We start from the raw sequence: 288,358 nt of genomic DNA, 5'->3' as shown, positions 1-288,358 counted from the left end.
TAATTGACTACTCCGCAATGCAAGATGGACAAAGGCTACTACTTTAGTTCAATTGAATAGGTGAGTTTATCGGTGAAGGACATTTGTATTTATGTTATCAATATCACTCTTATCAGGGCCAGTACAAGTATCTGCCCGCTCCAAGTCTCATCATTATTATCTTATGCATACCATGTGGTTCATAGAGTGCTGCATTGGTACTCCAATCGCAGCGTATTGGAGATAATTTTTAACATATTATCTATCAACATGAAGGTAAGATAAGATAAGAAGGCGTTCGTCGGGGGACTCTTAAATATGGAGTTTTGAGTGTTCAAAAGGTTTATGAGCTTATGTTTTTCTGTATAAAAGTCGGCAGCAGTCGCAACAACCTCCATTAAGTGACGACTGTCATCAAACGGAGGGGGTATAGTTGGATGGGCCATATTATTTGCAGATGATACAAAGCTGTATGCTAACCCTCTCACTCACTCAACTCAACTACAACAAGACCTGGACAGTATTCATGAATGGACCAAGAAATGGCTTCTAACTCTCTCTCTCAATGTTAATAAATCTCCAGTTCTTTACATCGGCTTGAAAAACAATAAATTTAAATATAGTCTAAATGGTGTAGATTTGAAAACTGTGAAACAACAAAAAGACCTTGGAATAACAATAACAGAAGAATTAAAATGGGAATGTCACATATTAAACATAACAAAAAATCAAATTCAATTATCTACTTGATAAAAAAAGCCTCCTCATGTATAACGCCAAATATACTACTAAAAATATACAAAACATATATCAGACCTACTCTCGAATACGGGCTTCAGATTTGGAATCCTTATTTTGTTATGGATATCAACTTGTTGGAAAGAGTCCAAAGACGAGCTACAAAGTTGTCGCTGACCCTAAAACGGCTTCCATGTGTGGAGAGACTGGAAACTCTCAGTATCACAACGCTGCAGGAACGGCGAGAAAGGGGTGACCTGATAGAGACATACAAGATACTCAACAGTCACTATAGCTGCCCAAATTTGGATCCCATGTTCAAGCTTAAACAAGATGCTCGTCTTCGAGGTCACAGTCTCAGGCTGGAGAAAACGAGATTCAATCTAAATCCACGGAAGCATTTCCTGAGCAATAGGGTTATTGATGGTTGGAATAAGCTGCCACAAGAGCTGATCTCAATATGTAGTCTCAATAGGTTCAAAAATGGCCTAGATTTGTTTTCGGAAAAGTTAAAGTGTGCCAACAACTAATTTTCGTTTAAATAGATTTAAGCATATCAGCTTTAAGCTGTTCGCTTAAAATTAATAATAATTATTATTTTTATATTGCAGATGCATCCGGAGAAATTTAGACTAAACTTAGGTACAATGGTACTCATATAAAGATAAAGTATTTAAGTAACATTGAAAAAACTTAATTTTTGGTTTTTAAAAATAAATAAAAGCATTTTGAGTATAACGAATTTTGTGGCATTTTTCTTAAATTCTAGGTTAAATTCTAAGTTGTAGGTGTTTGAGGGTATTGTGTTGAGGAGTCCCTAAACCAGTCAAAGAGCAGACAAAAGAAACAGGTTGAAGCGTTGATCTTATTATTTATTTACATTTAAATACTTACACGTTAAAGACTAAACGACGGACATAGTAACGTCCGTAAAAGAGTACTGGAGAGAAATGTAGGATTATAGAAGTTGAGGGTTGGAGCTCCTACCACAGTTAGAGATTGACTGAAGGCACGAGGTTGCTGTTTGATGCGTATTTATTTCATGGCGAATAAATAATGAATTGTGTTGCGCGAGTGTTACGGCGATGAGAAGTTGAACTGGCTGCACTCCATGCTGGAGCTGAGTGACTGCGGTGAACTGACTGTTTTCGCTGACTGGGGCTGACTGAACTGACTAGGCGTTACCACGCCCTATGGTCTCTTTGTGGGCCATGTTCCTTTGTTCTTTGTAACTCCATGGTAGGAGCGATGTTTATGTACTGCAGGACGATTTTCTCATCGTTATGTGCAATACTGTTAGACTTACATAATATGTTGTATGGTATTCAATATAAAACGCTGAGTTTCTTCTTGGAGTCTTTACACTATATTTCAGGTGTAATTATTTAGCACATGTGTGTGTCATCGATCAATGAACTTTGAACCTCACAAAGTTATGCATTCAATAATTGTTTTGAAAAAACACTTAACATGTGTATATTTTTTTTATGGAATTGAGTTTTTTGTCTTGCTTTTAAGAATAGTATTTTGATTGTAAGTATTTAATTTCTTCAGCATATTTTTATCAAAATGTTAATGCCGTCGAATTAGCAATACAAATATTTAGCTCTTTTACTGGATTAAAAATTATTTTATGTAAATAAACTAATTAAAAATAATGCCCATACCTACTCCCTTACTGTTATTGCTTTATTTTATTTCAAATTTAATCGCTTAGTTTATTACAACATAGGACAATATTGCATTTTTGTGGTGGACCACAAATATGTTTATGAGAAATATTTTACTTATAAAACAATGCATTTTTTGCATGTGGTGTTTACACCATCTTCAGCTGTGAATGTTCTAAAAAGTGCGTGTTTTTGTGTTGATTGTTCTAAGAAATGGGCGGCAAACTGAATGTTATGCTGATAATAATATTTTTACTAATAAGTTTAAGTGTGGGATCGTATCAACATGAGGGAGGCGTTTATGGAAATTTCTTGGATGTATCCTGGAGGCTTCCTGAGCCTAAAGGACCTCCGAAAACAGTGTGCGAAAAGGAAATTCAATATATGTATACCAACTTACGGAATATGACGCTGTGGGCATACGAAAGTAATTTTCAAATTTATTTTTCCTCTTTCGCTCATCCGCACTGAATGTCAAATAAAGCATTGCATCGGTACCTAGATAAATTGTTGCGTACCTACCTCGACAATTTGCTAACAACTACAAGGTAATGTGATTAGTGATTAGACTTTCGCTTCAGATGTAAATGGACTTGGAAATATTATTGTAATCAATGAAGCTAGGGTTTCCTAGGACAGCGGTGCCCGTATCTTAACGGCCGTAGTGAACGGTGATGCGGTGGGAAGCCGTCGTAACGTCGTCTAGAGAGTGGTTTCCTAGGGAAACGGTGTTAAATGGTGTTGATAACACCGTTTTCCTAGGAAACCACACTCTAGTCATCGTTACGACGGCTGTCCACCGCATCACCGTTCACTATGGCCGTTAAAATACGGCCACCGTTGTCCTAGGAAACCCTAGCTTTTTAGTATTTAATCGCGTTGTCGGGAATCAAACTCCGGAGTAATTGAATGATAACCGAGTGAGCACATCTCTATTAGTAAAAGGCAGGATATATATTACATTTTTCTTTTTTGCACCACAACAGGCCAGGAGGCCTAATTACAGTGGTGAATTACATCACAGAGAACCCAGGCTTGAGAAAAATCACATTTTAATTTTGGTGTTCTCACTGGGAATCGAACCCGGAACCTTCCGTGCGTGAATCAAGCGTCTTGACCCGGCGGCCTCCGTGGTGTAGTGGTCAAGACGCTACATAGGTTTCCACATTATACTTGTTTTATTTACACAAAATTATAAATATTTCTACACAGGTTACAGTGACGTCGGAAATTCGTTTGGCACCAACTCCCATTTACAAGAAAAATGTTATTTTTAAGGCGGATTTGGTACGATTTTTTATTGAAAAAATTTATTTATATCTAGTAATATAAACACAATTGCACAATATTTCTTCACGAGTGTTCTCGTACTAGGAAATTATTGTACAAATGTGTACTGTGTAGAAAAGAGGATGAAAAATTATATTTCCTAAAGGGTAAATAAATATTATGTTCAAGTAGAAAATTATACAAATTGACTATGATAAATATAGTGATTTTTATCCCAATTTTGAACACAGGCATTTACAACTTTTAGAAAATGACTACATTTTTTGTGAGAACGCAATTATTTCTTAATTTATAGAAAAAAAAGTCAGTACGGAAATAAGGAAACCATAAAGGGAAAAGGTGAATGCGAAAAATCAATAAAAATATTTCAAACACCGTAAAATCAATCAATATATATATAAGAAAGCTTCATGTTGTTTGATCAGAAGTTAGGTAATATTTAAAAATCCCAAATGTTAGTAATACTTTTAAAAAATAATCTCGTTTTTCTGAGTAAAATAATATTAGAAGTAAATCGCTATAATTTCCGTATTTATTTCATTATAACTGATTAAATCAATAATAACCGAGCCACGAAAATTTTGTTTTTACTATGGACACCAAAAATAAATTATTGTTACAGATAATTTTGAAACATAACACGACATTTTGTATTAAATTTCATGTTATACGAAGATTCGTAATTTTATCAGAAAGAGTAGTTTGTGATTACGCGAGTGCGTGTCGTACGTATACAAGACATATTATTATTTATTATTATTATTTATTAATTTATTTTTTTATTTTTTTTAAAGAAAAATAAATATTTGCGTTCTTATGATTTACCCAAATATTTAATTTTGAGGGCCATTTTCAACGAGTTGTAAATATCTCACTATTAGAAAATGGAATCGAGTTGGGGTAGAGTGGGATTCGAACCACGGACCTTCGGTCCGTGAGTCCAAGACACTAGCCACGGTACCACAACCCGATATAACATATATTACACGCCCTACGGGCTTTTACAAATATTAGAAATTACATTCAAGTGCAGCAGTGAAACATAAGTATGTAAATTTAGTTAAAATTAAAGATAACATAAGAAAAACTAAAAGATACAATAATAAGTAAAAATAAGGAAATGTACCAACATAGGTATAGGGTACATAGAAAAATATTTAATCAATTTACATATGAAAACATGCACACATACATATAAGTTTACACATTATAATAGAGATACATGAGAAAAAAAAGTAAATAAAGAACAATATTAAGAAATTTTATACAAATTAATTTATAACCTTTTGAATACTTAACCTATATTTATATAAAGACAGACGAAATATATCAACTTCACCATACTCGTTACCTAGCCTAGTCTAGGTATTGGTGAATTGTAATAATAATTGTGACTGCTAGGAGATTAAAAAAATAACATTAGCTGCCGAGTATTTCGAACAGGTCCTTTTAAGCTGATAACACTAGTTAATTCCGGGACGTCCAATACGCCATTTGCTATTTTATATAAATTTAATAAATCATTTATAATTCTTCTTTTGCAAAGAGTTTACATATTTAGTGTACATAATAAAATATCGTAATCAATATTTTCAGTGGGTATATTAAGTTTGCAATTGATGAATCTAAGGAATTCACGTTGTACTCTTTCTAACTTTAAAATATGAACATTGTAATAGGGTGACCAAATCGTTGAATTGAATTCTAAATTACTTCTAACCAAGGCAGTAAATAGCACTTTGAGGGTAGTGATGGAAATAAAATCCTTTACAGTTCGCTGCAAATATCCAAGACATTTCATCGCCTTATTAGTGATGGTATCAATGAGAGGAATAAATGACAATTTTTCGTAAAAAGCTATATTAAAAATAAAAAAGTAGGAAATAGGAGTAGGAAATAGTTATAAAGAAAGAGATCTTTCTTTGTCTTCTGCCTCGTTTTAATATTATGTAATATGCATCATATCCATATCCATGCTAATATTATAATTGCGAAAGTGTGTTTGTTTGTTTGTGTTTCCTTCACGTCTCGGCGGAGAAAACGGTGGACATTTTTTTGCATAGGAATAGCCGGAGAGACGAGAAGTAAAATAGAATACTTATTTTTTATCATGAATTTTAAAAATATATAAATATTTCAACAATGGGCATTATTATTTGAAAATGAGTAGGCGGTATGGTGGGATGTCAAAAGAAATCAATTTGAAATTAATTCTTAAAATTTGTATAATTAACTTGATTTATCGATGGTTAGTTTGGTTTGCGTTTCGTTTTGGTTTTTTAGTAGGATTTTGGATTTGTGAACATAATAACTATGCTACGTTCCAATAGACTAACGGAGCATCGCATTTCTTTAATAGCGATATTTGGAAGACCAAGATACTTTCAATTCTGATAAAATATACAATTCTATCTGAAAAATTCTTATTGATAAACGAAAACTCTTATTGATAAACGATACAACTAATTAATATCCTAAATTAGTTCTCCTTAATACCATGTAAGCGAAGCCGTGGGCAAAAGCTAACAATAAATAAATTAGGAGTGCAGCTCTATCGTCGCTTTAGTTCATTTATGTCCAATAGACCAAAATAAAAATCTTCACAAATAAAGTTTTTTTAAACATAAAAAAAATAATTAAAAAATGTAAATAAACGCTAAAAATAGGCTGTTGAACAACAATGAACTAAAGCGACGCTGTGTGTGAAATATGTAGAACCAGGGCCTCGATTATGATGGGAAGGTAAAATTTATCTTCAATTTTATCTACAAAGTATAATGAAGTTTTTGTATGAAAAATTTAACAATTTTGTAGTTATTTTTTCTAATCATGTTCAATTACCGGTTACCGATAAAGATATTTTGAATTTTCATACAAATGCACACCTCCGTACATAAATATCGATATTAGTTTAGTTTATACCGTCTTAGTATATATCGATGAAGATAGCCGTTCATAATCGCGGCTCAGGACAAGTGTTTTCGACTTGATGACTACTCTCAGGTATAAATCCTATAAAAAAATACAACAAGAAAACGTAGCGCAGTGGTTGTCGTATTCGCCTATAACGGAATCCAGCGCTCTCTCACTTATTCTACAGGCAATTTAAGGAGAGACTTTTGACGTTTACACACTCATGAAGTTCTGTAAATATTGACAGTTAAGTGTAAGAAACAAATGCCGTACTTTATTGTTGTAGTCGCCGCAATAGTGACGTGCGGTCGAAAAACCTCACTGTCGATAGATAAATCGTCAATTATTCTTCTTTATTAGTGTTTTTTTTTTTTTTTTTTCTTTTCTTTTCTTGAATTAATTTATAAGTACAAAATAATTCTCTTCATCATTTTATTATATCATTATATATTTTTATATATATACTATTAACCTAAGTATTAGTTTTAAATAATAATACATATATATTTTTAAAATGTTATTCAAAATTGTTTTCTTAGTTTTTTTTTAAAACTGGTTTATAGTATTTCTAATACCAAATTATCTTTTTTTTATGTATAATTCTATAACTGGTAATATTTTATTATTTTATATAGTTTATCTTTTTTGGAATTTCTTAATTTGTTTATTAATAATATTGTTTTAAATGCTCTGTATTACTTATGCTTACATGTATGTATATTTAATTGTATTTGTAACTAATATGTAAAAGGCACTAAGTGCCGTTTATTTCAATAAAAAAAAATGAAAAAAAATCGTCTTTCTATTAAATATCAAATAATAATGAATGTATTCATTTTAAGAAGTTCGCAATACGATTAATTAAATTTAATTGACAATAATTTTAAAGTTCACCTTATTTATCCGCCAATTAAAAATAGTTAAACTTAAAAATATAAAAAAGTACTTTATGCATGGTGGTCACTTAAAACGAGGTATGTTCACAAAATAGTAACTTTTGCTCTATTTTTCTCGCACTGCCCGGAGATGAGAAGGATATTTAGTATTTTAGATGGCAAATTATAATTAATGTGAGAGATGACAGCAGTGACGACAGTTTTACTGGAAAGTGATAGTAATGTAGGTGAATGAGGTAGAAAAACATTTTTTTATTCATTGTAAGCAAGTGTCTAGTTCTCTGTGACAACTGAAACCAGCCCGGTCCCAGGTTCGATTCCTGGTAAGGTTGACATGGAATATTTGTTTAAAAGGTGGTTTTGACACTGTAATACTTTGTTGTTGATACCTAGACTGGCATCGGCTTTTGGCATCTGAAAAATGAGACTGATCACCTTGCCTTCATGTAACAGATGATCGAGAGACATTGTATTTAATGAACTAATACAATGTCCCATGAACCATTAGTTTCGGACGAGGATTTGATTGTACTTTTAGAAATATGAGTAATATTATATGATATATAATAAACACATAAGGCGAAAAGTACAAATAAAAAAAAGAAATAAAAATACACCAAAAAAGAAACTACCTCTTGTGCTTGGTGTGGGATTACATGTAAACTAAAGCGCAATTAAAATTTATTAAAGATTTAAAGGTACATAATACGACATTTATGAATACATGAATGCATATAATGTGGTGGTAAAACTAATAAATAAAATAAAATAATGTTTTGAGTCGCTAACCAGGAGAATATACATTCACATAAAATATTGTAATTAAAAGATAAAATTCTAAAATGGAAAAAATTCAGGTGGTTGATAAATAAGTATGTATTTTTAACTACAGCTTGATTTTAATGTGATCCTTGATAAATTTTAGTATGTGAGCCAAGTTTGATTCCTTGATATTATGCAACTGTTTTCAAAATGTTCGGTGTTTAATTAAGGCATTTAATATTATGACATATTTGCATATTTTATATCATCCATAAAACTTTTTGCAGTGTGGGACGCGACCGCCAAAGCTCCGTCAGGTTCGCTACAAGGCAGTCAATACCACCTCGGGAACTGGGATGAGTGCATAGGGCAGGTGAAACCCGCAGATGGGAGTGAAGGAATGGTTCGTCAGTACTGCCTGCTCATGACCCACCTTCGGTCGTTCCCACAAAAAGACCGCCCTACACAAACTGGACCGTTTGACAGCGGATACAACAAGATTTTTGTATGTTAACATTGTTAGCTTAAAATTTATTGCAACAGAGGGGAAACAATTTTGGGAAGGGTATAAGATGGAAATCAGGGCTTATTGTCAAGGCGTATAGCCTATCATTGACTGGTTTATGTGGCCACTTTACACACTGCGTAACATTCACCATTCTGCCTATGTTTTAGATGAATGTAATAATCTATAAGGGGTTAATAACATTGGTCGTAGGGAGTCAAAAAGGTTGATGCATGTCGCGGATTGAAAATTCTTACTGGATGTCGAAAATAAAATATGAAAATAAATAATAATTTTAAAAAATATATAAACAAATGGCAATCATGAACTTTCGCATTATAAATAAATTGTATATGTTTTATGAATGCATGTATGGGTGTATGTACATGTGTGTGTATGTATATGTGTATATATGTGTGTATATATGTGTGTATATATATATTCATATATATATGTGTATATATGAGTATGTGTGTATTTATATGTATCAAAATGTGTACACGAGTAAGTTTATATTTTATTACTCTGTGCTTTATCATCATCATCATCATTCCTTTTCCGCACCTAATGGTGCATAGGGCACTGCATTGGTACACCAATCGCAGCGTATTTTGATCATTTTTGTTACATTAAGGTAAGATGATCAGTCTTACGCTTCAGGTACCAGTCCAGGGACTATGAAATATTCTAGTGTGAAAACACCCATTTAAATAAATATTTCACATCAACCATGTCGGGAATCGAACCCGAGACCTCTTGCATGACAGGCTAACGCTGACCATTACACCACGAGGCTTTATATTAACTTGTACCTAAACTATTATCATGTATTAAAATGTAATTTTCTAGCTTGGAACGGGGTATGTACCCTTATTAGCTGGGCAAAGTGAACATAAAATTGTATGTATGATAAAATGTATAAATAAATAAACAAAAAAATAACAAAAAAACATCCACGTTAAATTTGGTAAATAAAGGAGCGGTGACCTTTATTGATGTGGGTGAGATTCGTGGCTGAATTATTTCACCTACTAGGCAATAGAGGTGGTAAAAGAAAGAAACGGATATTAAAATAAATTAAATTATAATAACATGTGATGCAGTAGAGTAACAATCCTGAAAAACAAAGTATAAAGTTAAAATTAAAATTATCCAAATTTATTTACAAACATAATCAAATATACAATATATTAGTATCATTGGAATCAATAGAAAATAATACAAAAACATAATGAAAATGATAATTGAGTTTCTATAAACTCACTCTATAGTAAGAAACGAAAAAAATAAATAATAAGCCAAATAACAGTGAGTACTTTTACCAGTTAATTTAATAAACAATATTTTAAGTATGTCCAAATAACTCCTTAGGGAGAGAAATCCAGCATTGTCTGCAAACATTTGAACACATTCAAAATGTTGTTGCTTATTCTGATTTGCAGAGGCCTGGAAATTTCGCCATCGTGAGCAGAAATGTCGCATTTTGGGGGCTGTGTGCTCCTGCCAGTTGTCAACCAATGGAAATAGCATCTCTGATGCAATCTCACTTCCATGACGAGTCACTGAAGACTCTAGAGTCAGCGGGGCAAGCTGTGGTACTCCCGGGTACAGGTGAACTTGTGAGGCACGAAATCCAGGCAAACATGATGCCATGGGGATGCCAAAAAGCTGATGATCCGAATCCAGTATCTTACGGAGCCATATTTTTCTTGTAAGATTTTTTATATAATTTAAAAACAAAGTGTCAATCATGTGAAAAATCACTAAACTAAGTTGAACAGATGAATATCTTTATTATCGCGTGACAGTTCAATGTACATTTCACGCTAAAGGATTAGACAACTGTAGCTCATTCACAAATAACTATCGACGTGATAACAACTTCTCACCATAGTTGTTTATCGTATTCGCGATCACAATGCAACTTCCGTAAACACCTAATATTAAATGTCAAAATAATTACGTCTTGCGACGTATAATCCTGCTGCGCAATCGCATATTTGAATTTCACTGGTGTAAATATGGAAAATATTCGAAAACTGCTATTTATTTATTGTTTATCATGCTATTTATAGCGTTTAGCCGGCGGTTGGCAAGCCAAATGTCAAAAAAAGCAGTCGTCATAGTAATTGTAATGTAATTTTCACTTTTTTGAATTAGATACTCTTTACTATTTTGCAAATGCAATAAATTGTATTATTTTTTATAGTAAACGCCGATTTTTCGCCAATGAACTGTATTTATTTACGAGGAAAACAAAAAAAACCGACACGAGCGTTGACTTAGAGATTATACACGCGTTGACTTATGACTGCGATAACATAAGCATGTTCATTATTGTTCATTTTGATCGCTCAAATGTTTAGCATGTTTTTAAGCTCGTCGATAGTTATTTGTGATTAAGCTACTGGGCGAATTCGCAGATGGCAGTTTTCTCTGCTTTTTGATATTCTAATTTGAACAAACCTTTGCGAATATTTTCATTCTGCATGTATAAAAAATAATAAACGAATTCTAAAAAAAAGTAAGATTATTCAGAATCTACATACCGTATGTTTCGGACCATAAAATGATTTTTTTTACTCTGAAAATTTAACCAATAATTTTTATTTCTAAAAATTGATAGATAAAAAAATTGGGGCACGTCTTATGGTCCTGTGCGTCTTATCATTCGTAAAATACAGTTTATATTTTATTATAACTTATTCGTACTTAATTAAAGTAAAGCATGATAAATATCTAATTAAAAAAAATATATTTATGTTTAAAGTTTCGATTTGCTTCTTGCAAATTTCTGAATTCTTTGTGTTTTTTGAGCATATTGTGTTATTATATTGAATTATGTTGATTATTATTCATGATTGCACTATTATTTATTTTGTTTATTTTAGTATTCTATTCGGGTTATCTTTTGGAGTAGTTTGTGTTACGACATCATATCACTGGTACATCAGGCGATACGAAAACAAAGGTATGCATAGTCCTGTATATTAAGTTCCTGGGACCTATTTGACATATTATGCTGTAATGTGACTTTCTTTCCGATAAAAATATTTTTCAGAATAACAAATATACCTACCCTCTTTCGTGTTTCATTATACAATAAAAATGCTTTAAAAAACTATGCTTGGAAATATGCATTTTTCAAATACCTATATTTCATTACAAATTTTCGCTGTATTTATTTATTGTATTTTCAAATGTAAGTAGAATGGTGAATGTTATAGTGCGTAAATTAGCCACTTAAACCACGTCATAGAGACTTGTAAAAATTGATTTACTTCCATGTTGTGACCTGTTAACTTTATATTTTATTGCGTATTACGGTTTTTAAACATTGAACTTTATTTATTAACTGAATTTTGTTTTTTTCGTTGGATTTGTTAGATACAAGCCTCTTATAAACTTCCTTACTTCTTCCTATCACCCGCTTTTCTCGTCCATGTCTTACCAGCTGTTAAGGCAATGTCGTCGAACTATCTTTTCTGTGGCCTTCCAACACCTTTTTTGATTGCCTATGGTCTCCACTTTATAGTAGTAAAATATCACATACTACGAATCAATATGGATATTGTGGAGAAATGTTTTCATACGTAAATGTAAAAACTAAATTCAATAAAAATACGTTCGTGGAAAAACACGACTTGTTTGGCCTCGGTTGTTGTGATGTCAAGGTTCGTGGAATTGTTCTACACACATTTCAATGGCAGGAACAAATAATCACGAATCGTGACGTATTAGGGGGGTGGCCAATGGAATAACCGTTTTTGCGGGAATTTGAAATTACAAATTTAAAAGTATTTTTTATGCTACTAATAATTAGCAAAAATTTTTTTTTACGGAACAGTATTCCATAGACCTTCATTACTTTAATGTTTAAAAAAAACTTATATTTCCCTATTCTAGGTGTTCACCTGCAATCATTTTGACTCGCCAAGTGTCCTTCCCACTGCCATTTTAATTTTGCTGTACGATCCATAATATCCACGACTCCGCTTCCGCCCCATATTTCTTCATTTCTTATTGTCTCTTAGACATATACCGAGTATTTCTCTTTCCATAGATCAATGGATGCATTTTAGATTCTTGCTACTTTTCTGTGTCACAGTGTAGACGGTTCTGAACATGCTTTCGGCAAAGCAAAGAGTAATTTTAAATGCTTTAGTGTTAATATTTAAATTAAAAAATAAATTATTGCCCAAATACATGTTTTGTGACGTTCAGCGTAATAATGAAATTCGTCGCTATCCTACGAGGGGAAATGCAGGCTTCAGACTCCCCAAAACAAGAATCCAGGCAACTCAAAACAATCTGTACTATAAAGGACTTAAGATGTTTTATTATTAATGAGTTGCCAAAAGATACTGAGGATGCTGGGTCTATCGCATCGTTTCGCGGGATGGCGATGATTTTTGTTATAAATAAATATCCGTAAGGTAGATAGAGTGTCATCGGAAAGCGTCTGAATTTTATAACAATGTTTTGTTTTGTTAATTTATTTTTGTCTAGTACGTAGAAGGTATAACTATATGTTCAAATTTTATTTGTACAACTATCCAAAATAAATACATTACATATAAGTCAAGGCTTATAACCTGGCATTTAGGCCACTGTATACACTGTGTAACATTCATAATTCTACTTATGTTAAACATCCACATTTCATCAACTCTTCCATGTATTGACTTTTGTAAAGTAAAAGAGCTAAAACCTTTATTGACATGAGTGAGATTCATCTGGCTAAATTATTTCACCTCCTGAAATTCCTTTTTTTTCTATACCAGCTAGATTAATCATCAATATATTGAGTATGTCTAAATGATCCAGATATTTATTAAGATTTTTCAATTTTAACAACTCCCTCGGGAGTGAAATATAACCTTGTCCAAAAACATTTGGCATGGGTACTCAAAATATTGGTTATCTGTATTTAATACAGATTTGAATAAAATAATACTTTACGTTCTATTTGTTTTAGATTCAGAGCTTTCTACAACAGTGAAAGCATTTTCCCTATTCGTCAACATGGAAAAATTAGGAAGATCCGAGAAAAGTGATGATTTGAGAGTGTTAAATGGCCTTCGTGTAATTTCCATTGTCTACGTTATCTTCGGCCACCGATTCGGAACAACCTTTGCTGGGCCCCTCTCCAATCGAATTTTCTTAGAAGATGTAAGTGATTTTCAACAGTTTATTTTTATTTTAATTTTTCTATAATTAATCATCCATCTATCTTTTGAATGATGCAAAAGGTCCATTTTTGTTTGATTTCTTCCAGTATTATCTTTTAGTTGGTGATCCGGGCCTCTCGCCAACCCAGTAATTTGCCCCCGTAACTTTAAACTGGGAGAAAGGATAATAAAATAATGATTCTTGTTGAAAACTTTAAAACTTGAATTGAAAAGTTCGAAAGATGTGGCCGTTTTCACTTATTACTCATTTTATGTACGTATACCGTTCTAACCTCAGAGTAATAATGCGTAACCTAGAGAAGAGCCCAAACGTAAGAAAACCATTATCTGACTATTGGGTATTAAGTTAGCTACAATTCGCAGCAAAACAAGGGGCCGTACTCAGGTCGAGAATTGCCAAATGAATATTAATTTGCATTGTAAATACTTTTAAATATGCACCTGTGTATTTATTATTGCAGGGTTATTCCAATTTATTTTTCTATAATTCGCTTATATTTATTTTATAAAACTGAAAATACGTTTATTTTTTATTTATTTGTTTATTTTATTCACAATGTACTTATGTTACATTTATTGAGACATAAATCCCAACTCCATGGAACCAAAGTCCTGTATTGAGTTTGTTTGTTTCTCCGTTACATCTCCGAAACGGCGAATGGTAGCGGCCTGAAATTTGGACACGTCATTTTAGATGCAATGACGTTGCTATTTTCGAGTAAAATTTTAATCGACCTCTACTCGATAAAAACTCAAAATATGGATGCCTAGCGCGGCCCTGACATATTGCCTATAATCAACTGTCATTATCAACAGCAAAAAATTTATCCCCTAAATTGAGAAAAATAGTATCTGAAGTAAACATGTTGATATTAGGAAAGTTTTTAAGCAACATAATACATGTGTCGGGACAATAAATGCCAAAAATCAATATAAATCTGCTAGAAATCGAAAATCCATAGAATTAAGAATAGTCCAGAAACCGCATACGCACATCAAACAGAAGGCGACTCAACTACTCATAAATGAGTAGGTTTACGTTTTGACCCATTAGTTTCTTTGTAGACGTCGCTCAGTACGCAACTCCTGATTTGAATTCAACTATGCCGTGTTGCGTCCTTTTAAAATTTAGAAATACTGCTAGGATCTTAAAGGAACAGGATGCAATCACATTTCATCTGTAATTTGAATTACAGATGAAATGTGATTTTAATGAGTCTAAATACATAATATATATTGCCATGGTTTTTCTTATATCAAGTTCTTACTATACCATCCCGGTGAACCCAATTATTAACTATTAGGACGTCTGAAAAGTAAAATATTCTAAAGTAATTTGTTAATTTATTATAATGGGTACATCAATATGGAATAAATATGTATTAGCTATTCAATAAGTAATTCTAGAAGATGTTGCGAAAGCGATGAAACCCATCACTGGTTGTTCCAAATTTGTGGATTAATCACTTTTATTTTTTATTTCTATAGTAAATTACAATGAAATTCCACCAAAGTTTTTCACATTCAAACTCAATAGAATTGTAACATAATAATCAATAAAATGAATATTATATATTATATAACTTTCAGTTACACAGCCGATTTTCTGGAATCTTCATATCTTATGGTGATTTAGTGGTGGAAAACTTTTTATTGATGAGTGGAATAGTCCTATCGTACAAGCTTCTTCTCAATAATTCATCTCCTATGAATATGCCATTGCTTGTGTTAAGTAGATACATCAGGTATGCGATCAATTTGATATTTTTTATTTATAAGGTTAAAAACTAGAAGTTATTAGACCCACTTTTATCCCATCCATTGAATGTCGCTGTTCACACCACTACCAGTAACTCAATCGCAAAAAACTATTAACGTGCTAATAACCGACGTGATTACAATTTCTCACCAAGGTTGTTTATCGTATTCGCGATCACAATGGAACATCCGTGAACACCTAATATTAAATGTCAAAATATTTACGTTTCGCGACGTATAATCCTGCTGCGCAATCACATATTTGAATTTCACCGGTGTAAATATGGAAAATATTCCAAAACTGCTATTTTTTGTTTATTATATATCATACTATTTATTGCATTTAGCCGGGCGGTTGGCAAGTCAAATGTCAAGAAAAGTAGTCCCCATAGTAATTGTAATTTAATTTTCTTTTTTTTGTATTAGATAGGTACTCCTTACTATTTTGCAAATGCAATATTTTGCATTATTTTTTTTAGTAAACGCCGATTTTTCGCCAGTGAACTGTATTTATTTACGAGGAAAACAAAAAAAAACCGGGACGAAAATTGCCTTAGAGATTACACACGCGTTGACTTATGACTGCGATAACTTAAGTATGTTTATTATTGTTAATTGTGATCGCTCAAATGTTTAGCACGTTTTTAAGAACTTTGATGGTTATTTGTGATTTAGATACCTACAGTTTGTACACAGGACTATGTACATGTTTTTGGGTTACGTCACTTTTGCCCTGACCGCCTCGTTTATATTTAAACGCGATTAAAATATTTTTTTTTGTTTTGACTCTATTCAATCTGTGAATCGTATTGTAAATGTATTATTTGATTCAAGTCCAATGTGGCACAAAAAAATATACTTGAAAGCAAGGATTTCGCCTTACAAATTAACATAATAAAAATAATAATAGGATTATCTTATTTTAGACTGATTCCAGGGTATGCCGTTATTATACTGTTCGTTGGGCACGTCCTTCCTCTCACTGGGTCTGGTCCGCTGTGGCCAGCCTACGTCAGTGTCGAGGCATTATCATGCAGATTAAATTGGTGGACCAACCTGCTAATGATAAATAACTACGTTAACACTGAATATATGGTAAGCATACAAATTATTATTATCTTTTTCTTACCTCTCACACAAAAATATTTTTTAAATGTTGAAATTGGCTCTTTTATATTGGGATTTTTGCAACATTTGAATATTAGATGGCGTGTCCAAAATTTAAAACTCGACATGTCCAAATGGCATTTTTAAATATTTTTTTTGCTTTTAAATAATTACTTTTTGTAAAATCCCTGCCGAAATGGTGCTCATCATATCATCAGTTCTCACCGGATCTGAGATCCAAGATTCGAACCCCGCTGTACGATACCTGTACTTAATATCCATTTGTTTCCAATTTTCAAATATGTCTTTAATAAAAATTCATGAAAAAATCATCATCATCACCACCACCACCACCACCACCACAAATGCACAAATGCACAAAATACACAATTTTATTTTTTTATGTCCAGACTTGTTAGAAAATTCCGTGTTAAGTCAGGACTCTTCTCTATATAAATCAAAAACATTTATAAACATATTAAAAAATATACAAAATAATCAAAACAATATACAAAATAATAATAGAAAAATATAAATAGTAAAAATTTATGCATGTCGAAAAATGGAATGCAGAAAAGTTGTATAATACTCGTTATTAATAATTTATAGTAATTTTATAATTCAATTCGATTATTATCATTATAATCATTATAATCATTTTTAAAATAACCATATTTACAACAGTTATCATCAACATCATCACCATCATCTTCATCACTATCACCATCAACACCTTGTACTACTATCATCATCATCAGAATGATCAGCATCATCATCACCAAAATCACCATTATCTTCATCATTATCACTATCAACACCACTACTACCATCATCATCATTATCATCATTAGCATCATCATCAGAATGGTCAGCATCATCATCACCACACCGTAATCATTTTCATCATCATCATCACCGTCATCACCATTATCTTCATCATTATCACCATCAACACCACTACTATCATCGTCATCATTATCATCATTATAATCATCATCGGAATGATCATCACCATCATCAGAATGATCATCACCATCATCACCACCACCATAGTAATTTGCATCATCATCATCATATTAAAGTTAGTATATGACCTTCCCTATCTAACAGCAACTAAAGAACTTTTTAAACAAACTAAACAATTAAATGTAACTGAACTCTTTAAACTAGAATACTTAAAATTTATTCATAAATTCGCCACTAATGTAATTGTAGACGAAGAATTAAAACTTGAAAAAAACTGTAGTAAACATGAACACAATACGAGAATATCAGAAAAATATCATATACAACCTTTTAAAACGAGAAAAGGACAATCGAGACTAATAAACCATGGACTGAAATTATACAATAAACTATCAGACAAAACTAAACAAAAGACTCAGACAACCTTTACAAAAGATGTTAAAAATATTATTATTAACAGTAGAATGTGAATTTTAAAAGTAAAAACATTTTGTTAAATGTATGTAACCCGTAAGGGTTTATCAATGAAATAAAAAAAATAAAAAAATTGAATAAATAAAATATCGTCATCATAATTATCATCATCATCATCACCTCCTTCATCATTATTATAATCGCCGCCACCACAATCATAATCATAATCGCCATCATCACCATCAGCACCATAATCATCATCATTATCATCATCACCATCCCTATCATCGTCATCATTATCATTATTATCTCCATCAGTGTTATTTTTATTTTGGCTTTTATCTGTATTATTATTTCGATTTTTGTAGTGCATCGTCCAAGCATGGTATATGCCTTGCGATTTCCACTTCTTCCTTCTGTCGCTGACGGTCATTTGGGTGTTACGTTCTCGTACCAGACCAACCGTCGGCTTTGTGTATCTTGGATTTCTGATCGTCATTTCCCTCCTGGTTCCTTTCATCGTCACCTACTATTTGGAGCTGCCGGCCACTCTGCTTTTTACCGAAGAGTAAGTTTCTGTTTTCGAAATAAGTAATGAATGAAAGTGAGTTGAAGACTATGAAATAATATAATTGGTCATATGGAAAAAATGCAGTTTTAAAACAATCATTAAATTAAATCGTGGAAAGTCATAATATTTCAGTTTTATCTATGAAAAATCACGCAAGACCTCAGTGTTCCAAAAGTTTCAACAGGAGATCACAAAAATTCAAATATTCAAGGATTTTCTCTAAAAAATATCGGAAGGCAATATTTCAGGATTTTCGACAGACAATTACGGAATGTCCAAATATTTCAGGAATTTCAATATAAATTAAAAATGGTCTCAATATTTTATTTTCTTCGCATATTTAATCTTGGGGATTGGTTTGCAGCAAAGTCCTGCATCTTGTACTCCATTAGTCTCTATTCTCTGCAGCCCTCTTCAACTCGTTATATGAGGATAAAATAAAGATTAAATGAATTACAATAATGATACATCTTTATTTACCATAATTTACAATTGTTTTAATTCTATACAAAAAATAATTAAACAAAGATATGCATGACCAAAGGCAGAATTATTCCCGCTGGCAATTTCTTACAGTCTTTCCAATAAATAAAAATATAATATAATAATAATTATTATAATAACAATTAAATTAAAAGTTTAGAAAAAATAAGCTATGAAAATAAAATGTTAGTTATGTGCTTAAATGAAATGTATTTTAATTTTCTCTGTTCCATCTTCCGAATATTCATTACTACCATAGATTTATCTTTTAAGAACACTTTTAATACTTTTGCAAAAATTTTGATACAATGAGAAACTTCAGCCCTACGGGAACGAGGGAAACTGAATACAAAATTTGTTTCTTGCGCTTGGTAAAAATCAGAGCATTAAATTGTACGGCTAAGTTTCTCGAAAATGAACTAAAAAAATAGTAAAAATCAACTACTTTTAACGACGTCACTAGCACATATGAATATTATAAGAGAGATGTGAATGATATCCGGCTATTTAAGGATAATTAGTAAATACTGTCATTAAAAAATCGTTATCCAGAAATAAATAATGAAGGAGGGATGCGCACGAATTGATGAGTGGATCAGGTTAAATAAGTAGAAAAATGAGTTTTATTTATGGTGTTTATGTTTGTAAGTTTTGGGTGTTTTCATTATGTTTTATATAAAAAAATGTTTTATTTGAGATTATGGTTTAATAGGGCATGTTTCAAAATTATATAAGGGAATCGTGCTCAAATCAAAAGCGTCTAAAAATCACTAGTCAGTGCCATAATCCATGGAGAAAATACGAGAATACGTGCTAATGAAGAAAAGTCAGACCGCGTTCTACCCTGAGCATTCTAAAATTATGGCACTCAACTCATGCTCAACGCGAATTAGTGTTGTTTTTATGTTAATTGTAAATTAATGTAACTTGTTTTTGACCAATGTTATCATGTTTTGATAAAAGGGCCTAATGAAGGGAAAAAAGCAGTGGTGCATTCTGTGTAAGAATCTGTTTTTCAAAAATGTATCAAATGTCGGTTAAAATTATTTAAGCATTACTAAAAATCTAATAAAAATACGTTAATATGTAGAAATTAAGAAATTGTAAGGAAATTAATCAATTCAGTATCCATTAAAAACAATTGATGTTTATAAACGTTATAATAACAAAAAAACAACACTCTCCGAAATTTTTGAAAAATGCATTTTAGTCGAATGCAACCCTGGAAGTTGGATGAAAATCACATATTCGCTTCTTACCTTTTTTTCTGATTTGGCATTTTGAAAATATTATTATTTTCAAACCTAAATCACGTAAATTAGATTATTTTGCAAAAAAACCGCATGTAAATTGGTCCGGCAGTTATCGAGTCTATAAAGGACAAACTTTCATACATTCATTTTTATATATACATATACAGTCATAGAATTAAGAATAGTACAGAGTACACAGATTAAATTACATATATTTTTTAAACATTCCAACTGATTTTGAAACAATTGATTTCTTTATTTATTTTTTATTTTAATCAGTTTTCGATTTATTCTGTTTCAGTTTATTCAGAAATCCTCGAGGCCATAGAATGTTCCAGATGTCTTATATAAAAAGCCACACCCGAGCAAGCTCCTACCTGATAGGGTTGATAGTTGGGTATATTCTAGTCAAGTACCGCCGTCCTGGCAACAAAATCATCTCGTTTGTATGACAAGTTTCATTAATTAATATGTATTATACTTTTGGAAACTAAACATATCAATAACCTGCAAACACTTAATAAAAACAAAACGTAAATATCTTATTTTGAGTACGAATATAGGTAGAATGGTGATTGTTAAATAGTGTGTAATATTACCAAATTACGGAATTATCTAACAATGTTTTTAGTTTGTTCAAATATTAATTAGCAGTACTAAATTTTACTCCCTAAGGAATGAGAAAATGAGTTTTTATTTTTTTCTATTTGTTAATAGATTTATCGCTATGATCTTTTAAAGTTTTGTAATTATTTAATCAATCCGCGCGTGACGTCACTAGTTCTCTTCGGTAAGTTGTCCTGATTGGTGAGTGGGCTTCGGAAACCGGAAATCTATCACATTGCTCAATTATTTGTAGATTTAGAAGAACTTGTGACGTCATTTAAAGTCGTTTATTTTATTTTTTCATATATTTTACAGAAATCTCACCGTACAATTTAATGCTCCAATTTTTACCGCGTGTAAGAAAAAAATATATGTTCGATTTCCCGTAGCACTGAACTATCTTATTGATAGATACCTACCAGTTACAAAAAAAAATTTTTTTTTGGAGAATATCATTAAATTTTAGAATTTTTGACAAAGGCTAGCTTAAGTTATTACTTTACAATTATAAACTAGAACATTCACCATTTTACCAATGTTTAAACTTTCTCATTTATTATTTCTTCCATCTGTTGATTTTGTAGAGCAAAAAAGCTGAATCTTCTAAGAACGAGAAGTATTAATTCTGGGGTTTTAGTGTTATTAGTTATTTCAGGGTTTAAAGTGTTATTGGCAATTCGGTAAAATTTAATTTACTTTGATAAAGGTTTACGATGGAATAATTTAAGGAATATGGATGTCCAAACATAAGCTGAATGGTGTGTAAACTGGCCACCTAAAACAACACTTAAAGTATAAAATCTAGTATCGCGGACAAGCAGATCAGAGATCTGAGGTTCGAATCAATGTTAACCTCTGTTATTGATAACTAAAAGATAATGGATTCGAAAGTGAAAAGTTTGAGTTTAAACTTTTAACAGAAATATTTGCGTTCTTAAGAACGCAAATATTTCAGTTAAAAAATACATCGATATTCTATTCTCAAAAAAGTCATTCATATCTGTTATCAGTTTTTTTTTTCTCTTTTCCATACAAACACGGAGAACTTTCAATAAAGGTTAAAACACAAAGCCAAAATTCCCCTCCTTCCATAGTGAAACTCCCATATGAAACAAAATGTCGTCTTCAGAAAACATCGATCCTGGGCACTTCAGCAGCACTTCTCGTTGTGCTGGGGGTGATGTCAACTCGTATGGTCTTCTACTCTCCAACCAAAGTCTACAATGCTCTAGAGTCAGCTCTGTACGCCTCCCTGCACCGCCCACTGTGGTCCCTCGCTATTTCTGCGTTCCTGTTACTCTGCATTCTCGGAGACGTTCGTAAGTCTTAAAAATATATTATTTTAGACATAGAATTAAGAATAGTCCAGAAGGAGCGTAGAATCATATTTGAATACATCGGACTGTGTCCAATAATTCTTCCACTATACCTCACTTTTGCCGCGTGCATTCGTGAAGTCGTCGAGTAATGTTGCACGATGGGAAAAAATATAATTATAACACAAATGTAAACTAAAAAAAAAACGCAATTTGTTAATTTCTCTGAAATTTTATTGTGCACGCGGAAATATTGATTGACACAACAGAGTAGGTAAGTAAAGGGTAATTATTTAAGAGTTATTGAATTAATGAACTTTGAACTTAAAATATAAAACAAATTTTATTTTAGATAAAACGGATATTTTTATATCATGTCAAATGATATTTGATGTTTTAAAGATAATGTCGGTCAAACGTCAACGATAGAGTTGTTTAATCCGAGATCTAATTTTCATGAGTTCTCTCATTCGATGAGCAAAGTAGGGTAAAAAAAATTACTACCCTGGCAACACTAACGAAATGTTCATTTTGTTTCTTCGACAATCTGACAGATGGAAAAATAGTTCAATTTTTAAGTAATGCATTTGTTACATACACATTAATTTGCTAATTACACATGAAATGTGATTTCATCCTGTTTCTTTAAGATCCTAGCAGTATTTCTACACTTTAAAAGGACACAACACGGCATAGTTGAATTCAAATTAGGAGTTGCGTACTGAGCGACGTCTACAAAGAAACTAATGGGTCAAAACGTAAACCTACTCATTTATGAGTAGTTTAGTCGCCTTCTGTTTGATGTGCGTATGCGGTTTTTGGACTATTCTTAATTCTATGATTTTAGATAAAAATATGTAAAATAAGTGTATAAAATAAATCGTCATCAGAACACCCTTATCCCTATCAAATGGTGCACTGGGCACTGTAATGGTATTGAAATCGCTGAATATCAAGATCAATGTAGGATGCATTCATTTAACAGATGATCTAAATACGCTGTACTCAGTTTACCAATGCAGTGCTATGCACCATAAATAATGTGTAGTTTTTTTTATATATTAATTTATTTATTTGGTTAACAAATAATGAAGATAAAAAATATTTGCGTAAAAAATGACATTGTCATCATCATCATTCCGTTTCCGCACCTAGTGGTGCACAAATCGCAATGTACCTTGATCATTTTTGTTACATGAAGGTAAGGTGATCACTCTTACGTTTCAGGTGCCAGTCCAGGGACTATGTAACATCCTAGTGTAAAAACACCTCGTAAAATAAATATTTCATGTCAACCATGTCGGTAATCGAGACCGAGCCCGAGACCTCTTGTGTGGTAGGCAAATGCGCTGACCACTAAACCACGAGGCCGACAGATCAACATACAGAAAAATAGACACCGACACAAATGAATTTTTGAAACATTATTTTTTAATGAAAAAATAAATAAAGTTTAAGTAATTATATAAGTAAAATTGCACTTAAATTTATACTACTATTAATGCATCTTACGTACATTTCTGAAACGTATTAAAAAAATGAAACTATTCTTGCTTGTTCACCGCTAACCCCGCCCCGTCAAGGTGACCATATATATTTAGGTAGCTAGTCTGAGATAGGTCGTATCAAACCAGTTAGCTTTAAAAATGTAAATTTCAGTGCTTTCGAAACTATTATTCACGGGCGTACTAATAGCTTCCACATTGGGAGTGTTCTAGAAACCTCAATATAAAAGGCTCGATGCGAATGTCTCTGTGTCTGTGTCTAGTCAGATGAATAATACCAGTTCTGTCTGTGAATATAGAACCAGAACCCAGGACGAGTGTTTTTGGCTCGATGGCGGTTCTCGGGTAAAATTCCTAAATGAGGAAATTGAACGGAGATAAGACTGTCTCGTTGTGTATCGGCAGACGCGTTCGTCTACCATTCTTAAGGCCCTGTTATCGATTTTAGATTTCTAGCAGGGTGAACGTGAAATATTAATTTTAAAAGCTGTTGCAACATTTCATTGAACATAGACTGGTGCCCAGTGCACCACTGGGTGGTGAAAGGAGAGTGAAAATGATGACGAAGGGAACCTTGTTTTCCTATCGATCTTGGTTTTTTGAGTTGCATTGAACGAAATGTTCAGAAAACAAGATTTTGTAATTGTGCGATTTCCAAAACATGATACATTTTTAAAGAAATAAGATAATTTAAACAATGTTTTGAGTATGTCCAAATGACAGGCTGAATTTCCTCCCTAGGGAGTTATTTGGATCTAAATTCAGTGGTCACTTAAACTAGCCAATGACAGGTCATAAGCTATGTAAGTGCCTAGACTTTCATATCCTCTTCCCAAAATGTGTTCCCCCTCAGCTGCTACAAATTTAGACAATCGATAAAGAACTTTTGATGCAAAGTAATGATTATATCGATAATGAAAGTACATATTACAATAGCAAATCTGGGACTACTGGTGTTTTTTTGTATTAAAACAAAGTGGACTTCAGATTTTTATTTCAATTTAAAAAAACGCTTTTATGACGAAATTGGACTTCGCTCTTTTATCCGCGTGTCAAATCTTATTACAATAATATTAGCATTTTCCGCCCTTAGACTGCAAAAAGTGGACTCCCTTTATCCCCTAAAGTACATATATTTTTAAGATAAAGGTAAAAAAACAATAGTAGGTACCTATGGGGTTTTCCTCCTAAACCCCACCTTATATACGTCGTTGCTATGTATAATTTACATATTTTTTATATTGGATTAAAACAATATATTATTATCGAACGAATATTGATATTACTAAATTAGTACGAGCTTTCTAATTTCTAATTAATACAATTTTCTTCTAGTCTCCATGATGACGATAAATTAGTTTTTTTTTTTAAAGATAAATAATAAAATTACATATGGCATGTAGATACATAAATTATAATAACTTTTCTACTTCTCAAATAGAGTAAAAACTTGTGTTAAGAGAGGGAGTTCGTTTCACATTAATTTTTATTTTCTAAACAAGTTCCTTCAAATAAGATATTATATTCTAAATCAAACATAATATTCTACTGTATTAATATATTTTTATTCAGGTTTAAATGTTTTGATTTTGAAATTTCTATAAAGCAATATAAGCCTCTGTTGTACACACCATGATTTGGTCTGACACACGTTTTGTATATTCGAATTATGTTTCCAATAATCATGTGTTCATTGTACTATACGACATTTCTTAGGCATCCAGATGTTTACTAACTGAGATGGATATGTTCTCACCATCACTATGGCAGCATCATCTGCATGGCATTTGATGTTAATGACCTTATCTCCCTTAGTAGATTCACAACTTTTTTTTTATTCTTAAAAGCGTTTTTTTAAATATATTTATTCTGCTTGTGTAAGAAAGGGTTTTAGGCGTATATATTGTTGTGCTATACTTAGTTATAAAGGTGCTAAACTTGCTTTGTTTCTTTGTTGTTCTCAATATGTGTTATTTTCTAAATGTTAATATTATTTATATCCCGAATTGAGTTGTTGTAACTCCGGGGAATGTAATTCAACGTATTATTCTTGTAAAATACATTGTGTTATATGATTTATAAATAAAACAAAAATAAAAAAATATATAGTAGAATAAAAAATAAAATGTTTAATTTATTTACAGCTCCAGTAAAAGCACTACTTGGCTGGTCACCATTGACTCCGCTGTCCAGGCTAGTTTATGGCGCTTACCTGTCTCACATGGCAGTTCAAGAAAGAGACTTTGGTATTGTCAGGGGGTCTAAATACCTCGACATTGCCAGTATTGTAAGTGCACACATATTATCTTCTTTTTCAAGTGACCTATCAGGTCTCCGCGGGGTTGGCGATCACCATGGAGTAGGCCTCCCTGTGGTCCGGAACAATTCCCCGACACTCGTAAAGTCAGTCCACTTCCAGATATTGGGAAGCCATGACATCTGGCGTCGTCCCATTCCTCGGCGTCCCTCTATTTTGCCTTCCATAAGAAGTTGGAGCAGTCCTTACTTGTCGCCACACAGGATGCAGGACGTGACCCGAGTATGCAATTTTCCACCGCTTAAGAGAATATGCAGTTCCAGACAATTTTGATGAATAGGTATTTTAACATTGTTTTTCTGCCTGTTTCACAAATGCTTCTTCGAAAAAAACAACTGTTCGTCTATTTATTTTATCATGTATTTGTTTGTACCGCAACAGGCCAGGAACCCCGATTATAATAAAATTAGGGGATATGGTTGACATGAGACATTAGTTGGTCCCTTATAACTGAAGATCATGACCGTCATGTCGTACTCTCGAGACTGCAATTCTTCACTTGTCTCGGTACAAACATAGTGCCCCTTGCAGTTTTTATCAGGAGACCTCACTTCCTCGTCCTCTTCTTCACTCTACGATGCCAACCACAACAAGCTTCTCCGGGCAATATTTCTCTCTCGTCGGAGGTTGAGGGTCTGTCCGTCGGCTTCAGTTCTTGAAGAATTGAGGCGTGGGCGCGTCGGGCTGTCTTAGCATACGCCTCCAGCACCAAATCACAAAAGCATACATTTTAACAAAAGAATGTTATATTTCATAGCCTCTGGACTGGGACCTGAAGCGTTATACTAATCACCTTTATGTAAAAAAAAATAATCAAAATACGCTTAATTTAATGTACCAATGTATTGCCAAACATATGTAAAATGTAGTAATTGTGAAAATATCAATGATTTTATTGTAATATAGCTAGTCAATTACAACCGTTTTATGGGATTTATGCTCGTTCTACATCAATTCACTGAGTTGAAAAATTCTGAAATCATCCTGTTTTTCATTTTCAGTTTGGTCAAATGGCTGGAGATTTTTTCTACTCATTTTTCACGGCATTTTTAATACACATACTTATCGAAGCACCTATTTGGGAAATCTTCCGTCAACTTTTGACGTCAGCAAACAGGCAAGTTTATTTAATTCACATATATGTACACTTTTAAAATGCCGAAAGGTGTTAATTTTCCCTGTGGCCTTCAGCATGTTTTCTTTTTTTCTTTTCTCTCTCTTTCTTTTCTGTTTTCTTCTTTAATCCGATAATCTCTTTTAACTAATGGTGTAAAGTCTGTAGATTAGAAATAAATATTAAAAAATGCAAAATAATATCATTTCATAGAACAAAACAACCGATCCCCTTTGAGTACCTAATAAAAAAACTCCAAAATTTATGTAGTTAAAGCCATCGGATATTTAGGAGTTGTTTTGGACTATAAACTGACATACAACGAGCATATAGATAATAAAGTAAATAATTCACTGAAATTACTTGGCTTCATTAACAGAATATCCTCTGATTTTACCAATGTCCGTACTATCAAAACTCTTTATTGCGCAACTGTTCGCCCTCTTCTAGAATATGCCTCCGTGGTATGGATGTGAATCGCATAAATCACATTGAATCAGTCCAACATCGCTTGCTTCGAAAAATAGCGTGGATGCTTGGACTAGAGAGGGGTAACTATTCTTTTAGAGTCAATGTTAAATATTTTTAGTCTACAAAAAGGTAGAACTAATATTGATTCCATATGTATGTTCGGCATACTAAATGGTATAAGTGCCATTATTATTGGGACAAGTAAAATTCCATATTCCGACTCTTAGGTTGAGAAACAATGAAGTACTGTTTATAGATCGGCATAGAACAAACTATGTTAACCTTAATTCTCCAATGACTGGACCCGTCTTTGTCGTATTGTCAACTCGAGACAAGATCTGGAGCCTTTTGCTGGAAAGATGTGACATTTTGTCAGCCACTCAACAATAGTGAATTGAGTATCTCAATTGCTCTGTCGTAATGCTATTCTTGAAAGCCCTCCGACAATTTAATTACAAAGACGAACGAGAATGTGGCAACACTAACAAATCCGTATTTATCTGTGGCTCTCCTGGTCTCCTGTCACACGTAAACCCAGAGATAATGTAGAACTATTACTAGTTCGTAAACCTTTATTGTTTCTTGTCAGACTTCTTCCGTTGAATCTTTTGTGTATAATATTATGAAAAAAATATAAGAAAATGTTTTACTGAGACACTGCAACATTGATAATTATTATTTGCCTTTGACATAACACACATCTACATGTTATTAGAAATATTTCATATTCATTTAATGGATTTTAAAAACATATTTTATAATACATATCTCAAATACGTATTTTGACATTGACGAGCGAAAAATAATTTTGAAATCATGTTTCTAGTGAAACTTCATGTGATAATGGATTGAAAATAAATAGTTATATTTGTTGATACGTCATCATCATAACATTGATAATGTTGTAAATTTTAAGTTAAAATGCAACAAAAATACCTAGTTGGTTTTATCAGATTCGTTTGACAATTTAGTTATTTATAATTGCGCGGCTTGTCTTAGCCTTTTAAAATATGTATTTTATTCAATTAATGTTTTAGGAATCCAAAAGAAGATGTCTACTCCACGAGTCCTCCTCCCGACAATGCGGAAGAAATGTACTCAATATCAAATAATGGACTAACGTTAGATGAGAAGACTGAATGAAAAATAAAATAAGATAATCGTACTCCTTTTCAGGAATAATCAGACTTTCAGAAAAATACCGAAGGCCAAAAAAACTCACAATGATTTGAACCCAGTAAGACTTTGCAAAGCGTGCTACTAATACCGATTTGATCAAATATAATAGTGCGTCAGTGTGTATAATACAGACTAACGTAAAAATAAAGGAGTCATCTGATTGTTTCGGATGAAATTTTAAAGGAAGGTTAACATATATTATGTATTCATTTTTTAAAATATTTTATATTACCATTCAACCCACATTTGATTAAAATAATTCTTTAAATTAATTGAGGGCATTGGAAGCAAAGATAGCAACCTCAAAAGAATATTTTTACATTTTTACATTTTTTTTACATTTTTACATTTTTTCTTTTGCACCACAACAGGCCAGGAGGCCTAATTACAGTGGTGAATTTTTTTGGTTATGATGTCATTCTGTAGTTTATCAACTTTTTAAAATAAGAATCATGAGTTGAGTTACAAATGTAGTTTCAAATCATACTTCTGATGGTTTGAAAATAGTGTTTGGAAGCAAACAGCAATATCCATCAGCCATTTTATTCGACCAATGACAGTCTTGAGATTTAAATTTTCAAAATGGCCGCGCCATACAATTTTTAACCCTTTATTTCCCGGAGCCGAGTAAACACGTGATTATATAACCATGCATTGTGTCCCAGTCCTATGTTTTCACGTGGTTAACCAGCTGTCTAAAAAAGTGCATTTTATTGTTATCTAGTGACTTTTATTAGTACTTTTTCACTGCTGGTAAACTACGTGAAAACATGGGACCGGGACACAATGCATGGTTATTATAATCACGTGTTTACACGACTCCGGGATACAAAGCACAAAAAAAGGAGTGAGACCCGGTATTTGTGTGAACACTGCAATACGCAATGTGGCTCTACATAAAGGCCAATGTTGGCAAAACTATCATACAAAAATGACTTTAACTGTTCCAAATAAATATGAGAAGTTTTAATTGATTTAACCCAGTATTTTTATAATTATGACACTTTTAAGAAACCCTTCGGAATTACCCAGCGGAATTTTTATACACGTGCTTCAGGAGCAGACCGCGAAACTTCAGAGGATCATTCTTCATAGTAAACTTTTAAAACCTATTTTTTTTCAAAAACTTGTTTTTATTTATATAAAAATGGACTAGCATCCCTTCTATATTTTTTTTACTGAAATTTTCATGAAAAACTTATTAGGATTTTTTTCATTGTTTACCACGGGGAATGTTCCTCTGAAATTTTGCGGTCTGGACCAGAAACATCGTACAAGGGTCAGTCTAAATTGTCCAAGAGAGAAAAAATTAATTTTGGGTTATATAAGAATAAATCGGTTATTTACTAGAATATTGAAAGAGTATGTCAAATGTTTTATAAGCGTGATACAACTTTAAAATATAAAAAAAAGAATTTAATGGAATTTTTGGCCTTCCAAAATGGTGAGTGTAATTTTGAGTTCCGATGCTTCGAGAGTTATTGGTTTATATAAACTATAGACTTAACGTAACTTCATGGAAGATAATCCAATCGCGTCAAATCACTGAATCGCCAATTCTGCCGTCATAAGAAAGAAGGACGCATCTAACATTGTTTTCGAAAATGAGTTAAATACATATTCGGAATCAGGAAAAAAATACGCATCTTCGAAGTTAATTGATTATGAGGTCGGCGTTACTTTTTTGTAAAGCCGTAACGTCTTTTTTATTTAGTTGAGTAGAATTAATTGGCATATTAACACTAAAAAAGAAAGACGTTAACTTGATTACTAAATAAAAAGGGCGTTTCTAGCTAGAAACGTCTTTTCATTGAAGTATAACATATTTTCGGGTATTTTTTTACTAAAAAGAAGATGAAAATGTCAATTTTTAAATATATAACGTAAAAATTATTAAAATTAATATATATATTCCGTTAGGACAAACCATAATACATACTGTCGCATAATACTATACTTCATTTTTGTAGTATTTTTCACACTGCGAATTTTTCAATCTCCGAGGTACAAAATATTTATTTTCTCCGTTTTTTATTTTATGTAGAAACGTGCTTTTTTCTTGTGATGGCAGAATTGACATGACCATTTCAGGAAATAATGTTGTCGCCAAATTGGTCACGCAGTAAATTCACGGTTTCGCGTAGAGCTACATACGTTTGACGAACTGAATACTAATTATATTATTTTGAAAGTAAATCTCCACAATTTGCAATCGTGATTCGAGTATAAGGTGTTCCATTATTAATTTGAGTATTGTTACACAAAAGTTCTATCACAACAAAAAACAACACCAATTACAAAATAAATATGTATTTATATTTATAAACAATATTACTTTCTATTTTCTCTTTCCTCTCTTTAACACTTGACCCTTTTTGAGCATTTTGGTCTATTATTGCACATACATATAAACGAACTGAAATAAACATAATTTAAAAAAATTACTTTGGTGGGTCATTCTATCTGTAAAGGTAATTGATTAAATATCATGTAGTGTAAATGTTACTTTAGATTTGTGCAAACAGTTGTGTTGATGTTTAGCTTTAAATAAAAATAAAACAAATTAGTTTTATGTAAAACTTTTATTAGCATCAAGTACAAAAATGGCTTAACTTAAATAAATTGTAAATTACATCATTTACCATAACTAAAAGAGCCCATTAACGATACGATTTATATTTTTATGCGACAAATCGTGTTGCAAATTTCACTTGCGAAAGTCCATTCCATTAGGTTATCATTATGTCAGCGCTACAGTATACAGATTTAATACATTTAGGTTACCTTTACATTCCTAAAGTTCTCCTCGTTCGTTAATAAATTCTTAATAAAATTCCTTGCAGGTTAAATCCGGCACTAATTGTCTAATAACATTCGGATATAAGTACGCAAAATATTATTCAACAAAGTTAGTTTATAAAGTGAATTCGAGTAGGACCTATATTTTTGATGAGATGAGTTTTTCAAGTAAATTAAAAAAACACATTTTATAAGATGACAAAAGCAATTATAAAATATCAATCAAGTAGAATTGCATGGTTTACAAAAGTGGACAACATTTTTAATATGTTTAAATGTTTGTAGACAATTACTGGATTTTAGCCCATTGGAAGTTTATCGAAATACCTATTACATATTATTTTAAAGCAAAAATGGAGAACACACTAAAAAGATAACTTTTCAGCTCTTTTTGTTTTAAAAAATCAGCAAAATTAAAGAAATGAAGTTTAAACATAGGCAAAATAACGAATGTTACACAGTGTGTAGAATGGTGACTTGAGCCAGTAAATAACAGGTCATAAACATCGTAAATAAGCGCTCCACTACAACTCGTTTCCCATTTTTCAACACAGTTATTTAGACTAAAACAAAATGGCCATAAAATTGAAATTATTGGGTCAAACAAAAGAACGCAAATATTTTGTTTTCAACGGCTAGCGTTTTGGTCTAGACCAGACGTGGGCAAATGCGGCTCTTCGTCGCGGGTTATGTTCAGCTTCCAACGTCTCTCAATAACAATATCCAAATATCCTTTCTTCCTTCACTATATTTACATTTTCGCAAATTTTCCTTTCTGATTGTTGCAACTTTATTTTGATACAATGTACTCTGTTTTATAAAAAATAAATAGGTAGGTATATTTCTCTAAAATGTATAGAATCAATTTAGAGGAATCCAGCTTTATGTAGCTAAAAGTCGCAATTTTTTTTTTATCGTATTTTATTTTCATTAAATAATTATTTAAGTAATATTTTGTGTTTTCTTTCTTATTTTCATGTTTTTGTGTTTTATATATGAACTGTTTATTTATTCCGAAAATAAAATCTGTATAGATCATGTCAATAAATTAGAATTTTTGTATTTTATACTACGTGAGAGCGCTCTCCTTATACATACATACTCGCTTATGTTGCTCACTGTTGCTATATTTAATTCTTCTTTTAGTGTAATGTAAATTTTGAGTTGAAAAATAAATATCCTTTTTTACTTCACAGCACTCCGGCTATCTCTATGCAAAAAATCAAGTCGATAGGTCTCTCCGTTGCGACTTTAAAGAAACAATCACACTTTCGCATTTCAATACTAGCTTTTACCCGCTGCTTCGCTCACATGATCTTAGGGAGAAATGAGATAGGTAATTAATTAGTTTTGCAGTTATCAATAAGAATATTTTTCCAAGTCCTCCCGAGTCCTCCCTTTTAAAGTTTTCCGTCCAAGCTGCTAGACTTTAGAATGAGCTACCTCTTCACATAAAAAATGCACCTTCTTTAGAGAAGGTACATTTTTGCAAGATGCAGGTGGCTAGCCACTTTCAAGAAACGCCTGAAACATTAATATATATCCTTAGAATCCTGAACTCTCTGAGTTTTACTGCTTTTTTTTTTCTTTCTTAAATATGTATTTTTATCCTTTTTTCTTTCCTTGGTTCTCCTTTCTCTCTCCTTCCAAACACACTATCTGATCCCACATTCCTAATCATTTAACATGGCCAACTATCACATGCACTCGCTTATGCCTAGGCTCCACAGATATGGTAATCAGTATGAGGACAAGGCTGATATATTTGGTTCTGGACTTGAAAGTTATAAAACTAGTCTGATTTCATTTTTTCTCTCGCAATATAAACTTTTCTTTATATTTAATAATGTTTTCCTGTTTTGCTTTTTCATATTAATGTATTTATTTCTTTAATATTTTTGGTTGCTTGTGTGTATTTACTTACTTGTTACTATTGTTATAGTTATGCAATTTTATCATTTTTTGTTATGTATTTTTTTCATACTTATGTTCATCAAATGTTAAAGGCAATTTATACCGTTCATGTAAAAAAATAATTATATACTCATTTTGAAAAAAAACGTTGCTCATATTTTTATTCGGGTTCAAAAATAAATATTATTTTATCCTTCTCACTTCTCCGGCTGCCATGCAAAAAAAATACGTCAATCGATCGCTCCGTTGAAACATTCAGAAAATACAAAAAAACAAAAACACAATTTCGAATTTATATTAGTACGGATGAAAGTATGGATATAAATAAATATATATAATTCAGAATGTGGTTCTCGTTGACCTCATGTATGCCCACCCCTGGTCTAGACTTTTAGTTTCTTCCTGAAAATGTTCTTCTCCCCTGTTGTGTTATAATTTTATTTTAATTTCCCGGCTTTGTTTCATTCTCTACACAAGACAGCAGACTTTTTCCCGATAATTCAAACTATTTTGAAGAACCATTAGCAAATTTACAATTATTACTCAATGAAGGTACGAAATTCTCAGTATAAAAAAGCATTTACATATATGTAGATTGATGCGTTTGTTTGAAAAACAACAGGTGTCCACGTAATATTGTGCATATAACTATGAGTTAGGCCCATTTCACAACATGGCAAAAATCTACACCGCACGATAAAATAACAAGGCTAGATTGATGTTCATTGTATTATAATTATGTTTATATTACATTTATTCATTTAATTCCAGGCAAACGAAATAACTAGAACACCAAGGTCCAACTAGTCTTCACGCAATTTTTCTTTACGGGATATTTACCTAAGCTGCTCAATACTTTTTAATAATTACAAAATAATACAATAATGTCAATCCATCCTAATTTTACCGTGTCGTGTGGCTTTAGACGACGCGTGTGAAATGGGCCTCAGGCTTAGTTTTACTGAAGCAGCAATTCTGAAATCTTAGAAATGTCCAGAGCCAAACCGTAAAAAAATATAAAGTTCATTAAAAACATTTTTAAAATTATTATTGTGTTGCAAAAATGCGCTTTGAATTATCAATTATAAGAAATTGATTAAAAAAAAAAAAAATCTAAAAAATCTATTTGAACAGGTTCGTGGAAGTATCATGATTTCACAGATCTGAGGTCCGAGATTTGAACCCCAACTCTAATACAATTTGATTCCTATTGTCTCTTTACCATTCCCTTTCCGCACTTAATGGTGCATAGGCTTACCCCAGTGTTTTTGATGTCATCAAAATGAGAAATCTCATTTTTAAATATTAGATTGTAATAAAAAAAACTTAGCTACGTTAAAAATCGGAAGTATTTTTTTTTTCTATTGTTATTAATATATTCTGTATTTTTTGTAATTTTTATTAACAAAAATTTAAATAAATAAATAAAATTAAAGATATGTATATTAGCGTTTTTATTATTTACCCAAATATTTCAGTTTTAAGTCCATTTCCTTAATGTGGCTGATAACTATGCTGGATAATGGAAATCACTACTTCGGGATCACAACTTTGTTCTTACTTTCATGTAATATATTAAATAATAATAGAGTATAGTAGTTCTTTTTTATGTTTTTACATTGGAATATTTCGTAGTCCCTGGACCTGCCACCGTAAGCGTAAGACTTAAGACCTTACCTTCAGATGACGCAAATGATCCAGATACCATGTGGATGGTGAACCAATAAAGTGCTATATGCTCCATTGGATGCGGAAACGGAACTGTGAATTCTTTTTTAAATTTTACTGCGGTACACAATAATTATTTTCCCTGTTTTTTTATATGCATAAATTTGATTTTGACTCGTCTTAATTGTATTTGACGACTTAAGAAATCAATATTTTTTACGTCATTTTATTTTTTAAATAAAGGCATCAAAGTTTATTCAGTTCGAACTAATTTCACATCACAGTTCAACATACCTTCTACCCCCCCCCCCCTTATCTTTCTACGTAAATAAAAGTTAAAACAAAATAAATTATTATTGGACTAATAACATAGGGCCGGTTTTTTAATCAGAATTTAAAGTTATAAATAAAAAAAAAAACAATAATGGATTATTTGACAAGTTACATGTATCGTTCCATTATTTTAGTTTTTATCTTAATCGTTATCAAATTACCACGACAGTATATCACGATAATTTCTTTTACTAGCGATTACAAATAAAAATAAAATTACAATGTTGCTTAATATATTAGGCCTTGTGCATAATAAGCGAGGCATAAAATATGGCAACTTCTTTTAAAGAATAAAGATAATATTTATTTAGATAAACCACCATGATCAATGAATTTTTTACCACATTTTTTATTACAAAATTTAAATACTTTATTTATAATTTTTTTTTTTTTTATTCGATCGGCAATAAAAGTGTCATGGTACAAAAAAATACCCTAAATTTACTACTTAAAAATAAATAATCAATCACGAAACTAATTTGAAATCTGATCACTTCTTCACAAAACAATATAAACAAAACATAAACTATTCCTAAAATTATTTTACTTATCCTAAAAGCATTTGCTTAAAAATCACTTAACTTACATTATGTAATACTTGTTCAGTATTCTAGTATCAATTTTTTTTTTCGGAACACCCCACTTAAAAGTATTATGTATAAAATGCACTTTAGTTTTGTGATGACCAATTTTGTTTTGTAATGTGTAAAACGATACCTCTGTGCATTAATAAAAATCTTTGGAATTAAATATGTTTTCAAGTAACTCAAAATTCAGGATCAAAAAAATTACGGTTTTTTATTTGAACTTTTAATAAAATACTAAAATATTTATTAATATGAGTAAAGTAGATAGGTAATCATTTAAGTTGACCTAAAGGTACATCAACCCAGTGAGGTTTGTATCACGGCGACCGATCAAACTCACATTGAAATACTAGAATATTTATCCCAAATTCGCTTTATGAATTTGTAAATAAAAAGTACATTTTACACTTTTATCGATATTATTATAATGAAAATGCGTTATTTCAAAGTTTGTAAGACTGCCTTATTGGTACCAGAAAGTAAAATACGTTTTTTCATAAATTGACGAAAACGTCATATATTAAAGGTACTAATAAATTAGTTTAGACGCACAGATTCCTCCCGCGCTGTTTGAGCGAGTGTGCAGATGGGCATCATCAATTAATATCTATTTATTTTTAATTCACCGTATGGTACGTATTGTTCATTTTCACATATATTTAATGATATTTCACTCGAATCTAAATTCTCTAATGCAAATCGGGCACTTGTTCGACGCTTTCAGGCACTGCCTGAGACAGTCTCCGTGGAAGAAGTGCTGGCAGGGGGTCGCTCGGGCGGACTTCATGGAGTTGAGACAAACAGCGCAAACGTCTTCCAGACTTCTGATCTCCTCCCTGCTGGCCTTTCTGAATTGATCGAGAACGGCGCACTCCGTCCGCAGAACCTTCCAAGAGTTCAACCAAGCGTCCTTACTTCTGATAAATATATTCACATAAAGAACTAGAAGGACGATTTTGTATTCCGCGTAGAATACAAGAGGAACAATTAAAAGAAATGAAAGACTGACAGTGAAAAACCTTAAAATAACGGGAGCGTATAAAGACTCTAATGATTCAAAAACTTCGAAATGGAACAAGTGTAAAAACGCGGGGAAAATATCAACAAACACTTTTTCTGTTGTCATGTAAAACGACCACGTTACGATCTTGTAGAGCAGCGACGGTTGGTACTGCTCTAATCCCTTTTCTAGCCCGAAGACCAGGAGCATGAAGATGACGGTGATTATGAAGGTCACCGCCTTCGTCCACTCGAGGACTATTTTGGTCGTGGACATGGCGAGGTGTTTGAGGTCGGAATGGTGCGTCATGTTGACGTAGGGAGACCAGTTCTCCTTCTCCACGAGCTCCTTGATGTAGGAGACGCAGTAGGCAACGACGTTGTAGAACATGAGGGAGTAGAGGCACGTGACGCGCTGTTTGGGGCCCCACGGCCCGACCAACACGCGGTCGCACATGAGGAAGAACACCAACTAAAAGGGGGAGAGAAATTTACAAATATAACACTTTAGTAGTAAATTTTCAGTGATAATTGCAATGAATTATTTTATTTAAATATAACTGTTATTTGTACGATAAATTTACGGTTTTCCTAGATTACTTTATTTGACAGTATTGATAAGATGTCTTTTAATTAATTAAGATTTTTCAGAATCTAGAAGACAATTATTTCGCACCCCCAGAAGTACACTGTCAAAAGTCTAAATTTGACTGTTTTGAGGTATGAATGCAGTTGATTGACTTTGTTTCCTCTTTCGAAGAAGAACACTTAAGTATCTCTACGATTTTTTTCGAAGCGAGATATACCACGGACTTTAATATTCTTTAAAATCAATGGAGTAAAAATCGAGAAGAACACTAGAGTTATTCTGATTTTACAGTGTTCTTTCCATATTTTAAGAGTCAAATGAAAAAAATACTAAATGTTTACTAAATGTCATTTAATATTTGTTTATAACCACTTACCGACTTTTCTATGTCCACCGGTTTCGAGACGTTCGACGGTTTGTGCAACAACTATAGTGAAGGTGTATAGTAGGTTTTGCATGTTGACGACGAGACGGGTACGTCTTGAAACCGGTTGACATAGAAAAGTCTGTTAATGGTTTTAATATTTAATAACTTTTAGTAAAACGTTTGACCACAAAGTTAATACTTCAAATATTAATGATATAAAAAGTTCGTTTTTACTCTCCTGAAAAATAGCCAATTTAGGCAAACCACAGTATACTTCTTGGGATGGGATTTCTTGTTTTTCCCACTGTCAATTCGGACAGTGATTAGTTCTTTGTGAAATGGTTTACTATTTTTTTGTGTTAAAATTGGAAATAATCAGCGTGCTTAGATAAAAGAACGTATGACTATGAGATACCAAGGTCTGTGTGCAAAGTCAAAGTGATGTGGTGTTCTAATCCTCTGTCTACCCCTAAAGGAAATCGTGTCATCAGCTTATGAATTTATTACTGTCATTTATTACTGTCAATTATAACTGTCGGGTGGCCTCCTTGGAGACTACACCACCACTAGGTTAAGAACGCTTGACTCACACACAATTAAACGTCAAATTATGTGTAAAACTGTTTTTTTTATTTTTTTAATTAAGTGTTTTTGGTAATGCTTAAAGTCGCAATAATGTTCTAAATGAAAGTCATCATATTTGGTTCGACGTGTTCATATTTATTTGTGGTTTAATTATCAGTGTGGCCAGATGTGAAACAAAGTGTAAACGCATGCAAAAAAAAAAAAATTCCAAATTAATCACTCTCTAGGAAGTAGAGAAGATTCAAAATAGCACCCCAGATGTTAGTGTATGTAGCCTTAGTAAAAAATTACTAGTAATAAATTTAATAAGTTCTAAAAATCTCATGAATGGAAAGGGTAACAAATAGTGGTGTAGTGGTTAGACGCTTGACTCACACAAAAGGTACCGGGTTCGATTTCCGGTGAGAACATAAAAATTAAAATGTGATTTTTCTCAAGCCAGGGTTGTGTAATTCACCACTGTAATTAGGCTTCCAGGGCCTCGATTATGATGGAAAGATAAAGACGTCATACCTTCACCTTGACGTTGAAGATAAATTCCCTCTAGCGATTATAAATATATACTACCGACCCCCTACCTTTTGGGTAGGTACATCGATATGAATCAAGGGGAAGCGTACGTGACGGTACACATATCTACGCTCTAAAATGACATAGCTTCAGTATGACGTCATAATTGAAGATAAAAGTCTCCCGGCCGACTACAAAGGTATAGTACCGATATCCCCACCATCAAGTTTTGATGTAAGTACATCATTTTATATCGACGGCCCTAGAACCCCTCGATACGTTTATCTACGCATTAAAAGTGTCAAAAATTTTGTTCCACCTAGCAATTTTTCCTTTAATTATGATTTATTAAAAATTTTAATCGTTTTGAGGTTGGCACTTTTTTCTTAAAAGCCTATTAAAAATATGAGAAAGAAATAAGTTAGTTTTGAAGTCGAATTAAATTCCGACATAACTGTCACTCTAATAAAACGAACGACTAGATGTGGAAATAATGTCACTGGGTTCAGTCCTATTAACAAATAAGAGTATCTAGGCGTTAGAAAGTTACCACTTAAAAAAAAAAATAGTTATTATATTTTTTCCATCTGTTTTACTATCTTTCCGAGTGCATGTATCGAGCCGGCTTTGTGGTCGATCGGTAGATACATACAGACTGATTTCCAAAACTCATGCAAAGTTCATGTTCAAGCGAGCATTTTTTGCTTGCATGGGGATTTATTGGAGTTTATAATCGCTTTGAAGTGAGCACTTTTTATTACAGAAGCCTATTTAAAATATAAATGAGAACTATTTTTAATTTTAATGACATAAGGAACGCGGACTAATTGTTTACGGTCATTCCATTGGTTTGTTTCGATCATATGATGTCGATATGACAAGTAGGTAGAACATACCGAGGTAAGATACAGATAGTACAGAAGTTAAGTATACCGTCTCGATATATACAGATGAAGATAGCGTTCATAATCGAGGCACTGGTCTTTTGTTGTGAAAAAAAAACAGCTTTCTCGAATTGATCATCGTCATCATTTCCATATCCGCACCCAGTAGTGCATAGGGCACTGAATTGCAAAAAAATAATAATCGAGTGTTCTTTTTCTTCTAGTGCCTTGCCGGGTCCCCCCGACGTTGGCGATCACTACAACGAAAGCATATGTATCTGTCCTGCGCTACTTTAATATTTAAAAATCAAGTCGCCAAATATATTATTTAAAAATGTTGGTTACCTGATTAGCCATGGTGGAAAGGTTCGTCATCTGACTAAAGATCTTTTCACATCGGTCCAGAGGAGAGTATAAACACCAGATAAAAGACAATACTGGGCGGTACATCTGCCTACCGAATGCTGAAAAAATAAGTAATACTACATTAGGTTCGTAACTCTATTTAAACTGATTTTGAATTTAAAAAATATATATAATTCACAAAACAACAAATCCATTTATCTTTTGGACAAACATATTTAATGCTTCTCCTACTATAATTCATTCAAAAAATCAAGTACAACATCTATCCTTTTCTACTTCATCATTATATTGATCGATATGCAGTCCATTCAAATCTTTAATAAACTTTTTCTTGTGTGTGCGCAACAAAAAGTTTTAGTTAGAATCATTTACATTAACACGGGATTATCAAATATTCGAACTGCTTATACAGTAGAACTCCGTGTATCCGAAATCTAGACATTCGGATTAAAATATATTCGAATCGTTATCAGGAAATAAAAAATAAAGGAGATGATATAATAACAAATAAAAAACAGTTTCTTCGTCAAAGCAACTAACTTTGCTGGGAACTAACTTTGTGATAATATTTGTCACTCTTTAATCCGGATAGTTGTAATTGAACTAATTTTTTTTGTAAAAGCCGTCTGGGCGTAATGCATAAAATAAAAATATATCAAAGACGTTTTGAGCATTTAAATTTATTTCAACAGAGAGGGAAAACATTTTTGAGAAGGAAATATGGAAGTCTAGGCATTAACAGGGCTTATGACTGTGTAACATTGTGTAACATTCACCATTATGCCCATGTTTGAACATCCACATTTCCTCAACTCTTCCATCTGTTGACTTTTGTGAAGTAAAAGAGCTGAAACCTTTATCACCTTAGCCAATGACAGATCATAAGCCCTGTTGATGCCTAGACTTCCATATTCCCTTCTCAAAAATGTTTTTCCTCTCTGTTGAAATAAATTTAAATATTAATAACTCCCTAGGGAGGAAATCCAGCCCTGCAAGCAGTTGGACATACTCAAACATTGTTAAACGTTTTGAGCATGTCCAAATGTTTGAAAAAAGTACCGAATCTTTTTTCCTATGTAAATTATCAAGATATATATGACAATTGATCAAAGAATCAAATTCAAAGTTGCTAAAGAAATAAACAAAATTATTAAAGGAATAGTTCCGAGATATTTTCAAAATAAACTAAAAAATAATGAGTTCTTTCATAGAAACTATGCAACAAGAGGATCTAAAAATATAAGACTGGAAAAGAAATCAAAAGCAATGTTCCAGAACTGCCTTATGTACAAGGGAATACAATTATTTGAGGAAATGCCAGAAAGCATAATAAATGAAATAAATGTAAATATATTTAAAATTAAATGTAAAAAGTATGTATGTGAAAAATATTAGGTAATATATAGTTTAAATAGTGAATTTAATTAATGAATATGTACATATGAAACAGTGAATATTATAAATTAGGATATTAAGTGTATAATAGTGATAAATAATGTTAGAATAAGTATAGATGTAAAAATTGTTGTAAATATATATTAGACTGTGTTAATCATAGAACTAAATAAAATAAATAATAAAAAAAATAATATTGCCCTATCGTTATCATTTCCTTATTCGCACCTAATGGCGCATAGGGCACTGCATAAGTAAACTTTATACGGAATATCTCGATCATCTGTTTTATTGAGGTAAGGTGGACATCGTTTTGTTCGTATCCGGGCGGATGAAAAATACATTTTTTTGTTTCGTGGAATAGCTTGCTTGAGGTCCCGGATTCGAGGTCCTGGCAGGATGGGCATGAAATACTTGTTTTAAGGGCACACTGCAATATTTCATTTCTCCTAGACTCGCTCCTGCAGCTTGAAACTGATCACCGATAGTGATGGATGCTGGTGGAGAAATAATGATGATGATGATGATGATAATGATGATGATGATAAAGGTGATCAGTCTTACGCTTCAGATGCCAGTCTATGTCTATGAAATAATGCAGTGTAGAACCACTTTTTACCCTCATCTTGGCAATGTATCCTATAGGAAACATAATATGATCTCATGTTTTCTCATAAACTAAGACAAGAGTTACGCATTTTCAGTATAAACTGTTTTACCATATTTTTCATTCTTAACTGACTTACGACAATTCATAATTTTGAATCAGGTTGTGGTCCCGTGGCTAGTGCCTCGGACTTAAGGCACAAAGGACCGTGGTTCGAATCCCACTCTACCCCGACTTGATTCCCATTTTCTAACAACTCGTTGAAAATGGCCCTCAAAATGAGATATTTGGGTAAATCATAAGAACTCAAATATATTTTTTTTGCTAAATAATAATAAACTTTGATTAAAACAAAGAAAAAGTTTTTGTTGAATTCTGAAGCTTTTTCAAACATCAAATGAGTACAAAGTTTTTTTTCGTTCTGCCAAGAAAAAGGTCAAAGTAAATATTTTACGTTGCCCTTGGCGGGAATCGGAACTCTGTAGGCGGACGCGACAACCACTGAGCTGTATTCTTCATCCGCCCGAACAAAGAAAAAAAATATTGCTCAAACATTCTTATTCCTTTCTATAAAATATCTCTTTCTTTGTTGAAATATGTTTATCTAAACTTTTATGTGTGATACAAGTCGGGTTGTGGTCCCGTGGTAGTATTGTGGACTCACGGGCCAAAGGTCCGAGGTTCAAATCCCACTCTACCACAACCCGATTTCCATTTTTCCAGCACAAGTTGTTTACGACTTTTAGTAAATGGTCTGAAAATTTGAATATTTGAGTAAATATTAAGAACTCAAGTATTTCTCTTTAAAAAAAATTAAGATAAAATTATAAAATGGAATAAAGGAATAGAGATTTTCAGTTAGCAACAGTGATGTAATGCGCTGTAAGGACGATAATATTCAGAGGGTTGGAAACATTATTATATTTAATTTATTTTCGAACTAAACAGGGGTGCATCCTAATCTGACATGACAGATCAATTAAGAATCGTAAAGTCTATCTTAGTTGCTTCATAAAGTAATGTTGACATTACTGTAATAAGAAACACAGGGGTGGATTAAGAATTTGATATAAAAAATTGTTATAATGGGGGCGCAAATCTGCTTTTTTTTATCACAACAGACCTAAAGAACCAATAACAAACGTGAGTTAACGCACAAGCAATACTAACTTGGGCTTTGGAAAATCAGATCAGATTGTTGTGATTTCATCGGACATGTTTTAAATAAATAATTTTTTAAAAATTCTGGTAGACATGACAATGATAATTATTATTTTTTTTTTTATTTTATTATTTTACATATTTATTACAGCAATATACAAGTAATTATTTATACAACAAATTAATTCAGTAGTAACAATTAGTATTAATTATGTAACTAAGACCTACTTATTGTAGCACATTTGGAATAGTAACATTTGGTTAAATTCAAACCAGAAATCCGTTTTTTCAATTATGAAAAGTAATAATTTGCCGCCTAATTGATTAGTTTTATGGTAATACACGAACTCTGCTATCTGTGAAATAATATAAATGTTAGTCATTTTGTATTGTTTTGTGTAATTTGTATCTTGTTTACAGAATGTTTATCCTTAGCGTTCTTCCGCAATAGATTTTTAAACTTTCATAATTATTATGTATAACGTAAAGGTTCTTTACAAAATGATTTTATGAATGACGCTTTTAATTAAATTATTACAAAATTTTAATTCAAAGGAATTCAAAAGAATTAAAATTTTGTAATAATGTAAGTAACACGGTTTTGTAAAACAATTTATTTTGCCGTCACATGCTACGGATCTATTTAAAAGATTTAGAGAACAGGTGGATTTGTTTTTTTTTCTTCTGAGACATTACTTCGCTCTCACAGTTTCGCACCTCTACTAAGTCATATTATTTACGACGTGTACAATCAATACGAGTCTATGTGCTATATAAATATTAAAAATATACATTTATATTAATATAGCCGTACAAGCTATATGTATTATTATTTTTCAAAAAAATAACTTCGATTAATAATCTGATAATGTTAACATAATATATTTCGGTACACTATAAATCAAAAGTCATTTCAACATTTCGTTTGTGACGTTTGAATCTCTCTTTCTGAAATTTGATTATTCATTTGAATTCGGAGTAAGTAAGTTATAAACCACGATGATCAGTATGGGCAAGAAGACATATTATCATATTCAAAACGCAGAAATTAAAAAAAATATATATATTTAAAAAAACAAATGGTTGCTTGCTTCTGCAGGGGAGAAGCGAGGGGGGCGTGGCCATGTGGTTGATGGTGTATCAGACTCCCCCCTCCCCTCTCCTCGCTTCTTCCTTGCAGAAGTAAGCAACCATTTGTTTTTTTAAATATTTTATTTTTGTAAATTTTATTAGTTCCAAAATTTTTTTTTATGTGCCAATATGTCTTCTTGCTCATACTGATCGTCGTGGTTTCGGATGTGACAGGGTTTAAAGAACACCCTGTATAACAGAGGTCGACAAGTCTACTCCAGCCCTGTTAATAATATTGAAGAAGAAAACGGCGCCGGTCGTTCACAAAAAATACGAAACCGCTAGGATTCGATCACAATAAAATTTATGTTGTCGGTAATTCGGCACGTCAAGTGTTCCATTAATCAATTTCTGAATAAATTATTGACAAAATGTGTATTTAAAGAGAGAAAAATTCTACAGGATTCAGTACGAAAAACCCCGACCCTGCATCAACATCGGTAAGTGGAACCGACCATTACAAGACATGTCATTTGTTACAATGTTTTTAAAACAATATTACAATTATATATTAAAAACTATCGACAAATCAGTAGAAGGTGTACAGCATATTTTGTAGAGCAGTTTATTAAAAAAAACTTCAACTGTTTGTCATTTAATTAAATAAAATGCAAAGACAAGCACCGTGGCGTAGTCGGTTGGACGGCCAACTGTGAAACTGGCGTCGCGGGTTCGATTCCCGCCAGTTGCAAGACAAAATACAAGAAATAAGTTTTCTAATTTGGTTAAAGGTGTTGTATTTTTCAAACTTCTTTCCATATCCTCTCTTTTTCACCTGCTGACAAGCCTCTAAAATAGAAATTAAGCATGTTATTCCTTTAACAAGGGTTGAAGTTAAAGGTAACTGCTAAGCAGTTTTTTGAGAATCTAATTGGAAATGCTATAACTCATATTAATTTTTGAAATTGTAAGGAATACGTTGTTTTACAAACACACTTCTCTTTTAAAAAAATATAACTAATTCTAAGAAAAATCTTTCGTTTCGTTTATCGCTAGTTCACATATAATTTTGTAATGGCTATTTCTGTGGTAGCAAGCGCGTTATACACTACTTCACTAGGTGGAGGATGAAACAGTTCAACGTCTTAAAAAAACAGTAACTACTGAAATCAAATCAATTAAGTAATAATTTGTCTATATTTTTTTTATGTTTTATATTATGATATATGAGTTGATATATGATATATGAGTAACAGCAAGTTCCTAAATTTATTGACCTTTTAGAGGATTATGACGTCAGCAACAATCTGGTTATACAACAACGAGATATCGTTGTTTAGTAGTCTAAGGGTTAAAAAGAAAAAAAAGCAATTGTGATTTTAAGTTTAAACTTAAAAATCGAAGAACAGCGTTGTGTTGCTTCATTGGTTATTGCGTTACACCATCAATATTATAGAAAACATGACCATGAACAAAAATATGTTTTTCGTTCTTTAAAAATAGGCACGACTTAACTACCTCCTATTTTATTTCAAAATAAATTCGTTGATAAATTATCTGGTCCATGAAGAAGTATAGAAATTGAAAAAATAACATTTTCAGGCGTTGCTTAGTATGTAGGTGAAATAATTCAATTAGATGAATTTCACCTGCATAAATAAAGGTTTCAGCTCTTTAACTTCACAAACATCAACAGATGAAAGAATTGAAGGAATATAGATGTTCAAATATAGGCAGAATGGTGAATGTTACACAGCGTGTAAAGTGGCCACTTAAACCAGCCATTGACAGGTCATAAGCCCTGTAGATGCCTAGACTTCTATATTACCTTTTATTAAATGTTCTTCATCTCTGCTGTAATATGTTAATGTAAATTAGTTTATTCCCATAGTTATATAAAATCATCATTAGTCACTCCTGCTTTCACTTGTATATTTTATAACATAAGAATTTGGTTAGCCTTCTACCAGTCTGACGATGACTGTTACGGTGAAACCCGGTCACTGGTGAAAATTATAAAAGAAAATTAATAAACTAAATACAGTCACTCTCCAAGCACAAGAGCTAGTCTCTTTTTTGAATATAACAGTTCTAACATTAACTAAATATATAAACGTAGATTATATTTTTTTTAAAACGTGTCATTTGTGTAACTGTATTAATTTATTTAAAAAATGTAGTAACTCAGAAGAGTAACTCGATCAATCTCTTGAAATATAAGTCTAACGTCTTAGATTGTTAAATAATTCGACGATCATGTTCAGACGCTGACATCATGAAATATTTTCGTTTTGGGTAGATATATTTTTTAATATTCTCCAACAGACAAAATAGATCAGTGGGCCGATGTATATTTTGATCTTCCAACTATTTTAGATGCGTAAACATTTGACCCAATTTCTTATTCCAATACTTCCGATGTTTATTTGCCTGTTTTCAACTCGCAATTCAAACCCTTTTATCCCAGCTGTTTATTATATACACGAAATTAAAAATATATTTACTTGCGTACCTACCGAAATTGAAAAGCGGCGGCAGTTTACTTCTTAAAGAAGAAGTTTAGTGGTTTTTTACATTTAAGCCAAGCCAAAAATGTTTATTTTCTTTTTACGTATAGTATTTATCGCTACGATTCTTTCAGCTCTGTAATTTTTTATTTACTCCGAGAGTGATGTCACTCTCCGGTGAGTTGTTCTGATTGGATAGTTGGACAATCTATAACAATACTTAGAATTAATAGTCAAGTCTATGAGGGACCACGGAGTTATCATGGACTCTAAACTTACCTTTAATTAACATACTGATACTATGATTAACAAGTCACTAAAACTTTTGGGTTTTGTTAGCAGGACATCTAGTGACTTTACTAATATGTTCACGGTTAAAACACTATATTGCTCACTGGTTCGTCCTCTTTTAGAATTCATTTATAAGGTGGTTTTGCGCTGAAATATTTCACTATCTCTGGATGGCAAACTGAAGCGTAAGACTGATCACCTTACCTTCCTTTAACACATGATCAAGAACTCCTGCATGTACTATTCTAATTCAGTGCTTTATGGACCATAAAGTGTGCTTAAAATTCGATTATGATGATGAATCATTTATTGTGAAATAATTTCACATCGTCGATTATCCGTCCCTTCAGCCAGTGTTTATTTAAAAAAATTAAGGATTTAAAAAATAAATACTTGCGTTCTTATGATTTACGCAAATATTTTAATTTCGGGGCCATTTTCAACGAGTTGTTAGAAACTAACTCACGATTAGAAAATGGGAATCATGCATGGGTGTTGGGTTCGAACCCCGGACCTATGATTCGCGAGTCCGCAATACTAGCCATTGGCTAACAACCCGATGATAAGTATATAAGGTAAAAAAGTTTCGAAACATATTAAATTTTTCTATGAATTCTTTTAGTACCTACAACGGAATACAAGACACTTTTTATACGCACAGGAATTAATTCAGGACTGAAAGCGTTGAATTTTTTCTGAAAGCGTTAAAAGGACTTGAGAGCGATAAAAGCATAATGTTATAAATATAATGTGTTTAATATTTAATCGGCAGGTCAGCCCCGTGGCGTAATGGCCAGCGCGTTTGCCTACCATGCTAGAGGTCTCGGGTTCGATTCCCGTCATGGTTTTTTTGAAATATTTATTTAAAAGGGTACTTTCACACTAGAATATTTCATAGTCCCTGGACTGGTACCTGAAACGTAAGACTGATAAAAAAGTGTACTATTGGACATACTAAAAAAATTATCAACACATTACCTTTTTCGTACCCAATAGCCCATAGGGCACTGATTTAGGATACCGATTTCAGCATATCTCAATATTTTTTGTTGGATAAGACCAAAATTAACAGTGCTTCAATTTAGATTCCAGTCCAGAGTCCATGTTTTTTTTTAATACAACAGTGCAGGAAGTCCAATTATAGTTGTAAATTACAGCACAGAACACCCGGATCAATATAAATTGAACCCGGAACCCTTCGAACGTAAGGCAAGTTGTCTCTACACCACGGGGGTCACGGGTAAAACATAAATGTGTAAATATACATTTTAAAATAAATATTTCATGTCTCAAACCCTAAACCCTTAGGCAAAAAGTAGGCAAACTTATTATCAACTATTTTAGGTATTTGAACAAATTATTTATTTTGTTTTAATTGGGATTTTTACAGATATTACATACAAAATAAGTAGAAATATATTAACAATACTACAGCCAATTAAAAAATTCACTTCTAATCTAATAATACATAATATATTATAGGAAAAGAGTTGACAAAAATTATATGTGAGTGACGTTTGTATTCATGTGTGTCTATGTGAGTATTCGAATGAATGCGGGTGGGTGCGTGTGTGTGGGCGCGTAAGTAAAAAAAATGTAATTCAAAACGTGTATTTATATTAGAACGAGTATAGAAGAGAACTAAGTAAGAGGTTTGATTATTAAAAAAAATAGTTTATACCTATTTTCGAAACCTTTTAAAAATTATTGGATTAGGGTGGATTTGTTTGGCCATTCTCACCTTTGGCATGGGCCAATATTCTGCTATAGACCTTGACAGGGTACTTGTAGTTGGCAGAGATGAGCAGAGGGAGCACGAGGCAGGAGTATGCAGCCAGCCACCCTCCCAGCAGGAGGGGGCCGGCCCCCCGCCCGCAGTACGGCAGCAGCAAAACCACGGAGAGGAGGCAAACTAAAAATAAAATAAAACATTTTTAACGGTCTGACTTTTCTTCATACAAACGTATTTTTCATATATTCTCGTATTTTTCCCTGGATTATGGCACTGGAGCATTTTTTTTAATACGCCCCCATTGGCGTGTCCCTATCATTGTTTTTTATTTTATAAATTGTCTTTTATAGAAGCCAGGACCATCCAGAGAGCCTTCAAAGTGCCTCGTTTTTTCTGCCGTCTTTGGATGAAAAAAGTAAAATTTGCTGACGCAGATAATTTATTTCTCAAACTCTTTCTTTTAAAAAATCTAAATCGGATCAGTTTTGTGGTGCGGAGAACGGCACTACGAGACCTCGATTTTTTTGATTTTAGGTAGGCATAATCAGTCTGACGTGCCGTTGCTTTTTCCGCAGAGCATTTGGGAGAGTGACAGAAAAACAATGTCCAAATACCTATGCATTAAAATTCGCAGACAGCGCCTATCCTATTAAATGGTTTGATAACGCGAAACAATTGTTTTCTTTTGGAAAATTAATGTGAAAATCATAATAGAAAGTATTCATACTTTATTATTATCCTCATTTCTACACCCAGTGGGGCATAGGGTACTGCATTGGTAAACTAAATGCAGCATTGTTCGATAATCGGTTATATTAAGTTTAATGATCAGTCTTACGGTTTGGGGATTCAGGAACAATAAAATATTATTGCAGTTCAAAAAAACGTTTAAAATCAATAATTTACGTCTATCCTTCTTTTGGAAAATTAATGTGAAAATCATAATAGAAAGTATTCATACTTTATTATTATCCTCATTTCTACACCCAGTGCATATGGTACTGCATTGGTAAACTAAATGCAGCATTGTTCGATAATCGGTTATATTAAGTTTAATGATCAGTCTTACGCTTCAGGAACAATAAAATATTATTGCAGTTCAAAAAACGTTTAAAATCAATAATTTACGTCTATCCTGCCAGAAATCAAACTCAGGAATTCAAAAATTGTAGATGATCGCGCCAACCACTACACACCGAGGTGGATTTAAGTTCACCTGATTTCCTTATGCAAGACTTTTAACTGAGAGCAGCCATCGAGTCGAAAACACACGTCCAGGGTTCCTGTTCTATTTCACACGCAGAACTGTGCTCTTCCTCTAAATGGATGCAGAGAAAATTAGTAAATCTCCGCAGAGAAAATTAGCATATCTCTACATAGCCACATTTATTTTATAACGAAGCATGTTTGGAAGCAAAAATAATACAAATAATATTCATTTGTATACACTTGCTAATAAAAACAAAGTATGCCCGTACAGAGGGCATTCATCCAAGTTTAAAAATACGCTCTCTTAAAACTGTTGAGACCTATACAAACTACAGATGAATGTATGAATGGTTTTCGAGACGACTTCGTCTTAGCTTCTGATAATACAATATATACATTGTAATTGTGGCAATTTCTAAAAATAACAGAATTTGATCTAAATCAAATGCTTCATTAGGTACCTTAAATCACAATAAGTAGATACAAGACAATGTAATAATTTCAGATGTTCTGATCGCAATTAGTTTAATTGCTCAAGCGTGGATCAAGAAACTAATCACAAAACTGTTCTTAATCATTAATATTGATAAACACTACGACGCGCGTCGTTTCCATGTAAATATTTACACGAAAGTAGTTTAGATTTGAAATACGTATTTTGCGTAAAGCAAAAAATATATGCGATGTAAACAAAAACAATTATATCGACGCTTTTTACTGAAATATTATTTTAAGAGCTGTATAACTCATTAGTAATCCTCATAAACGCGTAATTTGTTAGTGTTTGAAAATTATTTATGTCCCTTTCATAAATATTTTGGCAACGTGACTGTTATGTTTTCGTTTTCAAAATATTCATCATCTAATTTGACGAGAAAGCTTATCATTCATATCGGTAGTTTTACAAAAATAAAACTATTTTAATTCTACAACACTCGAGTTTGAATACCTATTTCAAAACACTTATTTGTAACTCTGAAACAGCAACGTATCCCAAACTCCACTACACCAAAAGCCTTGTCTGTGTTGGATTGGGATTCAACATAATGTAAAGCGGAAGCATACACATTATTTTTTTTAATTACAGTAGAACTCCTTTTACCCGAATCCCAGTAATTCGGATTTAGAAATATTCGAATCGTATCAGGAAATAAAAAATATAAATGATGCTACAATAAAAAATAAAAAGCACAATCGAGTTTCTTCGTCAAAGCTAACTTTACTGGACATGTTTAAGTAAGTTTTTAATGTGATTTCAATACGCTGTATAATTTCAAAAGCATTAAAAAAGTGATCATAGAGTAAAATTTTCGTTTTCTTTCAAAACATTGTCGTAATTCAATGGTTAATCTAACTATCCCGATTTCTGCATATCCGGATAACACCTGGTCCGCAATTAAAATGGAAGTTAACAGAGTTATCTTCGGCTGTCTATAAAGAAAAACTGATATTTGTGCACGAAAATGAGTATATTTGCATGAGCATTTAAAGTATCTTCGTCGGTGACATATAATTGAACATATTTAGAAGAAAAGATTGTTTGCATATTCTTATTTTCATACAGACAACTTTTTTTTACCTTGTAGATAAAATTTAAGATAAATCGTTGTAATTGGGGCCCTGGTACTTATTAATCCGGATAATTTGAGTTTTACTGTATTAAATAAATATCAATTTTATTAACCATTTTCAGTGCGTTTCAGAACGTTTTCGTGGGGATAGAGAAAGCATTGTGAGCACGTAATCAGTACGTAAATTACGTGCTATCAACGTGTTCTCTACCGCTGCTAAAGCGTTCAGAATACCAGCCCTGAACAACACGCCCCACTTTGCGCGGTATAAGTCGCTTTGACGAGTTTATCAACTTTTAGTTCGATAATGATTTAGCAAGATGCAACTCATCACAAACAGTGATTGAGCTAAATTAGAATAATGTTCAATTCAATTCAATTTTTATTTCATAAAAAATATGTACATTACAAACTTAAATTTTAGATATACGTATAATGAAAATACATAACAGAGATTCTTGTCAAGGCAGTAGGAGAATCCTGCTCGGAAAAACCCCTTCGGACACATGAAACAGATCAACATCCAGAGCGATGTTATAGACATAACCATCGGCTGGTTGATCCTGTATATTGGAATATGAAACAATCTATGCTAATGCTGTCTTAGGTAATTATTAGGAACATATAAACCAGTCCTCAGGATTATCGACCATACCGCGCAACAATCGACAAAAACGTGTAATCAAATTCACATTCCTTCTAGTCTCCAAATTGTTGTAGCCAAGCCTACCCTGGAAAAACTCGGTCGCGGAGAGCCACTCCACTCCCTGCACTCCCTGCACTCTCCTGCTACGCATTCTCTCATGCAGAGACACCTAAGGAACTTCTTTTGATTTTTTCCATCACAAAATAGTATTTCAGTTCTTCTGGCCTTCATCGACACACTCTCGAGTCTACTTCGCACCAAGGAGTTGTAAAGAGTTCTCAGTACGCGGGTATTTTTGAAAACCCTGTCCATACGCAGATTAAATCCTAACATTTTCAATGCTTTATCACTGATTGCCTCTATGTGATCCTGAAATGTTCCATTTTGTAGCGAAAAAATAGAGTTTTTTTTGTAGCGAAAAAATAGAGTTTTTTGGGCCCTAGTGAAAGACGTAACCGAAAACTTGGAAACATAAAACCTAAGTTGGTTTCGCCTTCCCTATTTATATATTTATATTAAATATATCGGCTTGGAGAAGATATTGATGTTTTTGAGAGATATTTATTGATTAAATTCTACAGTACAAATTTTCGATACAAAGTATCAATGAAACTCCTTGGTTTAGATTAAGGAACTACATATTTTTTTGTTGCAAAATGAGCATTTTTGCCTCAGCTGGCATCTCCAAAACTAGTAAATTGTTTTCATGTTCAACATAGTTACTATTTATATAAGATTAAGCAGATAATAACATCAGATATTTTCAATTTAAATTTAAATATAGTTTTAGATTTTTACAAAATTATAAGATACTAGTTTTAAATGAATATGACATTTTCTGATTTTTAGATATACCCGCGAAACTATTTACAAAAGTGCTGTTCAATCCGGTTATTGGCATTAAATAAGGTTTATAAGTTTAACTCTATTTTATTTTTTGTATATGCCTATATTAATTTTTGCATAGACTAATCTGATAACAAACGACCCAAATAGGAAATTAGATTGTTGGAAATATAAATAAATACCTCATTATTTTGTAATGATTAATTTGTTAATTTTTGGTAATTACTTATTCTAAAACGGAGTTTATTTAATAAAAAGTTTGAGGAACATATATGTAGTTAAATTATCACATACAAAAGTTTATCGATATTAGGAATTTGTTTAAAAGCATACATCCGTATAAATTTTATAATTTTGAGTTATGCGTGTTGAGGACATCAAGGCGTTTATTTAAGGCCAAGAAATAAAGATAAATATTTTCAACAATGTTTGAGTATGTCCAAATGCTTGCAGACTGGCTGGATTTCCTCCCTAGGGAGTTGTTCATATTCAAATTTATTGCAACAGAGAGGGAAAACTTTCCCAGTCAGTCTGCAAGCATTTGGACATACTCAAACATTGTTGTATTAACTGCCTGGTAAAAGAAGAAGTATAAAAATTGGAAAAGTGAAAAGTGTTTTTACGCGTTGCCTAGTAGGTGATTTGGTTCAGCTGGATGAATCTCACCCACATAATAAAGGTTTCAGCTCCTTTACTTCACAAAAGTCAACCGATGGAAGAGTTGAGGAAATGTAGATGTTTAAACACGGGCAGAATGGTGAATGTTACACGGTGTGTAAAGTGGCCACTTTAACCAGCCAATGACTGGTCATAAGCCCTGTAAATGCCTAGACTTCCATATTCCCTTCTCAATAATGTTTTCCTTCTCTGTGTTTATTATTATTATATGGTATTATACTATACCCTTTTGAGCCTTATTGAAATTTTAATTCAAGTTTCAATGCATTATAATACAATATGTCTCGTGGTCTAGTAGCTAGCGCATTTGCCTACCATTCATGATGTCTCGGGTGCGTTTTCCAACAAGGTTGACATAAAATCCACTGCATTAATCCACCAATTGCATATTTTTGTTACTGCAAGGCTAGATGACTAGTGTTAGGCTTAAGTCCAGCAACTACCTTCTTGGTAAACAATAACGTTATATTATAAAGGTATTGCATACGTACACACGCAAACCTTGAAACAAACACAGTCGTAAACCGGTACCATGCCATCAACTGAACATCACGATTTATACACGATTCTACACGCAGCCATTTTGGCAATAACATAATAATTCATATTTATTTCCATGTATATTTCTGACCATTCATTTATATTCAATTTCATAAGCATGCAATACAAATTATCTAAGAATATGAAATGCTGCTGCTCAGAGCTAATAAGTATAAAAAAAAGAATTTTCATAATTGTTGCGTTTTTGTCAAAATGGGTTGCGTTATCTTACATTATTCAATTTAAAAAAACTTGAAAAATCAAAAAATATTTTTTTGTCTTCTTTTAAAAATATTTTCCCTTGTTTTCAGGGTTTTCCAAAAATATTTTTTATATTTTACGTTCTTATATTTACTTTACGATTTTTAATTAAGAAATTGAATCGATCAACATCATAACCGATTATAATAAAATTGGAATTTTAATTCTATTGCTATGCTGAATGAGCATTGTGTTCATATTTAATTATTCAAATTAGCAAGCATTTTTAGCAGCTTTTATTATTTCACGATGCTAATGCTAATTTTGTCATGTCATTAGTGTTTACTCGCGGTTCCTATCAGCCCACGATAAAATTATTTCTCGATAATTCCATGGCTATCAAAAGACGTAGAATCTAAAAATAATAGTGCTGTGATGCATTCAACTAGACTAAATCAATGTAAACAAAATCACGGGAATGATTTGGCCACTGTGATAGAAGTTAATGTAAAAAATAGAGTACATAGCGTTACTAAGATTTAAAGAAGTCCATTTAGAAAATATGGTCTGATTCTGAGTAAGTCATGCACAAGAGTCATCTGTCGTCTTACTTTTGATGACGCAGATTGCTGTTATTGAATATTGCTACATAATTTTAGAAATGTAAACAATAAACAATTGTAGAATAGATACATAGGTGGGTCATTATCTTGACAACAGCAAATCGGCGATTATTCGTCTCAAAGTGCTATTTCTAACTACTACTAAAATGTCATCATCATAATTTAAGCCATTAACTAATAATTTTTTTATTCATAGGTACTTATTTTTAAGGTTGATTTTTGAAATCGGAGTATTAAAACAAGGTTTTTTTCCTTTATTGGCCTTTTACCAAAACGTGATAACATCGGTTAAAAACTAGTAACATGCATCTACAAATTATAAGTTTGGTATTAAAGCATTATATTTTCAAAATATAATTTTACATTTGAATTAGCCGAATTCGTATATAATTTTAAATATCATTGAGTTTTTAATTTCTTACGATTAACAGCATGATATAAATTGTTATTTTTACTTTTAAATATTGTACCATATTATCGCGGGTACAGCCCAAAAAGTCACGATAGGTTAGTAAATATTAATGTGAACAAATAAACGCATTAAACATTTTTTAAAATTCAATCTCAATTTTCGATATGCTCACTTAAGTATTTCTGATTATTTTCATAAAATTTCTAGATAAAATAAACATTAAAAATATTTTTTTAAACACTTTCAATGTTTGATATTTGTTCGATTCTTTTGTTAATTTATGTTATGTTAGAAACAATGAGGTAACATAAATCTATAAAAATGAGAAAGAATAAATGAAAAAAAAAATGTTTGTATGATTTATGTAAATATTAATAAATAACTTGATAGATCAAGTTATGATTGGTAGAACTAGGTTCGAACCTCGAACCTCTGATTCGTGAGTCCTCGCAACTATCACAGAACCACAACCTGTTCGATGAAGTTTGCATATATGTGCAAATATTCTTTAAAAAGTATATATAATAATATTTAATATGCATTATGAAATTAAGCTATTTAACCCATTAGGTCCTAACTTTCATTGCATATATTTTTTTACATTTTACAAAAGAAAACCCACTTGATAAAAGTCTTCTTTCATCAAAATACAATGTAAACACGTGATATAGTTTTCCTAAAAACGGTTAAATGTATTTATAAATACGCAAGTAAATAATCAGTGTATTTTGCAATTATGATTGTAGTTCAATAAAAAAGGGTGTTATCTTCCAGTTTTATAAGAAAATAGTCATATTTGTGGTTTTTATTGTCAGTATCATCGGAAATATATCCGTCTGAAAAAAATGCAACAAATCCATTTCTTTTGTGTGTCAAATAACAACTGATATGCGTGGTTTTCACAGTTATAATAGCCAAAACTATCATAAAATGAGTATGTAAAACAATATTTTGGCCTTGTGAAAAATGGAGAACGATTCAATAAATAATAGTAATGATCCAAATGGGATTATTGGGACCTAGTGTGTTAATTTGTTATGGAATCATGTCGCTGGTTCGGAAGAAAAACGTCAAGTAAAGATTTGAGTTATCAATTGCATCAACTTAAAAAAAACTTATATTCGGTAGAAAAACGTCATTCGTCAAGTCACAGCCAACAAAGGGAAAAAGTGTCGTTTTTCACTTGCTGCGTATTGTTCACCACGTCATCAACAATATCGTCACGTTACATCAGTTGTGGTGAGAGAACGTCTAAAATGTAAATAAAAATGACACAAGTCGGTAAGTGTCCATGTTTGTGAATAAACTGTAATTTATTTGATGTGGAAAACAGAAATAACTCGAATTATGACATTTTTCATGATTATAAACAGTCAAAATCGTACACATCTCGTTTAATTATATGACGAATTAGAGTTGTGACGTTTTTTCTAGATAGGAACCAAGTAATTATTTAGTTGACTGGTGTTTCCTTTGAAATTATAACACTTTTCTTGGTAAAATCGGGTGACCATAGTTTTTGTTTGACTTGCATCACTTATTGAAAATAGAATTATGAATAAAATTGTATGTTTTCAAAGAAATGAATTTAATTTATGCGTCATCTATAAGCAAACAGTGGTCATTTACTGTAAGGTGTATTTTATACATATTCAGAAAACGGTCGAGAAAAAATACTGTTGCATTTAGCACGAAATAACCTAACATGAAACGTCTTCAAGCTCGGTTGCCCTGGAATTCTTTCGAAACTCTCACAAAAATGGCAATACTCACATCTGAACAATATTAAACTCTTATTCATATGAAAAAAAATCAGGAGCATGTTGTTCAAGGATTTTTATGCTCTAAAAGATTTTACTACTATGCAAGGGATAAAAATAAAAATTCCACTTACAGATATGAAAGTGATAAGGCAGCATAAAGACAAACCAGGCATCGTGTAAAACACCGTTTGGCCAGCATTATTTCGGTGAGATACCAATAGGAACAGGACGAAGAAGTAACGGCATATCGCATATCAAATGAAAATTTGAATAACGTAAAAAAAGAAAGGGGGACTTTTGTCATTAATTTTTTAAAAACATGAGCATTTTGTAAAAACTTGCAGATTATTTTTTGAATAAATAGTCATTATTACCAACAGAAAGTTCATTTTTTAAACTAAAGTGCAAATTATTTTTTTTTTTTAAAAACCTCGTTAATTAAAAACGTCGTAAGTCAAAGTGCAATGACTTGTTTTTTTTTTTTGAGATGAAAGTTTAACCAATAAATGAACAAATATAATTATCTTATGTACTTAAACCTACTAATACTAATTTAAATCAACCGTATTCACCCCGAAAACTTCACTTAGAGGTCATATAGAATTTTGAACTTTTAAAAAAGCTTCAGTCGTAATAAAGTTCATCAGGACGAAAAGTTGCTATTTGTTTTGCGGCGTTTTCTTCCGGGCCAGCGGTGATTTACCTGTTTTTATGTTTGTATTGACTTCGTACAAAGAAACTAGAAATTTTCGCCTTTTTTGTTCACTAATCTCATTTTAAATTCAACAATAATGAAACTCACCAGTTTTTGCTATTTTCTCGTCCTTTATTCTCGGGTCTATCTTCGATAATGAATCACTTCGCACTCTTCCCCTCACTCTTGTAATCATACCCATTGTTCAAACAAATTTTACTCTCAACACGTCCATAAAAATCACAAAACTTCGTTGAGTCAAAGTAAAGATGATTGTTAACAGTTCAAATGAAGAAGTATTAACCTTTGTTTCTCGAAAATGTCTACTACCGTGGCACTGAGCACATTAAAAATTTCAACAATATTAATATGTACAATATTAAAAAATTTATACAACTGTCGAAGTTTTTCTAAAAAAGAACGAACCTCGATTGTCTATTGTTTTCAAATAAAAGTTCCTTTCACAAAATGGCGACAATTCGAACTTTTTGCAAAGCGCGCGGAAAAAGTACGAGCGCGTCGTGTCAGGCGTGTGTTCGGTTTGTTTTTGAAAGCCGCATACTGTTTAGGATCATGACTTTTCCTATTTTCGTCGTATGTTTTGCCGAACTCGCTTATTGCGCGTGTATTTCTCTTGTACATGTTTATGTGGCGGCCCTCTGACGTCGGTACATTCAGCTTTCGCGAGCCAAAAAGGCCGGTACTCCATATTTATATTCATCTACGTACATTAATATAATATAATAAACAAACGGGTGCCGACTGACTAATAACATCAACACAATGTACAGCGTATGAGTTTATATCTAGAAAATATGTCAGAATATTCTTTGGCGTCCGGTACGTAGTTCTCCTGAGAGAAAATTTAACGAAAAATATGTTTTCAGACAATAATTTACAGTTCACCACGAAGTAGGTACCTAAAGTCGTATATATATTTGTTAAACCAGTCATGCATATTTTTTATGCTCACGTTTTTTTTAATCAAATGATTTATTACTGCAAATGTGATAGAAAAGTATATTAATAATATTCTGAGTGAGCGAACAAGCATAACGGCATTCGATTAAAAGATGATAAGTATCATGCGTAAAAGCTCGAGTTTTATTACCGACAAGGTTAACATGGAGTATTTTTTGAGAAAGGTGTTTTTTCAATATTTCATTGTCTCTGGGCACCGATTAAGGAAGTTTTCTTCAATTGTCCGGAAACAAAAATCAAATGTTCGGTCAAACCGAATCAAATGTGTATATCATTTGTATAAAGAATATCGATATGTCTTCGTCAGTAACCTATAAAGTAACATGTTTTAAAAAGGTTATATATTATTTTTGGTATGGACAATTTAAGATAACTCCGTTAAATTCCTATTATAATACGAGCCCCGGGCCCCGAAAGCAGAAAGTTCAGGGAGGATTATTTTGTTTTACTCTAATTACTGAGTATTTTTGTTTTACTTTTTTTTTGGATTTAAATATTGTATTGTTATTTTTCCGGTTTACGTTTGGCTTGAATTAATTTTTTGTCGTATATTATTTATTTATAAATATATTTAATTTTTTAAATCATACAAACACATACAAAAAAAATATATAACGTATCCCTAACTCTATGAGCCAACTCTATGATACAACATAATGGAAAGTGGAAGCATTCATCTTTTTGAAGAATACTAAAAATAAAAATTATTACGTGAACATCAATTTTAATAAACATCTGAACAACACGCTTAAAAGTATATGGATCTATGCAATGTCTCGCAGCAGTCTCCTGCAATGATCTCTTCCGTTAGACAAAATCCAAACTTGAACACTAAAAACGGCTTTCGTTTTGGAGAACTTGGTATGTTCATCCAAAACACTGAACTCTCTAGGGGTCACAGAAGAGAAATTTATCTGAGCAAAAGTCGTAAGTGTTTTTGGTATCAAATAATTTAAAATCACGGGAAAACCTCGTACGAGCATTCTGCTGGGATCTCCTCTAGTAACCGCATGACCAAAAATGTGTCAATTACTCTTTGATTTTTTTTTGCATAAACGTATCAAACTAAATAAATGAAAGCGTATTTTTTTTTAAACTGCAATAGAAAGTTAACATAGTTAGATATCTTATAGTGTCCATTTCTTCCCTTAAATATGTACACTATATAATTTGCTATCTTCGTTGACTACCTGTACTTGAGCATATTAAAAAAATATAGTCATATTTGTTTTTTCATGGTGGAAATTAGATTCCACTTTATAGACAATTATAAATAACTCTGTTTTTGTCTATAAAGAAACATCGATTTATTCAAACGAAATTGTGAATATTTGTAAAAAAAAGTTAAGTATCTTCGTTGTTATCATGTAACTGAACTTAAAAAAAACATTAAATATACACATTTTCGTACTAAAATTCGATTGTATTTTAAAGACAATTGAAGATAACTCTGTTAACTTCCCATTGTAATCAGAGCCCTGGACTAGCACCCGATGGATCGCAAGACTGACTTACTTGGACTTCTTAAGTTGTTGGTGGGTAGTATTCATTGTTTTTGCCAATCTTGACGCATAACGTAGGCAATTAACAATGTTAAAATCTTTCGAATTTCCTTTCCATTATAATTCTTACACAAAATCAATTTATTTCAGCTGAATAAGATACAGTTCTCATATTTTCACACTTCTTTTGACATTACGTTTTAAGACGTGTCCTAAAGAAAGCCTTCCGAATCCCACGTTATTTTACTATTGAGTAAATAGTTTAACAAAATGGCTGCCAAGTGGAAAATGCGTGTTTTCACTTTCAAAACAGGCAAAAAATGTGTTGGAAGGATGTTAAACATCAAAATATGGCAGCCCATGCCAGTTGTTGAAAATTTGAAAAAAAATCCATAGATCTGCATATCTTTGAAGATGGTAAGCAATTTTTATAATGTAATCATTACTTATTTATTTAAATATATTTAAAAAGGTTGACTTACAGAAATAAATGATTTCATTGAAAAAGTAATTTGGATCTCTTTTATTTTAATTTTATTTATTATAAACGTCCAGAGGGCTTTTACTTGACAGGTACAAAATTACGATTCAAGCGTTTCATTACTGAAAGTAATATTTACATGTGTATCATATTGTTTATGTAGTAGACAAAGTAATTGTTATTTTTGTTAATAAACCATGATTATTAATATTATTTATAAAACTTAAAAAATCACGGCGCCGATAATACGATACATATTTTTTTTTTTTTTTTACTTAATTTGATAGTCTATGAACAATAAATAAAAAAATCACTGAGCTTCCGCATTCCTGACAGCATTTGCCACCTAATTAACTCGTTCGTAGTCAATCCTTCCCTGGAGGATTTTTGTTAGTTAAGCGTTGCTGCTTTTCCAAGTTCAAATAGGGACTTATACCATTAGTTTTGCCGGACAGAAGACTCATATTGTTTTCTGAATTTCTAACATTATCCACAAATAATACTCCATTTCTATTTTTATTAAATCCGCGCTAAATTTAAAGCGAATCATAAGAAATGAGTGGTTGAGATTTCTCTGAATTTTTCCTCATTAAAAAATGACTTATGTGTAAGTACGTTTTCCTGTTTCCGACCTACGAGGTACGAATACAGTCCGACATGTTTATTTCAGTCCCGTCGCGTGAGCAGATCTGTCAGAAGTCACGAGGATGACGTCACTTCATTCAGGCTCGGAATAATTGTTTTCGGAAACATCAATTTGCATCGAAATAGAACGATTATAGAAACTTATTATAAAGGTACATACACACATTCGGCTTGCCCACGGCATACCGCACCGCACACCGCATCTGAGGACTTAAGTCTCCTTGCGGCGCGGCGGCGGCGCCCACATACAAGGAAAAATTGCTCGGTGTCGAACGAGAAAAACTGAACGTCCGTAATATGGTAGCCTTTTTGTAAAGCCAATCGACAGGCTTAAAAAAGCTCATGTGGACGGCATTAAAGATATTAAGGTACATTATTTGATAGCCTTGTCATTTTTGTATCGAAAGAAGGTATCCAAAAGAAAAAGAAGGAAGCAAATTCTTCTCTGACCACGTGTATTGATGTACACGGTTTTTCAGAGCCAGACGAAGAACATTCCTCATGGTAAGCTTTAAAAAATTCTTAGATTTTTTTTCCAAAAATTTATTACAAAAAAAACACTCATATAATCATCATTCATAAACCAAGAAGGTGTTTGTATAGGGCCTGCCAGTCCGAGAATATAAGTATGTACTCCATTTTGAGATATGATTTTTTTTTTTATTTTTTTTTTTTTTTAAAATAGGATTTTTTTTCAAGCTTACCATGAGGAATTTCCCACTGAAGTTTTGCGGTCTGACCCTGAAAAACCGTGTATGTGTATACACTATATGCAGTACTAAGCACCTGTCTCGTGTTCCATTCAATCTAAGTTCGAGCACCTAATTTGTAGTCAGTAAACGTGGAGCAGCATAACAAGCTTTCACAATTATTTTTTTTATTTTTTAAAATGATTCATTTATCTTTTTGTTCATAATGTTATTTGTACATTGGCGGGCTTATTGCTAAATGGCTATTTCCCCCAACAAACCAATAAAATAAGTGTTTTTTTTTTATAATTCAAGTTACAAAACGTATTCAATAGAAAATAAAAATAAAAAAGCCAAATAAATGTACATAACAATAAAAATAAATGTATTTGTTTATAAAATTTCTTTAATCAATACCTTTACTCAATGGGGAAAAGGAAAAAAAAGGAAACAGGAAAGGAGAAGAGATTAAGGAAAGGTAAGGAGATGTTTCTAAAGAAAGAGTTTCTAAAGTGTTTCTAAAGACGTGATTTAAACAGATATACTCTAGTAACATCTTTGATGGTGGATGGGAGATGATTTCACAGTCGAGCCGCATGGACACTATATGAGTAAAGCAAGGGTTTCCTAGGACAGCGGTGCCCGTATCTTAACGGCCGTAGTGAACGGTGATGCGGTGGAGCGCCGTCGTAACGGTGACTAGGCTAGTAAAGTAAAAAATATTTTTTACTACAATAAGGGAAATATAAAATTTAAAACCTTAAGAGGGAGGCGGTGGCAGAGAAAATTGATAAATAGGTATTTGTGCATAAATTTTCTGTCACTCTCTCGCAAATGACTCCCCCCGATATTGTGTGAAAAAAACAACTGCACGTCGGACTGATTATGCCTAACGAATTGAGGTTTCATTGTCCCGTTTTCCGCACCTTAAAACTGAACCGATTTAGTTTGAGTATTAAAAGTAAATTTTCTGTTTCGTCACGTTTTTGGTTTCATTTGATGGCAGGCATTGTTATTTCCTGTCAACGATTTTTCCATGTGAATACAAATCTCAAAGCTGTTAATTCGTTTATTATATTTGTGAGAAAACCCATCTCAATTTTTGCTTTTCTTCCAAGAAAAATGAGCCATTGGATCATTTCCAATACTCCGGCGATACTTGTACTAGCTTGTTTTATACTTGTACTACAAATTTGCGAACACTTAGTAAAAGTGAATGTATTGACGCATTAATAATAAACAAATAAATATCAGTAATTTGACTACATTGTAAATATTACTTGTATCAATATCATTAAATATTTTCTAGTTACTTTACGTGACTAGCAACATGTGCAAATTTCAATTTTCGCTTTCGTCAAATATCCAGATAAAAGAAACAGTTTGTTTCCATCGTGGTAATTTTACACGCGCTATTTAGAGCACACCTTTTCAATTCATTTTCATTTTTTCGTTGTTTATGGGCAAGTATGACGTCAATAGCGCTTTTGCACTAAAATAATTGATTTCGTATTTTTAGCGTGATCTCCATGTCAATAAATAATATAAAAATACTTTTAAAGATAAAAAAGAAAAATAAAATAATATTCTTAAGTAATATATGTCAAATAAAAATGTATATAGTTCATTTTAGTAAATAAAAATGTGATGATGATTTGAACTCAACTTAAAATTCATAGGGGAAATTCCAATCTACTCGCATTTAAAGGTTTTGTATTTTATAGTTTTTTTTAATGTTGGTGCCATAGAATTAAAATAGTCCAGAAACCGCATACGCACATCAAACAGAAGGCGACTCAACTACTCATAAATGAGTAGGTTTACGTTTTGACCCATTAGTTTCTTTGTAGACGTCGCTCAGTACGCTACTCCTGATTTGAATCCAACTATGCCGTGTTGTGTCCTTTTAAAATGTAAAAATACTGCTAGGATCTTAAAGAAGGATGGCATTACATTTCATTTGTAATTAGCAAATAAACGTGTAAGTTGCAAATATATTACTTAAAAATAGAATTATTTTTCCATCTGTCGATTGTCGAAGAAACAAAATGTAAATTTCGTTAGTGTTGCCAGGGTAGTATTTTTTTTTACCCCACTTTGCTCATCTAATGAAAGAACTAATGAAAATTAGACCTCGAATTAAACAACGCCGTGGGAGACATTTGAACGACATTATCTTTAAAACATTGAATATTATTTAACATTTATAAAAATATCCGTTTTATGTAAAACAAAATTTGTTTTATATTTTAAGTTCAAAGTTCATTAATTCAAATACTCTTATTAAATGACCCTTTACTTATCTACTCTGTTGTGTCAATCAATGTTTCCGCGGGCAAAATAAAATTTTAGAGAAATTAACAGATTGCTTTTTTTTACATTACATTTGTCTTATGATTATTTTTTTTTCCCATAAAGCAACATTACCCGGCGACTTCTCGAATGCGCGCGGCGAAAGTAAGGCATGGTGGGGGAATTATTGGACACAGTCCGATGTATTCAAATATGATTCTACACTCCTTCTGGACTATGGCTGGTGTGGCCGTTTTTTATTCTTCTTCATTATTTTACACAAAATTGGTCAATAATTCTTAACATCTTCACCGTACACTGCGCAAACAGAAGAAGGACTCGAAAACGCTCACTTTCGTCCACTTGACATTCTATTTTGAAGGTTTATAATCAAATCAAATAATGTCTGTAACGAAAAGCAAATACAATATCTTGTAGAGCAGAATATTTTCTTTCGAATGACGCATAACTTTCATAATTTTATTTTATTTTTAAAATCTACGATTCATCTGTCATCACATATTAACACTATTAACAGACGTAATTTCGTGTACTGTTGTGTACGATCCCCTTTACGGAAACAAATTAAACGTTATATGACAAATACAGTTCAGAAGACGAATTTTGTATAAATACTTGACACGAATTCTAAAATTTCCTACTTGTTCTCAAATCTTATTTACTGACAAAGATATTTGAAATATCGTGCAGCAAGAAATTTAAGTTTCTTTTCTCGCTACAAAACAAAGCAATTTATATTGCTCCTCTTTTGTTCGAAAAATGTTACAAACTATTTTTATTTCTTTGGTGTGGGGGTCAGCGCTATATAAACTCCTGACGTCACTGCTACCTTCTTCTTCTTCTTCTTTGTCTTCTTATGGATCTGATGATCTGTTCAACTTGGACTACTCAGTCTCTCGCGAAGAGGCACAACTATCATTCCATCGCCTAGGGGGTCTTCCAGGTGGGTGCCGTTCGGAAAGCAATTCTTCGGTTGCTATGGACACCAGTCTATCTCTGCTCATTCTGTTTGTGTAGTCTCTCCAAAATATTCCACTGGATCTGCTCCAGTGCACTATATCTTCGATTTCGCACGTTTAATTTCTGACCCGGTCGCGCAGAGTATTTTCGGTAATCGATCTAAAGACCCTCATTTCTGATGTCCCTAGCAACTTCAACCCTGCGACCTGTGAAGATCTATTGTGATTAGAAACTAAGTTAAAACCTTAATTTTTATCATTATAAATAGGGCACTTCATTGGTTCACCAAATGCAGCGTACCTTGATCAACTTTTGCTCGAAGGAATAGTAACCAGTTTTACGGTTTCGATGACAGTTCAGTGACAGTAAAATATTGCAGTGTAAAACTATCGTTTTAACCAATTTTTTACGTTGTTTTTTTTTAGTTAAACAGAAAACTTCAAGTATAATGGGCTAATTAATCAATTATTGCACTACAAGGATAACTTATAATATCTTTGATCGATTTCACTTTTCAGGATTTTTACCTGAGAGAAGCCATCGCGTTGAAAACACTTTTCCGGGTCTCGTTCTATTTTACAGACAGATTTAAGACAGTCGACTTTATTTTCATCCGCCCAGATAAGTACTTTTTCATTATTCTCATCATTGAGCCCACGTTTACAATAAAAATACAATAACTTCAAGGAGAAAAAAAATTAATTATTTTTTACTTATTTTTTACTCCTTTTTTAACATAGTATAAGCACATAAATTATATCACATTTTCTCAATTTCATGAGACTAAAGGTTTAGTGGCTTATGGTTAACTAATACAAATATATTTTATATCAAAAAATAGAAGAATATTAAAATAAAAGCAATATAATATATACAAGATGATGTATGCAAGAGAAGCGATTTGCTGATGAATGTCGATAAATCGAATGTGATGGTTTTTGAAAGAAATGAAAGTATGACTAAATGTGAAATCACTGTGAATGGAGTTATACTAAAACAAGTAGAGGAATTTGTGTATCTGGGAAGTATGTTCACTAGGGATGGAATGACTGAGAAAGATATTGAAAGGAGGGTGAGTGCCGGGAACAGAGTGAACGGTGCACTTAAATCGACTTTGGCAAATAAATGCTTGTCACAAGAGGCAAAATTGGCAGTTCACAACGGAGTCCTGGTCCCGTCCCTGATGTATGGCAGCGAAGTATGGACTTGGAAAAACAGGGATGAAAGTAGGCTGAATGCTGTCGAAATGCGATCTCTCAGGCGAATGTGTGGTAAAACTATGTACGATAGATGCACAAACGTTGAGATCCGTAGATTATGTAAGGCTGAGACAAGCATTATCGACAAAATCAAGAAAGGAGCTCTGCGCTGGTTTGGACATGTAGAACGAATGGACAGCGAGAGAACGGCTAAGAATATTTACAATGCGAATGTTGATGGATGCAGAAATAGAGGAAGACCGAGAAAGACATGGCATGACCAAATCCAACAAATACTCAAAGATGGACTTGTCAAAAGTCGGAATAATCGGCGCGCGTGCATGAGAAGATGTACGAATGTAGAGGAAGCGAGATCTGTATGCAAAGATAGAGTGTTGTGGCGTTCTATTCTCTCTGCCTACCCTTACGGGGAAACGGCGTGATGGTTTGTTTGTTGTTTGTGTTTGTTTGTAATATATACAAAGAAGGGCATTTTGAGGGTTGAAAAAAGCACAAATATGAAGAAAAAGTCATAAAATGCTGTAAACCTTAAGTCATTGCATACTTTTTAAACATTTTATTGAAAAATATTCCTTTGTGCCTAGTCTCTTATGTTATAATTTTTTGGTAAATAAATTTTGATCCATTGTTCAATTTTTATATTAAAATCATGATCAATGAGCCAATTGCAGATTACTATCATTTTGATCTCTTACAAAAAAATAAAAAAAATAGTAAAAATGGTTTGTTCAGTTGTGAGAGCGAGGGTAAGTTAATGTTAGTGTGAGGGTATTTATGTGTGTGAAAATGCGCAAACAGATGCAGGTTCAATAAATAAAATAGAATATTACAGTTGAACAATCGCGTTATTATGAATAACCCAAATATTTCAAATTTGTTACCATTTTCGTTCAGTTTTAAATAAAATAAAATAAATCATTAAGTTAAAATAACCTTGTAGGAAAATGAGCTACAATTTGTGGTAGAGTGGGATGCGAACCTCGCACCTCTTGATCCGGAGTATACACATTAGCACGGGGCGATAACCGATCTCATTGCTTAATGCATTTATACAACTCTAATTATAAAAGTCATTGTAATCAGTGGTTTATAAGATGTCACGCGTTTTTGTGTTGTTTGTAAGTTGGCAGTAGGCAGTTGGCAGCTAGACAAGTCTGAGAACAACTCACCGCCACGTGGAATGTGCTAAAGAGCACAATATTTTAACCGCGCACGTGCAAACACATTAATTAGTATCACACCACACCGCATTATGTAAACATAGCGCAGTTAGACAATTAAAACTTATAATTTGACCCGTCTTTGTCGTATTGTTAACTCAAGACAAGATCTGGACTTTTTTGGTTTAAGTTTACAACGATTTAAACGAGCACTAAATAATGTTATAGTCCAGATCTTGTCTTGATGTCCCTTATGTTTGTCAATGCTTCTTTTCTTATTTTTTTAATGTTTTAAACTATTTTTTTAGTAATCGAGAATCTTCGCTGCACACTTACCGTATTTTTGAGAAACTTCGCTGTACATTTACCGTATTTTCGATAAACTTCGCTGTACATTTATCGTATTTTCGAGAAACTTCGCTGTACATTTACCGTATTTTGCGGAAGATTTTTTTTACATTTACATCTACATTTTTACATATTTTTTTTGCACCACAACAGACCAGGAGGCCTAATTACAGTTATTATTATTATTATTATCAATTAATATTTAAACCCTATAAATTGTATACATGAACAATGTCCGTTAATAAATAAATAATAATAATAATATTACTGTGGTATAAAAACACGTGTTTCTGTCATTATTTTGTATCGGTCACGCCGGGAATCGAACACGGAACCCGATGCATGATACACCGGAACCTCTTTTTGACAGAGGATACGTTCCATGCAGTACATTATGATGGAGAAATTCCGGGGGTGAAGCACCCTCCTGAATTTTCCCATCCACCGACCAGATGAGCCGAGCCGAGCAAAGCATGAGACATTAAAACCTTTTACCAAAGCAAATCTCCTGCATCCCTCGTGCCCTATGCACCACACGAATCCTCGAATAAAACACATTTTCTCACTCAACATTTGTTTATTATAATATTCTTAAAATATAAACTATGATTAAGACAAAAAAATGTGACGAAGTACCTGTGTAGATTTATTCGTCACAACATTTTCAAAAAATATACTAAAAAAAGAACAGTGAATTGGTTTCCTTGTGCAAAAATCATTTCGAGATTTATAAAGGAGTTTTCCATTCATTGTACGCTGTTTTTAATTTTTAATGTGTAATGGAAACAAAAAAAATATAAAATTGTAACAAAGATTATTCACTGTCACCCTTTCCTTGCATTCATATAGTACAAGATTTTCAGCCAAAACCGAATTTCGACTTCTGTTCTAGTTTCGTCCGAAACGGAAACCGAAACTTATTTAAATAAGTTAAAATTTACTTCATAGCACTTAAAATAGTTAGGCGTTTTTATTGTTATACATTAGAAGTTCATTTAATTAAGTGTCGAATAAAATACACAATTAAATAAAAGGCGTAAATTATTGAGTAAATTTTATTTATTTATAGCGCTTTTTTGTTCGTTGTTATGCTATACTATACTTATAATTTACACGTAACAGTTCTTAAATATACGCTACTGGAACTTTGACTTTATTGCGTATAAAAGAACTACAAAAATGTAAATATGAAAGATCTTAGAAATTAATAGTCAACAAATCACAAAATCAGTCTAGTTTTTTTATTTTAATGTAAGACAATGGCAATATTTGAGTTTGTCCAAATGTTTGTAGACAAAAGACTTGATTTCACCCCCAAGGGAGTCATTAGGATTAACAAATTACAACAGATATGGAGAATACCTTAAAGAAGGGAATGTGGAAGTCTAGGTATTTACAGGGCTTATGACTTGTTACGAACATTGGGACAAACTCAAATATTTTTATAAAACCAACTGGTCCAAGAAGAAGTTTAAAAATCGGAAAATTGTTTTTAGGCGTTGCCTAGTATGTGAAATAATTCAGTCAGAGAATCTCTTCACAACAATAAAGGTTTTAGCTCTCAACTTCACTAAAATCAACAGATGGAAGAATTGAAGAAATGTTTATTTATTTATTTATTTACATACATATATTTACTGCACATTATTTGAGACATAAGTCCCAACTCCATAGGACTAAAAGTCATGTGTTGAGATGGGACTAATGGATGTTCAAACATAGGCAAAATGATGAATGTTACACAGTATGTAAAGTGGTTACTTGAACCAGCCAATGACAGGTCGTAAGCCCTGTAAATGCCCAGACTTCCATATTCCCTTCTTTAAGGTATTCTCCATCCCTGTTGTAATTTGTTAGACAATGGCAAAACAATAACTAATTATTTCAATGGGCAATAATCCTGTCAGCCGGACGTAATCCGACACGATCCTACCGCAGGTTTCGTTTGAGCGAAGTTTCGGCCAATTTTTGGCCGAAACTGAAACCGTGGACGAAACACGTTTTATTGGCCGAAACTGATCGCAACTGAAACTTCGGTCAATCGCCAACGCCTAATGAGTAAAAGAGCGATGTAGGGAATTTAATAAACGAAAATTATTACTAATACTGTTATCCATTGTTAAATTGATGTTCAATTTTTTAAATTTCATTTTTGTATCTTGTTATTTTGAAATCATACAGCAAAAGGTTACATTGTATTTATTTTTAAATGATGCTTATTTTCTACAGGATTTCGTGATTGAAGCTAAAGTCTAACTTTATGTAATCTATCGTTTGTCATACCCTCAATTTAAAATCAGGAAATATAATATGTAACATTTGCTTAGTTAGAATGTACGTTTACAGCGCCCTTGAGGTGATTTTTCACAAAAATAGCGCCATATAAATCAGCCAAATATTGTTTATTTATATTTTTAATTTTATTATTTTTTAACGCCCATAAATAAGGCTTTTACATGTTAACAGCATAACGTTTTCAAAAAGACAGTATAAAGAAATAAAATATAGAACAGTGTTTAGAAGTACAGTTGGTAGGTATAAAAAATAGAAAGAAGCTGTAAAAGAGAAGCTGTTACGTGTAAGAAATACAGTTTAAATCTTTAAAGCAGCTAGGTACATATTGCAAACAGCAAATTGATTTATATTTGAAATACATTGATTTTTTTAATTTACCAGGCTCACATAAAAGACATCGATGTTGTTAGCATGTCGGTTCGAAAGTTCATGCATTCGTACTTCTTGTGAATTAGCGCTGTAATTGGTCGATGATTGACCGCAGTAGAATAATGTATTACATCGAGTGACAATAAAATTTATGAGTTGACAATAATCGAACATTGATGTTATTATTTTATATTTAAAAATCCAGTCATATCATTTTCTTCTGTTTTCTAATGTTTATCTTTTCAAATAATCATTTGAGTAAGTGTTATTTATATATTCAATCGGTATATTTAGTTTAAGATTGATAAAACTATTGATATATATGCAGAGCCCTACGCATCGATGGGTGCAGATATGGTCAAAAGAACAAGCTTAACTATTAAATAAATAATAATTTTCACAAATATTTCACTAAAGATAGAACTATTTTAAAAGTTAGAAATGCCGGCACGAAGTAAATGTATGTTTGTTTCTAAATTTAACACACAATTAGCAGAGTGCATCGTCCATATTTCTATTGGTCCGTTGCACTTTTCTTTTGCGTGGTGAACTTGCTGCAGTTTAACATTTATTCTTCATTTTAAGTCATTTATCTTGCGAATTTTACGAGCGACTCGCTAAAAATACTTTATCCACGCAGTACATTTAGGTAGAACCGACAGACCAATGAACGAATAATGTTTCTGAAAGGAAATAATGACAGAAGTATATTTTTATATTTTTTTAGTAAAACTTTATAAACCGTACATAAAAAATATAAAAAATGGACGATTCAGGTTGATCTTGTAAAAAAAGAGTCAGGCTCTTGTATTTGGCAAGTGAAAAAAAAAAAAGAAAGTAAAAAAATGTGTAACAAATAAACAATTAAAAATTGAAAAAAATTAACACTTTTTCAAAAAAAATAATTAATTAATATACACAGGCATATATATCCATATGTAAATAATATATATTTAAACACCTTGCTAGAATGAACCTTTCCAAAACTTCTAGATGTAGGTTCTGCAGTGCAGATGAGGAAACACCTATACACATATTATGTGAATGTGATGCTTTACATCATAAAAGGAGCCTCATCCTCGGGGGACCACTGGTTAAACCAGAGGATGTTAAAGAGCTCGCCCCCTACTTAATTGCCCGATATTTTACAGATCTGGGCTTGGAGTGGAGATTTAGCAAAATGTAATCTCTCGCCTTCCACACAGTAGCCTGGATCTTTATAGGCCTGGGCTTGGAGGGCGAGAACTATTCACGGGGACCGTCGCGCTAGATCTTCACAGGTTGCAGTGACGTCAGGAGCTTGTATAGCACTGACCCCCACCACTAAGAATAAGAATAAGAATATGCATTTATACCTACGTATACAATACATACGTTACATCTTTACATTCATCCATTTTATTATAAAAATACGGTTGATGTTAACTGTGGAAGGAAGGTTTCCTTTAATTTATTCTGAAATTTTTCGTAATTTATTTCTTCCTGTAGATTTTGTTGCAAATGATTGGAAAGCTTTTTTTTTTTTTATTTGAAAATTTATTTATAAACCCTTACGGATTATAACATTCATTTTCCAAAAAATAATATAAACATTTTTCATTCATACTCTGTTGTTCAGAGTCTTTTGTTTAGTTTTGTCTGGTAGTTTATTGTATAATTTCAGTCCCTGGTTCATTAGTCTTGATTGTCCTTGTCTTGTTTTAGAAAGTTGTATATGGTATTTGTCTGATATTCTCGTATTATGTCCATGTTGACTACAATTTTTTACAAGTTTTAGTTCTTCGTCTATAATTACATTAGTGGCCAATTTATGGATAAATTTTAATGATTTTAGTTGAAAGAGTTCAGTTATATTTAATTGCTTAGTTTGTTTAAAAAGTTCTCTAGTTGCAATTAGATAAGGAAGGTCATATACTTACATTAATATTTTATTTTGTTGTCTTTGTAGTCTGTTTATGTCACTCTGTTTATGTCCCTTCCCATATACGTATAGTGATGTTCAGCCGTAGTAGTTTTTATTCTCTGTAGAACGAGAAATCCTGTTCTTTCCCGCAATACGGTGCACAAACTTTTTATGTTCAAGGTACACCTACCATATCAAGAAATTATTGAGGTTCACCAAAGAAAAAAGCAATGTTTATTTAATAATTATTTATTACTAAAATCAATATGCCTAATATGAAAAGATGTTTAGTGAGAAATGTGAGCCTGTTCAACTGAGCACCGGCGATCAAAATTTGGAGCAATCGTTGATTAAGCTGCTCTCATCTCTTCGTCGATCGTCTCTGAGCGTTATTTTTTTTCGATATAATAGTAGAAAGAGTTGAAAATCACAATTCGCATAAGTAGGTTGTGGCAAATGGTAATAGAATTGCAACAGCACGCTTTGTAAGCAGTGGATACTCATTTTTTATATGCAGCTAAAAATATGCTAGCTCTACTTCGGAAAATTTAAGTTTTAATGTCCGATCAGTTTTTAACTCTATAAACTCTTTCTGCTCGTTTATCGGTAAGTGTCCAAGGGAATGTTATCTGACAATGGATTTCGTACCCAATCCATAGGTCGTAGGTCACACATAGGAAAATAACAGTTCATTTTTTTTGCTAATAGCCCCAAGTGTTTCACTATCAAAGCCTGCACTTTTTTTCTGAATCGGCAGCCATGACATTTGGAAACATTTCATTACTACTATTGACAGCGTGGCTGATCCATAAACTTAGCGCGAAAGCTTTCAATTTTGTCTGAAGACGTTAAAATATTAGAATTCCTGCCTTGCATTTTTCTATCGAGCTCATTTAAATGAGTAAATATATCCGCCAGATATGCAAGTTCGACTACCCATTCTTCTTTTTTAAATACAGAAGCAAAATCTGGGCTTCTAAAAACGTCTGGTCCTCATTTAGCACTTTTCCGCAAGAAAGTCATCAAACAGAAGTAACTGATGATCTGCTCCCATTTCCTGACATATTGCATTAAACAAACGAGAGTTCAGCGGTCGCGACTTGATGTAATTGGCAATTTTAACAACTTCTTGTAAGACAGACAACAATTCATCAGGCAGAGACTTCGTCATCAGTGCTTCCCCGTGTAAAACACAATGCACATTTTTAATATTAAGGTTTTTTCGGGTCGGCGATAGCTTGTGAGCGAGGCGCGCCACGCGGGTGAGGCTGACGCGCACCTCGCGCCCCTCGCGCACAAAGCGCCTCGCTCTTATAGCTCTACTTTTAGGTGTATTATCTTCATAGAAACCTTGACTTTTTTCCGCGGCACACCAACTGATGACCACGGTACACCAGTGTGCCGCGGCACACGCTTTGCGGAACAATGTTTTAGATGAGTGGGAATGACGTGTTTTTGTTTTACGTCAGTAGTCGACATAATAGGCCATTGTTTTTTTTCAGGTTTGTACTCACTCATCATCGAAATGAAGATTCCAGCCATCATCCTTCTGATAGCCCTTTCATCATCCACCAACTGGTTCTTACAGCAGTAAGTTTATCTGTGACATTAATATACAATTACCGATCTAATCAACTGACAAACGCATCAAATTTGTCCGAGATTCTAGCCACAGGATCACAACCCGATTCAAATTTTAATTTGTTTATCGTTTTAAGGACATCAAAATTTCATCAATAAGTTCATTATTTTTCTGAACTGTATATTTTAATTTTGTAATCTGTATAGTAATAAATATATTCAAAACAAATAAGAGCTGCAGATTTCTTAAAATACTATGCGAAAAATAAACTCTGATTTTCGAAAGATTGAGATTTTTTTTTAAAATTCATAAGCTATAATCCGGTTGCCTTTTTGTGCACAATTTATTTTGAAAAAATGCAAGTATAGAATGACACTTTCATTATACAATAAGTCCAACAATTATTACAAAATTCAGATAATACGTTTTTTAAAAATTAATGCAGTTTTATAATTTACAATAGGTTTAACTATTTTACTATATTTTATAAAAAAATATTTTATATTACAATTATGTTTTGTATTTTCAGAATAAAAGGAGACAGTAGTCTCCTATGTACTCCATGCAATGGCCCAGAATGTGAACTCACATACGGAACATGTTACTTCGGGACCTATAGAAATTTCTGCGGACAGCAAGAATGCGCAAAGGTATTTTCCATAGAATTAAGAATAGTCCAGAAGGAGCGTAGAATCATATTTGAATACATCAGACTGTGTCCAAAAATTCCCCCCCTAGCCCCACTTTTGCCGCGCGCATTCGTGATGTCGCCGGATAATAATGCAAGATGAGAAAAAACATAATCATAACACAAATGTAAGGTAAAAAAAAGCAATCTTTTAATTTCTCTAAAATTTTATTGTGCACGTGGAAATATTGATTGACACAACAGGGTAGATAAGTAAAGGGTCATTTATTAAAAGTAATTGTAAACATAAAACAAATTGTATTTTACATAAAACGGATATTTTTATATCATGTTTAATAATATTTGATGTTTTAAAGATAGTGTCGGTCAAATGTCCACTACAGAGTTGTTTAATCCGAGGTCCAATTTTCATTAATTCTCTCATTGGATGAGCAAAGTAGGGTAAAAAAATTTACTACCCTGGCAACACTAACGAAATGTCCATTTTGATTTCTTCGACAATCTGACAGATGGAAAAATAATTCAATTTTCAAGTAATGTATTTGCTACTTACGCATTCATTTGCTAATTACAAATGAAATGTGATCCCATCCTGTTTCTTCATGATCCTTGCAGTATTTCTACACTTTAAAAGGACACAATACGGCATAGTTGAATTAAAATCAGGAGTTGCATAATGAGCGACGTATACAAAGAAACTAATGGGTCAAAACATAAAACTACTCATCTATGAGTACCTCTCTCCCTAGTTGGTCCCTCGTGACTGAGTGTCGTGCTGCAGTCCTCTACTTGCTTCGGCACCCCGCATTTCTGAGAGCTGTCATAAACGAAGTGCTCGTTGCATTTTTTTTCTGGTCCCATCAGCGGATGGAAGACCTCTCGAGAAGGCATTTTTCTTCCCTCTTCGTGGCTGACTACAGCAAGCTTCTCCAGGCAATTTTCCTCTCTCCATAAGGAGAGACCAAAATAAGAGGTGACCAAAATATCGGAGAACTCTTCTGAGGCATATGGTCGAAAGTCTGTCCGTCAGCTTCAGTTTCTGAAGAATAGAGGCGTTGGTTAATCTGACAGTCCAGAGTATTCTTGGCGTATCTATCGATTCGAAAACACTCGTCCAGGGTTCTGATTCTATTTCACATACGGAACTGTTTTCTTCGTTCAAATCAATTATGCCTCCAACATTAGACATTTTATATACACAAACTGCCTCTTTACAATCGAGGCCCTTGCCTGGTTTTAATTTAATTTAATTTGTTTATTCAGAAAAACAACAGCAATACAAAATAATATACACAACATTATAAAAAATAACATAAAATAAAGTCAAATCAGTTTTCCAAAAATAAATACAATTTTAAAAATCCAGTTCAGTTAGATATCAATACATGTAAAAGTGCATGTGTGCGAGTTTTCGTGTGTGAGGATGCATGGGTAAGTGAGTGGAGTGTGGGTTTGGTAGGTGTGTGAATATGTGTGTGAGTGTATATGGGTGTGAGGGTGGGTTTATGGATAGGTTGAGTGTGTGTTTGATATGAGTGAATAGAAATAACTTAAATTAATCATGTAAAAATATTTTCCTTGCATAATAGTTTTTTAATTCTTGTTTTAAAAGTGAGTTTACTGCAGTTTACTTTATCTATGTTATTAAAAAATACATTATAATTACGCGCCAAGCGAATCAGAGGAGATTTCTGTGCATAGTTGGTGCGAACTGTAGGTACATGGAAAAGAAATAGATTCGTGTGACGGGTGCGGTAGCCAGGTACATTAAGGGCCAACTCAGAAACCAGAACAGAACTATCAAGACGTCTATTAAGAATGTCATGTAAAATCCCCATATCTAATACCAAACGACGAATATTATGTTTATGACAAGAAGTTTTATAGTTAAGGTCCGTAAATCTGGATCTCCAATCGAGATGTCTCAAAAATGTTTGTCTTATCTTGTCTGTGGAATACTGAGGAGACCGCACAGATGAGACATATTCAAGGAGACTGCGAACATAAGTGAAATAAATCAATGTGATACTACCAATAACATTATTTTTTTGTTTTATGGAAAAGCTTGTTACTCTCGAGTCAACTAACGTAGCAGCACATGTGTATCTTGGTTTGCCGAATCCAAGGCGCAAACAACCACCATTCCAATATTTTCTTCAGTTTCTCTCGTTTTTACATAAAAAACAATATTTTTTATTTGTGGGACCATTATATTCATTCATTTTGATTGTTTAAATAAATGTATAAAACGTCGGGAAAATTAATCCAGTAAAAGCACAATCACTTCATCCAAATGTTTCATTCTTATTGCAGCAAAAAAATAGAAAAAATAAACCATCAATCAGTAACTATTTCAAGCAGAGTATATTTACAAATTTTAAGTATTAATTTACATAAATAAAGTATTAAAAAATCTGCTTCTATAAAATATTCTTCTGGGTGATACCCTATGGTCAGAACACCCAAGTTAAGAGGTGAAAGGGCATTTAAAATACGAAGAAAAAGGGTGATACCATAAAAAATACTGAAAACAATCTATTTATTTTTTATATAACGGGGTACATTGTACGCAATTATTTTCGAAAATATACTTACAACATTTGAAAGCGCGCAAACTCGCGAAAATTGCAGTGTAATGGGAAAGAATACTACGTATCTATATTTTTATCAAAAGACATTAAGAGTCGCATTTGCCGACGTCTGCTATACTGTATTGTTATTGATATTTTATAATACATATACTTTCCTGATAATTAGACTCAATTCAATATTAGAACATTCATAAAATTGTGTATGTAATAGTTTGGATAAAAGAAATTAACAATTTAGTCAAATAATTTTATTTTATTTTATCGGTGAATAGCCGTGTACGAAAATGGGAAACAAGTTAATAGGAGAGCGGGAACCTCGGACCTCTTGATTCACAACTTGTCTACTGCCTTTGATTTTCCTTTTAAGTAAATTGATTTCCTCATCCAGGGTCCTAACCAGACATGCGGGGGACTGTTCGACCAGCGCGGACGGTGCGGAGACGGCCTGAGCTGCCGCTGCGGAGTTTGCACCGGCTGCTCTACCGATACGCTGGAATGCTATTACCGTCACTGCAGACCCGAGCCCCAAGAAGAGGGGGCCCGCCCGGCGCCCCACCCCGAGAGGTATCCCTTCGCCACCCTGGGCTGAGCTCCCTGAACTAGACACCGAACAATTTAAAGCAGGAAACGTTGAACTAAAAAACTTTAATTTACTTCAATGTTAATTTTTTTTAGTTTTTTCAACTTTTTCGGATTTAATAAAGACACTTACATTTTATTTAGATGCTTATTACATTTAACGTTTGGATATTTTTACTGTTAAATTAATAAAACATCATTTTTTTACACTCTATAAATACTTGGTCACACCATCGAATTTTAATTAAATATTCGACGATTCTTCCCGAAGTAATAAATATAATAATTTTCTATCACAAGATTATTAAAATCCGCAAATCATACATGGTAACTTTTATTATAATTTTTTAAATATCAATAAGTTAGTTTAATGAATCTGATACTATTTTTTATACATTGCATTTTTATATATTTAAACGAATTCGACATATATTTTTAAAAAAATTGTTAAAATTTCTAAAAAGTTAATATCTATGCATTTACAGGTCTTTTTAAAGGAATTGCATATTTTTTTGCCTCGCTTATTAGATACAGGGCTTATATTAACTGCAAAAGGTATGTTCCTTCTAATTGTTTTACTATAGTGTGAGGCTCTGGTGGTGGAAACTCATATAGAAGAAGCCTGACTATTAACAGGCATAAGCAGGTCTTCCGTTCCATTTTGAGAGTGTTTGGCATTTTGTGTCCTATTTTTATTTATTTCAACAATCATCTTTACTATTTTTACCATGTATGATATTACCTCATGCGATAAGTTCTTACGACTTATTACTGTTACGATATATTCTAGGTCCCTCATCTATGCATTTACAGGTCAACCTGTCATAAGCATTTATTTTTCACAATTTATTATACAAATATACTACTCTACAATCAGTTATACAATTAATTTAAAAAATACATTAATTTTCTTTGACCAAGTAATCAAATCTTATTTTTACCGATTTCAAGTCATCCAATCACAACGCGAACAATCCTTAAAATAATCAGTACAATGTTTGTTTGTTTAGGAGTTTTTTTATTTCGAAAATATTTTTTGATTATTTTGACGAAACCGTTCAACGTTTTCATAGTAAATATAAAAGTACTAATAATAACTTCATAATGTATCTACGGACGCTTAGAAAACCTATTTGAAAACTTATTCATTTATCATAAAAATATTATATTTAAAGTAAATGTAACAAATTATTCCATTAAAAAGTTCAAAATGGCGGCTTTGTCTATAGTGTTAGACATTTATATTTATTTCATAATTTTTATTATGCTCGTAAGCTTATTTAAAACTTTGTTAAAATACTATCATGAATTTCCAAATTCTTTAATTGACCTATTGTTTAATATTCTATTGTTAAAACATTCGTTTCATAAAAATATTGTAAGTTAGCTCATATAGAATGTCTTTTTTAATAATTTGGAAAGTAAGATAGGAGGAAAGTAAAAGTGCTCGCAAAAAATCTGTGATTGAAAATTAATCGTTTGATTTAGTTTCGCCTAAATATTATTATATTTCCATTTATTACTTCCCTACTTATTTATTATTATACTCGATATACTTCAATATACGGGTATCATGTTACAATAATATAAGTAGTATATTTTTTATTAATAATCTGGTATGTGAAGGTACGAGCAATTATCACAAATTATTTATAGTTAATATTGTGTTCATTTTTTGCGCATCAAGCTAAACTTGAAAAAGAATATTTGTTTGTGGTTTATATTCTAATATTGTTATTTATTGTCCTAATTCAGTAACTAAAGCGTAAATTTGCTAGTCAAATTACTAGTTAAATAATGACTAATTTTGAATATATTAAGTATTGTATTTGTCACAATTACAAAAATGCGCTTTAAACATTCTTTCAATTTTCAAAACTACTGCACGAATTAAATCAATTATAACAAAATGCTATCAAATTATACAATTTAAAAAAAAAATCATTGATAAATTAGAAATATGAAGATTGTGAGAATGTTCCAATATCATTGAAGGATTTTCTTTTTCATTAATTTGTTTCGATATTCAATTTAATATAATAAAATATGTATATTTTATTTGAAATTTACGGATTCCGGTAATCTTTAGACTAATATATTTTTCAGATCTCTCATTTGTCAATTATGATTACAAAAATATTTACCTGAACAATTGAAATCTGTGCATTTTGAAATATACCAAATTTTCAATTTTTTTAAATTTTTCAATTTTTTTAAATTTACGTAACAATTTAAGGTGGTTCTAATAATCAAATGTATTAACTGTGAATTAAATTAACCTCATTTAATTTTCCAAAAGTATTATTTAATCAAACGTTCATTGTTAACATTTTTTTATGAATCAGTCATTTTATGTTTACTGCCTTGGAAGAATATTAATTTAGTATTTACATTATATACTAATGTTTTTATTTGATTGATTGTTTTATTTATTTGACGACAAATGGAAAATAGCCTTTAACAGCATTTAACCTATGTTTTTTTTTTATTTAAAAAAAATACTTATTAACCCTTACGTATTATTACATTCGGATTATACATGTTAAGCGTTACTAATATGTTATATTCATATTAGAAAGAAGTTTGTAGTGCTAATAAAATTGTTCCATAATAATCATTCGTAAACGTATTATTGATCTCATAATCATACAGAAATCATATTTTAAATAAGAACATAATCTGGCCATTTATTTTTTATCTATGGTAAAAAAATAATTGTACATTTTTAAGATTATTTGTCTGCCTATTGTTTTTTTTAAAGAACCTTTTATAGCAAAAAGATATTTTCACTGCATTGTGATAATTTATAATATTAAAATCCTTTTTAAAATAAAAGATTTAGAATCATGTTTTATTTTATATCATTTCAATGCTTTAAGTCTTTTCAACATTTCATATTTTTACCAAAGTCATAACAAGCACAGATATTTAATTTTAAAAAATATGCTTGTATTTCGAATTGTTATTGAGGGAAAGGATTTTCAGTATTTTGAAAAGGTGCATTTATTAATGTTGACAATTATTGCTTTAAGATTATAATATTGTGTTGGCTGTGTATCACGCTTTATTTGAAAATTGTACGGTGTACCTATGCTATTTCGTACTTACTTATGTCAAAAGTTGTAAACTGCATATTATTTATAAAAATGTAACTAATATATTCAACAAATTAACTTTTTTGATCATTTTTTTGGCTGGAAAATGATTAAACAAGTTGACGCCATGCTACTGATTTGCATTCCATTATTTTAATGAATGCGCTGTGAATTCTAAAGACCATTTTGCATGTGTATATATATATTTATATATTGTAATCAACCATTTTAATAAATACAGACAATGCAAACAATAGTTGTTTTATTTTTATTTATTCCACTAGGTGAATTAAAATTATCGATGTTAAAAATGATATAGAAATTACCATATCACAACTTACTGATATCACTATTAAGAGGGAAAAGACTCGTGAAAAAAAAAAAACTAGTTTATCGAAATCTGTTATAGTAAAAACAAATAATTAATTAATAAATAATTAAATTAATAATTTCTTCTACCGGTAGTATAAAAATTGGATTTTTTTTTTCATGCGTTGCCTAGTAGGTGAATAGGTTCAGCCGGATGAACCTCACGCGCACGAAAAAGGTTTCAGCTCTTTTACTTCACAAAAGTAAACAGATGGAAGAGTTGAGGAAATGTGGATGTGGATGTTTAAACATAGGCAGTATGGTGAATGTTACACAGCGTTTAAGTAAACCATCAAATGAAAGGTCATAAGCCCTGTAAATGCCTAGACCTCCATATTCCCTTCTCAAAAATGTTTTCCCTCTCTGTTGCAACAAATGTAGATGTATCAACATCATTAAAATATTTTTCTACCGAATTCTTTCAATTATAATTTACATTTGTCTTTACTTTTCATCCGTGCAAACAGCAAACATTACAGGGGCCATGGACTCGTGTCCCACGTCCCACAACTACAAGAATTTAAATAACAAAATATTTGGAGAAAAATCCCCGGTCCTTTTATTATTGGGTGTTCATAAGTTTGGTCCGTTTTTTTTCAAATGAAGAGATACAACAACAAAATACAACATACAGGCTGTTCTTTAATCCCTGTCACATCCGAAACCACAATGATCAATATGGGCAAGAAGACATATTAGCATATTTAAAAATATATTTAGAACAAAGAAAATATTTAAAAATTAAATATTTTAAAAAAACAAATGGTTGCTTACTTCTGCAGGGGAGAAGTGAGGGGAGCGCGGCGCAGTATGAGATTTTCCCTTCCCCCTTCTCTTTTCTCCCCTGCAGAAGTAACCAACCATTTGCTTTTTTTGAAAGTTTAATTTTTTAAATTTTATTCGTTCTAAAAAAATATTTTAATGTGCTAATATGTCTTCTTGCTCATACTGAACATCGTGGTTTCGGATGTGACAGGGTTTAATGAACAACCTGTATAATTGAATTAGTCAATAATACACAGCATCTTCACCGTACAATGGGAAGTTTACATTTATCTTAAATTTTATCTACAAAGTAAAATTAAGTTATCTGTATGAAAAGCAGAATATGCATACATTTTTTTCTTTTGAATATGTTCAATAATTATAGGTTACCGATGAAGATACTTTAAATGTTCATGCAAATATACTCATTTTCGTGCACAAATATCGATTTTTCTTTATAGACAGTCGAAGATAAATCTGTTAACTTTACATTGTCATCGGGGCACTGAAACGTTTAAAAATTAAACCAAGCTTCGCAGGTAGATTTTCATGGTACATGTTCGCTGTAAGCCTTCTCAAGCAAACGACGTGCTTCTGCTGCCTTTTTAAAAAAAATTAAAGCAAAAAATCAAGGCTTCCCGCAAATGTTGTTTATCTGGCACAAAATAAAAAAAATTGCGTTGCGATATGCGTCGGCTTTACGGCTGATTATTGTTGACAACTGTTTAACCTATAAAACAAACACAACTTCTGACATGTATATTCACTACACGTGCCGCTAGTGTCATCTATGTGTGAAACCCAGAAACTTAGTTGCGCATCCAGTAGATTTCCTGATAAAAAAATCGACATCATCACCATTCCCTTTCCGCACCTTAAGGTGCATATAGCACTGCATTGGTACACAACCGTAGGGTATCTCGATCATTTTTGTTACATGAACGTATGATGGTCAGTCTTACGCTTCAGATGCCAGTCCAGGGGCTATAAAATATTTTAGTGTGCCAACACATTTTTAAATAAATATTTCATGTCAATCGTGTCGGGAACCATTGCTTGGTCGGTAAATGCGCTAACCACTGCACCACGACGCCTACAAAAAATATAAATATGTGTTCACATGTTATCAATTTATAAATTAAAATAATACAATACATACGAGTTAATTTTGCATGACGTATTATTATATTTTTTAATTTTTATGTTTTTTAGCTCTTATGATGGACGCTGTAATGCGATCCGAAACGTCGGTAATAGAACAAACGACACTCGGCATAATAACCCAGAAAAACTTATTTTGCACCATACGTTCATAATTGTTGGAATATTCGCTCGTGAATATTTTGTTAATATGCAGTATAAATAAATAAATCCGCCAAGATGGAGATTCTTTTTGCGAAGAAATACGGTAAGGTTTTAGCGTGAAATTTAAATAAAACTTAAACCATCTCTTCATACCATGAAGAGCGGGCTTGGATAAATAATTACTTAAACTTTCAATGAAGTGTTTAAATCTCGGGGGTATGATGTGGTAATTTCAAATAAACGGTGTAAAACTACCTACCTACCTACCTATATTAGTTTATGGCGATATATTGGTGCGTGTGAATGACCCTTAGTATTTAGCGGCGCTCCGTACAGATGGCGCTCGCGTCGCTGAAAATCATATGTTCCGTAGCGGCTGCTGCATTATTTTCTGCAACAATAAACTGTCAAACTCGCCGACCACATAGACATGGGAGTGTTTTACTAAACTTTTAGTGAGAGAAAAAATTGTTTACAAGCGACAAACTCGAACAGCATGATGCAGTTCGGCACGCGGGAACTCACGGTGACCGAAATCCACGCGAAATTCGGGGAATACATGGAGAGCCAGGAAAATGTTGAGTGCGCGGCGAACTATATTTACGACTCCCTTATTGAAGACCTGACTATGGGAGTCCTGTTTGATTTCCACCACGGGATGAAGACCGGGCTGACGGAGATTCTGGAAGGCGAGCCGGAGAAAGAGGATCCTTTGCTCATAGTGAACGCTCCAGAATGCGATATATTTGGCTTGTCTGTCGTCAAGAAGACCCCTGATTGCAATTGCTCATGTCCTAACTGCGACCGTCCAGTTTCCGCTACGAGGTTTGCTCCTCATCTAGAAAAATGCATGGGTAAGTCTAGCATATTAATTACGTACATAAATATTTTATCATATTGCCTTGACGTTTCGATCTATTTATAACAATGGATTTGCGCAGTTCAATTTATTTACCCGATGCACTTGTCAAAATTTAAAAATATATTTTCCTAATCAATAATCTACTAACTGTGTTTCCATATTGTAGAAACATTTTCGCGTATTATTTAAATACCATCATGTTATTTTCATAATTCAGAAAAGCAATTTGATAAATATTATATTTCCAGTTGACACTTTTTTGACACAATAATCTTTCGTCAAGGTTTTTTCAGTTTTTCAATCAATGAAAAAAAATTCATTCTTCATTGCCATTATACGGAAGAATGTTAATGTTTTTTAAACAATTACCAAGCTTATCTGAAATTTTATACTAATGAAATAACTTTGGTTTAAAGGTTAACTGGTTATGTTTCTAGATTATTATTTTCTTGTTCTTGATTTTATTTTCCTTGACTTGTTGACATACTTAATAAAAGATAAACTTGATGCACTCATTCTACAAAGCGATAATTGTTTATTTTACAAATTATTTGCTGTAATATTTAAGTAAAATATCTAATTTTTAATCACTTTAGTAATATGAAACAGGTTCCACATATATGGTTCTAAAAAATTATTGTGATTCAATTGTAATAATTAAATACATCTTTTGTGATTATTTCCATTCTGTAGTCTGCATAATGAAGCATTTTTGCTTCTATATCCCTCAAATATGAGACGGAAGTCTTATTTTTTTTTTTGTTGTGGCAACCATTAGTTACCATATTAAGAAAATCTGTTATTTATTGTGTTGGTATGTTTTCCAGGAATGGGCAGAAATAGTTCCCGTATTGCGTCTCGCCGAATTGCCAGTAATAGTAAGGAGCCGGCTCTGTACGCTGGACTTCTCAGTGATGACGATGATGATGTGGATTGGGTGGGTGACCGCAGGAAGAAGAAACTTCGAAACAACGGAGTCAAGAAGCAAACGAAATTGAAGTGAGATATTTTTCTATCACAACTATCCGGCTAAACCTTTAAAGTTAAACAAATATATTGTGCTTATTGTGGGTATTTTTTTTCATCGGGTTGTTAAATTAAAGGTTTACACTTTAAACTTTGAATATTTGGATAAATTACACCACTAACACCAATAAAATTTCAGTGGTAACGCTGCGAAGGCCAGCAGCACTAATGGAACAGCTTCCGAGACTGTAACTTCCTCACAGGAGCCGGGAGGTGCGACATATGAGACCATGACATGGAACGAGAAGAAGAACCTTTTGCTTCAGATTTGCGGAGTCGTTTCTGAACACACCAAAAAGTTATGCACAAGGTGAGCTCATTTGTGCCGATATATAATAGAATCTCTTCCGCTACCTGATTGTCAACCATTTTCCTTCATTCTAATAAATAATAAAGAAAGAAATAAACGAAATTCTCTCTATAAAGTCAAATTCTTGTGGATATGATAGAATTAGTATTTCTATGATTACCTTGATCATTGACTCTATCCTGTCCATTATTACTCACATCATCAATTACTTCACAATCCATCCCGTCAATATGGAAAATGGCCAATATCATCCCACTGCCAAAAATTCCTTTACCCACACAAGTGACAGACTTTCATCTGATCTCCATTCTGCCTATCCTTTCTAAAGTAACAGATAGAGTTGTATTCAATAAAATGAATGTGAATTTAACTAACAACAACTTATTTGACCCTTACCAATCTGGTTTCCGTTCAGGTCACAGCACTACTGCTGTTCTTACAAAATTAACAGACGATATTAGACGAGCCATGAACAATAGAAAAGTCACGATTCTAACTCTATTTGATTTCAGTAGAGCTTTGAATTCTGTTGATTTTGATATCCTTCTTGCACGTTTCGGTTCTCTAAATTTTTCACTTCCGGTCTTAAAATGGTTTTCCTCTTTCTTAAATTGAAGAAGTCAGAGCGTCATACTGGCAAACAAGGCATCTAAATTTAATAACCTTAGCACAGGAGATCTTCAGGGTAGTATACTGGCTCCACTTGTATTCTCCATCTTCATAAATTCAATATTTTCACATTTAGACAGTTCGTTTCATCTCTATGCCGACAATCTTCAGATTTACTTGCATACTGATATAGAAAATATCAATAATGCAATTGAAACGCTTAACTCCGATCTAAATTTGATTTCTTGTTGGTCCAAAGATAACGGCTTACTGATCAATCCGAAAAAATCCTAGGCAATTATAATTGGAAGCCATAGACAAATCTCCTTACTAAATTTTTCCACCTTTCCTACCTTAGTAATCGACCAAAATGAGATTCCTTTCACAAAAACAGTTGAAAATCTTGGCATTGTTATGGACCAACACTTAACGTGGCTAGAACGGATTACTGAGGTAGTGAAGAAGTTTTATTGCACCCTCCATTTACTGAAAAGGCTTCAGAATTTTCTTCCAACCACAACTAAAAAAAAATATGTCCCAATCTATTCTATTGTCTTTTCTGCGCTATGATAATTTTTGCTATCTTGATGCCAATACGGAACTTATTGATCGTCTGGAGCTTTTCCAGAATCAAAGCATCTGCTTTATTTTCAATCTCAAAAAGTATGACCATGTATCACCCTTTCGCTCTAAACTCAAGTGGCTTTGTTTTTATCAGCGCATAAACTTTCAATCTCTCTCACTTCTTTATAATATTCTTCAAAACCCTTGCACTCAAAAATATATTACTGATAATTTCATTTACTTTTCTGATAAGGGTCTTTCGCTTCGCTCTTCTCAGGAGAGAACACTTTCCATTCCTCATCATATCGCATAATCTTTCAGCTATTCCTTTTCCGTTCAAGGTGCTAGACTTTGGAATGAGCTACCTCTTCATATAAAAATTTCATCTTCTCTAGCCACCTTTAAGAAAGGCCTGAAACATTACTACACTATATTCTCAGAATCCTGAACTCCCTGTATTTTATTGTTTTTTGAAATATGTATTTTTATCCCTTTTCTTTTCTTGGTTCCTCTTTCTCTCTCCTTTGAAACTCATTATCTGATTCCACATTCCTCATCCTTTAATATGTATAAAATAATGTACTTTTTTAAAGTTAATATGTGCAAGCCTTATCTCGCCATTATAAAACAGTTAGGTTTTTTTTTCATGTATTTATTCTTTTGATATATTTTAATTTTTGACCAACTCTTCTTTTGACCAGTCTGTTTTTTGATTGGCTGGAAGGTATTGCTTTTAGCAATAAGTCCGCCAAAGTACTTATTCTTTGTACTTGAAGTTTTAAATAAATAAATAATATGTATTTATTAGCTTAGTATTATAATAATATGTATTTAGACCTTAGAAAAAATTTGCAGTGCCCATAGCATATCATGCCTTTGTTTATATGTACAACTATCTTAGTCAAATGTCATCAAAATGGTATTTCACTCTCGTTTCGGCTAAAACTAATAAACATTGTTGACTTTTGAAGATATTAGATGATTTATGAAATGTTGCTGGATTGTAGGGAAAAATTGATAAACATAGAGGGACTCCTATACTAAGGAGTGCAATAACATTCGGATAAAAAGGGATCTGAACCTAATCCTCCTGTATTGTGTACTGGTTTAATATTATTTGTCAAACTTGATGAAGTATTTCTTTGTCATATTCAAATATCGCACCCCCAGAAGATACTGTCGCAAGGCTAAATTTGGCTGTTTTTGGCCTTAGGAGAACACTCACGTATCTGTATGTTTTTTTTAGCGTGATATACCACAAACTTGAATATTATTAAAATAATAATCAATTGAGTAAATTATTGAGAAGAAAACTTCAGTAATCATGATCCTACAGTGTCGTTTTCATATTTTAACAATTAAATAAGCAAAAAATACTGGACATTATAATGTCAATTAAAATTAAGTTACGAGCATTAGTAAATATTAATTTGTTTCTTGCTCTCTGTAAAATGGCCGACAGACACACGACAATATATTTCTAGGGGTGTGATTTATTTGACCCCCGGGAACAGATCAATGACGAATATAGAGATTCCACTGTATTATGATAGTTTACATACCTAGATGTCGTCAATATAGAGGATGCCATACAACTATTCGACAGTTACATTGCTGTGAACAAATTAATGCATCTTTATTATTTAGGAACGCTTTAAAATGGTGAAATTCATATACATCTTGTAATCTGCAGGTCCACGCGGTGTCCCCAGCACACTGAGGAACAGCGCAAGTCGCTGCGCAGCACTGTGCTGGATCCGAGCCTGGAGCCCACGGGGGACACCTTGGCTCCCCTGCCTTCCCTGGCGCTGGCTCCCCACCCAGCCGGCTCGCCCCCCGACTCCAGCCCCTCTTCCAGCTGCTCTTCGTCCTCACGCAAGAGGGACAAACATCGCTCACGCACTTCCAAGCCCAAGAGGGAGAAGCTTAGTCAGGACGCACCCCGGGAGTAAGCCTACTGGTTCATTTGGCCTATTAAATATGGAGTATTTTTTGGATGATCCTTTGTTGACTAAGGGCTAGTTCAAACACAGCGGATATTGCGTGGTTTGCAACTGCCACATTTCTTATATACATTAGCGTCTTCATAATTGTGGATTGTAATATCGCTTGGCTGCCCCCACTCGACCGCAGAGAAATTGACTTCCTTGTATGCATTTTTTTTTTTGAAAATGCGTATAATACATATTAATCAATGCATGCATGTATGTAACAAAAAATTGCCCCGATTAAACAGAGAAAATTCCTAACTAATTGGGACCAGAAACGTAATGTGTAACTATTCAAAATGTAAAAAAATATTCTGAAATTCTTTAGCGAATTTTTTAATGTGTTTGATGCATTGTTAAAAATCTTTATAAGAAAATTCAATTAGTACTTTGTAACGTAAATTTTTTATAAAAATAAAGTGCCTACTTTATTTTAGAATTTTGTCTGTGTGCGACACATATCATACCGCGCAGGCAGGACAAATATGCTGTGAGCATGTGGAGAGAGATGTCATGAAACTATTATTAGTTTTAAATATCATGCACAAATGCGAATACTTAAAGGTGGCCCCCGCAGTGGTGGTCAAAATTTCAAAAAGAAATTAGTATATTCATCCAAAAATAACTCCATTTTTTATAAACAAACCATGAAAACCTACATACCCAATGGCCTCTATATGAAATGTACATTCTCAGTATAGTGAGCATCAAGACTGCTGACACTCCCTCTTTTACTCTGTTACAAATGTTTTCTTTTGCAACCTCTTTTTTTCAAATTATGACTTTATGTCTGCATCTTCAAAATCCGTTAAATATTTCTATAAATATTCTTTATGGACTTCTTTAAAATATTGACAGTTTTAAATGCTCCTTTAGTTTTAATTTTTGAGTACAGTATGTCTTGAACAACAATTATTATTTCATAAATATTATTGTGTTGCAAATGATGTTGATTTGGGTTGTAATGCCATTGAAGCTTCTTGCATCCAAATGGCGGTTTAGACCTAATTAAAATTAAATGCTAGTGCATTACGTTGGTTGTTTCTTCCCAGATTGCAATTATATTTATGTGAATTATAAAAACTGAGAGCTCTGATAAATGGGGAAAAGGCGCCTTTGTGATAAATTGCTTTTATCAAGAGAAGCCTATTTTTTTTTATTACCATGCTTTTTTATCTTGATATGTTTCCCAGATTAAATGGAGTACATATTATATATATTATCCAGTCTTCAATTTGGATAACCTTAAAAATTAGCCGCTTTGAAAAGATGCTTAACATAGGAGCTATTTATATTGTTTTGACTACCCTTTTTGACAGGAGTTTGCATTTGAATGATAAAATAAATTATATGCTCGTACACTATCTAAATGTTTAATTTTGAATGTATTTGGACAATTTCTAACATTATTAAATTAATTATTTGTAAGGGAATGAGACTGCTAAAAATGAGGAAAGATTTATTGACTATTTAAGCAAGTTTGACTTTGACTGACAAAATGTGTGGCAAAATAAAAATGGATAGCTAGATATAAAAAATATTTAAATTGAACGGGTTTTAAAATATGAACCAAAATCCTGTTTTTGCTATCAGGTTAAATCATATTATAATGTGCATTTTCTTTTCAATTTGAAATATAGGAAAAACTGGACATGTACCATCGGTGCACAAACTTATTTTATACTACATTTAATAGTGGAAAGTGAAAAAAATTGTTAAATTTTTTAAAACGAGTTTTAGTTTAATCAATTAGTGTGGTTTTCATTTTAACAGAAATCTTCAGACTCTTATTTTGTATTTTGCTCTACTTTACAATTGGGATAGTATTTTTTTTCTAAAAATAGCTTTTATCTCTTCACTTTCCAGTAAAGAAAAAATTAATCACTACAAATACAATTTTATGGTGTGTAATGTACTGATATTAAATCACTAATTATTATCCCTGTGTTATCCACGTTTGTGGCTTTGTTTGAAGCATCATTATTGCAAAATATATGTGTATTTCAGATATATGGATTTTATTGAAACATTCATATTGTATTGAATGTTGTAACTACATAATATTTGATGTCATTGTATTAATAACCATAATATTATTGTCGGTGTTAGTGCAACATTGCAAATTGTTCAAAACTTACTCAGTACCTTTTTACGCTACAACAGGCCAAGAGGCCCTTATCAAAATGGTGGCACAGAGCACTTAGGCTTGACGAAAAATGCGTAGAATTTTTATTTCTCCAAAACTTGGTAAACTTGGAAATATTTTAGCAAAAAACATATTGTTTATCACACTATATGACAAAGCGGACAAATATTAAAGTTACAACAAATTTTTTCATACATTTTATTTTATTTTGTCCAATTTGCATTATTGCACTTGCTCTAACTATATATTGTGTCGTATTTATTAAAATATTTCAATGTCTAAAAATATTCCATAATATTGATGTTTTGATGTTAGGTTTTTATGGGACTCCTTTTTTAAATAATTATAATACTGTGTATAAATAGTCAATCATCTCAATATAATTATTTCTCAGACGGGGGTGAAAATATATTAAGTATCTTCAAGCGTCATTACTTTAGTTTTGGTATTACAATATGCCACCATTTACAATTATTATTTCAATATTAATTTTTCTAATGGCAACTATTTTGTAGATAGTACTAGTATACATATATTGAAGTCTTTTATGGTATTTTTATATTGAATTTTCTAAAACTATTTATTAAAAATAAGTAGAAAAATAATGCTTTCAAAGATCTGTTATCTGTGAATTGTATTTTCAGTTGCTTCTTTGCATTCGAGACAGAGAATCAAATCTTGAAAATATTTTTTTGCAGAAATTTCAACCAAATAGTATCAATTTATTGAAGACAGGTAGATAACTTTTATCCACAAACTATAATTAAATATGAAATTGTGAATTAAAGTTGTTATCACTTGACTTTTATTTCTATAATAAATTACTAATTAATAAACTTGCAATGTATACTTTTTTCTTCTTAAAAATAGGTGACCTAAATTTGGGTTTTATGGCTAAATTTCATTTTAAAAATAGTTACTTATATCAAAATGAGAAAACAACATTTATTGCTCGTGTTGTAAAAAAAAAAATATAAAACTTATAGCATGGGTTTTGTCATCTATGTCCGTTTCTTCCAATACATTACATCAGTGGCGGTTTTGGTATAAAATTTCTAGGGAGGCTACAATATAATATATATAATACTCAAATACTTTAATAATCAATATTGATTACATATAGTACGTTCCATTTTTTTTTTTAAACCGTAATAAGAACAAGCGTAGGTATGTCATTATGAGTTTTGACAAAATTACGAAGTTATTCATCACAAGGTACATACATACTTACCGCCCTAACATGCGGTAGCTACTAAAGGCGACCAACAGAAGAGTAGATACGTTGTTACAAATATTTCACTGCGCCCCCCTACCTCTTACTTCATCTATGAGGTGGCAAAAAAATCAGACTCATCATTTGAATTTATAATGGTCAAAACATTCCCCCAAAGTCAAAACTTACTCACACTGTGGCATCCGACGAGTATGTCTTCTCTTAAAATTTGAGGCTCCAGTACTTTCCACTGCAACCGATATTAATGCACTCCGAATTCAAGCTTATGTACATTAAGATAAAGATGTTTTTTGCTTGCACTACATGTTGTCTGAAGGAGTGTGAAAAAAATAATAAACTGAAGATGCCGCAGTGTGTTGCAAAAAACTTTAGTTTGGACAAGGGCTGTTCTTATGTTGATATATTTTTATATTAAAGATTTTTATTCTTTCACACTGTGAACGTGTGGAGTGTAGGAATGATTTTTTTAGAGAGGCGAGCCTCGCCTGCAAAATCGCCACTGCATCACATTGTAGTAATTTATGGAGTTTTTCCTAACATTAAATTGACATGTCCATTTCCATGTCGCCTTTCTTTTCCAGAATTGTATTTTCAATACTATATTATTTATGTTAAAATACATGGAAATTGTAACGAGTTTATCATAAATGTACGTAGAAAAATACTCGTATTATATAACTAACTATGTAGTGTAGGAATAATTATAAGTTTGTATAATATGTATTAAATGTTGAATTTAATGGCTTCTGAAGCTGGTTCATAAAATGAATTTCTATTTTGACTGAAACGTATACTACTTAAGATACTACTCTATAGGCTTGTTAAAAACTATTATATTGATGTGTGAATATTTATAGATGTGTATCTAAAGTCTAATTTATATAAATGTATACATATCCCTGGTTGGTGAATGTGTATTACAACCGTGCCGAAGGGAGTGGAAGAACAAGAAAATAAATAAAACATCCATTCAACTTTATCAGTTTTATTTTTATACCTTGAAAATTGTTTCCATATCTGGGTAAAAACAAAAGTTATTATTTTGGTCATCGTTGAGAAATGACTAAGGGCCGGTTGCATCGACAAAAGTTAAGTTAAAGTCAGGGCTAAAGTCAAATAAAAGTTACTTTTATGTCAAAATGCGTTGCATCAAAAAAAGTTAACTAAATATTAACAAAAAAGTTACTTTTTTTTGACCGGCCGCCAGGGGACCGTTTAAAGTTAAATGCGATCTGCCATCTGTCAAAAAAGCGTCGTGAGTGTTGAAATCTATTGATCGATCTGTGAAAAGTTGCACAAAATGTCAATTTTATCTGATTTTTCGTCTTCCGATGACGAATTTATCATAGAGTATATTCTAAACCGAAAAAAAAAACTGTTCAAACCACGAACGGACCATTTTTTGTGGGAATAGTCCGACTTTATCGCAAGATTCGAATGTCAAAAAAGTGAATTAATAATTAATTATTTCATTTAAATTATTTATTGACAATTCTTGATGGAATTCCATTGTAATGATGTACTTTTGATAAAGAAAAAAACAAAAAATTTACATGTAGGACATGAAGGTCAAAAGTTAGATAGATTAGAAATTTTAGAAATAAATAGGATAAAAAATAATAGCGATAGAATTTTAATAAATCAGCAGATAGAATTTAAAAACTCACCCTTATTAGCCCCCTTAGTAAGACCCTGTACATTGTAATAAAACAATAAATATTTTTCATAACATAGAATATCCTCTTAAAGTACACCGTCAACACGTGTTTCGATCATTTGTCTCACTCTGTTCCATTGCAATATTGCGTATTGTATTTTTTTCAACTTATTTTTAAATGTACCTACACTTAAGATAGTATTTAGTTTTATATAAATTATCCATACACTGTATAAGAAGATGAAGCCTGAAGATGCCCATTAGAGGGTGAAAACGCTAATTGGTCAAAATAAATAAGTGGAAGTGTACCAAGTATTTATTAAATTAATAACTTATGTAAATATAAGTTATTACATCATAATAATTCATTGAATTTTTAATTGTTAATTATTTTTCAAAACACAGGACTTGATCATCAGCGGCGTGGTGTAAAATAAATCTAAATCATGACTGTATTGAAATGCTGTTTATTTATTTTTAAATAGAGCTAGATTGAGCTCAGCTAACTCTTTCTGGGCATTTAAGGCTGCTATAGTTGCCCGAAAAATGTCCTTTTTTTGCTCTATTTCTAGAGTAAAAAGTTCTTTATTTTGTTTTAGCTTTTGCTCTTTTAATTTTTTATCTAGTTCAAAAAGGACGATGTCCCTTATGTTATTTTCTTCTCCGAATGCGCAGTGTTGCTTCGCCCTTTCGCACACACTGAAAATTGGAACGAAATTTAAACGTTTGTGTCCAAAGACGCGTCGCGGGGCATGTGTATTGCTACATGTAAATAAACAAGTACGTGCTTTCGCTAAAATCCCAACAATTTTTAGGGTGAAACTTGAACCTTTACAGTGGCAACATTCTTAACTTTAACTTAACTAAAATAATGTTGATGCAACGGAATTTTTCAGTTACCAGATTTTGAGCCTTAACTAAGTTTAAATATTTAACTTTAAACTAAATTTATACCAACTTTGATGCAACCGGCCCTAAGCATCTAATAAATCTACTGAATATTAATATTGAACAGGTAAATCGGGGTGTAATGTTGTCTCAAAACACAAAGCATAGGAAAAATCAAGACTGAGTATGCTTTTAATACATATTTATATTCCGTATGTGGATTTTTCACTATGTATACATATGAGGGTTGTCTGAAATGTTTCTTACCTCAACATGAACATGGCAGCACTTTTCAACAAAAATTAAGGAATGTGTTTGCGCATGCATTGCAAGGTACCCATAAACATTTCGGCCGTTTTGGACGAGCAGTTATTTTTTGACAGTCGTTTCAGTTAGTTTCGAGTATCGAGCTGTTATTAAACATTTATTTTTGGAAGGCAATACGCCTACGCAAATTCAAGACGATTTGGACACTGTGTACGGGGGCCTTTGATCTATCATATACCACAGTAAAATTTTGGGCAGCTGAATTTAAACGTGGACGTACCAGCTTGGATGACAATAAACGTTTGGGACGGCCAAAACCTGCAACCACTGAAAATAACATCGCCCAAGTTCACCAAATGGTGCTGGGCAACCGCCAGATTAAGGTTAAAGAAATAGCAGTCTATAAACATGTCCAAAGAACATGTTTGTTGCATAGGCATGAGAAAGCTGACCGCGCGCTGAGTGCCGCGTTTGCTCACTCCGGACAAAAAATGTGTTCGAATGAACATTTGCACCGCTCTGTTAGCGCAGTTAAAGCGCAATAAATCAGACCTTTGGCGCTGATTAATTATGGTAGATGAAACTTTAATTCACCATGCTAATCCAGAAACAAAAAAATTATCCAATCAGTGGACTGCAAAGAGGGAATCGGCCCTAAAAAAGGCAAAAACTGTTCCTTCGGCTGGGAAAGTGATGGCGACTGTTTTTTGGGATAGTCATGGAGTTATCTTCATCGATTACCTAAAAAAATAAAAAAACTATTACGGGAGCATACTACGCATCATTAATTGATAAGTCGAAGATAGAAATCACGGAAAAACACTCACATTTGAAAGAGAAAAAAAAAATGTTTCACCGAGACAATGCACCTTCTCACACCTCAGCGGTTGCCGTGGCGAAAATCCACGAATTATGGTTTAAACTTCTCGACTACACTCCTTACTCACCAGATCTAGTCACGAGCGACTTTTTTTGTTCCCTGAGCTTTTTAGCCTAGTAGCGCTCGGAGGACAGAGATTCTCATCTAATGAGGAGGCCATCACCTTCGTAAACGACTATTTTGCAGGGAAAGACGCTAACTACTATTCGGATGGGTTGAAAAGGTGGGAGCGTCGCTGGAAGAAGTGTATAGATGTAAAAGGAGATTAGGTAGAAAATTAAAAAACGAATTTGAATGAATATGACTTGTTTCATTATTAGGTCGGAAACATTTCAGACAACCCTCGTATGTACCTACGTACACCATAGGTTTGGAAAAAAAGAGTGACGATAGGATTTTATACTTGCGCATTTCTTAAAATGCACTTTTTGCTAGTCCATACATTTCCAAAATTACATATTATATATGTTTGTACTTGGTACCAATTACGTAGTTTAAGAAAAATAAAAAATTCAATATCTTTAGGATTCTAGATTTTTAAAACATAATTGAGTTTTCTTAAGGCAAATAGGATTTGGATAAGTACAATGTTACAGTTTTTGTAGGTAAAAATTGGATATTTTTATTATTTTAGACCCAATCTATAAATAATGGTAACAAAATTTCAAAGACATTCAGTTAAACATCATACATATTTAAATTACACACTAATTTGTACAATTGAGGGTAAATTTTAGGGAAAAAAAAATTTTAACTCTACAACATTATTAATAATTATGTTAACAATTAAACCTAATTAAATTTCAAGATAAAAAATATATAAGCAAGTAATATGGTAAAAATATTGATTTTATTTTATTTGGGAAATCAACCGTTCTACATACATACTTATAGTTAACATCGGATATCGTTGGTGATCCTGCGATACCATGTAATAACAAATTATTTTTTTGTCAGGGTAACCTAATAACTGTTCTGTTTTGCGATTTTAACCAACTAAAAATAGTGCTGGAGTATCAGAAAAACTATCATTATTTAGAGTAAAAATAGCTATAATTTAAAAGTAAAGGCGCTTAGCCCCTATAACCTGTAACTAATTTATTGGAGTAAAACATTTTGGTAAAAAAAAAAACATGCGGTATTGCAGTATCGCTGATGATATATTGCATGGACTCTGAACCGAAAACAGGTTTGAATTTTAAATTTAAACATGTAAAATACATATTAAAATACTGATCAGTATAAGCATTTTTTAGAATATTAGGATGTCTTTATGTTATTGTTGTTCTCTAATTTAATGATAGTATTTATTATTTAATAAAAAATCATACAATTTTCTCATTATTTTACTAAAGATTAATTTGTTTAGCATATTTTAAAACATTGGATTTGAGCTACATTTTTTTTACAAAACTAAACAGCAAATATTTTTATATTACATCATCATTCCCTGCCCCTTATGGTGCATATGGTACTAGAGGCAAGAAGATTAGTCATCTTATACTTCAGTTGTAACTCCAGAGACTATAAAACCCCCTAAATCAAATTTAATAAGAAATCTAGGCAGCATAGCGTACTATATTGACCTCTCATATATAATGTAGATTGGCATTTATTTAAAGAGTTTCTGTTATAATAAAATTTTATCTTTATCGCTTCAGTAATTAATAATTTGTTGACCTCAAATTTTCTATAAAGGGAAATTTGCCAGCAACATGTTACAGGTGTTTATAACTCCGGCTTTTTTTAAAATATATGATAAATCTGTCGATAGCCATTCATGATCACAACAAATACATAGGTCATTTAACTGTAAGTCAGGTTATTGGCAGATGTGACTGCCTTGAAACTCACTTCATTCCGTTAACCCTTTCTTCCGGGCGATGTGCAGCTGATACACATTGCATCTAATAACTTTAATATCTCCATAAATATAATAAATACTGCATTGAAAGTTTTGGCATTCCACCGTTATACATTTAGGTATCAGTAAAAATAATTATCATTAAATAATAAATACTTAATGGGCACAGAAAAAGCGTTTTATCGGAAATCAGAGATAAATTACCAATACAATTTTTAAAAATGCATGCGTATTGACTACACTGCACCGGAACACGGGGATGTTTTTGGCACAGTAAGGGAAGTTAAGAAACCAATGTTTTGTCAAAAAATAAAGGTTTATAATAAATAAAAAAATCACTATTTAGCTACTGTTTTTTTTAAGTTAGATATTTTGATACAAAATTTCATCAGCAACATTTTTTCTGTGATTTCTGAAATTTTTAGACTGACTTGACTAATATGGTTTCTCAAATGACCGATTTCATTATTTTCACTTGACCACAATGTAACAATTTAAATATTAATTTTTACAATGATTGTTTTTTCTTGCACTAAACTGAGCTGTAAATATTTTTACATGCACTACAATATTCAATCTTAAGAATAATTTAATATTTATTATCATTTGACATATATTTTTTAAGATATACAAAATACATATGTAATATGTTATTAATTCCAAATCATATTTGTAAAAATACTTTTAATTCTCTTGGCGTTTGATTGAGCTAAGGTAAATGAGCTTTTTAAATAATCTTATTAATTTTTTTGAAAATTTAGTGAGCACTTTAAAGCATCAGTTAGTTTTAAAATCTCAAGTTAATAATAAAAAAATTACCATAAAATATAAGAATTTTTAGAATTCCGGTGAAATGTAGGTGCATATTTCACAATAAATTTTAATGAGAATATAAATACTCTAACCACAAAAATTCAGTGTATGCATACAAAAACATATTCTCCCTGACCAGCCAGTGTTCTTATGTTATTTCTTAATCTACAAAACTTATTTAATTATGTTTATTACAAATTAATATAAATAAATGCATGATTATAATATTATAAATCTAATCAAATCCCATAGACAAACACGTTTTACTTTTCAGTATTTTTTTTTTTAACAAGTGTTGCCAAACCACAATTATTTTATTTCTACAGTACTTAACCATTATAGTTTTTTAAATCTAGTTAGAATTGTTTGAGCAAAGAGGAAGTTCAGTGTCACCCGAAATTGATTAAAAATATAATTTTGTGAACAATAAGGAAATTAAAGTATGTATTAAATTTAATGGTAAAATTTCTCTAAAATGCACAAAAAGTCAATATAAATTGTTGAAACATTTATCCATTTCAAAAACAAATCAAATGAAATTAAATCATAGTTGCCATACTACTACTAAACATATCTAATCACAAACCTTTGTTTTTCCATGGTCTAAAAAATTTATGGATTTTATGGCATATTTTTTTTAATGACCACTGACTGCTTCCGGTTTCCATTTAAACCCATACATCATGATATATGAATCATCTAAACGATGTTTTACAATACAATTTTTTGGCTAAGTGCACATAACACGGTATGACGCATACAAAAACAAAGAAAAATGACAACCATGGATAAATAATGTCAACAAAAATATGTCATACACACAACATCCTACAAGTATGAAAAATTAAAAATTTTCAGCGAGGAATTTTTTTTTTTGCTTAGTTTACAATTTTTAAATCACCAAGCTGTCTTATTGTTTCAATACAAAAAATTGGGTTAGCAAAATTAAAACTTACAAATATTATTATTTCATAATTCTAATGCTGTCGTTTTTCATTATGATGCCAAACAACTAGATTTTATGAAATTTGTTACCATGGAGTCTTGAACATTGCTTGAACTTATCAACAGCATGTTACTTGATTGTTAAAAATAAGTTAAGGTAAGATGAGGTAAGCAGTTTTACACTTCAAGGGTAACACCGTGATACCAACTACTATACTATGGAGGCACATAAAGTAAGACTAGTAAACTTAAGGAAGAAAAGACACCATTTTGATTTGTTTCATAAATTACTAAACATTTTTAACAAGTTTTGATAAATTATTTTGGGTAATATTTTTAGATTAAAGAAAGGGTAGGTACTAGGCGACTCCAAAAATTATACATACATAAATGTGAAAAGATCAAAGCTGTAAAATCTGCCTGCCTTTTGACAAAAAATCAATCATTTATGGGACGATTAAAATCAAAGATTTTGCAGAACTATTATAATTGGGGTAGGAAATTTAAAACTATTCGCATAAAATACATTGATTTTAGTATATTTATTATAAGTAAGAAAGCATTTTATTATTTAGTATTCAGAAGTCGTCGGTTTGTACTATTATTGGTTTTATTTGACAAATTATTTATTCCTGCATAAAAAATGTCTGCCTTAAAATAGGTTTTACCTAATCAGGTAGATAGTACGTTTTCCACTGAAATTTATTATATTATAATCTGTACATTGAATAAACAATTTTTTGTCGAGAAATACTGAAATTTTAATTTAGTGAAAGCATGAACACTTATTTATTTGTAAAATGTATGGCTTAAGTTGTTTATCTTTATATAAGAATAAAACTAAATTGTCACAAAAGTAAAACATATAATGGTAAAAATAACTCTCATTACAAATATGAAAGCATTGAGATTTTTTATAGTTTTATAGACTGACAGTAAAATTTGAATCAGTAATCACCATCATTCCACTATCTGCACTTAATGGTGCTTAGGGCACTGCAATGGCACTCAAACCAGTGTATGTCAATTATCACATGAAGGCATGATGATCAGCTTTACATTTCAGTCTAAGGACTATGAAATAATATATTGCAGTGTATAAACACCTTTTTAAATAAATATTTGAAGCCAACCTTGCCGGGAATCAGACATTGTGGGCAAAAGCTCTAATCAATAAACCACAAGGTGGACAGATATCCATTTGATTTTCTTTTCCAGGATTTTTACCAGAGAGTTACCTTTGAGTCGAAAAACACTCGTTCAGTGTTATAGTTATATTTCATACACAGAATTAAATTCTTCATTTCGCCCAAACACAGGAAAGAAAATGACTCAATCATTATGTAGAAGAAACACAAAGCGTATTTAAAATACTTTCAGTTGGTAATTAATATGCAGTAAATATCATAGGGCTTAAGAATCAATGAAGCCGAAACCCATCCAACAGAGCAATAGGTAGAGTGCAGTTAAAAGATAAGTACTCTTTTGAGGCAGTCAACCGGTCCACGTACTTGGGCTCTCTTCTCACGGAATGAACGAAAATAAAGAAATAATATCGGCGGCAATAAGACATATTTCTCCTTGCTACCAGTTAAGTCTTGTAACGTCCACAGGAAGACAGAGATTACCCCGTTCAGAACCATTATCAGGACTGTATAGACGTAAAATCCGCTGAAGCACTGGACATATTTGAAAGGAGTGTTCTTCTGCAAATCTGTTGTCTGTGGGATGGAGAAGAGTGGCGCATAAGACGAAATGATGAATTGTACAGTATTTATGAAGTCCTTAGTTAACTTAACACATAAAAATGCTCAGGTTGTGATGAGCTGGACTGTACGTATGAGAATCATGACTGAACATCCAGGGGGTAGAAGGATTGGAAGACCTTGGCTGAGGTGGGAGGACGACGTAAAGAAAGATGCACCACAGCTTCTACAAGTTGGAAATTGGAAGACGGCAGCTAAGGACAGGCAGAGTTGGAGACAAAGGTTGAAAGAGTCCAAGGCTCGATTTGGGCTGTAGCACCATGGGAAAAAAATAGCGTAGTATGTTTATATTGCAAAAATAAATTATATATTAATTTTATATTTGAAGCACTAACTTTGTGGTTATTCATTATAACAAAATAAACAAAACAACTTTGTTTTTAACCACTAAAATTAGTGTTTTGTTAACAAATTATTTTTACTATTTAAAATATGAAATATTGATAACTCCTTTGCAAATATTACAACCTAGATACAAGCTCTACTTAGTTAAATGTATACATTTTTACGATGACAAATGAAATAGTTTGAAATATTAAAGCTTAAAAGTGCCATAAAAAAATACTCACATGTGTTTGATTTGATATCATTTGAGTCTATGATATCACTTGAATCCAAGGACCACAATAGACACAGGTTAGAGTGACTTTGCAGTTGGCAAATCATTTCGTTATTCGAATTTACCTCTGTAAAACAGTGTACGCAATATAAAATATTGTAACTTTCATATGCTACCGGATGCTCGACATTTGACAACTGCCACGTGCCAAAAAAAAATATACACATATTCAACACCTTTATATTTCCGTTCAGATGCAGATTTTGTTTTTTCTAAGTTATTATGCCGTGTGTCATTTGCAATCATTGGAAAAGCTATACTTTACCAAACTGTCACATAAAAGGTAATAAACATAAAATTCTGGATAACCAACTCGCAAAAAGTGGCAAATTTCTATACCCAATATGTTCGGCTTAGTTATTTAAAAATAAAATATTTTTAAAAAACCTAAAAGCAATATTGACATTTATGTATCAGTAAAAAAGTTAACATAAAATACCAATACAACTAAGATAATAACTGCATCCCAATTAAAAAAACGTTGATTAACAGAACTTATTTTAAGAGTAATTTAGCCATAATTATATCGTATTTTGACATGAGACCATTTATAGTTGTCAAAATGGCAAAAAACCCTTTTTTTTTTTTTTTAATATTTTCTGCAATAACTTTGTGTATCATTTTAAATTAAATTTGGAGAAATAAAACTTACACTTTGTTTTTTGATACACTCACTTTATCTTAAACAACTGTAAAAATAAAGTGAGTGTATCAAAAAACAAAGTATAAGTTTTATTTCTCCAAATTTAACCCTATTTTTGTTTCAAGATTCTATTGCCAAAGCCAGAAAAAATTTTCTTTTCTCCAGAAAACCAACAAAAAACATTTGACCTTGACCCCACCATATTACAACCTAAGGATCTTGTATATTATGTGTTATGTAAAAAAAAAAATACATCCGATAAACACTTAAAAAAAAAAAGTTCATTATGTGATAGGTAACCTTAAAAATATTTTTATTATTATTTGTACTCTTTTTTTGGTAATATGTATAGTTAAAAATATATGAATATAGTCATGTGGAAATTTGAGACCCTGAAACTATGCAATATTATTTACCACTAAACTAATGACCACAGTTTGACTTGATTTCTTCACAACGCCTAGTGTGAGTTTTGTACTTATATCGTATAAGTTAGTAGGAAACGGATTTTATCTTTTTAAGGTTCAAAGAACTTACATGGCGGACATATTCATGTCTATTACATAAATTGTCATTCATTCATGAAACAATTTACAGTGTTTCAAAAAGTTACCACTTTACTAATGTTGATAAAATTTTGTGATAAATACAGTGAATTATCATACAAACATACCTTGCTCAAATCTTGGTAAGTTAAAATTACTTAGCATTTAAGAATGAAATTCGGCAAATAGGCTAAGCTTTTGAGTAACAAACCGCCTTTAAAATAAGATTATTATGCATAATAAACTCAACTAAATCTAAGATGTCAATTATTTAAAAGTCGTGATATACGTAAATCAAATTAATGTTCAATGGATAAAATAACATGTACACTCAAAACTCTTTGAATTTTAAATAATATAAATAAAGATTTTAATGAAATTTTTAATGCTTAATCCTTAATTTTTTCTAAACTTTTTTCATGCAATTCTGGTATATTTTAACATACTGTTTCAAAGTTATGCAGTTTTTAAAATTCATGGAACGCATTATCATTTTTTCTATGCAAGTCGTTGCTTTTGGTGTGCAATTTTTCGCAGAATGCATCTACCACATAAATAAGTTTGCGAGCATAAAACTTGTACGGTAAATATATTTAAAAATCTTATATCAATTGATACGCGTTTGTTTGTGTTTTTAGGTTGTGTGAAATAATAGTTTTTAGAATAAGAAGCGTGCATTTTTAGTGAAGTAATTCAATCCGTGTCATCTCCTTTGGGATCAATTTGAAACACAGTATAAGGTTGTGATGATTTCATAACTGATGAATCATTTTCCTGGTCGTTAGTTGGACTGGTGCTGGACAAACCAATGTTTAAAGGGGACTCTATGGTTGCGTTAACAGTGTCATCAGAAATATCAGACTCTGTGATAAATTTAACTTTTGGTCGGTTGCCTGGATCCGTTTCTTGCAATAAAGTATCGGAGGAAGACGGTATAATTTGAGTGGGAACATTTACAAACTTTTTCATCTTTGGGCGTTGTTTGAGGATTTTGGGACTTTCTTTCTGTTCGGAGTGCACGGTATGAATAGGGAATGTAGGAGACTCGTTAGGAGTGAAATCGTCACTGAGCATAGAAGTGGCATCAGGTGTATTCTAGAAACAAAAATGTAAAAATAATCCTAAGACAAAAATTTGTGAAAAGTTTAATGTTTACTGAATTATTCTGTATTTAAATTTCAGTATTTAATAATAATTTTTATGAATACTAAACTTATTTTACTGAAAATACGTTTTAGATTCATCAACAACAATATTATGTCGCATTTAGTTTTTTTTTTAAAGATTTGGGTTACTTTTTTGGCTTTCGCTTTTTTTTCCTTCAATTTTTTCATCTGTTGATGTTTGTGATTGTCTACAAAAATTTGGACAAACTCAAAATATTGTTCATATATTTTATTGATACACATTTTTTTATTCTACTCGTGTTTTAATTTAATTTTATATTTATTTTATAAATCTAGTTTGTGTAATATTACACTAAGTTACCTAAAAAACTTGGCTGTCAGTAATTATTATTGTTTGGGTATTTTTTGGCAGTTGGAGCCATTTATTTAAGACGAGATATCCTCTACATAATTTACAGGGTAAAAAAACAGGTAAGAACTCAGTTACCTTGATCAGCTCGACCTTAACGTGTACCAGTTGGAAGTCAGCCACCAATATTACTCGCAGTAACAGCCACACCACAGCACCGCACCACAGTACTGTGTACATCCACGCCGACGCTACACTCAGCAACACGTAGATATTAAAGTTGTTTATATTCTCGTCATCAAATGAACTAGAAAAAAAAACTTTTTAAAAACCTACAGGAAGTTTATCAGTCATCGTCGCCATCATTTCCCTATCCGCCCCCAGTGTTACTTATATCAGAATAACTCTTGTTGGATAAAAGGTAAGGTGATCAGTCTTGCACATCAGGTGCCATTTCAGCGACAATACAATATTGCAGTGTAGAACCACCTTTAAAACAAGTATTTCACGTCCACTCTAACCACGATGTGGACCCTTCTCTCAATTTCCTATTTAAAGATTTTAACTGAGAATAGCTAATGATTCAAAAATACTCTTCCAGGGTTCTGGTTCTTTTTCACAGAAGTTTATCGAGATTATTACTATTTCAACAGAGAAAGAGAATCTCTTCGACAAATGAATGTGGGAGTCTAGGTATTTACACGGCTTGTGACTTACTATATTGATTTACCACACAAAACCATTTTTGTTATTTTGAGGCTGCCATAATTTTTTTCAAGGTCTAGCTTTGGTCAAATGGTTATTTATGATAGGTGAACTAACTTGCAAATGGTGGTGACATACACCCGTATTTAAAATAAATTATATTTGTTTATTGTTTTTTTTTTTTTTCATTTAAATTCTTGTATTGTTTTCAATAATATATTTTTGGAATACAATTTAGGAGAACAATAAACTTCCTCATAGAGAGGTACATTTTATTAACAAAATATCACTTACTTTTCGGGTCTTGTCATATTATTAAATTTCAAGGAAAATTCTTTCATTCCATTCTGCAATGTAGCTGTAAACACGATGCATAGTATTCCATAAATAAAACAGAATACAAATGCTGGAATAACTATCCGCCAAGGTTTTTTTATTCTAAAAAGAAAGATGCAATTATAATAAAAAGGTATGTAGGAAATACATACAAGCAAATAATATTTATGAAAACTCAATTAAGATATCAATAATAACACAAATTAAATTGAAATATTCTGTAAATAAATATGTATCTTCAAAGATTTTAGTTTATGCAACTACATATGTAGAAGCAATTTAAAAAAAAAAAAACATTTACATTCTTTTGATTTACCCACATATTGCCATTTTGGAACTATTTTAAACTACTTATGTAGTTGCAAATAACTCAATGGGAATCAAGTTGTGGTAGAGTAAGGTTCGTATCTCGGATTTCTGATTCGTGTGCGCAACACTAGCACAGGACCACAACTCGGTTCAGTTATTTATAATTATTATTATGATTGTTGTTTTTTGTTTTACTTTGGAGTTGGCATTATTTTTATGTTTAACTGTTTGCTCCAGAAATAAAAAAATAATCAGAACAAGTCTTTCATGATTTCATAATACACCTGAATCACTTTTTACGATAACACGGTATAAAAATGAATATTACGCATTGTGTAATATGTAAAAGTAATACAAGTATCCTATTTGTTTTTGTAATTCCCTCCATCACTCTTTTACTTACTAGGCACAGAGGGGTATGCACATGAAAAGGGTAATAATAATCTTGGTTACAACTTTTTTTGAGTAATTTACTGTCATGATAATCGTTTGGGGTTCGAACCATCAGTAGGGTCGCAGTGAGTCACATCTTGCTGGAGGGAGTAATTCTATTAAATGCTGCGAATGCCCAGTTGCATTCCACCGGTAACACTACTGACTAGTCCAACTCGTTAGCGTCCACGTCCCGAACCATGGGCAATGGGATTAAACTCATAACGGTGTGATCACAGCGGATAACGACAGGATGAAAGGTGAGATTCTGGCGCCTCCAAACCAGAACCAACCAGCTAAAGGAAGGTAACCCTGGCCTGTTGTGGAGCAAAAAAAAAATGTAAATGTAAAATGTAACCCTAACAGAAGAATCCACCAGAGAAGGCAACGGGAAACCACTATGGTCATCTTTTCCCAGGAATCACTATGGCGAGTACATCCGACAAGCAGTTGTCCTGGCCTCGGAGTAGCGCATGACCGAGGTGCTTTCGCTGTAGTGATCGCCAACGTCAAGGGGACCTGATTAGGCACCGCAAGAAGAAGATAACTCTTTAACCAGCAAAGGTTTTTTTTTTTTATTTCGATGGTTTACCCCACTAAAGCTTTTGATTATGATCCCGCCAGCAGTGATAAAAAATAAAAAAATCTTAAAACCCAAAATTTTTAAAACTGGTACCCGTGCCGTGCCATTTTAAATATTGAGTTGGCAAAGGCAAACTCACGCTCATATGAAAGCAGTTGCAAAGGGTTATATATTTATTTTTAATTACGGTACAGTAAAAAGTAAACAATTTCTTTTTTTTTAAATTCCAAAATGATTTTTATACAAGGCAACCAATCCATCGTTGTTCTTTATTTGGTATATTTTGTTTTACACAGAACTGCGTGGAACATATCCAAAGTGTAAAAAGAAGATTCGGTGTAGTAACATTTTGTCAATGTTAATAATCACATTTTTACCAAAACTTTTTTGCAAGAATGATTTTTTGGATTTTATTTAAAATTTAGGGCCCTAAAAAAATTTTACAATTTTAAAACTAAAAAAAACGAATCATTCGGATAACTCACCCGCTACACATGATAAAGAAAGCTGTCCAGATTATAGAAAATATAACCGACATGATGGGATTATTAAAAGGCAAAGAACACACACTGTAATCGGCCCATTGGGAATTTATAAAATGCACCGGAATATCTGCAAGAAAATACTGATTTCATTAAATTAGAAAAATTTAACTTGCCCTCTACATACCGCATCAGAGAACTTAAGTCTCTTTGAAGGTGCCCACGAACAAGGAAAAGTTGATCATTGCCTCTATTTTATCAAGCCTCTATTTCAGAGGCTTGTCAGCAGGTGTGAAAGAGAAAATATGGGAGGAGGTTATGGAAATACACAACACCCAGACCAATTGAGAAAATAATCTTTCTTAGATTTTTTTAAATTGCAACTGGCGGAAATCAAACCCGCGACACCAGTTTCACAGTTGGCCATCTAACCAAATGCGCCACGGAACATGTCACAATATTTACTTTATTGTATTGAGGAAAAGAGGGAAGTAAAATCTTCAATGACTGAAATTAAATTGATTGGACTGATCAATTCGCCGAAATTATTACAAAACCTTTTAAAAGCCTTGAAATTATTTTTGGAGATCTGTATATCTGACAGGACCTTTGAAAGGGCCATGAAAAGAATTTTAAAAATGGGGAATTTAAAACATAGGCAAACACTCTTATCCATGTAATGCAATTTCAAAGAAAAGGGGAAATATTCCCTTGACCGGGAGTGCCAGGATAGTGATGGATATTACTTTTAAAATAAATATATAATGGCTCAACTAGTCAGTAAAAAGAGCATCTGTATATACATGTCTAAGAATTTCTTCTTCTCCTGGGCGCTGCCTGCATTTGGCCTCTTCCAGTCATGCATTGGCTCCTGTCTTTAGCCATCCTTCTTCAGTTTCCGCTCCCTCTTACCCTACTTCAGTCCTCTTCCGCACAATCTATCCATCACTATGTTGGTCTGCTTCTGGGCCACTTTCAATGGGTTATCCACTTGGAACTTTTAAAATTTCACCATAATATACTGCATTGGTACTTGTTCCAATTGCAGTGTATCTATCGATGATCAATTGTAATACACGTAAAAGTAACATGGTGTCCAGGCGGATGAAGAATACAGTTCTGTGAGTGAAATAGAACCAGAATCCTGGAGAATTGTTTTCTACTAGATATTACTTTGTAAAAATTCTTTAAAACAAGATCAAGTGGAAAAAAATTCGCCTATAAGTGTAGTATACTTGAGGTCCCAGGTTCCATTTCCGGGAAGATCGACTATGAAATATTTCTTTATAAAGGTGGCTTTACACTAAAATATTTCATTGTTGCATGTCATACGCTGCATTTACTTTAACAATGCGGTGCCATATACACCATCATGTGCAGATAGGAGTTTGATGATGAAAGTGATCAATCTTACGTCTTAACCCTTTTCCGAACATAGATTTAATGGAATTCTTAAACTTTTAATTTTTTTATTATATCATTTATAGCTTGAACGATTATATAATTTTCTTTTTTTTTTTGAACTCCATACATTAAATCGGCATCGTGGTGTAATAATCAGCGCGTTTGCCTACCTTACAAGAGGTCTCGGGTTCGATTCCCGACATGGTTGATGTGAAGAATTTATTTAAAAGGGTGTTTTCACACTGGAATATTTCATAGTCCCTGAACTGGTACCTGAAGCGCAAGACTGATCATCTTACCTTCATGTAACAAAAATGATCAAGATACGCTGCAATCGGTGTACCAATGCAGTGCCCTGTGCACCATTAGGTGCGAAAAGGGAATGATGATGAAAAATTTAAAAAAATAGTGGTACAAATTTGTACCGTCAGTGATTAATAACATCAAATGCATTCTCATATAAGAGATATAATATGAGTTATTGTACACCAGGACAAATTTGTACCATCAGGGAGCAAAAGGTTATGAAAAGGCGTTTGTTTGTTTTGAAAAAGTTAGGCGTTCAAGGATTATAAAATATTGCAAATAGTTCATGTCCATCTTGCCAGAAAATAAACCCAAGATCTCAAGCGTGTTAGGTAAACGAACTAACCAGTACACCACGAGGGACACAAATTGCCACATTTCTCAGGATTGTATTCTTTATTCTACCTGGATGCGAGAACTTATAGAATAGGTTTGATAGTAAAAGAACTTACGATTGCTAGTGTGTGTTGTATTGGAATCATTTGAACTTTGTGATTGGTTACGATAAGTGATGTTTTTCGGAAAAAGAAAGCAGTTATGGTCCAAGCTTACAAACATTATTTGGATGAAAATCACACACAAAATAGAGAAGAATGTTGAAAGGCCAAATAAAAAAATCTGGATGCCTGTAATACAATAAAAAAAAACATAAACATTATTAGAACTAGAGTAGAACATATTTCAGAAGAATCACGGTGTTATTAATTACTGTAAAACTAGTCAGGGTATTATCAATTTACAAATGAAATTAAACTGATTTGAGAAACTGTTTCTCTGTGGGGGAGAGGGGTGGCCACGGTTTCGCTAATACAGTTTCACGGAGCACTTTGATTTGTGAATCAATAATAACCTGACTAGTTTTTCCCAAAAACAGTTTAGTTAATCTTTGTGAAACTGTTTCAGCAGCTGGTTATACCAGATTTTATCTAGTGTATACCGCCGTGATTCTTCCAAATGTGTTTAATTATAGGTGGATACATACATTACAAAACTATTGTGAATGAATGCCTCGACATGGGTTGTGCCCAGTGAAGTGTTCATATAGAAAAAGATGTATTTGTTTCAAAGAAATCTGTTAGTCGCAGACTCATTGGACAGAGTTCTGATTCTTATTTTCAAGTACAAATATTTCAAGCAAAAATGACCTCAAAATCATAATGCAAAATGCAAATACTAATATTTTTAATAGCTATAAAGAAATCATGTATCTTATGACCTGCCATTCGAGTGCAGTTTGTGTCCAGGCGTAGAGAAGTAAACACATCCGGGAGTTCTTTTTTGCTTTAAACTATTGTTTGACATTATTTAGGAGTTATAAAATCTATATCATTGCTAAGGGTAAAATGTCCAAACCATGCTATGTTTTTAGTACGTAATTTAGATGCAGAATACCAGCCCAGAGCTAGTATGCCACCTTGTGGATTTGGTCACTAGCGCCATTAACGAAGTTTATATTATAGTGAAGTGCTAGTATGCATGTAGATGTCAATTTTGGTTTGAAAGGTTCAAATCGGGTAGTATAAATTTAAAAGTGTACCAAAATCTAAAATTTGATAACATATTAAAATCCTTGGTCGAGTCAGATCCTCGATAAACTAGTGAGGAATTATCGTAGACTCAAATCCCCATGGTCATCTGTGCAGTTACATTTACAATGCATCGGCAAAATGAATAAAATGGTAATTTGTGCAAAAAATGCGCAATTCCTTAGTGGTCCCATTACAAAAATATAGCCAGAATTACCAGATCCTCATCTAGGAAAGGGTTGTATTAGTTATTTCGTATTAGTCTTTATTAATTTAAGGAACAATATACACAGTAGAACACTTTTTATCCAAACACCAGTCATTCGGGTTGCCAAATATCTGGATCGTTATTTAATTATTTTGCAGCATTTTATATACAGTTAAAAATGATTAAATTACACAATAAAGTTAGGTTTGAAGACAGACCAGCGAAGATAATCGGGAGAAAAACGGAGATGTTATAATAACAAATATCATCAAATCAGTTAACTTTTCTGCACATGTTTAGTAAGTTTTAAATGTTATTCCAAATCGCTGTATTATTTCAAAAGTAATAAAAAAGTGATCTTAAGAGTAAATATTGCATTTCCTTAATTTAATCGTTAATCCCATTATCCGGATTTTGGCACATCTGAAGAATGTCTGGCACTCATTAATCTGGATAGTTGGAGTTTTACGGTAAACATATTATATGTAAATGTGACCGGGGACGATTTTTGTGTAAACAATGTTTGAATATTTACTTAATAATGTTAACTCATACCTAAATTAAGAAAACAAATATGATTTTCACAGAATATCAAGTCAAATCAAAGAACCATAATAATTTAAGCCATGTTTAAGCAGAGGTTAACCAAATCTTTACATTATCTTATGGAATATTAGTAATAGCATTTGGCATTGTATTAGCTACCTGGATATAAATTAAATAAATGTATACAATATAGGTTGATTCTTAATTTTTAAGTGCATTACATTTAATAAAACAATTCTTACCTCTCCATATTCCATTTATTTTGGAAGCATCTAGCTCAACTAACTTATGATAATCATACAAAAGCTGCTTCATTTTTATTTAGAAAATTGAGCAATTTCGAGTTTAATTCACTGGTAGAAGGATATGAGCTTACTTATCCTGAAATATCCAATAAATTTACAATCTCAAAAATATAAACAAAAACAATGTTTGAAATACGAGTATATCAAGAGAATATTTTTTTAATGCTTCAGAATTTAGAAACAGAAATAGACGCAATAATCGTTAATCGTTTTCCGATGACATCACCTTACGAATGCTGTCTTTTTCTACAAGCAAATAAAGTTATCAATGCGATTATGATGTCATTCTTAGTAAAGCATACATTTAGATACCGCGATAGATGCATGAAAAATACACTACATTAACTGAACTTTGAAGATAACGCAATACGAAATTAAAACAGAATTGTATTTTGGTATTTACTAGTTACGGAGTACCGGATACGACGGATATAAGCCGGCAAATGTAAACAGTTTATAACGAAATAACACAAAGCACATTTAAACACAATATTTGTGTTTAAGGTAAAATATTGACACAATGTCCACAAATAAGCTTTTTTCGTATTATATAAGGGAATGTTGAAGTTTAATTTTGACAGTATTCCAGTTTAATGATAATTTTTTGAGCACTTTTTGAAGTTTGAAGCGTGTTGCCTTTTGTTTATTTGTATTTCTCGTTTTCGTAACTATGGCAACTGGCAACATTTGCAAATAAATGTAAAAAAATCAATATAGCACATACCTACCTACCTAATATTGGAATTTACTATGGAAAACCAACACCTTTTCAGGGGGAGTTGAAAAAAATACGAAATATTTGTATCAAAAATCGAGTTGTGGTCCTGTGGCTAGTGTCTCGGATTCACGGACCGAAAATCCGCGGTTCGAATCCTACTCTACCCCAACTTGATTCCCATTTTCTAATAGTGAGTTATTTACAACTCATTGAAAATGGCCCTCAAAATTAAATATTTTGTAAATCATAAGAACGCAAATATTTCTTTTTCCAAAAAAAATAAAATAATTATATGTTTACAAAGGCAAATGAACAATTGCGATTTAAATATGTTTACCAATTTTCGTTTGATTTATTGGGAACGTTAGTTTATCAATAACTTATTTTTCTATCAATCACTTACCTTCGTTATAAAATATATCTAGTTTTTCAAATAAAAAAGGAATACTGGCATTCTTGTAATTTCAAAAATATTTTGGGTTTGTCCAAATTTTTGTAGACAAGAACTGGATTCAACTCCCTAGGGAGCTGTTTATATATTTAATTTGGTAATGTATCTAAAATAAAACAAGTTTACTGGATTATAAGTCTACTTTATTTTTTATAAAATATACAAAGGGTATATTGTGACGCGTTTCGTCTTGTTAGGACATTTTCAAACAAACTAACTTAAATATTTACAAAGTTTCTTTATATGCTATTATACACTTTTTGGTTATAAGGAAACTTTAAAAATATCCTAACAAAACGAAACGCGTCACAATATATACGCGTAACAAATCGGGTTGTGGTCCTGTGGCTAGTGTCTCGGATTCACGGACCAAAGGTCCGTGGTTCGAATCCCACTCTACTCCAACTCGATTCCATTTTCTTATAGTGAGTTATTTACAACTCGTTGAAAATGGCCCTCAAAATTAAATATTTGGGTAAATCATAAGAACACAAATATTTCTTTTAAAAAAAAATATATATATATATATACCCTTTGTATATTGTATAAAAAATAAAGTAGAATTATAATCCAATAAACTTGGTTTATTTTGGATACATTACCAAATCAAATATGGAATTCTACCAATTGTCTGCATACACAATAAATAATAAACAAATGTTTATATGTTATTTATATAACTGTTCATGTATCTATATTTCCTTCTCTTAAACGTTATTCATCTCTGTTGTAATATGTTAATATAAACAGCTCCCCAGGGAGTCGAATCCAATTCTTGTCTACAAAAATTTGGACAAACTCAAAATATTGTTGATAAATTACCTGGTCCATGAAGAAGTATAGAAATCGAAAAAATAACATTTTCAGGCATTGCTTAGTATGCAGGTGAAATAATTCAATTAGATGAATCTCACCCGCATAAATAAAGGTTTCTGCTCTTTAACTTCACCAACATCAACAGATGAAAGAATTGAAGGAATATAGATGTTCAAATATGGGCAGAATGGTGAATGTTACACAGTGAGTAAAGTGGCCACTTAAACCAGCCATCGATAGGTCATAAGCCCTGTAGATGCCTAGACTTCTATATTACCTTCTCTTAAATGTTCTTTATCGCTATTGTAATATGTTCTTCTGATTTGCCCAAATATTTCAATTTTGGTGGCCATTTTAAAAGAGTTGTAAATAACTTACTATTAGAAAATGGAAATCAAGTTGGGGAGTAGGGTTAACCCTACTTCCAAACTTGATTTCGAACCTCGGGCATCTGATTCGCTAGTCTTCAAAGTAAGCAAAATTGAAATGGTTGATTTTTGTTCAGTGGCTATCCATACCATTTAGGTGACCCTATGAGCATCTGCATGCGTAAGGGCCACAGCGTTATAATGGCGACTAATTTGGGGGCCACGACAATGCAACGCTACAATGGCCACGGGACCACAACCCGATTATATCTGATATAAGTTGACAGCAGCAGTCAAAATATTTTGCATTTATACAGGGTGTTCTTTAAACCCTGTAAGATCCGAAACCACAATGATCAGTATGGGCAAATATACATTTTAACATATTAAAAAATATATTTAGAAAAAGGAAAAATTTTCAAAATTAAAGATAAAAAAAAAATGGTTGCTTACTTCTGGAGAAGTGAGGGGAGCGCGGCGCAGTATCAGATTCCCCCCTCCCTCTTTTCGTTTATCCCCTGCAGAAGTAAGCGAACATTTGCTTTTTTGATATTTAATTTTTTAAAATTTTATTTGTTCTAAAAAAATATTTTAATGCGCCAATATGTCTTCTTGTTCATATTGATCATTGTGGTTTCAAATGTGAAGGACTAAAAGCCAGTTGCGTCATAAAAAGTTAAGTTAAATAAAAATTGTTACATTTTCCTCAAAATAGGCAAAAACGATTTGCTTTATTTTTTTGAGCAACTCATTTTATCCATTTTGATGAAAACGCGACAATTATTTCACTTTAAACATTATATTTAACTTGACTTTTTATGATGCAATTGCCCCTAAATCAGTCAACGTTCATGTAAATATGTACTTTGATTATTCAAATTGATGATGTTTCGAATCATGTGAACCATGATGTTCTAAAGATATAAAAGAAGATGAATTACAGTACGAAATAACAATGGATTGATGTGTTTGAATTTTTGAAATGCCTTCTAAGTTTACTAGGAACAAATGTACTTTCAAAATGAGTTTTTCATCGAAAAAATCCTCACTTAAAGTTGTAACGTTGCCCGCTATGCTCATTGTAAAAATGCAAAATGGGCAGTTGTGAAAACATTTATTCTGAATTACAACTTATAATCGATATTAAAATGCCATTCCTTTTTAAAATAAATTATCACTTCAGTAAGTTGTGTGTGATTGTTTCCTTATTTTAGCGTTCCAACACACCAACCCTCAGTTTTTCGTATCCTCTATCTGCAAAAGTATTTTTTCATACAGTTGGCCGCCTTAAATAAGGGAAATTCACAAAACAACTATCAAGGTACCTAACGAATTTTTTATAAATAAGTTATCATAATTTTGAGATCAGGAACAACTAGGGTACCAACCTCGAACCTCCAGAGACAGTGTCCGCCACTGGGGTGACAGTCCCTATTGCGAAGTGTTTTACCCCCCTTGTGTTGGTAGTCATGGAGTTTTACCCCCCTTGTGTTGGTAGTAATGGAATTGGTAGTATCGCATCGCTATTTCGAGTAAGCGCTACGCACTTGCTACGTACGAGCGCTGATGTCGCATCATGACGTCACACAGTTAGAAAAAGCAAATGGCGCATGTGTGAAAAACGGTTTAAATTTAAAACCTTTGTTAATCTTAAATCTACGGCGTGCGTGTCCTGTTTTCGTTATTTTTTCGGTTTGTGTCAGTCTTCTCACCTTTTCTCTTCTATTAAAAGCAAAAAGCGCGTGTGAAAAATGGTTTAAATTTAAAACGTGTGTTAACCTTAAATCTACGGCGTGCGTGTGTCTTCTCACCTTTTCTCTTCTATTTTTCTCGCCTGTGATAATTATAACAATGTCAAAAAAGTGTAGTATGCTTTCTTGCCATGTATCCGGGGACATCGTCAAACTATATCGCTTTGCCAAAATTAGACACATCACATAGTAGAATTCGCTATGCATTTCGCGTATGTCAAAGACATTTTCAGGCAAAGTTCATTGAGGGAAACTGTAGGCTACTTCCTGAAGCAGCACCGGCTTTATTTACTGAAGAACATATAGCCAAGGAAGCAAAAATAAAAATTTTATATACCACAAAACTGCGCTAATTTTGTCCCTTGCTTTGTTGAAAAACTCTCCCAAGGGTTACATACTCGTGCAGAAAATTTTTGCATCGCCTTCAAGACGAACCTTATATAGACTTCTTGGAGGATTGAGTTTCCGAACAGGAATAAATGCAAACACGAGCATTTTTTAAAAATATTAATTAATATTTAATAATTTCGCTGTCACCATAACTATCTTTTGGTGTGAAAAATGAAGGACTCCAAAGGCTTCTCGATTTTGGAATTGAGAAAAAGCCAGGTTTGTTTTTAAAAAAAAATTTAGTATTGCAAACAAATTATTTAGTTCCATTTGTAATGTCATAATTTTGAGAATATATATTTTTTTCTTATTTCAGATTTGCGGACCATGCCCTGGTTTTTATGATAAGGGAGATTTTTTATGATATTGCTTACTATTTCTGTGAAGGGACAACTCCTGCCATTGAGTTAAATGTATTCGGGAAGTGTACGCTGCTGTTTCAGACACTGGTTTTATTATTAAGGCCAGTATATGTGACCAAGGTGCAACGAATGTTGGAGCACTTAAATATTTAAGAGAAGAAACACGAAGAATGTATTTGATTAATGGGAAAGATTATGGTAATAATTATTTTTAATATTTTATTAATAAAAAACTTTGCATTTATACGTCAATCATGAAATTAATATTAGTTAGAAAACAAGGTTCTGGTATTCAAAATTACCCATCATCAAATGTTAACATAAACTTGCAAAGGTTTGTATTTACACCTAATGATGGGTGATGAATTCTGAATACCCAAGACTTGTGTACTAACTAATATTAAACTCGTATGTGGTGTATAAATACAAAGTGTTTTTTATTTAAAATTAATTCTACAAATTAATTTCTAAAACGGTAGATAGAATTATTTTTATTTCCTTAGTTTATAAATGCAAAATTACATTCAGATTTTCTTTACAAATATTTTAAATAATACTACTTCAGTTTTATATTATGTTTAATGTTTTATTGAAATTTGTTTGCAGATGAAACATTTTTTGAAATATGTAGTCATAAGGTTTTTATAATTTATGACCTCCCCCATTTGATAAAGGGGTTAAAAAATAATTTTCTCAATAAAAATACATCAACTGAGGCTAAAATTTCAAGTTGTAATGATTTAATTTTTGTGTATGAACGGTGACGCAAGGATTGGAGATGTGAGGTTATTGAAATCAATACACGATGCACACATTATACCTGATAAAATCCGAAAAATGAAAGTAAGCAACTGAGTGTTGAATGAAAGGACGGTTGCTGCTCTTCGTTTTGCTGCAGAATTTGGTATGTATCTAAATGTGCCGGATGAGATCAAAATATGAATTAAAAATATTTAGTCTTTAATAAATACTTGTTTTTTTCTATTTCAGAGTCATCACCCAAAAAATTAAGTTTGTTAGCCACCAGTGATGTCGTCTTATTCTTCGACAAACTCTCCGACAGTACAAATGGTGCTACCAACTTTTCCAAGGGTAAAATGAGATACATTACTACACCGCAGTCTACACACCATGCATTTTGGATTGATGCTATTAACAAATTGAAGAAAATGAAATTTGAATTCAGGAAGAGAGACGATTGTACCATCTCTAAAAAACTATATTTTGACCATCAAAGGTGTTCAAGGGCTCTGGGCAGACTTGCATCAGGCTGGTAATAAAAAACTAGTTCTGCGACGTCTCAACCAAGATCCATTGGAAAACTTTTTTGGTACAATAAGAATGTACAATGGAAAGAATGTGAATCCAACATGCAGAGACTTTGTCAACACTTTTAAGTCTGCACTTATTAGTAATTTTTTGTCGTCACACTCTCCGACACTTAACTGTGAAGACGATAGAGGGCGCATGATACTAAACCTGAAAGAGTTTTTAAGTTTCTCTCGTGATGGTCCCACATTACTTTCAGAACCTGAGCTCAATAATGAATCTAGGATGTCATTATCTAGTTTGTTAATAGCAGAATGCAATAGCATTACTGTGCATGATGTATCTATTTTACGCTCTCAACAGGAGAGAAGTAAAGTTGGAGCCCATGGATATTCTGCTGGTTGGATTTGTCGTAGATTGTTAAGTGACAATATTTGTGAGGCCTGCAAACAATCCCTTACTCAGTCAGAAGCTTCAATTCATCACAAATATGTATTGTTGAGAGAGAGAACTGGTTATTATTTAAAATTAGCATATAATAGCCTTCTGAATTTATTTACAAGGTGGATTGAAAGTATTAATGGGTATTTAAATAATCCAAATAATCTTATTCAATCAAATATCCATAAAAACTTGCAGTATATAATAGAGGAAAATTTAAATTTTGAGTGGTTATAAATGTAATAAAAGTAAAATTTGTAAAGCTGATTTTCAAATTACAACTATTCAATTAGACACAGGAAATAAATAAAATATTGTCAGGAAAATATGATTCTATTTAGAATGTAAGTAATTTTAGAAGTAATTTTACTTGATTCGAATCTAAATGTTTTACAAAAATTGGCTGTTGTAAAAAGCAAAAAATATTAATCATTAATTTGTATTTTAAAATCATTAATTTGTATTTAAGTAACTGTTATTTATTTACTCTTGCATATAAATACAGATGGTTTTTATCACATATTTTTAAATAAACAATTCTTATTGATCTATTTATTTATTTATTGTTGCAAAATGAATATGTTATGTATTTGTATAGCTAAAATACAGTATTTCTTTTAAATATGGACCTTTATTGTTCACATCATTATTGCAAATTAAATATGTTATGTCTTTTTTTAGCTAACATACAGTATTTTTTTTAAATATGGACTTCACTTTATTTGTTCAGTACACAAAATATGACATTTTTGCTTTTAATGTGCAATAAGTAGATATTATTTTAATAAGTAGCATTAAGCTGTTGCAATTATATTCTGAGATAAGAGCTATTCTATCATTTTTAAATTTTTCTGTAATCATAACTTCCAGAAAGAAATTTTGATGTGAAAAGGGGCTAATTATTTTGAAATTTTTTGTATTATATAAAGTTGATGTATTCTGAACTGGGAGTATGTGCACATTCCGTTATACTAGGATCCCTATTGATTTTCTGATCCCACTTGTAGCAAGATCCCACGGTATTGGTTGATATAGATTTTTATCCACATCTGTCAACAGTCATATATCTTTTAACAAGATATTATTATGGTATCAATAAAATAAATAGTCCAGAGATTGATTCTCAAAGTGTATTCCTTGTTCATTGATAGGAATAAGTCTAGTGTTCTCCTTAAAAATATTGTTTTTGTTGGTTACAATATTTTTGCGATTATGTCTCGATAATACAATACACTAAATACAAAATATAACAACCGTTTACAAGTGAACAATACAACACTGTTCTTTCCCAGGATCCAAGTGGAATTATTGTATTGTCCCAGAATATTGTCTTATGTGGTTGATGCTGTTTATTAGACAATATTTTCATATCTTTTATATTGTACTCCTGTAAATGGAACTTTAAGCTATGCATTAAAACATGCAGGATCCCGCTAATACGAGGATTTCACTGGATTGAATTTTTTTCATTCTGCAAAAACCTAGATTGAAAATCAGCTGCAGGGTTGGAAGCCCTAATCTGAACCACGACACATTATTTTTCTTTTATGCGTTTTAAAGTTGTATCAAATTTAATTTAAATGTAATGTTTTATTCTGAATAAAGACTAAAATATATACATTAAAACTATAAACATGTTATATAAGTATATATATATAGAATTCAAATAAGTTTAGCTCTTCAGAAAGTATTGTATTCCAATGTTATCTTTTTTTGTTGCATAAATCTGTATTATATCAACTTAAATATATCCATATATGTATTGAAGCGTTCAATTAGCATGTTTTTCTTTCCAGAACTTAAAATAAAAATTGTCATGTTTAAGTATGTGTTCCATGTTGGCGTTTTTTTATCCAACTTAACACTGAATCAAAGTTAACAACGTAAACTAAATTATTAAAAAAATCATGTTCCATATAAAGTGTCTTTTTTTTCATCTCCTCTGTCTTCAAAGCCTCTTTACCATTAATGATCAGTGTTAGGGCAAGTTTGCTTTATAAAAGTTTGTTGTTAAATGTGGTGAATTCACTTTTAAATCACAAAAAAGGAAAGTAAGATTTTTTATTAAATTTTATGGGTTGGCAATCAATTCCCAAAACTCATTATTTTCGAAATGCAGAATCATTAATGATAGAGAAGCTTTAATTCCTTCATAATATAAACTTGTAGTTTGATCAGTAGTAATAATTAAAAATCCGTGGTAAAAGTAACAATTTGGAAAAAAAGTGAATACTTCTGATTTTTAACTATTACTCATGATCAAGCTATGAGCTGTAAAAACTTTTAGGGAAAGTTTTGAATTTCCCGCGGATTTTTTTTTCGATGGATATAAGCGCCAACGTGAAATAGCGCAAATACAAAATTTGACCAATAGGAATGTGTTATTATACCTAAACGTCAATTAGTTGTTACGGCGCCGTAGTACTAAGTGGCAGATCTGAACTAGTAATAGTTCTACATTATCTCTGGTGTCCGCGACAGACCGTATTTGTTTTGAAAAACATTGCTTACGTTAGAAATCATAAATTCAAATGGCTTTAGAGGAAGGAAGAAAATCCATTCAAAGAACGTTCCTTGGAAAGACTTGTCTTAGCAGAATTAAGTGAAAAATATTAGTGTTCGGCCATTTTCAAAATAGCTGCAACTTGCAACAATAATAGATTCACAAAAAAAGTTAAATCATTTCACGAAACAATAATCCAGAAAGCGATTTTACTTCATCTCTACCACAGACTACAGATCTCTACCCCCGCTAGTGGGTGCGAAATTTTGAAAAAAGGTTTCACGGAAAAAAAATGTTGCTCATTAATTATTGTGTCAAAGTGTATTTCTCGGTTTTCTTATTTATTTTACCATTATTACCATTGTTTTTATTGAATCGGGAGTTTTAAAAAAACGTCAGTTGAGTAATAAAAAAAATCTACACGTACCTAATGCAAATTATAAATGACCCACAAAAACTATTAATCAAAGTATTTTTTTCACCCATCCATATAGTTTTTCCTGTCGTTTGTGTGCGAGATGTGAACGACAGCAGTGGGAAGTCCCATATACCAAAGATATAAGATACCAAATTTGAATAAAATAAAAAAAACTTAGTGAAACAAACTTCAAAATGTTGATGTCAAAATTCAAAATGTCAAATGTCGATAAAACAACAAAACTTAAAACTACTAGCAACCGAGTGAACCAAATTTTATTACAACATCATAAACAATGTCGAATCGTGATAAATATAATTTGCAAGTGTTCGATTCGCACTTGTAGGTGTTTGAGAACTATTCTTAACTTAAGATCAATAGTGGGAAATAAAGTTAGTTTCCAAGACGACAAATTGTGTTTTCAACACTTTCAATTGGAGTACCCACCCATTATTTTCTAAGTTTGCGTGATCCCGTTCATGTCGTTTGAATAAATTTATACTCACGACAACGACGAAGTCTTCGCGACGTTTTGCACGCGACAATCATGTCAGATGACAAGGTAAATACTATAATTATGTTGAAATTATCATAAGCGTGCTATATGGCTTGCCTCTGTTGTAAAGTAATAACTACTCTGTACATTTTCGTGAAGAGTTTCGGGCTCGATTCCCCGCCGAGTCGAGTTGCAAGGAAAAAGTGATTTTTATTTTAATTTTCTGTAGTACCAATTTAGTAGTGAATAACGTCTGTTAGTTTAGTATCATTACTATGCTTTCTGATTTTTCAAAGTAAGTTTCGTAAAGTTTAAGTGTAAAAAAAAAACAAACAGGAGTGATAACTTTGGTTTTTTGTGCCAAATGAACCCATGGTAGGTCTGGTTCTGTATACCCTGTCAGCCTAACTAGGTGAAACCTGATTAAATAATTGTTTTGCACTGCAATAGTTCACTGTCTCTAAACTAGTACTTGAAGCGTAATACTGTTACCTCAGACGTTTGAGATACGCTTGGTGTACTAATGCAATCTTGCAAAACCTCTTGAATTGTAGGCAAATCCGCTGACCATTTGACCACGAAGCTAATGTATTTTTAGGTATGGATAAAGGATTGATGATAATGATATAATATTGCCATTATCTAATGTGTTTATTTTTCATGATACAGAAGTCATCCGATGATGATGTGGATCCACGACTGGAATTTATCAGCACGTTCGTGTTAAAGGCTTTAAGACTCAAAGCAGACAAATGGCAGAAAATGATGCAAGGAGACGAGAAGGTTGTGCAATATAATTGAAAATGAAATAAAACAAAGAATGTAAAATTAAATTAAAATACACACAAATGTATTTAAAAAAAATTTAAACATAAAATATAATTTATACGGAGGTTATTTTAGAATCAGGTTGTGGTCCCGTGGCTAGATGTCATGTATTCACAGATAAAAACGTCCGAGGTTCGCGCCCCACTCTACCACAACTTGATTATCATTTTACAATAGCGAGTTATTTATAACTTCAACAATGTTTGAGTATGTCCAAATGCTTGCCGACTGGCTGGATTTCCTCCCTAGGGAGTTATTCATATTTAAATTTATTTCAACAGAGAGGGAAAATATTTTTGAGAAGGGAATATGGAAGTCTAGGCATTTACAGGGCTTATGACCTGTCATTGGCTGGTTTAAGTGGCCACTTTACACACTGTGTAACATTCACCATTCTGCCCATCTTTCAAAATCCACATTTCCTCAACTCTTCCATCTGTTGACCTTTGTGAAGTAAAAGAGCTGAAACCTTTATCACGTGGGTGAGATTCACCGGGCTGAACCAAATCACCTACTAGGCAACGCCTGAAAACAATTTTCCAATTTTTATACTTAGAGTTAAGGAAATGTGGATGTTAAAACGTGGGCAGAATGGTGAATGTTACACAGTGTGTAAAGTGGCCATTTAAACCAGCCAATGACAGGTCATAAGCTCTGTAAATGCCTAGACTACCACATTCCCTTCTCAAAAATGTTTTCCCTAAATTGAAATATTTATAACTTGTTGAAAATGGCTCCCAAAATGGAAATATTTTGTTAAAAAGAGAGAAATCATTTTGAGAAAAATAAAATTTTATACCGATTTAAATAAAGATTTCAACAATGTATTATTTAAGAATGCTTTAAAATGAATGCCAATTGTATTTAAAATGTCTATAACATAGGTAGGCACAATTTTTGGTTAAATAATGTAAACGCTGAATTGCGCAATATTTATAATGAATATATTTGTTTTATTATACTTGGCATATGAATTGTACTACGCGCTCTCCTATAACTTAGTCAAACTTCTAACACAAATTCTTTCTAAAACGAGACTGACCCAGTCAAAATCCAGGCTCAAGGAAATTTTAATAAAAATGTGTCAATATTTTCAGAATGCAATGTTCAATTTTTTCGAAGAGATTACAGTTCCTCTGATAACTTTTCATGTGAACAACTTAGGGTTTCTTCAGCCTCATATTGGGTATTGCCAGAGTGTCAAGAGTAAAGTCATTTACTTTGTACGAAATTCGCCTCAAGCTGTGACGAAGGAGAACGTGAGATGTGTAAGTAAGAACTCTTATTAAAATTTATTATCTCCTTGAAATAAGGAAAAAGGTAACTCTCCTAAATAAAAGGGAGGTTAAGGTGTGACCAATGATGTTTTGTTAAATAGCCACAGCATAAATTGAATAATTTGTGAATAATTCCTTCCTTGCCATTTTCTAACAAACTTTCATTATGATCGGACATGACGCTGTACAAAATTTTGCCATTGTGTGTAATGATAAAATGGTTTAATTACACTACAACTGAAAAGCAGAACAGATCTATTGTTCACTACGGGGCGGACTTAACACCTACTTACCATACCACTTGAATACCTTTATAATCTGAGTTATTCAATAGGTAAATAATTATTTATATTGTCAGTCAGCGTGCATTACTACCAATCTACTAAATCAACTTTTTCCAGAAGAGAATAAAAACTATTTTTAAAGTCAAATCTAACACATTATTTGCTCCGATGTGCGGTACTGTTATTTTTCATGAAGCTCGTCTACTATTGGTCCCACGCATATCGTATGATTAGGGAACATCCAATTAGTGATAAAAATCTCCCCATATTGAAATATAATTTTTGTAATGCAGGCCGACCGATGACATTCTTAAGTATTTTTCCAAAATTTTAAAGCAAGTAAATTATAACACTCTTGGCCAGTGTCATAGCTATGGCAACAAGTTATGCATAAATATGAATTAAGGAAATATGTATCAGCATCTCTTTCCCACACTAATGTTTGCGTATGTACTGTGATTTGCTATTTTTTTTATTTCTAATTGTTGAGGGCAACACAATATTTGCTAAAGGCACGGTTATTAAGGAAATAAAGTGTTTATTTCTAGTTATGCGTTGGTGGGAGTAAATACTATCGCTATTTTTATGCAGAATGGTCTCAAGGTATACATACGGAGTCTTTTGAGTGCATTTTTTTAGGTATTGATTGTTGGAGAGCTCTCTCAGGAAACAGTGAGTGAGTTGACTGTTCTTACTGAAGAAATTTTTGCCCCACTTTTGTGCAATCCAAAAAATCATTGCAACTGGCCTGAACTTGTCATTGATGATGTAAAGAAACATGTTTACAGCTTCAAGAGTATTTTATACCAGGTATTTATTTCAGTTCAATTTTGGCATACGCGCAACCAATAACATCATTTCATCTGTTGACCTTCTCAAAAACGTTCTCCCTCTCTGTTGCAATATATGATTAAATTATACATTATAAATTGATTGCATGTGCACATAATATGAGGATTCATTGATATACATAGTCCACCCCTAACCTATTTCAAAGTGGATGAAAAAAGTTTTATACCTAGTTTTTTTTATGTAGTCCTCCTGGACTTGTATGCGCTTCTTCCATAGATGCTCCAACATTTCTATAGCTTCCTCTATAGAAAATCTGTCCAACCCTAGCCAACTACTCATCTACACAGCACATGACCTCATTGTTTTCAAAAAAATTATTTACACGAAAGTGTTCCTGGAGTTTTGAAAATAGCCGGTAGTCACTTGGGAATAGATCTGGTGAATATAAGAAGAGGTCAACCAATTCAAATCCAGCTTCGCGAATAGTAGCCATTGACACTAACGCCTTATTTTCTGGTGCATTGTCCAGCATTTTCGCACTGAACTGGGTTTTGCAATGGTCAGTGGCCTGTCGTAACTAAACTGTTGCGGGTTTTAACTTGTCTCTTGGTATTTTACTAAAGCATACACATTAGCTCAACCGGTCTACTCAAAGCAGGTAAGGGGTGGAGCATATCAATCAATCCTCAAATATCCAGGGAATCTTTAATTATAACGCTTTAACATTAATATGAAGTATCCTCTGGTTAAGTTAGATTAGGTTAGGATAGATATGCTTATTTCCAAAGAATCTATATAACACTACATAATTTTAACATCGATATGGAGTGTTTGCTGGCTAGGTTAGTCTCGTTCTAACTTGACTCCGGTCTAAGATGGTTTTTTTGTGAATGAATTTATTATATTGTCAACAATTTATCATTACGGATTTTCTTTCTAATCTCAGTTGATGGTGTTTGTATTTTACTATTAATTTTACAGATACAGGGAGAAATGAACAGCCAAGTGTTGTTACCTATGCCAGCTGGAGTAGAGAAGATATACCAAGCAGAAGACGATTGGATTAAAAGGTATATGATATTTTAATTAGCTTATTAATTGCTGATAAAACCCTTCAAATGAATTATCTTTGTTTTTGGATAATTTGTCAAAATGTTTTATTTCGTTTTAGTACACTGAAAAAAACATTGTAATCATACCCCTATCCACACCTGATGGTGCATAGGGTGTTGCATTACTATACTAAATCCAGTGTATTTTGATAATCTGTTGCATGAAGGCAAGGTGATCAGCCTAACGCTTCAGGCGCCATTCCAGGGGCAGTGAAAAATTGCACTGTAAAACCACCTTTAAAACAAATATTTCATGTCTACTCTACCAGAAATCGAACCTAAGACCTCAATCTCTACGAGGCGGACTTAATACCTACTTACCATACCACTTGAATACCTTTTTCAGGCATTTACTAGATTTTTTAAAAATATGTAAAAAATTAAAATACTCGTCCAAGAATTTGGTTCTATTTCACACTCAAAACTGTATTCTTCATCCTCCCGGACACATTAAAGAAAAATACAATTAACCAAATATCTTATCAATGTGACTAATATATATATATATTTTTTTTTTATTTATTTTAAAAGGTGTAGGTACTGAATGTGTCAATGGTGTCTTCCAAATTTCCTTTTTGCTTACAAAAAAATCTGTGAAAAAATCGATTCCTTGTTCTTTGTCTGTGTCTACGTCTGAAATAGAATCTGGCTCCTGGACAAGTGTTTTCAAATCAATGGCTACTCTCGGATTCTGAGAGTGGAGGTAAGGGCTGGGTCGATGTAAAATACTTGTTTAAACGGTGGTTCTACACTGCAATATTTTATTTTTCCTGGACTTGCACCTGAAGTGATCTGATTTGACCTTCCATATATCTGAAATAAATTTAGATATGCTGCATTTGGCATACCAAGATGCAGTACCATACAGCGAAATAATATGGAAGATTTTCTCTATTTCATATATTATTTGTACATCTTATTGAAAATCATTCGGCATATTATATCATGTGGTATGAATAGAAGATACACTTATTGAAACATTTTTGAAATAATTTCTAGTCGCGGTGAGAGAATGGATGTCTACTTGAAGACCAATATAGAAGGAGTTGTGATTCAGTGGGCTACGCAAATTAACAATGTTCTCAAAGAAGATTCTAGTATCTCTTTTAAGAAAACGCAATTTCCACTTCCCACAGCCGACATTCATTTCTGGTCCAATCGGCTGAAGAATCTGGAAGGAATATATTCGCAATTGCGTGACCCGCGAGTTAGGAAGATGGCCACCTATTTGGAGATGACGGACAGTGTTTATTTGCAATGTTTTAGAACTATGCTGACAAACCTCATTGCTGGTATTTATTTCCTTAGACTATTTCCTAGAATGTTTGATCAAACTAAAAGTTCTCCTTCCAGCTCAAATGTCTACCCTTGTTTCTTATTCCAATCAGCAAATTGTTTTTATTTATTTAATAAATGTTTCCTACTATTTATTATCAATCAACTTTTAAAAAATGCATCTTTTAATATTCATTTGTGTATATTTTATCTTTTTGTCACCGTGTTAGGTCACCAATATAGTGTTCTGATTTTAGAAGGTCCTGCGTGTAATTTTTTGGCTGATAATCTATATCCATATCCGTACTAATATACTAATTTCCTAATAAGAATACACTAATTTCCTAATACTAATATACTCATTTTCTAATACTAATATATTACTGTTTATGACTGTAAATGCTAAAATGTGTTTGTCTGTATGTTTGTTTGTGTTTCTTTCATGTCGCAATGGAGCGACCAACAGACATGATTTTTTCGCATAGGGATAGCAACAAGATAACAAGTTTCATAAAGCTACTTTTCATCCTGAAAAAAGATCACTCCCTCGGGAAAATTAATATTAAAACAGAATAACGATGCTATATCGCCATAGACCGACGGATTGTTGTTTTTAACCTAACAACCTAATCAACTAAGGCCCTTAGTGCCGATGAAACGGGGACAGTTTTCTGCTAGTAAATACTACAGTATTTTCCTAAAAGATAAAAGATATATTGATTTAATTAAATAAAAACAATTCCTTCTTTTATGATTAGGGGCAGTGGAAGCTAGAGACATTGTATTACACCAGAAGCCTCTCATATCTCACTTTGAAACATTTCAAAATACTAACTTTATGGAGAGCAAACCTTTGATTAGGCCCATGCTTCATTGCATTGGCTTGCTGTGGGGAAATTCACATTATTATTGCAAAACTGACAAAATCACAGGTAAGATCATTAACATTTTCTATATTTCTCTAAATTTAATCAAAATTAAAAAAAAAAAAAAGATAATTTTTTATTGGTGTGAGATGCACTCTTTTATAGTATAATAATTAGATGCTAATGTTAATGATTTTTTTCAGTTTTACTCCAACAGGTGTGTAACATGATGATTGAAAAATCTTCATCAACATGTGATCCTTCCTCCATATTTTTTGGGGAAGCCATCGAACAAGCTATCAAAATTCATGGAGTCATTGAGATTCTAGAATACTTTCTGTAAGTTTACTTATTGCTGTTTATTGAATATGCTATGCTATGTTTTAATTTATTATCTTCATAGCCTGCAAAATCTGCCTACCTAATCTTCCTAATTTATATCAACTTTATGGCAAAAGAACATTCAGCCAATACAAAAAAAAAATATATGCACTGTACCTGCACCTATGTGTAAACAAAACTGTATGCTTGACACTCCTGAACCCTATGGGCCAGTGGAGTGGCTGCATCCACAAACAGGGAACTATAAGATTGTTTAAAAATATATTTTAAAAAAATATTTTAAAAAATGTTTTCACCGAAACTTCAAGGATATTTCTCTAGTCACCAATCGGAATTTGAGACTGAGTATTCGAAAAAAGATTCGTATTCTGAAAAATGGTGGTCAAAGCTATATCAGCTCTCAAGTCACTGCGACCTGTGTGGATCAAATCAACAAATTGTGATGTCAAATAAAGATTTAATCAATCAATAATACAAAATAATATTTATTATTTTATTTTTACATGGTAATTTTTATGTAATAATATCTAAATGTACAAATACTAAACAAAAATTTTATATTCGTAATAAATTGATTCATTTTTTAAAATTTTGTATCTTAATGATTTGCAGTGAAACATACGAAATGAACAAAGCAAAGGTTGCGACGTTTTTTCCTCCAAACTTTGTGCCAATAATGTGGAATTTCAACGTCGACAAAGTATTTGCTCGATTTTTTACTTACCTTAGACGGCTTAAGATGGTAGAAGAAATGTTGCAGACTACTGTTGAGATGCTAAAGTTAGAAAAGGTGGAATATTCTGGCATCAGGGGGCGCACATACAGTGCCAGTACCTTGAAGGTAAATGTTGAAATACATTGTGGTGTTAATAATTTTCTTTGAAATTAATTTGTAGAAAAAAATATTTTATTATAAATAAATATCATTTAAATTTTTCTCCGTCTCATGTTCCAATGGTCAGCGCATTTACCTACCGTGCAAGAAGTTTGTGGTTCTTCCTGGCATGGTTTACATGGAATAAAAATTCAAAAATGTGTTTTTTTACGAGAATATTTCATAGACTGGCACTTGAAGTGTAAGACTGATTGTCTTGCCTTCATGTAACAAAAAATGATATAGATTAAACATGATGTATTATTTATCATATTCTTTGGCATAAACACTAACATGTTCTTTTTACGGGGGTAAAGTGAAGTAAATTTTGTTTTAGATATATGAAAAATACACCAACCTGTATCAGAAAATGTTTCAAATTCAATATAATCCTTTGGATCCAGAAGACGAAGCCTTCCTGGTAGATTACGAGAGTTTTTCCCTGAAGGTGGCCGATATTGACCATCGCTTGGCTAAAATATTTGGAGAGGCTTTCGATGAATGCGCTAACTTAGAAAGCATGTTTAAGGTATCCAATTCAGTCATAAGTAGTGTAAGTGCTGTTCCACCAAAAATTAATGAAAACAAAACTGTTTTGAGCTCAGAGTAATAATGCGCCAAGCTATAGAGAAGCAAAACGTAGGAAAACTATTCTATGACTATTGGGTATTAAGTTAGCTACAGTTCGCAGCAAAACAATGGGCCGTACTCAGGTCGAGAATTGCCAAACGGATGTTAATTTGCATTGTAATTACTTTTAAATATGTACCTGTGTATTTATTATTGCAGTGTTATTCCAATTTATTTTTCTATAATTTGCCTATATTTATTTTATAAAACTGAAAATACATGTGTTTGTTTATTTTTTTATTTATTTTATTTTATTTTGGAAATCAACAGTTCTACATACATATTTTTAGTAAACAAACAGATATAGTGTATAAACTCAGAACTAATAACAGATTTCCACATAGTATACAAAGTTAGTAAAGAAAATATATTACATATCAAATAAATACATACAATTTATACATATAAAAATGTTATTTTCATGTACTCAATAATCAAAGATTTTTTAATATTTATTTTAAGAACATTAAGTTACTGTAAATTGGGCGGGATAAGGACAAAAATGCTTGAAGAGAGGATAAGGAGGGGAGGGGAGATGTACATATTTATTGTTATAATGTCTACTAAGTTATATAATACATTTTTAGTGTAAATTTTAAATCTGACAGAGTGATGTTTGTGTAATATGTATTTTTAAATTTTGTATTGTACATTGAAAAAGTCCTACGAAAAAAAGCATTTTTAACATACAATGTTTTACTTATTGGTACATGAAACAGTTGGTACCGTCTACAAATCCTGGCTGGCACATGTATAGTTATTAAACCAAGCAGCTCTGTACAGTCAACTATTCCTGTCATAATTTTGTAAAGCAGTAGTTGGTTCGCACACACTCTGCGGTATTGTAGAGAAATAATTTCATGGAAGGTGGAGGCAGTGAGAGTAGATACATAAGAAATACCGGTTTTGTATTTAAGGTACTTTATAAATTTGTTTTGAATATTTTCTATTCTACTTATATATATGGCATACTGGGGATTCCATATCTGAGAGGCGTATTCCAAATGGCTTCTGACAAATGTATAATATAATGAAATAAGGGCCTTTGGATTATCAAAGTGTTTACTCATTCGAATTATGAAACCTAACATGCTCAATGCTCAATTTTATTCACAATATATTTATGTTACATTTATTGAGACATAAATCCCAACTCCATGGAATCAAAGCCTGTGTTGAGTTTGTTTGTTTGTCTGTCACATCTCCAAAATGGCGAGTCGTAGCGGCCTGAAATTTGAACACGTCATTTTAGATGCAATTTCAAGGTTAACATTGCTATTTTCGAGTAAAATTTGACCAATGAAAAATGAAAAATTGACCTCTACTCGATAAAAAACTCAAACTTTATATGGATGCCTAGTGCGGCCCCGACATAATGCCTGTAATCAACTGTCATTATCAACAGTTAACATACTTTAATTCACAAATTTATCTCCCAAATTGAGAAAAAATAGTATCTGAAGGAAATATGTTGATATAAGGAAAGCTTTTAAGCAACATAATACACGTGTCAGGACAATAAATGCCAAAAATCAATGTAAATCATGGGAAAATATTTGAATTCAATTACCTGTGAAAACTGTCTCCTTTAACACCTTTGACGCTCCTACTGCTGCAACCAAACATACTGCAATTCACCATAGTCAATGTATATTTATTATAATGTAAATATCCAAGTTATTTACAAACAAAGCCAAGCATAGCTACAAAAGCATCCGATCGAACGGTTATGTTTGTGTTGTCAAATAAAACAAAATGGCCACCAATTGGTTGCTAACCAACATCGCTTGCGTTCTATGAAACATAGTGATAGGGCTTCTCTCTAGGTTACGCATTATTACTCTGAGGTTTTGAGTATGTTACAGACGAATACTGAATTCGGCCCATTTTTTTTATACAAAGACTGAAGAACATGTTAGTAGAAATATGTGATGTCTCTCTTGTGGTATTATTACTTTCCTATCTTGAAAATAAAATTACCAAATGTACATATTTTGAATTTATTTATATCAATTATTTTATTTTTGCGCTTGCATATATGGGTACAACATCCATGTATTGATGACTTCAGAAAGTAACTTTGTTTAACAAGTTTTGGATTTTGGAAAAATCGGATGACAAATCCGATTTCGTCATTAAAAGTTAACGTCCTGTGTAATAAGTTGCACAGTATAATGCAGGTATTGTGTTAAACATAAAATGCTAAGGTACTTTCTTCGGTCGAAATTCTAGATTTGTGTGTCATCGATCTATGGACGTTGTGCCCATACCCGGAGTAGTAATAGGTACTGATATGTTTTAATATTATTAGCTCATTCAAATTCTTGGAGAACTTGCACTCAGACCTTGCATACTCCTGGAACTTCAACCAAGATACGCAAAACTTCTTACTCTTCTTAATGACGAGTTGGATCTAGTTAGAGACATATTCAATGATGGTTGTCGGGTAAGTATTGTCTTTATTATTCACACCCCATGGCTTATTTTGTGATAACCAAAACCTCCTAACCATCTAATTTATGATTGCATTAAATAAAATCGAATTGGTATTATAATTACATTAGTTTTTCCAATCTCTGATTTTAAAATTGTGGCTTGAACATTTGACCTTTTTTTTTGTCTTTTAAATCGATAATAAATACGGCGTTATATTATTTATTGCAGTAATAATCTCACATTTCAGGTGTACAATAAGACTCAACGTCGACCAATGATTGACGCCTATTTCCCCCCGGTGGCTGGCATTCTGTGGTGGATATTCAAACTTCGCCAAAGGATCACTCTTCCAATGACAGAGTTTTTTCAGATTTATAATCCGTGAGTTACTTTTGCTTCATATTTATTTTCTCCCTTTCTGATAATCAAATACATTCGCAGATATTTAAAAGTATGACTTATTTATGAAAAAATTCAATCGAAATCAACTTATGTGTACCCGTGGATTGCCCAGCAAGACGCTAAAATCCTACGGTCTTTCTGACTACGGTTTCTGAATCAATGGAATATCTGACAGTCCTAGATTTAAACCTCTAAATTTTATTTTGTTTTTCTCGTTTTAATTTTTTTTTATTCCTGCCATACGCTAAATAGTAAATATGTGTACCTAATTTACTTTACCACTAGTTTTCAAATCTCAATCCTTTCTATCTCAACTCAATCTTAAATAATTATGTCCATATACTTAGGTGGAATGATTCCACAGATACAAAAAATTCATTAAAGTAAACAAAGTATTAACAAAGTTTTAATAAAGGAAAATTATTTTATGTATTTTTATTTAAAAACAAAATAGTTAAAAACCTTTTGTACCAATGCCAAAAGTTTGTAAATTTGCAGCCTTGTTGCAAATATTGATATGTTCTTACTGTTCTAACTGTTAGTTTTGTAATTTTTGTTTTAAAACATGGACAGATATGTTAAAATCTAACATAAATCAATGATTACTAGGCATTCTTGCACTTGGGAGTGTTAAATACTGCTACGTAATATTGTTTTCATTTTCAGAATAGTTACATCCGAATTAGCATTGCAAATGCAGCAAAGGTACAATGAGCTTCTTAAGAGGCTGGATGAGTTTGATGAGACACTTTATACTAAGTGGAAAGAAACTATACCGAGCATTTGTTTCGAGTATTTAAGTTACTGCCTCCTGGTCAAAAATGATTGTCTATTAAAGCTGAATTTTCATAAAGAGGTATTTACTTTTATGTTAGTTTTATTAACAATCTAAAATTATAGATATACATAAAACTATTTCAGTATTGCAAGCAACATTTACTGGAATTAAATATAAATAAATGCCACTCATTTTGTATTTTGCAAAAACAGACGGCAGTCAGATTTTCCCACTCTTTCAATAACACTCCTATTTCAATAACAGATGATCAATCTTGCGACTTAGGGTTGTTATTGATACTAAACTAATGTTTAAAAATGGTCGGACTTATCATACGGGTATCGAAACCATTTAAATGTGCAGAGACAAATACAAATATTTAATAACATTCTGTAAATTTATACATAGTTTTATTCTTTTAGTTGAGTTGCCTCCTTCGCGAGGTACGCTACATTTTATATTTGGAAAGAGAAGACATACCAAGCGACGCTCTCGAATTGTATTCCCGCAGTGAAATATTACAAGTATAAAACTCTAAATAGAAAATAAATACAATTATTGAGTGAAATAATATCATGTTAACTTGCGATGTTTATTTCTGTAGCAGCAGATTACGAAACTGAATAGAGCCATTGACTGGTACAATAATATTAGGAAGGGGAGTCATGAATCAGAAGTAGCACTGATTGAGAGAGAAATTAATAAAGTTGATGAAATGCTCAAAACAGGACTGTGTCAACTCAATTGGAATGATGAAAGTAATTAAAAAAGTTTTGTTATTAACCCAATTTTTCTATGTAATTTAAATGGACTACTCATATAGCATTATTGTTTTTGATAAAAGTACACGTAAAATTCCTCTGTTAAGTTTAATTATTTTGTTTATTGGCCAACCAGCGCTTTTGCCTGAGTAAGCCCTTACATGCACTGATTAGGTTATGAAAATATTTGATTTTGTGGGAGAGATAGTTGAAAAAAGAGGGAGGGGATGAAGGGAGGGCGTGAGTGGAAGCTTTAAAGGGTTGCTTATTAGAATCCATGTCGTGTTAATTTTATATTTTCGTACAACAACTATGGTGAAGGTGTATAGGTGGTTTTGCATGTTGGTTTAATTGGTGTCCTGACGAAGAGACGGGTACGTCTCGAAACCGATAGACATGGAAAAGTCGGTAATTGGTTGTATACAAATATTTAATAACATTCTGTAAATCATCTATTTATCTATTAAAAGTTGCTTTTACTATTATTTGTAAAAGCAACTTTGTATTAATGTATAAATTTATCTGTGTGATAAATAAATAAATGAATATAATATGATTTTCAGTTGAAGAATATGTGGAAATTGTATTCTGCATGATTGACAAGTTGCAGATGAGAGTGCTAACTGCGCAACTCAATATGAAGAAGTGCTTGGACCAGATCAGAGCCTGGAGTAATATTCCCTTGTATGACCGGCACAAACCAGGAAAAGACGGGAAACTCAAATTGCTCGCTTTAGATGAAATTGTCAATAGAAAGTCTAAAAGGTTAATTGAAAAATATATATATATATATCGCATTCTGTAAATAAAAAATGAGTACTTTAATTAGTTATCCCGTATTTTACAACCTGTTGTTTAAAATACAATAAAACTAGAATTTTTTTATTATGTTTTAGAACAGAAGATATTCAGTCAGCTTATACTAACATAAAAAATGTTATTAAGGTGAATTATGATCTGTTTTTCAACATCATTAGCCAGGATACCAAAAAGGTCAGTTTAAACAAATGCACTTTTCATCATTACTGTTTTTGCTTGATTAGTAAGGATTTTACTTGATTACTTCATCAGTAATCTTTTTATTTCATTACTAATTTGTATGTTTTTAATTTGCAGGAATCAAGTAGGTCTGACTCTGTTAATCAACTAACTGAAGAATCTGATCATGTTACTAACGATGACTCAACAAGCAGTATTATTGGTAGGAAGTTATTCCTTTGTTTATAATTCATACATTTAAATATCTTAATTCATCTGGAATTTTATGTCCAAATTCTTTATCTTGTTTATATTTTTAAATAAAATTTTACACCGCCAGATAGCTTGAAATATTATAACCAAGCCATTTTGTACATTGTGATCGGGTTCGTAATAAATTATGATTTTCCATAGTTAAAAAATCAATGATTTAAGTGAAGAAGACTATTTTTTTCCAACAAATCCAACAGAAAAAAATAATGCTTTGGTTATGTAGTACCTTCACATTTCTCTTTTTAACAATTCAGACTTTAAAATCCACCTGTTCGATAATTCCGTAGCATGTTATGGCAATATAAATTATTGTTTTACCTAAGTTTTCATTTAAACTAATATTACTTTCAAGTTTGTATTGAGATAAATACATTTTTATTTAAGATGCAGAAAATATAGGAGAAAATGCAAAAAGGGAACTTGATAACGCTCAAAATATGGCAAATATTTCAGTTGTTGCTGAGCAGTGGGCTGCTTATATACACTATATTGATTCACAGGTAGATGTATTTTTTGACAAGATATTGGGGACCATTTAAGTTTTTGGATTATTTGTCTTTTATTTGCTGTCATTATCAGCATATGGAAGCTGAAAATTGAATGAATAATAATTAGTATGAATTAGTTTTTAGATTGTGTGCTTATACAATAATAAAAAATCTGTTAATTCAAAAACGATTTTTAATGTAGGCAAACCATAGAATTAAGGATAGTCCAGAAACCGTATACGCGCATCAAACAGAAGGCGACGAAACTACTGTTAAAGGAGTCGTTTTACGTTTTGACCCACTAGTTTCTTTGTAGACATCGACATTTGAATTCAACTATGCCGTGTTATGTCCTTGTATAGAGTAGAAATACTACTGGGATCTTAAAGAAACAGGATGGGATCACATTTCATGTGTACATAGCGAATGATGTGCAAGTAGCAAATGCATTACTTAAAAATTTGATTATTTTTCCATCTGTCAGATTGTCAAGGAAAACAAAATGGACATTTTGTTAGTGTTGCCAGAGTAGTCAATTTTTTTTACGCTACTTTGCTCACTTAATGAGAGAACTAATAAAAATTGGACATCTCGGATTAAACAACCCCGTGGTGGACGTTTGACTAAAATTGTCCTTAAAAATAAAATTTTATTTAACATGACATAAAAATATGCGTTTTATGTAAAATAAAATTTATTTTATTTTTTAAGTTCAAAGTTCATTAATTAAATTACCCTTTACTCTGTTGTGTCAATCAATGTTTCTGCGTGTACAATAAAATTTTAGATTAACAAATAGCTTTTTTTAAATTTTACATTTGTGTTATGATTATATTTTTTGCGATCTGGCAACATTACGCAACATTACGCAACTTCACGCATGCGCGCAGCGAAAGTGGGGCAAAGTGGGGGGTTTTTTGACACAGTCCGATGTATTCAAATATGATTCTACCCTCCTTCTGGACTATTCTTAATTCTATGAGGCAAACATTCTAAAATAGTTGAAATATATCTTATTAATTGCAGTTTGTCAGAAAAGAGTTGTACTGTTTTTAAAATGTTACCATAAAAGGAAATCCATCTTGTTACCAGCGCCCTAAATTAATTCCTTATAATCAAGATTACGTAAATATTGTTATATTATTTAGCCACTGTTATATGTTATCTCTTAGGGAGTCTGCGTAATACTAAAATATGTGTAATTGTATGGTATGTATGCAGGTCGAAGAAATTATAATTAGTGCAATAACAACAAGTCTTCGAGTTTTCATCACCAGCATGGACTTGAAAAGGGGTCCCAACTTACAATTTATTGAAGTGATGGTTGAACTCCAAGAACCAGGTTACCTATTTTTTTTAAATATTTGGTTTATATTTCTCCCTGTTTTTCAAAGCTAAGGTTTTGATCATTTTTAATAGTTAAACCGGTTGTGGTTCTGTGGACTTTAGGATTTGAGAAAAGATTTTAGAGTCCCGCTTTACCACAACTCAATTCCCAGTTTATTATAGTGAGTTATTTACAACCCGTTGAAAATGGTCTCATAATTTAAGTATCTGGTAAATTATATGGACAAAAATGTTGCTCTTTATAAAAAAAAACAAAAGTAATATAATTTAGGTGTTAGGTGTTGTGTCCGTTTTTTTAAAATTACAAAATGAACACCAAAAGTAAAACAAAATGTTAAATGTTATTCAAAAGAATTTTTCTACTCTTCAAGATATTGTGTTTGCCTTCAAAATGGAATGTCAAGTAGATGAAAGTGAGCATTTTCGACACCTGTTTGCGTTCAATCGAGGAAATAAAAAAGAAAATGAATAAGGAGAATATATTATTGTCTAATTTGTCCTCTTGTTCTCTCAATTTGGAAAAAAATGAACACAACTTATGTTAATATATATACTTAAGCTAAATGTTTTATAATGAAACTTTCTTTGCGGTTTTCGAGAAAGGCGTTCTTATTTAATACTGATCCTGATAATTTTCTTTTATTATTTTGCAATAAATTAGGCAATAGTTTATTCTCCTTTGTTTTCTTCTTTATTTACTCAATTTAACCCGAACAGAATGAGTTGTCGAAAATACTCACTTTCGTCTACTTGACATTCCATTTTAATGGCTTGTTATAAAATAAATTAATATTATATGTAACGTAAAAGCAAATACTATATCTTATAGAGCAGAAAATTTTGTTTCAAATAATGTGTAACCTTTACCATTTTGTTTTACTTTTGATGCTCATTTTTAAATTTGGATAAAAACAGACACAACTTATGTTAACACCCAATAGTGACAATTTTTATTGTATGAAAGAATTAATCGCTTTTGTATTAAAAAGCGTTTTTTTTTTTTTTTTTATAATATTTTTAACTATTCAGAAAGTTAACTCAATTAATCAAACAACGGAAGGCCTGACATTTGTTCTTTATAAAATTTTTAGTTAAAGTTTTTAAACTAACAATTTAGAGGTTAGATTTTTTTGATAATTTAAAATGAACATAAAATGACGTCTAACATTTTCTTTACTCAAGGTGATTGCGCCAGGATAAATAATTGTAATAAAATAATTATTCAATGTGAATTTTTGTGGTGCTCTATTCATCACTGCAATAATTGGGTCTCCAAAAAAATCCTGGATTAATTTGCATTAAGAGTGACTTTTTTTTCTAATTGTATGGCCTCTTTTAGCGGCCATCTTTTATACCCGCGTATGCCTATATTAATAAGATATTGATAAAGTTTTAACATATGAACACCCTCACTATTATTTTAGATTTTGTTTTCATACCATCTCTTGATGATGACGAAGCGGAATGCTTGCAAAATCTAATTGACAAAATGGTCAACGATATCTTTAAACAAGCTGAATTATTCCAGAGGATTGCTAATGATGTAGGAAAAGCCAATTACAGTTGTAAGGAACCTTTATTTATGAATGTGTATTGTATATAAAAAACTGTATTTTTTAAAAATTTATTCCAGTTATTGTTTAAAATCTAACTTGAATTAATCATGAAGCATTTTTTAGTCCATTGGCTTTAAAAAATATTAGTACTATTGTGTGAAATTAGTTATTATTCCCAATGAGGATAATTTTCCATAAAAAAAGTTTCAATTTCATTCATAACAGCAGTTTATCAATAATTTCTCAAATTATGTTTGGTTTTCAGCTGAAGCCAATATGAATGATTGTATAAAAAATATGGTTAAACAAGTCAGTAGTACTGTGAATTATACCGTTGAAGATATTTCCAGATACATCTTGGTGAGTGCCTTCTTCTAAATTGTTTACATACACTGAAAAATAATTTTAAAAACATGCAGAGAAAAATGCATCAATGAGATTGTATCAATAATAATTGTAGGACTTTTACAAGTTTTTATTTAAAATTATTCTGAGCAATTAGTTTTATAAACTACTCTTTACATTTCTTATTTGGTTAAAGAGGAGTGGTGCGGGCATGAGATAAAAATATCACCAAAACAAGTCAAAATTTTGCAACTCACTTCTACTTCTTCTTCTTCAGCCTTCTGTTCTTCACTGCTGAATATAGGCCTTTCCCATATCCTTCCATTTCTTTCAGTCGGTTGCTGCTTGCAGCCAATGTTTACTATGTCGCTATTTATTTATGTCGATATTATTTGCTATGTCGTCGGACCATCTTTTTTGAGGTCTTCCGACGCCTGTCTTATTCTCCCAAGGCCTCTATCTTAAAATTTTACAGGTCCATCTTGCGGGGTCTTGTCTCGCAACATGTCCTGCCCATTGCCACGTGATCCATGATATCCGCTATTCTGGTTTTGTTCCAAATTTCCTCATTTCTTACTCAGTTTCTTAGGCTTATACTAAGCATGGATCTTTTCATGGATCGCTGTGTGCATTTGAGCTTTTCTACATTTCTATTTGTGAGGGCCATGGTCTCTAATGCGTGTGCAGTCACTGGCAGTACACACGATTCATATATTTTCTTTTTCAGAGAAATCGGGTTTGCAACTCGCGCAATGTGGAAATTCACTGTTTTCTTTTTTTTGTTAATAGGCTATCAAACTTAGTAAAAAAAAAAAAATTTTATTTTTATGTATCGTATTATCATTGCAATGATTTTTTTATACTTTTGAAATTACTCTGCCCTTGACGCCACTAGTTTTTGTTGGTGACATGCTCTGACGTTAAAATGGAGAACCCCGTACCTATGAAAACACAATAAAGATTCCCAGAAACCAGAATATATCAAAACACATAATTGATTGGCTATTAATTGCTGTTGACTAGAACTTGTGATGTTTTAAAGTAATTAATTTGATTAAAATATATTTTTATTAATTTTTTCATATGTTTAAAGAAACTTCCCCGTACAATTAAATGCTCTAATTTATACCGTGTGTAAGAAAACATTTTTTATATACAGACTTTCCTCATTCACAAAAATTCATGTAGATATCATAAGTCATAAAGACGACCTAAAATCATATTCATTTACGATCGAAATACTTACACAAATACAGGACGTTTTCACTAACATCAGAATCATTATGATTTTTTCTCCTGATTTATGTTGGAAAAATAAAACAAAAGGCGCCACTCCGTAATATGTTTACTATGTTTCTTTTTTGCATATGTTAGTATTTGTTTAAAATATGCCATTTTAGCATTTTTAAGAAAGCAGACTCTTAGTAGCTTTGTATATTTTATAAATGCAGATCTATGACAAGTATTCCTACCTCTGGTTAGACGACCGCCATGAATACCTGGATTTATTCCTGAGATGTGGCAAAGTAATAACGAAGGAAATTTTTGACGAAATCGAATTTGAAGACAATGATGATGATCAAATTACTCTGAGGCCCTCACTGGACCTCTTCAAAGAACAAGTAAAACAAAATATATTTTAATTGTTATTTTACAAAACAAGCATGTACTCTTCAAAAGATGTATTATGTATATACCTCAAATTCTTTACCTCTTAAAATTTTACTCTTCAATGTTTCTTTAGCTTCTTTCAAAATTATTTTCAGCATAAAATTATGGTGATTATTCATTATTATATTGTACAACATTATTGCCAGCATTTTTATGTATGTACATTTTTTAAAATTACATAATAAAATGATAATTAATACTTTTTTTAACCTAAATATTTTTATGTATTTGAATTTTCTTTACCTTTTTAATTTTCATTTCTGCATTTGAAAATAATACTTTCATAATATGTAAATTTAAGTTTATATATTAAAAAATATATATATATTTTAAATAATATACTATTATAACAATAAAAATATGTATATAATTTTATTGTTATAATTATTAAAATGCAGTTCCACCAAGAAATGTCAGTAGAAAAACTCAATCTATTAATAAAGTAGGTGTGTAAATATGATTTCATTTTTTGTAATATTATTTTGTAATGAAAATATGATAAACAGATCACTATGTAGCAGTGCTTAGTATTTTACTTCCTTGTTAGATTGAGATATTCGAAAATCTGTACAAAGAATGTGAGAAGTTTCCAACCTGCCGCCTGTTCAATGGATGGTTGCAGCTCAATATGAAGCATCTTCGTCAAGCTCTCCTTAATCTGGTCTGCAAATGGGGTAATATGTTTAAGCAGAATCTTCTGGATTTTGTTCTTGACAGGCAAGTTTGAAAGACTTAAATAATAACTTATCGTGAACATGTGTCTAGGGTAAAGAATACAGTTCTGTATGGGAAGTAGGAGTAGATAAATGGGCAAATGTTTTTGTAAACATCCTTAAACGGGGAATCAGTAGGAAGTTTTGCAGTGCAGATGATGAAACATCTATACACATTCTATGTGAACTTTATGCTTTATATTACAAATGAAGTCGCTTACTCAGTGAACCAATGATAAAACTTGAAGATTTGAGAGCAGTCGCTCCCTACTTTAATAACTCGGGCTTGGAGTAAAAAAATTAACAATTTTAGAACATTTTCCCTTCATTAATTCAAGGCTTTTTAGAGGTCTGGGCTTGGAGGGTGAGAACTAACCTACGGGAACCCGCCACAATTGATCTACTCAGGTCGCAGTGACGTCAGGAGCTTATTTATCACTGACCCCATCTACAAGAACAAAGTGATATAATTCAGATTAATTTAAAGCCCAAGCATTTGCACGGCTTGTGACCCATTGTTGGCTGATTTAATTGATCACTTTACAGAAACATTCTGCCTGCGTTATATTTCCATCTTATATTTAAAAAATCCTGCTTTTCTGGTTTATTTAGTAAGAAGAGTTATTACAAAATTAATGCCTTAATAAAAAAAGTATTAAATTGACTTACATACCTTAATTTTTATCGATGAAGATGTACTTCCTAGAGGGCTAAACGCAGTACTTGTCTATTAAGTTTTTTTCAAATACTTTTTATTTTCAGTCTTAATGATTTGGAGGACTTCATCGAGCAATCGGTCAATTGTTTGAGTATTGAGCTTTCTGAGAATGACTATGAAGGACTGCTCAGTGTCATGGCTTGTTTAATAAAAGTTCGAGAAAGACAAGAGATCAGCACTAATCAATTGTTTGAACCGCTCAAAGATGTTATAGAAACCTTAAAAACCTATGGTGTGGAATTCCCTGAAGATAACTGTGACCAAGTAAGATGAACAAAAACCTTGAGAAAATATTTAAATTTATCCTAATCCTTTAGACGATCGTATGACAGTGGGAATTGATTTCCGGGCGAGTTCTACACTTGCATTGTGGTGTCCATTAATAATTCATTTGGATACCTCCTATGACAGCTCCGTGATTCATTCGATAATCATATTTTTTCACACAATAACTTTACTATTGAGTGTTATTTATTAGGCTGTAAAAAACTCGTTATTAAATTATTTTAACAATTTCCAATGTCTAGTTTTTTAAATGCATATCATGTACATTCTGAAATGAGATTAACAGCATCAATTTGTTTACGTAAATACTTATTTACCACCTTAAATAAATTTTTGGAGAGTTTTTATGGCTGTGACAAATGGTGATTTTTTACATTATTTATGATTTTATAATATTTTTTAAGTGGGATTACTTTGCAAGCTCCTATTGTTTTTAGACATAAATTATTTACCCAATTATATTAATGTTTCTATCTTTCATATATTTTTTAGTAAAACATTGTCCTCTACTTTTATGCTTTCCTTCCGGAAGAATGGAAGAAAAAAACTGTCTGTGTATACTCTGGTAAGCGGTGCACATTACATTATTTATTAACCTGTCCCAAAAACATCCGCGCGTTATTACACATGCAATAAATGAGAGATTTGAAATCGGAAAATGTAATATTTATTTATTTATTTAAAACTACAAGTACAAAGAATAAGTACTTTGGCAGACTTATTTCTAAAAGAAATATCTTCCAGCCAACCAAAAAACAGACTGGTCAAAAGAAGAGTTGGTCAAATATATGCACTAAAAAACAAAAATAAATAAATAATAATAATAAAATAAAAAAAATTATAGGGAATTGCTTAAACTAATTTATAATTCAAGTCAAAAGTTATAATATTTTTAATCTTATTGCTAAAAACATGAAAAAATCATTAGCTCATGCTCTCAGCGCGTGCGAAAGAACCGCCCTTGACGAAAGTCAGGCAGCTACTAATAGGCGTCTGGGAGAAGTACTAGAAACTTTGCACATGTGATGCGTGATATTGTCTCTCTCGCTCTCGAATTTGGCTGTATTATCGAGAGTGAGACGTAAAGAGTATGTGAGACAATTATATATTAGGATTACTCTTTTACTTATGCAACATGCGACACATTGGTAAACTTTTTATTGTATTGGTTATTTATCTCCGATTTTCTATTAAATGCTCTTTTTTTTTCCCAATAAGCATTAATTCTTTAATAAAAAAAATATTTTAACCAATACGTAAATGTATTACGAAGGAATACCGAAAACCTCAATCCAAAATTTATTATGTTTATGGAGATATTAAAGTTATTAGATGCAATGTGTACTAGCTACACATCACCAGGAATAGAGAGTTAATAATTCATCCTCAAAATTTCATCGATATAAAAGACTTATTAAAATTAATCAATCGATGTGTCCATGGACCTAACCTAAAATTAACACATTTATCATTTATTATTTTTAATTGCATGATAACACTTTTTGAAAATGTAAAGCATTATGAAATAATCGTAGAGATAAAATTAGTGCCGACTCTTTTTAAACTCTATAGAAGCAATAGTTTTTAATTAAAGATCCTTTAATTTAAAGCAGGATATCTTGAAAACCAGTATAATTTTTTTATTCAGTTAAAACGAAAAGACTCATAATTTATTATAATACACCATAACTTCTTTATTACACTGTACAAAAATTAAATAAATAAATGAAAAATTCTGAACTTCTGTTTAAATCCAGTAAATCTGGAAATTCGGATAAAAATATTACACGGGCTCTGGAAATCTCAAGGGATAAAAGTTATGTTGTACCGAATGTGCGTAAACGGGTACATCTTTTGTATGATAGTATTTTGTTGTTTTTTTATATTTTGAATAAAATTAAGGTACAATAAATAGTAAACAAATTGGTTAGAAAAAAAATCTGAATTGTTTTTCATCCAAGGAAACCTATCAACCATCGCTTATTTTACTGTACTTTTTTACTCGGTACTTCGCGGAACATATATACACCGAGTAAAGAGGTTCTGGTGTACTTGTAAAATATTTTTTTCAACCCTAGTAAACTTAATGGAAACAAGAGTAATTTATATCTGCCTCTATCGAAGGATGTAGTGAGCATTGTGTGAAATTTCTCTCTTTATTTTTATTAATATAGGAGTCCACTGCAAACATTTTCTGTATGCATCACTCTTGTTTTCATATAATTATTAAAGTTGGAGGTCCTTCCGGAGAAATGGAAAAATCTCATTTCAACGGCTACCCTGATTAAACATAATGTGGGATCTCTGCAGACGAAGCATGCGCAAGTCATCTCTAAACAAGTAACACTGTTTAATCATCAGATGCAACTCTATCGCAACCAATTTAAACAAAAAAAGGTTTGTGTAGATTTGTTTTCTTTTCTAAGCTCTATGGTGCAGTGAGGAACTGAAATATTTATATGACTAAAATTAATAAATTTCATGTTTTTATATTACGTACTAATCCATTTAATTTCTTTGACAGCTTATATCACATACTTTAGTGTATTAAACCATTACAGATTTTCAAAATTTATTTAGGAGATATATATGTTTAATTCAAAAGGATATACCTACATATTTGTGTTTTTATCAAGTAATAACTGAGCTTGAAGATTGTAATGAAGTTGTGGTGTAGCAGGTTCGAACCTCAGACCACTGATAGCATTTATATAACATTTATATATATTTCTTTAACTTGCTTATGAATGTTGAAAAATCGAAAATGATGGTTTTTGAAAGGGATGAAAATATAACTAAATGTGAGATCAGTGTGAACGAAGATATTCTGAAACAGGTAGAAGAATTTGTGTATATGGGAAGTATGTTTACTAGGGATGGAAAGACCGAGAAAGATATTGAAAGGAGGGTGAGTGCCGGGAACAGGGTAAATGGTGCACTGAAACCTACTTTGGCAAACAAATGTTTATTGCAGGAGGCTTAACTAGCAGTTCACAGTGGAGTTCTAGTGCCAACTCTAATGTATGTGAGCGAAGTATGGAATTGGAAAAATGATGATAAAAGTAGATTGAATGCTGTCGAAATGCGATCACTCAGGCGAATGTGTGGTAAAACGATGTATGTTAGGTGCACAAATGTCGGGATCCGTGAAGTGTGTAAGGCTGAGACATGCATTACCGACAGAATCAAGAAAGGGGTGCTGCGTTGGTTTGGACATGTAGAGCGAATGGACAGCAAAAGAACGGCTAAAAGGATCTACGGTGCGAATGTTGATGGATGCAGAAAACGAGGAAGACCGAGAAAGACATGGCATGATCAAGTCTATCAAATACTTGAAGATGGACATGTCAAAAGTAGGAATAATCGGCGTGTGTGCATGAGAAGATGTATGAATGTAGAGGAAGCGAGGTCTGTATTCCAAGATAGAGTGATATGGCGTTCTATCCTTTCTGCCTACCCCTACGGAGAAACGGCGTGATGGTTTGTTTGTTTGTTTGTTTGTTCTTTAACATAATTTGAGTTTAAATAAAATTAACTAAAAATGTTAATAAACAGATGTAATATAATATTACTTGTGTTTCTAGTTTTTCAATGTGGATTGTGAAAATGTATATGAACTAATAGACAAGACTCATTATGAGCTTCTGCGTTTTGAAGAAATGGCATCGTGCTTGGATGGGTCCTGCCAATTATTTGATATTAATTCGCCAGATCCTAAAACTGTTATAGCAACACGACGAGAACTCAAAATGATAAAAGTGAGTACTTAAAACACTTATAAAAATATTAGTTGTCTAATATTAAATCAAAGAAAAAGAGTGCCGAATTGTAATTAATAATATATCAATGTTTTCAGCAACTTTGGGATTATTTCTATTTGGTTCAATGGGCCATAGAAGACTGGAAGAAAACACCATGGAAAATAATAGATGCTGAAAGCATGGACATGGAATGCAAAAGATTCACCAAGGACTTGCGGGCACTCGATAAGGAGATGAGAATTTGGTAAAAAAATATTCTTACTAAGTTGATTCCTTACTAGTTAACTGTAATACATATAAAATCAATATTTTAGTTTATATTATGACAACTACAACTTACACCTAAACTTATTTAATTCAATGGAAGTGATAAATTTACTGTTTCTCATTTGAAAATAATATTCAAACAGATTTTTAAAAATATTTTTAAAATATTTAAAAACACTGTATCAACTTTGACCAATACCGGTGTGTTTTTAGTTGGTAGAAAGATGTTGCTTATAGCAATAATGTATATTGTACAAAAGTTAAAAGATAAATACCTACAATGAAATATAAGTAAAGATTTTTATTTTATTGTTGATTTTTGTTGTTGTAGGGAACCTTATATTGCGATTGAAGCTTTGATAAAAAATCTTCTTACATCTTTACGGGCTGTAACAGAGCTACAAAATCCTGCCATCAGAGGCCGCCACTGGATACAACTGATGCACGCCACCAAAGTAAGAAAAATTGTTTGCATTTTCCATATTTTCACGAATTGTTTCAAAATATCACTGGGATAAAATTCATGCTTTAAAAATTTCATGAAACGTCTGTTAAATGTTGTGTTTACTGTTAAAAATATTGCTTTGCTTTAAAAATTCATTAATATCTGAATTTATTCCAACTTAATTACTAGAAACTGCTTGTATATAATAATTGTTTTATATTAATATATGTGTAGATCCTTTTTAATAAATATGCTGTTCGTATACATGATTCATTATGTTTGTTACATAAATTGACATATAATTAAATAGACACGTTACATAAATTGACATATAATTAATTAGACATGTTACAAGCGCATAGTGAATGGCATTTCAATTCATGGGTACCTTCCTTGCTTTTATTCTCTAACAGACTTTCATTGTGATGAGATGTTGCGCCATGCAGAAAATTGCCATTGTGCTTCAATAACACTGCGACTGTAAAAAACAGAATACATGTATTTTTTTTACTGTTACATATTTTCACCACATCAGGCCAGAAGTTTCAATTACAATGGTGATAAGCCTTTTTCATTTCTTTTTTCGATTTTACAATTTCACAATTTTAACGTGCATTAATAATAACGCTAACAGCCAGTGTTTTCCTATAGTAACAAGTTACACAGAAATATGTATATGTATCTTTTTCTCACACAAATGTTTGTATATGATCGTGATTTGCTATTTCTTTATTTTACATTGTCGATGACCATGCAATATTTGCTAAATATGAATGCGAGTAGTAAGAAATAACGTGACTATTTATTGTATGTCAGTGGTTACAATTCAATGGCTCAGTTCCATACAGAGATAACTAGAAATTACAAGTTTTGACTAATGGCTGACCAAAGTTTTGACAGATCCAAATTGATTTGTAAGAAATAATTATTTATATCAACTTTAATGAAATAAATATTAATATGTATTTGAAATATATACAATGGTTACTAGTTTTAGGATTAAAGTCTTTATGCAAATTATTGCAACGTTTTAATTAGTTGTGGAGCTGAGAGATTGTTAAATTTGTTTATTTCCACATGAAAACATATGTCTTACAGGATTACAATCGTTTTTAATTTGTAGAATTGAAAAGGGGTGTTTTTTTAAAATATAATGAATAGTTTAACTAAAATCTTCAAATTTTTTTGTTATCTCTATGGAATTAAGCCATCGACATGATCACTAATGAGGAATGTCAGTTTTAAGGTGCTTAACTAATCCGATAATATTATTTTACCATACGATGCTGATAGATACATACGAAGGTTTATCGATATGCTCCACCCCTGATCTATTTGTAAGTGGATAAGAAAAAAAAAAACTACCTTATTTTTCAACATGGTTTCTTTGAACTTGTATACACTTCTTCCAGTGGTGCTTCAACGTTTCTATAGCTTCTTTCGGAACAATTCTAAATGCTCTCTCTCTCTCTCTCTCTCTATAGCAGCCGTCTGTCTTCAGAAGACGACAGTGATGTATCACTCAATTTCAGGACCGGGAAAAACAGCTTTTCTGGTGACTGTATAGTCCTATACAGGACCAGCACAGTCGGCCACATCTCTCACATTTCCAGGTTGCGGGCTCCAGTAGATAATTGCTTTCCTCGCAGTCTTTTAAGCCTCCAACTTTCCAGCCAGAGGTCGTCGTGTGCCGTTTTTTCCTCCTTCACGGCTCCTCTCCACACATTACGTACTAATTACGCGCCAGCAATGCTTTCTCTACCGGCTAGAGAGCGTTCAGAATCACACTGCTGGTAGAACATTATCTGGCCCCTGCCAATCACTCACCTCCAGAGTCCGAGGCTTTAGTGCCAATGGCTGCTATTCGCGAAGCTGGGTTTGAATTGGTTGAACAACCCCCATATTCGTCCGATCTAGCCCCTAATGACTACCAGCTATTCCCGAAATTCAAGGAAAATTTTGATGACAATACGGTCTTGTGCGTGTAGATGAGTGGTTGGCAGAGATCAGACAAATGTTCTAGCGGGAAACTATAGAAATTTCGGAGCATCGCTGGAAGCAGTGAGAAAAATAAGGCACATTAACATTTGCTCAACCACTTTGAAATGGGTCAGGGGTTGACTATATTAATCAACCCTCATACTTCCTAGGTTTTTATGGTCGTTTAGATGTTGACTATTTTCTGGGTTACAATAGATTGTATTGGTTTTGTTTTATTTGTTACTAACTAGCATGTAACGTCCCCTGTTATTGATTTATTAAAAACAAAAGAAATTTAATTTAGTAATTTATTTTAACCAACTAATATAAAAATATTTTAAAAAACAAACGTAGGTTCTTAATGTGAAAAAAATAATTTAGGCACTGAAAATCTTCATTGGTAGATTAAAGGACTCTATTTTTCATGGTTTTAGTTTGTTTTCTTTTATTTTGGATGTATTCTCACTTTATAGTTTTATTGTATGTGGTATAGTGCATAACATGTTCCATATTACTCCTCTCTCTCTGCTTTGTACAGTACCCAAAATTTAATTTATTTTTAAATTTTCAACATATAACTCACCTTTAACCCTTTCAGACCTCTAAATGAATTCCTGTGGATATAAACATATTTGTGTTCTGTATTTACTAAAGGAATTATATGAACATTTTCAGTGTATTCAAACTTTTTATCTTCTATACTTAATGGGTCTAAAGGTCAAACTGTACTAGAGCGGCACTGAGTGCCGCGTCGTGGCAATCCGAAATATTATGGCGGCCTCCGTGGTGTAATGGTCAAGACGCTTGACTCACGCACGGAAGGTTCCGGGTTCGATTCCCGGTGAGAACACAAAAAATTTCAATGTGATTTTTCTCAAGCCTGGGTGCTCTGTGATATAATTCACCACTGTAATTAGGCCTCCTGGCCTGTTGTGGTGCAAAAAAAAAAAAAAAAAAAAAAATATGTAAAAAAAAAAAAAATATTATTTTCACTATTTTCACTACCTTTAAACTGATATTTATTCGATCAAACTAGTTCAATTTAGTTGAAATATATTGAAAACTTGGCTTAAATATCATTTGAAAGTATGACAAAAATTCCCTTCAAAACGAACAAACCAGTCAGAAACCAGCTGTCATACCAAAAAACAAACTCCTCCATGTAATGCCGACTACTCAAATAAGTAGATAAAATAGACATACTACGGGATGCCAGTATTTAAAAAAATAACTCACCACTTTTTAATTTTGCGTAGGTACAGGACTAAATAAATCTTATATTTCACATTGATTTTAATGAACATTGTCCTGGGCTGGTTTTTCTAACGCTCTCACGGCCGTATTATCTCGGGTATTTACATACAAAATAAACGAGAAAAACTGTTTTCTCGTGCCGCGAGAGTGGTTCAGAATAGCACCCCTGGACGTCTATGGCTGACAATTCGTTGGCAGTTCACGTCTGAACTATGGGATGTAGACCTGACTTAGAAGGTTACACACGAGTCAGGCGCAGATAGAGAGGGCTGCAGAAGTTTCGTGAATAGCATATGCTCCATCTAGGGAGTGGACATGAATGAAGTATACAACGTGATACACTGTAATTAGAGTACAGATGCACTGCCCTATTCTCGATTAGGTACAAATAAGGAAATGATAATGATGTTGAATGTAAAAAAATGTGTTCTAAAACAAATTTAGTCAGTATTTTATTCGTCAATTGAAATTTGGCTAGAAGGGATTGAGTTATTAGACAGCAGTTCTTTTCAATTTATTTCATCATTTTATGTTTAGAAAGCAGCTTCAAAACTAAGAGAAGAGTTGAAATGTGGCAAATCATCTTTCTACACACACTCATCTTCACCTCACACCTTTGTTGGGAACACGAGATGTACTGTTTCACACATTGCAAGTACCCACCTCCCTTGCACTTCATCCAAATCTCAGATCAACCATCTTACTAGAAAAGCAACTGGTAAAAATTATAAAAGACAGAATGTAGCGAGGAACGGAAACGTCGGGCAGCATACTTTGCAGAAGTATGGGAATGGGTATTCGCTACAGGATTTTGACCTGGATGTTGCTGATAGTAAACATGAACAAGATTATAAATGTTATCAGTACAAAAAGATTGTTTCACAGAAGAATAATGATTTTCCTTATATTTTTTGTGAAAATATCAATTAATTATTTGTTTCCACAGTCAGTTTAAGTTTTAAAAATTCATATTTGTTGATTAGCCATAATTCTTTATCGGTCTTCATTTGCTGTTGCTTTCTATGTGTTTGACTATGTTGGTTTAGAAAATAATACAATAATTAAAGTTATTTGTTGTTTTACAAAAAGCTTTTCATCAAAATAAACATTACATATGAAAATTAATGTTATTCATTTACAAAAATAGGTGTCATATTAGGACAAAATCATGTTTATTTTTATAATTGAAATACCCTCCTTCAATATAAACCATAACTTTATTTTTGATTAAAAAAAACCTCTCCGTAGAGGCTTTTAAAAAATATGTTTACGCATCAGAATTTTTTTTTCTGTTCTGAGACCTCTACGTATTTAAAACTTTTGAAATGTAACATAAAATAATTGGGCATGTTAGATTATCATTTCATGTATTATTTTTAATTTTACTGATTCATATTATTGTTTTCTTCACTTTTATCCATTGATCCGAATTCATTGTGTTGCACTTATAAATGTGGAATGTCTTAGATAAATATACTATAAAACATTTTATATTGTGTTTCATTTTTTCCAATATATCTCAATGTTTGTTTGTTAAAATGCTAAATGTTTATCATATTTTCTTTGAATGCTTCTTGCAAATTAATTAGAGAGCCAATAATGACATTGAAGCGGAATTAATGGTGAGTAACATTTTGTACAATTTTAACTGTATTTAAGCTTGCAACCATTCCTTTTATAACCATTCCAGGCATTTGTGTTATTAAAATAAAAATATACGAGGGTACCCAAAAAAAACGGAACTAATATTTTAAAAATACTTATTCAATTATTTTACAAAAAACTTTTCATCCCCGTCATAGTACTCTCATTGGAGCTAATGCACTTATTCAATATTTTATTTCATTGTTGGAAACGTTTTTTTTAATTCATCGTCCGTGATGCTCGACAGCGCCTTCGTTGTTTTTTTTTCTTAACCTCAGCAATGTCGGCAATGCTTTCCTTTCATGTCTTTTTTTATTTGGGGGAATAAAAAGAAGTCCCAGGAGGCTAGATCGGGTAAATAGGGGGGGAAGCACAGTTGTCATACCATTTTTGGTCAAAAATTGATGCTGTGTGAGCAAAAGCATTGTCGTGATGGAAGAACCAGTCTACAGATTGACACAAATCAGGCATTTCCCGCTTCAAACTGTTGCGCATACTCTTAAAAAAATCTCCACAACTTCGATGGTCCGTCGTCAGTCTTCCAGGATGATTTGGCAAATTTTAGGAACATTTTTGTCGGTTCAAGCCATCTAGAGCAGGGTTGGTTATCAATCGACATTTCCCCTCTTTTAAAACGGTAAAACTATTCATCAACCAACGCTTGAGTTTTCGTCATAGCAACATTTTTGTAGTCCGTTGTTAGCATTTTAAGAGTTTCTGTGCCAGTTATCCCGAGCAGGAAGCAAAACTCCATGGCTGTGCGCTATTGACGTTAATCATCCATCGCAAAAAACTACGAGCACACAAAACTGTCACAAAAAAATCACTATGACAAAAGGAAATGGTCTCCAGCGACGTATACTAACTGGGAAAAGATAGATCTCCACGATCCTACTGGCAGAACCCGGCACTACAAAAACTCTGTCTATCACAACAGTAGTTCGGTTTCTTTTAGGACCCCTTGTAACAAAAAAAAACATTTGATATTTGATAATGTATAAAATAAAATATTTCTGAATGTAATGTTGGTCCAAGTTTACATACATACATAATTGAGAAAACAATAGAAAGGCAGATGGGTTTGCCACATACAGTAAATATAATAATTAACTGATTAAATATTCTGGTGTATTGAAAAAAATAATTGAATGCTCAGAAATTAGGTTTCTTAATAAAAATCTTAAAAATTATGATAAAGCTACTGGTTAGAGAGCGGTGCTGTTATCTAAGGGCCGTGATTGGGCTTGCCTAGTGCACGGAGGGCTCCGAGTTCAATTCCTGACAAGCCCTTTCCCTGTTGTGGTGCATATACAAAAACGAAATTAAAGCTTGCCCACTATACACCCCATACCGCATGACTTAAGTCTCATTAGTTGTGCCTACATACAAGGAAGAATGGTTTGTTGTCAAACGAGTAAAGCTACCGGAAGGAGATCTCTGTAATCTGGTAGCCTTGGTAGCTTTGTGCCAAAAGAAGGAAATCCAGAAGTACATAATATCTCCTTTGTTGGCTCGAGGAAAATGGGGAAGTGAGTTCTTCACTGGCTGGGATTAAATTGATTGGACATGACAGAAATTATTACAAAACTTTTTAAAAGTCCTAAAGTTATTTTTGGGTATTATGCCTACAAATTGTAAAAAGAATCGTCTCCAATATTATCAGACTGAGGATCGCCCACTGAATTGAGAATAAACATTTGTTTAAAATCAAGATAGCGGACAGTCCTTTGTGTTAGTGCCGACTTGACGAGAAAGGATAGACCACTCGTTGTTTGGATGCCCCATTCGGGATGCATATCATTTGTATTGGAAACTAAACCTTCCCCTTCCCCTAAATTCATCCCATGTCTTGTCAGTCTTATTATCCCCAGAAATAATTTTTCACTTGTCCAAATTTATTGTTTTATATTTATATCATAAGTGATTTCCACAATATTTACGAAACCTGTACCATCTAGCTTGTATAGATACTGTTTTAATGACATCCATCAGTACATGAGGGCCACTAGATAATGGCACCTCTATCTGAAGTAAAATGATATTAATTTTACTGTGTTAGATCATTAGATTGAGACGAAATGAGAATTGAAATCTATATTTAATTTTTCTCTGATAATTAACCGATAGAAACTTTGAAAAATTGTGGATGTTTGACAAAATGGTGAAGTTACTCAGTATGTAAAGTGATCATTATAAACTCCTAGACTTTATGATTACCCCCCCAAAAAGAAAATCTGTGTCTGTTGAGATGTGTCATTTATTACATCTTTATCTGCTGTTTTTAGAGTATATTGGTAAATGTATTTGTTTATATTTTATTATTAATTATTGTAACTTTCAGGTAAGGATTCAAATGAGTGATAAAACTACATTGGCCGAGTTACTATCTCTTAACTTGCATAAATTTGAAGATGAAGTCAAAAATATTGTAGACAAATCAATCAAAGAAGGTGCCATGGAAAAAACTTTGAAGTAATCATATTTATTTTCATATAACAGTTGAAGGCGTTATGTCGCAATTTTTTAATGTACTCTTTTTTTTACATAGATAAATATTTTATGTGCAGCCCTTTCACATATAAACCCAACTAAATTATCAAAAAGTTGCAGAAAACAGATTTGGAAAGTGAATTAAGGTGTTATGTTATCAATAATTATACTGGTGTTCAAAACTTTGACCTCAAATTTCTCTGCTTTTTGTTCATTTTTATCACATATCACCTTTACCAGTTGAAAACTTTCCTTTCCGAAATCAGGGATTCATGTGTAGAAATCTGTTAAAAAAAGTCTAAAAGTAATGTACAATTATGCACTTTTGTTGAGTAAATTTTGTCAAATATAGTTTCATGTTTCAGAAACATTAAAAAAACATAAAAAATTTTGAACCTTGTTTTTCATCCAGTGCTCATTTTCATATTATTTTTTATAATTCTAGAAGTGATTACAATAATATCGAGCTAACATTGTGGGCCAGTATTATATTTAGGCTCTTAACAATATATGTGCATGGAAGTAAGCATGTTATTTTACACACAATGATTTAAATTTTTGACGTAATGTTATGTTATTCGGTTAGGGAACTACAAGCCACTTGGAGCAATATGGAGTTTGAATATGAAGAACATGAAAGAACAAAGTTGCAAATGCCTAAAGCAAGTGAAGAATTAATAGAAACTCTAGAAGATAATCAGGTTTGTATTTTTATATATATATTTTTTTTTATTTGAAAATTTATTTATTAACCCTTACGGATTATTACATTCATTTTACAAAAAGAATATATAATTTTTTATTCATACTCTGTTGTTCAAAATAATAATTTTTTACATCTTTTTAAAAGTTTGTCTGGGTCTTTTGTTTAGTTTTGTCTGGTAGTTTATTGTATAATTTCAGTCCCTGGTTTATTGGTCTCGACTGTCCTTGTCTCCTTTTAGAAGGTTGTATATGATATTTTCTGATATTCTCGTATTATGTCCATGTTTACTACAATTTTTTACAAGTTTTAGTTCTTCATCGACAATTACACCAGTGGCTAATTTATGAACAAATTATATTGATTCTAGTTGATAGAGTTCAGTTAAATTTAATTGCTTAGTTTGTTTAAAAATTTCTCCAGTTGCTGTTAGATAGGGAAGGTCATTTACTAACATTAATATTTTATTTTTAAATGGCTCTTCTTTTCAATTTTATTACACATTATTAGGTTAGCAGTTTTTTTTCCACCTGATACTGCCCCAAAATAGAAAATGTTGCTTTAATTTGTGTTTCCCATTAATTTTGTCCATTCATTATATTGGTGGTCCCTGATTGGTCACTAAATACATGAATAAATAATTTGTAACATGTTTTTAAAAAAAAATATTCTCATCTTCGTAATAATTTTTCCAGACGCAAGTACAAAACATGATGGCTTCAAAGTTTATTGGCTACTTTGAAAGCGATGTCTCTCTATGGCAGAAGAAGTTGTCCAATGCGGACCAAGCTATCAACATGTGGTTTGAGGTGCAAAGAAAATGGCTTTATCTTGAAAGTATCTTTGTTGGCTCTGAAGACATCAGAAATCAGTTGCCCATAGATTCAAAGAGATTTGATGAAATTGATGAATTATTTAAGGTATGAAAATATCAGTCAATTATTTCTAATTGTATTATTACGTGGTTATTTTTAATTATTTATGATACTACCCTAAACCGGCATAAATTGAGCAATTAATCAGTACAATATTATTTGATCTTACATATTTTTTAGGAAATGGTGATTGAAATTGCTCCAATACCTAACGTAATAGAAGCAACCAACAAGCCGGGTTTGTATGAGAGATTGGATTTTCTCTTTGGAGGATTAGTCTTATGCGAAAAGGCGCTCAACAATTATCTAGAGACCAAACGGCTTGCCTACCCACGTTTCTACTTTGTATCTTCCGCTGACTTGCTTGGTAATTTTAATCCTAAACATTGTACACTTGTTTGCGTTTAACTTATTGTCATTTCAAATAAAACTATATTTTATTTCAGATATTCTCTCTAATGGCAATAATCCTACATTGGTTTGTAAGCACTTGATCAAACTGTATGATAATATTGCAAAGTTGGTTTTTCCAAAAGATTCCAGAGGTAAAATTATTGGAGCAAAGGCGCATGAAATGATATCCAAAGAAAATGAAGAACATATTGCCTTCAAAAATCCTTGTGACTGCTCTGGAAAGGTAAAATAACACAACTCTTTTTTAGGAACGAGATATACTTGAGTTCTTATTATTTACTCAAATGTACCATTTCCTAAAAGTCGTAAATAACTTGTGCTGGAAAAATGGAAATCGAGTTGTGATAAAGTGGGATTTGAACCTCGGACCTTTAGCCCGTGAGTCCACAATACTACTACGGGACCACAACCCTGTTATTTTGTTTCCTTTTTTCGTTTGTCTCTAGAAGACTGTCTCAGAAGACAAAATATTCATTTGGCATTTTTTCCCCTATTAGGTTGAAGTATGGCTTAACAGATTGACAGATTGCATGATTGAAACTCTTCAAGGACTGTTAAACCAGGCTGTGAGTGCGTATGAGGAGAAACCAAGAGATCTCTGGCTGTTTGACTGGGCGGCTCAGATAGCGCTGGTCGGCACACAGATCTGGTGGACCATGGAAACCAATCAGGCCTTTGGAAAACTAGAGGAAGGTAGTAAATATGTATTAATTTTATAAGTAGGTAATAAATTTCTAGTATTGTATATTCCTTTGGAAACCAGGCACCTGTCAAACACCATATTATAAAGGCATGCAAAATGGATAGGTCATAAGTTGTGACATGAAAATCTCCTGCACTATATACTGGAAGGAATGATTGAGGGATCGATTGGCAGAGAGCGTCCTCGCCGAGAGTATCTGGATTACATATGCCGGGATATAGTCTGTACCTCCAATACAGTGCTGAAGAGGATCGCTGAAGACCGAGCGGAGTGGAGAAAGAAATGCAAGGCTTTGCTGCCAACCAGTCCTCAGGGTTGAAATTGAAGAAGAAGACATTTCTCGTGAAAAAGAAGTTTTTTCACAGGCAAACATTGTGAATGTAGAACTTTTTTAAACAAAGATAAAATTATAATCTTAGTTATAGATATCACTTTTTTATGTTCTCTTATTTGATTTTATAACAGTGTGTTAGTAATCCTTAAAAATAAAACTTGAATTATGCTCTCAATATTTAATATTCATTATTTTTTCCCGACTATCCTTGAAATGTTTACAAGTTGGAAACCTGTAGTCAATGCAAAGCTGAATTCACACTAATATGATCTGTTGATTAATGTTATATTATCCTGCAGGATATGAGACTGCACTAAAAGAGTATCAAAAGCGTCAAATAGTCCAGTTGAACGCTCTCATTGCCTGGTTGTTGGGAGATTTGCCATCTGGTGATCGCCAGAAGATTATGACTATTTGTACTATAGATGTTCACTCTAGAGATGTAGTTGCCAAAATGATAGCTGCTAAAGTGGAGTCGTCTAATGCCTTCATGTGGCAGAGTCAATTAAGGTACGGCATTTGAAAATACATACTCATTACAAAAAATACAACTAGGTGCCTCTCATATTTATTCCAGCCAACAAAAACATTCATGAAATTACTTCCAATTCATTACATGTTTTAAATATAATAATATCTTTATCAATTATAATATATTATATAGATGATATCTGACAATATTTGTCTTAGAATTTCTTTGTTTTATTAATGTAAGATACAAAAAGAAAATTTTGTTAAGCGCTTAGATTTCTTTCTTATTTCTTTGCCATTTAAATGCTACGTGTAGCTATGGAAACAGACAATATTAAGATTTCAACGGCATTTTTTCTGTTTCTTAGGCACCGGTGGGATTCATATGAAGATGATTGCTTCGGAAATATTTGTGATGCACAATTCCGCTATGCATATGAATATTTGGGAAATACTCCGCGACTTGTCATCACACCTCTCACAGATAGGTGCTATATTACATTGACACAGGTAAATCCTAAATACTTCATAGTCCTAATGCTCATATATACCTCTGTAAAAAATTTCCACGCTTATCAGTTCATGGTTTACCTCTTCGTTGTAATTCTAAAAGCACCCTTTTAATACCCTTTGACAATTTCTCTTTCTTCTCTAATTCATAAAGCGTCCATGCGGCTCAACTGTGGAATCATCTTCCATCCACTATCAGAGCTGTTATTACAGTATCTCTGTTTAAATCACGTCTGAAGAAACATATCTTTTCTCTTCCTTAATCTCTCCTCCTTTTCTCTTTCCTCATTATTCCTTTTTCCCATTGAGTAATATTATTGATTTAAGGTAATTTATGTTCAAATATAATTATTTATATTTTTGTATATCTTTGGCTTTTTTATTTTTATTTTCTATTGAAAATGTTTTGCGACTTGAATTACAAAAATTTAACTTTTATTTTATTGGTTGGTTGGAAGAAATTGCCAATGTACAATTAACATTACGTACAAAAAGTTAAATAAATAAATCAACAGATTCCATCTCGGTGTAAAATATACCACTTACCGAATTCTACCAATAATTTGAAAAGCTTTCTGATGCTTTTCACTGCCTCTGTGAATTTTAATCATTCAAATGTGTCAATCTGGTGCATAATTCGTATTCATGTATAAAATTTTATACCTTAACTCTTGTGTGGCTATGATGTTACATAAGTCTACATAGAATACAAGACTTGATTATATATATCATGCGCGGTTCGTCCATAGATTAGATGGAACCAACGCTTCCCTAAAAATTTGACCTTAGTATCTATTTTTTATTACAGATTTAAAAAAAATTGTTTTGCTAATCATAGCGATCTAAAATGGGTTCGATGTTCATTCATCAATAACTTCTAAATAAATTCGGCAAACCTACACACAACCTTTTGAATGCGCAGTTATGCCCGTACTGAAGTAAAATACACCCCGTCTAATTCTGGAATACGGAACTGCGTTTGTCTTTTAATTTTTTTAAGGCTGTCGCCCAGTACTGAATTCACAAGTCTAACAAACCAGTCCACTTTTATTTGTCATATATTGGGTAGGTTTTTTCATATATTGGATAGGTTTTATAACAAATTTAGTACTTAATCGGTTGCCACGATGCTGTTATAATATTAAACTATGAAAGATCTCTTTTGTGCTGAAATTATGGTATAAAATTGCTTTTTAGTTTATTTCAAAGCACTTGAATCACTGTGTTGGTAGTAGGTAGATATTTTATATTTGTACCTGGTACCATATGACTGGTTCCCTAATCAAAAACCTCGCCGCACGCCCCTGATATATATATATATATATATATATATATATATTTTAATCATGAAGTAGTGTTTTGCTATAACGGGCCTAAATTATTTTTTTTATTAATTATCAAAAATGGATTATTAAACTGTATACTTATATGTGCTTTTTTTTAATGTCTGTATTCCATCTTTTGCGTAATCTAACACGACATTACAGCACCACTTTCAGAGGGATTTTTTAGCTCAGTCTTTTAAGAGTTAAATTAACGGATTTTTACTGAATAAACAAGTTTTAGAAAATTGATAAATTATTAATGATTTCAGAGTCTGCACTTGGTGATGGGAGGAGCCCCAGCTGGACCGGCAGGTACCGGAAAGACAGAAACAACTAAAGACCTTGGAAGGGCTCTCGGAGTGATGGTGTATGTCTTTAACTGCTCTGAGCAGATGGACTACAAGTCTTGTGGAAACATTTACAAAGGTCAAATTGAATTACTTATAATCAATTTGCAGCCAGTAATTCTCTTAGAAATCAAAGAATAAATATCAAATTTTTTTGGTCACCAATTTGCCATGTTTTCAAAAAATACTCATTGGCATACCAACTGTTAAAACTTGAATATTTTTCTGGTGTCTTTCATTTTCTCCTTTTTTTTAGTAAATATTTGGTGCCCCCTTGAAATAATCTATGCAAATCTTTTTAATGCTAAATTCCCTGTCATGTATAATTTTATTGATAGGAAAATTAACATTTCTTAAATCAATATGAAATTATAATCTGTAGAACAAATTCATATGATAGATGACAGGCGCTGTGGCGCAGTTGGTTAGACGGCTAACTGTGAAACTGGCGTCGCGGGTTCGATTTCCGCCAGTTGCAAGAAAAAAAATCCAAGAAAGATATTTTTCTCAATCGGTCTGGGTGTTGTGGTGTGTTTTTCATTACCTCCTTCCATATCCCCTCTATCCCACCTGCTGACAAGCCTCTAAATAGAGTTATTCCGGTTATAGAGTTATGCTAAAACTAAATCTTTAGATTTTAATGTCCCGATTTACACAAATGGTGAAAAAGAGAAATCCATGTAGATAAAGAGCCATATTTATTCTGCCATGTCTGGCAGAACACTTTTGTAATAAAATAGAGTAAAATTTTTCTTCAAGGGTTGTATTTCTTTATATTTGCCATATTTACATGTTTAAAAAAATATATATGTTGTGTATGTACCTCTGTTAAAACATATAATTATCTGATATACTTAAATGCCTGATGACAATAAATACATGTCTTATTAGATCAGTATTTGTAACCTCTTATTATAACAAAAATAATAATACAACTAGTTACAAATCATTTAACCTTGATGTATTTGTATAAATATATATTTTAAAAATATGTAATATGTATGTTTCTATGTAATTGATATATGCATATATTTGAATATGATAAAATGCTTTAATATTATTTTAATTAATATTTATTGTAATCTTCCCTTAACTAGGGTTGGCCCAAACTGGAGCGTGGGGATGTTTCGATGAATTCAACAGAATTTCTGTTGAAGTGCTGTCCGTGGTTTCAGTGCAAGTGAAAAGTATTCAGGATGCTATCAAACTCAAGAAAATCACCTTTGAGTTTATGGGGGATAATATTGTACTGAAACCCACCGTTGGAATATTCATTACTATGAATCCAGGATACGCTGGGCGGACTGAACTTCCTGAAAATATCAAGTCCCTTTTCAGGTATAATAAATTGATTATTGATCTTCTTCTAGTGCCTTGCAGGGTCCCCCCGACGTTGGCGATCACTACAGCGAAAGCATATGTATCTGTCCTGCGCTACTTTTATATTTCGCAGCCAGGACGACTGCTTATTGATGTACTCGCCATAGTGATTTCTGGGAAAAGATGACCAGAGTGGTTTCCCGTTGCCTTCTCTGGTGGGTTTTTCTGTCGGGGTTACCTTCCTTTAGCTGGTTGGTTTTGGTTTTGAGGCGCCAAAAACTCGCCTTTCATCCTCTCATCTGCTGTGATCACACCGCTATGAGTCAGTAGTGCTGCCGATGGAATTCAACTGGGCGTTTGCAGCATTTTATAGAATCGCATCCTCCAGCAAGATGTGACTCACTGCGACCCTACTGACAGTTCTAACCCCTTGATATTAATATCAAACCTTTGTTTTCTAACAAAACACAGAAGTTAATATAAATATATGTTTCTCAGAGAGTTTTGCTTTTGAGTTTTGGTGAATTGAGTTTGATTCTTTTTTGTAAGATAAAATAGCTACAATCTTCATAGATGATACATGTAAGTGGGATATTTGTATCTTTCTTTTAGGCCCTGTGCAATGGTTGTACCAGATTTTGAGTTGATTTGTGAGATAATGCTGGTAGCCGAAGGTTTTCAGGAAGCTCGGTTGCTGGCGCGCAAGTTTATCACTCTCTACACGCTCTGTCGGGAACTGCTCTCCAAGCAGGACCACTACGATTGGGGTCTGAGAGCCATCAAATCTGTTCTGGTCATCGCTGGATCCTTAAAGGTAACGAAATTGTAACGATGAAATGAATATACTGCAAGTTAATGGGATTATAAAAACTTTGAATCGCCACTCAATGTCCTCCTTCTATGCACACCAAAAATTTATTGGCATGTAAATCTCAATTGTTTCCGTTTGTTTTTATACGGATTTATATATTTATTTTACTAGGTTGTGAATATAATGTTAAGTAAAACAATATTAAAAAGTGAACTTTCTAATAGTCAAAATAATGGACATAAGCAAATTTTATAAGTGAATACTTTAACCGAGGCTTTTAATGCAAAAATGTTTTTAAAAGTATAAGGAAGTTTTCATTAGAATGGACAGTTATTTAAAAACCCACTGTCTGGTTGTAGGACGGTTGCCAATCAAAATATCAATGAGGATGCAATATTTTTTATTGAGGTAGAGTAAATACTGTTCTGTTGGTCTATTTCTGCGTGAAGAAAAGACTTGATCATTATGCTGGCGGGCAAATCCTAACATTGTATTATTAAATGAAAACTCTCATCATAAATTTGTTCGTGTGTTTTAGAGAGGAGACAGGCTACGTCCAGAAGATCAAGTGCTAATGCGAGCTCTTCGAGATTTTAACATACCGAAGATAGTGACGGATGATGTTCCCGTGTTTATGGGGCTTATTGGGGACCTGTTTCCTGCCCTCGATGTCCCCCGGAAGAGAGATTCAGAATTCGAAAAGTTGGTGCAGGCGGCGGCTGTTGATATGAAACTCCAGCCTGAGTCTGGTTTTATTCTAAAGGTTTTGAATATTGTAATTCTAAATTATAAGGAAAAATTAAAGATGTTAAGGAGAGGTTGAGGTGTGTAGAATTATCTTATCCCGGATGAAATTTAGATAATCTACTGTATTGTTGAAGAGAAAGGTTGCGCAACTGCACCAACCTGCCCTTATCTTAAGGGTTGATGCTGGAACCTTGTTGGGGAAGCTGGTGTCAAGTAACACTAGTACAGCTTGTCTGAAAAAACCTACAAAAGTGAAAGCCGTTGTCAAGGCTAAAAGGGGTACATTGATTTTTCCAACAAGTCTATGCTTTTGATGTTGTATTTTTTTTCTCTCAAATCAATAAAGAAATCTCCATTGAAGGAGTTACTGAGATATTCGCAAAAAACTTTGAAAAAAGAATTGTGAGCTTTCTAATTATGCTTCACCAATTCAATGGAGAATGCTAATTTTGCTGTAGGTTTTTATGTATAGTTTATTTTGGCATCAATGACTGTTTTTGGTGGAGATTTCTAAATTTGCTTCTACTACCCTCACATACCCTGTATACCCGTGTTCCAATCAATTTGCACAGTACTGTTTGTGTTTGTTACAGATTGTGCAATTGGTAGAATTATTTGCAGTGCGACATTCTGTATTTATTATCGGATTTGCTGGAACTGGAAAAACTTGCGTTTGGAAATGCTTGTACCGGACTTACCAGGTAATTATATTAATTTATTTTTGTCTTTGGTCAAACAACAATAAAATCACATTCGGAATGGTCTTTTTACTATCTTTTTCCATTTGACTAACTCTTATTAATTTTCATACCTGAATCCCCCAATTTATTTACTACTTCACTCATATCTGCATCATAGCAAGGACGCTGCGTTGGTACTCAAATTGTAGCTTGTTTTAATAATTTCTACTAATGCCAACCGGTGAATGTTATCGTCAGCCTCTCGGTTTGAGTGATTGGCACATTGCCGAGGTTTGTCGGATGCATGAGGTTTTGGATTCGATTTCCGACATGGTTGACAGGAAATATATCGACGATAAAAAAGCGATGTTACTGATCGCTGCCCTAGTTCTTGTATGTTTAATAGACCATTCTGCAAACTGAACAAAATACATTTTATTTGTTTTTAAAGTCAAGGAAGTAAAATAAGTAAGTCAAGATTAGCACTAAAAAAATACTGAAAATATTATTTAATAACGGAAAAAAGAATAATTCTTTAGCTCCATGAACGCGTACTAAAATAATGAACATATTGGCATTCATAACTCAATTTTTTTTAAATGGTCTATTGAACATACAAGAACTAGGGCAGCGTGATGTGCTACTATAGCCAAAATTGAGTTATATATTTATTTGTTCTTTTACAAATTATGTATGACTTTTTGCATTAAAGATAATGTCCCCTTACCTGTCCTGTGCCGAGGGAGACATTTTATATAATTTTGAAAAATACCTTATTAAACATAATTAAATCATAATCTCAAATACATATATACTTTTTACTCAGATGTAAATTTTGGCGTTTACATCAAAAGCCCCTTTAGGCCACATTCACAAAATCAACGGATTTACAACACACAATGCTAAAGCAAAAGATTGATCATCTTGATTGATTGAAATACGCTACGTTAGTATACCATTCCAGTGCCCTATACACTATTATGTGCGGATAAGGCAATGAAAATGGGGATTATTCTTTTCAGATGGCTAAATTAAAACCATATTACAACGATCTGGACCCCAAGGCGGTTACCAACGATGAACTGTTTGGAATAATCAACCCAGCTACCAGAGAGTGGAAGGATGGCCTGTTCTCTGTGATAATGAGGGATATGGCTAATATGGCGGGAGATGGAGCCAAGTGGATTATTCTAGATGGAGACATCGATCCCATGTGGATCGAGAGTCTTAATACTCTCATGGACGATAACAAGGTATGATAATGTGATTCTATAATTAATTTTATACATGTTTAAAAAAATATTATAGCAAGAATCTGATATGTATTTAACAACATTTTCAGTATGTCTAAATTACTGTTTATTGTCTGTCTCATGCCAAATGTCAGGGCATTTGCCTACCATACAAGATCTCTTGTATTCCATTCCCAACATAGTTGACTGAAATATTTATTTTATAAGGTTTTTTTTACTAAACTTGTATTTCTTTTTGAGAACCTTTTTAAATACTTTGTCTTTATGAGTACCAATTTACCGTTTAAATTTGATCTAAATTTCAACAGACGTAATTTGCCGGTCAATAGTATATTTTAATGATATAAAACTTTGAAGTATACTTTTTGTCAGAAATACCTTAGAAAATTATTGTTTTTGTCTAATGTTTATTTATTTTTAACGGTGCCATTTTGAATGAATGGCCTTTTACTTTTTATAACATTATAGCATCAACTGTAAAAACTAGCGTGCTCAACTTCAAATTAAAATTCCCTTTTTTCTCTTTTGAATTTTTAATTAGCTTCTGTGATAAAAAGTAGCCACCTCGAAACGGTTTAAAATTGAAATAAAGCAAAATGTGCTTGCTTGAACATGATTTTTGTCACATCCAGTGTGTAGGTACGTGTACCAAGGGGTACAGGTGTCCTCTATACCTATCGATGTACTTGCCTCAAAATTTGAAGATACGGGGTTGATAGATCTTCGTTATTGCTTGGGAGAATATCTTTAACTATATTGTCATAGTGAAGGTTTGACTTCTGTGTCTTCTGATTGTAATCGCCTCTCAGATGTCTTCATTTTTATTTCTACTATATCGTCTGTTGGCGTGCATTACCGCCAATCTACAATTTTGTCAAAAAATCTATTTTCATATTGGGGGATTTACAACTCTTATTGGATGTTCCCTAATCGTACAATATGCGTGGGACCGATAGGAGGCGAGCTTTCTGAAGGAGAACTGTACCCCGGATCTAAATAAAAAATGTGTTAGATTGATTTTAAGAACAGTTTTTTCTGTCTCATTTAAAAAGTTGATTTAGTAGAGTAGCGATAATGCACGCCGACCGACAATATTATGTTTAATATGGTGATTTTATGTGTGTTTAGGTTTTAACCTTGGCCAGTAATGAACGTATATCTTTGACCAAGACAATGCGGCTCCTATTTGAGATAAGCAACCTTAAAACTGCAACACCGGCAACTGTCTCTCGTGCCGGTATTCTCTACATAAATCCACAGGATCTTGGGTGGAATCCGTAAGCAAACACTTTGGTTTATTCTTATTAAGGTTTGAATAAAGTTTGGTAGCAAATAAGTTATAACCACGATCCACATGATTTTAATACTACACATAAGTTTATCTATGAATGGCTCCTGTAATAATTAAGCTTCGAACCTTTAGCAGGAGAGTTAAATTTATGAATAATTATATGTTATCAGTATTTTTTATTTATTTGAAATGTCTGAATATTTTTAGTTATGTTGCTTCTTGGGTTGACTCAAGAGAAGATCCAGCGGAAAAGTCAATACTTTCTGTATTGTTTGACAAATATATACCACACTTACTGGAAACTTGCAAAAAGTATAAAAGAATTACTCCTCTTACGGATATCCAACAAATACAACTGGTGACATACCTCCTCGAGTGTTTTTTGACTAAACAAAACCTGCCAGCCGATTCACCAAAGGAATGGTAAAAAAATCTCATTTCCTTACACTGAATTACATCTTTGTCCCATTGATCCATATTTTTGCACAGTGATACAAAACTTTATTAAATTTATCTGGTGTCTGTAAAACAATCTAAAAGAGGTGCACAAATGCCGAGATCTGTGCAGTATCTGAGACTGAGACAAACATTATCGACAAAATTAAGAAAGGGATGGTACATTGGTTTGGATATGTAGAGCGAATAGACACCAAAAACCATCTGAAAAGATTTACAGTGTGAATGTTGATGGATGCAGAAAATGAGGAAGGCCGAGAAAGACATGGCATCAAGCACGACTAAATCTAATAAATACTGACATATTAAAAGTCAAAATAAAAGCAAGGATAATATGTATAGACATAATGGTGTGGCATTATGTCCTCTCTGCCTTCTAGAGTTGTTTCCCTTTATTATTCTTAAATCCAAGTCCTTATTTAAATTAAAAGTTTTGTATTCTGTAAAATTACATCAATTATAATAACTTTTTATTGCCCTTTTTAGGTATGAAATATACTTTGTTTTCTCCTGTATTTGGGGCTTTGGCTCATCACTCTTCCAAGATCAGCTTGTCGACTGGCGAAACGAATTCAGTAAATGGTTTACAAATGAATTTAAATCAATTCAATTTCCTTCATCGGAAAATGTTTTCGACTACTTCATTGATCCTCAAACAAGGACATTTGCGCCATGGTCTGATAGATTGGAAAAGTTCGAGTTTGATCCAGATATTCCACTGCAGGTAATAGAATAAAATTTAATTTCAAAAATGAAGTAGACAATCCACAGCACATCTCTGTCACATGGTAGGTAGACAGAAAAATACATAAATGAGATCTATGTCAATCTCACAATTTAAACTGTTTTTTTGTAAAGGTATCTCGAGTTTAAAAATGGGGAGATTGTCATGTTTCTAGAATTCTCTCATTCCTGCATACTCAGAAATATGTTGATAACTCTGATCTTAATAGGAAAACAGCAAAATAATTTTACTTACTATTCTTTAGACTGTAACAATAAAACCATAGAATTAAGAATAGTCCAGAAACTGCATACGCGTATCAAACAGAAGGCGACTAAACTACTCTTAAAGGAGTAGTTTTACGTTTTGACCCATTAGTTTATTTGTAGACATCGCTCAGTACGCAACTCCCGATTTGAATTCAACTATGCTGTGTTGAGTTGTTTTAAAGTGTAGAAATACTGCTGAGATCAAAAAGAAACAGGATGGGATCACATTTCATGTGGAAGTGGCAAATGCATGTGTAAGTAGCGAATGTATTACTTAAAAATTGAATTATTTTTCCATCTGTCAGATTGTCAAAGAAAACAAAGTGGACATTTTGTTAGTGTTGCCAGGGTAATAAAAAATTTTACTCTACTTTGTTCATAAAATATTATTTAACATGACATAAAAATATCCGCTTTAGGTAAAATAAAATTTTACAACAGAGATTAAGAACATTTTAGAGAAGTTAATATAGAAGTCTAGGCATCTACAGGGCTTATGACCTGTCAATTGCTGATTTAAGTGGCTACATACTGTAACATTCACCATTCTGCCTATATTTGAACATCTATATTCCTTCAATTCTTTCATCTGTTGATGTTTGTGAAGCTAAAGAGCTGAAACCTTTATTTATGCGGGTGAGATTCATCTAATTGAATTATTTCACCTACATACTAGGCAACGCTTGAAAATGTTATTTTTTCAATTTCTATACTTCTTTATGGACCAGGTGGATTTATCAACAATATTTTGAGTTTGTCCAAACTTTGAAAAAAATTTGGACAAGCTCAAAATATTGTTGAAAAATAAAATGTGTTATATTTTTAAAGTTCAAAGTTCATTAATTCAATTACTATTATTTAATGACCCTTTACTTATCTACTCTGTTGTGTCAATGTTTCCGCGTGTACAATACAATTTTAGAGAACTTTAAAAAAATAAAAATATCTTACATTTGTGTCATGATTTTATTTTTTTGCAATCTGGCAACATTACGAGGCGTCTTCTCGTATGCGCGCGGCGAAAGTGGGGGGATTTTTAGACACAGTTCGATGTATTCAAATATGATTCTACGCTCCTTCTGGACTAGTCTTCATTCTATGAATAAAACATTTGTCTTGAACTTCATTAAAGCACATGTTCGTAATTGATTGATACTTCTATTATTGAATTGTAAATAGTTTTCTTATATTCTTATTTTAAAAATATAAACAAATGAGCAATGCAGTGTTTGGTTCCTACTTAAGGAATAAAAAAAGCACCTAATTGAATCAACAATTAATTTTTCTTTGTTATTAGCAATGCCTTGTGAGCACAGCAGAAACAACAAGACTCCGTTTCTTCATGGACTTACTGCTTTCAAAGAAGCACCCCATTATGCTGGTGGGTGGAGTGGGCTGTGGAAAAAGTGTAATAGTTTCAGACAAATTGGCCAGCTTACCCGATAACTATTCCGTCACTAGTGTCCCTTTTAATTTTTACACAACATCAGGTAGGTCGGTTGTCCCTTTGTTAAAATAAAATATTATGTGAAGAGACAGTACTTTTTAAACTTTGTTCTGAACTTTGCATTTAACTTAAGTTGCTCTTGGCAACTTGCCCAGACGTTGCCCAGGCGAATTATTTTAAGCGGACAAAGGCAACCTCTTCTGGCTCTTTCTAGAGCATATAGGACATGCTCAACGAATGCACTCCCGGTTCTAACGGGCTTGTTTCCTTTAGTTCTGGAGGATCGTCGGATCTGCAAATTTCCACCTAAAAAGAAGGCGTTCCTCTGTTATTGGTGGCGTCCGTCTATTCCCAACTGAAGGAATGTCTCAATCGAATATTAAAAAAATGACTTTAAATGCTCTTCTTAATGCTTGGCAATCGCGATGGGAATCTTCCCCTTCAGGGAGGGTTACCTTTCTTTGTCAGGAAACAAACTCAGGACCTCAAAAATGGTAGGCCAACGCGCCAACCACTACACAAGGAGGTGGACTTATCTTCACTTGATTTTCTTTTTCAGGATTTTTACCTGAGAGTACCCACTGAATTACAAACGGTCATACAGGGTTTTGAGTTGAGCTATCTTTACAAAATATATTTTAATTACAAGGTTATTTTTTTTTCTATGATATATTTTGTTGCCTTTCAATACTAAGGAATATTTTTGTGTTTTTTTTTTGTATTTTTAATTTCCTTTTTTAATTACTACAAAATAAAAAGGTTCCTTATAATCTTTTACAAAACATTTTCTTTTCTCTTTCTTATATTACACAAAAATATTATACCTGTCTATTTATTATAGGAGCAAAAATTCATAAACATTTCTTATATACCACGAACTGGCCATGCCTTTGTTGGATTTTTTGTTTACTATTTTTACTGTTAATGTGTATTTCATTGCTATGTAATTATCCTTTATTTTTTAATACTCTGTTTTACCTCTTATGTAAAAAAAAACAAAGAAATTAAATAAAAATAAAATTTTAAAAAAATATTACACCTATCATCCAACTTTCAGTTTGTAATTCCAGAAATGTTGCAAAAAATTTTGGAGAAACCTCTGGAAAAAAAGTCTGGTAGGAATTTTGGTCCTCCCGGCAACAAGACAATGGTGTACTTTGTGGATGATATGAATATGCCAGAAGTAGATAAATATGGATCTGTTCAACCTCACACTCTCATCAGGCAGTTTATGGACTATCGACACTGGTATGAACAAATACTCTTTGCCACCGATGTAAAACAAATACACGGGACCACAATCCGGTTCAAATTTACTGATAATTTATGGTTTTCTCTTATTGAAACTGACAAACTATTTCAATAGTGAAAGTCTCTGTCGGTAGGAAATAAAAAAGACAAATATGATCTGTTAAGGCGCGTAGAACCAAGCTTGTACACATTGTAATGTGTCCAAAAGTCCTCCCTCTACCCACATCCTGCCTGCGCGCATGTGTCAAGTGGCCGCGTAATGTTGCCAGACCGTGAAAAATGTATTATCATAACACAAATATAAGGTAATTTTGTGTCATGTTTTACCAAAAAAAGTATTTTACTGTCTGGACTATGAAAAAAAAAACAGGTACTTTTATTAGGCAAACGTGAAAAAATTCATTAAATAATAATTTAGTAATTAAGTAAATTAATACCATATAATATTATACTAAGACTTATTAATAGAAAGACAATTGAAAATTCTCTGGAAAGGGTCCAAAAAAAATTCTTAAAATACATAAATTTTAAACTTGGAATTAGTCATGAATTTTTAAATTACGATTTTTTATTAAAAACATTAAATTTGCTTAAACTTAACGATAGAAGAAAAATTATAGACCTGTTAAATTTGTATAAAATTGTGCATTCTATATGGGATTGCCCAGAACTTTTGTCACTCGTCAACTTCAGGGTGCCTGGAAGGATAACTAGGCGAGTGCCACCGTTTTGCAGTAACAACTCACGCACAGTGTATAATTGTAATGCCGTATTAAGCCGACTTCATGAACTCGGCAATAGTTGTTCCCACATATCGGATATATTTAATGTGGGGTATTGTTCTTATAGAACAAACCTTATAAACTTTTTCAAAGATGAGCAGTAATCATATTTAATGTAGTTACTTCATATATGATTTTCTGTTTTTTTTTTTTTTTTATATATATTTTTATTATAAACCTTATTATGTTTAAAATTTGATTTACTTTTTATATTAATTTTTAAAGTTCTCGTATACTTTTTATTTCAAACTTTTGTTTTATTTAAACTTTTTTTTTTTTAAATATTATGTTATATAATTTTTAGGCTTGATTATTGTTCCTTAGTTTTGAGTGCAAATATGTAGTTTAAAAAATATCAAACCTTATATGTTTATATTATAAATTTGTAAAAGGCAATTATGCCGTGTATGTTAATAAAAAAAAAAAAAAAAAAAAAAAAAAAGAGCCGGGTAAAATTCCGACTACCCTGGCAATACTAACAAAATGTCCACCTAATTATATTTAACAATGTGACAGATGGTAAAATAATTGAGTTCCTAAATAATATTATTTTTGAATTCGCTTCTTACACATGAAATGTGATCCCACCGTATTCCCTTTTAATCTCAGCAGTATTTTGACTCTTACGAATGACACAACACGGCATAATTTCAATCAGGCATTTGCGTACTAAACGACGTCTACAAAGTACCTAATAGCCAAAATGTAAAACTACTCATTTATGAGTAGTTAAGTTGTTATCAGTTTGATGCGTGTATACTGGATATCTAAACTATTGTAATTCTATGGTGATAACCTTTATTAATCCCAACCCATTTTGCATAGAATGTGGAAAAAATCACATGTAATATTCTAACAAAATACAATATTATACCTGCGTGAAAAATGACAATGCTTATCAGTTCATGGTTTACCTCTTCGTTCTAATTCTCAAGGCACTCTCTTAATACCTATCCACAATTCCTCTTTCTTCTCTAACTCATATAGTGTCCATGCGGCTCGACTGTGGAATCATCTCCCATCCACCATCAAAGATGTTACTACATTATCTCTGTTTAAATCACGTCTGAAGAAACATCTCCTTTCTCTTCCTTAATCTCTCCTCCTTTCCCTTTTCCTCTTTTTTCCTTTTTCCCGTTGAGTAATAGTTTTGATTTAGGGTCATTTATAAACAAATACGTTTATTTCTATTTTTATATATCTAGCTTTTTAATCTTTTTTTTCTATTGAATATGTTCTGTAACTTGAATTATAAAAATAAAACTTTTATTTTATTGGTTAGTTGGAAGAAATTGCCATTTGGCAATAAGCCCGCCAATGTACAAATAACATTATGTACAAAAAAATAAATAAATAAATATTGCACTTAATTTTTTTGTCTGGATTTTTGGTAAATTAAGTTGAATTAGTAAGATTACAAAATATTACTTTAAAGTTCTAAGTTATTAAAAACTATCTAACTAAAAAAATTCAGCTTGTATGAAAACTTTTAAGCTGATAATCAACCCTATGGATTAAGAGTAATTATTGTTGTGTATTATTCTAGGTATGACAGAACAAAATTAACTCTCAAAGACATCCACAACTGTCAGTTCATTTCCTGTATGAACCCGACTGCCGGTTCGTTCACTATCGACCTGCGGTTGCAGAGGCATTTCAGCGTTTTTGCTGTGAGGTAAATTTGTAATAATTAAAAATATCATTTGCGAAGTGAAAAAAAACATTTAAAAAATTTATTGATGAGAAATTGGAGATCAAATTAGTGAAATATTAAACACAATTTAAATACACTTACCTATGTTGCCATTGTTCATAAATTAGTCTGCCAAAATTTTAAAGCCGATTTGAAAAAAAATATGGCTTCTAAATGGTGTAAATTTTTTATTGAAATGTTTTGATTTACTTAAATAGTTCAGTACCTAATTAATAAAAAATAACCAAATACAGTTCTCAATTTAAAACAAAATAAGAACTTCCTCATTCATTTGTTTCAAATTTGACAAGTATTAGACATATTTACATCCGAAGACCATGAACAAAAGTAGAATAAAAACCATGATATATTATAAAATTTATAAAAATATATTTAAAATTAAAGAAATATGTGTATAAACTTAAAGTTAAAAAAGTTTTTTAAAATATCAAAATTACATAGATACAAAATTAACACTGCATTGACCAAAGAAACAATCATTATTCAAAGTACCTACCTCTGAAAAAAATACTTCTTTAACTCATTTTTTAAAATTATTTTTTATAAATACTTCACTGAGCAAATGTTTATCTCTGAAGTTTTAATTTTTAACGTATACGTACTTCTTTGGTTCTTTAATTACTGTTTTGTTAAAAATAAAATGTCTTAAGTATTCTTTTGTTTTTAGTTTTCCATCGAGCGAGGCCTGTCAGCATATCTACCACCAGATCCTATCAGCTCACCTGACGTCGGAGCATAGTAGATTTGCTCTATCTATTAACAATATAGCTTTGCCGATAGTCCAGGCATCCTTAGCATTGCACGCGAGAATTTCAGCTGTATTTCTTCCCACAGCCGTCAAGTTCCACTACATGTTTAATATGAGGGATCTCGCTAATGTTTATCAGGTTTGTTATAATTTATATTTAAACTTGTATGAAAACCAGTCCTAATGTCTATAGCAAATTGTTTTATATGATTAATTAAAAAAATATATCGATAATTCTGTGTCCTGGGTCTAAAAAAGCCGATGTTGGATTTCATTTTTTTTCTTGGCAACATTTTGTAGAGGGTTGCACATACATATATGTGGTAGTGTTTTTATATTGAAAATAGTTTCAAAAGTTTATTATAACGTCACATTATATCGGTAAAATTACTCTACCGTAATGTTTTGATTTACAACAATGGCCCCTTTAGACCCAAGCCACAGAATTCATAAAGAACAAATCTAAAAACAATTGAACATCATTGATTATTACAGCGTTTTGTTTTCTTTTCAGGGAATACTTTTCTCCAGTGGGGAAGCTATCAAATGTTCCAGTGAGTTAGTACGTCTGTGGATGCATGAAACAACCAGAGTGTACTCGGATAAGTTGGTGGATGAGAAAGACATTGATACATTTCAAAAACTGCTTCTTGAAACTGTGAAAAAAGGTTTTGAGGTAAATTTGACCAAAAGCATGAACATGCTTTAAGGCAGATAATGAACAGAATCAGGTTGTAGTTCCGTGGCTAGTGTTGCGCACTCGCAGACCAGAGGTCCGAGGTTCAAACCCCACTCTACCCCAACTTGATTCGCATTTTATAATAGTGAGTTATTTACAACTCGTTGTAAATGGCTCCAAAATCGAAATATTTGGGTAAATAATAAGAACGCAAATATTTCCCATTTTTTCAATAAAAATGAATAAAAAAATAATATTGTTTTTCAGATTTCTGCTGTATTTAATGTTTAAATGTTTGAACCTTGCGTAATATTTTTGTTCATCGTTTATTTGCTTTTGTTTTTGGTCTTGAGTCCTTTAGGATATGATTGAGTCTATCGAAAGATTAACCTGATTTGAGATTAGTTAATCACAGTTATGTAGAATTATGTAGGGCATGATTATTAAATGATACCCTATGAAGATTACTAGCATGAAATTTATTTATCTCTGAGTTTCCGATGGTAAGAATAATTTCTAATAAAGAACTTTAAAGATTACATGTGGGGGCTGTCATTGTGTAAAAGAGAGAAATCTATCTTGTGTTCTTTGTTTTATGAAGTTTTGACAGCGCAACTAACTTAATAAAGCATAGGTAAATATCAATTAAGGATATTTCAATGTTAAAACACAGTCAGAATGATGAATGTTTAGTGAGTAAAGTGGCCATTAAACTAACCAATGATGCGTAAAAAGCCCTGTGAATTCCCTGACTTACATATTCCCATCTCAAAAATTTATCTCTTAAAATACGTTTTTAGTGTCCAAGTTTTTATAAACAAATACTGGATTCTAAGGATTTCAACTGTATCAAGATAGATAAACAGAATTTTGCAGAAGGAATCCTAGCTTATAATAAATTATCCAATGATAGGTCATCCGTGGTGTAGTGGTCAAGACGCTTGACTCACGCACGGAAGGTTCCGGGTTCGATTCCCGGTGAGAACACAAAAATTAAAATGTGATTTCTCTCAAGCCTGGGTGCTCTGTAATGTAATTCACCACTGTAATTAGGCCTCCTAGCCTGTTGTGGTGCAAAAAAAAAAAAAATGTAAAAAAAAAATGTCATAAACATTGCATACACCTGGAATTCTGTATTCTACCATCCTCAAATATCTGTCTGTTTTTAGGAACTCGATGAAGGCATTATATACGAGAAACCTTTGATCTATTGTCACTTTGCTGATGGTATCGGGGATCCTAAATATATGCCCATCCGAGAATGGAAGCATCTTGCTAAATTGCTCGAGGAAGGGCTGTCTTCTTACAATGATATGGTGGCCACCATGAATCTGGTCCTATTTGAGGATGCAATGAATCACATTTGCAGGTAAAGTATAATAGAGAATATTATAGAAAAAATATGTTACAGAAAATATTCACAAATTACCACCAGTTGAATAACTTTGGAGATAATAAAAATGAAATGGGTGTGAATTTTAAATTTTTGTATAGAGGGAAAACAAAATTTATTTTGATTACCAGATACATCTTATAAAATTGGATAGAGATTTGTTATGTCCCTTGTACACAAAGTCATTTTGTAGTTGCTGCAATATATTAATATTCACTATAATTAATTTGTCAGTTAAAAGCTGTTTCTGGCTGACAATTGTGTGTACCTATATTAGAGTTCTGAAAATGCTATTTTATGTATTTTTTTCCTGTTAATAAAAAAAAAATTTTCAACACAACAGACTATGAAACCGACTTACAGTGGTGAATCACAGCACCACAGAGGCCGTCAAAATAATAATTAATTCATGTTGTCGTGATTTTTTTACTCAATGTGCTATTTATAAAATAATAATGCAATAAAATAACAAAAAATGTAAGCATTTTCTTTTACATATTTCTTGGTATTCTGGTTTTGTGATCTACTCTGATCGATTCCAAAGTGTTTTTTTTTTCTGAAGAATAAATCGAATACTGGAATCTCCGAGAGGTAATGCACTGCTTATTGGTGTTGGCGGTTCAGGAAAGCAATCCCTTTCAAGGCTCTCGTCATTCTTATCGGGACTAGAAGTATTCCAAGTGCAACTACGCAAAGGATATTCCATTCCGGATCTCAAAGATGATCTAGGTAAGATTCTACAAAATGCTATCTTTGTTTATATTTTGTAATGAAAAATAAGTATCACATTTTTTACCCATTTTAGCCCATCGTTTGCGGCCATCTTTGTTATGATAACTTTTATTCATGTTTTGTCATGAACAAAAAAGAATCGATAATATTTTTGTATTATTGTGACACCTATCCGCTCTACAGCAAAACAAACATACAGAAGAAATTAGAAGTTTAAGACGTGTTTTTTGGAAGGTAACCGAAATGCATAAAAATTTGCACCCCGCCGCAACATAAGGTTTCCGAAATGCATAAATGTGTGCACACCGTAATCAACGTGTTAATTGCCTTTATAAACAATTCTAACTTTCTTTAAATCACTTCTTATTCCTGCCTAATAAATACTCAAACTATATGTCCTTTGTGAAAAATATTTTGTTTTTAATTATAGAATATTAGTATACCTAATCAAATGTAGATACATAATTGTATTAAAACTGAAATCATTATTTACGTTCAAAATATTTAAAAAAAAAAATCTAACTTAATTATTTTTGGTTTTATTACAGCTGCAATATATTTAAAGAGTGGCCTTAAAAACATTGGCTCAGTATTTCTAATGTCAGACGCTCAAGTTGCAGATGAAAAGTTTCTGGTGCTTATCAACGACTTGTTGGCTTCTGGTGAAATACCAGATTTATTTTCTGATGAAGATGTTGAAAATATAATTAATGGAGTTAGAACTGAGGTAAACAAATAAACCACAGGGCTTATGTTTCACTGAATTTCCTCAAGTATGTTATAGTAATTTTATAGAACTACATCTAGTTCTGTAAAATGGTTCAGTCTCTTTATTTTAATTTATTATTTTCATAAAGTCTGCTCTATTTACTGTCTTTTAATAGAGGAATTTATATTATTGAATATGTTCTTTCTTTTTTCACATTTGAATCTTCCTTTCTGTAGACAAAAGCTGCGGGCGTTCAAGATACCAGAGAAAATTGCTGGAAGTTCTTTATTGACCGAGTTCGGAGGCAACTCAAAGTATGTTTTAAATATCAATCAATTTAAAGCATTGAATAAATAAAAATTAGAATATTTTGACTGACTAACATTATTTCAGGTGGTTTTATGTTTCTCTCCTGTGGGCGCTACTCTTCGTATTAGATCTAGGAATTTCCCCGCTATCGTTAACTGCTCCTCCATCAACTGGTTCCATGAATGGCCGCAGGAAGCCCTGAGATCTGTGTCTAAAAGATTTCTTTCAGAATTGGAAGTTTTACCGGTATGTTATAACAATATTTACTTCCTATATTCAATGTATTAAATAATAAAATCAATATAATCAACAAAAAATTACTCTCAAAATGGTAATTTTTCAGTTTGAAAACACAAATATAATATCTATGGATGTTCCTTAAAAATATGTAAACTTCCCTATCATAAAATCAATGTATTGTGCTAAGTTTATCTGCTAAGAAGTATATTTCAATTTCAATTTCGGTATAAAACTTTCCGAAAAATGAATTGTTTTTGCAAACCAGTTGTAATAATATTTATGTTGTCTGTCCCTTAATAAAATACTTATGTCATCTTCTTATACCCAAACCTTGTAACAAATATTATAAAAGTTCAAAATGTTGTAAACAATTTACCAGTCCCGCTGATGTCTTCTTAGGCGAAAGCGCTCGTTGGTCAAAATAAAATAAAAGTGAAATCAAAGTAATTTCATTGATAATTTTATCTAAATCATTATCAAAAAGGTGTTTATAATTTGTTACTGTGTGAGAACTGATTAAAAACCTGACTAAAAAATCATTTTATCATCACTATTCTAGCATGGTACCTAACTAAGAAAAATATCAAGTATGGATAGATAGGAATAATGAGTGTGTACATAGTGTAAAAATTTAAATAGTGAAATCCCCGTATACTACTTTTTAATATTTTTTTCTTTTTCTAATGTTATATTTCATAATTTAATTAATAAATCATTTTTCTTAGAAACATATGTTCATTAAATTTATAAAGAGAGTTATTCCTGGATTTAACGGGATATAGCGCTCTGTCACTTACTGAAAAGTAATGGGAATTTACATGTTTGTAAATGAAAACGAGAATATTATTCTCCCCTTCTTTTAAGTCTGGTTCATTGTGGCAACTGAACCTATGGTAGATCCGGCTCTGATTCCAGGGGCTGGTATTCCAAACGCTCTCGCAGCCGTATTATCTCGTGTATTTTGTATGTAAATACACGAGAAAAACTGTTTTCTCGTGCTGCGAAAGTGATTCAAAATAGCACCCCAAGTTATGGTATTTTATTTTCATATACTTTTACTAACTTTTGAAAAATTCTTTAATTTCTCTCAATGTAGGAATTTCTAAAATACATTCAAGACATCAAATAATGAAACTCTTAAGAATAATGTCTCTACACAGTTTTGATTTTTTAGGCCAAGCTGAATGAGTCCGTCGCTCTGTTCATGTCTCACGTTCATACCTCAGTAAATAATATTTCTGCCTTGTACTATCAAAACGAGCGCCGGTACAATTACACAACTCCGAAATCATTCCTCGAACAAATCTCCCTCTACTCCAAACTGCTCAGGGATAAGACAGCAGAGTTGAAGTTGAAAATCACGAGATTAGAGAATGGTCTGCTTAAATTGGATTCATGTGCAAAAGATGTGGAAAAACTTAAGGTAGTTTGAAGTCATTTTGATTATAAAATATTTTTATGCCGGCAGGTTTTGAATATTATTTGTTTTTGTTTTTAGGCAACTCTCGCAGAGCAAGAGATAATTTTAAAAGAAAAAAATAAAGCTGCCGAAGAACTGATTTCAGTTGTCGGTGCTGAGAGTGAGAAAGTTTCAAAGGAAAAAGCTTTTGGTAAGTATTTTACATAAATCTACTTTAACCATCGGCCACGCCATTTTCACATTTCAAATTGCTAAACAAATTATTATTTGCAATTAAGTTATTATTATTTTTTATCATGTTGCTTTTTTTGTCAGGAACTAAAAATGTCAAACACCGTTTTATTTCTTTCTTTTTCTTGTGTTTTGAAAGGGTAATAATTCCAAACAACAGGCAATTTATTGGGAATTTCGTATTATTTAATAAATAATAATATAATAAAAAAAGAGATCTTTAAAAATGTTTTAATATAAACAAATTCTTGAAGGATGTGAACAATTTGTGGGGAGAGTCCAAAAAGAGTATCTTTTTCACATTGATGATGATTGTACATCAAATTGGACCGAAATGTAAAGGTTCTATTATAAAACTCAAAATCGTTTACAAATTCATTGAAAAAAAAAATTATGTTGAATGTGAATCTTTTGATATAAGCTTGTTCAGGAAGAGATGTATTTGAATGTAAATAAATTTTATATAAATTAAATGTTAGGTACAGTCCGCTAAAAAAATATATGTAAAACTTTAAGTTGCCGAAGAAGAGAAGAAAGTAAAGGTTATCGAAGAAGACGTCTCTATTAAGGCCAAGATCTGCGCCGATGATCTCGCCAGAGCGGAACCCGCCCTCTTGGCTGCCCGGGAGGCGCTTAATACCCTGAACAAGAACAACCTCACGGAGCTCAAGTCCTTCGGCACTCCACCTGACGCAGTGGTCAATGTGATCGCTGCAGTTAGCGTACTGTTAGCCAAGAAGGGGAAGATACCAAAAGACAGGTCTTGGAAAGCTTGCAAGGTGATATTTTGTTGAGATATTTCTGGTCAACCTGTTTTTGCATATTATAAGGTTTAAATTGGGCCTATAGATTAGTTCATCATCATCATAAAACCCTAATCCGCAACTAATGGTGCATAGGGCACTGTATTGGTTAAATACATGTGGTATATCTCGATCATGTGTTACAGGAAGGTAAGGTGACCGTTTTACGCTTCAGGTGCCAGTCCTGGGACAGTGAAATATTGCAGTATGAAACCACCTAACAAACCAATATTTCATGTTGGCTCTCCCAGGAATTGAACCCGGGACCTCAAGCATGTTAGGCGAACACGCAACCACTACACCACGAGGCGGAATCTCCACTCGATTTCCTTTTTACATACAGTGGAACATCCTCATTATTCTGTTCTTGGGGATCTAACGAATATAGAATATGACTAATATAAAAAACAATTTTTCCAATACAAAATAGCTGAAATTCAATTAATCTGTTTTCAACTCCCAAAATGGTTCGAAAATATGGTTTAAATTGTATCTGTACTAAATAGATATATATAGTACATAGTAGAAAAAGTGGAAGAGGAGGAAGGTTAACGTTAAGATAAGAAAATAGTTGCTATCAATCAAAACACAACAGCCAATGGCAATTTCAATTCTGATCATGTGGTCCATTTTGCCGATGATTCAGCACCTCTGGGTAGCAAGGAACTTGTCCAATGTTGTCTGATTGTGTCATTTAATGTGCCAGTGCCGGCAGTGGGAGTGACGACGAATACGGAAAATACTAACAAATGTATAGGAAAAAAATTTACATAAAAATTGGAGTATTATCGAATATCACAAATATGTTGACTAATATAGAAATTCCACTTTAATTTTTTTTTCTTTAGTTAAATTCTCAATTAAATTACCACCAGTTTTTTGAACAGTGATAAATTGCTTTACTATATTTTATGGACAATTACATATGGTTTAACTTTTGTGGATGCTAATTTAATAATTTGATAATTCCCATAGGTCATGATGACAAAACTCGACCAGTTCTTATATGACCTTGTGAATTATGATAAAGAAAATATACAGCCAGATATTGTAAAAGTAAGTTTTAATTATCCAATTATTATCACTAGAAAATAGTATGTTAGTTGCAACGAAGTATAAAACTGTGCAAATAGATATGTTGCAATGAGGAAGTTCAGTGTATTTTTTTATTTGTTAATAGACTATTAAACTAAGCCAAAAGATATTTTTTTTTAAGTTTTGTATTTCTGAAAATACTTCGCGTGTGATGTCTCAAGGTCTCTTCCGCTTCTTCTCGATCAATTCTGCTGATGGTCCATTGACTTACCGTAAACCTGAAATCTTTCACAACTCTCTTTTCATTGGTTAATTTATATAAACTAGTAACGTCATTTGAAATAGTTCATTTTTATTATTTTTTTATACATTTTCAAGAAACTTTGTCGTACAATATAATGCTCTAATTTTTTCCACGCGTTACAAAAAATAAATTATATCCCATTCGTCGTAGGGCTGAACTTCCTCATTGCGTTATCAATGGCATTTCAATTTAAAGCCCTTCATTACCTTTATTCGTTGATGGACTTGAACAGATGTGACGCTATGCGAAAAATTCCATTTTGTGTGGTGAGAAAATGCTTTACTTACTCTACATCTGTTTAAAACAAAACAAGTAATATAATGTAATTTACAAAACAGATAAATAATTATATTTCACAATAAATAATATCACTGACGGCTATTGTCACTGCTGTAGCCACAAGATAGGCAGAAATATGAAAAAAATAAATATGTGTATCTCTTTCTCGCACAAATATTTACATAAATGTTAATAAATATTTTATATAACCACTTACCGACTTTTCTATGTCTACCGGTTTCGAGACGTACCTGTCTCTTTGTCAGGACACTAATTAAACCAACATAATATTTAATAACATTTATTAAAATGTCCACAAAGTTAATGTTTTAAATATTAAAAATATTTACATGTTTATGCAATATTTGCTAAATATGTGATGTGGCTATTAAAGAAATACCATGTCTACGTCAGTGATTTTTAACGTGATAGAAATAGTAATCACTATTATTATTGTATACCCTGAAAAGAAAACTCTGGCGCCATCCTTATTAAAGAAAAGATATAAGTACTCATCAATTATTAATTAAATATGATACAATATTGCTATAAACTTTGTTCAAATCAAATTTATTATGACGATATGTACTCATATGTTGTATGTAGCATTCTAAAGTTAAGTAGTATGGAGCACTTAAACACATATGTGAATGCGATGCTTTATTTCACAAAATAAGCCATGTCCTCGGGGAACCCTTGGTTAAACCCGAGGATGTAAGAGACCTTGCCCCCTACCTTATAGCCTGATACTTTACGGATCTGGGCTTGGAGAGGGAGATTTAGCAATATAAGAACACTCGCCCTTCACACAGTAGCTCGGCTCTTTAAAGACCTAGGCTCGGAAGGCGAGAACTAATTCACATTCACGGGGACCTGTCACAATAGACCTAAACAGGTCGCAGTGACATCACAAGTTAATATAGCACTGACCCCTATTTTTCAGAATAAGAATTAGTACCTATTTGATTATTTCTTTTTAGGCAATACAGCCGTATATCAAGGAGCCGGAGTTCCAGCCAGAGACAATACTAAGCAAGTCCAGTGCCGCGGCGGGGCTGTGTGCGTGGGTCATCAATATCATGAAGTTCTATGAGGTGTACGTAGTGGTGGAACCCAAACGGAGAGCACTTATGGCCGCCAATGCTGAACTGGCAGCCGCTAGAAACACACTGGCTCAACTCAAGGACAAGATTGTTGTAAGTGAATTATAAGTAATGTCTAAAAAAAGGTTTAGTTTGATATGCTCCTTATTGAAATAAAATGTTTGTAATTTAAAATCTGTGTAAAATTCTTAAGTATATTTTGTATAAAATGTTAGGTAATAATTTTTACTTAAAAAATATCAATAAAATTATTCATCTATTAAGTATGCAAGTCCTGTTATTGTTCACAATGGTGACTCGTATTCAATTGGTCCATTTTAAATATAATTTCTTTCAGCATTAGCTTTTAATGGCTGATTCCGCGGCTTATTACTTCCTCCGTAATTGACATCGATAGGGATCTTAATATAAAACTACAAAGTTGAACACTGCTAGTTTTATACATATTTATTTACTTAAAGGCAGTTTATTACACATTATTTAAGGAATAAGTCCCAACTCTGTCGGACCAAATATCCTGTGTTGGAGTTGGGACGAGTAATTAGTTGACACAGACACAAACGTATATTATCACAAATATTATATAGGATCAGAAACACAACAATAAGAATATCAATAAAAAACAAATATATGGTTAACAGTAAACTCAAACATTCGGAAAATCATCAAGGAGTTTCCCACTCAAATCCCTCCCACTAGGGAAAATCCGGTCCTTGTTTCCTGTCTTTTGTCCTTGAGAGCTTAATATTATAAGAGCAACATTGAGTTTATTTGTTTTTCTATTATTGTCAGTTTTAAAAACTAAAAATGTACATATATAATATATGCAGGATAGAAACGCTATAGGTATTAACATATTACAACAGAGATGAAGAACATTTAAGAGAAGGTAATTTAAAAGTCTAGGCATCTACAGGGCTTATGACCTGTCAATGGCTGGTTTAAGTGGCCACTTTACATACTGTGTAACATTCACCATTCTGCCTATATTTGAGCATCTATATTCCTTCAATTCTTTCATCTGTTGATGTTTGTGAAGTTAAAGAGCTGAAACCTTTATTTATGCGGGTGAGATTCATCTAATTAAATTATTTTACCCTTATACTAGGCAACGCCTGAAAATGTTATTTTTTCAATTTCTGTACTTCTTCATGGACCAGATAATTTATCAACAATATTTTGAGTTTGTCCAAATTTTTGTAGACAAGGACTGGAGAGCTCTTAAATGTTCTTCATCTCTGTTGTAATATGTTAATATAAACAGCTCCCCAGGGAGTTGAATCCAGTCCTTGTCTACAAAAATTTGGACAAACTCAAAATATTGTTGCTATAGGTATTTAAAAATAAATGTATGTAACAGTTTAATTTGCTTTCTTTGGGTATCTACCTAGTTTGTCCTGTGAATAAAATAATTGCCTGGTATTGTAAAATTTTAATAATGAAACACATTCTCGAGTGTTGAGTTTATTTGCTGTCTCTTAAAATGGGAAATTGATGAAATTGCAAGGTTTGCCAGAGTACGGAGTGAATGATGCAGAAACCTACTTTACTTATCCAATGTTTTCAATCTTTCCATGTGATTGAATAATTGCAGGATTTATTTATAGTGTTTGTACTGGGAGACAATTTCCTACTTACTTTTGCCAACAGGAACTTGAGCATAGACTCGCGGCATTGCTAGCAAATTTCCAGGAAGCTGTCAATGAGAAACTCAAGTGTCAGGCTGAGGCGGATGCCACTAATATAACTATAGATCTTGCCAACAGACTTGTCAATGGATTAGCTTCTGAAAAAATCAGGTAATTAATAAAAATTTCTTTAATTTAAAACTAGATTTATGCTTCTTTGTTTTTCTATTAAAAATAACATAACACATGATTAAATTATTTATTTTAAAACAATAAATATACTTTTTGCAGGTGGACATTAAGTGTTGCCAATCTCAAGGAATGTGGAGTTATGTTACCAGGAGATGTGCTCCTCATAACGGCCTTTATTTCTTATGTTGGCTGTTTTACACATAGCTACAGAACAGAGCTGCTCAACAATATATGGATGCCATTTTTCTACAGGGTTGATGTAAGTTGGCAAAAACGAATAGGTTGCTACATATATTTGATAGACAAATTAATAAATAAAATATTTAATATCATCAAAATATTAAGTTAAGTTGTAAGCAACTTAATAGTAAAGCGTAGACCTAGGAAGAGGCAAATTAACTACAAAAAATGGGAAAAGATATTAGGTGTTAACCTTTGAAATATCTATTTTTAGAAATCGGCCATTTTGAACATGGATAACTTTTGTTTGTGTAAGAATTTCAACTTCAAATATTTTTGTTTTAAAGCCATGTATTTTTTTAAAAATTAAATCAGCTAGTCATTTGTTTTTCTGTAATTTGTTATTGCTCTGATATTTTCATGAATTTAATGATAGACAAATAATAAATAAATTCACATAACTTTTTTTAAACGTTGCCACGGTACTAAGGTAGCGCAAATGGCACGCAACATCAATGATGTGTACTGACCAAACACCGCAAGCGATCACACCGCACGTGTTTGGTTTGAACGCTTCCGTTTAAGAAATTCTGACCTTGGCTTATGGTAACAATATAGTGGTCCTGTGTCAGCATTATCCACTGTAATTGCAAACAAAGTGACAAAAACGTAAACAAAACCATCTGCATACAAATCAAGACATGGTATTTGTGACTCATTTCTGTTTTTTTTTATATATTCTTTTTAATCTTTTTTATTTTCAACCTCAAAATTAATTGTATGTTTAGCCAAAGATTCCGATAACCGACAACCTGGATCCCCTGATGGTGATGACAGACGATGCTCAGGTAGCGGCGTGGAACAACGAAGGTTTGCCGGCCGACAAGATGAGCACAGACAATGCCACTATCCTCACCCACTCAGCACGGTGGCCCCTGATGATTGATCCACAACTGTATGTTGCTTATTTTTTTCTAACAATCCAAGTATTATTTATGAGTCCAAATTTATTTTTAAATTCTGTATCTGACCCTTCAAGATTTTACCAAGATTGAGCAATTGATCGATTGATCTCGAATACTTAATTAGTAAATTTGGATGTTTACCCATGGGCAGAATGGTAACTAGATTACCTAGATTTTCTTATCAAAAATTTTCATCTTTTCCATTAAAATATGTGTATCATTCGTTCAGTTTATTACTAAGGCAAGTCCAAAAAAAACTAGTTTTAAGGTAGATAGAATTTAAACTAGATTTTACATATTGCGGGGTAATAACTACAACTAAGTAACTTTAAAATCAGCATTTTTAAGTTACCCACTAAAAACACATATTTGTTTCTCCATGAATGCTACAAATAGACAAGTCGTGAATCATTACAATCATATTATGATGATTTGAATGCATGACTTGTCTATTTGTGGCATTCAAGGAGGAGGATAAAAAATGTGTTTTTAGTGAATAACTCACAAATGCTGATTTTAAAGTTACCTAGTTGTAGTAATTATCCCCCGATATATGCTTTGACTCTATGCTCTGACGTATAACAAATAGAAATGCTATTGCCTTAACTGCATCTCATATTTAGCAAATATTGCATTGCTCTTTCTAAATAAAAATACAGCAAATCACAATACACGTGAAAACATTTGTGCGAGAAAGAGATATACACATTTTCTTAGTTTGTGTTTTGTTAACTCTTACCATAGCAACAACTCTGGTTGTCAGTATATTATTTATGTACTTAACATCATATATCTGTTCTGTTTTTCATGGTTACAATGTCATTTTTCTGCGTAGCATCAAGTCTTATCACGATGAAGGTCTGTTAAAAAATGAAGGGAATACTACATTATTACCCACTAATTGAAATGCTATTTTCCTCGCGCTTGAACCGTGTCTATTTAATCATGCGTCATTGTTTCTAAGTAATCACAACTCATTTACCTGGATGAATGTTAATAAATCTGAGGCTGCTCTCAGATTAAAATCCTGAAAAAGGAATTTGTCCGCCTCTTTGCGTAGTGGTTGGTTCTTTATTTAGTATTTTTCTAAATTACACGTGTGATTCTAGACAAGGAATCAAGTGGATCAAAAACCACTATGGCAGCCGACTGGTGGTAGTTCGCCTTATCTCCTCTTCATATCTGGATTCCATAGAGAAAGCCATCTCCAATGGTGATGTACTGCTGATAGAGAACATAACTGAGACTGTGGAAGCCGTTCTAGACCCCCTTTTGGGGAGGTTGCTAATTAAGAAAGGAAAAGTTATCAAGGTAATTTATTATAAATGTAATATTTTGAGTTTATTATTTTTAAGATGTTTTTCTTTTGCCTGTGTTTTTATTGTATTATATTAAAGCTTTCAGTTAGTATAATCAAATTGTTATAATAAAAAACACCAAAAGAAAAATCTCTGTAAAAATAAAGTTTCTCAAAATTTTAATAAAGTTCCTCATTCACAAAAAATCTTCATTAGTTGGAAACTAACCTAACCAGAGAACACTATATATTAATGTTGAAATGCTCTAGTTTTATATAGATTCCCTGGAAATAAATATATGTGTGTGTGTATAATATAAAAAAAGTTGACTAAGTCTCAATTTTTGAAAATTGTTACACTGAATTTTAATTAGAATAGCTTTAATATCTTAAATATAAAGGGAGAGTAATCGGGTGTTTTAAGGAGACAAGGCAAATACCTCCTTATGTTTCCAAGGCCTTAGAGCTGCGAGCGACTGCTTTATACCTAAGACTATTATCTAAGGTTGACTTAACCCACCGACTTATCTGTGAACCACCTTTAGATCGCCTTTTGTCTGATTTCTAAACACTAACAAGTAAGAGATCTGAAAGATGGAAAAATTATGTATGTAACTTATTTATTATTAAATTATTTGCAGATTGGAGACAAAGAAATTGATTATAATTCTAACTTTCGGTTAATTCTGCAAACTAAACTAGCCAACCCTCATTACCAACCCGAGATGCAGGCGCAGTGTACGCTCATTAATTTTACTGTCACAAGAGACGGGTAAATATTACTAATTGTTATAATACAACACAACACAACAATGATAATTATTATTACTACCTACATACTATCAAATTACCTCATGCATACTGTCCTTATGGTGTAGTGGCAACCATCAATTTTTGACCCAACAAGGTTGGCATGTAATATTTATTTTGTAAAGTGTTTGTCACAAAATAATTTAAAAGTTAAGTCATGTAACAAGTAATTGATATACACCACTCTTACTGATGCAGTGAAATGTAATTGGTAGTAAAGGATATATAATTTTTTACATACGTTTTCATTTTCATTACAGGCTTGAGGAGCAGCTTTTGGGAGAGGTTGTGAAATCCGAGAGGCCAGATTTGGAATCTCTCCGGGCTGATTTGACCAAACAGCAGAATGACTTTAAAATCACACTGAAATCCCTCGAGGACGACCTTTTGTGCCGGCTGTCTTCTGCGGGACCTGACATTCTCAACGACTCGGCGCTGGTGACTAACTTGGAGACCACCAAAAAGACTGCAGCCAAAATTGCCACTAAGGTCAAGGAGGCAAAGGCTACATCACTGAAGATAGATGAAGCCAGAGAACATTACAGGTTAGTTAGTTTATAGGTAATACAAGAGAGGAGAATATCTTTTTTCTCTTTTCAAGATAGATTTTTAAATATTTTTTTGTTGCACAAATTATATCAATGAGAAACATCAAATAAATTGAGGAAAAGTGTGGGTCTGGGTATGTATTCTGATAGGAAGTTAAAATTTATCTTCAATTTTATCTTCAAAGTAAAATTGAGTTTTCTGCATGAAAAATATATGTTTACAATTCTTTTTCTAAACATGTTTAATTACCAGTTACCGACGAAGATACTTTGAATTTTCATATAAATATATACGCTTTCGTACATAAATATCGATATTAGTTTATACCGTCTCAGTATATACCGATGAAGATAGCCGTTCATAATCGCGGCCCAGATCTTTACTTATATGTTATTTAGACTATGCTACATGGTAATTACTTTTGTAATCACATTTAAACTAAAAGTTAAATCTGTTTATGAGGTGCAATGAGGTTTATACAGATTATCATACTAAGTTCGGTTTCATTCACATCGACTCAAGACCCAGTCAATATGTTTCCTCTGCCAGTCTGAGTTACTAACTATGCACAATACTCTTTCCTCTATCCCATTCTTGCTTAAATTACGAATCTTTTTTTGCATTGATATTTATAACAATATGCTTTTGGATTATGCACACTTATTTGAATTATGCACACTTACCTATATTTCCTTTAAACAATATGTATTAAAAATTGAGCGAAAACATCAAATGTATAAATATTGCATCTCCAAAAATGTTTCATGAATTCATTTAAGTCCTTTTGTCTATTTTTCTCTTTTAGACCAGCTGCAGAAAGGGCTTCCCTACTGTACTTTATTCTCAGGGACTTGAGCAAGATAAACCCCGTGTATCAGTTCTCTCTGAAGGCCTACAGCGTGGTGTTCAAGGATGCTCTCACTAAAGCAGTTCCCGAGGAGCGCCTCGCCCAACGAGTACAGAACCTGCTTCACAGTATCACCTTTGCCGTCTTTAACTACACCAGCAGGGGACTGTTTGAGTGCGATAAACTCATATTCTTGTGCCAGATGGCGCTGCAAGTGAGTGCAATATTTTTGCAATTACCTACTACTCCATGTAAAAAACTATTCTATGTGTATCTGACACACTGTGAGGTATGAGGTTTTTTCTGGTTATTTTATTTACTGTTATTTAAAAGGTTTTTCAGTGGGTATTCTGCGAATAACCATAATCATAGCAATTTTAACGTCACATTTACAATTGTTTTTTTTGCTTAAAAATCGTAAAACTCAACTTACACTATCTATCTATGTGCCTAAAGCTTGGCTAGTAAACAGAGAGTATCAATATGTTTTTTTGAAACATTGTGCAAAAACCTTCTCATTCTAATCCAATATTCGGGATTTGGGTTGGATATTATAAATTATCAAACACCAGAGTCATTATGTGGCTGATTTTTAATTTAAAGTAAAATTTTCAAGTCACATCAGTATTTTGTGTGTCAAGTAAATCATCCTTCTTAGGATGGATTGCCTTAATATAAAAAAGTTAGTTTAAGCCAGAACAAAACAGAATAGATGAATGGTTAATTTATAATGTTTCAGATACAAATGTCAAATGATGAAGTGTCAGCCGAGGAAGTAGATTTCCTTCTCCGCTACGGAGTGAAGGCTCTTCCTCCACCACCAGCTCTATTTTGGCTGTCGGATCTCGCCTGGGGAGGAATCAGCACCCTGTCTAAAATAGAAGAATTCATTAACCTGGACAAAGACATTGAGAGTGCTAGCAAAAGGTTGACTTATTCTAAATATCCTCAGCTTTCTATTTATTCCCTACTTTTTACGAACATTTTATTTGCTTACTCTTAGATTAACAATAGTATAGCTTTTCAATACACGATTTTATTTAAATTCATTTTCATCTGGTTGTCTTCTAGGTGGCAGAAATTTACAGAAGGAGAAGCCCCCGAGAAGGACAAGTTTCCCGGAGAATGGAAAAATAAAACTGCATTGCAAAGGCTTTGTATCATGAGGGCACTCAGGCCTGATCGAATGACCTATGCCACCAGGTTCATTTCAAATATTTAAAAACCTCTGCATACTTTAAAGGGAGTTTTATAATTTCGTCATGGTTTTCTGATGAGTTTACATTACTGAATTTACAAACCTGTTTATTTAATCACAAATATAATATCTCCTTTCCAATTGTTACAGGTGTTATATAAAAGACCAGTTCGGATCTAAGTTTGTTGAAGCTCGGACAATTACTTTTGCTAAATCTTATGAAGAAACCAGTCCATCTACTCCGGTATTCTTTATTTTATCACCGGGAGTCGATCCGCTAAAGGTGTGTTATGTCAATAATGTAATTGTTAAAATGTGTAGTAAATGTTTTGAAAGAAGGGAAAGACAAACACCAGTTGAAGGATGGAAAGGCGACAAGAAACAATGCTGGAGAACAATGACAAATTGTTGCAAATTATAATTATAAGAGAATATTATTTTTGATGATGTCAGTATGCCTGGTTCCATTTATATAGTATTCATTCCTTTTTCTATAACTACAGTCAGAAGTGAATGTCCTGTGTGTGTTTAGTATCCTTAAATTGAAAAAATATTATTTTTTACTTGACAATTCTGATTTACAGTGAAATTTTGCTGCGAGTGTGTGTCACCAACTGATTGGTATGAAATATATACTTTTGATAGTGTTATTGATAATAATATTGTATTTATAAATAATCCGCATGCACCAACAATTATTCTCAATCTGTCTCTAGGGGTAACAACTCCTAGAATAGTCTCAAATGAATATGTAATATTGTATAAATAATCTATTTAGTCTAGTTATTTATTTTTAACTGAAATTAACTCGCGTGTGGCTATGATGTTACATGATTCTATATAGAATACAAGACTTGATATATCTCTCTTATTTTTTTTTAAAAATGAAGCAGTATTTTTCTATAACAGCCCTACATTATGTGATTATTTTGAAAAATTAGATTATTAAACAGTTTATTATCAGTGATACTGCAATACTGCGTAACTTGTTTTTTTTTTTTATGAAAATGTCTCACCGCACTAATATATATTTGTTACAGGGGCTAAGAGCTGTTAGTTTTAAATTATTGCTATTTTTACTCTTAATTATGATGGTTTTTCTGATACCCCAGCGGTATTTTTGTTTGTTTTAAATTGTAAGTAATATATAAGCAGAACGCTTTTTTAGGTTCCCTCGCAAAAAAAAAACAATGCGATATTGCAGTATCACTGACGATATATTATAAATGTTGAATTCTGTTTTTAAATACAGTATTTCAAAATATCTCGTCTTTTGATTATTGTAACACGACATTTCACCACCGCTTGCAGGGAAATTTCTTTAGCTCGGTCTGTTAAGAGCTCAAGAACTTTCTTCACATATGGTTAACAGATAGTGAGCAAATTTTTTTACCCTCTAGGATGTAGAGAAACTTGGGGCTTCTATGGGCTTCAGTGCTGAAAGTCGCAATTTCCACATGGTGTCTCTAGGGCAAGGTCAGGAGCAGGTCGCAGAGACAGCCATGGAACAAGGAGCCGCCCTCGGCCACTGGGTGCTGCTGCAGAACATCCATCTGGTGGCGCGCTGGCTCCTGACACTGGAGAAAAAGATTCAGCAGTATGGAGAGGGGAGCCATGAGAACTACAGGTGAATAAAGTTGTCTCAGACTAGATGGATCTTCAAACCACACTTTAGAGTTAGATTATCTGATCAAAGAATAGTTTTAACTCTGTAACTGTAAACTTCGCATTAATCTAAATTTACTAGTAGGTAGTCATGTTTTGTTTATTCAGCTCCACACAAAAAAATGTCCGCCTTAAAACAGGTTGTACCTAGTTAGGTAAACTACGTATAGGCCAGAGACATCTATTACCATTAAAAATGTGGTTGATAAAGATGTTGTAATTTTGTTAATAAACTATTATTTTTACTAATTCGATAATAAAATATATGCTGTTAACTGTGAGTAGTGTCATCTTACGGCGATTAAAGTGTACATAGTTCATTCAAAGTATGAATGATTTTACTTTAAAATGGATGAATATTATTATTTTCTCTTTCAGCATCTCTGTGCATACAAGTTGTTTGGTTTTATTTAAATTTTAACTAAGGATATAACCTCTGTTTTCTAAGAACTAAACCTCTGTATTTTCCTTGCGCGATAATGTACCAAAACATACAGAAGTGGGGTTGTATTTTGTATTACACGGGTCAGAAAATGTGTTTGCCCAGTGAAATCTGTTGTCAAATTCGGAAAAATTAGAACACACCCTATTTTTCAACAAATATTTTAACCAAATCTGCACTCACAAAAAAAATGTGCACGCACATCTCACGCACATCTCACGCCTATGATCCCGTTAACTGTTAACGGGTATTTGTTGTTGTTTGTGTCACTTTATTTATCCCCGGTCTTATTTGTTTCACTGCACTTTTTCACTTCATGCTTGCCTTTCTTTCCTGGAAATATTGATTTTTAATAAGGTTCAAGATCCATGTTACTTTAGAAACCTGATGCTGATCGTTCATTGCAGGATAATATATCGTTAGTTAAGGTTCGTAGGTTTTCACGGCCTTCAGAATATAGATAGTGTTTTTCTGGGTTATTATGCCGTGTTTGTGGGCTTTGTATTGCCGACGTTTCGGAGCACATTGCAGTGTCCATCTTCAGCCCTGAAGATGGACACTGCAATGTGCTCCGAAACGTCGGCAATACAAAGCCCACAAACACGGCATAATAACCCAGAAAAACACTATCTATATCGTTAGTTGTCAGTAGTCGCATCATCACAAGATAGCTCGTTTTATCACCTGTGAAACTGCCCAATATCTGTCATGAAGCCCAATATCTGTCATATATAGAAAACTATAATTGGCCTAAAATTTTGGTTTATTTGTATATACTGTATTTTTTGTTGTAATGGCTGTTGTTTTCTTTAAATAAATAAATAAAAAATAAATAAAAAATATCTATGTACTGTGCATGTTTATGCGCAATTTTCAATTTCAGAAACTGCCCCGTGTTAAATGCAGCAAAATAATTCTGTGCCATTTTCTAACTTATATGATCCTTAGTTTAGTATGTTTGTGTTGTTTCACACAATTTAGTTGGTGTTCTGGTTACATGGTTCTTTCAGTATCATTTTGGAATTTATGGATTATATATTTTTCCAGATTATTTTTAAGTGCAGAACCAGCAGCTGCAGCAGAATACCACATAATTCCTCAAGGAATATTGGAGTCGGCTATCAAAATCACCAATGAACCTCCTACAGGAATGCAATCTAATCTGCACAAGGTAAAACCTTTTTAACGCCATACGCATTTCTTTTATTAAATTTTTAGCATACAGTATAAGTCGTTCATAAAATACTGATTTTAAAGATTGATAAAACTGTTAATACTTCACTGTTCCTGGGCTGGCATCTGAAGTGTAAGACTGATCACTTTACCTCCACGTAACCGATGATTGGAATTCCCTGGATTGTGTTGGCTTACCAATGCAGTGCCCTATGCACCACTGAGTTCGGAGAGAGAAATTTCGATGATATTTTGTTTGCTGGCATCAATTATCGCCAGTGACATATAAGTTTTTTTAACCAAATTTATGTTTAATATTTTTTTTTTTTTTTTTCTTAGGCTCTAGATAATTTCTCCCAGGATACCCTGGAGATGTGCTCTAAGGAAGCAGAATTCAAGGGAATTCTCTTTGCCCTCTGTTATTTCCATGCCGTAGTAGCTGAAAGAAGAAAATTTGGACCTCAAGGCTGGAATCGGTAAAACTATCAGGATAAGTTGACCATTGTTCATAAATATGAAATCTTCACGAAATCGTGAAGATTTTTTTATTAAAAAGAATGAAATAATAAACAAATATTTGTATACAACCACTTGATGACTTTTTTATATCTACTGGTTTCGAGACGTACCCATCTCTTCATAAGGACACTAATAACACTAAAGTGCAAATCCCACTATACACCTTCACAAAATATACAACCAATGTGCTGATAGGATACATCAATTAGAAGCTAACACCAATGTGATTGTGTGATGATTATTTATATCTTAATAATCTCGTTAGAGCAATAGTCGAAAAAAGGGAGGGGGGAAGAAAAATTTGATGGATGTTTCAATCAACTGGCACTAAACCTTTTCATATTGGGTGTTTCCAAATGAAGAGAACAAGAGGACTAATGCCGGACCGAAGGGGGGGATTCGAATCCCTAATAGACTGATTTTAATTCGATAACTCAAGTATTATTAAAGCAATTTGTCATATATTTTTTGCAATCGTGAAATTAATAGAAAAAAGCATTTTCCTGTTTTTGTTTTTAAATTTTGAAACAAAGATTAATTTCACTTCATGTACATTAGCATTCAGCAAACTAACAAAAATGAATAAAATACACGAATGAGTAAAATATGTGTACGTGAAAATATGAGTAAATTATTGCACGGTCATAAACACGTCCAACGTTTTATTCTCCTGATGCCATATACAAGTAGGCGCTGGGGTCGTTTGGATCATATTATTATAGTATTCTCCCTCATTATTTTACAACAAATTGTCAATAATGTAATCTCATTTTTGCAAGTGTATTTTACTTGTCACAGTAAAGGAAGGGTTCTTAGAGGTGGGGGTCAGTGCTATACAAGCTCCTGACGTCACTGCAACCTGTGAAGATCTATTGTGACGGAAAGGGAAGGGTTGGTAACTTTTGTATTCATCGTAATATATTATTTTTTAGCAACTACCCTTTCAATGTGGGTGACCTGATGATCAGTGTGTACGTGCTGTACAACTACCTGGAGAACAACTCCAGAGTGCCGTGGGAGGACCTGCGTTACTTGTTTGGAGAAATTATGTATGGCGGCCATATTACCGACGATTGGGACCGGCGACTGTGTAGGACTTACCTATCGGAATACATGCAACCTGAACTGGTAACATTTTTATCATGACTATAATTAATACGGCTCCAATACTTATATTAATGTGTTAACTTGTATTAAATTCAGTTGCGAAAAAATACTATATTCACCTAGGTATTGTTATAAATTTAATAATATCAATTAAGATTATTATTACCAACCTTTTTCAAGACTTTGGCCCCACTCATTTCTTTTCCTACAAATACCCAACTCATCTTAGTGAGCAGGAATTTATTTATTAACGGACATTGTCCATGTATACAATTTATAAGGTTTAAATATTACAATAAAAGAATAGTTTAAAACATTTATAAAAAAAAAGAAAAGAAGCATTGACAAACATAAGGGACATCGAGACAAGATCTGGACTATTTATTTAGTGCTCGTTTAAATAGTTGTAAACTCAAACCAAAAAAGTCCAGATCTTGTCTTGAGTTAACAATACGACAAAGACGGGTCATTGGAGAATTAAGGCCATAGTTTGTTCTATGCTGATCGATGAACAGTACTTCATTGTTTCTCAATCTACGAGTCGGAATATTGAATTTTACTTGTCCCAGTAATGGTGGAACATCGATTATACCATTTAGTATGCCGAACATATATATGGAGTCAATATTAGTTCTACGTTTTCATAGACTAGAAATATTTAACATTGACTCTATTTCAGCATAAGAATACTTATCTCTCTCTAGTCCAAGCATCCACGCTATTTTTCGAAGCAAGCGATGTTGGACTGATTCAATGTGATTTATGCGATTGACATAGAATGGAGACCAGACCACGGAGGCATATTCTAGAAGAGGGCAAACAGTTAAGCGATAAAGAGTTTTAATTTCAGTGATTTATTTACTGTATTATCTATATGCTCGTTGTTTGTTAGTTTATAGTCCAAAACAACTCCTAAATCTCTGATGGACTTAACTACATCAATTTTAGAGTTTTCTAATAGGTACTCGAAGGAAATTGGTTGTTTTGTTCTATGAAATGACATTATTTTGCATTTTTTAATATTTAGTTCTAATTTATTGACTTTACACCATCAGTTAAAAGAGTTAATGTCTGATTGAAGGAGAAAACAGTCTTGTAAAGTTTGAATTATTTTGAGAATTGAAGAATCCATCTATATACAACCTTTTGCTAAATTTAAAAAAAACAACGGAATCAATTAATAGTGCTCGACTGGGGCCTGTTGTTGGATCGGTGTTGGTAGCATGAGTATGGGTGGAGAATTGACCGTTTGGTGGAGGGATTCTCCTTTTTAGTTTTGAAACGAGAAAGGAGAGAACTTTCTCGGAACTGTTAGACTTACCTATGTTTATGTTGCTTTCAGACCCGATGGTTGGGCCTGGTTGCTGGTTGCGTACTGGGAACCAGTTTGTTTATAAAATAATTCAACATGACATTGGCAAAAGCATACAATTTATTATGCAATGCCATTTTATTTTAAAAATCAAAAAATATATTATTACCAATATTCAACTCTGACACCCTTCATACAAGTCAACGAAAGATTAATTCCATCGTCATGGAATTAACACCCCTTATTGCAAGATTATTAACAACTTTTCATTATATAAGTAAAAGACGAGTGATACTTAAATCTACAAATTTGGAATATCCAGTGACCGGTTTCATCGCTTTCGCGACATCTTCGAGACTGGTATCTTTATTAAGGAGTTCAATGTATTTATACAAAACAGAGGTAAGGATAGATAATTCAAAATCATATGAAAGTAAATTAAATAAAGTTATTCTTATCTTAAGGATCATTATCAAAAAGAAAATCGGGTTAACTAATGAGTTGATATAATGCTATTTTAATGAGTGTAAATATTTTATGTTTAGTGTCCCATCCTTCGTGAGTGTGATTTTTGTCAATTATGATTTCTGAAAAACAAAGGGTAAAAAGTCATTAGTAAAAATATATTACAATGGGTAAAGTAATGGAGTTTAAAGTATCGCCTGCTTTTATTTATATAAAAAATTACAATGAACTTCCATCAAGAATTTTCACTTACAAACTTAAATTATTAACTACTACAATTATTTAATCACGTCACAGTGAAAGGATGCCACCGGCTCCAATTTAAAGGCGGGAAAGATAGATCTACTCAATTACTCCGTCCCAGTATTTTATGTCAATGCTTCAAATTACACACACACACATCTTTAAAAAGTTAAATAAGCTGCCGGTTCATTTACGTACACACATACTATTATGAAAAACATGCGAGCTTGTGTGTAACTTGATTTGTTGACTAAAGTCAATGAGTTGATAAATTATATCCATCTTCTTTTAACACTTTTTATTATACGATTGGTGAGCAGAATGGCAACATTTTCGGATTGTATTTTTTTAATATGTTGCTGATTGTTGTATGTTTGTCATTCTGCGAATGCAAATATGGATAATCACCCATATATTTTTTTTAATTTCGTTTTATAAATATATTTTTACTTCTCATCTCTTATTAAATTATCATGAGCAGTATATGGTGAGTGTGTATTCAAAATGTCATTAAAAAATCATTTATATTTTAGGAGATTAGCAATTTTTATAAAAGTAGTAATTATTCAATTTTTTGCTTATTGCCCGCTGCGATAACCTGTTACATTGTAGCGAAGCCCTCATAAGATGTGTTAATAGCCATTGCCTTGCTAAAAAATATATGGTCTACTTCCAAGTGACATGTTAAAAGGTATTAAGTGCAACAAGGACTTTCACAAGCATCAGGCGAGAAGTGGATACGATTTCAGGCTTCCTAAGATGAGAAGGTCTTGAATTCAACTCAAAACATCTCTAAATTTTTTGAAAAATGTGTATATTGGTTAGAAAGTAGATTAGAATATTTATATGAAAATATTTTACATACCCAAAATATATGTCAAAATAAACATATTGATTATACTAATTAATCCATTAAATACTAGCTTAAGTTATACTATGGGATTAAATTTCTATAGAAAATTAAAAATACTACCTAAATTTGTAAACCGCAGATAGATGGTGAGTTGTTCTTGGCACCGAACTTCTTAGCTCCCCCAAACTCTGACTACAGCAGCTATCATGCCTATATTGATGAGATCCTACCTGGAGAGACTCCATACCTGTATGGACTGCATCCCAATGCCGAGATCGGAGTCCTGACCACTCTCTCAGAACAGCTATTCAGAACAGTGTTTGAAATGCAGCCGAGAGACTCTGGATCGCAAAGTGGAAGTGGAATGACAAATGAAGAAAAGGTAGAAATATTGAAATTAAACTGTTCAATATGTATGAGCATATTTTTATGTATTTTATTACAACTTGATCACAGAACTTTCCAAATTTTTTTTTTTACATGCTAAAAATTATTTTTAACATACACTTGATCGCAATCAATTAAAAAAAGACTGTTTATTTACAATATGTTAGATTAGGTTCATTAAACTAGATACAGTCTTTCGTTAATTCGTACCGTGTTATCTGGAAACTGCGCTATAAGAAACCCTGAATCTGATTTTTCATACCGCGTTATATAGAAATCACTGCCGTGTTATATGGACACCGCACTATAGGAAACTTGGAATTAATACAAACCAGATTATTCGTACTGCGTTATATAGAAACCACATCAAGCAAAGTTTCCCATTGAATTTTGAATTTTTTAGCACTTTTAAAACCCAGTTTTATATTTTTTTCCTGCAATTAGCGTCAGAGAAATTTGCAATCCGCATTGAAAACATACAACTCAAGAGTCTGAAGTTAGTCTCTGTCTCATATTAACTTTTTTGTTGGAGAAATTTGTAATTTGAATATGTGATTTTAAGTTAATCTCTATCATTATACCAACTTGTTGGTAGATTAAATTATTGCTGCCATTTTTGTGTTTTTTTAGTTGTAGTTTAAAGACAATTTGTATGTTTCTGCTTTATAGACATTAATTCCCACCATTTTTGTGTTTTTTTTTGTTGTAGTTTAACGACAATTTGTATGTTTCTGCTTTATAGACATTAATTCTCACCACTTTTGTGTTTTTTTAGTTGTAGTTTAACGACAATTTGTATGTTTCTGCTTTATAGACATTTATTCTAACCATTTTTGTGTTTTTCGGTTGTAATTTTACAAACAGTATGCTGTACGGACATTTATTGCTGCCATTGTTGTGTTTTAATTGTAATTTTAAGAAGTTGCTTATTGTGTTTTACAGATATTTATATTTATGAATATATTTTTTTCAAATTGCAATAAAAAAATAGGTCAAACATATTTCTCCATAACTTTTTTAACAAAAAATAATTTGTTAATTTTTTTTTTCAATACCCTCCATTTACATTTTTTTTTGCCGGTCTTTTAAAAAACGGAATTTAGGGGTTTTACTATATGTCAAAATTTCATCCTCAAAGTCTAAGTTTTAAAGGATACGTTTAATAAATAAAATTGCATACAAACATAATAAAAATGGCAATTAATATTTGTAATTTTACATATTTGGGTGTAGGTTTATTAAATTAATATGAAACATAGTTCATATAATCAAATTATAAACCAAAAAATTGTTTCTTACAAAAAAACTTAACTTAATACATATTAGATGCTTTTCATTCATTATCACTGGCGTATTATTGGCCTAATGTCCTTTTTTAATGGGCATTTCCAATTCCTATTCACTTTCCAAATTTTCATCTTGGATTTTGAAACTTTTTGAAACGAGATGGATGGATTGCAAGAGACTGACTTAAAAGATTTGCAATGTGAATGTTGATGGACATGGAAATCGAGGAAGACTGATAAAAACATGGCATGACCAAATCCGACAAATACTTGATGGACATGTCAAATGATGGAATCATTTAATTGTGCCCACGTAGAAGGACATATACCATATAAACCAAAAAAACAAATTTAATGTTAAATATGGCACTGATGTACCATTAACAATTTATTGAATTTGTGAAATATCAGTGTTTCATTTAAAAAATACTAAATCACGTATACCCTTATATGTGGACATAATTAAATTAATATGTATCTTTTTTGGGTGATTCTGTGTAAATTGGATTAATTTCGATGTTATGCATTGAAATGGCTAGCATTGCGGGAGCCACCTTCAGGGTAAACTGTGTGTTTTGTAGAAAAATGTGTGTTTGTGTACTAGTAATTTGTACCGTCTCTCAGTCAGCAGTAGGCACAGTTGGCAGTAGGATTTTTTCTAAAACTTTTCACTAATTCTGTAGATTAAAGCTGTCTTGGAAGATATTCTAGACAAAGTACCAGAACTTTTCAATATCGCCGAGCTTATGGCTAAAGTGGAAGAGCGTACTCCCTTCATCATAGTCGTCTTCCAGGAGTGCGAGAGAATGAACATCCTCATGGGAGAAATCAAACGATCTTTGAAGGAATTAGAACTTGGTTTAAAGGTAAGTTTTCTCATTCTTAAGTTTTAATTAGCAATATGTTTAGTGAGCAGAAATTGCAATGTTGGCACTCTGTTCTCTTTTCTCCTTTATTGAATGCCTAACTCTAGTGCGCTGTAACTGTATCAAAAATCTTAATTTCGACTAATACTTACATTACATCTCATAGGCCTTGTGAATTGGAGAAAAGAGAAAAAATAAACTGTGCTTTAAAATTAATTATAGATAATAAATATATTTAAAAAATGAACACAACATATTTATGAAACAAGTGTAGTTTTCTTTCTTTAAACAAACTTTTCTGTGCCATTAGGTATTGCTATGGCAGTTCCCAGTGGGCGGGGAAATTTAAGGCAATTTTTTGAAAAGATGAAGCCTTCAAAAACACGTATGTCATAAAAGAATCATAAAAACTTTAAAAATAAATACGCTATGTGTCATTTAAAACGCCACTGCCTTAGAAAAATACAATTAAAATTATCACAAATGTCAGGGTTTTAACTTTCCGTATACATTCATATTCTTCATCAATATATATGATGTATACATTATATTTTCACACATTGTATACATCATACATTCATGCTCTCCTTCCATTTTGAGACCGTAGAAGAAAACAAGATTTGAGTCATACAGAAAAACAAATATATTTAACTACCTAAAACGGAACCTACTACTTCCCTATGGAAAACTGTTTTTAAAAACTGACAATACAATGTAAACACATAACGCGTAGTATTTAGGACCCGATAATAAAAATATATTCACCGACTCGTGCGATTCACAATAAAATCGAAATAAATGTAGAAATAAAATATACTAAATAAATAAGTAATATGAATCGCACTTTCTTCTACCCATAAATAATAGTTTTATAAATAACAGAAAAGAAATAACCAATAAAACTGCGGCAAAATAAAAGATATTACAACAAACTTTGTATGAAACGCAATACTAATGGGGACTGCATTATCAACGCGTGTCAAATGTCAAAAATAGCTCTCATTTGAATCGCTGTCATGTTTTAGTATTTCATCAAGATTCTAATAGATGTCATCTAAAATTCTTCGAAATACTTGATCTTGATGCCTTAAGTTTATGTTATGTTTATGCTATGTTATGATTCTACTATGTACCGAACTATAATTTCTTAAAAATGTGACTTTTATTTGTGAACTTCCACTAACTCCATAAATACATTTTTGGTCTTCTCTTTACTTTCTGAGAGTGTGATATGTGAATTGCATTAGGGAGAGCTGACCATAACGAGCGAGATGGAGGAATTGCAGAGTTGCCTTCTTTTGGGGCAGGTACCCCCTCACTGGAGCCAACTGGCATATGCCTCCCTGCTGCCCCTAGCCTCCTGGTTTCTCGACCTCTGCACGCGCCTCGCTGAGCTGGAGTCCTGGGCTGCTGACTTTACGGTGAGAGCATGAGACCTTTATATAATTAAGCTGTGTAATCTTTATCCAAAACTTTCAATTACAACCCATACTCGTAATTGTAACAACTACGTTAAGCAGGGTTTGTAACTAGGGTGAAGGACAACTGACAGCCTAAAAATGTAAGAATTATTTTGATTTTACTTATAATTAATAACCTCAAAGTTAGTGCTTCAAATAAAAATTTAATGTCTTAACATATATCTAAATATAAACTTTTATTTGTTATTATTTGATGTAAAAAATAAATTCTTGCAGTTGCTTTTTGAGAGTAAAAATGTATTAAACTCACCCTCAATTTTCTAAGTGCCAAACTTTATTAGATTATGCTAGTTATAGAAATATAACAGTTACATTTTCCCATCGACAACTCTGGTACATATAGCTGTATGCCTTTTCATAAACCGCGCAAGTTGAAAGTTGCGCTGCGTTATACGATATTCCATAAAATGTCAATCACAGAATGAAAAGATGAGACAGAAAAGGAACTCACAGTTTTAGGACTGTCTCCGAAAATGTCCAACAATGGTTTTCTCTCTGTGCTTGGTTATATTTTTCCTGGTTGAATCACACACGTGTGTCACTTTCGGTGGATGTTTTTAGGATATTTGCTCGTTACATGGTTTGTTGCTACTTACCTGCGTGTAGTTGACAATAATTGCTTATTACATTCATATGTTTCATCAAGCATTGACATCAAAACCACGATAATCAAAGTGTGGACTGACATTTTAGATCCTCAAACTCACCTTAAAATGATTAAAATTCAGCCTATAACTCTTAACTCCTTCCACAATAGTTATGTATGTTGATAATATTGTAACTTCTAATATTACGATAATTGATAATGTTTATTTATTTATTTATTTATTTATTTATTAACGGACATTGTCCATGTATACAATTTATAAGGTTTAAATATTACAATAAAAGAATAGTTTAAAACATTTAAAGAAAAAAGAAAGAAGCATTGACAAACATAAGGGACATCGAGACAAGATCTGGACTATTTATGTACTGCTCTCATCTGTTTGTTTTTGGTTTTTTGGTTTGGTTGTTGGTTCTCATCTGTTTGTTTTTTACAGCTTCCGTGTGTGGTATGGCTGGGAGGATTGTTCAACCCGCAGTCCTTCCTGACGGCCATCATGCAGCAGACAGCGCGCAAGAATGAGTGGCCGCTGGACAAGATGTGCCTCAACTGTGAAGTCACCAAGAAACAGAAGGATGAAGTGGCGTATGTATCTTTCATACCTGATTTACTTTGTGTTTAGCCAATACTTAAGTGAGTATCTTGTTGCATTACTGTGTACAGAATTTCAAGTTTAATGACAACTGGGTCAAATGGTCTTTCAAAAAACAGTCAAAAACAATGGAGGGCGTTTGTTTACTGATGGTTTACCTCGTATGATAACACTTTGAATACAACAATACTGAAATAGACTGCGGTGACTGTCTAAATAAACTAGATATACTTATGATAGACATCATTCAACGTGATGTCTATCGTAAGTATAAATATTTGTTTTTTAAGCATGGTTTAATTTCAATTAAAAAAACTGTGATGAATACAGGGCTCCACCGCGTGAGGGAGCGTATGTCCATGGGCTGTACATGGAAGGGGCTCGCTGGGACTCCGAGATGGGAAGTATTGTGGAGTCTCGCCTCAAGGAACTGTTTCCACAGATGCCGGTACTGTACATTAAGGCTGTCACACAGGACAAGCAAGATACCAGGAACGTTTACGACTGTCCAGTGTATAAAACACGGTAAAAGATTTGTTTTTTTTTTGTCAATACATTTTTTTCACTAATTAAAAATATATATTTTAAAAACAACTGAACTTCTTCATTTCAATTGAAAAGGCGGTTACCGCGTGATAGGAATCCGAGCATAAATGTTTTTTGTTTTTGATAAAAATACAAGATAGTTAGATTCTGATATTTTATGAATCGTTTTCTAATTTTGCAGAATGCAAATCTTCATTTTTCTCCCCTAAACTTTATACCATTTTCCCTTCCGCAATATTCTTTACTTTATATTGGGAATTGACGCAAAATATGAAAATTAGGAATTTATATTTCAGATTAAGGGGCCCAACTTATGTTTGGACATTCAACTTGAGGACAAGAGAAAAACCAGCGCGTTGGACTTTAGCAGGAGTATGTTTATTACTAGGGATTTAGTTTTATTAGGACAGTTTTTAATAACATACATAACTTAGCTGACTGCTGGCAAAAAAATGACTCACCTAAGAGTTGTAGAAACACATTTATAAGATATTTTATGTATTGTAAATTTCATGTAATTTTTACATTTATTTATCTTCTTTTATCATTATCTATATTGTGTCAGTTAGGGGCCAATATTTTTTTTATTTGTGTTTAAATATTATAATACGAGTAAATTATACAATTTTTATTTTATTGATTTCAATTTGTGTCCTGTTTATGAAATTTGGTATACAAGTCTATATGAATTTGTTATGTTTTTTATGATTATGTTAGTTTATATTGCTTATTATGTTTAAGGTTAATTTAATTGGGTTAATTAGATTAATTACGTTTTAATTTTCTCATTGTATTAACTATGTTAAATAACTAATTTAAGGCATGTTTCACTTATTGTAAAATGTTTCCCTCGGCACGGGACACCCCAGTGAGGGAACATTATTCTGTATAAAAAAATACAAACATTTTAAAAGTATAAATAAATAAAAATAAGTTTTTAATGTTTACTAAATTAATGTGTTATGTGCTCAGAAAATTTCGCACAGTAATAAATATAATTATGGCACATTTTACCACTGTTTTATTTTTATAAATAATAATCATAGTAAAACTATTTGAAACTCATTTTCATACATGTGAAATGAACACCTTTTTTCTAGGTTTTTTTTACCAGGAAACAGGCGGCTGAATCAGAGTTATAATTTTGGGGTTACAATTGTCATTACACAGCCCAATATAAAAACTGGATTCCTATTCACACGGCTTGTGGCACTAAGGTGAACGATTCACATTTTTGGCAGCTAGGCTTCATCACCTTAAAAAATTAACAAAAGGTCATCATAATTATATGAGTGGACATTCAATTTATGGCAATATTGAAGAGCATTTCAGTTGATATCATGTTGCGTTTAGTTGTTAAATAGCTCAAAAGATTACGAATATTTCACATGTTTGCCACATTTGAAATTCTCTTTTACAAGAATATAACTGAACCTTTGTATCTCAATTACAAGGATGAGTTATTTTAATAATGTGTATTTTTTCCTATTTCCATGAATTATTTCGCTATGTAATTTCACGTATTAGTTTTTTTCTTGCTGATGACAGATGTTTAAGGTAGTTTATAGTGTAAATTTTATAGTTTCATCAGTAAATACTCCATCAAAATAACTTTCTTAGCATTTTGCAGTTTTACTTTTGTATCTGGAATCCAACTATGAGTTCAATAGAGATACATAAGACATCATACAAGTAAGAATGACTCGAGCGCAAAACAGTTTTTTTCTAATATACCAAAAATCTAATCTGAAATCAAAAAATATTTCCCCTTTTTATTTTCTTGACGCCAATGATCAAGGACACGTTAATTGAAAACAGGCACACATTTTACTCAATATTTTACTCATATATCTAAGAACAAATGAATTCACAATGATTTATATGTGAATTCATTATTACTATTGGCCGATGTTATTTGGTTTTGGTAGAAGGACCTAATAAATGAAAAAAAAAAAACCAGACCTGGCCACATTAGCAGCGACTGGTGGTAGCACCTGTGGTGGTATTCTGGATCTTAAGTGATTAATTTGTTGTTTTTTTTTTAATGTGACGACACTTTGGTTCACGTAATTGCCACACTGGTGATTAAACGTCAAATGGTGTATAAAACTTCTTCAAAAACAGAAATAAAATTAGTTATTAGTCAAAACTGTATTAGTACGGTTTGGTTAATTCAACCTAATTAAGTGTTTTGCTATGTTATGTCTTAAAAATGATTAGAACCTTGATTTTAATCAATATATTATTTGGCAGCCAGCTGTAATTTTTTTTACTACTAATCTTTCAACAGGCATTACTAGTCGTCCCAATATATTTCACTTAATAAATTGATGAACCCATACTGGGGTACTACATGCTATTAAATATGTGTATATAACCACTTACAGACTTTTCTATGTCTACAGGTTTCGAGACGTACCCGTCTCTTAGTCAAGACACCAATTAAACCAACATGGAAAACCCACTATACACTTTCACCATATTTGTTGCACAAAAACATAAAATCAACATGCCATGCATTAAGTGGGCAACCCTTACCATGCACTGATTAAGTTATGAAAATGTTTTATGTTGTGGGAGAAATGGTTGAAGAAAGAGGGAGGGGGTGAAGGGAGTGGTGTGAATATTAATAATACCATACTGGGGTATTTATAAAAGAAACACATCCATCATGCATCATTTCAACATAATATTTTATTTTACAAAAATTGCATATACAGTATTAATTAACATTTTTAACTAGTCTAAATAATTTGGTGTTTGTGTAAATAAAGAATAAATTATCACGTTTAAACTATTGCAAGATAATAACATTATTACAGCCTACCTATACACTTAACAACATAATATCAACATCAAAACAGATCAAAGTTTGATAACACATATAATTACATTTTTTTAATAAGAAATCTTGGTAGTTTTTTTGTGGAATAACACAAAAACCGACATAAAAAAATCGAAGAAATATACACATTTAAATAAAGGCAGAACTCTGAATGTTACACGGTGTGTTAAGTGATCATTTGAACCAAGCGTGCGAAACTTTTTTCTAGTCTGGGCCAGATTACCAATTTTCTTACGAGTTTCGGGCTCAAATATCAAAATAACCATCCGCACATACAAAACGTATATTGGTTCTAGTAATCAGCGAGCACCGTATAGAAATAAATCACAGTAATTCAATAAAAATAAGACATATTATGATGCAATCTGGATTGAAATAATTTTCAACTGCAGTCCTTTTTGCAAATCTTTTTTAGATTTTATTCTCTAGATATTATTTCCAAAGTCCTTTATCAATATCTTTTAAAACCAGATTTAACGCTTCACATGCTTACGCACTTAGGATTGAAATAATTCTCATGTTCCGGTTATAGTTATTCAAGTTCACAAAAATCCTTTTAACAAGACTCCAATTGATTATTTCTGGAATCAAATTATTTCAATGTTCCGACTGCTCTTATTAATTTTCTATAAAGTCAGGCTAGGGTTGCTGTGATTTAAACCATCCAATAACAAGGTCATAGCACCGTATTTATGTGCAATTTGCCTAGGCTTCGTTTGAAATATCAATTAAAAAACTATTTAAACAAAATTTTTGGTTGTTTAAGATTTTTTCTTGATAGTCAAATATCTGAACAGAGATGAATTAATTATTAGGGATACTCGCATAAAGGATAGGGCAATGAGGAACTTCGGCCCTACGGGAAATTGGATACAAAAAATGTTTTCTTACGCGGGGTAAAAATTAGAGCATTAAATTGTACCACAAAGTTTCTTGAAAATGTACAGAAAAAATAATAAAAAATACTTGTATAAAAACGCACTACTTTAAATGACGTCACTGGTTCATGTGAATCAACCTATGATCTGAGAGCTATGGAAGATTTCCGGTCTGCTTGTCGCTTCTGGACCAATAGGAAGAACTGAATGAGAATAAGCGGAAATGAACCTCTGACGTTACACGCGGAGTTATTTCAGAAATAAAAAACTTTGAAAAATCGTAGCGCCGATAATACGATATATATAAAAATTTTAAAAAAAAATTTTTGACTTAGTTTAAGAGTCTATTAACAAATAAAAAATTCAAAAAAAAACACCGAACTTCCTCATTCTAACTTCATAAAACTATAAACAAATGGTATTTAAAGACTTTTTTTTTAAATTTTAAAATTTATTTATTAATCCTTACGGATTATTGCATTCATTTTACAAAAATAATATTAAATTTTTTATTCATACTCTGTTGTTGATAATAATATTTTTTAACATCTTTTGAAAAAGTGTCAAGAGTCTTGTTCAGTTTTATCTGGTAGTTTTCTGGCCAATCAGGTCAAAAGCACTCTACATACACTATTCCCTAAAATTAATTTGTCTCTGTTGAGATGTCTATCTAACCTCTAACTTTTTATTTATTTTTATATCAGACAACCCATCCTTCTCTTCATCAAACTCTTAAAAAATATTTTAAACATTACCTACCTACATATTTATATTTTATAACGAAAAATAATTTCCAATTATTCTAGAGCAGAAATCGAAATTTCGTACTTATTTATTTATTGCATCATGGTGTTGAGTATCATAGATTCAACAGTTTTTTTGTCATACTTATAATAAATCACAAATAAAGAGAAAGCAAATTAATATGATTATGAACATATTTTAAGGATAAAAAACAATGCAATATTTTGTATGTACTCTATGAGCGTGTTATATTTTAACAAACACCACATTTTACTCACGTTGCTCCATAAGCCACCCTCCATATTCACAACAATGGATGAGATATCAACACAAATAAAGTCAGGTATTATACAATCATAATCTCATTACATTTTGTTGTCCTGTTTAGAAATTGTATTAAATATTGTGTTGTGTACGTAATTGATGCTGTGTTAGGTTTATGTTTTTTTGTAATAATATCATTGCATTATACCAACATAGCACTATGTGCACAATAATAAATATAAATAAATAAAATAAAATGACTTAAATAAAATTAATACCGAAAAACATCTACAGAATTAAATGGTGTATTACTAATAGTACTAATAAAATATAACAGACATATTGCTAATGTACGCAATCACTGAAAATCGTTTTAAAATAAATATAAAAAATTCAATTTGACTTTTATATTAGATTTTAGGTGACTGAAAATAATTATTTCCTCATGATAAGTTTAGAGATATCTAAACTCCTAATTTGTAGAAGTTTGACTTATGAACTAGACAGTTGATATTAGTGATGAAATGGAGAGTGGTTTGGCTGGATACCGGATATTTGGCGAGCCCTTAGGGGCTCCGGATATCCGGACATATATTTAATCATCACTTATCGAACAATGAGTTGCATGTAATGTAATGGTTTATAAGTGTATTAATTAAATAATTACAATGGCTTTAGGTAGTTCATTCCTTGCGCTTTAGTTTTTTCACGCTTATTTAAATATATTTTTAGTTAAAAAATAATTTTCAATAACCTTTTTTTATGTACGGGTAAAATTTGTTTCAAGTGTACTCATATAATAAACACTGAGGAACGTTTTTATGACAATTAAACAATTTAAGGCAATTTTTCAAATAATAAGGTTTACTTCCTTTTTCCCAAATACGGTCGATATCAATAAATCAATTTAGTGGTGTTGATTTCATAAAAATTTCGCAGTTTAATGAATATTAGGTATCCGCCGGATAGTGAGCTACTATCCGATATCCAACCGAACAATAAAATTATCCCTAATAGGCTGGATACCGGCTAGTTACCGGAAATCTGTTTCATCTCTAGTTGATGTATAGTTTGTTTCTAACAAGTAACATATTTAATAATGTACACGATTATTTTTAATATTAATTCTAATGTGTATCACAACAAGCCTTAATATCTTAGTCAAAGAAATATTTGCAAAACCAACCAAATACAACTTCTTTTATATACATTCTCAAAGTTGTATTAATTTATTCAAAATTATCAAAAATAAGAATCGACGCTTAGTTTTCAATTAATAAATAAAGAATGTTTATTAAGAATAGAAATCTGAAGTTTAGTAATGTGTTTTTACCAATATATAATACTCAAAAAATTACCAAATATTATATATTTATTTTGATTATTTATTGATGTATTGCATATATTATATACATATATATATTTATTTCCGGATAATTTACAAACTACAAGAGCATCTTTACATATATTTTCAGTGACCTTTGATAATGTCAGTTTCCATTTAACATGGCTCTGCCCGTTCCAAGATGGAGATTTTTATAAATTAATTATCAGTAAAAAATATAAAGTTATAATGACTACTTATGTTATAAAAATCAACAAACCGAACATAGGATTTGAAATTCAAGTTTTAACAGAAATATATGTATTCATAATTTTAAGTCACTGTCATTTGATTTAAAATCACTTTTAAAAATATCATACGCTTTTCACATTTCGCGGAGTATTTTCCGATTTGTTTTTAGGGTTCTCAGTGTCTGAGTTTGGATTAGATCCTTTGACTGTAAAGGTGACATAATATCTCTTGTTTTTGTCCAGTTTCTCCGCGGGTAATGCAATCATCTGTTTCTCATTCCCGTGACAGAGTTCCAAGGTCACTTGGCTGTTAGATTTCCCCTTGTTGTTTATCTGGGGAAGAAAACCAGAACCTTTTTTTCCTCCCGGAGCGGTGGGCTTAGGCATAGTGTGATGGTTCAATTTCACAGGAACTGAAACATCAATCGAGTCGGTAAACAGTTAAATAAATAAAATTATTTATGAACATAATTGAATAATTGTGGCCAAGATATCATACCTACCTCACCTACATTGTATACAATATGCATTTAAACCTAGTTGTGTTTGATTGAATTCTTAATGATTTTTTTTTAATTGAAAAAAAGTTTATTTTCATTTCAAAATAACTTGATGTTATACCGTTATTTATACAGTAAAACAAGGTGCCAACAGTGGTACTCAGGTGGGTACAGTGAATCAAGTACCATACAGTAAAAGTATAAGAACTACAACTTAATCTTGATCCCAGCAAGAAGGTCTCATAGGGCAAACACATCACAATTAACCGGCCAGTAGCTGTGATAGTGCATACACGTGGTGCGTCCATTTTATTTTTTATATCTCAAAAATAAATTTTAAAAGTAATTTTTCTTTGTTTCTTGTCGGATTTGCATGTAACGTTTTCGCATGCATTTTACTGTAAACTATGTGTATTCTGGTTACATATAATTGTATCACTATCATGAACAAACTTAGGAATTTCTGTTTGTTTGACTAAAAAATCAAAATGGCCACATAGGGTACGGTGGATCGAATACCGTACACAGTGAATCATAATCTCGATAAAAACTTTTAATACCTTAGGTACAAGATATTAAATTCAAAGCTTAACATTTCTTTATTATTTCATTTGTTTTTCTATCAACTAAGGTCTTTTTTATCTTAATCAAAAATAAATAATGAATTGGCTTTCTTTTAATCAAGTATCTTTTAATATATGCATAATATGCATCTGCCATATTTATTATGACTATTGTTTACTAAACTAATGTTGTTAAAATCTTCATATTTTTGACAGTAAACTAAATAAAGTGTAATAAAACTTTATTTTGTTTTTGATACTAATTGTAAACGAGTATATTTAATTACAAATGTCCTTACTGTAAGCTGAGCATGGTATCCCTGTATAAGCATGTACGGCATGATAACATCTGTGTGTTTTACTTGTGCACAAAATAGGATTATCCGGAAGTCCATCTAGTTTATACATGTTTTCATTTTCTTTCCCGATAAAATCTGGAAACGCCCTTTCCGGTAAATTTGCCAAATGTTTCCCTCCACTTTTTTGCAACTTCCTCAATGATTCGTACAGAAATTTCTCAAATTTTTTGAAGCTGTAATCTGTACTCGTGTACCGCCCCGCTCCAACAAAGGCTAGACTAGAACGGTGGTACTCGTCCACGGCTCTCTTCACGAGCATGGCCTCGTTAGCCTTTCCCGCTCTGATCTGAATGTGCTTCAAATCCATGAGATGTTGAAATATTTTTCTTTCCAAAAAGTATCTAAAATGATGAGAATGCAAGTTAAAAAAACAATACTAGATGTAGTTACTGAAATGTTTGGATATTCCAAATTAACTCCTGAAAGGCAAAAAAGCTAAATTTTCGTAATTTGCCAAATGAACTTGGTAAACTGAATTGAACTCATCCAAATATGAAACACACACAAAATTATTAAAAAGTCGTTCGTCAAGACGCCTACAGACATACTCGACATTTGATGATCGCCGAGCTGTGACAAATGTCAATAGGATCTTTTCTGTTTTTTATTTTTCTTTTTATTCCTAAATAACCAAAAAATTTCGATGGTAACGGTATCAATATTTTTTTCATGCGACATCGGATAAATTTTCTACAAAGGTTGTATATTTTGAATTATCCGAAAACGAGATGTTACGCGCCCCGCGGGACAAACGGCACGTATGACGTTTTCATTTTTAAACCCAAAAAATATAAATGAAATGAATTCGTTAACAATTATTTCATTAGAATCGTGAAAATTTGCTTTAAACATTTTAACGTTATTCCCGACTTGTAAAAATACCCTATTGTCAAATGTCGCCAACAAATATTGATGTTCAAATGTCACGTGTTGCTACCACATGCGTGCTCAGTTTTTAATTATTGTCGCCGACACCACCTGATATATAACCACCAGATTTGCTCGCCATTTAACAATTGTTACTGATCGATGAAAAATATCGAGAATGTAGACTCGAAAAAGTCTGTAAGTAAAATGCATATACATGTTAAATACAACGCAAATTAAGACAAAATTTCATATTTAATTCATATTATTTAATTCAATCATATTTAATTTCAACTGCCCTTGGTCTTTTTGGTTTCTTTTTCTTATTTTCCACATCCGCTCCTAAGTGGAGCATGTGGACATCACCAGTTGCCTCCAGAAGACCCTATCACCAGCCAGCACTCTCGCTTCTTCCCATGTCAATCCAGCGCCCCTTAATTCCGCCGAATAAAGTCTAAAGATCGTCATTGACGGCGTTCCAGGACGGCGTGATCCCGCAGGTTTAAAGAAGAGGCAACTAGGGTTTAGGTTTTCCTGAGGCATGCGCAGCACGTGTCCAAGCCAGGTCCACCGCCGCATCCTCAAGACGCTCATTAAAGGAGGCTGCTGCGTCCGTTCTCGGACTTCAATGTTAGTTATAAAATCGAACCACCTTATACCTAATATTCTTCTCAAGCACTTACTCTCAAAACTCAGAAGTTTTTGGTTTATACTGAAAATATATTTTTTGTGTAAAACAAAAACTAAAAGATAAAAATTTCAACAAACAAATTATGGGATTCTGTGATTAATATGATTTACGATCTAATTTAGTTAGCTCCAAAATGTTATTTAAAACATAACATTTTGCGTCTTTACATAAATTTTGACCAAAACTCTTCCGAATTTTAAGCATTAGAGATAAAATAAAATTAGATATAACTGAGATAAAAAGAAAAACTCTTAGATTTTTCATGTGTGAATTCATATAAAAATATATTTTCATATTTAGGTACCTTCTCATATTTGTCTGCACAATTTGGGTAACAGATGCCATGTCAACCGCATTTCTATCGCCAGGTTTTCTCTTGGGTATCTTGCTATCAATATTTCCAGAATACAATCCTGAAGCGTTCCTATCTTCATAATAAGCCGCTAATCTCGGGCTCATGACCCTGTTATGGTGAGTGATTCTTGGACTTGGTTCAAACCCCGAGTCCATCATTCCACTTGACTCGTAATCTCTTTCGGAATTCTGACTTTTGGACCGTATAGAGCCAGTTTTACTTTTATCTCTGTACTTTTTCTTTAATCGCCGCCTTCTTACAGTTCCACTTGAGTCTACAATACTATACATTTCATTATCACTAACACTTGACATTCTTCTCCTCGTATACCCTGCTTGTTTGACAAATCTATCTGTGTCTTCAAATTCAACGTTTCCAGTTTCACGCATAACTGATTCCACATGTTCTTTCATGATTTTTCTGTCATTTTGTTCATCGTTTAAATCGTTTTCGTTATCGGCTCCGTCTGTGAGAATTTTATAGCTCTGTGTTTGGTATAATTGTTTAGGCTTTGAGGAAGTCTCTTTGGTAGCTCCTTTGATTTTCGGAGGATCCGATATGAATCTCTTTTTAATCTGAGTTTGTGTTTTTGTTTTGACTTCTGGTAGAATTTTCTGTTCTACTTTTACTTTTCCTTGGACTCTTTTACTTTCTTTCAACATTTTATTAGTTCCTTTAACGGAAATATCATCGTCGCCTAAATTGTCTTGTTTTGAGCTGTGACTCTTTAATGAAATTTCACTTATTCCTGCAGTTGTTTCTTCAGAGTCTTGCTGCACAAAAGATTTTATTTGATTGTCTGGTGTATAAGATTTAAGATTATGATCAGATAACTCCTCATCAATCAACGTAAGAGCTCTGGCATTTCCTTCTTCATTTGTAGGGTCTGAAGTCACTGCTTCACCCATGATATTATCTGCACTTTCTGCTTCTGGATCAGATGGTAATACTGTCACTGATTTTACTTCGTCATCTGGTAGTATTCCAATTATTGCCTGAACAAACGGTTTTTCAGTATTTTCGTTGTCACCCTCACTACCTTGTTTTTCTAAAATTCCTTTTTCATCTGTTTCATTCTCTGGTTCATTAATATTTGTATCTAATTGAGCCACAGCATCATCAGGATTTATATCTAATGAATCAGAATCCGGAATAATTGCTAGTATACCATCTCGTGCGTGTGCCTCTGATCTTTCATTATTCAAAATCATGTCACCATCTTCTTTGACGCCTTGATATTGTTTTTCCACATCAACGGGCAACTCTTTTGTTGCCTGCTCATTTTCTTGTAAATCATCAGTTTTAGTTTCTGTTTCATCTTTTCTTTTGGATGTGTCAACTAAAATTTCTTTACTGACAGCATCATCTGGTCTTTCTTCATTCTCTTCTGCTTCTGGCACATGATCACCAGAATCCTTGTCTAGACTCATGCGACTTTCTGCGTGCACTTGTGCTTCGGTAATGACTGTTGTTTCAACAGCGGAAATTGTATTACTTTCGCTTTCACTAAGTTGTTTATTCATAATACTTTCTAGTTTTTCCAAATTATGTTGTTTTTCAATAATGTCAATATTTTTAGCAATTTCAGCCGCCTGTTTCAACATTTCTAAGTCATCAGAATGAAGTTTATCAACTTTCTCAATTTTTTTTTTTATGGATGCTTTTTTGTCTTTATTTTTCGAATCTTTCTTTTCATCGACACTCACTTCTTCACTCGATGCGCTAGTTGATCTGTTGGATTTCTTTTTTTTCTTTTTGTGTTTTTGGTCAATTTCGCTTTCAGAACTTTTTTCATGCCTGTTTCTATGTTTATGTTTTTTAGGAGACTCGTCATGATGTCTGCTTTCTGATCTACTTTTAGAAACTGGTTCACTTTTAGATCTCTTACTTTTTTTTACTGATACTTTTCCACTACTTTCAGAGTCTGATAAAGCCTTACCGCGATGAGATGAACGCTTTCGTCTATCACTATCGTAACCGTCGCTGTAGCTACCCTGATCTCTTTTGCTCTGTTCCCTTTTTAGTTTTCTTTTTTGCCTTCTCCTGTCTTCTCGAATCTTTTGATTTTGTTGTTCGTACTCATCCGAACTGTAATCAGAACTATCTGTGATCGATATCATGGCTTTACTGGATTTTCTATGTCGAGGGGTGTTACCCGGACTCAATTCAAATATTTCTCTTTTTTCGATAGCAACTTTATCGCGCACATTAATTTTCGTCGTTTTTATATGTCTTATTGGTAATTGAGGAACATTTTCTTGTTCTACCACAACTTGTTTCGAAGTCAAGCGAGAGGCAGGAAGACCACCGTGCATCTGGAGATATTTAGCAGTTGACCTAAAACCTTTATGCAGAGCACAATCTAACGGTGTCATAATCACATTTTTTGAAGTTCTTAAAGCAGCATTAACCTGAGCACCAAAATCGAGTAAAATTTTACATAAATCTGTATTGTCAGTGTTCGCTGCAATATGCAGCAATGTTCGCCCATCATTGTTGGTGGCATTGATTTGTGACGCTCTCATTTCTAGCAGCCATTTAACTAACTCTCGCCTTCCTGACCCTACTGCTTCGTGTAAAGGAAGATCTCCTTTTGCATTCCGAAGCCACAGATTTGCATTATGAGCTCCTGAAAAATATAATTAATCACAATATTTTAAAATAGAAGAAACAAACCATGACTACTAGTTATTTTGTAACTTGCTATGTAAGAAAAGATTCAATTGTTTATTTAACTCATAAAAAATATTTTATTAGGTAATTCAACAAAGATACAATTTGAAAGCATTCGTCGATACAACTTTACATGCATATATATCTTCAACTATAGAATTACACAAAATAGATTTTTGTATTAAGATGTAATACATATTTTTGAATATATTTTATTCAGGATAAAATGCAATAAAAAATAAGTTGTACGTGTGTACTTATTAAATAAGATTTATTCCTAAGAGATTATTCGCAAACGCTGAGAGAGTATCATGAAAAATGACAATTTTATTGTTTCGGCAGTATATATTATATTCCCGACACTTGCGGGCCATAGGTGTGTGGTATGTAGCATTATTTGAAAACAAAGGCAGTTTAAATATTTCCCGATGTCTCAGTGTTCTCAATCTCAATATAAAGAGAGACTTTGCATTATAAGTCCTGTTTAGTAACACGTTTCTTATTCTTATACTTGCAGAGGGAGGTCAGTGCTATACACCTAAACTCCTGGCGTCACTGCGACCTATGGTAGATCAATTGTTACGAGTCCCCGTAAATCAGTTCTCGTCTCCACCACCCAGTGGTGGTATTCTGAATCTTCTCTATCCCTAAGTGAGAGTGGTTAATTTGGGGATTTTATTTTTTGCATGCACCTAAACTTTGCTTCATTTATGGCCACACTGATGATTAAACGTCAAACTAATACGAACACGTGAAACTAAATGCGAAATTTTCATTTACACCATTATTGCGACCTAAAGCATTACCCAAATCACTTAATTAGGTTGAAATGAACAAACCTTATTAGTTTTTTTTCCGTTTTTTAAACAGGCCATCAGTTTGACAATTTTATGAAGTAAAGTTTATGAACATGTAAAAAATAAAAATACACAAATTAACAACTTTCATGTAAGTCTACATCGCGTAAAAAACATTAAATAACTTTCTTAGGATATCAAAAAAAAAAAATATTTTTGTTAACTTACTCTTTTTTTAAAAATAAGAAATGAGGAAATGTTTTTTTAATAAATGTACAGGCTTTTTCTAGAAAAAAATCTTTCCCTGTTTTGAGTAAAATTTATTTAAATGAACATTAGAGAAAACCGTACTGCAAGTCCGAGGTTCGAATTCCACTCTGGCCCAACGTGATTTCCATTTTCTAATAGTGAGTTATTTACAACTCGTTAAAAATGGCCACCAAAATTGAAATATTTAGGTAAATTATAAGAACGCTAATATTTCTTTTAAAAAAAAAACCGTTCTCTTTCCGCACCTTATGGTGCATAGGGCACTGCATTGGTAAACCAATCGCAGCGTGTCTTGATCATTTTTGTTACATGAAGGTAAGACTATCAGTCTTACGCTTCAGATGCCAGTCCAGGAACCATGGAATATTTTAGTGTTAAATATTTCATGTCAACCGTGTCGGGAATCGAACCCGAGACCTCTTGCATGCGTGTTACCGAAATATTTCCATAATTTCAACATTTCGCAATTATTCATAATTTATCATGACTTGAAATTTTAATAACGAAGAAATTGCCATGAGAAAGGAAGTGATTTTGTGCAACCTAGCATCCTAACAGTCTCCAGCTGTCCCTTGGCGCAGCCGCAGTGCGCGGGGCTGCGCCCCCTGCGGTCCTGGCGGTTGGGGTCGGCCCCCTGCTGCAGCAGGAGGGCCGTGGCGTCCGCATGTCCCAGCGTCACGGCGTAGTGCAGGGCCGTGCAGCCGTTGGAGTCGATGATGTCCGTGCGGGCCCCGCACAGCGTCAGGAGGGTCTCGATGCACTCCGTGTGGCCGCGGGAGGCTGCGCAATGGAGGGCTGTGAGGCCGTCTCTAAATAACAAACAAATATATCTCTCTCTTTAGTTTATTGACTTTAAAAAAAAGGATTAACCCGCTAAGCATCTATTTAGAGGCTTGTCAGCAGGTGGGATAGAGGGGATATGGAAGGAGGTTATGAAAAATACACCACAACACCCGGACCAATGGAGAATTTTTTTTTTTTTTAATTTGTCTAACCAACTGCGCCACATCATGTCATTATTATTATTATTGTTATAAATTTAAAAACTAATTTGTTTTTTGTTACGCAATTCAACAACGACACTACTTTAAAAAAAACATACGATTTGGAGATATTCATAAATATAATTCTACATAAAGTTGCGTTTCAAAATGGACACGAAGCCGATGGAACAAATGGTTTTATCCCTTGGTGCACATGTGCTTCGTATCTAACAGAAATTACCCGGAAAGATGTGGCTAATGTGTTTTCGGTTACCAGGCAGACCCCTCGGACATCGGTAGTCACTTTCATCTTACGAACAATAATATAATATGTGAAAATAGTGCTTTATTTATTTAGTTCTCGATTGTTTACTTTTTATTATAAACACTTGGCTAACTTACTACTCTGCTAATGTATGTATTTTTTATTACAATCTTTGTCATATACTATCAAATTATTTTAAACCTCAAATTCATAAATATCTTTTAGAATTCCAACCGTCTATGCGTTCTGTAGGTGCAAGATGCGTTGTAATCCAGCTCTCATTTGTAAATGATTTTGATAAATTAATCAGAAAAACCAAAATACAATTTTTCAATAATGTAAATAGGTGCTAGGCTTCATACCGTCCATGCGCTCTGTAGCTGCAAGACATGATGTAATCTAGCTCCTATCTGTTATCAGTTTATAAATTAAATTATAATTCTAAACGAGGAACTTGAATCCCAACCGTCAATGCGCTATGTAGCTGCAAGATGTGTTGGGATATTGTACAGCGCTCTTGAGATGATTTTCACAAAGATGGCGCTATATAAATTATCCACAATAATAATAGCCACTGATCTAGGCAATCATTTTTTATATCCAATTTCGTGTAACACTGAATTTCCTCATTGTATCTTTTGTACATAGCATGCTGCTGCAGCTGTCAATACATTTAAAAAAAAGATATTTCCAAATCGTCTGAAGCGGGCCTTCGAATGGCTTACTTGTCAGCCGCCTCCACCTCCGCGCCCGCCTTGACGAGCGCCAGCACCGCGGGCGCGCTGCCCGCCGAGGCCGCCCACAGCAGCGGCTGGCGGCCCGCGCCGTCGCGCGCGTCCACGCGCGCGGCGGGCGCGCGCAGCAGCGCGCCCAGCACGGCGAGCGCCAGGCGCGGGCCGCCCGCGCGCGCGCCGCACATCTGCGCCGCGTAGTGCAGCGGGTAGCCGCCGTGCACGTCCGCCGTGGACGCGTCCGCGCCCGCCGCCAGCACGGCGCGCAGCGCCTCCAGCTCCCCGCACACTGGAATACAACCATCTAATAATTTATCTGACCTACGAATATGCAGTTGGCACCTATACTTGTGCTACAAAACAATGAGGTAGATCAGTGTTTTTTTTATGTGTTAATTGACTATTCAAGTTAGCCTAATTTCTTATGTTACAGTTAGAAACGATTTGGTGATTCCAATAGCACGTACAGCGGTATTCCAAAAATCATTTCTAAATAACGGACCTAAACTATACAACCTGATACCGTTTTTTTGGAAATCTGATAAACCATTAGTACTGAATTTTTTTTAACAATTTGGTTGACAGACATTGGAAGTAAGGAATCTGAGAATTTATTGAGGATAGTAATCTAAATATTATGCCATCCCATTGAATCATTTATAAATTTATTGTATTTTTGCATGTGCATATATATTATGTTTGTATGTGTGTATATATATGTATGTATATATATATGTATGTATATATATATATATGTATGTATGTATGTGTATATGTATGTATGTAGAATGTATGCTATATATTTATATATTTAATTTGATTTTTACATTGAATGTAATCTGTACCTTTTTTTTTTCTTTTCTTCTCTTTTGGGCTATAACTGTTTTTCTATTTCTTCAATATTATTTTTATTTATAGGAGACATATTCGAAAACCATATTTGCCCCAACAAATCGGTTTCTTAGAACAGGCATTTGCCCATATAGGAACTGATTGCAACATTAGGCATACTAATATTTCTGGCTCTCCGACCCTTCATATACTGAGCCTACTCCTAGTACAAGCAGAATTTGCCAGAGTGTTTTTTATGCCATTTTTGTAACAATGTATGTATAAACTAATAAATAAATCAATCGTATTATCGGTGCTATGATTTTTTAAAGTTTTGAGTTTCTGAAATTACTCCCCGTGTGACGTTTCAAGTTCTCTTCCACTTCTACTTGGTCAGATCTGCCGATTGATCCGTTGACCGGAAATCTTTCACAACTCTCTTATCATTATATATATATATACATTATATATCACAATATATCAACCCGTAGTGTGACGTCCCAGAAACACATTGTACCACGGACAAGAACTTCTTTCTGAGAGAGAACTTTTAGCTTTATGGCTCCTAGAATTTATAACAAGGTTAAAGATTAACATATTACAACAGAGATGAAGAACATTTAAGAGAAGGTAATATAGAAGTCCAGGCATCTACAGGGCTTATGACCTGTCAATGGCTGGTTTAAGTGGCCACTTTACACACTGTGTAACATTCACCATTCTGCCTATATTTGAACATCTATATTCCTTCAATTCTTTCATCTGTTGATGTTTGTGAAGTCAAAGAGCTGAAACCTTTATTTATGCGGGTGAGATTCATCTAATTGAAATATTTCACCTACATACTAGGCAACGCCTGAAAATATTATTTTTTCAATTTCTATACTTCTTCATGGACCAGGTAATTTATCGACATAGGCAGAATAGTGAATGTTACACAGTGTGTAAAGTGGCCACTTAACCAGCCATTGACAGGTCATAAGCCCTGTAGATGCCTGGACTTCTATATTACCTTCTCTTAAATGTTCTTCATCTCTGTTGTAATATGTTAATATAAACAGCTCCCCAGGGAGTTGAATCCAGTACTTGTGTACAAAAATTTGGATAAACTCAAAATAAGGTTAAAGATATTTTATTCACCCAACACGATGTTACTATGCAAAAAAATAAAATAACCCAGTGGCTTATTAAGTTAGAAAGAAAATAAACCGAATCCTTGTTAAACTACATTGCATGGTAAATTATATTAATTTTAATAGTATCCACGATAAATTAAACACTATACAATACAATGACTAGAAGGATAAAATTTAAAAATATATATATATTTATATGTATGTAAGGGTGTATATGTACATGTGTGTGTATATATGTATGAATATTTATGTGGGTATATGTATGTGTGTAAGTTCATATATGTATGTATATATGCATGTATATGTGTGTATGTGCGTGTATGTATTTGTGTATGTGTATGAATGTTTATAAGGGCGCATACGTGTGTGTGTATGTATATGGAAATATATAAATAAACATATATGTTAGTCTGTCTTAGCACGGGTCTTCTCCTACTAGGCATTACTTTATAATATATATAAAAATAAATATATATATATTTATATAAAACTAAATTAAAAAGTATAAATATATGAGTAAAGCATTGGTTGAATTATATGAACTAGTGACATCGTTCAAAGCAGTTCGTTTTTATTAAAATATTTTTATTATCTTTTCCTTACATTTTCAAGAAACTTTGCAATACAATTTAATGCACTAATTTTTACCGCACATAAGAAAACATTTTTTGTATCCAAATTCCGTAGGGCTGAAGTTCCTCATTAAAATTAGGATTTATTACAATACGAGCTGAACTCGGCAATGCTTTGCTATTGCTAGATTTGAGTATTGCTCGTAGTATAAACACCATTGAAAAATTAATATCAATTATTGTATTTAGCGTACCTACTTGTTATACCTACGTACTTGTTTATGATTGAATTAAAAATAAAAATAAACGTTCTCTTTCCGCACCTTATGGTGCATAGGGCACTGCATTGGTAAACCAATCGCAGCGTATCTTGATCATTTTTGTTACATGAAGGTAAGACTATCAATAATACTTCAGATGCCAGTCCAGGAACCATGGAATATTCTAGTGTTAAATATTTCATATCAACCGTGTCGGTAATCGAACCCGAGACCATGCGTGTTACCGAAATATTTCCATAATTTCAACATTTCGCAATTATTCATAATTTATCCTGACTTGAAATTTTAATAACGAAGGAATTCCAGAGCTTAATATAATTCATTTTCAAATATTGAATTTAAGTAGGTACCTAGCTACTTTTTTATGTTTGAATTCCAAAACATAAAATAATGAATTTTTAAAAATTAAATTATTTTTGCAAATGTCATATTCTGATATTCCAGCCAACAGGGTTGCACTGTATGTGGGAATGAGATTTTCAAAAGTGTACTAAATGACAATTAATATTATTTTATCGTTACTGAAAATCCATTAAAAAGAAATAAATAGGTGGAAACTATAAGGAATTTAAGGAAATAATGTGATTGGGATCCATAAAAAGCGAAAGTTATTTGTAAACATTAAAAAGCAAACTTTTTTCATTCACAAAAAATAACATCCTTCCGTTTTTTCTGTATATGTATTCTCGGTGAATGCAGCCCTGGTCAAACGATGAAAAAATATTTTGGCTAATAACTTTTTTTCTAGTTAATAAATTGACGATATTAAGAGTTATAAATATGCTCATAGCAAAGATCTACATTTCGCTGAAAACTGCATGTAAATCGGTCGATTAGTTATTCAGCCCATCGAGGACATATTTACGAACATTGCTTTTTATATATATAAAATAAATTAATTAATATGACTTGCTAAGATTTTTTTTCGGAATATTGCAGTAAAATATCATACTACATTCTAAAACACGAGACGTACTTTATAAATTTATGATAATATAATAAAATATATCCATAGATTCCATAAATGGTACATTTAAAAAAAATAAAAAATAAAATTATTTATAAATTTCATAAAAGGTACGTGTTTTTTAAAAATTCTATACATATCTACTTTTACACATCTAGTAAATGTTATCACTGTAACTATCCAAAAAAAGAGACTAACTTTTGTGCTTGGAGAATAACTTACACTGTTGTAGTAGTTTATTTATAAGAGTTTATATAATGAGAGAAAAAATAAAAACATAGGATATATAAAGAAAAAACATAAAACAATAATACTCGTACATTCATACTAATAAAAATTTAATGTAGTTTTTACACGTGTTCAAAAAATTTCTTTAGATTTACTTTAAATTTATTTATTTAAATATTATTTTTAATAGTTTTTAGTTCATTGGGAAGATTATTATAATTTTTTACACCTTTGAAGGCAAAGCTATTTTGACCATGACTTGTGTGGAATTTTAATATTATGTTTGTATCTAAGTGACTTATTCATCTCAAATTCTTTTATTTTTTATTTTTTATAAATTTTTATAACATAATTTATTTTATAAAGAGTGTCTACTGTATGAACCTTTAATATTTTATATTGACTTACATAGTAATAATAAAACTAATACCATAAATGCGAAAGTGTGTTAGTTTGTTTGTGTTTCTTCCACGTCGCAACGAAGCGACTAATCTACGTGATTTTTCGCATAGGCGTTGCCGGAGAGCGGACAAGTGCCTTTTATTTATTATTTATTAATTACTTTTTATCTGAAAAAAATCCCTCGAGGAAATCCTTAGTGGAAAAATGAATTAATATTAAAACAAAATAACGATGCTACGTCGCCATAGACTAATGTGAAGCCGTATTTTGTCGCAATAGTTGGAGGACCGGCAATCGATATCGGCTACCGGAACGGTTTTTAAAAGGTAAAGTTACCATTTTTTTTTAAAATGTTTTTGTATGAATTCTTATTATGTTCTTTCTAATTTTAATTACTAATATTAAAACAACGTAGCTTAGACTGGTTTTTGAAAATACCTTTAAATAAATTAATATTTTACGTCGATCTTCCCGGAATTCGATCCGGAGATCTCACAGGCATACACACTAACCTGATACCACGAAAAGGACTAAATAACTAATATGAACTCAATTTCCTTTTTTAGGTTTTTTATCTCAGATTAACTAAAGTCGCAAACACTGGTTCAGGGTTTTAGTTCTCTCACACACATTGACTTATTTTTCATCCAGTCTGGGTATCGGAAAGTAAACAGAACCTTTTAAAAGTAAAGTAACGTAGTGGAACTTCTAAAAGAAAAATGATTAATACTTAACAAATTTAAAAGTAAATTGACTCTTCGCCATGAGCCATGAGCGCTCTGAAGTGGTGCGCGAACTAAGTTTGCGCGGGAAAAGTAGCGTCGCGTGTTTCCCTCCGGCACGCGAGATGTCAGTCGGCAATACAAGACCACACTCACTGGTATTATTATAATGTTTTGCCAACTTTAGGGTCCAATTTGGACGATCAATTCTCGATAAAAGTTTCGATACAGGAGTGTTCACACCAGAGAACAGGTACCCAATGCATGCAATGCCCTATAAATTGCTATAAACATAAATCTAGATTTTGGTACTAGTGAAATAGTCGACATTCGAATTCGTAGTAATGAATGATGACGGAGGCAATTTAAAATAAGAATCCAAGTTTCAAAAAAGCTTTTTTATTCTAAGGTGGCAGTTGTTCCTATATCTGTTTAGAGTTCAGACATCTTATATACGAGGGTTGTGTAAAAAATACGGTGCTCAATTTTTTTTCAGGTTAAAGGCATTTTTTTTTGAACTGAAAAATACATCATTGGAAAGCTTAAATTCTTAACTACTTTTCAACACAATCACCAGATTTTTCAACGCATTTTTGTTGACGACTAATCCACTTTTGGAATCCAGCTTCGAACAAGTCCGCCGCCAGTCCGTGAAGGAATTTGGTGACCGTCCTGTTTGTTGAGTTAATGACTCGAGGGACCACAATAAATTCGGAAAATTATTGCGAGACCTTGAAAAAACTCAGAAGAGCCATTCAAAATCGCCGGAGAGGAAGACTGACGAAAGGCGTTAGACTGCACCACGACAATGCGCGCCCGCACGTCTCTCGCCAAACCAAGGATTTAATCGAAAATGTTGGCTGGGATCTCGTTGAACAGGCTCCCACAGCCCTGATCTTGCACCGAGTGACTTCCACTTGTTTCCAAAATTAAAGCAACACTTGGGTGGACAACGTTTCGAGACTGATGAAAGAGTGCAGGAAGCGATCATCAAATTCCTCCACGGACTTCTTTGAAGCTGGATTCCAAAAGTAGATAAGTCGTCAACAAAAATGCGTTGAAAAATCTGGTGATTATTTTGAAAAATAATTAAGAAATTAAGCTTTCCAATGATGCATTTATCAGTTCAAATAAAAAATGCCTTAAACCTGAAAAAAGATTGAGAACCTTTTTTTTTACACAACCCTCGTATATGAATGAATGTTTGTTTGTATGTTTGTCCACGATAAACGATCATGATCATGATAAATGATCAGAGTCCTCTTAAAAAGGTGTTTAGCTATCTTTGATCCAACTTAATTAATATTTAAGGCCCGGTCGTTTGGTCATCGGTAACAGTTAAAAACCGAAAGTAACAATAATTATGAAAAGATAATCTTTTTCGTACGGAAAGGTGATTGGGTAGGTATTTTTTTTTTACTGTTTCTATGGTTATGTTTAGAATTAAAATCGATAAATACTGCTGTAGTTTGGACAATTATTGGATTTATTTATTTTAAATTTTGTAAAGTTCGGTAATGTTGATTTTTTTGGTGTTATGTAAATTAATATCAAACATTCGATTGTGTTCATTTAATTTGGGCTTTATATAAACGCTTGTTTTAACCCACGGCTTCGCTCGCGTGGTAACAGCGAAAATAAGTTTGGTAATTATTAGTGTTGTCGTATAGTAATAAGAATTTTCCCTATGGAAATATATGATGTTCGGTATCAAAAGAAAGCTGTATCGATTTCTGGCACCAAAATTATCCAAAAACACTTCAATAGTCAGAATCAAACCACTAACACTTTATTTCTATGGGTGCCAATGCAACGCATGCCGGGTACTCGCTGGTAGGTAATAAAAAGGCTAATTTTGCGAAGACGCCTAACTAAAAAAAATAACCACGCTTTTGGGTGGTTATTTTTTTTATGGCCCACACTAACATCTTTTACGATAAAAAGGGGAATATTTTTGTAGTTTATTCAAATCTTTGAAAACAATTGACCACCTACTTGTATTAGCTCCGTTGGAAATTTATTGTGGACAAAGATTTTAAAATACATATTATTTTATTAATATAATATTTAAAGTAATGCCTACTAGAAGACCCGTGCTAAGGCAGACTAACATATATGTTTATTTTATATATTTGTAAGTTAAAACTGGTCGGAAATTAATTATAAGCAATTGAAAATAATTTTCTATTGGTAAAATAATACAATAAAAACTCACCCACATATTATATATGTTTACGTTTTTCTTAAGTTTATCGGAATTATTGCTAATGTTACATACTGTGTAATATATTTATAAAACAGCTAATAACAAGTCTAAAGCTCGTCAATGGCGAGACTTCCATTTTCCATCTCAAAAAGGTTCTCCATCATCTATTGATTCAATATCATCTGTTACATCTATCAATGTAAGAGGTCATCTAATATTTTAGTTTACCTTGTTAGGAATCAAACTTGAGAACTCACGCATGAGAGTATTTCACTCTCTTGAACCCGTAACAAACATACCATTTTACAACATAATACATTGTTATTCAATTTGATTATATCGATTACATATTTTCATAGATAAAAGACCTATGTGTGTTTGAAAAGTTTTCCAAGGTAGAAAGCAAAGAAAATCCAAAACTGTTACAATGTAGAAACTGTAAGTGTCGAAACTTTTTTCTTTCAACAGCTTTTGTCGGAAAGACCAGCTGTAAGAAACATTTTTAGCCACTAAACAAAACGGAGTTAATTTAATTGAGGTTCGTTAAAAATTGATTAAATTATATTGATAAATTCTTATTCGTACCGTCACTTTATTTTTTACAATGATTGCAGGGTCATTTTTAAATTGAATAGAATATATTTTTTTTTTTTAATAGCAAATAAAATTATTTTTATGTTAACGTTTTAAAAAAATATATACTCGTTTTATTGTTAACGTTACTATTATACGATTATATATAAACGATTGAAATAAAACGGGATGTATAAATTAATCAGTGTCCACCATTCAAAATATTTATATATATTATATATATATATATTACATTAAAAATCCCGAGTAATTATTTTTACCTACTTTAACAAATGATTATGTAAAAAAATAACTTTTTCACTCGCGTGACGACCGCGGCCGTTTCGCCTTACAATCTTATTACCAAACATAATATAAGGTGAAACAGGCGTCACATAATGAAAAACTAGTTGACAAATGATTAAAATCGAATAATCGGATCCCTAAGGTTATGCAGCACTGGCGCCGAAAGACCGGAAATTCGGCAATAACTTGTTCACAATGGTTGTTCACATGTCACTAGGTTCTACCGGGCTTCGCCCAAGTTTTAGGCTTCCGTAAACCAGGGGCGAACCGTCCAAATAGGCGATTGTGCCCAGCTTACTATTATATTTGACTTTCGATAATAATGCTTTACAATAACTATGTTTGTGGGAAAATAAATTAGATAATTGTTATTTTTTTTAAATCACCACCACCGTTTATATCTTCCTACAAAAGATAGTATGACAATTAGATAGATATTATGACAATTAATCAAAGAATCAAATTCAATGTTGCTAATAAAATTAACAAAATTATTAAAGGAATAGTTCCGAGATATTTTCAAAACAAACTAAAAAATAATGAGTTCTTTCAGAACTATGCAACAAGAAGATCTAAAAATATGAGACTGGAAAAGAAATCAAAAGCAACGTCCCAGAACTGCCTTATGTACAAGTCAGAAAGCATAAAAAATGAAAAAAAAAAGTAAATATATTTAAAGTTAAATGTAAAGAGTACATATGTAAAAAATCCTAGGTTATATATCGGTAGTCAGATTGCAGAAGGGACCATCTGTATTTTTGTCTATGTTTAAGTTTTCAAAAGTTTTAATTAATATCAGTAAATACACGCCGAAAAAAAATCAACGTCATTTAGAATGGTAATTTATTATTGAAAAGCAACACTAAAATATTTTAGTTTGTGGATTAAAGTCTTGAAATTAAGACGTATTTCAGCTCTCCTGAACATTTTTGAAAATAACAGATGGTCACTTCTGCCATCTGACTACCGATATATTGTAAATATTGAATAAAAATAGGTTAATATAAATATTGAACAGTTTGAATGGTAAAAATTAGGATAGTACGTGTACAATAGTGATAAATGATGTAAGAATGAGTATAGATGTAAATATTGTGTAGTAAATATGTATATATTAGACTATGTTTATCATAGAACTAAATAAAAATTTAAAAATTATCTATTAAGTGCGCCTAGCGCCCAGCCCGTTCTCAGTGAACGATGAAACTAGCCGATTACCTCAGATTATTTCTCCATACAAAAAAGAACATATATTTTACATCTTTGACCCAGTCGCGGTTTTTAGTATTAAAACAAACTTGCTGATTACAAATATAATATAAAGATTCTCTATTTAAAAAATAAAATTTTGAACATTATTCCCGAAGGAATATTTTTCTTTGATATGATACCGTTGACATACTATGTGTCACATATGATATGTGGCGTTCAAAGTGGCCGTCATTGGCATTATTAATTTTAAAATAAATCGGCCAGTGCTCACTCAGTGTTGACATTTCAATCATAATGATGGAAATATCTACTGAATGTCATTGTGATATATTGAAATAAACTTTTGGAAAAGTGTTGTATTAAAATAGTGTAGAATAAAGCTATAAATATCACGAATTTAATAATAATTTTTGTTTGCGTTGATTTTCACAAAACTACAGAAAAAATACCCGTTTACAATTAGATTACTTTTATAATATTATGTTCTTATATGTGGTACACATTAATGATAGTTTTTGTCGATTGCCTATAAAAAAATCACCGCTCGCCACTGCCGTAAACATGGTATTTCAAAACGAGACCGCGAAAATTCACAGTTAGTCCCTTAGAAATGTCCGTTTCTCTCCATCACAACTTAAGTCTAGCGTCTTTATTCATTTTCGAGCATTCACTATCAGAAAACTGTTTACAACCCCTACTAGGAAAAACATTAAAGCTTAGCTTAAATTGTACCCCTCACTGCAGGTCAGTCAATTTGTAATCAATCACATACACTCGGTCAGTACTTTTATATTGTTTTTCATAGTTTCTTGTTTGGAATTTTTTTAATGGTATTTTTTTGTAATTACAACAATCACAATAGGGAACTGATTCGGCAGTTCAATCGTAACGTATCTAGATCATTTTTGTTGCATTGAAGGTAAGGTGACCAGTCTTACGCTGAAAATACCAGTTCAGGGACAGTGAAATATTGCAGTATTAAACCACTATTAAAACAAACATTTCACGTCGACCCTACCAGGAATTAAGCCCAGGACCTCAAGAATGGTAGGCGAATGCGCAAACTAACACGTTGCGAGACCGACTTATCTGCACTCGATTTCCTTCTGAGATTAGCGATCGAATCGTAAACGCTCGTCCAGGATTCTGGTTTTATTTCACACACAGAACTATAGTCTTTATCCGCTTGGACACGGAATAATATATAGCAACATACAAATTGATTAATTCTAAAACAGATGCTTTAAATTTAACCATGTATGAACCGAGTGATCGCCCGTTATAATTAGACCATCCGAAAATTCCGGGCGACTTGACAAAAATGGTATGAAATTGACTAGTGCATGAATCTGGAGTAATGTCGGTCATATTATAAAAAGCGCGCCCCCTACTTTCAATCAGGCAAACAGCGCAACATTAAGCTTTCGTCTTTGCATCAAATACTCACATTTGTAAAACATGACATTCTCAATAAATTTTAACCAAGAAAATGTTTCAACCCAAAAGCGTAAGTATACAATGTTTCGTCTTTTATACGCAATACGAAAGGTCAAACGGAATGAAACATAAAATATCAACTAATATGCTTTAGTCCAATTTTAGTTAAAAGTGAAAAAGGTTAAAAACAATCAGTTTCAATCTCAATTCTATTATTTTCGATGGTGTATGAGTAGCCTTCTCAAAGACCATCATAATATAATCATACAATTGTGTCGAAAATATTATTATTCATAAAATGTAATTATTGAAATAAAAATCAAAACAAAGGAAAATGAAATACGCAAATGTACTTAGAATTGCGTGTACTTACAAAATAATATTTGAATTGGTATTTATAAATATATTTACTTTGTTAAAGTCAGTAAAATTATTTCTATTGGATTTATTTAATTTTCAAAACAAATGATGAACTTGTATTTTTAAAGATATTTTAAATATTATTTTAAGTACAAATTTGAACAAGTCATTTGACCTCTCCGTTTTTTAATTCGCAGGAAGATATTGATTATTAATCAGTTGATTATTTTTTGTTTTATTTTTTAGTTTTTTTTTTAAATTTTTTTTTTTTACTAATATATACTATAGTTATTTCTACATTGTTCCAGGAAAATAATATAAGTTTTTTTATGTTTGGTAGAATTGGCTCTGTACTAGCCATTTTACTGCAATAAAAAATATTATATTTTTTAAAATAAGTCTGTGAAAATGTGTATATTTTTGTACACGTAAATAAAACATGTTGAAATTATATTTTAAAATTAATGATTCTAAAAATATAGTTATTTATCTGATCTGTGGATGTTTTTAACAAAGTTGATCTATTTTTAATGAATTAATTTTGGCAATCTTAAAAAAAATCTATGTTTTGAATTTGTCATCAATTATCATATGCTCTGCACCCGACGGTTCATAAAGCAGAGCATAAATACACCGAATGCAGCATTACTCAATCATCTGTCACATAAAGGTAAGGTGATCATTATTACGCTTTAAGTGCTAGCCCAGGATCAGGGAAATATTATCAGTATGGCAAGCGAATGCACCAAACGAGGTGGACTGATCTCCACTCCTTATTCAGGATTTTTGGTCATCATCATCACTTCTGTATCCGTACCCAGTTGCGCATAGGGCAGTGCATTGGATTTCATTGCACCATTATTGTTACATTTTGATTGATCGATTTTGTTACATGGAAATTAAGGAGATTTGTTTTACGCTTCAGATATCCAGGAACAATAAAATATTGCAGTAAAAGTACATTCCTTTCAGAGGCAGTTTCTTAGTATGTGCATAAGTGCAGTGCACTGCCAAGTAAAAATTTGTGTAAATAAATTAGTAATTTTATTGATAGTAAAAATATGTTATAAGTAGGTAGAAAGAAACAGGGATTCGTTGCAATGTTATACTCGTTAACATCATAACATTCAATACTAGCGCCAAAAGATCTAGCGAAATCGGCTCTAGCGGACGATTTTCTCATCTTGTCTACGCATGCGCAATCGTCCCAGTGCATATTCTGTTTTGCACAATCTTTTACCCTGAATTTGTAAGAAATATATTAAATCTCCTAAAATCGTCATTTGAGCGAGACCGACAATGCTTCATACCGATGAATTGTGCGTTAGAGGAAGAAGATAATATGAATATTCCGGGCATTGCCGACGCATGCGCAGATTAGAAGTTCGTTTGAAATGTCACTTTGAACATGCGTAATAACATGATATTAGTACAAATTTAGTTTACTATAACGTGCGTATTTTGTTGGGCGCATTTAGCGTTTCTAGTTCCGATGCACGGGCTGTCATATTACTGCTCGTTTATCACGTCAGACCTATCATATTACCATAATATTATTGAACTTAATAATCGGTCGGGAGCCGCCACTGATTCCTTCATATACCCGAAACCGTTTTAAAGACAGTAGGTAGGTTTCCATCGCACAAAAAAGCATTATTTTTTTTGCCAATAAACGAGTTACTCTTTTAAAATTATCAATTTTATGTATCCTGATTTTAATTGAATTTCATTATATTACTTTCGCTGCCCTTTTAATGCGTGTAAGGCAAATTATGTGGAGGGCCAAAAGGCAAAAATCATTAATAAAATATAGCAGTGTAGAACGACTTTTAATGAACAATATTTCATGTCCACCAAATCAGGGATCAAACCTAGGACCTGTGGTAGGCGAACGCGTCATTCACTAAACCACGAGGCGGACTTTTCTACACTCGATTTATTATTTTAGGATTTTTACTTGAGAGCAGCTATCGAGTCTTAAACACTCGTCCAGTGTTCTGGCTCTTTTTCCTTCTCAGAATAGTATTCTTCATCCGCCCAGACACAGAAATTTAGAGCGTAATGATTCAAATACCTTACAACCTAATTTCTTTGTTAATAACATGGTAATCTGAAAAATACTACCTTATATCAAACGTACTTAAGTTCAAACGCTCAATTTGATAAAGTAAAACATTAATAATCCACCACAAATTACTTTGCTAAACAAATTAACCGAATACTTTCTTCATAATTGCTACACTAGCTCGTAGAGAGACCTTGAACCTTCAGAAATAAATGGCGCTTTTATCCAAGGTTCGTCGGGCAATAAAGTAGCCAACGGAAGCCACTTCCCCTGACCACGGGCTCGGGTCTGGCTACTACAGGATCCTGACTATACCAACTACCTAATGAGCAAAACATCCGGACAGATAAAGCAGACAGCACGCGATCCTTAATGTAATGTTATTCTCCGCTTAATTAATATCAGCCCCTTTATTAGAAAAACATTTCTATAAATCATGTCTACAAATTGAATTCGTTCCGACGTTTCGGCTACCATTGCAGGAGCCATCTTCAAGGTAACGGTGTTTTGTAGAAACACTACGTGTTTATGTACTAGTAATTTGTACCGTGCCGCAGTCGGCATATTCCGCGTCATTACTTTAGTGTGTAGTGGCAGGAACCATGTTGAGTTTGATTTCAGCCCTACGTCTTTGTTTATATTATTTGAGTGCGTGTGTATTCTAGGTTTATGCAAAATGTTTGGTTCGAAGGCGAAAAGATTTCATGTGTCTATTGGGCCTGCCACACACTCGACGAATGGCTTGGGAAGTAGCGAGGAAAGGAGGCAGAGACGTAGTGTGGCAACATTACTCGTCATGCCGCACGTCTTGCTCCTTGTCGTGCCTACCGCTCCCTATTTTGTCGATTTTTTGGGCGCGAGTCAAAGGACCGACAATATAAGTGCGAGTGGGTAGCCACATAATCGCGCGGTCCCTTTTTAAGGTATTCTCCATCCCTGTTGAAATTTGTTAATCTTAATGTCTCCCGAGGAGGTGAAATCCAGTCTTTTGTCTACAAACATTTTGACAAACTCAAAAATTGTAATGAAACCAGTTGGTCCAAGAAGAAGTTTAAAAATTGGAAAATAGTTTTCAGGCTTTGCCTAGTATGTGAAGTAATAAAGCCAGATGAATCTTTTCACTACAATAAAGGTTTCAGCTCTTTAGTTTTACTAAAATCAACAAATGGAAGAGTTGAAGAAATGTGGATGTTAAAACATAAGCAAATGGTGAATGTTACACAGTGTGTAAAGTAACCACTTAAACCAGCCAATGACAGGTCATACGTCCTGTAAATGCCTAGACTTCCATATTTCCTTATTTAAGGCATTCTCCATCCCTGTTGTAATTTGTTAATCTTAATGACACCCGAGGGGGTGAAATCCAATATTTTGTCTACAAAAATTTGGACAAACTCAAATTTGTAATTATTATAGTGAGTTATATATACTGGTAAGCTGCGCATAATCGCTTCTATACACGGTTCGCCCCTGCATACACACATGAACATATATGCATACACAAATGCACATGCATAGACGAAAAATTAGCATGTATATAAATTTAATGTTAAAATTAACAATCCTTTTTTTATGTTTTCCGGTGAAAATCATTGATTCCGTTTACCAAACATTTTTTAAACAGATATTTGTATTATTTATTTTATTTTCATCCTCATCATTATTCCCTTTCCGCACCTAATGGTGCATAGCGCACTCCATTGGTTTACCAATCGCAGAGTATCTTGATAATTTTTGTTACATAAAGACAAGATGATCAGTTTTACGCTTCAGGTACCAGTCCAAGGACTATGAAATACTCTAGTGTAAAAACACAGTTTTAAATAAATATTTCATATCAACCATGTCAGGAATCGAATCCAAGACCTCTTGGATGGTAGGCAAACGCGCTGACCATTTCTTTATTTTATTTTATACTGTTATTATTTTTATTAAAAAGTTTAACTCACTTTAAAAATAACAGTAATTCAAAAATAAATATATGTACGAGTATTTTATACAAATTTTGATCAATTTTTCTTTACTTGTCTTGTTTTTGGTTGGCTGAAATATATCTTATCTTACAGCAAAACAGTGAATATATTTTTGTACACGAGTTTAATAAATAAATATAATATTTATCGTTATTTTTTTTTAACGTTTTTTCTTTTTACTATGTTTACCTATGTTTTTAATAAAAATTTTACTAAGTTTAAAAAATATTTTTTACTATGTTTCTTACTAAGTATTCTCTTTTTACTATCTATTGAACTAGGTTTTTTAATACGTTTTTACTATATTTAAACCACATTTTTTACTAGGTTTTTAAGAAATTTTTACTGTGTTTTTAACAATGTATTTTACTATGTTTTTAACTATGTATTTTACTATGTTTTTCACTATGTCTTGTACCTTTATTTATTTTTCTATGTATTGATTACTATTTCTTATATATTTCTGACTGGCTTAGAACGGGGTTAACAACCCCAGTCAGATAGTCAAAGCAACGTTCTATAAATATATTATCTTATGTATTGTAACATGAAAATAAATAAATAAATAAATCTACGTTAGGTATATTTTTTCATGTTTGAGTCAAGTTAAAGTCAAGTCACGGGGTGTTTAGTGGTTAGAGGTGTTTAACTTTCTACATTAAACTTAAGGCATTAGGACCGAACGAGAGAAGTGGTTTATATACGTCGGTAGTTGGTACACAATAATATAAATATAACTTCGTTTGCACGGGGCCGGGCGGAGTGCGGAGGCGTCATTGATCCGGGAGATCCCAAATATGAGGATTGATCCAATATTTAATTCTAAGAAAACCACGCGCTTTATCTTAACCTAAAATATTTGTCTTTTTAAAATATCAAAAATATTTCTCACTTTACGGTACGAAATTTTAGACTTTTTGTTAATAGATTTGTGGAAATTGTTGTATAGGCATACATGTAAAAATCCGATACTATTCATATTATCTTCTTTTCCTCCTTTTTCAATTCTTCCGTTTCTTTCTTACAATATTTCATAATGTAAATAGTAATGCCAGAAATTCTAAGTTATTCTAAATCCTGATGATGAAGAAGTTATCTCGAAAACAGTCGACGTAACACTAAAAATGTGACTAGTGTTGCGGACTAAAGGATCAGAGGTCCAAGGTTCGAATCCCAACCTATTCCAACTTGATTTCCGTGTTCTAATAGTGGGTTATTTACAACTCGTTGCAAATGGCCATCAAATTTTAAATATTTGGGTTAATTATGAGAACGCTAGCATTTCTTTTTTCATATAAAAAAAATAATTACATTGATTTATACAAAAATGCGAGTATATACCTAATGCATTATTCTGAAGTCTTTAGATTTCAATAAATATTTTCAATAACTACATAATGTTTTTGATCGACTGAAATATCATCCACCATCAAAGCTGTTTCTATAGCAGCTTTGTTTAAATCTTGCCTAAAGATACATCTCCTTTTTCTTCTTTTATCTCTTTTCTTTCCTCTCCCTTTATCCCTTTTTTACAAATGAAAACTGCTATCCTTATGAATTAATTTATATATGAACATTAGTACACATATCGTTAGTTTTATTTTTGCATATATATTTTTTTCTCGCTAACGTTTTATATAAATGATATCTTTTATTTTATCGGTTGGTTAGAATAAATCTTCATTTGGCTATAATCCGGCATTGGCCGTACATTGGTACAAATATGCATGTAAAAGACGCTACGTAAATTAATTGATTTAAAAAATATTTTTTATGGAGGTAACAACACTAAAATACGACTTTAAAAACATCATGTGAAACTAAATTAATAACCGTTATTCTGTAAGCCGGTTACATAAACATAAAATATTCAAAAATACTATTTTTATGATGATATATTAAAAATAAACGAATACATACGACACATTCAGAAACGTTTTATCCCTTGATTTACAGGTTTTCAACCATCTACGGCTGTAAATATTTTGGCCTTGTCGATTCTAAACGTAATTTTTGTACCTAACATAAATGTATACTGTCAATGTCGTTTGATGATAGATTTGATCGCATTGGGATATTATCGTTATATAAAGTTATACAACCAGACATTTCAGTTTTACGCAGACTGAAGATCGATTTACGACAAGTTAAAAATAAACCTAAATACAGAAACGTTTGTGTTTGAATAATAATACATAGACAAAAATACATCATTGTTTATTACCAAAACTTTAAGTTTGTATAAACGTTTAGTCGACATGTTCTGAAACGTATCTGCTAAAGAAGCGTTTCCCAACATTTTTTAGCCTGCGGACCGATGAAAATAAGATAAAAAAATTGCGGACCGGTAAAGCAGATATAAAAACTTTAATTTGTGTTGTGTTTTCTTTTTTGATTTTTATACTATGTTCTAACAAGTATAGAAATAACAAATGACGCTTTTTTATTACGGGAAGTTTAAAATGGGCGACAAGTATTTCTGCGGACCGGCAAAAAATCTCAACGGACCGGTGGTTGGGAAACGCTGCCCTAAAGAGTTTTTCAAAATCGAAATATATCATAACCAAAATGCATAACATTTTGAGTACTGAATATGACATTCTTGTTGATTACAGGCTTTGTGAACTGTCGTAAGGTGTAACAATTATCAATCTGTTTATTTTTGAACACCGATACTTCTTAAATGCTGTTAATTTTTATGAAGCAAAAGAGCTGAAACCTTTATTGACTTAAGTGAGATTTATTCTAAGAATTAAATATTAGGCATGGATTAAATTACTTTCTTTCTAATGATACGCCAACTTACACATTCATTTCTAAAAAATGTTCTCCATCTCTGTAGTAATATGTTATCTGATAAGATCGTTAAGTTCGTTTGAATTTGGAGCAACCGTTAGTTTTAATATATTTCTAACCACTTATACCACTTATCTTAATTTGTGTCAATTATTTTCCTTATAAACCGACTATGATGTCACCGAATAAGGAATGTTTAAAATTGAACTAATTTTATTTTTTTAGACGAAACGCGGCCTAAATATTCTTTAAACGTATTCCTTTTTTTCTCCCTGGATTATGGCACTAGAACAGTGTTTTTTTTACACACTATAGATATTTACCATTCACGTGTCTATTGTTTTCCTTTTTTGATAGATTGTTTCTTATGAGATGGTAACATCCGAAAACCCGTAAATAAACCCAGGTTTAAATGCCGTCTCCCGGCGAATGGTTAACAAATATGGTAAATAATTTTTAATTGCGGAAAATGTACCGACACGGAAAACTTCATTCTGATACTCTATTTAACAAAAGTTTTGTGGCGCGAAAAACGAGACAACGAAATCTCGATTATGTCGATTTTGGTTGGGCATAATCATTCCGATGTGCAGTTGTCTTTTTCGCACAAAATCGGGAAGGAATCTGCGAGAGTACAAATACCAATTCGTCAAATTCCTCTATCACCACATTTCCTCTTAAGCGTCGAAATTGCGAGTAAGCGCCTATATATATGCAATATGCATAGCTTTTAAAACGCAAAGTGGGAGTTGTTTATTATTTATTTAATTAATTGAACAATTACTGAAATTGAAAAAGTTTAAGCAAAAAAGCGATACGAAATACATAAATTTGAAAGACCATATATTGTCTTGAGGTAGTAATAAATTATTATTTTTTTGTTCTAACTTTAATTTTCTTTAGTTTTTTATTTTTTATCATAAATTTCATAAAAGGTACATGCTTTTTAAAAATTCTATACAAATCTACTTTTACACATCTAGTAAATTTTATCACTGTAACTCTCCAAAAAAAGAGACTAACTCTTGTGCTTGGAGAGTGACTTACACTGTTGTAGTTGTTTATTTATAAGAGTTTATATAATTTTAAATACGAGTACATGAGAAAAAATAATAAAAACATAGGATTTGTAAAAAAAACAACATAGAACAATAATAAATTCATACTTATAAAAATTTAATGTAGTTTTTACACGTGTTCAAAAAATTTCTTCGGATTTACTTGAAATTTATTTATTGATATATTATTTTTAATAGTTTTTAGTTCATTGGGAAGATTATTATAATTTTTTACACCTTTAAAGACAAAGCTATTTTAATTATGACTTGTGTGGAATTTTAATATTATGTTGGCATCTGAGTGACTTATTTATCTCAATTTTTTTTTCTTTTTTATAAATTTGTATAATAGAATTTATTTTATAAAGAGTGTCTACTGTATGAACCTTAAATATTTTATATAGACTTTCCGTATTTAATGTTGAGGGTTTCTTTAAACTTACTTTAATAATTAATCTTTGTACTATTTTAAAAGGGTTTAATATATTGGCATATGCACCACCTCACCCTACAATACCACATTGTAACAAAGATTGTGCAATTGAGTAATAAGCTATTTTTAAATTATTGATTTTTTAAATATTCCTTAATCTAATCAATATGTATATAATTATAGTTGTATTGTATTTCAATTAAACGTAGTTATGTAGAAAGCAGCCAGCCGTAGAAAAGTGAAACTGAGATTATCGGACTTTTGTGAAAAGAGTGAATAATCAAAACTATACAACAGTTAGAATGTTTTTACTTTGACAAATGATACATAATGCATACATTAGTTTTTATAATACACAAAGAATGTAATGACGCATTTGACCAGTTTTAATGATTTTTAAAATCTGACTGACCAGTTTGATCACACAACCTAAGATGTGCATTTCGAAAAAAACAGGTCAGCCCTAATAAAACTTTGATGTATGTTGTGTCATTTTGCTTTAAGGTACTTAATTCTGAAGAATCACTTAACTAATTTAAAAAATATATATTATAAATAATTTAATCATGTGTTAAAGGAATTTTGATGTTTTTTTAAACCTGACTGACCACCAGTGGCGAGCCGTGCTTTATTTTATAGGTAATTTATTTAAAATGTTCATTAATTTATACTGCATATAAGTACTTACATAACACGTAAGTAATGTAATTATAAATAACAATGTTTTGAGTTTGTCCAAATTTTTGTAGACAAGGACTAGATTCAACTCCCTGGGGAGCTGTTTATATTAACATATGTTAATATAAACTGTATGTTAATATAAACAGCTCCCCAGGGAGTTGAATCTAGTCCTTGTCTACAAAAATTTGGACAAACTCAAAATATTGTTGATAAATTACCTGGTCCATGAAGAAGTATAGAAATTGAAAAAATAATATTTTCAGGCGTTGCCTAGTATGTAGGTGAAATAATTCAATTCGTTGAATCTCACGTGCATAAATAAAGGTTTCAGCTCTTTAACTTCACAAACATCAACATATGAAAGAATTGAAGGAATATAGATGTTCAAATATAGGCAGAATGGTGAATGTTACACAGTGTGTAAAGTGGCCACTTAAACCAGCCATTGACAGATCATAAGCCCTGAAGATGCCTGGAACTCTATATTACCTTTTCTTAAATGGTCTTCATCTCTGTTGTAATATGGTAATTATAAATGACTATTTTTTTGTAATTCTGGGAAAATCAACTCAAACAACAATTATTATTAACCACGCGATAAACGTAGTTTTATTCTACACTATTTTAATACCATACTTGCGCAAAAGTTTATTGACAAATACCACAATGACATTCCGCAGGTATTTCCATTATGATCTGTCATTGATAGTAGTCAAGACTTGAGCACTGGCCGATTTCTTTTAAATGAATAATGCCTAAAACGGCCACTGCGAACGCCACCTGTCCTATGTGATACATAATATGTCAACGGTATCCCATCAAAGAAAAATAGTCCTTCGGAAATAATGTTCGAAATACTAGTTTCCAAATAGAGAATCTTCTAAAAATATTTGTAATCTGCATGTTTGTTTTAGTACTAAAAAAGCCGACTTGTGTTAAAGACGAAAAATACAGTGTACTTTTTTGTATGGAAGAATTAGCTGAGGTAATCGGCTAGTTTCATCGTTTAGTAAGAATGGGCTGGGCGCTGGCGCTGGACGCGCTTCATATATATTTTTTTGTAGAAAGATATAAACGGTGATTTTTAATAAATGACAATTACTTAATTTTTTTTCCCATAAACATGGTTACTATAATTTATTATTATTTAAAGTCAAATATAATGGTAAGCTGTGCATAATCGCTTACTTTGACGATTCGCCCCTGCTGACCACACAACCTAAAATATGCATTTGGCAGAAAACAGCCAGATCTAATGTTGAATGATACCTCTTTCAAACTTTGAATGTACGAGGTGACATTGTGAATTAAAACATATATTTTTACTCTTGGTATTTTAAATACTTAAGCTTTTTAACACTTTCATTTATTTAAGAGAACTAGATTTCTGCGGTATGATTCTGAGTCCGTGCTATCGCTAGTTAACGCTGAAATTAACACGGCCGCGCTTTACTTCGAACGTAAATTCAAATCCGTATTCTGGGCTGGGCCGCGATTATGGACGGCTATCTTCATCGGTATATACTGAAACAGTATAAACTAATATCGATATTTATGTACAAAAGTGTGCATATTTGTATGAAAATTCAAAGTATCTTCGTCGGTTACCGGAAATTGAACATGGTTAGAAAAAAAAAATGTAAAAATATTATATTGTTCATGCGGAAAACATAATTTTACTTTGCAGATAAAATTGAAGATAAATTTTGACTTCCCACCATAATCGAGGCCCTGGTATTCCAAACGCTCTCGTGGCCGTATTATCTCGTGTATTTTGTATGTACAAACTGTTTTCTCGTGCCACGAGAATGGTTCAGAATAGCACCCCTGTTAACACGAGCTCGTGTTAAATTATCGCGAACTTAGAACACTGCTAAAGGCATTAATTTTCCCATCAGCATTCTATACCGTAAGATTTTTCTGGTGCTGTGGGTGTTGTCTGCAAATTGAGAAATGCCGTTTTTGTGATCAGCCCTATTTTCAGAAGGTGATTATTTGAGCTTTTTGTATGAAAGCGGTCTGACTGTTTTAACAGAACATAGAATTTACCTTACTGCACCCGATAACACCAATATAACATTTTTTCAAAATTGTGGACTGGCTGCTTTCTGCATAACTACAATCAATTGTACCTTTACGTATTATAAATAAATGTATTTACCGTTGTTAAATGGACTAAATAAGTCCGTAAATAAAAAATAATGAATAAATTAACAAATAATAATAATAAATAAATAAATATAATTGATTATAATAATATTTCTATTCCAGCTCTATGGCAGGTATTGCAACAACCAAGCAGCTATAAGTTCACAGTTAGTAAAGGTATATTAAAAAAATATAAAACCTCGTTTTTTTATAAATCAAATTAATTTTAAAATGTGATCTAAAAAATATACAAAACATGTACGTACTTAAAAAACACCTAAATAAAACAGTTCTTACAGCCCGTGTGACGAGTGATATGTGATGTTATTTTATCGATTTTTTATTTAACTATTGTGTTATTTTATATAATATCCCCTCATACCAGCACTTTTGCTGATTGGGAATATTTCATACAAATAAAATATGTAATATAATGTAAAATGTAAAGTTTAAAAACCTTGTATTTTGTCATAAATAAATCAATTTAAAAATAAAAAAACTTTTCTCATATTATAAAAGTATTTTTTTGCGAATTCGTAACATTTTCACTGTACCGACGACATGTTAATGTATTCATTTGATATCAAACGCTTAGGAATTTCCAGACTACCGCATGTCATGACATGTGTGTTTATCATGAACAAGTATATAAAATATTTAAAAAATCTTGGGACTAATCACAATAAATTCTTCTACCGGTTTTTATTAATATCCATGATTACTGTGTAGTTAGCTATGATTTTAAATGAGAAAGTTCAGTGTTTGTTTATTTGTTAAAAGACTTTTAAACTAAACCAATTATTTTTTTAAAAATTTTTATATATCGCATTATCAGCGGTACGATTTTTTAAGGTTTTGTATTTCTGAAATAACTCCGCGTGTGACGTCAGAGGCTCTTTTCCGCATATTGTCATTCAGTTCTTCCTATTAGTCCATCCATAGCAAGCAAACCGGAAATCTTCCGTAGCTCTCATATAATAGGTTGATTTATATGAACCAGTGACGTCATCCAAAGTAGTCCGTTTTTTTTTTTTTTTTTCCTTCATTTTCAGGAAGCTTAGCCTTACAATTTAATGCACCAATTTTTACCGCGCGCAAAAAAACATTTATTGTATCCAATTTACCGCAGGGCTGAATTTCTCATTACGCGCAACTGACTTTTTGTTTAAAATTTTATCGACAAATTTTGGTGGCGACTTTTTAAAATAAATTATAGACTATAGTCCTTAAAATGTAAGATGATTAGAATGACAGTTGTCCCAAAAACTGACGACATAACTTTGTAGTAACGTCTAAGGAGTGATTTATATTGACACACGAAAAATCATTCGTATTTGGTAAGTTAATTTATTTTTTTAATACAATTCTTGACATGTAAATCAACATAAATATATAAAATCCGCTTTAAAACCAAAAGAAAACTAAAATAAACCTAATTATTAACGACGTTTTTCAAGGTTACATCATTTTGCAAAAACGTTAGAGATGGGAGAAATTGATCAATATAATAAATAGGCTTGTTTTTGCGTTTTTCTTATCAATTTTCGGAAACAGAGTTTGATGTTTGCATGAAAAAACTGATAAAATCGATTTGAACGGTACATGATCAGTGATCAATAATTTCCCATCACTTTTGATTTTAGTTTGACAGCTGTCATTCTAATCATCTTACGTTTTAAGGACTATAGTATTTATACACTATAATAAACTAGTCACCGAGTGATAAACATGTTTAAAATCACTTCTATACGCCGATTATCGGTATATAGCAGATCATTGTAGGGTTAAGTTCTGTCCATTTTTAAAATTTTAAAATGTTGACCAAAAGTTAAACAAAATACGAAGGAAATAAAATCTTCTGCTCTTAAGAGATAAATGAGCATTTTTGACATCCCCTTCTGTTCGCATTCAATGGAGGGAATAAAGCTGACAAAACTGCTCGCGATGCACACTATACGGTGAACCAATTTCGATGCTATGAATTATTCACTAATGTGTGGTAAAATAATGAAAAAGAATACATTTCTGCCTAATTTTTTGATTTTTTATTCATTGCATCCTCTTGTTTCATTCATTTGAAAAAAAACGGTCGCAACTTGCGTTCAAACCCAATAGATCGATTTGTTTAATGAAATAATAATACCACACCGTGGGTAAAAAATATGTCGGGAACACTTTTTTACATATTTATGTTACAAATAATGGAACATTTTTATATAATAAACGATTTTAGAATAAAAATGACGATGCTTGTGATGCGAAATGAGATTATTGTTTATAAATAATTGTTAAATTTGATTGACATATTTATATATTATGCTGCGGAGATAAGAGTACATTTAGGAAAACCCACGCTAATACAAATGACGTCATCTTTAACAAGAATAGAATGACGTCATCTTCTACAGAATTATGAGTGAAATCAGAGTAAAAACAGCATTGGGAATACCAATTTTACTGTTGATTTGAACATTAATAAAAGCAGCATTATATTTTTGATTAATAAAATGTATGTATATAACACAACTTATCATTGCCTCCATTTTTTTTTCTATACAAAACAAATACTAACTTATAGGGTTGAGTGTATTCATTTCAGTGGTTTAAAACCCGCGGTGAATAGAAATCTATTACATACATAATATGTATGTACACTGTGTTTTGTATAATAATAATAATAATTTTGTTTTGGTGGATGAATAATAAAGTCATGTGTGTGAAATAGCACCAAAATTCTGGACGAGTGTTTTTGATTCGATGGCTGCTCTCAGGTAAAAATACAGAAAACAGGAAACGAATGGAGAAACATCCGAGTGGTTGGTGCGTTCGCCTATCACGCTTGAGGTCCCGGCTTCCATTTCCTGAAAGGTTGACTGAATATTTGTTTTTAAATGTGGTTTTCTACTGAATTATTTTACTATCCGTGGGGTGGTATACTGAACATTTAAGGGCATATTTAGCACGTAAATACGCGCTAAAAAGCTTTATGTACGCTGGGGAAAGCGTTTAGTATACCTAACCCTGGACTGGCATACATGTATGTAACGGATGATCGATTTATGCTGCATTTGATTTAACAATGTCATAAGGATGCGGATAAGGATTTGTTTGGGATTGCCGGCTCAACGACGATATTCGAAATTGGAACCATTTATAATTTACATATCTTAAATTTAAAAATAATCTTAGTGTTTCCAAATTTTGTAGGCAAAGACTGGATTTCACCATCTCTCTTTCAAGTTGGTCCCTCAATGCTGAGGATCTTGATCATCATAAACACTTCTAATTAGTCCGTTCCACTCCAGTCTTTCCTCAGCCCGACGTACTGACTAATCAAATTTTAGCCCCGTAGCCACCTTTATTTGGTCAGTCCATCTATATGGGAGTCTACCCCGGCTTCTCCTACCTTCAACTCGGCAGACATTATTCCCTTTTATAGATTGTCTGGCTCACGTCTAGCAATATGTCCAAAGAAAGACAGTATTCTTCTTAAACATACCACTGATAGACGAGTTGTAATATGGAGCTCTTCCACTATCAATGCATTCGTCCTTCTGGCTGTCCAAGGCACTCGCATCAGCCTTCTCCAACACCACATCTCGAATGCATCGATCCTCTTTCTCTCGTAGGCACGCATTGTCCACGTTTCAGCCCCATATAGGAAAACGGAGAATACCAGGGCTTCCATCAACCGCTTTTTTGTCTTTATTGATAAACCTCGATCTCGCCAAATCTTCTCCAAACGGTTCATCGGATTTCACCATATAGAGAGTTATTAAGATTGACACAAAAGGTTTCTTTCACGTTTTTTAAATATTTTTTATTTTTAAATAAACAAAAAACTACAATACTAATGGTATTAAAATATTTTTCGTGCGACGTCGGGTAATTTTTTTACAAAGGTTTTTAATATGCTTATTTTGAATTACCCGAAAACGAGACGTTTTGCGCCTTGCGGGACAAACGGCACGTATGACGTTTAAGCGCCAAACTTGTACGCAATGTTTATTAGAAGTGCAGTCGTTAGTCATAACGCGTGACGTCAAAATGACGTGATGCCAACTGCGAGCCGTTTTGTATATGCTCATTTTTAAACCCGAAAATTATAACTGATAACTTGTTTTGAAAACATTGCTAGTTATATTATTAGAATCGTAAAAATCCGCTCTAAATAAACATGTTTTTATGCTTATTCCGGAGTCGTGAAAATACCATATTTTATTTTTATTTTATTTTTTTATTTATTTTATTTTTGCACCACAACAGGCCAGGAGGCCCAATTACAGTGGTGAATTACATCACAGAACACCCAGGCTTGAGAAAAATCACATTTAATTTTTGTGTTCTCACCGGGAATCGAACCCGGAACCTTCCGTCTGTGAGTCAAGCGTCTTGACCACTACACCACGGAGGCCGCCTATATTACAGCAGAGATGGATTTTAGAGAAGAAAATATGGAATTCTATGCATTTACGCAGCTTGTGACCTGTCATTAGCTAGTTACTTTGCACACTGTGTAACATTCATAATTCTGCCTATGATTGTACTTCTTTGTACATTTTGTCTATTCTCCGATCTGTTGATTTTTGTAAAGTTGGGTGCAGAAAGTTGTCCTGACTGGTAAGTTGATCTAGTTATTTTATTTTTGCTTCATTAAGTTAGTTCACAACATCTTAAGAACGAATACAAACTTTTAATAACATTACAATTTTTTATTAAAAAATCTCAAGATCGTCTTTTTAAAAATTAAGTTGAAATATTTTAACTCTTTAAATTTCTTTCATTTCTTCAGGAAATACAGCCATACAGAATACAGCCTTCAATCCCTTGTACAATGAGTTTTGAGACGGTTTTCCTTCTTAATTGTAATCTTTTTTTTTATCCCTACTTTCGTATTTGTGACATTTTTGGTTAAATTTGATTAGATTTTTTATTTTATACAGCCCCTAATTATTTTACGTATAAAAATTGCTACATTATAAGTTTATTTATTGCTTTACTGTGAGCAAGCTAATTTTTTGACTTTGGCTTCTCGAAAACCAAAAATCTATCACAACACAAAACGACGCTGTAAGTGATTGGATGATTTGGGAAAAGTTGTAAACGTAGTTCAAAGTAATTCGTTTTAATTTATTTTTTCATTTTCGAGAAACTTCGCCGTGAGTACAATTAAATACTCCGAAAATTTTTAGCGGGTGCAAAAAAACATTTTTTATATCCGATTTCCCGTAGCGCTGAACTTCCTCACTGGGCACTGAAAATATTTGACGAATGAAGAATTGTTGACAAATGATATATTTTTTATTGTTTTCACTTCTTTTAAAGGGCATTTTTATCATTCTTAAGGTCCTGGATTCGATTCCTAGCACGGCAGACGTGAAATGGCGGCCTCCGTGGTGTAGTGGTCAAGACGCTTGACTCACGCACGGAAGGTTCCGGGTTCGATTCCCGGTGAGAACACAAAAATTTAAAAAAATGATTTTTCTCAAGCCTGGTTGTTCTGTAATGTAATTCACCACTGTAATTGGGCCTCCTGTTGTGGCGCAAACAAATAAAATGAAATGAAATGAAAAAAATTAAATGAAATATTCATTCTAAAGGTTGTTCAAGCTGCAATTTTTCTTTTTTCTTGCACTGGAGCCTGAAGCGTTAGACTGATCACCTTACCATTAGTTAAAGGGAATTATGATAATCATAATTTTTTTAAAGACTGCAAAACAAATGTCAAATTAACTGTCATCACATTTACTGATTATAAAGTTCTTAATCCTAATGAAGAGGAAGTCGAATCAAAATTAGATCATTTTTCCATGCCTTATTTTATTTACTGTGATCGGGTCAATGTCAAAATTCTATCGACTGGTTCATAATAGCCATGTGTATTTTTGTACCTGTGCTGTTTTTGCTTCGGTCGAGGTTGAAATCAAATTATTTATTACTTACGATGCAGTATTTTAACATACGATAGCTGTGCAATGCATATAACAGGTATGGTGGATGGGATTATAACATTGCGGATCAAGGTGCTTTAGGGACGGAAAAACATGCATATGAAAACGGCAGAATATGTCATAACCTCACTTCTCTATGTTTAAACAATCGAATAGTAAAAATATTCAAAATGAAATTAAAACACAACAGGTTTTCGTTGTATATTGAAGACTATTAAATACAACTTCATAAATTTAAGAATTCAAATTTGTTACTGAAAATTTCGATGAAAATCATTTTAATCTACAATAGAAAAAAAGTCACGAGTCATGTATAATTGATAAGATTAAGAAACGGTCTCTGAGATGGTTTGGTCAAATAGAACGAATGGACGACGAAAGAATGGTAAAACACTTGTTTTGCCATATACTTATATATGGCGAAAATTAACGGTAACGTGAGACGAGGACGGCCGAGGAAGACGTGGCATGATCAGATAAACCTAAATCCTAAGTCTGATCATGTCAAAAGCAGACAGAACCGAAGGGCATGTATGACAAGATGTTTGAATGAAGAAGAAGCTATGAATACATGCCAGGATAGACGTGTATGAAGTTTTAGTGCCAGTATGGAAGTGAATTATGGAACTATTAGGGAAGGATGAGAGTCGTGTGAACGCGGTCAAAATGATGAATTTGTGGGAAATCAATGTATGACATGGTTACAAATGATAAAATCAGGCTAGAATGCAAATCTGAGACAGGTATAATTGATAAGATTATGAAAGGGGGTACTTTAGATGGTTTGGTCATGTAGAACGAATAATAAAACAGATATACATACATAGATAGCGAGAACGAATAGTCAGATAGGAAGAGGACGACCAAGAAAGACGTGGCATGGTCAGTTTGCCAAAATCTCGATCCATGTCAAAAGCTGACATAATCGAAGGACATGTAAGACAAGATGTATGAATGTGTAAAAAACTAGGAATTTATATCGGGATAGACGTGTGTGGCAGTCTATTCTCTCCGCCTACCCCTACGGGGAAATGGCGTGATGGTAGTAGTAGAAGTAGTAGTAGTAGGAAAAAAAGACAAGCAATAAAAAAGATACCAGTCTTAAAGTTGACGTAAAAGCGATTAAAACAATTACAGGGCCCGTATTCAAATATTTATCTTCAACTTTATGCCTAGTAGGTGATATTATGGTTCAGCCGGATGAATCTCACCCACGTGATGAAGGTTTCAGCTCTTTTACTTCACAAAAGTCAACAGATGGAAGAGTTGAGGAAATGTGGATGTTCAAACATGGGCAGAATGGTGAATGTTACACAGTGTGTAAAGTGGCCACTTAAACCAGCCAATGACAGGTCATAAGCCCTGTAAGTGCCTAGACTTCCATATTCCCTTCTCAAAAATGTTTTCCCTCTCTATTGAAATAAATGTAAATAATTGTGTTTAATTAACGGTTTTTTAAAGAGTTTTTTTCATGATTCTGTTTGCTAGTGAATTTAGTGTATGTGAATTTACTTTAGTAACTCATGTATTTATTTTAAAATTTAACCATTACATTTTAAGATTCACTTAGTCACCTAACGCAAAACTCCTGTATTACATTATTAGTGATAGGTAAAAGCAGAATTAAACTTTTTTATATATTTTTTATGTCGTGTTAATAAATATTTTGAATGAATTATATTTATATTTAGAACATCACCAGACATCTGTAGATGCCTAGACTTCCATATTCCCTTTTCTAAGGTATTCTTCATCCCTGTTATAATTTGTTAATCTTAATTACTCCCGAGGGGGTAAAATCCAGTATTTTATTTACAAACTCAAATATTGTAATGTTCAAATACCTATTCATCAAAATTCCCTATCGCCGCATGTCCTCTTTCCTTGGGTACATTATACCTTGATGGGGAAAAGGTTAATAAGAAAATGACCAACCATCAGTTATTGAATAAATCTGCTAAGTCAGCGAACTGTTGCGAATGTTTAAGTGATGAATCATAATTTTCCACCCTTGACTATATTGTACTGGAGCCAGAGAGTGACGTAACACCTGACTCCTCAGGGTAGCACCATACGTATAGATTAGTCAGGCTTTCCAGGTAAAGCGATGCTTATCTCTAACGTTTTCCGCCCTCGACCTTGGCTAGTCTGGACGGGGTCCTATGTACGCCGCCACAGGTCGGCCGGTAGCCCGCTGACCGCGGTCCCGCTATCGACCGCCACTCCCACGCCACTCCCACGCCACACCACTCACCGACCCCGTGACTTGGAGTTACGAGTATAGCCAGCCCGCCATTGTGAATAATTTAGACCAATTTAAATATGTAAAGAGAAATAGTGACCGGTGTTTTCTCCCCCCCGCGCCCTTGAAAACAAAAGAAACTGTAACCTTTTTAAAATGCGAAATATCGTATTTACACTGATTTGTGATAAATACATAATAATAATGAGGAACTTCAGCCCTACGGGAAATTGGATACAAAAAATGTTTTCTTGCGCGCGGTAAAAATTAAAGCATTAAATTGTATGGCAAAGTTTCTTGAAAATGTACGAAAAAAATAATAAAAAATATTTTTTAAAAAACGCACTACTTTGATTGACGTCACTGGTTCATATGAACCAACCAATAATGCGAGAGTTCGGAAGGATATCCAGTTGGTTTACCGTAAACGAACCAATGGGAAGAACTAACAGAGAACAACCTCTGACGTCTCACGCGGAGTTGTTTCAGAAATACAAAACTTTAAAAAATCATAGCGCCGATAATATTATAAGTAAAAAAAATTTTTTTCTTTGGTTTAGTTTAATAGTCTTTTAACGAATAAAAAAAAAAATTTAAAAAGACACTGAACTTCCTCATTCCCTTTCCGCACATAATAATGCATAGGACACTGCCGGCTCGTCGTATAATAATTAGCATGTTTGCCTACCATTGCTGTTCTCTATTTTTATCAATGATTAAAAAAGTTGTAGTCGAATCGCGTTTTTTATTATTCGCGGATGACTTGAAGATATTTTTAAGGGTTAAAACTTTGGGTGATTTTCGTACTCTCCGGGCGGATATAATAAAACGTATTTGAATAGGGAAGACGAAATAAACCAAAGACCAGAAGGAATGTGTTTTTAACAACGCACTTCTTTCGATTGTTGCGCGGTATTATTGGCAACCCTGAAATTATACGGGGCATTAGCTTTTCTGTTCCGGATAATTACCTTAGACAGCGTCTGCATAGACTGTTTCATATTCCAATATACAGGACCAACTCGTCAATGGTTATGCCTATTGGAAGGGCTATCTCTATGTTGAACAATATTACTTTGGATATTGACATTTTTCACGTCTCTGAGGGAATTTTTCGTTACAAGATTCTCTTACTTTTTTAACATACTATTCTCTGGATATTATGTTTACTTATGTTTTATTTTTAAATATACCTAATTTTACCTTTTTACTATAATTATTTCTATATGTATGAATTAAGATATTCCATTTTATAATGAACATATATATGAATAAATAAAATTGAAATTGAAATTGAAAATTGAAATAGGCCTCGAATTCGATTCCCGACATGGTTGATATAAAATATATATTTAAAAGGGTGTTATCACACAAGAATATTTCATAGTCTCTGGACTGGTACCTGAAGCGTAAGATTGATCATCTTGCCTTCATGAAATAAAAATAATCAAGATACTCTGCGATTGGTGAACCAATCCAGTGCCCTATGCACCATTAGGTGCGGAAAGGGAATGAGGATGATGAATTTGCTTGGCCTATTGTAACATTATCATCACCACCCCCTTTCCGCACCCATTGATTCATAGGGCACTGCATTGATAAACCAAATGCCTCGTATTTTGATCATCTGTTAAACAAAGATAAGTTAATCAGACCTACGATTCAGATGCCAATCCAGGAATATTGAAATATTGCAGTTAAAACAACTTTTAAAATCAATATTTCTTGTCCAGCTCGAGAACAGCAGGCGAACGCGCCAACCACTTCACAACAAGGTGGAATTATCTCTACTCGATTCCCTTATTCAGGATTTTTACCTGAGAGCAGCCATCGAGTCGAAAACACTCATCCAGGGTTCTGGTTCTATTTCACACATAAAACTATATTCTTCACCTAAGCCAAAAACAGAAACAATACCCAAGACCTTTATGAAATGACAGTATAAAACATTTAAGTTTGTAAGGGAAAATTCTTGATGGAAGTTCATTGTAATTTATTGTAGAAAATAAAAGACGAGTGATACATTAATCCACAAACTTGGAATATCCAGTGACCGGTTTCATCGCTTTCGCGACATCTTCAAGATTTCTTTTTTTTTCGAGATTTCTTTCGACATTCCTTAATAAAGATACCAGTCTCGAAGATGTCGTGAAATCGATGAAACCGGTCACTGGATATTTAAAATTTGTGGATTAAAGTATCAATAGTATTTTATTTTCAATAATAAATGACAGTGTAAGTTCACAGGATCATAAATGAAAATATATACATATATGTTTATCACTAAATAATGAAATTAATATAAATATTGATAGTATTGCGTAGTCATTGGAAATATTATTGAACTAGTTACGTTTAGACGCAATGATTTCGGCATTATTTATTTGCGCTGTTTTGTTACTAATTTAATTCTTTGTTTAATGTTGTACAATATAAAACAGCTTTTTGTAAACAGCAATCAGAATGTGTGATTCATATTATTTTGGTCGGTTTCATGTCAAAATTGATATGAAAAGGTCAGCCATATTAATTTGTAAGAAGTCTCACGCAAACAAAGCAAAAAAGTATAAAATATATCACCATTTATAAGTAACAGAGCGCTAATCTAAATAAAATCATTGTTCTTTACAGAACGAACACGTTTCGCTATTAATTTAACATGCGAATTTCAGCTTACATTACCGACCACGTGTTTAAATGTTTTAACTTTGTGAGTGAATAACATTTATGCTGTGGTAAATATACAAAAAGTGTGAATTAAGTAAGGCTGTTTTTGTAACAGCAGCGTTTTATAATAAAACACATTTTCTAGATTTTTTAAAACTGTGTCAGAATTAAAATTAATCGTCGTTTTCTTGTAATAGTCAAAGGTCATATAATTGTTTTATTACCTGTGTTATTTTCTGTTATTCCAAAAAATACAGTTGGTACTAAAAATTTAAGCGTTATCATTTATTATAAGAGCAAAAATTCATTGACATTTTCATGTATACCCACGAACAGGCCATGCCTTTGTGGGATTTTTTTGTTTGCTATTTTTACTAATAATATGTATTTCATTGCTATGTAGTTGTCCTTTATTTTTTTAATACTCTGTTTTACCTCTTATGTATACTGTAAAAAAATGATTAAATTAACACTTTGAGTACCGGCCGAATACAAATAGAATTTACCCTGTGCCCGGCCCATTTTTGTGAAATGTCATGCTTTGTGAAGGGTTTCTTAAAAGTGTCATAATTGTGAAAATACCGAGTAAAATTAATCGAAACTTCTCATATTTATTTTAAACAATTTAATAAGTCATTTTTGTATGATAGTTTTGCCAACATTGGCCTTTATGGAGAGCCAAATTGCAATGTTCGCACAATTGGTTATGTTTTTTTATGATTCTTTTATTTTATATTGCTTATTATATTAATGATAATTAGGTTAATTACGTTTTTATTTGATTATTATATTCACTTTATTAAATAACTAATTTAAGGCATATTTTACTTATTGTATAATGTTTCCCTCGGCACAGGACACCTCAGTGAGGAAACATTATTCTGGGTAAAAAAAAGAATACAAACATTGTAAAAGTATAAATAAATAAACATAAAGGGTCTCACTCCTTTTATTGTGCTTTGTATCCCGGTCCTGTGTTTTCACGTGGTTTACCAGCAGCAAAAAGTACTAATAAAAGTCACTAAATGTCGATAAAATGCATTTTTTTGACAGCTGGTAAACCACGTGAAAACACGGGACCGGGACACAGCGCGTGGTTGTATAATCACGTGTTTACACGGCTCCGGGATACAAAGTGTTAAAATAAATATATATAAAAATACAATAAACAAATTAATCTAACTGTAAAAAGAATAAGAAAACTGCAATAGTATAATACTCGTATTTATTAGATCAAGAATTATATTAACTCAAGATCATCAATTAACTTTGTATTAGCATTCAAGAATAATCGCATGAGGTAGTGCTTTTAAAAAAAATTGTCTAAATAACGGTTTAAAAAATACACAAATTAATAATAAAAGTTATCAACAATGTTGTAAAAATGAATAGCTGTCCTTAAATTTTAAGTATTTCGTCGGTAACTTGTAATTGAACATGTTTGAACATGCCTGAACAGAAAAAAATATTCTATACGTATTCAATTTTTCATACAGAAAACTTTATTTTACTGTGTAGATAAAAGTGAAGATAAACGTCTACTTCCCATTGTAATACCAGCGGTACTATTCTGAACCAATCTTGCGGACGTCGAAAACACTTTTATCTCGCGTATTTTGTAAGTAAATACGCGAGATAAAAGTGTTTTCTACGGCCCCGAGAGCGTTTTAAATATCACCCAGAGATGAAAAGGTTATTGAAATGAGTCCCAGTTGGAAGATATTGCTTGAAATAATCAGCCTTTGATTGGGAAATATTGATTAAAGTTTAAAGCAGTAGCCCTCGGTTGGAAGACATGTTTTTTTTACTTCAGAAGACATTGATTTACGGTCGCGTGCTTTAAATTAAAAATATCATTGAAAATAAAAATTGAAATTAGCGTATTATTTTATATAGGTATCCGAAAAAACGACATAAAAATATTGGTATACATTTAGGACCCCCATTGATAGTTATATTAAGAAGTCAAATATTGTTTTTTCCAAATGTTTGGATTATAATTATGTGGTTACTTATTTATTTAAAAAATATTTATAAAATGTATTTTTTTCATTTACATTTTGACTTTTAACGGGATTTTTACAATTTTGTTTATTTATTGAGTTAACACGTTTTCATACAATCCTAAACTCGGAAATTTTTATATTAATTTTATCATTTTAAGATTTATAATTTATTGATCACATTTTTTTCAATGCCGCATAGTGGCGTTTATTATCATTCAATTGAACTACTATTGGTTGAGGAGGAACGTATAAAAATATTATTTGTTTAGTTCAAATTGTGCAAAGATTAATTATTAATGCTTTATTAAAAAACATCGAACTTTCCTAACACAATAACTTTTTGCTTATTTAAAATACATCGTCTTTGAAACATAAAACCGTCGATTTGTAGCATCTTTACCGTACACTGCACAAATACCGCGAGCAGCTTTGGCAGCTTTATTCCTTTGATTAAACACTAACGAAAGAAGGTGTCGAAAATGCTCCCTTTCGTCTACTTGATATTCGATTTTGAAAGCTTGGAATCATATAAATTAAAAAATATTTTTAGACGTTTTATATACACGACAAAATGAGGAATTTTAATTGTTTTTTTTCTGTTTTGTTCATTTGTTAAATCATCATCTTTCCCTTTCCGCACTCAATAATGCATAGGGTACTGCATTAGTACAGCAATCGCAGCGCGTCTTGAAATATATTTTTTTACATAAAGGTAAGATGACCAGTCTTTCGCTTCTTAAAAATATTCTAGTGGAAACAGATTTTTAAATAAATATTTAATGTCGATCATGCAAAAGCGCTAACCATTATATCATGAGGCCAGCATTTATTAAAAGACTATTATCATCATCATTCCCTTTTCGCACCTAATGGTGCATAATGCACTGCATTGTTACACCAATCACAGTGCAGCTGGATTTTTTTTCTAAGATGATCAGTCTTACGCTTCTAAGGACTATGAAATATTCTAGTGTAAAAACACATTTTTTCAAAAATAAATATTGAACCCGAGACCTCTTACATGGTAGGCATACGCGCTGACCACTACACCACGAGGCCGACTATCATACTAGGATTAAATATATGTATATATATATATATATATATAAACTCGTGTATATGTAAATGTATCGCATTATCAGCGCTATGATTTTTTAAAGTTTAGCAATTTTGAAATTACTCCGCCTGTGACGTCACAAGTTCTCCACGGTGAGTTCTGCTGATTCATCGGTTGATTCCCAAGAACTCATGACGTCATTCAAAGTAGTTCGTTTTTATTAAATCCACTTTTAGAAATTCTTCAATACATTTTAGAGAAACTTCGCCGTACAGTTAAATGCTCCGATTTTTACCGCGCGTAAGAAAACATTTTTTGTATCCAATTTCCTATAGCACTGCATTTCTTCATTCCTTAATGTCTTTTGAACAAATTTCATCACTCACTTTTTCCTTTATGATGCATATTAATGTATCTGGAGGGAATGAGGCAAAGTTGCTTAAATTTGCTTGTTTATAATACGGACAACGCGAGTCAAGAGAATTGAAAAAAGGTAGAAAATATTATAAACCTTTTAATTTTTAATATATCATATGGCACAAATACCTGAACATAAACAAAATGCTGTTTTTAGAAAGAAAGCTGTCACACTTACAAAATTATTAAAAAATGCGCGTTTAGATTTGACAACTTTTGTCAATATGTTTAATCTAGAGACTTATTGAGATTTGATTGAAAGTTACATAGCAGAAAACAATTTATTTGGATTTACTTTTTCTCTCTCTCTCTCTCCGATGGCGCTACAGCCCATATCGAGCTTTGGCCTCCTGCAACTTTCGCCTCCGACTCTGTGGGTCCTCAGCCGCCGTCTTCCAATTTGCCACCTGGAGAAACTGCGCTGCATCCTTTCTCACTTCATCCTCACATCTCAGCCTGGGTCTTCCCACTAATCTCTTTCGTCCTGGGTGTCCGCTCATTATTGTTTTAGGGACACGTGAGTCAGGCATTCGCTGTACATGTCCGGCCCTCGTAATCTAAGCATCTTCATATGTGCCGAGATGCTCGGGGCCTGGTATATATTGTACAGTTCTTCGTTATACCGAATGCGCCACTGATTATTCTCTCTCACTGGTCCGCAGATTCTTCTGAGTACTTTTCGTTCAAAAGTGTCCAGCATTTCAGCCATCTTTACTGTCAGTGTTAGCTCACACCCATATGCCAATACAGTACGTATAATTGTTTTGTATAAGCAATTTTTTTAAAGTTAACCTTAATCCTTCAACACCTAAAGGTCACCCAGGTAGCACATTTTTTAAATACCTTTTTGTTAATGAATGTATTTTTTATTTTTTTTTGCATAATGGAAATGCTGAAACCACCATAAGGACATAATATAAGAGATTTTTTCTATTTTACGAAAGCATTCATTCAATTATCATTACTACTTTTTTTTACTTTCCTTACAAGTTGATTATTTTGATTTATTTTTTGCTTTGTACTTTAGTTTACATTTAATAAGTTTTTATTTTTCAAATATTTATTAATATATTATACATGTTATGTAAGTTATCTCTACAATGTTATATTAATTCAATTTTTTTTTTTCATTTTCATTTCATTTCATTTTTTTGCACCACAACATGCCAGGAGGCCCAATTACAGTGGTGAATTACATTACAGAATAACCAGGCTTGAGAAAAATTACATTTTAATTTTTGTGTTCTCACCGGGAATCGAACCCGGAACCTTCCGTGCATGAGTCAAGCGTCTTGACCACTACGCCACGGAGGCCGCATTAAAATGAAGTATGTTTTTGTTTAATATGGTAGAGTTGGCTCTGACATATTTAGCCATTTTTTTAACCATAACTTCTCACCGGTACCAACAGCAAACTACAATTCATCGATATACAGTGTTTGTAAAACAACTTTAATATGTTGGTCAGTTTGCACGCGTGCTTTTTGCTATTTGGTCAAAAATCCGGATTTCGCCCTCCCCGCTGTACCTCCACGCTAACGGGTGGTGCGACATTAGATCAGTTCTGTTCAACATATCATAGTGAGAGCAGCGCGGTGTCATACAGCATCCTCACGCACTAGTATTTTATGAACAATGTATGCAATTTGGACTTTTATAAACATTACCATGTCATTTTTTTATTATTTTTAAAGCCGTATTAATAATATTTCTGCTTTTGTATTCCAGGTACCAATCAAGAAATCGCGGGTTTTTCCACGTTCAGGTTAGGAAAGCTTAATGACGTTTGCGTCTTGAAAGACAGTTTTACGCTTTGAATGTAATACTTAACTCAGAGTAGACTTTTTAAAACGTATAACGGCGACAATAATATTATATTAAAAAAAAACAGGTAAATGAAGAATAGAGTCAAGATTTTTTATTCCTCGGTAGCAAGCAGAATGTGGTAATATCGTTTGTTTACCATTACATAATAGTAAATAGTGCGAAGCAAGTTCATTCATTAGTGTTTCTGCGTAACTGAAATATTTGGTTAGGTTGGAACAAACTATCGCAGCATGAATCTGGGTCATAAGGAAGTGGTTAGAAATAGGTTAGGCGTATCCTATTGTGTGACTTGGTGCCTACTAACTGCCGTCTGCCTACCTAATGTAAAGTAGGAACTGTAAGGTATTAGACTATGAATATTTTTACTTTTTAATATAAATCAAAATATGCCATCATTAGATGCATGGCTAAAAACAAAAAACGGACTGGTGACTGGCAGAGTGTCCTTTGTAGGGATGGGCTTTTTCTATTGGCAAATTAATCAAATAGACATGCCCTGAGCCCTCAAAAATGGTGGCTCTTAACTCATGCCCAAACGCTCAGTTCCCCAGTAGAGGTAGACAAGAGGACAGAACTTCATATTATTATGTATTTGCATACAGACCTCGCTTCCTCCACCATCTATACAATCATACATCTTCTACCTAGACATCTCTCATGCACGCGCGCCGATTATTCAGACATTTCAGTTTCAGTGCTCCAGAGCAGCGTTTATTTAATAATTTAAAATACATCTAACAATTTGTTACCCAATAAGACTAAAGACTTTTCGGTGGAACACATTTTTTTTTTAATGACAGGTTTATCTTTCATTAATACATTTATATTATATTAATTTATTTATTAACAGGCACTATAAAGCATTTAGAAGATATTTCTTCAGTTTTTTTTTTCTCATTTGAAGTTCTTTCATATTAATGATGATTTAAGGAGATTATTGAACAACCTTGGAATAACGCAAGTTAATTTTCGGTCTCCGAAGTAATTTTTAATTCGCGGAACGATCAGGGAGCCCTTAGTTTTTAATCTAGTGTTGTGAGTGTGGGAAACTCTTTTTTTTATATTCCGGATCAACAATGTGGTCTACAATCAATTTGTAGTCACAAAGTTGTTTTACCGGCAGGACGGAGGAGGTGTATATATATTCATATATATATATATATATATATATACACCTCCGCCTCACGGATTATGCTATCCTGTACAATCCCCCTTAACAGTATCACCTGAATATCATAAATTTTACCCAGATGAGACTGGAAGGTGAGACCCCAGACACGCACTCCGTAATAAATAATCGATTTAATGAGCTAGGTACATTTATATGTATCTTAACGTTTTGAAAAGTAGTATACTTTTGATTTCATAAATGACCTCAAGCCAGTACCTTAATCTGTCGCAGATTCCATCAATATGAACACCCCAGCTAAATTTAGAATCAATTATTAATCCTAGATATTTATGATTATTTACATGACATGTCCTTCTTCACGTATTGGGTGGTTTTAGTCATGCCACGTATTTCTCTGTCTTTCCTGTTTTCTGTATCCATAAACATTAGCATCCTAAATATTTTTATCCGTTCTTTCACCATCCATTCACTCTGCATGTCCAAATCAACAGAAGAAGAACGACTTTCGTGATTTTGTCAATGATGCATATAATGTACGGATCTCGACATCTGCGTACCTATCGTACATGTTCGCCCGAGAGATCGCATTTCGACAGCATTCAGCGTAGATGACCTTTAACTCTTTGTAGCATAATGGTGTAAAAAACGTACCGCACATTTAATTTTTAAAAAATATGTACTTGAACCGCGGTAAATATGAATTACAGCATTGATAATGTAATAAATTCGTTACATTTTCGATAACATCAGTCTCTGACTGATTTACAAAGTTGTCAACTTCCATACTGGCATGGTTGTAGTCAAATTTATACCACCTAAGACAGCGTTTTCTGTTTCTTTTTTACGCTCAATAATCAAAGAAATAATGTGAGTTTGTCATGTTTTATCAAAATGAAAAACTGTTTTGCCGTATTTAGCATTTTTTTATTATCCGATTTCTGAGCCAATATACTCGTAATAATAAAACATGTTCGATTTATTCCGAGATTTCAATATTTTAGGCATACATTTAACAATGAACGTATTAAACCTATAAATAAGTATAAATTGATCCTATACATATTATTTTGCTTTGAACTTTGAACCTCCGTGCGCATTTCAAAAATATGGTAGATAAACAAACGTGGTTTATATTATAAAAGTCATTTCCCTTTTCATTTTAATCGATAATTGATTCGGCCGCAGGGCGGTTTACATGCCCTAATAAAGGGACCAAGCATTTAATCATTAAAAAAATACAAGTGATTTCGTTATTCAAAAAGTGGGTCAAATATTATCGTCATTTCTTTTCCGCGCATAATGGTGCATAGGGCTCTGCACTGTTACACCAACAGCTGAGTGTCTTTATGACCAGAAACATGATCAGTCTCACGCTTCGGGTGCCAATTCAGGGACTATGAAATATTTCATCCAGGTATCTCTTCCTAGTTGGTCCTTCGTGACTCGGGACAGTATCGTGACCACCACGTCGTACTCTCTAAACTGCGGTATTCCACTTGTCTCGGCACCCCTCATTTCTGATAGCTGTCACAAAGGAAGAGCCTGTTGCAGTTCATATCTGATCAGACCAGCGCAGCGCATGGGAGAACTCTCTCGTTCTCTTCTTCCCTTTATGCTGCCGATTACATTAAGTTTCTCCGGGTAATAAATATTCTTCTCTCCTTGCGAGCTGACTAAATATCGGAGAACTCTTCTTAGGCATATTTATTTATTTATTTTATTGGGTAAACAAACAGTATGTACACATATATTGCCTATTTCTTTGTATATTAGTGTAAGAAACTCATGCACACACCAAAAAAATTGTTTACACTTAATACAATAATTTAAATTATGTTCAATATAATAAATGTATAAGAAACGAAATGAAAATATGTATATAATAATAATAATAAAGTTAAATATCTGCTTCTCTCAAAATTTCTATAATTTTTGACCTAAATTTACATACATTGACACAAAAAATATCAGCCTCGGTAAATATATTGTTATATTGGTCGCATATTCTAGGTATTGTAGATTGTTTAAAATAGTTTGTTGACGCGTTTTCAGTGTAAAACAAATAATTTTGTCTTGTCGGACTAGATGCCACATGGAATGGAAGTCTTTCAAGTAGGTTAGGAGAATCAATTTTATTATTTATTAATTTGAATAAAAATAACTGGTCTAACATTATTCTTCGATTTTTAAGAGAGTTTATTCCATGGTACTGCATACTTTCAGCATGATTAGAAAAGTTAATGTTTAACCGGTAGTCGACCTGCTTAAAAAAAAATTGTTAGACCCTTTCTAGTCTATTAATACTTACATTTTAGTAAGATGGCCAAATAGGAGTACAACATTCTAGCTGGGAACGAACAAATGTTTTGTAGAGTTTTTCATATGTCTACGTGTTTAAATGGTTTCCATACTCGCATAATAAGTTTATATGTTTTTTTCAGGACTGATTTAATATGAATATTAAACATTAGTTTCCTATCAATAATGACACCTTAGTCGTGAATTTGCCTATAATCTGTTATAGAGATCGGGGTATTATTATAGGGGCATATGTTCGAATGTCTGTCAGTCAGCTTCAGTTCCTGAAGAATGGAGGCGTTGGTACGTCTGGCTGTCTAGGATATTCTTAGCATACGCCTGCAGAACTAGAAAAAAAATAATTAAATGACTAAAGTTCTGACCAATCCCATTTTTGACGAAATATGCCTCTGTCCATCCATATATTTTCTAAATTTGCCACTGCACTTTTTGTCATACCAGCTGTTCTTTTTATTTCAGGCTCGCAATTACCATTATCCGATATCCAAGAACCGAGGTAATTTAATTAATGGACAACCTCGAGGTCGCTTAAAGTATTTGTCCTGGTGATTTGAAGATCTACAATAATAATTTTGGTTTTTCCTTTGTTTACCAGATCCATTTTCATGCTCTCTTCCTCAACTCTTGATAGCAATTCGGCCATTTCAATTTCTGTTGTAGCAATCAGTGTTGTGTCGTCGGCATATCTCAGATTATATTTTTTTAAATCCACCTATTTTTACCCCACCGTTCCAGTTTACAAGTGCTTTTCTCATGATATATTCTCGATAAAGGTTAAACAATTCTTACGATAAAATACACCCTTATCTAACTCCTATTCGCGCTGACAAAAATGTAGATTTAAAAATGATTAGAAACATATTTCCCATAGGATACGAAAATTCAGGATTAACGAAGGATTGCCACTTTCAATGGGACGCAAATGTACCTACAAGGCAGGGGCGTGCGGTGGGGTTTTTGATTAGGGAAGCAATTAATACATAAGTAATTGGTTCATAATAATATACACTGCCTTTAAGAAATTAAAAACAAACTAAATATTATATGCATATGATTAGAAATAGTAACAATAATTTTACATATCAAGTAATAAAATGTAATGACAAATCAACCAACTTCACTATAGTATATCTATAATAAATAACTGCGAAGTATTTTGTGGCGTTATATTTTATTTGACTAAAATGCAGTGAATCCAAAACAAATATTATCTTATTAAAAAACTTGACTTTTCAACGAAAAGGAATTGAAAATTTGAACCCGAAAAATTAACATATGTAGTAGATTATAAACTTTTTTTAAAACAAATTGACATTATATTGATGTAATGTTTGAATTTAATTCTACATTTTATTTTGTATTCATACTCGACCACAAAATAATAATTATATCAGGATGTTCAGTGCCAAAATACTAAAATCGCATCTGTGCTTTGCTGTTTGTTCGCATCGCATCTAAACAACTAGGAAAATAATGTATTGGTATGTTTCGACTGCTTCCGTTGCCTAGTGAGAATTTTAGCCTGCGCCTGCGCCCGGATTGCGCGTTCAGTACGGCGCTGGAACGGAATTTTAAATTTGCTTTCATCGCGATCGTTCTTTAAATCGATACCCAGCCAGCCGGTAGCAAGTACACGCCGATCAGGCAATCATTACGCGCATGACAGCGCTGGTAACTGAATGTGCCGGAAGGTTATGTTGCTTTTTAACATTGTTATAAGGCAATATTAAAATTCCTCCGCAATTTATCGCGATTATTAATAAATTATTATTACATTATTTGTTTATAATAATCTAAATGTTAGATATTATGCCTGATAATTGATTTATTTAACATGCTATTTAATAAACATTATTTGTCTAAATTTAGGGGCACCAATGCTTCCATGCGTTCTATGAACGGACCGCGCATACTACAATAATTATGTAAAATACTTGATCCGTAGTTAGTAAATGTTCATATTGAAGTATCATGTCCCAGCTTAGTACTTTAAGAATAATTTATTTGTCTCTGTCAGAATCAATGAGGAAGTTTATTGCGATGGGAAATTGTATACAAAAAATGTTTTCTTACGCGTGGTAAAAAATAGAGCATTAAATTTTAAGGCTAAGTTTCTTAAAAATGTAGAAAAAAATATTTAAATAAAAACGAACGACGTCACTAGTTCATATGAATCAATCAATGATAAGAGAGTTGTGGAAGGTTTCCGGTTTACTTGCTGTCAATGGACCAATCGGCAGAACTGACCGAGAAGAAGCGGAAGAGAGCTTGAGATGTCACTCGCGGAGTCATTTCAGAAATACAAAACTTTAAAAAATCATAGCGATAATACGATACATTGAAATTTTAAAAAAAAATACTTCCCTTAGTTTAATGTCTATTGACAAATAATTGATTTTTTTTAATCACTGAACTTCTACATTTTACTGCGAAGTTTCTTTAAAATGTATGAAAAAAAAAATACTTATGATAAAAACGAACTACTTGAAAAAAAGAATTATAAATCATAAAATACAAAGTAAAATACATATGAATTACATTCCCAGCAGTTGCTCTAACTTAATTGGGAAGTTCAGTGTCTTTTTTAAAGTTTTTTTATTTGTTCATAGACTATTAAACTAAGCCAAAAAAAAATATTTTTATTTTTACATATCGTATTATCAGCGCAATGATTTTTTATTATTTTTGTTATGAGTTTTGTATTTCTGAAATAACTCCGCGTGTGACGTCAGAGGTTCTTCTCTGTCAGTTATTCCAATTGGTTCGTTTACGGTAATCAAACCGGATATCCTTCATAGCTCTCATATCATTGGTTGGATCATATGAACCAGCGACGTTGTTCAAAGAAGTGCGTTTTTATTCAAATATGTTTTATTTTATTTTTTGTATCCAATTTCCCGTAGGGCTGAAGTTCCTCATTCGGGACTTTTTTTTAAAAAGCACATATTCAGAACAACAAAGAAACAAAGCAAGTTTAACATCCTTATAACTAAATATATCACAACAATATTATATATACGCCAAAAAACTTTTCTTGCACAAATAAAATAAATACATAAAAACGCTTTCAAGAATGGAGGAAGTGGTAAATCTAGGACTAAGAGAAATAAGATCGTTAACATCATATGCTACGCAGACTTTAACACGTCATAGGCTCTGGTCAATAACTGTTTAGAAAAACCAATCAATTATGTATGGTGATAGATTTCCAGTTTCTGGGAAGCCATGTTTAGCGTGTTTTCATACGTACGGGGTTCTCTTTTTAACTGTCAGCTCAACTCACCGACAACTCATGACGTCACGGGTGGTGTAATTTTAAACTCAAAAACTTTAGAAAATCAAAGCGATGACAATACGGTACATGAAAAAAAAAGTTGGCTTTGTTTGATAGTCTATTATCAAACATGTTTTTTTAAAACCACTCTTACTCGTTAAGATAAATACAATGTAACCATAAGATTTGATTATCTATTGTACATTTATTTAAATCTTCAAGTTCAAAGAATAAGTACTTTGGATTGCTAAAAGCAAAATCTTCCAGCCAACCAAAAAACAGAATGGTCAAAAGAAGAGTTGGTAAAAAAATTGTACTAAAAAATGAAAATATATAAGCATCTACTGACAAATTACGAGTTTATGGAATTCAATTGAACGTAATGTATTATTTTTTTATTGTAAATATGATTTTGTTTAAAAAACGAGCTTACAAATCCCATATTTATATTGTCCTATTAATAAATACAATATCAAGTTAGATAAATTATATCGTACAATTTCGCTCTCAACCTCAATTAAATTGCCATCGGGCCATTGTAGGTCGTAAAGTCAAAGCGCAGACATTGCGGAAAGCTCAATTATCAACGCAATAAAACCGCCATAATGGAAAGCGCGGTAACCAAATGACAATTGAAGCACTGGGGTGACAGTCCCTATTGCGAAGTGTTTTACCCCCCTTGTGTTGGTAGTCATGGAGTTTTACCCCCCTTGTGTTGGTAGTAATGGAATTGGTAGTATCGCATCGCTATTTCGAGTAAGCGCTACGCACTTGCTACGTACGAGCGCTGATGTCGCATCATGACGTCACACAGTTAGAAAAAGCAAATGGCGCATGTGTGAAAAACGGTTTAAATTTAAAACCTGTGTTAATCTTAAATCTACGGCGTGCGTGTCCCGTTTTCGTTATTTTTTCGGTTTGTGTCAGTCTTCTCACCTTTTCTCTTCTATTAAAAGCAAAAAGCGCGTGTGAAAAATTGTTTAAATTTAAAACGTGTGTTAACCTTAAATCTACGGCGTGCGTGTGTCTTCTCACCTTTTCTCTTCTATTTTTCTCGCCTGTGATAATTATAACAATGTCAAAAAAGTGTTGTATGCTTTCTTGCCATGTATCCGGGGACATCGTCAAACTATATCGCTTTGCCAAAATTAGACACATCACATAGTAGAATTCGCTATGCATTTCGCGTATGTCAGACATTTTCAGGCAAAGTTCATTGAGGGAAACTGTAGGCTACTTCCTGAAGCAGCACCGGCTTTATTTACTGAAGAACATATAGCCCAGGAAGCAAAAATAAAAATTTAATATACCACAAAACTGCGCTAATTTTGTCCCTTGCTTTGTTGAAAAACTCTCCCAAGGGTTACATACTCGTGCAGAAAAATTTTGCATCGCCTTCAAGACGAACCTTATATAGACTTCTTGGAGGATTGAGTTTCCGAACAGGAATAAATGCAAACACAAGAGCATTTAAAAAAAATATTAATTACTATTTAATAATTTCGCTGTCACCATAACTATCTTTTGGTGTGAAAAATGAAGGACTCCAAAAGCTTCTCGATTTTGGAATTGAGAAAAAGCCAGGTTTGTTTTTTAAAAAAAAATTAGTATTGCAAACAAATTATTTAGTTCCATTTGTAATGTCATAATTTTGAGAATATATATTTTTTTCTTATTTCAGATTTGCGGACCATGCCCTGGTTTTTATGATAAGGGAGATTTTTTATGATATTGCTTACTATTTCTGTGAAGGGACAACTCCTGCCATTCAGTTAAATGTATTCGGGAAGTGTACGCTGCTGTTTCAGACACTGGTTTTATTATTAAGGCCAGTATATGTGACCAAGGTGCAACGAATGTTGGAGCACTTAAATATTTAAGAGAAGAAACACGAAGAATGTATTTGATTAATGGGAAAGATTATGGTAATAATTATTTTTAATATTTTATTAATAAAAAACTTTGCATTTATACGTCAATCATGAAATTAATATTAGTTAGAAAACAAGGTTCTGGTATTCAAAATTACCCATCATCAAATGTTAACATAAACTTGCAAAGGTTTGTATTTACACCTAATGATGGGTGATGAATTCTGAATACCCAAGACTTGTGTACTAACTAATATTAAACTCGTATGTGGTGTATAAATACAAAGTGTTTTTTATTTAAAATTAATTCTACAAATTAATTTCTAAAACGGTAGATAGAATTATTTTTATTTCCTTAGTTTATAAATGCAAAATTACATTCAGATTTTCTTTACAAATATTTTAAATAATACTACTTCAGTTTTATATTATGTTTAATGTTTTATTGAAATTTGTTTGCAGATGAAACATTTTTTGAAATATGTAGTCATAGGGTTTTTATAATTTATGACCTCCCCCATTTGATAAAGGGGTTAAAAAATAATTTTCTCAATAAAAATACATCAACTGAGGCTAAAATTTCAAGTTGTAATGATTTAATTTTTGTGTATGAACGGGACGCAAGGATTGGAGATGTGAGGTTATTGAAATCAATACACGATGCACACATTATACCTGATAAAATCCGAAAAATGAAAGTAAGCAACTGAGTGTTGAATGAAAGGACGGTTGCTGCTCTTCGTTTTGCTGCAGAATTTGGTATGTATCTAAATGTGCCGGATGAGATCAAAATATGAATTAAAAATATTTAGTCTTTAATAAATACTTGTTTTTTTCTATTTCAGAGTCATCACCCAAAAAATTAAGTTTGTTAGCCACCAGTGATGTCGTCTTATTCTTCGACAAACTCTCCGACAGTACAAATGGTGCTACCAACTTTTCCAAGGGTAAAATGAGATACATTACTACACCGCAGTCTACACACCATGCATTTTGGATTGATGCTATTAACAAATTGAAGAAAATGAAATTTGAATTCAGGAAGAGAGACGATTGTACCATCTCTAAAAAACTATATTTTGACCATCAAAGGTGTTCAAGGGCTCTGGGCAGACTTGCATCAGGCTGGTAATAAAAAACTAGTTCTGCGACGTCTCAACCAAGATCCATTGGAAAACTTTTTTGGTACAATAAGAATGTACAATGGAAAGAATGTGAATCCAACATGCAGAGACTTTGTCAACACTTTTAAGTCTGCACTTATTAGTAATTTTTTGTCGTCACACTCTCCGACACTTAACTGTGAAGACGATAGAGGGCGCATGATACTAAACCTGAAAGAGTTTTTAAGTTTCTCTCGTGATGGTCCCACATTACTTTCAGAACCTGAGCTCAATAATGAATCTAGGATGTCATTATCTAGTTTGTTAATAGCAGAATGCAATAGCATTACTGTGCATGATGTATCTATTTTACGCTCTCAACAGGAGAGAAGTAAAGTTGGAGCCCATGGATATTCTGCTGGTTGGATTTGTCGTAGATTGTTAAGTGACAATATTTGTGAGGCCTGCAAACAATCCCTTACTCAGTCAGAAGCTTCAATTCATCACAAATATGTATTGTTGAGAGAGAGAACTGGTTATTATTTAAAATTAGCATATAATAGCCTTCTGAATTTATTTACAAGGTGGATTGAAATTATTAATGGGTATTTAAATAATCCAAATAATCTTATTCAATCAAATATCCATAAAAACTTGCAGTATATAATAGAGGAAAATTTAAATTTTGAGTGGTTATAAATGTAATAAAAGTAAAATTTGTAAAGCTGATTTTTAAATTACAACTATTCAATTAGACACAGGAAATAAATAAAATATTGTCAGGAAAATATGATTCTATTTAGAATGTAAGTAATTTTAGAAGTAATTTTACTTGATTCGAATCTAAATGTTTTACAAAAATTGGCTGTTGTAAAAAGCAAAAAATATTAATCATTAATTTGTATTTTAAAATCATTAATTTGTATTTAAGTAACTGTTATTTATTTACTCTTGCATATAAATACAGATGGTTTTTATCACATATTTTTAAATAAACAATTCTTATTGACCTATTTATTTATTTATTGTTGCAAAATGAATATGTTATGTATTTGTATAGCTAAAATACAGTATTTCTTTTAAATATGGACCTTTATTGTTCACATAATTATTGCAAATTAAATATGTTATGTCTTTTTTTAGCTAACATACAGTATTTCTTTTAAATATGGACTTCACTTTATTTGTTCAGTACACAAAATATGACATTTTTGCTTTTAATGTGCAATAAGTAGATATTATTTTAATAAGTAGCATTAAGCTGTTGCAATTATATTCTGAGATAAGAGCTATTCTAGCATTTTTAAATTTTTCTGTAATCATAACTTCCAGAAAGAAATTTTGATGTGAAAAGGGGCTAATTATTTTGAAATTTTTTGTATTATTATAAAGTTGATGTATTCTGAACTGGGAGTATGTGCACATTCCGTTATACTAGGATCCCTATTGATTTTCTGATTCCACTTGGAGCAAGATCCCACGGTATTGGTTGATATAGATTTTTATCCACATCTGTCAACAGTCATATATCTTTTAACAAGATATTATTATGGTATCAATAAAATAAATAGTCCAGAGATTGATTCTCAAAGTGTATTCCTTGTTCATTGATAGGAATAAGTCTAGTGTTCTCCTTAAAAATATTGTTTTTGTTGGTTACAATATTTTTGCAATTATGTCTCGATAATACAATACACTAAATACAAAATATAACAACCGTTTACAAGTGAACAATACAACACTGTTCTTTCCCAGGATCCAAGTGGAATTATTGTATTGTCCCAGAATATTGTCTTTTGTGGTTGATGCTGTTTATTAGACAATATTTTCATATCTTTTATATTGTACTCCTGTAAATGGAACTTTAAGCTATGCATTAAAACATGCAGGATCCCGCTAATACGAGGATTTCACTGGATTGAATTTTTTTCATTCTGCAAAAAACCTAGATTGAAAATCAGCTGCAGGGTTGGAAGCCCTAATCTGAACCACGACACATTATTTTTCTTTTATGCGTTTTAAAGTTGTATCAAATTTAATTTAAATGTAATGTTTTATTCTGAATAAAGACTAAAATATATACATTAAAACTATAAACATGTTATATAAGTATATATATATATATAATTCAAATAAGTTTAGCTCTTCAGAAAGTATTGTATTCCAATGTTATCTTTTTTTGTTGCATAAATCTGTATTATATCAACTTAAATATATCCATATATGTATTGAAGCGTTCAATTGGCATGTTTTTCTTTCCAGAACTTAAAATAAAAATTGTCATGTTTAAGTATGTGTTCCATGTTGGCGTTTTTTTATCCAACTTAACACTGAATCAAAGTTAACAACGTAAACTAAATTATTAAAAAAATCATGTTCCATATAAAGTGTCTTTTTTTTCATCTCCTCTGTCTTCAAAGCCTCTTTACCATTAATGATCAGTGTTAGGGCAAGTTTGCTTTATAAAAGTTTGTTGTTAAATGTGGTGAATTCACTTTTAAATCACAAAAAAGGAAACTAAGATTTTTTATTAAATTTTATGGGTTGGCAATCAATTCCCAAAACTCATTATTTTCGAAATGCAGAATCATTAATGATAGAGAAGCTTTAATTCCTTCATAATATAAACTTGTAGTTTGATCAGTAGTAATAATTAAAAATCCGTGGTAAAAGTAACAATTTGGAAAAAAAGTGAATACTTCTGATTTTTAACTATTACTCATGATCAAGCTATGAGCTGTAAAAACTTTTAGGGAAAGTTTTGAATTTCCCGCGGAATTTTTTTTCGACGGATATAAGCGCCAACGTGAAATAGCGCAAATACAAAATTTGACCAATAGGAATGTGTTATTATACCTAAACGTCAATTGGTTGTTACGGCGCCGTAGTACTAAGTGGCAGATCTGAACTAGTAATAGTTCTACATTATCTCTGAATTGAAGTACTAACCAGTGTTGCCAACATGAACGCTGACAACTCGCGGTGGATCTATACTACACTAAGTAGGTACTTATTTAGTGTTCAGTGATTACCCGCACGATCAAATCTTATATGTAGATGTCACGGAAAAAGCGAGTCGGCCATCAACGGTTAGCATTTTATTTTATATTCGTAAATTATATGATGGGTTTATTATGAATATAACCATCACCACTCCTTTCCCGCACCCAGTGAGCGCATAAAACACTGTGTTGGTCCTCCAATTTGCAGCGTATCTTGATCATTTTTATTACGTTTTAAGAGGCAATCCAGCAAAAAATAAATATTGTGCTGTAGAACCACCTTTAAAATCAATATTTATGTTTTCTGCCGGGAAAACGTGGTTCTTAAGCATGGCAGGCGAACGCCCTTACCACTAAACTACAAGGCGGACTTGATTTTCGCGGATTCAAGCGGATTCTCATCCGAAAATCTGGGCATCGTAAATATGTTAAGCCAGTGTTAGAAGGTTGTGCGCCATAATTCCACTACAAAAGAGTTATATTTCGAATATCAGTTATATATTATACAATAATAAATGCAATGTGATAAATAAAAAAAAAACAAAGGCATACACGGTTAACTAGTGAACTTATTACCACTAGAAAATGTTTACAGTCTGACCAGAAACAAATACAAAATACAATGATAATGTTTTTTATATTTTTTTTTATAATAATATAAATAAGTAAAAAGTTTAACAAAACACAAACAGTAAAAATATTATATTAGTTTTGTGGTTTTTCGCTTATATTATTTAAGTTTAAATTTTTTCAATTGCAGCTTCCGAATATTCATTTATACTATGAAAACATTTTTCACTCCTACAAATTTTTTAATTCAATTTATTTTCTTAATTTCTTTGGGAAGCTTATTATATTTTTTTACTGCCATGCCTATGGACCCTCTTTGTATAAACGATTGTTTCGCCAATGGACTATTTTATTTATTTTTATTCCTGGTATTAAGAATGTGCCTTTTTTCATGTGTATTAAAATATTTGGGTATTTTGATTTGCATGTGTCTGCAATTTTTTTTTTTTTTTTTTTACATGTGTCTATGCGAATGTTGCTGGTAATTTTTTACTGTTATTTTTTACCATTATAAAAATAATGAAATAAAGGAAGTGTCTGACCTGTGGCCCAGTGCACCACGGAGTGCTTCTCGTTGTCCAGGGCCATGACGTCCGCGTTGTTGGCCAGCAGGAAGGTGACGAGCGCCATGTTGCCCTGGATGACAGCGAGGTGCAGCGGTGTGAAGCCGTCCTGGTCGCGCGCCTCGAGCAGCGCGGGGGCCGCCATGAGCACGCGGTCGGCTGTCACGGCCGTCGGGTTGTCGAAGCAGTAGTGCAGCGCCGACTTCAGCGTGCGGTCGCGCTTCAGGACCGACGCGGGCTGCAAACAAAAGCCTGGACTTTTAATGTGAACCTAACCAACGACTTCGTAAAATAATGAAGATTTACATTTGTTGCAATAGAGAGGGAAAATATTTTTGAGAACGGAATATGAAAGTCTAGTCGTTAACAAGGCTTATAGCTTATTTATTGGCTGGTTTCCGTTTTTTATTTATTTAGGTATCGAGACGTAGGTATCGAATCCTCTGAACTGCGAGAAGGAAAAAAAATCCATCTTAAAAGAACTGAACGTTGATAACTCGCTATCCTTTATCTGTTTAAAGCGTGTCCTCCAGTTTTTATGACTGTTAGCCTGACGAGACGAGATCAATATTTAAAAATGGCTGTGAGAGGAGTTGAAAGCAAAAGAGAGTGAGGAAGATCCCTTACTAGAGGGACTGACCAAATCAAGGCCGTCACAGGAACATCAGTGATTGGAGCGATGCAAATCGCGGTGTGTCAGGAGAGGTGGACAACAATCCATAACGCGTTGATGGGCGCAAAATGCCGAACACTCTTCTAGTGAAACGGAAGTCCTGTTGACAGTAGTAGGCCGGCTTCTCCTGAAGAGTTTTAAGTGATTTTCTCTCCACATGAGCAAATGCTGAGAAGTTCTTGATTGGTCCACATTAGAAAATCCTTTCTGTTCCCAACATTTTTTAGCTTAATTTAAAGATTAAATAAATACAGAAAAATCCACTTGTTGAAATATTAACCTTTTATAACAAGGTAAAAAAAAAAATGCAACTCCAATTTAATTTTTTTTTTTTTAAACGCGTTGATGACAAAAAAGGAAGGATGGTTACGACCCTCAGCAGCGAGGAGGACAAGGCAGATGATGACGTCAATAATGTACGAAATATCTGAACAATTGTACATGGCGTCATTGAATTTAAAAGCCCACAAAGGCTTAGTAATCATAAATTAATTAGAAACTCATATTTATACAATTATGTGCAATATAAATATATTTAAATATGTTACATAATTTATTAATATCGTTTTTATAATAATAATTGCTAATGTAGTTTTTCTGAGTTATTGTACTGTGTGTCATTCGCAATCTTTGCCGACGTTTCGGAAAATATACTTGATAATTATCTTCCACTGCCTTATTCTGTAGAATTTAGTATGAATATTTTTTGACAACAAAATGAAAAGAGTGCACGAGTAACATAGTGTAACGTGGTGGCGTATGGTTTTGTGGTGTTGGTGTCAATTCTGAATTTTGTGGTAAAAGAGAGAGAGAAAAAACTAAAATCTGCAGTTAATGAGACTAATGGATTTTTTAAAATATTTAACTAGTGCTTTTTATTTTCTATCTCTCTGAATTTAAACTATAGTGAACAAGAAGGTATTCAATTCATCTTAGGCGGATTGCATTACAATAATTTTGTGTAATTTCAAAAGAATATTACTAAATTTATTTTATTTATATTTTGAGTTATATAACCTAGAAAGACGAAGGGTACCTACTGCCTTATGCTAGAAAGAAGTGACATTTTATCGTGTCTATTGCTTTGTTATAACTATTCTTGAAAAATCTTTCACTATTTAATTACAAAGACGAATGAAAAAGTGGCAACACTAACAAATACGCATTTATCTATGACTCCCCTGCCACATTTAAACTTTTTTTGGTGTCTTGTTTCTAGTCAAATTTATTCATTTGGATGTTTTGTGCATGAAATATAATATTATTAAAAACAATATAAAGAGTTTTTCAGACACTGCAACATTTAAAAATATTTTTTGTAATTAAACACATCTACATGTTATGCAAAATATTTCATATTCATTTAATGGATTTTAAAAGCATATTATATGATTATAACTCTCAAATACGTATTTTGACATTGACTAATAGGGACATAATTTTAAAATCATGTTTCTAGTCAAAGTCGAATGCTTTGGTGCACTCGAGATAAAGTCAACTCGTTTTAAATTGACTTCATTCGTATGGATGGTTCAAGTATGCTGTCACTCGTCAAATTACGGAAGTCGCATACGATTCTAAAGACGAATAAGTCCAAAATATGGCCCCTGCGGACCTATTACTGCGTTAGCGTCTTGTTTTACTTGTGTATTTTTGTAAGCAACATATTTAATAAGAGATATCAAATCACAAAGCCGAAAGCTGAGTGGTAGACTTCATAATATTATTTGAGATTTCCCAACGCAATTTTATCGCGTCGCGTCGTGTAAATTTTCGCGAACGTCTGAAATAGGCAGAAATACTTTTTATGTATTCAAAACGAGACATAATTATAAAGAAGAGTTCGACAACTTGTTTGTGGTTCATCTGTCAACAGCAACAATGTTAACAGCGTGCAGCAGCAAGAAGATGATTTTTCTCATCGAAAAGCCTAAAGATGAGCGGTAGGCTCATCTTTGAGTTAAGAGACAATTTACCTCATTTTTGATGAGTTCGGCAACTTGTTTGTGGTCCGCCTGTTGGCACGCGTACATCAGCGGGGTGCATCCTTGTGGAAGAACAGGTGGAACACCTTTACCCGGGCCTGTTGCAGCCTTCGCCTCTCTCAGCTTCCGCTTCTTCTCCGCCCCCTCATTGAGGTTCTTGGCCAAGTTATTGTTGTTGAGAGGAAGCGGTTTCCTCAGAATGCCGTTGGCTTGTTTCGTCTTCCCACCAGCCAGAGACGATTTTCTCTCCATAACACTAGTTTATGACATTTCTCTGCACCGTTCGTTATCGACACTGCTTAATTAAACTAATTTTTCACATTTTTGCAAGACTGGCAAAAATTCACACTGAGTTTTAGACGTATCAAAATATTAAAGATTTCATTTTATAAATCAAATTCTAATTTTGATATTTTGTTGAATTACATCAACAAAATCATGACCGTTGCATTATAATAAAAAATAATATATGATTATTTTTTGTTTAAATAAAGAAAAATAAAGGAAACTAATCTTCAAAAAACGAAGTTAATCCATTTGCGATATTATTATATATAAAAACGATTATGTACTCAAATCTAGCAATAGCAAAGCATTGCCGGGTTCAGCTCGTCTATATATACAAAAGGCAATGTTCGTATGTGTGTCCTCGGTGGATCGAAAAACTACTGAACCGATTTACATGCGGTTTTCAGCGAAATATAGGTCTTTGCCATGAGCATGTTTATAAATATTAAAATCTTTAATTTATTAAGTAGAAAAAAAGAAAGGAGCATAAATGTTTTTTTACCCATCATCAGGGTTGCGTTCGATGAGACTGCATGTAATAAAAGATTAGGGAAAAATTTAGTGCTTTAAAATGTTTGCTTTTAAATGTTTACAAACAACATTCGTTTATTATGGATTCCAATCGGATTATTTCCTTAAATTCCTTATAATTTCTACCCATTTATTTATTTTTACTGGATTTTTGAAAATACTAAATTAATATTAACTGACATTCTATAAGTTTTCGAAAAATCACATTTCCGAATAGAGTGCACCCCTGTTGGTGAGAAGAGCAGAGTTTGACGTTTGCAAAAAGAATTCTATATTTAAAAATGACTTATACTATGTTTTGGATTTCAAACATAAATAAGTACTTAGATATAGGTACCTACTTAAATTTTAGATTTGGGAATCAATCGTAAACAAGTACCTAGGTTCCTACTTATCATTAAAAAATTACAACATATTTTCTACGTTTATCCGAACGGTTTTTATTGTTTAGTAAAGTTTTGTAAGTATACTTAATAATATTTTATGCGAATATTCTCGTATTTGTATATATGTGTGTATGTATGGTTATAAATGCATTACAAGTGCCTCGACTCAACACGGATTTTCTAGCGAGCCGGGGCAAGCTCACAGGCATGGGTCGTTCCTGATTGTGTCGCTTAATGTGTCTCTGTAGGGACATAGGGAATAAATGTATGTATCTTTAAATATATAATTCCTCTGTACGTGTGATGTCACCGAACTCCTCATAAACGGCTTAACCGATTTACATGCGGTTTTCAGAGATATATAGATCTTTGCGCTGTGCGTATTCGTAGATATTGAAACCTTCAATCTAATTTGTAAAAAAGAAGCTAGGAGCATAAATGTTTTATGTATCAATCTACCAGGGTTGCATTCGAGGAGAATGCATTTACAAAAAAAAAAAAAAGTGGAATTGTTTTTAGTCTATAAAAAAAGTTTGTTTTTGAATGTTTACAAACAGCATTTATTTTTTGTGGATCTCAATCAGATTCTTTCATTAATTTTTTTATAATTTCTACCCATTTATTTATTTTTACTGGATTTTTGGTAATACTAAAATAATATTAAATCAATACATTTTTTAAAATCGTATTCGTACATAAGTACACCCCTCTGTTTGTGAGAAGACCGGAGTTGTACGTTTGCAAAAAGAATGCCATATTTGAAAAAATACTTATTTTATGTTTTGGAATTCAACCATAAACAAGTACCTAGGTACTTACTTATTAATGAAAGGGGTTTTTTAAGGTAATAAATAGTAGGCAAACCAACGTTCGGGCAGGACAACTTCTGTCGGGTCCGCTAGATAACAAATAAAAATAAATATTGAGAGAAAACGCGGTCCGACTTTCCTTCACACAAATGTATTCCCGTATTTTCTCTCTGAATTAGGTCACGGGACCGCAACCGATTTGGTCTTCGTCCTCAAACATTTGGATAAACTAAAAATATTTTGGAATATCATGTTCTTCCACGATGTTAAAACAACAGGTACAACATTTAAAATAAAATCTTGAGTAATTTTTCATGAACAACCAACATATTTCAGAAACCTGTTATTTTGAATGTACGTTTTATAATACGTGTCAAAGCACGTCCATTGTTTCAAGGCATTGAATTTTCGCTTATCAAAATGGTACATCTCAAATGCAACATCAGTAGCTCGATCTGGGTAAATACGGTCACACACACACACCCCCACACCCTTACGTATACACCCTCACATACCGACACACGATGTAACGTGGGGCAATTATCGCGGGCCCTTTCAAAAAACTGGGTCAAACAATATTTGACGGGAAATCAACTGGCCGTCAAAACAAAATAACAAAGAATAAAGAGTAGTGAGAACTTGTAAAAAAAGTTATTCCCGGTGGGAATTCTTTCGGTACCTTACTTTGTAAAGGTTCTAACTATCTTGATGAAATTTCACGAGGCTCTTTTTAAAATATGTTTGTTTTCATATGAGTGCATTTTTATTTACTTTGCTTATTTTGTAAATTGTTTATAATTTGTCGGCCCGGTGGTGTAATGGTCAGCACGTTTGCCTACCATGCAAGAGGTCTCGGGTTCGATTCCCGACATGGTTGATATGAAATATTTATTTAAAATGGTGTTTTCTCACCAGAATATTTCATAGTCCCTGGACTGGTACCTGAATCGAAAAACTGATCACCTTACCTTCACGCAACAAAATTGATCGAGATTTGCTGCGATTGGTGTACCAATCCATTGCCCTATTCACCATTAGTTATGAAAAGGGAATGATGATGATGTTTATAATTTCTTCGAGGGGATTATTATTATTACAGTTCGATAATTTATATAGCGTCATTTTGGGAAAATCACCTCAAGGGCGCTGTACATAAATAAATATCTCTTGCTGCTACAGAGCGCATGGACGGTAAGAAATCTAGCCCCCATTTACACTTTTTAAATTGAAAATAAAATTAAAAATTTAAATTAAATTGACATGAAATTGAAAAAAAAAGGCGTAAGATAACAACACGTCTTGCAGCTATTAAGCGCATGGATGGTTGGCATTCTAGACCCCATTTACAAAATTTAAGTATTTTCTTTTAAGTATTTTTAAGTATATCTATATTACAATATTTGAGTTTGTCTAAATGTTCGTAGACAAAAGACTGGATTTCACCCCCTCGGGAGTCATTAAGATTAACAAATTACAACAGGGCTGAAGAATACCTTAAATAAGGGAATATGGAAGTCTAGGCATTTACAGGGCTTATGACCCATCATTAGCTGGTTTAAGTGGCCACTTTACACGCTGTGTAACATTCACCATTTTGCCAATGTTTGAACATCCAAATTTCTTCAATTCTTCTATTTGTTACATATGAAAGCTAGATAAACAAACGTCGTGCAGCTACAAAGCGTATGGCAGAGTGGAATTCTAGCGACTATGTTATTTATTTGTTCACTCGAAAAATAACGTGTCGGGTGTTAACATAAATCACATCGGTTTTTTCCAAACATTTTTATTTTTCTATTGAGAACAACAGGACACAAAAAAGTTACAACAAATTTGTCGTGACTAATGACTAATTAGTCAATTAACATCTTCATCGTACGCCGCACAAATATCGCGATCACTTTATTCTCTCGATTGAACGCGGACAGAAGGAGGTGTTGAAAATGCTCACGTTCGTCTAATTGCGACCAAAATATGATTCTAAATGCAAGGTGACCGGAGAAGTGGCATCCAAATGTAAAATGTTGGTGCCTCCTATTGAAGGGTATCCGAATCATTCCCATGTATGTTTTGCGATTTTGCGTTGTTTTCGAGCTATGATTTTTTAAATGGGTTTTTGAAATTTTTCGTCCGAATCGGTTTTCATTTTTTTTTTTTTGGAAGGTGTTTTCGGGATTTTATTAAATCGCAGTTGATAAAGTTATTCAAAAACTAAGGAATCACCTTTTTAGATTTTTAATTTTAAGTTCAAGTTCAAGACTCGCTCGAACTTAAATTCTGAATTTCAGATCAAAACTTTTGAAGCTTTCATTAATGTTACGAATCTGATTATTTTATGCGTGAAACTTAAAAAGAATGACTTAAAAAAAAAAACATTTAACGAGAACGGAAGAAAAAAAAAATTTGAGAAGGGACTGGGACATTTTCCCTCCCTGTTTCAACAAATTTTAATATGAATAACTTTCTAGGGAAGAAATCCAGCCAGTCTGCAAGTATTTGAGATATACTTAAAACATTGTTAAATTAGCACCTGGGGTTTTTTTTCAGGCGTTGCCTAGTAAGTGAATTGGTTCAGCCGGATAAATCTCACCCACATGATAAAGGTTTCAGCTCTTTTACTTCACGAAAGTCAACAGATGGAAGAGTTGAGGAAATGTGGATGTTCAAACATAGTCAGAACGGTGAATGTCACACAGTGTGTAATGTGGCCACTTAAACCACCCAATGACCTGTCATATTAAGGCCTGCCTTGTAAATGCCTATACTTCCATATCTCCTTCTTAAAAATGTTTTTTCTCTCTGTTGAAACAAATTGAAATCGAAACTATTATTTCAATATATCTTTGTTTTTATCTCCGTTTCTTTCTAGCGCTTTCGTCTTTTTTTTTCATCTCTTAATAGATATAGAATCTTAAGTTACTTTCATTACAAATATGAGTAATTATTTATGGGACCCAGTTTTTGTGACGGATGGTGGATGAAGTAGCATAATGATAACTGCTAGTATGAGTTTTCCGTTTCTATTGTAATATATGTCAATCAAGATAACCTAATTTTAATTAGATTTGTGGCGCAAAATTGTGTTCGTGACATATTTGGACAGTTAAAATCAGCGCGTGTTGAAAGGTCCGCGCACCGGTCAGAGTTCTAAAGCAGTCGTGAAAGGCTAAGGGGATGAAGGGATGAAGTCGATGGTAGTTGTAGTATCACCTAGGTGTACCCGTTATAGCTAAACCCATTTCTAACACGCAATGTCCGGCGAAACTAGGACACATCCGTCCCCGTAATAGGTCAGTGTTGGGCTGTTTGGCTGTTGGGTCACTAGCTGACTTGTCTGTGCCGTGGCTCGCAGCCAGGGTTGCCAATCGGATGGACGGCCAACTGCAAAATTGGCGTCTCGATTTTCACTAGTTGCGAAAAAAGTATTGTTTTTTTTTCTTAATATACTACAACAGAAATGAAAAACAATTTAAAGAAAATAATATAGAAGTCTGGGCATTTATAAGGCATATGACATGTCATTAGCTGGTTTAAATGGCCATTTTACACAATGTGAAATATTCACGATTCTACCTACGTTTGAACATCTATATTCCTTTAATTCTTCCATCTGTTTACGTTTGTGAAGTTAAAGATCTGAAACCTTTATTGTTGCGGGTGAGATTCATTCATTCACATACTAGGCAACGCCTGAAGATATTTTTCAATTTTTGTACTTCTTCTTGGGCCAGAACAATCTTTTGAGTTCGTCCAAATTTTGTAGACACGGACTGGATTCAACCGCCCTAGGGAGCTGTTAATATTAACATATTACAACAGAGATGAAAAAAATTTTATAGAGGAGCATCTACAGGGCTTATGACCTGTCATTGACTGGTTTAGGTTGACACACTGTGTAACATTCACCATTCTGCCTATATTTGAACATCTATATTCCTACAATTCTTCCATCTGTTGGTCTTTTTGAAGTTGAAAGAGCTGAAACTTTTGTTGATGCGGGTGACGTTCTGACCTAATTATTTCACCTTCATTCGAGGCAAAGTCTGTAAATATATTTATACACTAGCAGATACGACAGACGTTGTCCTGCCCGAACGTTGGCTTGCCCGCTATTTATTACCTTGGAAAAAGACATTTTATTAATAAGTAGGTACCAAGGTACTTTTTTGTGATTAAATTCCGAAACTAAAAATTGTTAATATTCAAATAATATTGAATTTGAGTAGGTACCGAGGCACTTATTCATTACAAAACACAAAATAAATATTTTTTCAAATATGGCATTCTTTTTGCAAACGTCAAACTCCGGTCTTCTCACCAACATAGGGGTGTACTTATATAGGAATAAGATTTAAATGAATGTTTTAAATTTAATATTATTTTAGTACTACCAAAAATTCAATAAAAATAAATAAATGGGTAGAAATTATAAAGAATTTAAGGAAAGAATCTGATTGAGATCCACAAAAAACAAATGCTGTTTGTAAACATTTAAAAACAAAGTTTTTTACACACAAAAAAAAACATATTTCCATTTTTTTGCAAATGCATTGTCTTCGAATGCAACCCTGGTATATCGATGAATAAAACATTTAAGCTTCTAACTTCTTTTTTATAGATTCGATTGAAGATTTAAATATCTACGAACACGCACAGCGCAAAGATTTATATTTCTCTAAAAACCGCACGTAAATCGGTTAAGCCGTTTAGGAGGAGTACGGTGACATCACACGTACAGAGGAATTATATATATATATATATATAGATTTATTTTTTTTGGACTAGCTGGTTTTGTCAAAAATATTTTGCGTCTATCCAAATGTTTGTAGACAGCAACTGGATTCAAACCCTTGGATCTTGGACCTTGGACCCTATTAATATGAATTTATTACAACAGAGATGCAGAATATTTTATAATTTTTTTGATTCATCAACGCATGTATTTTTTACATTTTTTTTTTGCACCACAACAGGCCAGGAGGCCTAATTACAGTGGTGAATTACATCACAGAGCCCAGGCTTAAGAAAAATCACATTTTAGTTTTTGTGTTCTCACCGGGAATCGAACCCGGAACCTTCCGTGCGTGAGTCAAGCGTCTTGACCACTACACCACGGAGGCCGCCTTTATAGAAGCGAATATATATTAACAGTGGTGCTATTCTGAACCACTCTCACGGCACGAGAAAACTGTTTTCCTCGTGCATTTTGTATGTAAATACGCGAAATAGCACGGCCGCGAAAGCGTTTGAAAAAACACCCCGGGGCTTATTATTTGCCAAGGTTTCAGCTCTTTACCTTCACAAAGATCAACAGATTGAAGAATTAAAGTAATATATATGTTCGAATACAGGCAGAATGGTGAATGTTACACAGTGTGTAAAGTAGCAAATTAAAGCAGCCAAGGACAGGCCATAAACCCTGTAAATGCCTAAATTTACATAATCCCTTCTATAAAACGTTCTTCATCTCTGTTGTAATATATTGATACGAATAACTTCCATAGGGGGTTGAATCTAGTTCTCGTCTTTAAAAACTTGGATAGACTCAAAATTTTGTTATTATTTTTTCAGATGGTCTGGGTATTACTGTGTATTTTTATAATTTCCATCCATATCCATCCCACAAACTTTAATAATAAAGGCTTAGTGGGCCTAAAATGAGTCAGTTTAGAAGCTTTCTCTTCGTCTATTAAGAAGGTTTTTCTCTGTCTAAATACTATACGAGTCAATACAGAAGCTTTTTTCCACTGCTTTTCTGAAATTCTTGAACATTTTCTTTTTTACCCTATTGGTAAATACATACATATTTTAAATACACAATATAGGTCTAGTTATTCAGTTTTTTTTTACTGGAATAAAATTATTATTAATACTATCTCAATTTTTTTTAACTTGGCTGTTAATATTCGATAAGACTCGTCAAGAGTTCAGTTCATTCCATTTTCCTATATGCCGCAGAAACATGGACCATCATAGCAGCGAAAAGTCAATGAATGGACGCTTTTGAAATGTGGTGCTGGAGACGCATGTTCCGAATTTCGTGGACAGCTGGACGTACTGACGAGTCCATCCATCGGGAGTTGAACCTTGACGGTTTAACTTTGGTTAAAGTTTGCCTAAGACGCATTTTCCGATTTTTTGGACACGTTGCGCGCAGTAAAAATGATAATAACCTGAAGCGACTATTTGTGGTCGATGGCGTGGAGGAAAAAAGAAGTAAATATAATTTGCAAAACCGAAAATGAACTGTTTACAAAAACAATTGTCCATGAAAAATTATTTCCAATGCAACAAACTTTAATGTGTTATTGTTTCTGTTCTGCTTTCTAATTTAATTTTTTTATTTGTATATATTTTCATTTATAATAAAATAAATAAAACAACTTTGTTTTTAACCACATTTTTTTTCCACCGACCGGTTTCAAAGCAAACAAGCTTCTTCGTAGAGGCTTACGAAACTAATGAATTCTTTCCTATTTTATTTTTATCGTGTTTTCTAACAATAATTGATATAATGAAAACTTAATTAGTAAAATATTAAATCAAAAATAAAACCGCAAACTTATAAATCAATATTTATATTCTACTCCAACAGTAAATAAAGCAAACCCATCTAAACAATGAAGGCGGATTCTTTTTTTAAATGTCATTTTTTCCAAACAATTATTTTATTCCCCACCAACAAACATTAAACCTGCATTCTACACAACTAATAATATAGGAACATTGTTAAAAAATCTCGAAGGCAAGGTCCATAAATATAATAAATCTGGGATATATCAATTAAATTGTAATTATTACGACTCAATCTACATTGGAAAAACTAAAGGAAACTTTAATATAAAGTAAAAGATCTCTTAAGATGCTTAAATAATAATAATTTTTCTGAATTTGCAAACCATCTGATAGAAAATAATCATAACTTCAATAAAGACACTGTATTAAAAGTACTTCATGTTGAAATTAAAATATTAAAATAAGACAACTAAGAAATCTTAGAAATTAAAAAAGCGATTCATAATAAGAAATAAATTTATTAATAACCAAATAAACAATATTTCTTTTCGTCTACTCCTGTTTAGCTTCAAAAATATTCATATCGAATCTCCATCCTTTTAGGAAAAAAAGACTTTATTTATTGGCTCTACGTTTAGTATTTAGTAAACATAATAAAAATAAAATAGGAAAGAATTCATTAGTTACGTAAACCTTGACGAAGAAGCTTGTTTGCTTTGAAATCGGTGGGTAGATTTTTTTTTAATTAGTGGTTAAAAACAAAGTTGTTTTATTTATTTTATTATAATGAATAACCACAAAGTTAGTGCTTCAAATATAAAATTTACGTTTATTTACATTTGAAACTTCTATTACAAACTTCAACCAAAAAAATACTGAAAATCATATGATTTATGCAATAAATTACGAAAGTATGCTGCAATTGGTGCAGAAATATACACAATAAAGCTAGGGTTTCCTAGGACAGCGGTGCCCGTATCTTAACGGCCGTAGTGAACGGTGATGCGGTAGACAGCACTCGTAACGGTGACTAGAGAGTGGTTTCCTAGGAAAACGGTATTATCAACACTATTTAACACCGTTTTTCTAGGAAATCACTTTCTAGTCACCGTTACGACGGCTGTCCACCGCATCACCGTTCACTACGGCCGTTAAGATACGGGCACCGCTGTCCTAGGAAACCCTAGCTTAATGCACCATTAAACAGGTGTCCTTTAAACTCTGTCACATCCGAAACCACGATGATCAGTATGAATAAGAAGACATATTGGCACATTAAAATACATTTTTAGACGACTTAAATCTTAAACAATAAAAAATAAATAAAAAACAAATGGTTGCTTACTCTTGCAGGGGAGAAACTTTAAATTATTATTTTTACTAGAAATTTTATTTTATTTAATATGCTAATATGTATTCTTGCCTATACTGATCATCGTGGTTTCGGATGTGACAGGGTTTAAAGAATACCCTGTATGTGTATAAACGATACTAATTATAGGTTTCTTTTCGGCCACGTGTCCCTGAAATTTAACTGAAATCATTATGGCAACCCTAAAAAGCCCGCGATTTATTGTACTATTTTAAGCCTGGCAGGAAATTTGCTGCTACACAGATTTCTTTCTAAGGGTTGATTGATTATTCTTGCCGTAATTACGAGTACGATATGAGATTTTGATAATTTTTATTCGATGGTTGGCAGTGGTCAGTGGGTTTGAGTAATGAAGTCTTAATAGGTTAGCGGGTTAATATACAATTCACGGTTTTGAGACTAAAAGTTTAAGGGTGGAGATATTGCATGCCCTACTTTTGTAGGTGTAATAAATAAAGAATTCAGTTCTATATTAAAATAATATAAATGACCATTTTGCCAATCAGTCAATGTCCAATGTCCGATTTTCTAAAATTTTTTTTTGCTATTGTCTATTTATTTATTTGTCTTTTTGTACATGTTTATTTGTACATTAGCGGGCTTGTTGGCGGATAGCAATTTCTTCCCACCAACGAATTTAATGAATGGTGTTTTTTTTAATACGGATGAATGTGAAAAAGAATGTAATTAAATATACATTTTATATACACTCGTATATGAAAATAGAACTGGAAATTTATTTATATAAATAAATTAATTCGATACCTGTTTTCGAGGCGCATCGATGGCAATGTAATTCTACCCATACAATATATATATGAGCGATACGCGTCACTCCATAAAGCTCCCCATCACATCACTCCATAACACACGGAACAATGTTATCCTGCCTTTACCCTAGTGATGGCACATTTTTTTTATGTTATCAATTTTTGAAGAAATAATAAAACAAAACTAAGTTCAGATTTAATTGTTAAATAAATGTATCCAAGTTTGTTTGTTTTTTATTTATTTATTAACTTTATACGCTCTGTATATTTAAACATTTATTTGAATTTCACCAACTCGCCAACGCCTAAAAACACTTTAATTTTTATATTTCTTAGACCAGTTTCCGTCTCAAACATGTTTTTCACCTCCGTTGAGAGATCTCTGACAATTTCCTAGGGGACGAAATCGAATAGTTGTCTACTTTTGACATATTAAAAATTCTGTTTTCTGAAAACAGTTTACTGATATTTCGACCATCTTGTCATAAAATTAGGCAGTTCGGCGTATACACGACTATCTAACTGCGACAATACGTTTAAACTTCGGTACAACTCTAAAAGTTTTAATAAAAGATAAGTAATTAAAAAATATTCAAAGTGTAGATTTCCCTCTTTTTCCTAAAAATAAGCACCGTGTGTTTGAAACAGGGTTAGAAACTTCAGAGAAACATTTTTTTTCGATGTACTTTGAAAAATCTTGTGATTTTTTTGTAAAATCGCATGTCTTTTTTTTCAAAAATATAGATTAAAAACGTATTTGACCAACGAAACGATACGCACCGGACGCTGACCAGGGAAATGGTTGGGTATGGGAGGAATAGGGGTTTCTGGAAGGGGTGCTAGTCCAAGACATAAAAGGATTTTCTTAATTTTTAAAATTTTATTCATTCGTTTTTCTTTATTTAAATAAAATAGGCATTATTTTTTTTTTACAGGTTTACCATGAGGAATGTTTTTCTGAAGTTTCGCGGACTGCCCCTGAAACACCGTGTATGTGTATATGTATATCATATGTTTTTATTTTGAGAGACATTCCTAGGTTCTTTAAAAGGAATAACCCGCTAAGTCTCTACTTTAAAGGCTTGTCAGTAGGTGGAAAATAGGTCAATTGCGAATACATATTTCTCAGATTTTTTCTAGCAACTAGCGGGAATCGAACCCGCAACCCCAGTTTCACAGTAAGCTGCCTAGCCAACTGCATCACGGCGCCTGTTTCTCCGTGTTTAACTTTACTGAAATTCCTCGGGCACCATAAAGTAGCTTTCGTTGCGTTTATGGACCGGAATGGGGATTATTACTTCCCGGAGCAGGAAAATAATATGCATCAACAACAGCTCTAGAAATATACTTTTTATATTTTGGCTTAGTTCAATCTAAACTTAGAAATAGGCCACGTAATCATAAGGCCGCAAAACTTGTATACCCCTCAAAACCCTTAAGATACTTATGATCTGATATTTTTATATATGTGTAAATATTTTGATGTTTTCCAACCCTTGTGTAAGATTGAAATTTTTACTCAAGTCTTCTTTTAATAGAATAATACGTCTTGGGTTACAATGTTAATTACGGCAAAATAATTTAATCCATCAACGTTTTTCGAATAATTTATAATCGCATGAATAAATGCATCAAAAGATAAAGGAAACCACTATCAAACGAAATGCATCTTCAATATCCCAATTCATATACAATTATGGCGAGTATCAATCTAGGTCTCCGAGTACGTAAATAATAACTTAAATCTTTTTTTTTTTTTAAACTTTAATTTAAATGTTTCGTTGTGGTCAACTATTAAAATACAAGTGTTTGTACATGTTTACCCAAATATTTCAGGTAAAAGTGTTTCAGATTTATAGATTTCTAACCACAAATTTTTGAACTCACCTGGTACAACGGAGAAGCAATAAAAGGCGTGTATTTCACCGGAATTCAGAAGGACCTATTATGTGCTAATTAAATTGATTGCTTAAAGAATCAATTTTATACAGAACGAAAGACATTTCAACAAACAAAGCCGCCACCGGCTCGGAGACAATATGAAAACAATATCACTATGGATATGAGAATCGATAAAAATACTTCCCATTGTCAAGTTGACATTCAATTTGTAAACAACGCGACGTTACTAAAGATGATCCGTTGATAGGTTCGAATAACAACAAACATATTCACCTAGAAACTGAGATCAACAACCTGCTTCAA

General features: G+C 32.4%; 7 protein-coding genes and 1 long non-coding RNA gene across 12 annotated transcripts; 5 read left to right on the top strand and 3 right to left on the bottom strand.

Annotated features, from left to right (window-relative positions):
• Positions 1–7,667: 7,667 nt before the first annotated feature.
• On the top strand, positions 7,668–28,969 carry LOC148282111 (nose resistant to fluoxetine protein 6-like). Its single transcript, XM_088225632.1, has 13 exons — positions 7,668–7,713; positions 8,536–8,753; positions 10,196–10,464; positions 11,645–11,724; positions 13,732–13,925; positions 15,536–15,690; positions 16,630–16,798; positions 18,559–18,758; positions 20,799–20,943; positions 22,233–22,422; positions 26,069–26,211; positions 27,243–27,358; positions 28,864–28,969. The coding sequence occupies exons 1-13, from the start codon at positions 7,668–7,670 to the stop codon at positions 28,967–28,969; spliced, it is 2,031 nt and encodes a 676-aa protein (XP_088081758.1).
• A 7,116-nt stretch (positions 28,970–36,085) lies between these two features.
• On the bottom strand, positions 36,086–59,118 carry LOC148282110 (uncharacterized). Its single transcript, XM_088225612.1, has 4 exons — positions 58,662–59,118; positions 49,380–49,550; positions 40,586–40,704; positions 36,086–37,777 (listed from the first exon to the last, which is right to left on the bottom strand). Exons 1-4 carry the CDS (start codon positions 58,753–58,755, stop codon positions 36,977–36,979), a joined length of 1,185 nt encoding a protein of 394 aa, XP_088081738.1. The 5' UTR covers positions 58,756–59,118; the 3' UTR covers positions 36,086–36,976.
• An 8,945-nt stretch (positions 59,119–68,063) lies between these two features.
• LOC148282109 (uncharacterized) lies at positions 68,064–78,830 on the top strand. The gene is made up of 5 exons (XM_088225631.1): positions 68,064–68,090; positions 74,657–74,807; positions 74,922–75,009; positions 75,531–75,651; positions 78,630–78,830. The coding sequence occupies exons 1-5, from the start codon at positions 68,064–68,066 to the stop codon at positions 78,828–78,830; spliced, it is 588 nt and encodes a 195-aa protein (XP_088081757.1).
• A 5,854-nt stretch (positions 78,831–84,684) lies between these two features.
• Positions 84,685–91,251, top strand: Sgf11 (SAGA associated factor 11kDa). The gene is made up of 4 exons (XM_088225611.1): positions 84,685–85,208; positions 86,044–86,215; positions 86,382–86,552; positions 89,419–91,251. The coding sequence occupies exons 1-4, from the start codon at positions 84,851–84,853 to the stop codon at positions 89,675–89,677; spliced, it is 960 nt and encodes a 319-aa protein (XP_088081737.1). The 5' UTR covers positions 84,685–84,850; the 3' UTR covers positions 89,678–91,251.
• A 13,256-nt stretch (positions 91,252–104,507) lies between these two features.
• On the bottom strand, positions 104,508–113,270 carry LOC148282107 (uncharacterized). Of its 3 annotated transcripts, none has more exons than XM_088225609.1 (7): positions 113,002–113,270; positions 112,536–112,674; positions 110,466–110,639; positions 108,307–108,433; positions 106,456–106,599; positions 105,595–105,763; positions 104,508–105,075 (listed from the first exon to the last, which is right to left on the bottom strand). In XM_088225609.1, the coding sequence occupies exons 2-7, from the start codon at positions 112,606–112,608 to the stop codon at positions 104,674–104,676; spliced, it is 1,089 nt and encodes a 362-aa protein (XP_088081735.1). In that variant the 5' UTR covers positions 112,609–112,674; positions 113,002–113,270; the 3' UTR covers positions 104,508–104,673. The 3 variants fall into 3 exon arrangements, with proteins under 3 accessions (XP_088081735.1, XP_088081734.1, XP_088081736.1); XM_088225608.1 differs by having other exon boundaries at positions 113,016–113,115; XM_088225610.1 differs by lacking the exons at positions 108,307–108,433; positions 113,002–113,270 and having other exon boundaries at positions 112,536–112,813.
• A 3,118-nt stretch (positions 113,271–116,388) lies between these two features.
• LOC148282106 (dynein beta chain, ciliary-like) lies at positions 116,389–206,040 on the top strand. Its single transcript, XM_088225630.1, has 84 exons — positions 116,389–117,311; positions 117,409–117,652; positions 118,061–118,358; positions 118,445–122,647; positions 123,251–123,364; positions 124,378–124,677; positions 125,610–125,780; positions 126,744–126,832; positions 127,874–128,166; positions 128,908–129,081; positions 129,219–129,354; positions 129,970–130,198; positions 130,569–130,760; positions 133,173–133,307; positions 133,545–133,678; positions 134,366–134,555; positions 134,900–135,001; positions 135,082–135,235; positions 135,802–136,003; positions 136,135–136,231; positions 136,355–136,439; positions 136,874–136,989; positions 138,199–138,319; positions 139,749–139,889; positions 140,146–140,240; positions 141,677–141,847; positions 142,444–142,613; positions 143,372–143,591; positions 145,845–146,009; positions 147,197–147,370; positions 147,469–147,617; positions 147,972–148,095; positions 155,305–155,435; positions 156,040–156,154; positions 156,852–157,076; positions 157,212–157,398; positions 157,478–157,668; positions 157,943–158,138; positions 158,782–158,992; positions 159,322–159,463; positions 161,058–161,214; positions 162,233–162,473; positions 163,068–163,269; positions 163,805–164,029; positions 164,607–164,714; positions 165,716–165,946; positions 167,075–167,223; positions 167,445–167,660; positions 168,180–168,417; positions 169,984–170,176; positions 171,204–171,381; positions 173,713–173,841; positions 174,548–174,767; positions 175,143–175,304; positions 176,477–176,676; positions 177,263–177,429; positions 177,981–178,159; positions 178,378–178,455; positions 178,535–178,696; positions 179,865–180,113; positions 180,189–180,300; positions 180,858–181,120; positions 182,120–182,200; positions 183,743–183,958; positions 185,516–185,664; positions 185,785–185,944; positions 186,654–186,820; positions 187,940–188,141; positions 188,769–188,899; positions 189,198–189,482; positions 190,292–190,547; positions 191,073–191,260; positions 191,405–191,536; positions 191,682–191,814; positions 192,932–193,158; positions 194,686–194,809; positions 195,151–195,287; positions 196,263–196,458; positions 199,450–199,692; positions 201,667–201,849; positions 203,097–203,270; positions 204,374–204,522; positions 204,860–205,054; positions 205,372–206,040. The coding sequence occupies exons 4-84, from the start codon at positions 122,633–122,635 to the stop codon at positions 205,469–205,471; spliced, it is 13,743 nt and encodes a 4,580-aa protein (XP_088081756.1). The 5' UTR covers positions 116,389–117,311; positions 117,409–117,652; positions 118,061–118,358; positions 118,445–122,632; the 3' UTR covers positions 205,472–206,040.
• A 5,333-nt stretch (positions 206,041–211,373) lies between these two features.
• On the bottom strand, positions 211,374–275,733 carry LOC148282104 (uncharacterized). Its single transcript, XM_088225629.1, has 7 exons — positions 275,473–275,733; positions 272,803–273,061; positions 220,430–220,724; positions 219,000–219,265; positions 214,666–217,345; positions 212,744–213,144; positions 211,374–211,794 (listed from the first exon to the last, which is right to left on the bottom strand). Exons 1-7 carry the CDS (start codon positions 275,731–275,733, stop codon positions 211,505–211,507), a joined length of 4,452 nt encoding a protein of 1,483 aa, XP_088081755.1. The 3' UTR covers positions 211,374–211,504.
• On the top strand, positions 266,426–268,600 carry LOC148282105 (uncharacterized). 3 transcript variants are annotated; one of them, XR_015822174.1, is made up of 4 exons: positions 266,426–267,298; positions 267,429–267,639; positions 268,048–268,344; positions 268,431–268,600. It is a non-coding gene; the product is annotated as an uncharacterized LOC148282105 (long non-coding RNA). The 3 variants fall into 3 exon arrangements; XR_015822175.1 differs by having other exon boundaries at positions 267,396–267,639; positions 268,211–268,344; XR_015822173.1 differs by having other exon boundaries at positions 267,396–267,639.
• Positions 275,734–288,358: the final 12,625 nt, after the last annotated feature.

Source organism: Micrasema longulum, unplaced genomic scaffold (genome assembly GCF_059751315.1).
Source record: "Micrasema longulum isolate JH-2025_06_02 unplaced genomic scaffold, ASM5975131v1 h1tg000376l, whole genome shotgun sequence".
Lineage (NCBI taxonomy): Eukaryota > Metazoa > Arthropoda > Insecta > Trichoptera > Brachycentridae > Micrasema > Micrasema longulum.
Note: the sequence above shows the minus strand (reverse complement) of the source record. Positions and strands in the feature narration are given on the sequence as shown.

Excerpts from the sequence above, each read along its gene's own strand:
- LOC148282106 (XM_088225630.1), top strand. Across the intron at positions 128,167-128,907 it reads GCTGACAAACCTCATTGCTG|GGGCAGTGGAAGCTAGAGAC; the intron begins GTATTTATTTCC and ends TTTTATGATTAG. Across the intron at positions 164,030-164,606 it reads AGTCTGGTTTTATTCTAAAG|ATTGTGCAATTGGTAGAATT; the intron begins GTTTTGAATATT and ends TGTTTGTTACAG.
- LOC148282110 (XM_088225612.1), bottom strand. The coding sequence starts at position 58,755 with ATGGGTATGATTACAAGAGTGAGGGGAAGAGTGCGAAGTGATTCATTA. Across the intron at positions 49,551-58,661 it reads CGAGAAAATAGCAAAAACTG|TTTGCCTCCTCTCCGTGGTT; the intron begins GTGAGTTTCATT and ends TTTTATTTTTAG. Across the intron at positions 37,778-40,585 it reads TTTCCACCATGGCTAATCAG|TTGGTGTTCTTCCTCATGTG; the intron begins GTAACCAACATT and ends TCCCCCTTTTAG.
- LOC148282107 (XM_088225609.1), bottom strand. The coding sequence starts at position 112,608 with ATGAAGCAGCTTTTGTATGATTATCATAAGTTAGTTGAGCTAGATGCT. Across the intron at positions 110,640-112,535 it reads AATAAATGGAATATGGAGAG|GCATCCAGATTTTTTTATTT; the intron begins GTAAGAATTGTT and ends ATTGTATTACAG. Across the intron at positions 108,434-110,465 it reads TACAACACACACTAGCAATC|ATATTCCGGTGCATTTTATA; the intron begins GTAAGTTCTTTT and ends ATTTTCTTGCAG.
- Sgf11 (XM_088225611.1), top strand. The coding sequence starts at position 84,851 with ATGATGCAGTTCGGCACGCGGGAACTCACGGTGACCGAAATCCACGCG. Across the intron at positions 85,209-86,043 it reads TCATCTAGAAAAATGCATGG|GAATGGGCAGAAATAGTTCC; the intron begins GTAAGTCTAGCA and ends TATGTTTTCCAG. Across the intron at positions 86,553-89,418 it reads ACCAAAAAGTTATGCACAAG|GTCCACGCGGTGTCCCCAGC; the intron begins GTGAGCTCATTT and ends TGTAATCTGCAG.
- LOC148282111 (XM_088225632.1), top strand. The coding sequence starts at position 7,668 with ATGACAGCAGTGACGACAGTTTTACTGGAAAGTGATAGTAATGTAG. Across the intron at positions 15,691-16,629 it reads GTGTTAAGTAGATACATCAG|ACTGATTCCAGGGTATGCCG; the intron begins GTATGCGATCAA and ends ATCTTATTTTAG. Across the intron at positions 26,212-27,242 it reads ACCTCGACATTGCCAGTATT|TTTGGTCAAATGGCTGGAGA; the intron begins GTAAGTGCACAC and ends TTTCATTTTCAG.
- LOC148282104 (XM_088225629.1), bottom strand. The coding sequence starts at position 275,733 with ATGGAGAGAAAATCGTCTCTGGCTGGTGGGAAGACGAAACAAGCCAAC. Across the intron at positions 220,725-272,802 it reads CGTGGTGCACTGGGCCACAG|TGTGCGGGGAGCTGGAGGCG; the intron begins GTCAGACACTTC and ends GTTGTATTCCAG. Across the intron at positions 219,266-220,429 it reads GAGGTGGAGGCGGCTGACAA|AGACGGCCTCACAGCCCTCC; the intron begins GTAAGCCATTCG and ends TTTGTTATTTAG.
- LOC148282109 (XM_088225631.1), top strand. The coding sequence starts at position 68,064 with ATGGTTTGTTCAGTTGTGAGAGCGAGG. Across the intron at positions 68,091-74,656 it reads GTTCAGTTGTGAGAGCGAGG|CTTGTGAGCGAGGCGCGCCA; the intron begins GTAAGTTAATGT and ends GGTCGGCGATAG. Across the intron at positions 74,808-74,921 it reads CACACCAACTGATGACCACG|GTTTGTACTCACTCATCATC; the intron begins GTACACCAGTGT and ends GTTTTTTTTCAG.